Source organism: Puma concolor, chromosome D4, assembly GCF_028749965.1.
Source record: "Puma concolor isolate L17-30 chromosome D4, mPumCon1.1.hap2, whole genome shotgun sequence".
In the NCBI taxonomy this organism is placed as follows: Eukaryota; Metazoa; Chordata; class Mammalia; order Carnivora; family Felidae; genus Puma; species Puma concolor.
In genome coordinates this window covers 5,719,069-5,976,105 of record NC_141679.1, presented here as the reverse complement: position 1 = coordinate 5,976,105, position 257,037 = coordinate 5,719,069, and the positions used below count along the sequence as shown (strand labels likewise).

The following is a 257,037-nucleotide window of genomic DNA, read 5'->3' as shown; positions in this document are numbered from 1 at the left end:
ACCAGTTTTCCAATTAACATAATGTCATCTATTATAGACCAGTGAAATATTATAATATTACAGTAAATTGTATTACAATAAAGGAGAGATGATACAAGCTTCTCAAGACAGTGATCATGCTCAATTGTCCCTTACAGAAACAAAGCATCTTCTGGTTTTCCATACTGATGAAGACAGAGGCATTAACCCTTGGTTAAGGAGTAGCTTGGTGGGTAAAATGCTAAATTGACTAAAGGTACCCCGTCTGGAATCATATTCATGCATGGCACTATTACCGGATTAAGTTCATGGTTCTTGACTTACTTTCTAAAATCATCTGGCTTTCATCAGCCACAGAGTTGAAATAAATGGGGATATAGAGAAACTATCACCATAGCAAATTCTGAAGTTTTGTTGGTGGCACTAATCTCCACTGTTCCCTCCAAAATATGGTAGTGCTGCGGTGGATGTCCAAGAACTTCTTCCTAGACCTTCCTACCTCATTAACTCTACTTCATTGATGAGGAAACCTATGCAGAGATCAGCTCATTATAGGATTAAATTGTAGAGTGTATGTAGTCACTGAACATTCTGGGCCTGTGGAAATAACCACAAACTGTAGCCACTTCAAAGTGAAACAGTTTCCAGCAAGATTCTTCACTCTAACTGGAGGAATATGATCACATTTTAGCTCTCAAGGAAGTAGTATCACTCCATAGTCGGTATATAAGAACAACAAAAATCATATTTAGATACCGCCTCCCCTCTCCAGAAAAATGCAGACACTTTGGTGTATGACCATATGGAATGCTTATGGAAAGATTCCTTCTACATACGTGCATCTATGATATAGGAAACTTTAAGAAACCTAGGCTCTCCTTGAGTTGACGCCTCTAGTCTATAAACTGGATTGTATCAGAAAAATGGGAAAGAAGCTATAAATGTCTATTATGGTGACTTCTGTTATTTTATTCATCATTCGTCCTGAAAATATATGTATATAATATATACTTTGAAGTACCATGAGAAAGTCAGTTTCTAATTCATTTCGATGGATCTAATAATCAGGTAACCACCAAGACAAATCCCTACCCGTCTTTTGGTTCTCAAAATTTGCTACAAATTGATTATACCCAGTGAGTTAAAAAAAATCATGTTTTGGTTCTATTGGAGAGAGATTTATTTTATTGATATGAAATAAAGCCTTGGCAGTGGGATTTTCCTCGCTTGCCCGAAGGGGTACTAACGTAAAAGCCTATTTGAGAACCACTACTCTAGCTCACATCACACATAGACACTGCCTCTCCTGCTGACTGTGTTAATTGCACTCATCTTGCCGCTGAGAGTTCATTGCTGTCACCAGGGATCCGCCAATCCTAATGAGCTCAATTCCCAATGAAATCCAGGGACCTATTTCAATAGATGTCTCTGTTGCCATCATTTTCAACCTAAAAATATGGTCATCATAGAGCTGCTCAAGGTCTTAGGTGCCTCCGTCTTCAATGCATTTTATGTTGATTAAAGGAGTGTTCTTCAGGCCTCTTGGGGACCTGTTTAAGGAGTGCTGGGCATCATAAGTAATATATTCACTCTATCATTCCCATCACCATGAACCTTCATTTTACTCCTTTAAGTGTATCTTGGACATTCTGGAATCTCAGTCTTATATACTGTAGACCAACACTTAACCCTTGATTCAATAAACCAGTCTGGCAAACTGGTAGAGCGACTCCCACAGTCTCAAGGTAACGCGTTAATTCCTGAACCCACAGCTGGGGTGGTCATAGCCATAAATATGACTTGATCCGAGTATATTTTATCCTTCCAAGTCTCACATCCTAAGAATCTGTTAAAATATACCTGTTGTTGGCTTAGTCAGCTATAGTAAGGTGATAGACATGGAGAGAGCTGCCTTTGAAAGGGGTGTTTATTACCTACATTTCCAAGAGGTGGGGCGTACTGTGTCATGCAAGGTTACATTGGTAAGTACCAGGGTTACCCAGAAAGAGCAAAGGGAGAGCATTGCCCAGAGCCTCTATTACAGTTTCCATGGGAAGGAACTGTCAAAGCAGGGTAGGCAAGTCTGAGCAAGGTTAGAATTGGGTAGTTTGACAGTTTCATTGTGCTCTGGGCTATAGGGATGGTTTAGTTGCCTATACCTAACTTACTGTGATTTTCCGGCAGGGTGTGATTATTTTAGGGCATATATATGTATATATATATATATTTTTTTTTTTTCTGTTTTTGAGAAAGAGAGAGAAAGTGTGAGTGGGGGAGATGGGTAGAGGGAGAGAGAGAGAATCCCAAGCAGACTCCAAACTCAAAGCGGAGCCTGATGCGGGGCTCAATCCCACAATCCTGGGATTATAATATTTAGATACCTCCTCAAGACTCCTCAAGAGTGCTCAACCAAATGAGCCACCAGGTGCTCCAGGGCAGGGGAAATATTGTCTTCATGTGTGAAAATTATATAAAGGAAGTATTTGGGGACGGGGTCTTTGGATTTGTTGGTTTGCACATGAAAAGTATACCCTGAGAGGAGCTGTTTACTACTTCTAGGAAATAGCTGGCCTGGGGACAGGCAATCTTTCCAGGCTACCGGATGTCAAAGCATTTTAAGACACAGGAAATAAATAACATGATTAAAACAGAATCCACTCTCAGATGTGCCACACGACCCTTGTCTATATTATCTGGCAAGATTCTGAAGGATCAGGACACCTGCTGTAGTCTCTTTCTGGAGAAGATCAGTTCCTCTGTGAACCACTAAGATTTCACTCTCCTGATGGATGTAGGGCAATAGGGGGAGGTAAGGAGATAAACAGATAGGTGAGAAGTGATACCCTTTCTCTTAAAAAATTTTTTTTTAATGTTTATTAATTTTTGAGAGACAGAGAGAGAGAGCGCTAAAGCCCCTTGAGTGCACAACCTTAAATTCATGGATCCTTAGGATGAATATTGTTTCTTTGAAACTTGAAAGCTTTACTGTGAACTGACCTCTGTGTTATTTCCAATTTGGGGCTGTTATGAATAATGATGCTAAGAATATTCTTGACATATCTTGGGTAAACATATGTCTGCATTCATGTGTATATGCTTTCACATTTGTGCTCTGAGCCCTTTGCCTGGGAAATTGGACTTCCACAGCTTACTGGTTAGGATTACTTATAACAGACACACCTTCAGCAATTTCAAGATCTTTCCAGTTTTCCTAACGATTGATGCTTGTGGGGAGCTGAGCGAAAGAAGGGGGAGTAAGGGATCCCAGACAGTATCATCTTCCTCCCTGCTTTTCAAATTCCAGAGTCTCGTCTTAGTGTGACTCAGCTTAGAAAGGGAATCATTTGGAGCACCTGGGTGGCTCAGTTAGTTAAGCGACCAACTTTGGCTCAGGTCATGATCTCGAGGTTTGTGGGTTCAAGCCCTGCATCAGGCTCTGTGCTGACAGCTTGGAGCCTGGAGCCTGCTTCAGATTCTGTGTCCCCCTCTCTCTCTGCCCCTCCCCCTCACATTCTGTCTCTCTCAAAAATAAATAAACATTAGAAAAACAAATGTGCACTCAAAATATTTTAAATAGAAAAGTAATAAAAAATTCCCAAATCCCAAACATATTAATGGTGATATTAATAAACTTCTCTTTTTTAAAAGTTTCTATTTAAATTCTAGTTAGTCAGCATATAGTGTAATATTAGTTTCAGGTGTACAATATACTGATTCAACACCTCCATACAAGGTATGCCTCCTTAATTTCCAACATCTATTTCACCCATCACCTCCTTCCACCCACCCTCGCCCCAATACCATCAGTTTGTTCCCTATAGTTAAGAGTCTGTTTCGTGGCTTGCCTCTCTTTTTTTCCCTCTTTGCTCATTTGTTTCTTAAATTCCACATTGGAATGAAATCAGAGAGTATTTGTCTCTCTTACTGACTTATTTCACTTAGCATAATACTTTCTAGCTCCATCCATGTCATTGCAAACGATAAGATTTCATTCTTTTTTATGGCTGAGTAATATTCCATTGTATATATATATTATCCATTCATCAATCGATGGGCACGGGCTGTTTCCATAATTTGGCTATTGTAGATAATGCTGCTATAAACATCAGGGTGCATGTATCCCTTTGAATTGCATTTTTCATCCTTTGGGTAAATACCCAGTAGTGCAATTATTGGATAATAGGGCAGTTCTACCTTTCACTTTTTGATGAACTTCCATACTGTTTTCCAGAGTGGCTGCACCAGAAAACTTTCTTATGGATAAATAAAGCAAACTGGAAAAAAAAATAATAATAGGCAAAATATCAAAGAAAAATATGTGTATGATTGAAATAAAACACAGATACCTGCAATTAATAATTACATATTTACTTAATGTCTGTACAATAATACAAAAATAAAGTCTCAAAATCAAATAACCTATACTATAAGAATATGTTACCTGAATGTAATATGATAAAATTATAAATTATTTATACAAACTCAGTCAATAAACGCACTGCACTATATTTGGAAACTAGAAAGTGGCACTTTAAGTATGTGTGCCACTAATGTAGAACCTAAGAGAAAATTTATATTCATAATGTCTTATATTGAATAAATATATTTAAATAAATTCAAAGTTTATATTCATAATGTCTTATATTTAAAAACAAAATGTGTTAACTTTAATAAGATAAACATTTGAAGATAAAAACTTAAAAAAGAACAGAGCCAACCAAAGAAGATACATGGTAGATGATGAAATCTGAATAAACACTATAAAAGGATAAAACAAAACAAAAAATCAAATAGTGTTTGTCAATAAAATTTAATTGAATAACAAATTATAAGACTAAGAAAAATAGAAAAGGAACAAACAATATTAATAACATAAAGGCATAAAATTTTGTGATCACTGTAGATTCAAAACTAATAACAATAAAGTAGACAACTTTATGCCAAGAAATTAAAAAATGGTTACAAACAGACAAGTTTTGGATGAACATGTTTTAAAATATAAAACATTATTTTGGATTCTACTCCCCACATAAATTCTACTTGCATAAATTATGACAGAATTTGTGTATTTAGAGACATTCTCCAAATACAGAACACGTAAAAAGATCCAGAAAAAATAAAATTTACTCCTAAAGTTATTTGTAAGCTAGCAGCAAATTAATTGAAGTACTGATATTAAAAAGAATGAGTAAGGGACAGTTAATAAGCTTAGAAGCCACTTTCACTATTTAGAGAATTTACAAACGTCTGGGGTACTGGAGTTCAAAGTTTATGGGTCATATGTTTGAAGAAGACAAAAGATAAAGCTTGGTGGTGTTCCAAAATGATGAGCCAATCAATATGAGATTCTTTGTATATTCAAGATCTCTCTTAAAGAAAATAGCTTTGGGGCGCCTGGGTGGCGCAGTCGGTTGAGCGTCCGACTTCAGCCAGGTCACGATCTCGCGGTCCGTGAGTTCGAGCCCCGCGTCGGGCTCTGGGCTGATGGCTCGGAGCCTGGAGCCTGTTTCCGATTCTGTGTCTCCCTCTCTCTCTGCCCCTCCCCCGTTCATGCTTTGTCTCTCTCTGTCCCAAAAATAAAAATAAAAAACGTTGAAAAAAAAAAAAATAAAAAAAAAAAAAGAAAATAGCTTTAGCGTTCCGAAAATGGAAAATACTTTATCCTGTACAGTACAAACATAGATATTTCAGCCTAATTTGTCTCAAGAGCATTCCAAACCACAAACCCACTATTATACATATATATGAGTATAATTCACACAACGTACATGGTACCAACATACAACCTCCAAATCTGTTCACCAGGAGGTTGGTAAAAATGAATGAAATTCCTTTGCACAATAATTTAAAAGCAATAGTGAAAGAATTTTCAGGGATATAATTCCAAGGAATTTGTTTTGACAGTCAAATTCTACAAAACATACCATGAAACAAACCTTTATGATGAAAATTAAAAGATAAAAACAATAGCAGAATTCGAACAGATACTACACTATTGGAACTATAGATAATGGGAACATCGTATAGAAAAAATGAATGTTTAATATGCCTAAATAAACATATTAAAGTCAGACTCACAGTCTGAATAATCTTCTTAGTAAAATAAAATGTGGGAAATATGGGAACTGCAAAATATAAAATCTAGGGCATAGTAAATGTGGGGAGTCTAAAATGATACCCCCACATAAAAAAGGAAAATTTAGGGGTGCCTGGGTGGCGCAGTCGGTTAAGCCTCCGACTTCAGCCAGGTCACGATCTCGCAGTCCGTGAGTTCGAGCCCCGCGTCAGGCTCTGGGCTGATGGCTCGGAGCCTGGAGCCTGTTTCCGATTCTGTGTCTCCCTCTCTCTCTGCCCCTCCCCCGTTCATGCTCTGTCTCTCTCTGTCCCAAAAATAAATAAAAAACGTTGAAAAAAAAAAAAAAGGAAAATTTAATGTGCACAAGAATTAAATTTACTGCACAGAAGGAGACAGAACGGAACATGTATATCTTCAACTTGGTGTTAAATAGGAAGAAAACCAATTTCCATTAAGAATTCATAACCAGCAGAGTCATGTCACTAGGATGGTGACAAAGGTCATTCCTAACTTCACTCCCTCTCACAACAAGAATGACTAACAACTATTCATGAATAAGAGGCCAATGAGAGAATTCTAGAACACGGGAGTGAGGCTGAAGAACCCCCTGCACCACAGAGACTGAAACAGACTGTGTTAGAGGCATAAAGGAAATGGATGCATATTGATTGTGTTGCCCCTCCCCCATGCTGGCGCAGTACCAGGCACAGAAGTTTCTTCTAAGCCTATACCTCCAGTGGGAAAAGAGAGCCCAGGGTTGATATCCAGCCCCTTCGGTGTTGTGGATCACTTTGTGGGGATCCCTACTCTGGTCTGGCCCCACAGGTCTGTCCAAGAATATTACCAGCAGACACGTCCAGAAATCTAAACTGAGTTGACTGCTGACATACTATATCTGCAAAGGCAAACCTGTAAATTCTGGGAAAGAAGCCTACTTTCTCAAATGCACAGATACCAACATAAGGAATCAAGGATCAAAAAAAAAAAAAAAAAAATTAGGCAAACAGGACACTCTCAAATGAAACTAATAAAGCTGTAATAACTGACCTTATAGAAATGGAGATCTATGAACTGCTAGACAAAGAATTCAGAATAATCCTCTTAAATAAGTTTAGGAAACTACAAGAACACACAGAGAGCCAACTAAGTGAAATGAGGAAAATAATGCATGAACAAAACAAAAAGCTCAACAAAGAAATAGAAACCATTAAAAAAAACAAACAGAAATTCTACAGCTGAAAGATACAATGGTTGAACTGAAGAATTCAACAGCTTCAAAAACAGACTGAACCATACAGAAGAAATAATCCATGTCTTGGAAGATAGGATATTTGAAATTTCCAGTCAGAGGGAAAAAGAATGAAAAAGAGTGAAAAAAAAAAATCCAAAACCTGTGGGATTTATAGGGCACAATGAAGAAAAAAAGAAAGAAATGATATTTGCATTATGGAGATTCCAGAAAGAGGAGAGATAAAGGGATATAAATTATATTGAAAGCAATTATAGCTGAAAACTTCCCAAACCTGGGGAGAAAAATAGATATCCAGATCCATGAGGCCCAAATAAGTTGGACCTGAATAGTGCTACCCAGATACACATTATAACTAAATTGTCAAAATTCAAATACAAAGAAAGAGTTTTGAAGGCAACAAAAGAGAGATGTTACATACAAAGGAACCTCCATAACACTATAGGTGAATTTTTCAACAGAAACTTTTCAAGCCCAGAGAGAATGGGATGACATTTCCAAACGACTGAAATAAAAAACCTTTCAACCAAGAACTCTACACTCAGTGAAGCAGTCCCTCAGAAATGAAGAAGGGAGAGAAAGTTTCCCAAACAGACAAAAGCTGAGGGAGTTCAACACTGTTAGACCTGCCTTACAAGAAATGCTAAAGGGAGTTGTTTGGCATTAAAAAACATGCTAATTAACATCACAAAAACATTAGAAGCTAGTGTAAAACTCCTTGGTAATGGTAAATATGCAGTCAAAATTAGAATTTGCAACATGACAGTGGTGTGTAATTCACTCACAACTCTAGTTTAAAACAAAAAACAAACATAGCAAAAAAAAAAAAAAAGCCATTACTGCAATAATCTGTTATTAGTTACACAATATAAAAAATATGCAAATTGTAACATCAATAACCTGAAGTCTGAGGCCAAGGAGTAGAAGTGTAAAGCTTAGAAATTTTATTGAAGTTAAATTGTTATTAGTTTAAAACAGGGTGTTATATCGGGGCGCCTGGGTGGCGCAGTCGGTTAAGCGTCCGACTTCAGCCAGGTCACGATCTCGCGGTCCGTGAGTTCGAGCCCCGCGTCGGGCTCTGGGCTGATGGCTCAGAGCCTGGAGCCTGTTTCCGGTTCTGTGTCTCCCTCTCTCTCTGCCCCTCCCCCGTTCATGCTCTGTCTCTCTCTGTCCCCAAAATAAATAAACGTTGAAAAAAAAAATTAAAAAAAAAAAACAAAAAAAACAGGGTGTTATAATTTTAAGACATTTTATGTAAGACTCAGGGTAACTACAAGTGAAAAACCTACAGTAGTTACACCGAAAATCTATGATAAAGATGTCAAGGATTGCGATACCTAAAGCCATCAAAAAACACAAAACGCAACACAAAAAAGACAGCAGATGAAGAAACAAAGAACAATAGATCTACAAAATAACCAGAAAGCAATTAACAAAATGGCAATAGTAAGTCCTTATCAGTTAATAATTACTTTACACATAAATAGGTTATTCTCCATTCAAATATATAGAACAGACGATGTTTAAAAAATAAGATCTAATGATATGCTGCCTACAAAAGACTCACTTCAGCTTTAAAAACACACACAGACTGGAAGTAAAGGGATGAAAAAAGATATTTTAGGTAAATGGTAATAACCAAAAAAAAAGAAAATAGTTAACTATACTTATGTAAGACAAATAGACAAGCTGTCTATTGAATTCTTCAGTTCAATCATTGTGTTTTTCAGCTGTAGAATTTTTGTTTTTTTTCTAAAGGGTTTCTATTTCTTTGTTGAACTTTTTGTTTTGTTCATGAATTCTTTTTCTCATTTCACTTAGTTGTCTCTCTGTGTGTTCTTGTAGTTTACTAAACTTATTTAAGAAGATAATTTTGAATTCTTTATGTAGCAGTTCATAGATCTCCATTTCTACAAGGTCAGTTATTACAGCTTTATTAGTTTCATTTGGTAGTGTCCTGTTTGCCTTGTTCAATACATAAAGCAGATATAACAGTCACAAATATTTAGGTACCCCAAATTGGAGTATCTAGATCTATAAAGCAAACAGAACTAAACAGGAGAAATAAACAGCAAAACAATAGTTGAGAACTTTAATACTCCACTCTCAACAATGGATGTATCATCCAGACAGAGAATCAGTAAGGAAATAACAGATTTGAACAACGCTATAGAGCAAATGGACCCAATAGATAGATACAAAATATTCGGACAATAGTAGGATATACATTCTTATCAATTACATATGAAACATTTTCTAAGATAGACTATATGAAACAAGTCTTAACAAATTCAAGAAGACTGAAATCTAGCAATTATCCTTTGTGACCATAATGGCACTAAACTAGAAATCAATTACAAGAAGAAAACTGGAAAATTCACAAATACATTGAAATTTAACAACACTCTATTGAACAACCATTGGATCAAAAACTAAGAGTTAATTCTTTGAAAAGATGAACAAAATTGATAAACTTTTAACTAGGGGAATATAGGAAAAAAGAGAGGATTCAAATCAATAAAATTATAAATGAGAAATTAACATTACAGCAGATATCACAGAATTACAAAGGATCATAAGAGTTTACTATGAGCAACTATACATCAACAAAATAGAAAATCTAAAAGAAATGGAAAAATTCTTAGAAACATACAACCTATGTTTGTTGTATGAATCAGGAAGCAATAGAAAATCTGAATAGAACAAATGTTAGTAAGGAGATTGAAGCAGTAATCAATAATCTCCCCCAAAAAGAAAAACCTAGGACCAAATGGATTCATTAGTGAATTTTACCAAATATTTGAAGAAGAATTAATGTCAATTATTCTCATATGCTTCAAAAAAAATATTAAGAGTAGGAAAACCAGACTCATTTTCAAAAACCAGCATTACATTGATAACAAGGCCAGGAAAGGACACCACCAGAAAATAAACCATAGGCCAATGTCTCTTACAAATGTGAATGTAAAAATTCTCAGTGAAATACTAGCAAATCAAATTCAGCAACACATTAAAAGGATTGTTTACCATGATCAAGTGGGATTTATACCTGGAATGCAAGTATGATTCAACAAACATAAATCAATCAATGATATATCACATGAAATGAATGAAAAAAAATCATAGGATAATTCCAATACACAAACAAAGCATTTGACAGACTTCAACATTCGTTCATGATAAAAACTCAACAGAGTGGGTATAGAGGGCACATATCTCGACATAATGAAGGCCATATTTGACAAAGCCACAGTTAAATGCATACTTGATGCTGAAAAGTTTAAAGCTTTTCCTTTAAGATTAGGACCAAGACAAGGGTGCCCTCTCTCACCACTCCTATTAAACATAGTGCTAGAAGTTCTAGCCAGAGCAATCAGAAAAGAAAAAAGAAATAAATGACACCAATTATGAAAGGGAAGAAGTAAAATTGTCTCTATTTGTCGATGACATGATTTTATATATAGAAAATCCTGAAGACTCCACCAGAAAACTGTTAGATCTAACCAACAAATTTAGGAGAGTTGTAAGATACAAAACTAACATACAACAATCAGTAGTGTTTCTATACACCAACAACAAATTATCTGAAAAACAAATAAAGAAAATGATCTCATTTATAATAGCATCAAAACCAATGAAACACTCAGGAATAAATTTAATCAAGGAGGTAAAAGATATCTATTCTGCAAACTACAGGATATCGATGAAAGAAATAGAAGAAGATTCAAATGAAGGGAAAGATATTCTGTGTTCCTAGATTGGAAGAATTAATATGTTAAAATGTCAGTATCACCAAAAGCCATCTATAGACTCAATGCAATCACTACCAATGTGCCAATAACATTTCTTACAGAAGTATAAAAAAAATCCTAAAATGTATATGGAATTATGAATAGACCCCGCATAAACAGAGCCATCCTGACAAAGAACAGAGTGGAAGTCATCACATTTTCTGATTTCAAGCTATACTACACAGCTTTATTAATGAAAAGAGTATGGTAGTGGCATTGAAACAGAGCAAAGAAAAAACCCCCACAAAACAAAAAACCAAAACAAATAACCAAATTTAAAAATTGGCAAAGGACCTGAATAGGCATTTTCCCCCCAAAGAATATCTGTGAATCACCAATGAGTTCAGGAAAAGTTGCTCAGTATCACTAGTTATCAGGGAAACGCAAATCAAAACTCCAATAAAATATTACCTCACACCTGTTACCATGGCCATCATCCATCGACAAGAACAATGAGCCTGCTTCTAATTAAGCCGTTAATGAAAATGTGGCGTTGACTTTACCACATCCCTATGGGACTTCGGATGTCTGGGAACATCTGCCCAAATCAGAAAAGCCAAAGTGTAGTTCTGGCCTCCTTCTAACTGTGAATAAGACTTGCTTTCCCACCCAATACTTAAACCAAACTTTTAGACTCATCACTAAGAGTTTGGTGATGAGCACTTTTCATTATGCAGTGGGATGTCCCGTTTGCTTAGGTTGTTTTCAGCCTCTTCCTGCAGATGTACGCCATCACTAGGAGCCATCTGAAAACTGGACAGGCATTTGTTACATTGTAGCTTCTCAGAGGAACTCATTTTATCTCTGCCATCTGCTTGAGCAGCCTGTAGACAGCAGGAGCCAGCAGGAGCCAAAGGTGGCACTCATGACCCGGGTCTCTTGCGTTACACATGGAGAAGCATAGATCTGTCAAAGTCTAGTCTGAAAGAGAATCCAGCCCCCTGACCTGGGGACCAGAGCTCAACCGGCAATACCCCAGGACGCACCCCTGCCCCCAGCCATTTCTCCAAAGCCTCATTATCCTGGCATTTCAGACATGATGCCTCTTCCTTGCTTGGGCATACTGGGAAGCCCATGTGTAATGATTGTACAATTAACTGAGTGCATATATAAGGAGCCTAAACAGGCCCACGTGCGCTGATGAACTTGAATTTCACCACGGCCTGATTCAAATCAGCAGACCGCACGTCTCTGAGGAGCAGCTATGTTAACACGCTGGTTTTGCAGCCCTTTGGTGGTCTCTCTGTGTTACTTACAGCAGAGAGCCTCAAGCTGATGGTCCTCAAAGGTCTAGGCTGAAAGAGCACGCCGTAATTTCAGAGGCTCTTGTTTTTAAAGTACACGAGACCTTCTCTGATTCCTGTGGGAACTCAGCAAACAACTTACCTGAGGCTTTAGAAATAGGATTACCTCTAACTGTTAGAGATTAGGTTTTTGATTTCATTTTGCCTAGCATGTTCGGTCATCTATGTGCCCAGCTTTTACCGAAGCAAACTGGAGTAGTGAAATAGATTGTCCAGAAGAGGGGGCCAAAAACTCAAAAGATGCAAAAAAAAAAAAAAAAAAAAAAAAAAATCCATTAAACAATGAACCAATATTGAAGAGAACAGGAGGGTCCCTCGCAAAGCCCAGAGCTCTCCCACCCGCCCTTCTGTGCAGATACCTACCGGTCTAAGATAGTATCATCTCCTGAGGAGGCTGAATGGTGTGCTGGCCTCCAAAGAAAGGGCAGAGCTGACTTGGAAAGAGAGGTGCTGGGCCCTGAACAAGCACAAATACAGGTGAAACTTATATTAAAAGCAACACTAGGTGCAATTATATACAACCTCTGCTTAAGTGGGTTTTTTGTAGGTGGGTTATGTTCACTGGCAGGTTGTGGTTTTAGAGACATTTTACATTAAATTTGGTTAGAATTTGGGTTGACAGCATCTCATCTTAATTTGGCATGATTTTTGTTGTTGTTTTTCCTAGGACCCTCAAGCAAAGAGCTTGTATTTCTGCCCATGTAAAGATGCATCAATATAAATCACACTTGAAAGATAAATTCTGATAACTAAATTGTCAAAAATAAAAAACATCCATTTTTAGAGGAAGTAATCTCATAATTTAACTAATTTTCATTTTTGGCATATTCCCTTTTTTTATCGTCAAATTATAGTACATTTATTTCTTATAAAATAAATTTGTTTCCTACTTCTTGTAAGTAGAAAATACACTGGCACAAAATTTAAACAGAAATTAATAAATAATAATAAATGATAAATATATACATGTCATTTTCAATCCACCCATGGTAACATTTGTTACCTAGATTTCTTTTTTTTTAATGTTTATTTATTTTTTATCCATTCTGTTACCCTATGTCTTTTGACTGGAGCTTTAGTCCATTGACGTTTAGAGTAAGTACTGAAAGATATGAATTTATTGCTGTTATGTTGCTTGTAGAGTTGGAGTTTCTGGTGGTGTTCTCTGGTCCTTTCTAGTCTTTGTTGCTTTTGGTCTTTATTTATTTGTTGTTGTTGTTGTTTTTTCATCTTTTCTCCCCTCAGAGATTCCCCCTTAAAATTTCTTGCAGGGCTGGTTTAGTGGTCACAAACTCTTTTAATTTTTGTTTGTCTGGGAAGCTTTTGATCTCTCCTTATATTTTGAATGACAGCCTTGCTGGATAAAGAATTCTTGGCTGCATGGTTTTCTGCTTCAGCACATTGAATATATCCTGCCACTCCTTTCTGGCCTGCCAAATTTCTGTGGATAGGTCTGCTGCAAACCTGATCTGTCTTCCCTTGTAGGTTAGGGACGTTTTTTCCCTTGCTGCTTTCATGATTCTCTCCTTGCCTGAGTATTTTGTGAATTTGACTCTGATATGCCTTGTTCCTGGTCAGTTTTTGTTGAATCTAACGGGAGTCCTCTGTAATTCCCGAGTTTTGATGTCTGTGTCTTTCCCCAGGTTAGGAAAGTTTTCTGCTATGATTTGCTCACATAACCCTTCTACCCCTATTTCTCGCTCTTCCTCTTCTGGGACCCCTATGATTTTGATGTTGTTCCTTGATGAGTCACTGATTTCTCTAATTCTTAAATTGCGCTCTTTTGCCTTAATCTCCCTCCTTTTTTCTGCTTCATTATTCTCCATAAGTTTGTCCTCTATATCGTTGATTCTCTGTTTTGCCTCATCGATCCTTGCTGCCATGGACTCCATTCAAGATCGCAGCTCAGTTATAGCATTTTTTATTTCATCCTGACTAGCTTTTACTTCATTTATCTCCACAAAAAGGGATTCTAATCTATTTTCGACTCCAGCTAGTATTCTTATTATTGTGATTCTAAATTTTGGTTCAGACATCTTGCTTGTATCTGTGTGGTTAAGTCCCTGGCTGTTGTTTCTTCCTGCTCTTTCCCTTGGAATGAATTCCTACGTTTTGTCATTTTGAAGGGAGAAAAGGAATTAATGGGGTAAAAAAATTAAAATTAAAGTTAAAAAATATTAAAATTAAAAAATTAAAAACACACACACAAAAAAAATCGCCTAAATGATGCTAGATTCTAGGTGTGTTTTGGTCTGGGTGTTGAAAGGGGCTTGATGCATCAGAGAAAAAAGGGGAAAGAAAAAAAAGGAAATCGTTTGAAAATTTGGAAAAAATGAATACACTGAAGTAGACTACAATGAAATTATGGAAGTAAAATAGAATTTGAAAAAATCTACACAAAAATACAAAATACACGCAAAAAATTAAAGAAAAATATTTTTAATAAAAATTGAAAATAAAAATGAATGTTTTTTCTTTCCGTATTCAAGACAAGGAAAAGAAACAAAAAAGAGAAAAAAGAAAAAAGAAAAAAAAAGAAAGAAAATTGAATAGATGGACCAGCAAACAGACTGAAATACTACTGAAATTACTTGGTTTTCTCCCAGAGGTCAAACTACAAAGTGCTTTATAGTCCGTAAACTAAGCAGGCGGAGAGACTTGGGTTCCTGAAGAGCGAGGTTGGCCCAGTTGGGCGGGGCTTAGTGTAACGGCTCCGTTCTCCACTAGATGGCGCTGCTTAGCTTACCAGGGTGGATTGTTGTGGCGCTTGTAGGTGCGACTGTGCATGCGCGGGAGCGGCCAAAATGACGTCATCCAACTACCCAATCTCTAGTGTCAGAACTGTTCTCCCCGATCAGCAGTCGCGCACCCGTCCTTCCTCTTCGGCTTCCATCCACTTCCCGCTTTTACACAGTCCGTGGCCGAGCCCCAGGCAGCACCTCCCTCCTGAGTTTTGTCTCAGATGCGGCTGTTTTTCCTGACCCCTTACTTCTGAGGGATGGCGGCTGTGACCCGTCCTGCCCCCCCTGCAGGAGGGTCTCACGAGCGATGGCCGGGTGCCAGCCTCACCCGGGAACGTCTGCAGGACTGTGCTGCTGCCAACGCCCAGAGACGGCAGCCGGGTACCAGCCCGCCCCAGAAAATGTTCGCGAGATAGGGTATCAGCAGCGTTTCAGGGATTGTGGAAAATCACAGCACACGTCTGGCACCAGGCTTCACCCTTAACGACCTTGTTCCAGCACCAGCGAACGTGGGTGTTCTCCCAGGTCCCCTGGGGCCTGGCCTTTGGGGGACCCACACAGCCTCTACCGGTGTGGCCCGAAGACCCCCGGACTCCGCTCTGCTCCTGGAGATTCGCCCTTCCCACCTGAGCACCGCCAGGTATCGAGCTGAGGAGTTTCAGACCCTGCGCTTCCCCCGTTTACAGTCTTAATGGAATTTAAACCCTCTCCTTTCTCCCTTTTTAGTTCGGTCCCTTGGCTGTTTCCACTTTATCTCCAGCTGCTTTGGGGGGGGGTGCTTTTCCCATATCCCACCCCCCCACGCAAAAGCAGCTTCCTGCCCTCGCAGTTTCTCTCTCCCCCAGTTCGCCTCTCCGCGCCGCGTACCTGCTGAATTCTGTGGTTTCAGGTTGTGCAGATTGTTGTGTTAATCCTCGGATAAGTTTTCCAGGTGTGCAGGATGGTTTAGTGTCGGTCTGGCTGTATTTCACAGATGTGAGACACACAAAAAACTTCCAGGCTGTGTCACCATCTTGGCTCCTCCCCCCTTTAATGTTTATTTATTTTTGAGAGAGAGAGAGAGAGAGAGACATAGAATCTGAAGCAGGCTTCAGGCTCTGAGCTGTCAGCACAGAGCCAGACGCGGGGCTCAAACCCATGAACCGTGGGATCATGACCTGAGCCGAAGTCAGATGCTTAACTGACTGAGCCACCCAGGCACCCGAGTTACCTAACTTTCTAAACACTCATATGTATGCAACATAACTGGATCAGACCCCTTGTCACTTACTTTTGGCCCTTAACACTCCATGCCTGTTTTATAGATTAACGTAATTCATTTATTTTAATAACGGCTACAAGATGTTCTGTGGTCTGGGTATATCACATTTATGTAATTGATTCCCACTTGGAGATGAGATCAGGTGAGCTGGAAACAGGCACGTATATATTGTCTGGAGCCTTATCTACATTATCTGGAGGTTGAAGTTTGCAATGAACGAAGGAGTTTTGAGAGGATGCAGTGAATGAAGAGGTCAGTGATGGGGAGATCTAAGGAGATCGAGCAAGGATGATCCTGGAGACGGTTGTGGGAGGGGAAGAAGGGGACAGGAGGCTCTCCAAAAATCACAGCAAGTATCTTGCTCCCCAGCCAACGTGTGTCACGTCACTGACAAGGTAGAAATTAATACCTTGGGAAGCTTGGCCACTGTGAGATTGGGCTACTGCCTATGTCTGTAGAGCTGCACTTTGGAAAGTTTCAAACAATCTACAAATGGAAGACAGTTCTTGGGGTTCTCTTCACCTTGTAAAAGCAAACCTTGAGGATCTTATTTTTACAGATTTCTCAGATTTCAAAAAATATTAAAAAAAAATGTTTATTTTTGAGAGAGAGAAAGAGAGAAAAAGCACAAGTGGGGAAGGGGAAGACAGAGAGAGGGAGACACAGAATCTGAAGCAGGGTCCAGGCTCAGAGCTGTCAGCACAGAGCCCGACGTGGGGCTTGAACCCACGAACTGTGAGATCACGACCTGAGCCGAAGTCAGATGCTTAACTGACTGAGCCACCCAGGCACCCCTAAAATTTTTTTTATTTTAATCCACCCACTTTATTAAAAAAAAATTTTTTTTAACGTTTTATTTATTTTTGAGACAGGGAGAGACAGAGCATGAACAGGGGAGGGTCAGAGAGAGGGAGACACAGAATCTGAAACAGGCTCCAGGCTCTGAGCTGTCAGCCCAGAGCCCGACGCGGGGCTCGAACTCACGGACCGCGAGATCATGACCTGAGCCGAAGTCGGCCGCTTAACCGACTGGGCCACCCAGGTGCCCCTAATCCACCCATTTTAGAGCAGAGGTAGCTAGAATGCATTGCAATTAAGAAAATATTCTCCACAATAAGAATTATCAGTATTTACTATATTCCAGACACTAACCTGTGTTCTCTAATCTTTAGGTCAAGTCTGAGGCAGTCTCATTAACCTACTAACTTCATTTTACCCACAAACCCAGTTTGTACATATGTGGCCTGAACAGGAAGTAATGCCTGCCAGACCCCGAAGCCTGTGCCTTGTGACCATGCCTCGGGTATGCGCATGTTTAAACTATTTGAGAAAGCTGTGATGACAGATGCTTAGAAACATCTTCAGATATATTCACAGAACCAAATTATACTTAAAAATTTTGGGGGCGCCTGGGTGGCTCGGTCGGTTAAGCGTCTGACTTCTGCTCAGGTCATGATCTCACGGTCTGTGAGTTCCAGCCCCACGTCGGGCTCTGTGCTGACAGCTCAGAGCCTGGAGCCTGTTTCAGATTTTGTGTCTCCCTCTCTCTGACCCTCCCTCATTCATGCTCTGTCTCTCTCTGTCTCAAAAATAAATAAACGTTAAAAAAAATTTTTTTTTTCCTATTGATCTGTTTTTCCCTGGTTCTGATATTCCAGAGACCGGTGTCACTAGCATGTTCCCATTTCACAGTGGACGGCGGCTCTCGACACAGAACCCATGAGTCAGATAAGGTGACACTCTGCTCTTCCTCTCGACGTAGTACGTAAAGGTGTGATACTATTGCCGTGTTGAATAGTGCAGATTGCACATCACGCCCACGGTACAGGCATTGCTGTTGTCTAACAAGCAACCCCCAAATCTCTGCAGGGAAGGTCACTTAACACAAAGTGTATTTCTTGCTTACATTTCAGCCTGTAAGCACGCAAGTGACCGAGTGACCTGGCACTCCTCGAACCTTTTATCCAAGGGATCACTCATGGATCTGGGCTCTTTATGTGAGGAAAAAAATAATATAGGCACTTGTATGTAAAATGTCCCCACTTTCTGATTGCTGCCTCATGCTCTCAGCCAAGGAAAACTAGCATCACAGACTCGCCTTGGGTATGGATGCAGCTTGTTCCAACTGTTTGGTGTTCCTGAGCCCCCCATGGCTGCCTCCAATGTTGCAAGTGTTCCGTGATGTGTGATGTTTACTCCATGATGACCTCTCTTCTTGCAATTCATTTGTGTTCTGAAGAATGGCTTGCACCTGTAAGGCCGACAGAAGTGTGCGAGAAATAGTGCCAGACTTGCTACAAAAGAAGTATAGGGAATTGAAGAGGATGTAAAGCTCAATGGGCATGAAGGGACTGGGAGGACGGGCCAGCACGTTTTGGACTAGGAGCTCGAGGACACTAGGATTGGAGGCATGGAATGGTTCCAGAGGATCTGAGGTTTGGAATGGCCATCCTCAACATCCCTACGGGAGCCATGCTCTAACACCAGTGTGGAGCCGGAGTTAACATACATCGCCCGAGGAGACATCCCTGTGTGCCAGAAGCGGTTGGCTGTGTTTATTCTGTGCACCTGGCGTAGCCTCAGGCGCAGGAGACAGGAAGTTCTGGTAAAATGGTGGTTGTGAGTGATCCTTACCCACGTTGTCTGGTTCTAAAAAGTCATCTGCTCTGTCACTGTGGAGAATGGAATGCACAGGTTAAGAGCTGACAAAGACACTGTTGGGACAGCCTTTTCTTTGGTCTGGTGTTTCTTCCTCAAGCTGTAGGATGAGTGATCTTTGTTGCGTGCCAATGGCCCCTGGCCTTCAGTGTGAAGAGTGGTATTTCTTGTCATCAAAATAACGTGGGCTCATACCTTGTGCTCTGCACAAAAGATAGCATTGCATGGGTCATTCGATGATAGTGCTCAGAGATTTAAAAATAATTCTGAAATCACTATAACAGATGACAGCTGTTGTCGGACATACCGTCGCTGATTGGTCTGCTTGTCGGGTGCCTGTGGTTTTCAGATGATGATTTCCTGACTCTCCAGATTTAATTACTGGGTTGTTTTGGATTTGGCCGTGCTGTGGGGTGTGTGTTGGCTTGTGTGCTGCCTGATGAATCTGAGTGGTGCTCGCCCTGGTTACCGTGTGGTTGAGCCTGGCTGATTCAGGGCAGAGCCAGGGAGCTGGGGGGCCGTCAGGAGAAGGGCTCCAAGGTGGCCTGGGCATGGTTTTCTGGCCAATAATTGCAGACGATCACAGTTAGCGATTATTTCTTTGTGGTGTCTCTGCCTAAACCGAGTTTTGCAATTTTGCATTAATATTTTTCTGTTTTCATTTTTATTTGTGTTATTTATTTAATTCAAGTATAATTAACATATGGTGTTGGTTGCAGTTGTACAACACAGTGATTCAACAATTCTACACATTTCTAAGAGCTCATCAAGATAAGTGTACTCTTAATTCCCTTTATTTTTACCCATTCTCCCAGCAACCTCCTCTCTGGCAACCACCAGTTTGTTTTCTGCATTTACGAGTCTTACCGTCTGTTTGTTTCTTTTGTCTTTGATTGTTTATTTTGTTTCTTAAATTCCACACATGAATGAAATCCTATGTATTTGTCTTTCTCTGACTTATTTAACGTGGCATTATACCCTCTAGGGGTTATACCCTTGGCATTATACCCTCTAGGTGCATTCATGTTGTTGTAAATGGCACTATATATATATACGTATATATGTGTATATATATGCCACCACATCTTTATCCATTCATCTATGGATATACACTTGGTTGCTTCCATATCTAAGCATAAAGATACTGAGGTCTAACTGTTTCTTAGTCTTCATTTCCTTATGAAGGCTTTTGCATCATGTAAAACTTACATTAAATAAATTTGTATGCTTTACTCCTGTTAATTTATCTCTGTCAGTTTCAGTTTTAGACCTACCCAGGGACCCTAAGATGGTTGACAGAAACTTTCCTTTTTTTATGTCAGCTATTTTTCTGTTATTAATTTTTATTATCACCTTATTACCACCTAAGAATGTACTTTACATGATTGAATTTTGTTACTTCAGACTTATTATGATTTGTTTTGCAGTCCAGAATATGGTCTATCGTGTGCATTTCAGGGAAGCTTGTATTCTGCTGTTATTAGATGGAATACTCTTAAGCGTCAATTGGTTTAAGCTGGTTCATGGTGCTGTTCAGTTCACTTATACTGTATTTGATTTTCTGATTACTTTTTCTATCAGTTCCTCAGTGAGGAATGCTTAAGTCTCCACCTGAAATTGTGGATTTTTCCACTTTAAGATTTATCAGTTTTGGGGCACCTGGGTGGCTCAGTCGGTTAAGTGACTGACTTCAGCTTGGGCCATGATCTCACAGTCCGTGAGTTTGAGCCCCGCGTCAGGCTCTGTGCTGACAGCTCAGAGGCTGGAGCCTGCTTCAGATTCTGTGTCCCTCTCTCACTCTGCCCTTCCTCCGCTCATGTGCCGTCTCTGTCTCTCTCTCAAGAATAAATAAACATTAAAAAATTAAAAAAAATATTTATCAGTTTTTGCTCATATGTATTTTTTATATTATTTTTTAATGTTTATTTATTCTGTCAGCACAGAGCCTGAAGTGGGTCTTGATCTCACAAACCATGAGATGATGACCTAGGCCAAAATCAAAAGTTGGATGCTTAGCCAACTGAGCCACCCAGGAGCCCCGCTCATATATATTTTTTAATTGGGTTGAAATTCATACAACATAAAATTAACTATTTTATTTATTTATTTATTTATTTATTTATTTATTTATTTATTTTTTCTTTTTAAATTTTTTAACGTTTATTTATTATTGAGAGACAGAGAGAGACCGAGCATGAGCATGGGAGGGGCAGAGAGAGGGGGAGACACAGAATCTGAGGCAGGCTCTAGGCTCCAAGCTGTCAGCACAGAGCCCGATGCGGGGCTCAAACCCACAAACTGCGAGATCATGACCTGAGCCGAAGTCGGATGCTTGACCGACTGAGCCACCCAGGCGCCCCTAAAATGAACTATTTTAAAGTGAAAAATTCAGTGGACTATAGTTCGTTCACAGTGGTGTGCAATTAGTACCTCTGTCTTGTTCCAAAACATTTTTATCACCCCAAAAGGAAATCCCATAGGTATTAAGCATTCTTGTATCTCCTTGCTCCTCAGCCCCTAACAACTATCAGTATGTTTTCTGTGTCTGTGTCTCTACTTATGCTGGGTATTTCATATAAATGGAAGTTTTCACTATGTGACTCTTCTTTTATTTAGCATATTTTCAAGTTCATCAACCTGAATACTGATCCAATTTCCTTGCTGGTTCTATACCTATTCCGGTTTTCCATTTCTTCTTGAGTCAGTTTTGGTAGTGTGTGTTTCTAGGAATTTTTCTATTTCAGCTAAGTCATCCAAGGTGTTGGTGCAAATTAGTTCATAGTTTTCTCTTATAATCATATTTTATTTCCATAAGGTCAGATAGAATGGCCCCATTTTTTATTTCTCATTTATTTGAGTTTTATTTCTTTTTCTTAGTCTAGCTAAGGGTTATCAGTTTTGTTGATCTTTCAAAGAACCAAATTCTGGTTTTATTAATCCTCTGTGTTTTCTCTCCTGTACTTCATTAATCTCTGCTTGTGGTTATTATTTGCATGAAATATATTTTTCATTTTTCACTTTCAGTATATTTGTATCTTTGAATATAAAGTGGGTCTGTTGTAAGTGACGTATATTTAATAATTAAAAAAATACATTCAGCCAATGTCTAACTTTTGGTAAGAGAATTAAAAAAAGTTTTTTAATGCTTATTTATTTTTGAGAGACAGAGAGAGACAGAGAATGAGCTGGGGACGGACAGAGAGAGAGGGAGACACAGTATCCAAGGCAGGTTCCAGCTCTGAGCTGTCAGCACAGAGCCCTGTGCCAGGCTCAAACCCAGGACCACGAGATCATGACCTGAGCCAAAGTCGGAAGCCCAACCGACTGAGCCACTCAGATGCCACTGATTAGAGAATTTAATCCATTTATATTTATATTTAATACCAAACTTACTCCTACCATTTTGTTATTTGTTTTCTCCCTGCCTTTTACCTTGTTTGTACCTCATTTCCTATGACTGCTGTTTTTTGGTTTTTAGTTGATCTTTTTGTAATGTGCCATATTGATTTCTTTCTCATTTCATCTTTTATATATTTTTGGATAATTTCTTAGTGGTTGCCACTGGAATCACAATTAACACTATAGGTGTATAACAATCTAATTATCCCATTTGAAATAATTGACCCCAGTTTAGCTTCAACAGGGTACAAAATCTCTGATCCTGATAGCTCTGTCTCCTCCTTTATTATGTTATTGTCTAAAATTATATTTTTGTACATTGTGCACTGATTAAGATAGATTTGTAATCATTGTTGTATGCATTTGTCTTGTAAATCATAAAGGAATTAGACAACAACAACAACAAAGGCAAAAAAAATCATGTGGGGATTGAAATGAGGAGTTACGAACTAAAAACACAATCCTGCTGACATTTATATTGACCTATGTAGTTACCTTTACCAGAGTTATTTATTTGTATGGCTTGGAGTACTCATTTCAGCCTGAAGGATTCTCTTTAGCATTTCTTGTAGGTCATCCAGCAACAGCTCCCTCAGTATCTGCTTGTGTAGAAATGTTTTAATTCCTCCTTCGTTTTTAAGGACAGTTTTGCCAGATGTAGAATTTCATGTTTACATTTCCCCCCCCCCCCATTTTATCCTACTCTTTTTTAATCTATTCATTTAAATACGGGAAATGTCTATTAACCTCGATTCTTACCTTGGCCATGTTGAGTCTATTGATAAGCCTGTTGAACACATTCTTTAGTTTGGTAAGTGTTTTCAATTTCTGGCATTTCTATTGCATTCTTTCTTATATCTTACATCTCTCTGATAAAATCTCCAAGCTTGTTTTCCATATTATCTTTATTTGTCATTAGAGACTTTTCCATATTTTTAAAAATTTCTTTTAACATTTATTTATTTTTGAGAAACAGAAAGATAGAGCACAAGCAGGGGAGGAACAGAGAGACAGAGGGAGATACAGAATCCAAAGCAGGCTCCAGGCTCTGAGCTGTCAGCCCAGAGCCCGACGTGGGGCTCAAACTCACGGACCATGCGATCATGACCTGAGCTAAAGTCAGCCACTTAACCAACTGCGCCACCCAGGCACCCAGAGACTTTTCCGTATTAATCATAGTTATTTTAAATAGCCTGATAGTTCCAGCACTTGTCTCTTGTGTTAGTCTGGTGCTGATGTTTGCTTTATCTCGTCAGACCGTACCTTTCATTATCCCTCCTCTTTATTTTGTTGTTTTGAAATCTGTTCATGATATGTAGAACACTAGATATCGAGGTGTTTTATTTTTAACGTTTAGAGCAGAGTACCCATTTCCTTTTTAATCTCTTCTTAATCCTTTAGTGTGCGGAGTTTTGTTAAGGAGTCAGAAGTTGCGCTGGGTTTGATGTTTGTTGTTGCCATGGTTGCCAGAGTCGATGGTCGTTCTTATGAACACCCGAGACATATCCTGAATGACCTTGTTTTTGTCTCTATGCTTGACTTTGAGTCCTCCTGTGTCCTAAAGAGGCGGTCTTTTTGCCTCTGTCTCAGCTGTAGACCTCTATCCTTGGCAGCGGTCATGGTTTTTGCATGACCAGTTTTTGAGTTGGTTGCTTGCCGTGTAAATACACTTTTCTCATGCGGTCAAGAAAAGTCATCGGTTTACAGTTTGTTTAGGTTTTGTCTCATTAAGAATAGAACAATAGCTTTCTTTTTTTTTTTTTAATTTTTTTTTTTCAACGTTTATTTATTTTTGGGACAGAGAGAGACAGAGCATGAACGGGGGAGGGGCAGAGAGAGAGGGAGACACAGAATCGGAAACAGGCTCCAGGCTCTGAACCATCAGCCCAGAGCCCGACGCGGGGCTCGAACTCACCGACCGCGAGATCGTGACCTGGCTGAAGTCGGACGCTTAACCGACTGTGCCACCCAGGCGCCCCGAACAATAGCTTTCTAACACTGCATCACAGAGGTGAACGCTCTTTCTTTTCTCTTGATTTTCACTACATGCGGTAGCTAGTCCTCATGTTTTGTGCTTCCGTTTAAATGACTTTATTTTTTTTTTTAATTAAAGATAGGTTTGTATTTCCGCTTCTTATTCCCCTTTTTAAATTTGAGTAGTTGACATATGATGTTACCTTAGCGCCAAGTGCACAGCATAGTGATCAACAAGTCTGTATGTTTGCTATGCTCACCACGGTGTAGCTACCACCTGTCACCACACAGTGCTATTACAATATCATTGACTCTATTCCCTACACCATATCTTCCATTCTCATGACTTTCATTCATTCCATAATTGGAAACCTTCACCCATTTTACCCATGCCCCTACCCCCTTTCCTCTGGCAACCATCCGTTTGTTCTCCGTATTTGTAGAAGAGGTTCTGTTTTTTGTTTGTTTACTAATTTACTCTGTTTATTAGATCCCACACACAAGTGAAATCATAGGTATTTGTCTTTCTCTGTCTGACTTATTTCACTTAGCATAATACCCTCTAGATCCTATTCCCTTTTATATGGGCTATATTTGTGGGAGAAGAGGCAGAGTCATCGTACTCTACCTTTTTAAGACCAGAGCTTTTAGTGTTGTTTCGGTGCACATGTCCTTAATCCATTGTGTAGGAACATTACTATATCCCTATTATTAGGAAGGAGAGAGTCTGTTGGCAACCAGACTCACCAACTTACTGCCAGAATAATTTACTGCAAAACCTTTATTTTATGTTATTAAATAAATTACAAAAAAATAAGCGTTACCTCTGTAAAAGCTTTTACTTTTTACCTTTACTCAGAAAATTTGGAAGAGAGTTGGTCTGAGATAATATGGTGGTTCAAAAGGGAAGAAGAAAAGATGAAGAGTTTATTATCGAACATTAAAGTTTTGGGTAAATGGGAAGTTGCTAGTAAATTTTAAAAATAATTCATGGTGGAATGCCTTTTGGTAAGTGTCCAAGAACTTATCTGATTGTGTTATGACCCATTTGATATAGAAGCCTTCATACTTGGCATGTTTACACTTATGTATTCATTACTATATCTTGGAGAACACTTTTATTTTTTATGACTCAGAGGGTTTTTTTTTTAAGCAAATAGGTCTAATATAATTAAAATATTTCCAAGTTAGTTAGATGCAATTTGGTGCTAAAATATTGGTAGAGATTAGAGAAAGCAAAGTAAAATGGAATTATGGTAAACATCTGGTATATACCTCTGTGCTAGAAGGTAAACATAAACTAAAAATCCTATATTTAAAAACTTAAGAATTTAAATCCACAGGATACATATTCATTGCCAGCTTTTAAGTACTAGCACATCTGTTGGATGATACATATAGTAAACATAGTTTATCAAGAGAATTCTGAAATTACACAGAAGGTAGCTTCATGACCCCAAAAGAGTAAATCTTCATGAAGGAGAATCTTTATGGACTTTTCTTAAGCACCAAAAAGGAAAATCAGGTCATAAAACTTTTCTCTCCTAATAGAAAGAGAGTTGATAATGCTCTGAATCCCATTCAATGATGTGAAATTCACTGTTTTACTTGTTTATGATGCAAACATCTAGTGCTTCTATGAAGTGTAAATATGACATTAAATTTTAAACGTATAGCTTGCCTGCTGTGAGTGTATCGGAATGTCATTTACAAAATAGGTCTCCTCTTAGTTATGTTTATTACAGAAAAATCTGAAAAATGAAGGCCAGCCAATGAATGAATGGCTGCATAGAATCTCTTATACTTTTGTACTACATAGCATTCAATAGACATCATTATATTATATATTACCTTTCTGTTTTATTAAACACTTTGGAAAGATCATTCATATTGCTAAGAATGTCAATAAATATGTGCTTTAGTACTCCATGAGGGAAAATTCAATATCAATTAAACCTCCCAGTCGCATAGAACTTTCTCTTTTAGGCACATATCCTAAGGAAACAATCACAGATACATGCAAATATTAGGTACTATTTATAATAGTGAAATATGGTAATTGACCCCAAATATCCAACAGTTGCAGGCCGATTAATGGAGCGTTGGACAGGTAATCAAGGTGGATAGTCTGATCCCTCAGGGGCATAGCAAGGCACAGGGAAGGGAGAATGTGGACAAGCTGGTGAAATACAGAAATACAGCAAAACATTTCAGCATTTCGTCACAGAAAGTCAGCACAGATTAAATGGTGAAAGGAGAGTGTAAGTGAAGACCGTGGAGTTCAAAGGGGATGATTTTGAGAGTTAGGGACACAGCCAGGGTTATGAGAGGGAAAAGGGTCCTCACTGGAGAGAGGTGGATGGGTGAAGTTAAAAAACAAAATGCGCAAAATTGATACTGAAGAATGAGTTTGGCTCCACGTGGAAAACGATAGACGCAGTGTGGGAGGATCTAATACATTACTTTTCTCTATAAAGGGTGTTATGTGCGACCCAGGTAATGGGCACTGGTTCTGCTTGCTGAGGAAATTGGCTTGGAATGGCTTCCACAGTCCCCAGGGCGATGGTCCACGTTGCTGATGTTGTCACTGTCATCAATCAGCAGAGATGGAGAAGCTCCGCACTGTGGTGCCAGCTGGGCAAAAGAGATCACTTCGCTGAGTGCCAACAGGACTGAATCAATAGCCACGGGGGCTCTGAGCTCCTGCGGTCTCCTTAAGCATCTGGATGATGTAACTCAAAAAGCATGGCTGAGTCAACACCAATGGGAGAGAAGGAGAATAGTAAGGAGTCAGCACATAAATTCTTTCCTTTTCCTCCTGCATCCCCCATACTGTCCTGAGACGCAGTGGTGTAATTGGTATCTCTAAAATTACCCTGTGTGATTGAGCGATTGGCTACGCTTGCTGCTCCGTGTTGGTCTGATGAGCGATGCTCTCTCTTCTGCTTCCTTGAGATTTCAATCCCCAGCACCATGTTAGCATGTCAGCTGATCCCAGGGAACCAGAGACATTGTAGTTTATAAGTCTTCAGAACATAGAACAGCATAAAAATAAAAAGTAAAAGAACATCAATCACTCGATGGGCTTATGAGGCATTTAAATATTTGAACAGAAATGAAGGAGAAAGCAACAAAGGGGAATTGAGCTCCATGTACTAGATTGTTGAGAAGGAAAGTGCTCAAAGTAATTAGAGGAAAAAGAGTTGAAGTGGAAACAATCCTAGGTTAGATGTCAAGATAAATTTTCTGTTACTAAGGGTGCTCTCAAAAGATCCATAAGCTGGTCAACAAGCACTTATTCAACTCCTGCAGGCTTGGAAAGCATGTTAGGAAGGATAGACTCTTCTTTGGCTATTTCTAAATTGGAAAAAAAATCATAGAAACACCGGAGGAGATAATTCTTCCAAAAAGTAAAAAAGCACAGAGTTTCACAGACTTCCTTCTAGTCTCTCATTCCGTGACTGTGCATTTTGGCAAAAAAAACACAAAAAACAAACAAACAAAAAAAACCCAAAACAAAACCTAAGAGCCTTTGCCAGCCTTCAGACAGAACAAAAGAGAAGATGCCTAAAGTCTCTTGTGAGTAACAGATCTCACGATCAAGGCAGGAGAGACACTGATTGGGGAAATGAGACTTGGAAATGAGAAAAGGAAGAATCACAGGTGGCAGATGTACCAAGAGAAAAATAGAATGGCCTACATTTAGGACAAATGATCAGGGAAAATGGAGAGAAATAAGACATCTGCAAAGACCAAAAATAAAACCGAGTTCATAATGAGCAAATCAAGGGAGGAAATGTCATAAAACACAATGACAATCATTCACTGCCCTCCAAGTACCAGTTCTGAACCGTTTTAGAGACGATATTAAAGTATTCATGTGGCTACAGATCATGGAGTTGTGCTGATGATGGTTTGGTCTTAGTCACCACTAGAGAACTAAGAACACCCTTATGGCCCTCTACTGCTCTCAAGATAGACAATCTTTTATTACCTGAGTGCCCTCAGGTCCTTGATGTGTTGGAGGAAGAAGCTTTATGCTAAGCATTGGATCATCCAACAAAGAAAATTAGATTCCTCCCATAAAACTAAAAGGAGAATCAAATTGTTTTCTAAGACACTTCTAAACAAGAAATTCATCCACTGTGTATTTCTAAGTAACTTGATGTGTTTAAAAATAGAAGTCAATCAAGCTGAGGAGAAAGGTGAAGAATGTAGATGATAGTCATAGAGACCGAGATTGGTTCTAGGCATGCGGAGAAAGCAAGGGAACATTGACTACCTCCTTGTACGGGTTCCCTTTCTTCCTCTTAGGGAGTGCTGTAGATTGAACATTTGTGTCTCCCAGAATTCATATGTTGAAACCTAATCCCCAATGTGATGATATTTAGGGGTGGGCCCTTTTATAGGTGATTTGGTCATGAGGATGTACCCCTCATGAGGGGAATTGGTGTTGTTATAAGAGGCCCCAGAGAGCTCCTTCGCCCCTTTTGTGATGTGAGGACAGCCAGAAGATGGCACTCTGTGAACCAAGAAGTGAGATCTCACCAGACACCGAACCTGCTGGCACCTTGATCTTAGGCTTCATGGCATCCAGAGCTATGAAAGATAAATGCCTGTTGTTTATAAGCCAACTAGTCCATGCTATTCTGTTATAGAGGCCCACATGGACTAAGGGAGTGAAATCCTTCTTCCAGTCTTTTCTTGCCCCCTATACTGAACGCCTTTCCTTCTCTGCCATCTACCTTCTCAGCACCCGGCTGCCTTTAGGTGCTTATTTCATACGAGGTTTCTTTGAAACCTTGTTTCACCTGGCACTTTCTTCCCCGCAGTGTAGAGACTGGCCCTAACTGCAATGCCCATTAAAGTTCTCCCTAATCGAAAAGAAAATTTTGGAAAGAAACCTTGTTCCATTTTTATATTTATACATTTCTGATTCATCCTGTTGAAAGTGGTTTCTTGAATTCGTAATTCTTTGAATGTAGAATATACACTGGATCATTTTAGTGGATTTTTTTTATATTCAACTGACCTCTACTCTTGAATCTCTGACAATGCTCGACACTTTTCATACCACCATTTTGTGTCTTTTCAGGAATTATAAAAACAATTTGAGCCTAAGAGAAGAAATAACCCAGCTGAGGTCATTATAGAGCTGTAATTCTTGGCTTTTTCAGATCGTGAATATTTTTGAGAATCAGATGAAAATGATGGAATGTATTACATAAAAATGAACTTCATTCATCCACACACACACTCACCTACAGTTGCACACAAAACTCCCCAGGTTTTCCAGCCTCTTGAATCTGATCCACAAGCTTGTGTTGGAATCCCTAAGAAGGATCACATGTATTGGGAGGCAGACCCTAAAACAAAAGGAATTAGTGATGTCTGTGGGTCTACTTGATTTTTCTTTTATGCTCTTGAGATTATAGTCTCTGTTTCAATGGAAACACGGGAGCACAGACAATAATACTGGAGAATACTTATGTCACTACTTAGAAGAGTAATGTTATTCTATTCTAGAATAATATTCGAAACCATTTTATGAGGCAAGCTTCTGTGTAGTAAAAGCAATGGGAACAATACAAATTGATTACTCAAAGATTAGTGGAGGAGGACATTGGGGCACCTCAAACTGATGGAAACTCTCTTCCATGGAGAGACTGAGTAAAGCTATAGCACCGAACCAATAATGGTGGGATAAGCCCAAGAAGGACTATGGAAAGAAATCACAGATGGCTTGGTAGGAACCTACTTCCATGTGGACACCGGCATGAACAAGCAGAGAGCTTTGTAAAGACAATAGTCTTTAACTTCCTATACATTGTCTAGTTTATATTTCCTCCCAGCCATCATTGTCATCTTTGCAGATTTTGTTTTTACTGTTTTTTTTATCTTCAGCATGCTGTAATTCAAGTATATAATATTGTTCTTATCTTTCAACGTTTTTTATTTATTTTTGGGACAGAGAGAGACAGAGCATGAACGGGGGAGGGGCAGAGAGAGAGGGAGACACAGAATCGGAAACAGGCTCCAGGCTCCAGGCTCCGAGCCATCAGCCCAGAGCCCGACGCGGGGCTCGAACTCACGGACCGCGAGATCGTGACCTGGCTGAAGTCGGACGCTTAACCGACTGTGCCACCCAGGCGCCCCAATATTGTTCTTATCTTAAAGTCGAAGAAAGTTAGTAGTAATTAGATGGACATCAAGCCAGACCAAGAGAACACAGCACACTCCACGTGGCCTTAGTGTGGCTTTCCACACTAAAAAGGAAACACACCGCTTTCTTCACCAATTTCATTTCCTAGTTCACTCAACCACATTCTCTCCATCTCACATCCAGAATACAAAAAATAACCTATTTGTTTATGTTCATTCAATAATGTATTTTGACAGGATTTTTCTTAATTCAAAAGCAACCCATGTTAAATTTTAAAACGTAGAAAATAGAGGAAACCATAAAAAATAATCTAAATGACACCCCTCCCCCTTCCCATTACAGAAAACCCCATTCAATGTATATCCTATAGGGTCTTTGTCTTGCTGCCTTTCAAGATTTTCTTTCTATGTTCGACTTTCAACATTTTTACTATGGTTTATTCTATTCGGATTTTGATCATCTTGCATATGCAGATTAATGCTTTTCGGCAAATCTGGGACAATTTCAGCCATTAATTCCTTAGAATAATTTTTCTATTCCTTTGCCTCTCCTCTTTTCTAGCACTTCTACCCAGCGTGTGTTGCTGTATTTAATGGTGTCCCAAGTTTCTCTGAGGCTCTGTTCGTCTTTCTGCATTCAATGTTTGCTCAGCTTTTTTTGGATTACTGATTACTCCTTCCACCAGTTTGAATCTAGTGTTGAACGCATCCAGTGAATTTATAATTTATTTATGGTATTTTTCAGCTCCAGAATTTTCATTTGGTTCTTTGTTTATTATTATTTATTTTTATTAAACAAATTTTTTTTAATGTTCATTTTTGAGAGGGGGAGAGAGGCAGAGACAGAGTGTGAGTGGGGGAGGGGCAGAAAGAAAAGGAGACACAGGATCTGAAGCAGGCTCCAGGCTCTGAGCTGTCAGCACAGAGCCTGACGTGGGGCTCGAGCTCATGAGCTGTGAGATCATGACCTGAGCCGAAATCGGCTTGAGAGCAGAGGGAAGAGGGGTCCCCATCTTCTTGGCCATGTTTTCTTCTTGGCCCACCTGGAGTAGAGAGAGCTTCCTTCAAGCTGACCTGGGGATTCTGCTGGTGAAGGAGGGAATAGTTTGTGGCTCAAATGTCACACTATTCATACACAGCTTTAGAAGGTTTTCTTGAATAAACGTTTCTCCATTTGATACCTTCCCTGAGGACAATTTCTAGAAACCTTTACTTCTTAAATCTAGTTTCCACCAGCTTTGCTGGTTACACTGGGGAGCGGAGTGAGTCCACGGAGATCCTCACACTGTCATCCTGGAAGTGGAACTCCAGATGGTGTATTTATGACTCACTTTTTTCTTCTGTTTATTTTGGATAATTAAAAAAAATAAAATTGGAAACATTACAACGGAATGTAGAATTCTTTTTTTTTCTTTTAGGATCACATCCGTGTTCTTTTTCTAAGTAGCATTACTTTTTTCTTTAAGATCATGATTTTTTTTTTTTTAGATCATGATTTTTAATGACTGCCCAACATTTGACTCTATGGAGGGACCATAGATTCTCCGGGGGACCCCGGGACTATTATCGCCACTACAATTTTCTGTGCCTTCTGTGCCCTGCCATCCTACGCTTTATCCGGAGAGTTATCTTTCTTTTTTTTTTTTTTTTTTTTTTAATTTTTTTTTCAACGTTTATTTATTTTTGGGACAGAGAGAGACAGAGCATGAATGGGGGAGGGGCAGAGAGAGAGGGAGACACAGAATCGGAAACAGGCTCCAGGCTCTGAGCCATCAGCCCAGAGCCTGACGCGGGGCTCGAACTCATGGACCGCAAGATCGTGACCTGGCTGAAGTCGGACGCTTAACCGACTGCGCCACCCAGGCGCCCCTGGAGAGTTATCTTTCTAAAGCACATATCTGATCATATTTCTTTCTCCAGAGACCCTTTACTGGGGTCTTGTTGGTATAGGCAAGTCTACTCCATGTGACAGTGCACTGCTCAGGCTCCCCACCTCCGAGGCGATTGTCCAAAGTGCGGGATGCCTTCACTCTCCTGAGCATGGCACCCAAGACCCCTCGCATCCTACCCCAACCAACCTCTCCAGGCTTTTTCAACAGTTAATCCCTCATTTCCTACCAGTATAAGCACTTGCTCAACACGCTGCATATTCTTGCCTCTGTGCTGCGTTATGCTGCCTCTGATTCCTATCTCCCACCTGTTAGAGAGTTACCGCTATAGGCTATGTCTTGTAGCTTCAAGCCCAAACCCCTTTTCTCTCCCCCGTCCAAGAGTAGCTCTTTGTGGTGAGGATTTTCTAGGGAGATTTGTGCTGGTCATAATTATCGCTTTAGATGACCGTATTCCTTTAGATATTGTTTTAGGCATCTGGTCATTCTCTTCTATTCCTTCCTCCTTGTCTTTGTTAAGGAATTCCTAAGTGCCCAGCACCTCGCTACGGGAGCACTGGTATGCCCTGCACTGTGAAAATGAACAATGGAGAGAAATGTGGCTACATTTTCTTTCCTCAGCCATCATTGTGGCCTTTTAAATATAGCATCCGTTGTTTCTCAGGATTTAAAATATGCACGGACTGTTTTATTCTTCATAAAGGGCCTTAGCTGGTACAAATAATCACTTACATTTTCTCAAAAATAAAAATAACGTGGCGGTGGTGTAGGGTATTAGGCAGTGAATGTCCTCTCCAAAGAATAGCAAGAATTCTGACTGGTTTTGGTGTGGATGTGGCAGTTTCCTTTCATCAAGTTTGAAAACAGTTTTATTTGGTAGACAAAAGGAGAAAAAAAAAAACTTCAGAGACACGGAATTTAACAGATAACTTTGTATTCATTAAATACGTACGGATAGGATTGTAACCCATTAGTCTGCAGACCGAAATTGGAGTCAGGCTCTAAGCCAGTCTCAAATTTATCTGCCTTCTTCAGGATCACCTCAGAGAATATTTCGAGTGTGCTATTTGGTGTTAGTGGGGAGGGCGGGTGCATCAAGGTGCAGGAGCTAATTAAACACTTTGTGACTGCCCGTGTTTAGTGAAATTGAGTTAAAATCTCCCCAGGAACTTTTTCTTCATTAACTTGACCTTCAACGACTTTTTCTCTGGCTCTGTGCAGGACATCTTAAGAGCCTGTGTCATTTTCTCCCTGCAAAATCGGTCTCAGAGGATCCTGAAACAGTGCAGACTTTAAAGATAGAGGGGTCTTCTGTTTGTCTTTGGGTGAAAGGTTTTCAGGTACTAAGAGCTTTACTAACAACCTGATGCCTGACGACTTAGGTGTAGGTGCCTAAGCATGAAGAAAATTACATGCTTTGAAAATGTCTGGTAATGATGTATCAATCTGCTTGGGTTGCTTTAACAAAATACCATAGACTGGATGGCTGTAAGAACAAATATTTATTTCTAATAATTCTGGAGCCTGGGAAGTCCAAGATCAAGGTGCTGGCAGATTCATTTCCTGGTGAGGACTCTCTTCCTGGCTTTCAGCTGGCTACCTCCTTGCTTTGTCTTCACAGGGTGGAGAGAGAGAGAGAGAGAGAGAGAGAGATAGATAGTAGATAGATAGATGACAGATAGATAGAGCGAGCACTTTGATCTCTTGTTATAAGGGCACCAATTACATCATGGTGGCTCCAACCTTATGACCTCATCTAAACTTAATTACCTCCTGAAGACCATACCACGGAATAGCATCACACTGGTCTTTAGGACTCAACATACGAGTCTGGGGTAGTACACAAACATTCAGTGCATAACAGGTGACCTTCCACATTTCCCATTGGACTTTTAGGTAATCATAGGGCCCACTTCCCGAGGTATGTGTATTTCCGCACACTGGGGACAGGCTTAACTACCTCCTTCTGAGACTCTGCATTCAGTAGCCCCGAGAGAAAACAGCCAGCAGGAAGCCCATTTTCTCTCTTTCTCTCTCACCTTCTTTGACGTATAACTCATATGCCATACAATTAATCCGTTCCAAGTGTACAACTCAGAGGAAGAAACTCTTGGCAAGTTTTGTGGGAAGGCGATTCTAAAATAAACAAAAATGTGATCAAGGAGAATATGTGGTAATCTTTCACACATAATGGGAGTTGATTAGTGGCAGTGACATCACTAGCTCAAAAACGCTTACACTGTGAGCTAGACATCTAGGTTATTTTGTGAGAGATGCCTCATAGATCGTTCTGAGTGAGTGTTGGCTGTTCTTTATTGGTTTAAATACGGGTCTTAACCATTTGCATCTTTCCATCGTTTTGGGTGCTTTCTTGTGTTCAGTGCATTTCAAAGTGGGGTTATTTGCAATAGAACAAGGTGGGGGGTAATTTTACTGTGGTTCGAGCATTTGGCAGAACGGAAATGAGAGGAAGGTTATGAACAGAAGGGAGGAGCTTGGGGAGAGGAAGAGCGGTGGCTTGGCCGAGTCAACGCTAAGTTGTTAACAGGGAAGCTTCTGTGTTCAGTTTGGAGTTTTTGTAACACAGAATCTACTGGCACGGTCTGTCTTGTTGCAGGTTCTGCGTGGGGATGGGAGCCGTCTTCTCCCCTGCCCTCTGTGCACTCTTCCACTTGTCGCCTGGGTACACGGGCAGGTGCAATGATGGCGTGTAATAAATCAGGTGCTGAGCTCATGGCAGGAGCTGCAAATTATTCAAGACTTTCACACGAGAGTTTGGACTAAGACTATCCAGGCAACGCTGCAATCAATCACAGAGTAGAAAAACTGCCTCAGTCTGCCAAGGGAAATCAGGGAAGGCTGTCTCAGAACCTTGCCAAGCGACCTTGTGGTAGGTTAAACCGGCACAGGGGCCAGTTCATGGACATCATGGGGCGTTAGGATACCAGTCAGCTTGTCTCTCCTGATGGAAGTTTTCAGTGCGTCACCTAGATTTTTCTTCTTTTCTAGCAGAAACAATTGTGATCCAATGGCTTTGGAGGAGCACTCAAAGGTTGTTTGTTGGGTTGGTTTTTTGTGTGTTTAGGCTAACCATCTCTTGTTCAATAGGAAGTAAATGTCACTACTCTTGAAATATAGTCAGCTTGAGTTATAACGAAAGGCAAAATAGATTTTCTTTAATTAGGAGATTTAAAAAGCCCTCATTCTAAGGTTTTTTTCTTCCATCTCTCTTGTTGAGGAAACACAGACTGCATATTGTACTGGAAAAATCAGGATTACTGATTGTCCCCTTGGTCACTTATCTTCAGTTATCTGATGAGGGTCTCCAGGAGGAATCACATGTTTCAGGAAGTTGTTTCAACTTGATTATAATTTTAAAAACTTTATAATTAAAAATTAATTCAAAATTTTAAAATGTTATTAGAAAATTAAAATTAAAAAAGTTTTTAAATGTTTATTTTTGAAAGAGAGAGAGATAGAGAGAGAGACAGAGTACAAGCCAGGGAGGGGCAGAGAGAGAGGGAGACACAGAATCTGAAGCAGAGCTATCAGTACAGGGCCTGACACGGGGCTGGAACCCACGGAATTCGAGATCATGATCTGAGCTGAAGTCGGACACTCAACCGACTGAGCCACCCAGGTGCCCCAGGATTCATAATTTTAATTGATGCCTTTGAAATTGATGTCTAATATAAAAAGTGTTAGGTTCATCAGAAGTCTTCAAATGCCGGTCTAGTAGAGGGGAGTAATCTTGGAACAAGGAATATGCTTCTTACTGTCTCACCATTATTTTATTTATTTATTATTTTTTAATGTTTATTTATTTGAGAGAGAGAGAGAGAGAGAGAGAGAGAGTGAGCAAGTGGGGGACGGGCAGAGAAAGAGGGAGAGAGAATCTTAAGCAGGTTCCATATTTAGCAAGGAGCCCAACGAGGGGCTTGATCCCATGATCCTGGGACCATGACCTGAGTGGGCATCAAGAGTGGGAGGTTCAACCCACCAACCCACCCAGGCACCCCTTATTATATATTTTGATAATCCACATGTGGACAGTATTGTACTGAGCCTGTGAGGTGAAAAAAGCTATGTCATTAATCCAAGTGTTATTATAAACGTGTTTTAGTGATAAAACTAGCATGTCCAGAGTTTGGAGATTTTGACATCGAGTTAGGAATTTTTTTTTTACATGATTCTTTTTTTTATTATGTAATTTATTGTCAGATTGGTTTCCATACAACACCCAGTGCTCATCCCAACAGGTGCCCTCCTCAGTGCCCATTGCCCGCCCACCCCCCCCCCCCCACCCCCCATAAACCCTCAGGTTGTTCTCAGTTTTTAGGAGTCTCTTATGTTTTGGCTCCCTCCCTCTCTAACCATTTTTTTCCTTCCCCTCCCCCATGGTTGAAGTTAGGAATATTTAGACTGTGTCAAGCGAAAGCAGAAGGAAGGGATTTTTCAGACGTTACGAAAATTAGATATTTGGAGTCCTGTGGGCTAGACGTTGTTAGATTGGTAGATGCTACAGTAATTCCTCATTTCTTATACACACACCTATGTGCAATATATGGCTTTGCTGACCCTTATTAAGAGGTAGAATCTCCCCTCCCCCCATTTGTATACTTGGAATGGCCTCGTGACTGCCTTTGACCAGAAGAATGTGGAGTGAGTAATATTTGTGACAGCTGATCCCAGGCCTTAAGAGGCAGTCGCTGTAGCTTCCTCTTCCTGTTTGCAAGTCGCTGCCTTTGTGTGAGGAAGCTAGAATGGCCCCCTGAGACTCGGGGACCCACATGCCCCACCAGTTGGGGTCCCCTCCCCCAGATGAGCCAGACCCTGCTTGAACCGCCACATAAATAACCACGGATGAGACCAGCAGAAAGAACTCGGCCAGGCCTGGCCCAAGTAGAACTACGAGCAAATGCCAGTGTCGTTTTAGGCCGCTCGGTTTTGGGGTACTTTGTTAGGCAGTGGCAGATGACAACTAACACAATTATTTGAAATGCCAGTGTGCAGGGTAAAGCCTAGTAAAAGGACTGAGGATTTGTGATCTTGAATTTTTTTTTTTCTCTTAAAAGCTCTATTTAACTTGTGTTTGGCTTTTTTTTTTTTTTTTTTTTAATTTTTTTTTTCAACGTTTTTTATTTATTTTTGGGACAGAGAGAGACAGAGCATGAACGGGGGAGGGGCAGAGAGAGAGGGAGACACAGAATCGGAAGCAGGCTCCAGGCTCCGAGCCATCAGCCCAGAGCCCGACGCGGGGCTCCAACTCACGGACCGCGAGATCGTGACCTGGCTGAAGTCGGACGTTTAACCGACTGCGCCACCCAGGCGCCCCTGTGTTTGGCTTTTGATCAACCGTTGTATTTGAGAGAGAGAGAGAGAGCGCGGGAGAGGCATAGAGAGGGGGAATAAAGGATCTGAAGCAGGCTCTGCGTGCTGCCAGCAGAGAGCCTGACATGGGCTTGAACTCATGAACTGCGAGATCATGACCTGAGCCAAAGTCAGATGCTTAACCGAGCGACCCAGGCGCCCCTACAGTGGGCTGTGCTTAAGGCGTTTTTATACCAGGCACTTCCGCCCTAGGGCTGCCATTACCTCCCGTGTTTAACGGTACCTCTCATTCTAGCCTGGCTTCCTCTCTTTGCAGACTGAGAGTCTTGAGCGTCCGTCACTTGTTGGTCTTTGGCTCTCCAGTTCTGTGCACAGTGCTTCCCACGTGCAGCGTTCAGTGGGTGATTATTGATCGACCGGGTACATCTTTGTTGTGCCTGTGCCGGAGTCCACGGTCTTGGCTGGCAGGTAACTCATTCTCTGACTCCAGGATCCAGATAACTGCCTGGTCCGTGGCAGATAATCAATACATGCTCGGGGACTGACGGATGCTTTTTGCGTATGTCTCTAATCTCTGTCAGGGAAAAGTGGAGAAAAGTTATATATAAAAATAAATGATTTTGCTTTTGTGGGAGTCAAAAAAGTGCAGTGTGCATCTATCACCTTCGATGAATTCCTAGCTCAGACCTCTGCACGTGGGACGGTAAAGTGACTGCGAGTACCTGAAACCTTCGTTGTGAGAGGGGGGCGGGGAGGGCATCATTTCAGAGACAGATAAGTGTAAGTTACCTTTTAAAACCCTCAGTTTCTGCATACTATTTAAAAGTGATACATGCTTCGCCAGTGGGCTCTATCTTACAAAAGCAAGTGCTTCCTGCTCTTTGTTAAATAGCCGATGCCTGACAGTTCATGCTGAGCGTGGCACCCATCAGTATCCCTTCTGTTCTGTGTGAGAACGGGTGACTTTAAGAAGCTGACCTCCACTGTGACAGTGGCATGGACTGGAAGAGCTCTGGGGGAGATGTGGGAGCACGCTGCCTTGCTTTAGCTCTGAAAGTCAACAGTAGCGAAAAGGCAGCAGGGCTCTCAGATTCTACACATTATCGGGTTGTGCTCAACAAAATCCTGCCAGGCCTTCTTGAGTTCCCTGCTAGGTTTTTAATTAAAAAAAATTTTTTTTAAGTTTATTTATTTATCTTGAGAGAGAGAGCAGGGGAGGGGCAGAGAGAAAGGGAGGGAGAATCCCAAGCAGGCTCCGTGCCGCCAGCAGAGAGCCCCATGCGGGGCTCCATCCCACAAACCGAAAGATCATGAGCTGAGCTGAGATCAAGGGTCAGCCGCTTAACCGACTGAGCCACACTCAGGGGCCCCTTCCCTATTAAATTTTGAAAAGTGACAGAACAGCCCTTTGATTTCAAGAAGAGAGGACAGTGAGTGGCATATGACATATAGATTGAGCATAGGCCCATTAAGAGGTCATATAATTTATGCAGTTGAACCTTTGGGTTTGATGTAAAGGTGTCAGTGGGGGAGACTTAATAAGGATCTAGAAGCAGATGCTGTCTTCGAGGGTTTGCACATGTTCTGGTGGCCCCCTAAAAAGCTAAGCTCACGTACCTGATTCGTCAGCATCAGGCCAATGAAAGAGGGGTTTGGAGAGAGGCCACCTCTGAGATATGAAAACATCCCTTTTACAAGATCAGTGTAACCCGAAGCCTATACTCCATTCTCAGGCTCTCTCGGGTTGTGAGACCTAGATGTCCGAAATAGGACCATTACAAGTTTATGTCCTAATTTGGATATGTGCTGAGGGGATCAGCATCATAATCTAAGATTTTGAGGGAAGCACAGTTTGCTGATCCCCACATGCCGGGAGCAGACCAGAGTTCCAAATCTCACAGGTGCTTGCTTTGGGCTGATATGAAGAATAGTCCTTCCAAACTTTTTCTGGGGTTGTTCCCACCTTTTGGCTATTGTAACTAGTACTGCTATTAACATCCATATGAAAGTTTTTATTTACACACCTGTTTTTAGTCGTTTGGGATATATGCCTCAGGAAAAGAACCACGGTAATTTCACACTCCGATTTTTGAGGAACTGCCAAACTGTTTTCCACACCGTCTGAACCATTTTACGTTTCCGCCAGCAGTGGGTGATGGTCTTGATTTCTTGACATCCTTGCCAACAGCCGTCACTTTCCATTGTTTTGATTACAGCCATCCTGGTGGGTGTGAAGTGTTTTCTCCTTGTTGTTTGGTTTGTATTCCCTAATGAATAATGATGTGGAACAGCTTTTCCCGTGCCTGGTGGCCATTTGGATATCTTCTCCGGAACAGTCTCAGTCCAAGTACTTGGCTCATCTTCTGATTTCTTTCCTTTTGTCATTGGGCAGTACACAGCTTGGTATTTCCTGTTCCTGTCCTTTATGAGTGACATTGTATAGTGTGTACTCTCATGTCGCTTGTCCTTTTCACACGATATTGTTTGTGGATTCAGCTATGTCATTATATGTAGTAGTAGAACATTTATGCTGACTGCTCTATCGTTTTCCACTTTACATTCAGAATTGATTTGCCTTTCTGCTTTTGATGGGCATTTCATCGTTTCCAGTTTTTGCCTATTCCAAATCATACTGCGGTGAAAATTCTAATATGTCTCGTGGTGAGCATCTCTATTTGCGTCCGTCGGTGCTGGTGGCTGTCAAAGGTTTATACCACGAGCATTTAATCTGAGTGATCTGGAGCCTTGGACACAGTTGTGATCCACGAGTTACATTTCTAACATAGAATTTCTTTAAAGGAGAGACTCTTAACACCCCTTAGCAAGCAACCACCTGCCTTTCCGTCTGAAAGTATGTTGACATGCAGCTGCCTGCACCTCCAAGGTATCGGGATGTCTAAGACCAGAAACGGTGTCTTGTCTTCATTGGTTCCTCTGTCGCAACTAGGATTTTACCTTCTCTGGAGTGAATAGGTGCGGCAGAGATATATAGACTAGATAATTATGGGATACTGGCAAAATAAAAGACATCACTCAATAACTATCTTAAGACTTGCTAAGACATGGTATTTTCTTTCCTTTTTGCGTGTCCCTAGAGCTGTTGATTCTGTACTTGATTAGATTATTGCACTGAGTGCTCCCATCCTAGATAATCAGCATCTTCAACTCTAGCTTCACGTGGAGGTCCGGAGTATAGATGCCACGGGCATCTTTCTGCTGGTGCCAGACATTTATTTCTGGCCTTTGTTAGCACTCTAAACGTACTTTAGATGGGGGCATCTGGGTGGCTCGGTTGAGCGTCTGATTTCGGCTCAGGTCATGATCTCGCGGTTCGTGAGTTTGAGCCCTGAATCGGGCTCACTGCCTCAGCACAGAGCCTGCTTGGGATTCTCTTTCACTCTCTCTGCCCCTCCCCTGCTCGCTCGCTCTCTCTCAAAAATAAATAACATAAAAGAATGCTTGAGATGATTTTATTAATTATTTCATATTGGTTATTTTATCAACTTTAAAGTAGATAAAGGTCTTTAGCTAATTAATGTATTTGTCTTCACTTCCTTCAGTGTAACTAAGAACGTCAACATGATTCTCTTCTCTTATTCAGTGAAAGATAAAAAAACACTTCTGGATTTATAGTTTGAAGGGACAGGGTGTATGATGTATATGGCCTTATCATTATTTTTTTTTATCTTGTTTGCCACTCATAGAGAGACCAAATAAGATTTCTTCAGAGGAAAAATATCCAAATACTCAAATATCAGTGTACTTTTGCTAGGAAAACTTTTCTTTCTTTTTTTTAATTTTTTAATGTTTTTTTATTTTTGAAGGATAGAGAGAGCATGAGCAGGGAGGGGCAGAGAGAGAGGAAGACACAGAATCTGAAGCAGGCTCCAGGCTCTGAGCTGTCAGCACAGAGCCCAATGTGGGGCTTGAACCCATGAACCGTGAGATTATGACCTGAGCCAAAGTTGGACGCTTTACTGACTGAGCCACCCAGGTGCCCCCCTGCCCCCAGTTCTTTTTTTAAGTTTATTTATTTGAGAGCGAGCGAGAGAGACAGAGAGAGAGGGGAAGGAGCAAAGAGAGAGGGAGAATCCCAAGCAGGTTCTACACCAGCTGTGTGGAGCCTGATGGGAAAGTGGGGCTGGAACTCACAAATAGTGGTCATGACCTTGACCTGAGCCGAAACCAAGAACCAAGAGTCAGAGGCTGACTGACTGAGCCATCCAGGTGCCCCTAGGAAATCTTTTCTTAAAATTCTCACTTGGTCTTATGAATTTGTTATTTTTGGAAGTTCTTTTCCTGTGACTTTAAAAACATTTCTCTACCAATTTTGACCATATGATACAAATGAGATATTTGCTTAGTCCATTTATAAACTCTTTCCGGTTCTGGCTTAATTGTGTTGTGTAATAGATCATTTAGTAGATTTACTTGTTAAATGCATGTGCCACCTGCCCTAGAGACAGCTTGGCATAGTGAAAGATTAGGGGTTTTTAGACTTGAACAGACCTACTTCTTTTCTTTATCAGAGTGTCCACCGTCAACTTACTTAATGTCCCTGCATCTTAGCCTCTGCCTCTTTAAAATGGAAATAATAACATTCGTCTTGGAGGGCTGGTATGAGTTAAACACCGTTAACAAAAGCAGTGCAAAGAGCCTGCCACACAGTAATCAAGAAAGAATTGCCTTTCCTTGCAAAATGTGGGATGCACATAGGAAAGAAACAAGGCACCTTATACGAAGAAACACTAAGGGTGCCTGGCTGGCTCGGTCGGAAGAGCGTGCAACTCTTGATCTCAGGGTGGTGGGTTCGAGCCCCATGTTGGGTGTTAAGATTATTAAAAAAATAAACATAAAACAAAGAAACACTAAACACTTAGGGATTTGAAGGAAGGCTTCACAGAGGAAGAGAGGAAACATTTCTGGACGTCCAGTCTCGGCTTTAGTCAGGATTAATGTGAACGTGGGTGGGTGATTAGTGTCTCCATCCCCGGGGGCTTAATCTGGGCCAGACCTGCAGGGCCGTGCACGTGGTGGGGTGGCTTCCCCTTTGGGAACAGGTGCTCCAGGGGGTGGACATCCTGGGGGTGTAGATTAGCAGAAGGGAACGTAGAAGGGAAGACTTCTTTAGAATGTTTCCACAAAAACGGGCACTTTACTCTGCAATGTGCCCTTGGCGACTGGGTTCCCCCATCTTTGGAGGATGAGGGTAGGCACAAGGAATAGCAGTTTCTCAGGAGACAGAAGTCTCCCTTTTTTTTTTTTCTCTCTTTTTATCTCACTTGCACAGAGAATCTGTCTCCCTCAGGGGCATAGAGTGAAAAGACCTCCCCAAAATCAAGCAGGCCAGAGCTGCTCTAAGTTTTGGAGCAAGAGAAATTCTCGGCAATGTGGCGGCTATAGGCAGAGCCTCTCCTGGGAGCCCTGAGACCGGCCAGTGTCCTGCAACATTCAGTGCAGTTCCTGAGGCTCTTGTCCTGGGACCAAGGGCCAGGGTGGTCCTCTCCCTGGTGAGCCATAGACGGAGACTTTACCAGGTGGGGTTGCCTCACAAGGTTGCTTTTATTTGTACAAACAAGGAGATCTCTGGAATAATTTCCAAAGCCATGACTCCCCAGACAAAGGAAAGCAGGCTCCTTTTTTTTTTTTTAATTTTTTTTAAACGTTTCTTTATTTTTCAGACAGAGAGAGACAGAGCATGAACAGGGGAGGGTCAGAGACAGGGAGACACAGAATCGGAAACAGGCTCCAGGCTCTGAGCTGTCAGCACAGAGCCTGACACAGGGCTTGAATTCACGAACCGCGAGATGGTGACCTGAGCTGAAGTCTCGGAAGCTTAACCGACTGAGCCACCCAGGCGCCCCAGCAGGCTCCTTTTATTAGGGCTTGGGATGAATATTCGGAAGGAGATTTTAACATTATAATGAGGTTGAGGTGACTGTTGGCCATTTCTGGCACTTTCTGATTCATTTGGTTAGGGGGTCTTCCTCAAATGGTTCTTCTGTTCCAGCCCTTCACTTGCTTCTAAAAGGTATAATGGCAGCTAGGCAGAACTTTCTACTAGAAATTTCCTGAGTTCAGGGGGTCAGGCCAGTGACAGAACCAGGGTTCTTGCTCTGCCTGTTGACTCAGGGGCCCTGACTGTGTCATCATATATTTTCCCTGGTCCTTCTTCCATGGTTTTATAAATACAATGCACTCTAGACGACATATACACGGTACAATATGCACCATCAGAAGTTAATTCCAGGCTGTCACTATCATCCCTCTGTAGTTTAGGAAGGTATTTTAGGCTTTTCAAGATGCTGCTACCTGCTGCCTTGTTCTTCGATGGTGAGTTGGGGGCCATGGTTTCTGCTGCTTGCTGGGTCCATTGCATATTCCTAGCCACCACTCGCCGTGTGAGCTAGAGCACCGACAGGGAGTTTCAAGAAGGTGTGTGACTCCTGGCGTGCCTGAGTGGCTCAGTTGGTGGAGCGTGTGACTCTTGATCTTGGGGTTATGGATTTGAGCCCCATGTTGGGTGTAGAGATTACTTAAAAATAAAATCTTAGGGGCGCCTGGGTGGCTCAGTTGGTTAAGCGTCCGACTCTTGATCTCAGCTCAGGTCATGATCTCACGGCCTGTGGATCGAGCCCCACGTCTGGCTCTGTGCCGACAGGGGAGGGCCAGCTTGAGATTCTGTTTCTCTCTCCCTCTCTCTGCCACCCCCCACTCTCTTTCTGTCTCTCTCAAAATAAATGAATAAACTTAAAAAAAATAAAAAAGTCCTGGTTGTCTATTAAAATCACCCAGGGAGATTAAAAAAAAAAAGAAGAAGAAGAAGGCATGTGACTTTTGCAGTCGATGTTGGACAAAACTGATTGAAGGGGTGTGGTGGGGGGTGTGTTTACCTAGAAACTCCGTGAGCCCCACCTGGAGGGGAGTTCTTTTTCGTGTCTGAGGATGCCACCCACTGTACTCTCTTCTTTCTGTCCTTATTATAAGTAACTCTACCCAGAAATTGGGAAGGCATTTCCGCTATGATTCTGGCCACACGTTGGGTGATGTGGCCATTACCTGAGGGCCTGTGTACTGACCATGTTACCGGAGTGGACTTGGGCATCATCCCTTAAAGAGTGGCTCTTAGTTTTTTGACAACTGGAAAAGGTGATGTGTAAAACAAAATGGTGTGAGTTCTCTGCCCTCACGGAGCTCTATGATACGTGAGGCTCTTACTTTATAGAAGAGTAAACACAACTCAGAGAGTTATGTAACTTACACAGTCACTACCATTAGGTGGTCGGCGATGTTTGGATTTAAACCCAAAACTTACCTTAAAGCTAAGGTTGCATTGATTTGTCCTGACATGTGTAAGTGATCCAATTAATGGGCGTAAATAACCACCTTCCACGGGGGAAATGTGGTATAGATATTATTTGAATTAAAAAAAAAAAGGAAGGGGGCACCCGGGTGGATCAGTCGGTTTGGCATCCTACTTCAGTTCAGGTCATGATCTCGTGGTTTGTGGGTTCGAGCCCCACGTCAGGCTCTCTGCTGTCAACGCAGAGCCTACTTCAGATCCTCTGTCCCTTTCTCTCTCTGCACCTCCTCCCACTCGTGGTCTCTCACTCTCTCAAAGATAAATAAACATTAAGAGAAAGGAAGAAAAAATTCTTACTAACATGTTGGATTTATTCCTGACTTTGACCTTAGCCTAAGCCAATGAAAACACGGGCACTGATTATCTCATCTTTCACTATGGTAAGAATATACTGGAAAAATGAAAGCACCCTAATTTAGAGGATCTGCCAACTAATGGAAGTGGTGGGGACAGGCAAGCTATGTCAGCCAGGGGGTGTCATCCAGTCACAGAAGAAACTCGCTGGCCAGTCAGGAATGAATGGTGAACCTCACAGGGAGGAGGTGTTGTGGAAAGACCCGCAGAGGAATTCAAAATACAGTCGTATCTGCCTAATATGAAAGAATTTTCCAAAGACCAAAAATAAGATAAAATAAAATGAAACTAATGGAAGAAAAGTTATTTTTTTTCCTGGGCGTTTGGTAGAAATGAGAACATTTTTTCTTTGGACCTGGGATGTCAGTACAGCAGTTGAAATAGGTCACTAGTTGCTTAGCAGGGACGTGATGTTGTGAATACCCGTGCTCTCTGCCCTTCACAGACCTCTGCTTTTCTAGAATAGAGATGGACTTGTATTAATTGTTAATTAGGCCATGGCTTTTCCTGTCTCTGTAATTAATGTCCTGTCTCCTTGCGAGGCTGTTTGATACAGTACTCCGTTCCCACATCTGTGGGCCTGGAATAGCATGGGAAGGCTTTCTAAAGAGGAAAAAAACAAGTTGTAACAACCACAAGCTTAAAATATTAAAAGGGATGAGATTTTTTTTTTTTTTAATGATTCCTGCTTTGGTCAGTAAGAGGTTTTTGTCTTAGGGGGGAAGGGGCTCCAGTTTTCAAGGTGAAAACAGAAAATAGTTCACTAGTAAAACAAAGGGATAAAGAGAAGATTGCACACTTTCCTTTGGCAGCTGGCGAAAATCAGTCCTACTTCAATAATGCTTTCAAAACATTCCTGTTTTGAAAATAAAGTCTAAAGCCATGTCTAGGTTTCATAACTACAATCTGAAAAAACTACTAAAGAGGGAAAAATTGTAATTTTTTAAATATTTCATTTTCCATCATAAAATCTCATTTCTGCTTGAAAGTAAATAATTCTAGTCAATTCCAGATTTCTCAACTCATGGGCAAAATTTCCATCCATGCAAAGTTTTGGAAGTTCTTTGTACAAAGGCTGTCGTGTGAGGGGCTTATGGGCGTAATGGCCTAGGGAGCTGGTGAGGGTTAGAACAGAGTCCCCAACCACAACTTGCTGGCCTCTGCTCTCAATTCCATGTCTCGCCATTGGGATACCATTTTCACACATTGTCTCTTGGCACACAGATGACCAGGTTACCTTGCACAGATCAGTCTGGGCACTCACTCACATCCTTCAGAGTCTTCTGGAATTGGCATCCACTTCAGAATACTGTTTGTCTTACAATTCACCACTCCTTGTAATGCCAAGAGTGTTGCATTTCTAGCTCTGCCCACCCCTTCCCTTCCCAAATAGTTGTTCTACACCTCCTATTTCATTTGAGGGGTGAGCGTGAATGGAGAAGGAAACATGCATTGACATAGAGCTCGCAATGCTCCCCACATCCACAAGACGGAATGCCCTGGGCCATTTTCTTGAGATGTGGGAACCTCTATCAAGTGCCCCTAGCAGCTGGCCCACAGGGTAGAGGTTAACTGAGGTGACTCTGGAGGAAACATGTGGGTTCCTGGGGTGTTCAGCGCATGGGGGCTCCCTCTTTCCTTCTCTTACAGTTGTCTGTCAGGACAGCAGGAGCCAAAGCTTAGGTGGAATTTTGGGGTTAGGATGATCGTGATGTCGTCTTCCTTCATAAACTGTATCTCACGGTCTTTCTGCAGCAAAGATTCTGAAATGCTTCAAGTTATTAAAAAAAACACTGCTAGAAAAATTAAGAAACATTAATATGATGACAATGCTACCTCAGTTTCACTCTGCTGTACCTTATAAATGTTTCTCTTTTCTCTTCTCTCGTCCCCTCCCCTCCCTTCCCCTTTTCTCCTCCCCCTCTCCTCTCCTCTCCTCTCCCCTCCCCTCCCCTCCCCTTCCCTCCCCTCCCCTCCCCTCCCCTCTTCTCCCCTTCTCTCCCCTCCTCTCCCCTCCCCTCTCCAGGGCATAGCTTGCCCTGGGTCCTCAATGACAACTCCATGGCAGCCATAACTAAACACTAACCCAGTGAAGCCAGAGACGATTTCATTTGCACAGAGTACTTTCCAAGCATGAAATAGTTCATAAACATTCTTTGTGAAAATACTTTTGCTTAAATGAAAGTATTGGAGGCAAAACTTTGTAACCTTGAATACACTATAATTTTGGTTGCTGGTCCTTGTCTGAACCGCATGGCTCAGCCTTGAAAGGGCTCAACAAAGAAATGGCAGAATGAAGAGTGGAAGTGGGAAAATTGATCGAAATTCAGTCTGACTCTGGACGGGACCGCTTTGGCTCCGGGACTGCGGGTCAGGGCGGGGAGCTGCTAGGAAGGGTGGTGGTGCACATCGTAGATGAAAAATCCACCTGCCCTTTATCACGTTTTAAAGGATGGCTATAATCCTGTAACTACATGGAAACTGCTTCCAATCTGTGTTATTTATTTGATGGATTGATCCCATGTTGACATCTCATTCATAAGACAGTGAAAGTCATCTTAGAATAAACTCTTTCACTTAGGGAGTTTTTCAATGCAGAGAGGGCTTTGGCTTAATGGACAGCAGAGGAGTAAGACACGGGGTAGCTAATCTGTAGCTACCTCTGCACCTGCCAGGTTAGGAAGAGGAATACCGTAAGGATAGGACGCCCTTTGTGGGAAATTCCATGCAGCGCCAGGCAAAGCCTCCTCCTTTTTAGTCTGCACACAGGGTTTGCTTTAAGCATCCCACATCTGGATGGTGAGCAGTTTTACTGCCCTTTAAATGAAATAATGGCAGGTGAAACCCTCCTCACACTTTCCAGATGGAGACACCCATTGGAGGAGATGGTTGCTGTCTCCATTCCCTAACGCCCCTACACTAACTACATACACACAGTGCAGGGGTGATGTTTTTGGATTGCTTTAAAGTTCCAGAAGGTGAGGGTGTGGAGAAAAGAGAATCCTTGTGCGCCGTTGATTGGAGTGTAAACTCGTACAGCCACTATGGAAAGCAGTATAGAGGTTCCTTGAAAATTTGAAAAATAGAAATACCTTATGATCCAGCAAGAGAAGGAAACAAAAATCTAGGAAACCAAAGCAACAGAATTTGATAGCAATTGGAAAATGCTCGTATTTCCCAACACTTGCGCGGTTAATGTTTTAAGCTGTTTCCTTCGTGTCCCAAACGTTTATTGTTGTAAGACATTGAGTTCAGTCCTAAAAAATCCAGCCATGTTCATCAGCACCTCTTTCTATCTGAGCACTGACTACCAATCTTGAACTGTCAGAGGAAAGGCGTCTGGATGGCGCTACAGTCTCTCTGCCATTGGCGTGATCCTGGTTCTGTCTGGACGATGACGTGTGGAAACAGGAGCCCCGTGATCCCCACCAAGCAGATGACTATGCCTGTGGACAGTCCTCACTGGTGACTGCCAGAGAGCTAACAAAGGGCTATGGCATTGTTTCCATTTTTTTCCCTGGTGTATAGAAATTTCACAGAAATGATATATACAAACAACTAACTGAGAATATAAACTATCCCTAGAATTCGTGGGGCAGTTACCAAATTCCATGCTCACCCTAAATTGTTAATAAAACTGATTTGCGTGCAGGATCGCTGAGAATACAAAAAGATCACATGAAGCAGAGCTCACCCATGACTTTGATGCCCGCCAAAGCAGTGGAACAGAGCATCAACTAAGGAGGCTGTGGTGGGATTGGTGAGTCATCTGGGTGCAAAATGGTAGTCCTCGGCTGGTCCAGGGATGTTGGAGGAGACATGGAGGGGGCAGGGCAGGGCAGGGCAGGTATGACCCTTTTCTTCCTCTGCATTGCCAGTATTTGTTCCTAGCTTCCACCCTCCCCCCGCCACACGTCTGCCACCTCTCTGTCTGCTCTACTTTAATTCAATCTCCAAGACTAATCACCCCCAAGTTGAGCTTTTCACCTGTATTTAATTCTGGATTTAGAGCAGATTGTTACTTCAACTCAAGCTGATAACCAATGATTTGTCAATTTACATAGTAACGAATGGTTACAGGAGTGTATCATCTATTTCAGATTCCAAAGAGGGAGGGATTTTGCTTTTTAAACTTATTATAGAGCATTGTGGTATTTGGAAAAAAGAGAATATCTATGTTTGTTTTTCCAGGTTTTTAACCATGCTGCAGGGGTAGAATGTAAGAATCTTCACATGAGAAATAAAATTAGTTGTGTATTTTTAAAAAATATTCTTAAATGTTTTATTCATTTTTTGAGAGAGAGAGAGAGAGAGAGAGCATGTGTGCACACAAGTAGGGTAGGGGAGGGGCAGAGAGAGAAGGAGACACAGAATCCGAAGCGGGTTCCAGGCTCCAAGCTGTCAGCACAGAGCCTGACGTGGGGCTCTCACGAATCATGAGATCGTGGTCTGAGCTGAAGTCGGTTGCTTAACTGACTGAGCCACCCAGGCGCCTGTGTCTTTTTTTCAAATGTTTATTTATTAGAGGGAGAGAGAGAGACAGAGAGAGAGAGAGAGAGAGAGAACATGTGCAAGTGGGGCAGGGGAAGAGAGAAAGCGGGCTACAGAGGATCTCAAGTTGGCTCTGCGCTGACAGCAGAGAACCTGAAGTCAGGTTCGAACTCTTGAGCCGTGAGATCATGACCTGATGCTCAACGGACTGAGCCAACCAGGAGCCCCCAAATTAGCTGTGTCTTGTGACTGTTCAGCATTTTGCTCTAAGTTCTGTGGATAAATGCAAAATGCCACAAGACAGTGCACACTTGTCCAGGCCCAAGGACGTCTCTCTTAAGGAGTCTAAGAGTGTGCATTTCCTGGCCACGTTTCAGTTCTCATGGTGAAATATGTCTGGAACACAAATGACTAGGGATTGCTGATTAATAGAGGCCTTAGTCTTTTCTCCTGGTCACTGCTTGCCCAGTGGTGGCGTGGAGCCACCCGGCCTGGTGCCCTCTGCCTCTCCTCTCCATGCTATCTATGTTTCTTCTATGGAGTGGAGGAGAATCATGGCAAGCCAGTGATGGTCTTTTCCTAAGTCAAGATGGGACTCTGAGGAAGCCCGTTTCCTTATACAGAGCCCTCTCCCTTATAAAGAAACTTGAAGTAGTCGAGAACATTTTCCCAATGTTTTTGAGCTTGCTTCTAACCACGGTGTCTGCTCGTTTCCAAGCATGAATCAAAGCACAGTAGTTTGTGTCAATATCATTACAGTGAAGGTATCGAATATTCTTTATCTCTCCCTACACCTTGGATGACATTAACAAGACTAGAATACTAGAATTTATTGACCCAATTTTATTCCTACTAATAGCCCAGCAATTCCAATCAGCCTGTAAAATGCTGGTTACTTTCAGCATTAGACTTATGATACTTTCAAGTCAGGTCTGGAGCATCACACAATGGGAGGAGAAGACAAAATTAGGGCAGAGACGAAATCGGAAAAGAGGCCGGGATGAAATGGAACAGCTTTATAAATGAGAATGTTTGAGCTATCTATAATAGGGTACATTTGTACTCATGGTTGAGAATAATCACAATATTTTCAAGGGCATTTCTTTTGCTAAAGGTTCTGTTGCCCAAATAAGCATGGTACACATTTTACTTGGTTTTAATGAAGCATTTATTAGGATACTTTCATGTCTTCTAAGCCCCAATAATTTTTAAAATTATTTTTGGACATCTATACACACACGCTATAGTATGATCGGGTATGTGTGTGCAGCGTATGTATGTATGTATGAGTTAGGTGTGTGTGTTTGTGTATAAGTATGTGTGTGCATGCATGTGTGTAAGTTGGTGTGTATATGTGTAAATATGTGCACGTGTATAAATAGGGGTTTACGTGTGTAAGTGGGTATATCTGTGTGTATACATGTGTGTATGTGTTTATGCATGCACATGTGTATGTTTCTGTTTTGTGTTTGTATGTGTATTTGCATGTGCATTTATGCATATGTGAATGTGTATGTGGAAGTGTGTGTGTGTGTGTGTCTGGAACTCTTTTTATTTTTATTTTATTAATTTTTTAAATGTTTTTATTCATTTTTGAGAGAGAGAGAAAGCGTGAGGGGGATAAGAGCATGAGCAGGGGAGGGGCAGAGAGAGAGAGGGACAGAGGATCCGAAGTGGGCTTTGCGCTAACAGCAGCAAGCCTGATGCGGGGCTCGAACTCACAAACCGCTAGATCATGACCTGAGATGAAGTCAGACACTCAACCAGTTGAGCCATCCAAGCACCCCATATGTGTCTGTATACTGTTTTCGTTTTACAGCATATCCACCCAAAAGTGACAAAAGTGACCAATGTGACTATCACAATAGCAAAGTTTTCATGCTTATGTTTTCAGAACACTATAATCTCAACTTCCCGCACCATGTTCATCAGCAGAAATAAAGTTGCAAAGCAAACACTCTTGTTTGTACATTTGACTAACAACATTCTGTGTGTTGACAGCCCCTATTGAATTAAATGTCATTTTTTTTCTTGTTCTTACATTAGTTAAGTGGCTTCAGAAAAATACATTTTCATTTTAAAAACCATACTGATTTGAAACAGCATTATAAGTTCAGGTTGGGAAAATATAATATCTTCATACTTACCACTTTATTGATATGCTGAATTCATGTTTTCATTTACTTCTTTTGTTGTTGTGTTGGAGTCTTTAATTGTTTTAAGTGACACGATTATTAGAGCATTGGAGTCTTTTGAGATAGGTAAAGGGTTTTTATGCCTTGGCTGCTGAAACTAGAACCAGGGGAAAATGCCCCTGAACATAGGTTGTGAGCTAAGAGAATGAATGTCTTTAGTACCATGATGTCTGGTGACCAACGTTAGAGGAATGAATTCTATTTCTAGCTTTACGACTAGTTATTTTGAATGGGTTAGAGGAATGAATTCTATTTCTAGCTTTACGACTAGTTATTTTGAATGGATTAGAGGAATGAATTCTATTTCTAGCTTTACGACTAGTTATTTCGAATGGGTGAAACATTCTAACTCATATTTATAAACCCAGAATGAGTTAGTTGCATCTTAATTTTTCTATAATTAACAGATTCTAAAATATATGTTGTGCAATGGAAAGCGGTATGAAATAAGGGACAGTACATAGTTTCGTGAGCCCCATATATGATGGAGGAGGTCTTTTCTTTCAGATTCAGACTCAATGTGGCCCCTGGTAGAAGGTTTACAGATTATAAGAAAAATTTAGCAAATACCACTGGATTTCTTTATGTTCTAGTCTTTGTAAGAACTAGCTTTTTTTAACAGTGTCAAAACTGTATGTGTGTTTTCTCCTTCATTGATTTCTGTTCTTATTTTGATTAATTTGTCCTTTTTTCCTCTTTTGGTTTATCCATTCTCTTTCATGCTTACACAGATGGATCAATGTAATCTACTAAGTTAACAGTCTAAGAAAGAAAAACTAGATGATTATATCAACTGATGCAGAACAACCATTTGACAACAATCAACACCCAAATCTGTCAAAAAACTAGGAATACAAGGTAACATCTTCAACCTGATACAGAGCATCTACAGGGGCACCTGAGTGGCTCAATCAGTTAAGCATCTGACTCGTGGTTTCGGCTCAGGTCATGATCTTACGGGTTCGTGGGTCTGCGCCCTATATTGGACTCTGTGCTGGCAGTGTGGAGCCTGCTTGGGGTTCTCTCTCTCTCTCTCTCTCTCTCTCTCTCTCTCTCCCTCCCTCCCCCCTCCCCCCTCTCTCTGCCCCTCCCCTGCTCATGCTGTTTCTTGTCTTTCTCAAAATAAATAAAAGAAAACAGAGCATCTACAAAAAGACCCACAGATAACATCATTCTTGATGATGAAAGACTAAGTATTTTCACCATCAGATCAGGAGTAAGGCGATGTTTGTTCTTACTACTACGTGGGGGGAATCTAAGTGACACTATGAATCACACTATTGTGCAATTCAGTACAAAATTAGATCTCGTGTTTAATTTTCAGCGATGTCAGTCCTGTGGCTACAAGAAATACGAAATTTTCTTTTTCGGGTTGACATGTAGGCCCTCTGGTTCTCAGGCCCTCATCCGAGCTGAGAATTAAAAGACTTAAGCTTGTTCTTTTCTCTCTGCAAAAACTTAATTACACTAAAAATAAGTCATCCCACACCACAGTCATCCACACAGCTGTAATGGTCAAGGGCAGCAGCTACAGGGGCCCCCGAGTGTGTGTGTCCGTTGGTGTTTATCACAGCTTGGCACAGATGGCTAGTGTGGTGTGGTTAAATTTCATGTCACACACGCCATGGATTTCTAGCATCTCATCTTCCACGAGGCGGGAGATCAGCACCCCATGTTGAGCCCAAAGGCACGAGAAAACGAACTTCCAGATCCTGTCCTTATGGGCCCGTCTTCTGGAACCTCTTGCTATCACGTCGGGTTCCATTCAGGAGACCCAGCTGGGAAACTATGAAGAAGTATTAAGCTGTTAGAGGAAAGTAACTTGGGAAGTGGAAGGAGGACCCTAAAGGGTACCTTAGGGCTTAAGGGAGAGGACCCAAGGCAGGACAGGCTTGGAAGGGGAATCGGGGCTTTGCTGAATAAGGTGTGGTTACAGAGAAATGTGCTGGACCGCCACTGGGGCGATCCATAACTCCTGGGAAAGCGGCAGTGATTCTGGGGTTCAGAGCTGCGGTTTGTAGGCAGACACACGGAGGGTGTCGGGGGCACTTCTGCAGGCACTTTTGGAGCTAAGCTGGAGAAGGAGCATACAGCTACCAGGAAGGAAAACCCCTTCTTCTTGCAACGTCTCTCCAGGGCATTCTCGACTGCCCAAGCTTCACATCATTCCGGCAGCGAGGGAAATATTTAAAATGTCCAGCTCTATGGTCATGGATCAGGCAAAAAAAGGATACATTCGGTGTGGAGAATCATTAAATTGATACCTGGCCCACACTTCTGCTACCCTTAGCCATTTTACACACAAACCATGTATGTATAAGTATCTATCGTGTTTAAAGGGAAGATTGCAATATATAACCTTGTCCCACAAAATTCCCCGGTGGATTTTGCTGAGGTGTGTCCACCAATCATAGTAAGGACCACAAGGGCCAGTTCTGGTCAGGGAAATGTCTGTGGGGCTCACTACTAGTGATATAGGCCACGTGAGTGGTCCAGGCACTCCCATCTGAGCACATCACTCTGGACAGCCTGGGACCAACACGGCGCATGTGTAAACGGTGTTCTACCCACATGAATGTCCGTTCCGACAACTGGAACTTGACCGTGGTAACCTTGCGTGTGAGAGGGTGTGTAGCATCCCTGACCAGTATCCACTCGGTGCCTACCATTGGGCCAAACACAAATAATTTCATGACTTTTCCAAATGACCCTGGGGGTTCAGTCCTCCCCCACTGGGAACCACTGCCCTATGCCTGCCCCCCCCCCCAATGCCTCTTGGTATTCCACCCCCAATTTCTTTCAGGTTCCTTTTAGCACTGTGTGTTCTTGCCTGTGACGTTTGTATTCAGAAAAAAACTTGTGGAAGAGAGGATGCCTGCCCATTACAACAAGTCATGCTTCCCCCCTCAGGGAAAACACATGTGGATGGTTAAATGTAATCTCTCTCTCTCTCTCTCTCTCTCTCTCTCTCTCAAAAATACACATTAAACATAAAATAAAATAAAATAAAGATATTATTGCCAACATATTAGGATTACAGCATGAAGTACAGAGGAAATTACATGTAAAACACCTAGTGTCTCATGTCTGGCAAAATACGAACACTCAATAAATGACAGTTTATTTTTGTAGTTGATATTATTATTATCATTACTTCCTATTAATATTAGATCAGCGTGAAAGTGGAGTAAATACATACCTTTCCCCAAAACATAAATACAAGGAGGGATCCCAGAGGATGCTTACTCACATTTTATTGAGCTCTGTTGTGAACACGGGCATTCGTTTTTCATAAAGCACTTGAAATTCTTCACTTAAGAAGTCCAATGACTAAAAAGTAATTAATTATCAGAGTCTACTTTGGTGGTTGATAGGCTTTTCTTCTTGTAAGATACTGAGTAGAGGTAAGGATAGACACTCCAGGTAAAACAGACTTACTTCTCTTGATTATGTTTGTTTAGTCTGTAGAACTCAAAATGTCTTTACTTGTTCCAAGTCTGTTGAGATTTTCTATTTCTTCATGAGTTAGTTTAGGTCATTTGTGTGTTTCAAGGAGTTCATCCACTTCTCTAACGGTTACCTAATTTTTTACCACACAATTGTACACAGTATTCTCTTACAATTAATGTTCAACTCTATAAGGTTAGTAGCATTTCCTCCACTGTCGTTCGGATTGATTTTAGCAATTTATGTCTTCTCTTTATTACTTTGTCAGCCCAGCTAAATATTTGTCAAATTTGTTGGTCTTTTTCTAAGAACCAATTTTGGGTTTCATTGATTTTTTCTATTATTTGATTTCTCTATTTTGTTTATTTCTGCTCTAAACTTTATTATTTCCTTCCATCTGCTAGCTTTGAGTGGCTTTGCTTTTCCTTATACAATTCCTTATGTTGTGAAGTTACATTATTGATTTGAGACCTTACTTTTTTTTTAATGTTGGCATTTATGCCTATAGATTTCCTTCTGAGTACTTCTTTCACTGCACCCCTTCAGTTTTGATAACTTGTGTTTCCATTTTCACTTGTTTATAAGTGTTTTCTAATTTCCCTTGTGATTTTTAAGCGTGTATTGTTGGAGTTTCCATATATTTGTGAATTTTCCTGTCTTCCCTTCAGTTATATATTTTTACCTTCATTGTGTTGTGGTGGAGGAAGTACTTTGTACAATATCTGCCTTTTAAAACTTATTGAGACTTGTTTTGTGGTTTAACATGTGATCTGTCCTGTGGAACATCCCATGGGCACTGAAAGAGAATCTCTTCTGCTATTGTTGGGTCGACTGATTTATTGATTTATTGGGTTGCTCAAGTCCTTTATTTTCTTAATTCTTTAATGTCTAACTGATCAATCAGTTATTGAAAGTGGATCATTGAAGTTGCCAACTACTGTCATAAAACTCTGAATTCCTCCTTCCCATTCTATTAGTTTTTTGCTTCATATATTTTGAGGTTTTGTTATCAGTTGCATACATGTTTATAGCTTTTATTTTCCTTGAAATATTTTACCTTTTATTAGCATATAATTTTCTCCTTTGTCTCTTTTAAACTTAAAAAAATTTTTTTTAATGTTTATTTATTTTTGAGAGACAGAGCACGAGCAGGGGAGGGGCAGAGAGAGAGGGACACACAGAATCTGAAGCAGGTTCCAGCCTCTGAGCTGTCAGCACAGAGCCCGACATGGGGCTCGAACTCACAAACCATGAGATCATGACCTGAGCTGAATTTGTACGCTTAACTGACTGAACCACCCAGCACCCCTCTTTTAAACTTTATAGAGTGAAAGTCGACTTTGTTTGATATTAGTATAGCCACTCCACCCACTATTTGTATGGAATATATTTCCCCATCCTTTTACTTTCGACCTATTTTTGTCTTAGAAATGATGTGAGTCTGGTGGACAGCACATAGTTGGATCATGTAGTCTTAACCATTCTGCCAATCTCTATTTTTTGATTGGAGAGTTTAATCTATTACACTTAGTCACTGATCAGGAGGGCTTTGCTTCCACTATCTTCCAGAAAACAAATATGTTTTCTACACGTCTATAGTCTTTCTGTCCCTCAGTTTTCTCCATTACTGTCTTCCTTTTAGTTGTTTTTTTGTGTGTGTGTGATGAATTGTTTTGATTCTCTTCTTAATTCCTTATATGTATAGTGTACATACAGTTTCTTGGTAGTTACCATGAATGTTACATTTAATATCCTAAGATTTAAAAAATCTAATTTGAATGGATGTCAACCTAAAGTCAACAGCATTCAAAAGATTCTCTCCTATATAGCTCCGCCCTTGCTTACTGTTACTATTGCCATAGATTATACATGGTGTGCCAAATAATATGAATTAATAATTATTTTCTATGCATTTGTTTTTCAAACCCTGAAGAAAATATGAAGTTGGATTATAAACCAAAATTACAATAATAATTGCTTTGCATTGCCCGTAATTACCTTTACCCTCTTTCTTTGTATGGCTTCAAGTTACTATTTTTTTTTTTTTCTTTTCAACCTGAAGGACTCTTTTTAGCATTTCCTGCAGGAAAGGTGTAGTGGTAATGAACTCCCTCAGCTTTTAAAATCTGAGAGCGCCATTTCTTTATTATTTTTGAAGAACAATTTTGCTGGATATAAAATTGTCCATTGACAGCTTTCTTTATTTTTGTTTTTTCTTCCTTTAAGCATATTGGGTATATCAGCCCACTGACTTCTGACCTCCAAGGTTTCTGATGAGAAATTGACAGATAATCTTATTGGGGATCTTTTGTGTGTGTTGAGTCATTTCTCTCTTGCTACTTCTAAGATTATCTCTTTGGCTTTATCTTTCAACATTTTTATTACAATGCGTCTTACAGTGAATATCTTTGATTTATCCTATTTAGAGTTTGTTAAGTTTCTCGAACACGTAGATTAATTTATTGAAATTTAAATCCTTTAAATTTGGAAAGTTGTCAGGCATCATTTCTTCAAGTATTTTTTCTGCCCCTTTCTATCACTCTTCTCCTGCTGGCCTCCTCCTTCCCACAATGCCCATGTTGGTCCACTTGATAGTATTTTACAGGTCCTTTATAGGCTCTGTTCATTTTTCTTCATTCTTTGTTCTTTCTGTTCTTCAGAATTGACTTGATCATTTCAATTGTTCTTTCTTTCAGCCCACCACTTCTTTCTTCTGCTTGTACAAATCTGCTTTTGAATCCCTTTAACGTATTTTTCATTTAAGTTAGTGTACTTTTCAATCTTCAGAATTTCTTTTTTGGTTCTCTTTAAAAATAAATTTATCTTTTTTATTGATATTATTTTCCCACATATTCTTTTCCTGTCTTTGTTTATATCTTCCTTTATCTCTTTGAGCATCTTTAAGACAGTTGTTTTTAAAGCCTTTGTCTAGTAAGTCTGACACCTGGGCTTCCTCAGGTACATCTTCTGTTGATTCATTTTTCTTCTCTGAATCAGCTATACTTTCCTGCTTCTTTGTATGCCTTGCTATTTTTTTATTGGAAATTGGGAGTTTTGAATCTTATAATGTGGAAACTGGAAATTAGATTCTCCCCTTTAGCCAGAGTTTGGTGCCTTTTTATTGTTCTTGTAGGGTGCCTCTGTGCTGGGGTGTCTTTTCTGAGCTGCATCTTTCCTTGGGTAAGCATGATGGCTTTCCAAGTCCCCCTTCATACACAGTTGTTTTAATATAAAAAACAACAGGTGTGACTTGTAAATCTCCTGGTAGCCACTGAAGCTGGTGGGAGTTGTAGTATTGGTGGCCAGCCTCCATGTCCACACCTCATCAATCAGAGCAATGACTTACACTGAGAATCCAAGACCCTAATAGTTGGGTGACAAGGTCCTGATTGGCAACCCTGGTTCAGTAAGCTGCCTCGGAAAGACGGATTGTATTCCTCACAGCTGCCTGATATAGGGCTGGATATCTGCCACCACCTTCATGCCTTGAATAAACCAAGTTAACCGGAATTTCCCAGCCAAGCTGTCCCCTGGACATTACAAGTGCTCACATAAACTACACCATTCCAAAATAATCACTTGAGATTAAGATGTCTTTTCTTCCTCCACTCCCCTGAGGATCAATCTTAACAGCGAAGTAGAATTACTTGTTTAAACTTATCGGTTTCCATGAATGGGATATTCTAATTTTTCTAACATTGGCCATTTCTAACTTCTAAGTTTTGTATTAAACTTAAAGTGTCTACGACCTGTTCTATTGACTATCTGGAAAATAGGACCTTAAAATCCTAGACATTTTGATTAATCAGAAAATTACATGGCACTAATATCCTAGTCAATCAGGCATCCATATGTCACTCTAGTACCACTTTGAGGGGTAATTGAAATAACCTTTCTTTGCCATTGCTGACTATTGCAGAGTGTGAAATAATTATAAAAGTATAAAGGCCCTTAAGGAGAGCAATTTACCTATTCTTGGCATTAATATTTAGGACCAGTGCCACCTGGGAACAATCAGCACAAGTGACTTCAAATTTTTGGAGAGTATCACCATGGCAAAAAAAAAATGTAATTACAGATAGATTTCAGTGTGAAAAAATTATAAATTTACTTTTTATAGCTCTGACTTTGGTGATATAATTGCACCCAAGGGCATGACTTAACAAAGAGGGATTGATACAGGAAATGCCATTGACTTCTCAAGCTGTGCACTTCATAGAATATAGTTTTATAATGAAGACCCTAGACAATCATGAAGCTTCTGAAAGAAGCATCTATGTATATGCATGTGTATTTTTTTTTAATTTTTAAATGTTTGTTTATTTTTGAGAGAGAGACAGAGAGCAAGCAGGGGAAGGGCAGAGAGAGAAGGAGACACAGAATCTGAAACAGGCTCCAGGCTCTGAGCTGTCAGCACAGAGCCTGATGCGGGGCTTGAACTTGGGAATGGTGAGATCATCATCTGATCCGAAGTCGGACGCTTAACCGACCACCCAGGTGCCCCTATGCATGTGTGTTTTTAAAGTTTGTACTGGATTGGGATTATAAGGTTTGATGGGATCTAAAAACATTAAAGGGGGTTAGGAGGATGTAAGCCAAATAAACAAGGATTGTTAGAATGCCTTATTGTGTATTAGTCCATTTATTAGCAGTATATGTCTCCAAGAAACCAGCTGTCTAGAAACCTATCTCCTGAGAGAAAACAGCCTTGAGTTTGAAAGTCTCTCAGAATGGAACATGGTGACCCTGAAGAATTTTAGTATCTGGTCACTAAGTTTGCAAAGCTGGATTACACCACAGCCCAGCTACTTATCAACTGCCTTAGTACTCTCCTTTCTGGGCCTTGGTTAACTCATCTGTAGACTTGGGAGTTAGACTAGATATCCCTAAAGTCCGTCCTAAATGCACCTGTCATGCTCTCATACATTTCAATCATTGGATTCAACTTCCTGCTCTCACAGGTGTTCTTTGTATAGCATCCTTCCACAGCTGTTGCCAAGCTAGCTCCCTGGAGAGGGCTCCAGCCAGGTTAGAAAAATCTAGATTCATTGCCTATGTCCCTCTTTGAAAACAATGCCAGTGTTCTTGACCTATATTTTTTAGCAAGTTAGATCTCACTGCCATATGTCATTCTCTCTCCTCCAGGTCTTATACTTTCAACAACTCTTGGATTTTTCCATTGTGTTCCAAGAATGTGTTTTCAGAATCCTCATCTCCTGTTTGTTTTCCTCTTGAGCTACATCTGGTCATTAATGTTCCTATTATAGTGTGTCCACCTGGTTGAGGTTACTGAAGTAGTCGAATTATTGGTCAGTTGAGACTTACTGTGTTCCTTCAATGGCTAGACATGTTGTTCATGCTTAATATTTCTAGTTAGTATAATTTTTAAAATTAAAGTGCATATTTAATCTAGTTTTTTTTCCCTCCGTTAGTCCTCTTAAAATATTGATGGTGTCTCTTATAATTAATAATTCCTTGGGAGGGATGAAAAAATTTGATAAATTCCTCTGGTATTTTCAGTACATTTGTAATAATGTACTAAAAGGTAAATTATGTAAAGTACAATTGTCTTGCCCTAATGAGTCCTAAGGGAATGTTTTTTTTTTCTTCTGGAGTTATACTGGAATTTTAATTTCTTAATCAACCCAAGCCAATGCTTCTCTCCTGTGGTGCATATGTTCACAATTATGTACATATTATTTCAGTTATTATGGATCCAGGAGACTGCTGTTTGATGCTGACTCTCCACTTCTGTTCAACTGCTAATGGGTCAGGAGCTCTGTGGTCCCAGAAGTTCCATGAGCTCTTGATAAATAGACTCACATTTTATTAGTATTGAGATTGCTGCCATATCTGCAGTTTTCTCAGTCTCTTCTGCAGAGTGACATGTGTAAGAATTTTATGTAATTCTAATTTTGAATTTTGCTTAACATACCAGCATGCTTAGATTTTTTTTTAAAGGAGACTAATTAATTCCTATTCCCTGTCATCCTCTTTTCTCTCCACTTTGCTTTTCCCACTTCAACATGCGAACATTGCCATATTGCATTGGAGACACTGAACAGTTGCTTATTATTATGTGAACGCAAAATTGGATTGAAATAGTTTTCAGCTCTAGTTGAGAAACAAAAATCAGAACCAAAACTTCTACACTAGTGGGAAAACTTGCTAATGAGAGTGCTCATAGCACTAATAGAGTTGAACAAAAGGAATTGTTAAGTCTCAGTTTTATGTATGTGCTTTCATAATGAATCGTATTGGGAGTCTTGCCACAAGAACATACACAATTAGCTCAATCCAAAGGTACTATACCACTGTCTCTGGATTAGTCTTCCTTTCATTTTCACTATATTTTTTCCTGATGTTCCTTGTGAAAGATAAATCCTTATGTATGGCACACAGCTCTAGACCCTGGCTTAACTGCACTTGCCCTTTAGATGGTAATAGAGAAATGGCCCACACAACACACTAATGGTACATTATTTTATAATCTCTAGTTGAGTTTTTGAAATCACAATCCATTTACGTTTGACTTAAAGTCGTGATGATTCACATGGTTTTCTGCCTAGTTATTCTATCTTTAATTATTAAGTGAGGAGTATTTAAGTCTTCCTTGTATTTGTATATTTCTCCTTTCAGATTTTTCAGCTTTTGCCTTGTGTATTTTGAAGCTCTTTTGTTAGGTGCATACACCTTTAGGTTTGCTGTGTCTTCTTGGAGCATTGCCAAGTTTGTCACTAGAACAGCTTTCCGGGCATCTCATAGATTTTGATATGTCACGTTTCTATTTCCATTTGTCTCTAGCTATTTTTTGATTTCACTGATTTCTTCAATGACCTATTGGTTGTTCAGTAGCGTGTAGTTTAATCTCCACATATTAAGTGTTTTTTCCCGTTTTCTAATTGATTTCCAATTTCATACCATTGTGGTTGGAAAAGATGCTTGATACGAGTTCAATCTTCTTGAATTTGTTGAGCCTTGTTTTGTGGCCTACCATGTGACCTATCCTGAAGAATGTTCCATGTGCACCTGAGAAGAATGTGAATTCTGCTGCTTTGGGATGGAATGTTCTGTACCTATCTATTAAGTCCATCTGGTCTAATGTGTTGTATAAGGCTGATGTTTCCCAATGTAATCTCTAGTAGGATGATATATACCCCGACGTAAGTGGGACGTTCAAGTTGCCTACTTTTACTGCAGTATATTGTATTTACTGTGTCAATTTCTCTTTTTAGGTCTGTTAATATTTGCTTTATATATTGTAGTGCTCTGACTTTTTGTGTGTATATATTTATAAATGTTGTATCTTCTTGCTGGATTGACTTTAGCATTTTGCAATGCCTTTCTTTGTCTATTATTACAGTCTTTGCTTTAAAGCCTATTTTATCCCAGGGCACCTGAGTGGCTCAGTTGGTTAAACATCTAACTCTTGGTTTTGGCTCAGGCCATGATCTCTGCACTGTGGTGCAGAGACTGCTTGGGATTCTCTCTCTCCCTCTCTCTCTGCCCCTCCCCTGCTTGCTCTCTCTCTCTCTTTCTCAAGATAAAGAAACTTTAAAATAAAATAAAATCTATTTTATCTGGTATGAGTATAGCTACAACAGCTTTGTTTTGGTTTTCATTTGCATAGAATATGTTTTTACAGGGCTTCACTTTCAGTAGTACACGTGTCCTTACTTTAAAGTAAGTCTCTTATAGGCGGCTTATAAAGAGCCTTCTGACTATGGCGTGGTTGCAACACAGGGGTGCTTGCCGGCTGGCTGTGGTGTGGCTGTGGCAGATGGGTAGGTGAAGTATGTCCAGTGGCACTAAAAGGTTAGAGTGACATTGCCAAGATGGTACCTGCCAGCAGGCAGAATGGGATTACAAAAACGGTGCCCTCCATCACTTTGGTTCCTGGAATGAGTCCCAACATGGTTCTGACTCTCTGGAAGTCACGTTAGGATTAGTAGGTGAGGCTCTTCCACATATGGTCTAGGTCCTTTCCAAAATGCTGCTTTTGTGCTGGGTCCCAGCGTGAGTGAATCTGTGTGTGAGCCCTTTAAGAATGGATTGGCTATTCCCTATAGTTCTGTGGTTGTCCTGGACATAACTCCCTGCTGGCTTTCAAAGCAAGGAGGGCTTGTTCCTCTGGTTGGGATGTCTGATATAGAAGCCAAGCTCCTTGCCCCTCAGGGGAAAGTTGCACATCTGTGAGATCCCTCCTGACTGTGGGGCACTCTGCAGGGGGTGGGGTTTTGGTGACAGCATGTTCTCTGCTCCTCCTGCTCATCTCAATGTGGCTTTCACCATTTGTGGTGGAGGTCCTGTTCATCTAGTTTATAGGACTTTTTTTCAGAGGAGATTATTCGATATGCAGCTACAGAGTCGTTGTGCTTATGGAAGGAAGGAAGTTCAGGATCTTTCTACACCACCATGTTGAATCAGCTCTAAAATATACATATGTTTTTAAAAAAAAATAAAGCAGAAGGAGGATAAAGATTGCAAAGTGGGGAGGTGGGGACCAGGGCCTTTAAAAAAATAAGGTGATCAGAGAAGTTTTAACTATCACGGTGTCTTTTTAGCTGAGCAGCAGGAAGTGAGGGCTGGGCCGTGTAAATGTGGGGGGAAATGCCTGAGGACAGAGCAAACAGCAAATAAAATGGAACTGAGGCCAGGCCATGACCTGTTTAGAGAAGAGCACAGAAGCAAACTAGACAATGCAGAAAAGACTAGGGGTGAGGGAAAGAGGGAGTGTAGGGAGGGGGCAGAGCCTGGTTAGGACTGTGGTAAACACTCTAGAATTTACTGTGTGAATTGGGAAGTTCTTCTGATGTTTTGAGAAGAGGGGTGGAACTGTCCACCTTGCATTTTAGAAGTCTCACTCTTTCTGTTTGTTTTGTTTGTTTCTTTTTTTTTTTAAATTAAAAAAATTTTCTTTAGAATAAACCGTAGAAGCACAAGGTCTGAAGCAGCAGAAAGCATCTGCATTAGGAAACTAGCAAAAACCTCAGCAAAAGAGGAGAGTGGTTTGGGCAAGAGCAGGAGGAGGGCTAGTAGTGAGACATCACTAGACACCCATTAAAATTCTGAAGTAGGGCCAATGGGATTGGTTGATATGGGACATATAGGGTTACGTGAGTTAGAAACTAAGGATGACACCGAGACATTTTTGCCTGAGCTACTAGGAGAATGGAATTGATCATTAGTTGGGAAAAGAAAGACTGGAGGTGGGAACAGATGCAAGAGAACAAGGACAGGAGACGAGGTAAGGTCAAATGACTTGTAGACACTTGGGCTGAGTCAACCCATACGCAGTTAGACACACAAGAAGGAGTTCAGAGGAATGGGTCCAGGCTGGAAATGTAATCTTGTGAGTCATCAGTGTGCCAATGGTATTTAAAGTCATGAGATTATTATGAACTCCCATAAGGAGTGAGTTAGAGAAAAGCAGAATGAGAAGATAGGGATAAATTAAACAAAGGAGACATAGAAGCAGTGGCTCCTGAGGTAGAAGGATAATAAGAGAATGTGGTGCCAGGAGGTCAAATGAAGACACCTTCCCCATGAGGAGGTATTGGTGGCCATCAACTGTGGCTCCCGTGTCCATTAAGGGAAAGATTAACAACAAAACTTTGGATGTAGAATGTGATCAGTGGTAACCAAGGGGGCAATTTTGGTAGGGGATGAGTGAGTTCTAGATCGAATTGGAAGAGAAGAATGGCCAACAGATACATGCAGAAACAGATTTGGAATAGACCTCCAGATATAACAGATACATAGAGATGGCCAAGAGGTACAAAAAAAGATGCTCAACATCAGTAACCATTGGGCAAATGCAAATCAAAACCATGATGAGATATCATCTCATACCTGTTAGAATGGCAAATGTCAAAAAGACAAGAAACAACAGTTGTTGGTGAGGATGTGGAGAAAAGGGAACACATGTGCACTATCAGTAGGAATGGAAATTAGTGAAGCCAGTATGGAAAACAGTATGGAAGATCCTGAAAAAATTAAAAAGAGAATTACCATATGATCCAACAATTCCACTTCTGGTTATTTAGCCAAAGAAAATGACAACAGTAACTCAAAAAGATCTATACACCTCCATGTTCCTTGCAGCATTATTTACGATAGTCAAGATATGGAAATACCCTAAGTATTCACTGGCAAATGAATGGATAAAGAAAATGTGATATATAATACAATACAATATTATTCGGCCATTAAAAAAAAAAACTTGAAGAAATCCTGCCATTTCCAGTAACATGAATGGACCTCGAGGGGCTTATGCTAAGTGAAAGGAGTCAGACAGAGAAAGACATATATTGTCGAATCTCACTTATATGCAGAATCTAACACAAAAATAAAATAAAAAATCCCACGCATAAAGACATAGAGAACAGATTGGTGGTTGCCAGAGGTGGGGACGGGGAAGTGGTCCAGATGGGTGCAGGGATTCAAAAGGCACAAACTTCCAGTTATGAAACAGATAAGTCATTTTGTCATTTACAATGACATGGATGGAGCTAGAGGGTATAATGCTAAGTGAAATCAATCTGTCAGAGAAAGATGACTACCATGTGACCTCACTTATTTGTGGAATTTAAGAAACAAAACAAATGAACAAAGGGAAAAAGAGAGAGAGAGAGAGAGAGAGAAGCAAACCAAGAAACAGACTCTTAACTATAGAGAACAAACTGATGGTCACCAGAGGGGAGGTGGGTGGGGGATGGGAGAAATAAATGATGGGAATTAAGGAGGACACTCATAATGAAAAAAATAGAAATAAGAAGAGAATTTAATGATCAATAAAAACTGAAACAGAAAAATAGGATGTCATGAGAATGTAACGTACAGCATAGTGACTGTAGTTAATAATACTGTATTGCATATTTGAAAGTTGCCAAATAGTAGACCTTAAAAATTCTCATCACAGGAAAAAAAATCTGTAGCTATGTATGGTGATGGATGTTAACCAGACTTACTGTGGTGATGAGCATTTTGCAATATTTACAAATAGCGAATCATTAGGTTGTACACCTGAAACTAATACAATGTTGTATGTCAACTTAAAAATTCAAATACAGCCATAAGTTGGAAATGTGGATGAGTAGTTAAAGGTATGTATGAGGTCAAAAAAGAGGTATTATGTATTTATTTCCTAATACGCAAAAATTATGGTGGGATTGCATGCTGATTATAATGATTAAATAAAATTTTCATTGTTGATTCATGAGAGGAAGTTAGTCAATGTCTGCGGCAATCCACTGTCTTGTGTCCTTGAATCTGGGTGGGGGGTAGCTAGATTCTGGTGCCAAGTGGAGGGTTTGGTCTCTGAAAGGGGCAAGATAGTGAGCCCACTGTCTCCGGAAGGAAGGCAAAATGCAGGTGTGGGGGATATAGGGAAAGCGTCTTTTGATTGCTTCTATTTTTTCAATCCCATGGGAAGCAAGTCCTCAGCTAAGAGTGGGCACCGGGAAAGAGATTTTGGAGGTTTTCAGAAAGAGAAAGTACGAAATATAAAATAATTTAGGAACAAGGAAGAGTAAACAGAAGAAATATATTAGGATTGTTGAGCAACAATGAGGACACTCGTGAAGTTACTGATCGTGAGTTAAAGTGAGACCAAGCTGTGACATCCTAGGGGAGGTCTGGTCCCAATCCAGTCCTCTGTAGTTTCTGCTAACTAGATCCACTACCTGGACCAATTTCATTAACTGATGCTTGAGCCCATGGAGGAAGGGACAGAGTGTTACAAGTAAAATAAAAAATTTCAAAAGCCCTGAAATTTTGACACTTCTTTAAATTTGTTTATTTATTTTGAGATGAGAGAGAAAGCAGGGGAGGGGCAGAAAGAGAACGAGAGAGAGAATCCCAAGCAGGTTCTGCATGGTCAGCATGGAGCCCGACACGGGGCCCTTGAACTCACAAACTGATGAACTGTGAGATCATGACCTGAGCCAAAACCAAGAGTCAGATGGTTAACTGAAGCTTGTGTGCAGAAGAGGGAAAGAAGACCGTGTCCTCTACCCCACCTGTCATTGAGGGACCCCTCAGAGAGTCTCCTGCTTTGCCACTGATGTAATTTTCAGGCATACCAGGTAAGGGTGGTAGTACCCCCCCATCCCCCCCCAAACCCCCCGCCATGGAAGTTTATGGAACTTGTTGACTGTGGATGACCTGGGGGTCGCTGCAGACCCCAGGAAAATCTAAAAGATTGACATCTTAATATGCATAACTGACTAAAATATTTTATCACCAAGTACGAGACCTTCCTGGGAATTCCCAGAAGTGCCCACATGTGTACCTACATCCCAGACTGATGGATGTAGGTTGTGGGTGAAGTGACTCTAAACTCAATCCTCTAAGATTCCTGTCCTCCGATTATTCAATGAAACACTAATCTAGCTACTACTGTGAAGAGACTTTTGCAGATGTAACTAGAACTCTGAGTCAGTTGACCCTAAAACATAGAAATAATCCAGGTGGGCCTGACCAAATCAAGTGAGCTCTTTACACACAGGGTTTGTCTGGCTGGTAATAGATGAAAAGGTCAGATAGATTTAAAGCACCGAGGATTTCACACATCATTGTTGATTTGAAGATAGAGGAAGACACGTGAGAAGGAGTGTGGGTGACCTTCAGATGCTGAGTGAGGACCCAGAATGACAGACGGCGAAGAAGGGACCTCAGTCCTACAACTGTAAGGAACGCAACTCGGATAACCTGAACGAGCCTAGACACAGATTTCTCCTTAGGGCCTCCAGGCAAGGAATCTGCTGGCTAACACCTTCCTTTCAGCCTTGTGATACTCAGAACAGAGAATCCAGCCATATTGGAAACTGTATTAATAAGTGGGTATTGTTTGAGGCCAGCAAGTTCATGGTGATGTGTTATGTACCAGAAAATGAATACATAGGCCTTTATATTTCCTTTGCTGGAGATCTAGATGAGTTTCAGAACTAGGTCATTTGAGGCTATGCAGGTGGCGTTCAGCCAGGTAAGGTGGGGCCGTGTGAGATCAAGTTGTCTCTCAGGTTGACCAATAAACCCGGGAAGTTGTGATGGTCTCATAGCAACGGATATGATTAGTGAAGTCTTTTCTCTCAAACTTGCTGGGTTAATTGTGAACATGATTCAATTTCACATTCGTTTATTGCTTCATGTAACTCTCTTCATAAATTGTAAGTGGGAATATCTTAAAAATTTTTTTAATGCTTATTAAAAAATTTTTTTTAATGTTTATTTTTGAGAGAGAGAGAGAGAGAGACTGTGAGTGAGGAGGGATAGAGAGAGAGGGAGACACAGAATCCAAAGCAGGCTCCAGGCTCTGTGCCGTCAGCACAGAGCCCGACGTGGGGCTCAAACCCACGAACCACGAGGTCATGACCCGAGCTGAAGTTGGATGCTTAACCAAACTGAGCCACCCAGGCACCCATTTAATGCTTATTTCTGAGAGGAGAGAGAGAACAAGCGAGCTGAGCTATCAGCACAGAGCCTGTCTCGGGGCTCGAACTCACGAACTGTGACATCATGACCTGAGCCAAAGTCGGATGCTTAACCGGCTGAGCCACGCAGGTGCCCCTATACATGGGGATATCTCAAAGCATGTTTTTACACAAAGACAATAAAAATCTTCACTTTTAGTTTTACATTTTTTTCCCCACTCACTAAATATAGTCTCTGATAATTTTTTTCTGAAAGAAGAAAGCTCGTCTTTTAAACAAATGATACTGGAGAAAATGGACATCCAGAGGCCAAAAAAAATCTCAACCCAGACTTCACCCCGTTCACACTAATTAACTCAAAATAGATCACAAGCTTAGGGGTGCCTGGGTGCGCAGTCGGTTAAGCGTCCGACTTCAGCCAGGTCACGATCTCGCGGTCCGTGAGTTCGAGCCCCGCGTCGGGCTCTGGGCCGATGGCTCGGAGCCTGGAGCCTGTTTCCGATTCTGTGTCTCCCTCTCTCTCTGCCCCTCCCCCGTTCATGCTCTGTCTCTCTCTGTCCCAAATATAAATAAACGTTGAAAAAAAAAAATTAAAAAAAAAATGGATCACAAGCTTAGATATAAAATGTAATATTATAAAACTATTCAAACTTATCTTAGGAGAAAGCCTTTTGGATGCAAGGACAGGCAAAGAGCTCTCATTTCTTTTTTTATGAATACCTTTTAATGAAATTTTCTTTTTTTTTTTTAAGTGTATTTATTTTGAGACAGAGAGAGAGAGAGAAAGCGTGAGTGGGAGAGGGGCAGAGAGAGAGGGAGAGAGAGAATCCCAAGCAGGCGCTGCACTGTCAGTGTGGAGCCTGACGTGGGACTCAAATTCACAAACCGTGAGATCATGACCTGAGCTGAGACCAAGAGTCGGAGGCTTAACCGACTGAGCCCCCAGGCGCCCCTGAAGTTTTACTTTCAATAATAGCTTTGTGTGTACCTTTAGTTATTCTGAGAAAAAGGGAAAAGTACTTGTTTTGTCCTTCTAGGTTTATAGACGAATCACAGATTGATCATTCATTATAAACCCATATTTGGTCAATAGTAGAGCCATCCAGTATCTCCCCAAGGAAAAACCTCTTAATACTCATGAAACTTTTTGAGCATTCGAGGTAGAACCAGAGGGTCAGGAGTGAGCTGGGGACGGTGTTAGTGTTGGTGTGGGAGCTGGGAGGGAATTCTCCAAACCCAAGGACAGACAGGTTGACCTAGCAGAAACTTCTAGAGAAAGAGAGAATAGTTACTTGGGCTTTGAATCTTGTGATCAACCCTAGTGCCATTTTATCTAGAATAATGAAAACAGCGTTTGGCAGCAAAAACTGGAATAGGTAATACAAATTTAAGGGTGCTAAAACACGCACGTATATATATAGGTATATATATATATATATATATATATATATATATATATATATATGTATATGTGTGTGTGTGTATGTGTGTGTATATATATATATATGTATTTTTTTCTTACAGCTTTATTGAGGTATGATAGACAAATAAAAATTGTATATATTAGGTTGTACAATGCGATGTTTTCATTTACCCACGTAACGTAAATGATTTTGCAATCATTTTGTGAAGTGAAACCAGAAAATCATACCACAGTTTAAGCTAATTAATATATCCATCACCTGACATCATTAGCTTTTCTTTGCGGTGAGACACTTGAGATCTACTTTCCTAGCAAATTTCAATATACAATACATTCTTATTTTTTTTAATGTTTATTTATTTTTGAGAGAGAGAGAGAGAGAGAGAGAGAGAGAGAGCCTGCACATGAGTGGGAGAGGGGCAGAAAGAGAGGGAGACACAGAATCTGAAGCAGGCTCCAGGCTCTGAGCTGTCAGCACAGAGCCCGATGTGGGGCTTGAACGCATGAACTGCGAGATCATGACCTGAGCCAAAGTCGGACGCTTAAAGCCACTCAGGCACCCCTGCGATACATTCTTATTAACTATAATCACCATATTGCACATTAAATCTCTAGAACTTTTCATCTAATAACTGAAAGTCTGTACCCTCTGTATATTTGTAATTTAAAGTGAAATTGTTAGGGAATAAGAAGACATATTTTTCCTACTTTTTCTCTTATACATCTTTCAAATACTGTCTTGAAACATTTTCAATAATTCAAAACTAATTTCAACAAAGGAAAAGAATGCGTGTGGTGTTATTTTTCACTACCACTTTTTACATGTGTTTGTTAAGAAACCAATGGTTCTCCTCTCCAGACTTTTCGTCACGTTAAATGTTAAAGTAAACAAGAGATAATTGTTTCTTATTTTTAGAATAGTAGGTTTACAGTATATGTAGCTGTTGCAAGTGGCATATTTAAGTGATTTTAAATATATTCTTTGGTAATAGCTTTTTAAATGAATTTTTTTGTCATAATAGAAACAATACCTCGAGGTAAAATTGCTTTTTAAATTATATTCTGCAAACACTTCAATTTGTGATTAATTTCAAAAGCTACAAGGATATCCATATTTGACATTTAAAATAAAGGACTTAGGGGCACCTGGGTGGCTCAGTGAGTGAGCATCCAACTCTGGAGTTTGGCTCAGGTCATGATCTCACTGTTTGTGGGATCGAGCCCCGTGACGGGCTCTGTACTGACAGGACAAAGCCTTCTTGGAACTTTCTCTCTCCCTCTCTCTCTGCCCTTCCCTCGCTCATGCACTCTCTCTCAAAATAAACAGATACATATTAAAAAATGAAATGAAAGACTTAGATTCATTAATTTTGAATTTTCTTTGCATCATTATATTTCAATCGTTGATGCTATTTTATCTTACAGATTCTTCTCGAAACATTTTGGCTACTTGAGTTGGAAACCTTTTTAAAGATGTGATTACACTGTTGTGATTTGTACATAAGGTAGATGAGAAAGCTTTAATTCACGTTCTTATTAATTAGCAAACTTTAATTAATTAGGCACTAGATTAAGTACTGGGAATGCGGTCAGACTCATCACTCCCCACTCGGCCTTCAAGGAGTTTCGGGTACTTGTCAGAAACCTGCGAAGATACGCAGGTGGCTGTCACAGAAGGCAGTGCGAGGGGGTCTGGAGAACACTACATGTGGCGATTGACTTAGCTGAGGAAGCAGAGGAACGTTCTGGAGTGACTGTGTTTGGAGAGAGGACTGAAGAATGGGGGTGTTCTAGGGAGGCCGAGTCAGTTGGTTAAGATGAGATCATTCCAACATCCGTGTCCAGGAACACCCCTGTGAGCAGGTCTTATCCAGGTCAAGTTGGGTTTATTACTCATTGCGGCGAGAGAGGACACACACCACGGAAACCACCAAATGTCTCGGTAGGAGGTGTGAGGAAAAAAATCTACTGTCAAGAGGTGCCTGGGTGGCTCAGTCGGTTAAGCGTCCGACCCTTGATAGCAAGTGGGGCCCGTTCGGGATTGTCTCTCTCCCTCTCTCTCCGCCCCTCCCTCGCTCATGCATGTTCTCTCTCTCAAAAAAATAAATAAACTTAAAAAACAAACCAACCCAAAACAACTGACCGCTGGCAAGAGAGGTTTCTTCTCTCTGAGATATTTTGTGATCTAAATGGCAAAGTGAATCTTCTTTTTCTTTCTGAAAGAGTGATACGTACCCTAACCTGGTGGGGGTGGAAATGATTTCGTGTAGGGATATCATCTGGCCGACTTAGGAGAGGGATCCTTCCACACCGATGCTGTCCCATAGTAGAAGCAGCATTTGATTAGAGTCACATGTGGAAACCGAATGTGCATGTGGTTTGGGGAGTCTCTCCGTGCCTTGGGGTCCCCGTTTGTTAATTATGTGACTGGGCTAGGGAGGAGGACATTATTACTATGATTATTATATTATTAGGTAATGGTTCTTCATCTCCCCCCTTCTCCTGTTCCTTTTGTTCCATTTACTTCTCTCCTTACCCACTTCTGCATCTGACGTCTCCAGTAAGCCTCAGCCAATGAGGGGGTGACGGGGCGAGGTGGTGGTGGGGAGCGGTGTCACTTCGGAGTAAGGAGGGAGGGTGCTGTTCCCAGTCCTGCTTTGGCCAAATTCTGTTTCCTACTTAAATTACGGGCGAATTCTGTAACTGGTGTCCTGGCCATGACCAACTGACCCTGAACTCGCCTGTCCTTCTCGATCTGCTCTCTGCACGTTCTTCCAGCAAACAGCCTAGTGGTGACCCTTCCAGCTTTGATAGCCTATAAGTACGTACTTATTTGTGAGGGAAGGTATCTCAGCTTCCTACCTCAGACCTCCATCTTTTCTTCCACTGAGAAAGGTTGGAGGTAATGGAATCATTTTCCAGAAAATATTTATATCCGTAGTTCTGCTTGTCCTTCCTTATGCTCCATTCTGCTCCTAGGGGGCGAGGAATGGCCATAGGAGGTAATGTACAGGACACATATACTATTTGTCACTCCTGCAAAAATATTCTGTCCCACGAATCTTAAAAAAAAGCAATGCATCCAACCCACAGGCCAGCTAAAGCACACGCATAAAAATGCTCAGAGCAAAAAGCCATGTCACCCACATTTCTTGTTATCGGGATGGGGTGGGGCAATTGTGTTTTCCTATGAAAGATGGTACCATTTCCTAAATCCTCATCTGTTTTGTGGGAAGTTATTTTATGCCTCTTACCACAATTTTGTTTTATTCTAATTAAAAATGTGGGTTAGAAATAGCTTAAACTTCCAAAGAGAAAGTATCATTTTTATGATTGCGGAATATGGTGGGTGTGGGCATCTATAGGGAAATGATGGGATATTCTAGTTATTAAATACTATTGATTGGACATTAGAGGGCATCCCTGGCCACCTTCCAGAGTTCTGTGATTCAATAAATGAGAAAGTATCACCAAGGGAGCCAATTTCAAAGCATTAATAGCTGTGATTTCATAAAATATTTTATTGCCTGAGGATTTTTTTTCTTAATTAAAAAATACAGGCAGCCACACTGCTCACACCAGCTCATCCCTCTCTTCTGAGAAAGGATTGTGACATTGTCACCCCAATGGGTGACCTGAGACACAACCATATACTTGACATCTGTTTATCTAGATCTTACAGTGTCAAGGGCAACAGGATTCTTATGACCAGTTAGAAATATGGAGTCTTGGGGCGCCTGGGTGGCGCAGTCGGTTAAGCGTCCGACTTCAGCCAGGTCACGATCTCGCGGTCCGGGAGTTCGAGCCCCGCGTTGGGCTCTGGGCTGATGGCTCAGAGCCTGGAGCCTGTTTCCGATTCTGTGTCTCCCTCTCTCTCTGCCCCGCCCCCATTCATGCTCTGTCTCTCTCTGTCCCAAAAATAAATAAACGTTGAAAAAAAAAATTAAAAAAAAAAAAAAGAAATATGGAGTCTTTCGATTTATAAAATACTAGGTAGATGGTGAGACCTTTATTATTATAATAGAAATGCTGATTAAACGAATACTTTTTTGAACAGATTTTAAAATGCCAATTCATCAGTAATTTAATTGACATAATGTATATTTAAAGCACCAGTTAAGTGAAATATTTTCTAAGATTTCAAAATTATTTTAAGCAACGTGTCTTTGTTGGAACCCGATAATGTAAAACAGAACCTGACCTCCCGAGTCTTGGAAAATGTGCATTCCTTAGAATATATACAATGAGTCCTTCTAAAATAGTCCAGAAGTTTAAGGTATCTTAGCTGAGCATTAGGACTTTTTTTTCTTTTTTCATATTCTGGAGATACACATGATATCATCTAAGGATATTAGTGTGCCTTATTTTATTTTATTTTATTTTATTTTATTTTTTTTAATTTTTTTAAATGTTTATTTATTTTTGAGAGAGACAGAGACAAGATGCGAGTGGGTTAGGGGCAGAGACAGAGGGAGACACAGAATCCAAAGCAGGCTCCAGGCTCTGAGCTGTCAGCACAGAGCCCGACATGGGGCTTAAACTCACAAGCTGTGAGATCATGACCTGAACCGAAGTCGGATGCTCAACTGACTGAGCCACCCAGGCGCCCCAAGCCTTATTTTATTTTAAATGTTTATTTTTGAAAGGGAAAGACAGAGCATGAGCAGGGGAGGGGCAGAGAGGGAGGGAGACACAGAATTCCAAGCAGGCTCGGGGCTCTGAGCTGTCAGCACAGAGCCCGACGCGGGGCTCGAACCCACACACCATGAGATCATGGCCTGAGCTGAAGTCAGACGCTTAACTGGCTGAGCCACCCAGGCGCCCCATAAAAAGAACACAAAGAAAAAAGTAGAAGTATCTCGTATCATTAACAATAAATATAAACAAGCCAGAGGATAGGATAGAAATATTGCCAAAACTCTGTCTCATTTGTCAAACAGCTTTATGTGTTTGATATTGTGGATTGTTTAGTTTTAAAATAAAGCCAACCTCGGGGCACCTGGGTGGCTCAGTCGGTTGAGCGGCCGACTTCGGCTCAGGTCACGATCTCGCGGTCCGTGAGTTCGAGCCCCGCGTCCGGCTCTGTGCTGACAGCTCGGAGCCTGGAGCCTGTTTCCCATTCTGTGTCTCCCTCTCTCTGCCCCTCCCCCGTTCATGCTCTGTCTCTCTCTGTCTCAAAAATAAATAAACGTTAAAAAATAAAATAAAATAAAATAAAATAAAATAAAATAAAATAAAATAAAGCCAACCTCACAAACCTAACACAAACAGTGCACTCACTATCTGTACAGCAGGAGTCAGACGCCTCTTTGCTCTCTTACACCAGCCTGTATCCCAGTTGCCCTAGGCCTCCCTAGGGGGTCTCCAGGGTGAAGAAGTCATTTGCAGTGCGGGCACTTGTCCCTAACAAAACAAAAAATGTGACCCCTGATGCCGTTTGACTAAACAGTGACTAAAAACGGACAAATAACATACCTTCCCTCGTGAGGCGCTGGCAGACGTTTGCTCCTCTTCAGTTTGTGATTCTTTAAACTGTGGGTCAGAGCTCAGGCTAATGAAAGTCGGTGAAGGAAAGGAGTTGGTGGGTCTACGTGGGGAATCCAAGGCTCTTTCTTAGGATAAAAAAATACGCCAGCATTTTCTCTGGGGAGGCTGCTGATAATCCTCCCTACGCCCAACTTGCTAAGTGGCTTCGGATCCACTCAGAGGGCCTGTCACTGAGTGGCCCCTCGGCCTTGTAAGGGTGGGGGTGAGGCCTCTGTTCAAGGTCTGTCTGTGGGGCACTGGGGGGGCCTTTGTGTGGACTGTGTGGTCTCTGTGGTAAGATCTGTGATCTCTGGGGTGTTTCTGTAGGAGGTCTCTTTGAGAGGTCTCTGTGTAAGATCCGGGCGGGAGGTCTTTGTGGGTAGTCCCTGGATACTGGCCTCGGTCAGAGCTCTCTGAGAGATCTGCGCGGGTCTCCGTCAGAGGTCTCTGTGTAAGCTCTTGGTGTAGGTCTCTGTGGGAGGTCTCTGTGGAGGTCTGTGTGTGGGGTCTCTGTCAGAGATCTCTGTGGGGGTCTCACAGTGCGGGGCGTCCTTTTCCCGCCTAACTGCACCACCGGCAGGAGGAGGGCACAGGGGACTTGCTCCTTCCTGTCTCCTGCTGCTCCCTCGCATCCTGCCTGTGGCCCTTCTCTGGAGGGGCCTGTGGGGACCGCGTCCACCTCTGGGTGCCGCCGAGAGGACCCGGGAGCAGCCAGACTCAGGGACCCTGCTCCAGGTCACCCTGTCCTGAGCTCCAGAGGACCCGGGCGCTCTCTATCCTGGTCTCCTCTCCCCCCAACCCCCCAGGTCCTGGCCGCACTGTCGCTGCTGGCCCCCCGCTGCTTCCCCGGAGAGAAGCTGTGCCTGAGCAGGCCTGTGCCCGCTGCCCACCTGCGGGGTCCTGACCTGCGTGGGGGCAGGGCCACCCCTGCTGCGGTCTTCAGGGTCCCTCCTGGGGTGGGACTCCGCACCACGCCAGTGAGTACCCCCACCCTGACCCCCACCCGCCTCGGGGCCCGTCCTTGGGCCATTCCTTAAGTCCCAGTCCGCCAGAGGCCCCCAGACTGCGCAGAAGGGCACCTGCCCGGCCGGGCCTCCTGTGCCAGCCTGGCCGTCTGCGGAGGGGCCCCGGCGGCCTCCCTTCCCCCCTACCCCCCAACCCCGGGCTCCGCGGCCGCAGCGGGGGGCGGGGGGGGGACCTTGGGGGTGAACCGCAGGAAAGGCTCCTCTCCTCGGGGCCTGCAGGTGGCAGTGGGCACCGCGGGCTCCTGGGTCACCGCACCCTGGTCCCTCGCGGCCTCTGCGCCCCCCACCCGCTCGCTCCCCGGGCCGGGAGCACGTCCTCGTCCCGCGCTGGTCCAGAGTGTGAGAAAGCAGGGGGGTGACGCTGAGCCAAGGGCGGCTCCCGGCCGATCTGCACCCCAGCCCCATCAGGGGTCCCGGGGCAGGCGACGGGTCGGGGGTGGGGCAGGATTCCTCCCACCGCTGCCGTCAGGGCCAACCTGGCCTCCAAACTCGGCTCCCGGCTCTGACGCCTGACGCTGTCTTCCAGGCGCCCCGGAGCCGAGGGGTTTCTGCCCCTGCAGACCCTCCCCTACAGCCGCCCAAGGTCAAGGTAGAGAGACAGCAGGACGGGAAGGCCGGAGCCAGATCCCAGGGTGGGGTCTTCTGGGTTGTGTTCCTCTTTCGTTTGTTTTGGAAACCGAAGGTGTGTGAGGGAGGGGGTCTGGAGTATACCACGTGGCCACCCTCCTTCCAGGGCTCCATTCCTGGGAGCCAAAGCAGGCACTGGGGGAGAGCATGCCCGGATCTTCCCCTTCCCCCCCCCCCCCCCACCCCGCGGGGCACAGACAGAGGCCAGCTCCTCTCATGAGAAAAATTAAAAAACAACATATATTTTGGGAAAATAAAAATTGTGGTGGGAAGAAGCCATTAGCACATAGAGGAGATGTGCTACCCTGAGAAAAAACAGGCTTTCTCTGCATATACTCAATTTTTTCTTGAAGAAAAGCTTTCCTACCAGGAAAGGCGTGAGAAGCACCTGCTGCTTGATGGGATGAGCCACATTTTTGAAGACTGCATACTGGGTGACGGTGGACGTGATCTGAGGCTCCTGCCACCATCGGCTTATGGTGGCAGGGCCCGCTTGGGGACCCTGGCTCCCTGGGTGGGAAGGTTGGCCTGCCATCCCTGTCTCTGGTTCGTTGGCTCTTGTTAGGACAGCTGTGGGACTTGGGGGTGGCCTGGTGATTGGAGGCCGTCTCTTTCATCTCCCTCCTCTGGTCTGGGTAGGGGAACCCACTGGGCCCTGGAATTCTTTGTGCTGATTTACCTCTGAGGCATGAAGTCCTTGGTGGAGTCCCAGTTTCTGCACCAGGATCTGTCCCACAGTTGTCACAATCGTCTGAGTTTCAACAGCTTTGCCGCCCCCAACCGATCTGCTTCTTACTGGTCCTTGGCCCTGGACAGTGGCTGATGCGGGATTGCCTCTTTGAAGGGGATCTTCCAGTCCTTTGCCTTTTTTATTGAGATGAAGATAATGCAGAAAGTACCTCATCTTTTTTCTGAAGTGGCTTTCTGGAAAAATCTGTCCCTTTTCTGGCACGGGCTGGAGGCATTTGCTCCCAAGGCTGTCCCCTGTTCCTGTAACCTGGGGAGGGTGGCTCAGCCTACTGGCTTGGGAAGCCCTCAGTTCTACAAACCCTTTTTTATTCCCTTCTAGTTTGGGACTCTTCTGGTCTTTTCTCTCACCAGTGGAGGCAGTCATCTTGCTCTGGCTCTTACGTGGCTCATCAGCTTTTGGTACACTGGGCTCCTGCTGCCCCTGGCTGCTTGGTCGGCTGGATATCAGGTCAGTTTCTGGCACCAGGGAAGCTGGTGTTTCCCTGCTGGAATATTGACCCTGGGAACCGGAGGGTGACTTCAAGATGTCTTCAGCAAGGAAAACATCAGTGTGAGAGTCTTGCAGGAGCACACCAGTGTCACAGTCTTGGACAAGAATGCCAGTGGCAAAGTCTTGAAGGGTGATGTTACGGGGAGAACCTTGAAGAAGTACACCAGTGGCACAGCCTTGAGGCTGGCCCTCTGGCTCTTCCTTCTCTTGGAGCCCAAACTTAATATCCACCTTTGTTTTAAGGATTGGTTCCTTTGGCTCTTGGGCAACCAACTCTGTAGGTGGTGAGGGGCTTTTACTAGTCCCTGGAGACCCCAATCTCCTCTGATCCACATAACTGGTTTGACTGTTGGCCAGCACCCTGGGTCCTAAGATGACTTTCCAAGCAGGAGCCTTCTCAGCCTCCATCGTCTCCCTGGCCTCTTCAGCTCCTGAAGATTGGGACCTGGACTTCATCTCCAGTATTGCTACATTCTCTCGTGAAGCCTGAGCCCCCCTTTTCACCCTTAGCTCATTTCTGGCTATTTCTGAACTTAGACTTGGCTCCAGATTGCCTTTCTTGGCCCCCATAACTGTCTCACTCTGAGGGGTTCTGTTTATGAGGCTGAGTGTGAAGGTTGGAGAAGGTGAGCTGCCCTCCTGTCCAGGTAAAGGGGCCTCCAAGGGCTCATGGCTGTCACCTGGTGAGGTCCCTTCCAGGGATTTCTGGATTTCCTCAGATGGGGGTGAGGGGGCAGGCAAGGAACTCCCTGAGGTGGGAAGAGACTCTTCTCCTATCCCCTTTTCTCCCGGATAGGGCTGAGGAGGTTTTCCCAGGAACTTGTAGAACTTGGCTTTTGAGTGGGCCCCAGATACACAGGTGGCCAAGCAGGGAGATGGGGACCGGGGAAAGGGCAAGGGTTGAGCTTCATATGGCTTGAGATTTATGGACTCAAAGGCTTGGAGGGGTGGGCCCCACTTATGCTTCACCCGAAACCTTATGATGTGTGCTTCCAGCGTCTGTTGAGTGAGTGAATTAAGGAAAGACAGCTCATGGGAGGTGTTTACGCAGGGTTTCCGACCCTTCAAGGGTGCTGAATTTCTGATTTCCGTGTGAGTGTGGAACTTGGGCAAAATATGGTTGGCCACAAGCCAGGATCGACGTACACTCACGGGGATCAAACCCTCGCTGATCTGTCCCAATTTCTTGCGCAAATGAACTTTCAAGGTTTTTTCTACACGTTTCTTATCTGGGCTCCTAGTCAAGTATTTTCCTGAGTCCCTCTTCAAGGTCCTCATCAAGTATCTTTCTAACTCCTTCTCAGAGCTAGTTCCTGGAACCTTCACTGGGAAGCTGGCTGAGACCCTGGAGAGATCTGTTGGGATCCTTCTCAGACATCGCTGTAGACCCATACCAAAGTTGTCCTTTAGTTGAAACCTTGCTCGGCCCTTCCTACGGGAACTTCTAGGGTGTCTGGACCTGGTCCTCTGTGTGGCCTGGCTGCTTTTGGATTTAGATGCAAAGGACCTTGAGAGCCCCTGCTTGTCCTGTGCCTGACTCACCCTTGGGAATTCACCCTGAGGCCACATCGGGTCCAGAGACACTTGGACCCTGTGGGCCAGACTGCCCTGGTGTTTATCCTTGCTAAGCCTCCTTTGAAGGTTTTGCTTCTGGATATCACAGATGACAAAATCCCTGTGAAAGATGGAAACTGACTCGTGGGCCTCAGAGGCCTGGCTGTCCTGGAGAAGCTTAGGAGGGATACTGCTTAAGAATTTGGGAGATATTTTCAGCACTAAGGGTAACGTCCTTTCCCCTTCTGGTTGCTTTTGCAACAAGGGCTGTTCCCGAGGTTGAATTTCAGTTGGAATGAAAGGTGGTGTCTTCTTCTGGGATGGAGGGCCAGATACCCCATAGGTCCTCATCTGGGGTGGAGGAGAAGGAGGTCTGATTGGGACAGAGGGTGCAAGGTGGGCCTGGGGCTGGGACACGGTTGGCGTGGAGGGTTGGGGCTGGATCCCACGGCAGGGCAAGGGTGGGGCAGGGGGAAACTGTGAAGATATTTGCTGCTGAATTAGAATTGGCAAGCAATTAGAGATAACATTGAACAAAACAGAGGGAACGTGTAGCTGAGAACTAGAGGCCAAGGCAGGGGCCTTGAGGGACTCACTGTGCAGAGAGGGGAGACCCCAGAAGAGCTGGCTGCATTTCTGCTGTGAGTTGCCCTCCAAGACCTTGGGGAGTGACAGCCGCCGAGGACTGGGCAGCTTCTCGAGTTTGTTTTTCCGGTGCCAGAAGGATCGTGGGGTTGTGGTGTCCTGCTCAGCACCCAGCAACTTCCACAAAGTCCCCCCAAAGTTCAAGGGGTTGTCTGAGTCCAACTGCTTCACAACTGACCCATCCCTTTCTTTCTCCTTCCAAATCTTCTGTTCCGCCCTTTTGGTGATGAGTACCTCCAGCAGCTTCTGGACGTCCGGGTTGACAAATGAGGGGTTACGAGTCTCTATCTGCCTTCTGGAAGGGCCACCCCAGGGCAAGGCCTCTTTTGGGTGGCAGGTCAGGTGTTGTTGGTGGCAGGTGGCAGGAACCAGGACAAGGACAAGGTGGGGTAGCTTGCATGGCCAAGGCCTGAGACGGCTGGAACGACAGGTGCCAAAGGGGAATTGCCTGGAGGTGAGCTCTCTGTGACTGTGTCCTCTGGGGTTCTCTTTAAGTTAGATTGGTCTTCTTGAGGTCCTACTGGTAGGATGGAGGCCAGGCGTGGAGGGTGTTGGCTGAGAGTGGGGGACGCCCGCGGGGCCCTGGCGGGCGCGGCATCTCTCACGGGCGCCCCGCGGGGCTGATGGGCTCCGGCAGGTGCTGCTTTGCCCTTGGCCCCAGGGGCTTCTTGCCCCAAGAGCTGCTGAAGGCCTCCCTGGTCAGAGAGCCTCCCCAAGTGGCTGCGGGAGACACGAGGAGGCACGCGCTGCAGCCGGGAGCAGACAGGGCCAGGGGTGGCCATCACCGCCCTCCGGGCCCCCGCACGCGCTTCACAGCGCTCCCGCCGTCCCTCCCCCCGGGGCCGTATCCGATCTCCGTCCCCAGGGCTCCCCCCGCCCCCTGCAGCCCTGGGGTCCCACCGGAGGCTCTGAGAGGCCCACCCGGGAGAGAAGGGGCAAGATTCTTTACCTTCGCAGAAGGGAAACCAGGTCCCGAACCCCTTCCAGCTCCTGCAGGCAGGTTCTGTAAGCTGGAGACGGGAGACCCGGTCACAGAGCCGAAGGCGGGGTCCCGGGGGTCTTACGGGAGGCGGGTGCAGTGTCCCTTTAGGGGACACCTTTGGGGGATTAGACTCGGGAGCCCCGAACATCGGTGTCCGAGGCCACGTGGTCTCACGGTGGCAGCAAGACCCACGGTGGGGGTCGCTTGGTCCTTTACCGAGAGCTTCCCCACTCGTGACCTTGTGGGGGGAGAAAGGGCCGGGTCGCCTCCCCGAGGAACCTGAGCAAAGTTCCACAACTTGGCCACAGCTGGAGCTGGAGGTCCCAGGCCCCTGCCGGGCGACACCCGTGTCCGGCCCCTCGGGCTGTTCTGGCCCAGAATCTGGGAGGCCTCGGGGTTCCGCCCTCCGTCCCGGGAGCCTCCCGGGGCTCTGTTTCCTGAGGGACGGACGCGGGTGTCCCGGAGACGGCGGGGCTGGGCGCTCGGAGCAGGAGGGACACTCGCCAGGGGCGCAGGGCTCCGCGGCGGCCCCTTACCTTTCAGGATCTCGCTGTTCTTGCCTCTGGTGCTCCTTCGCCGTGGCGCCACCTGCTGCAGAGACGAGAGAACACGGGGTTGGGGGGACGGGACCCCCGTCTCTCTCCCCTCTCTGGCTGCAGGTGCTCTGTGTTCAAGAACAGCGCGACTTCCTACATTCAACTCATGGGGCGGGGGGGGGGGGGGGGGGGGTGGCTTTCTTTCCTGTTCGTCATTTGCAAAGTGGACAAAACTGTTCTCGGTTTTTCTACTTTGAAGAATGGACGCGCGGATTTTCGATGCGAGAAATCTCTCCGTCCCTGTTCCTCTGCTCGAGAAACGTTCCCAGACCTGCGGGCGCATCTCAGCGCCTGGAGGAAGCACCTCGCTTCCCGAGACCCGAGCCCCGCTGCCCCCCCTGCTCGGGGCCTCCCGGGCTCGGCGCCGCCCTCGATCGGCCCCAACCGAGGCCAGCTCTCCTGAGACACCTGCCCCGGGAAGGTGGCTGCCGGCCCGGTGCCCAGCAGCCTGTCCTCCCCCGGAGATGGAGCTCTGGGCCTCCTGTCCTCCCCCGGGGATGGAGCTCTGGGCCTCCAGTCCTCCGGTCACTGTGTTGGGGCCGCGGCCCTGGAGCCCTCTGCCACACCCGGCCTCCTGGCCCGAGATCTCCCGGGAGAAGCCCTCCTGCCCCTCTAACCCCTGCCTGGTCTGGCCTGGCCTGGCCTGGGAGGATGGTGCTCTCTTCTTCCCCCGGGAACACCCGTTCTGCTCTTTCCCAGCTCGGGAGTCTCCCCAGTGACTCAGAAAAGTGGAAACGATAATAGAAAAGAAGACGGAATCCTCCTCTCTGCTGGGTCCAGGCCAAGGTTCCTTACCTTTCTGCTGCTTCTGCATTTCCTTCGTGGTGCTGAGGATGTTGGATCCATCTGGAAGCAGGAGATCAGCAGGAGGAAGAACGACAGTCCACACAGGAAGCAGAAGATGGTCTGGGTTGTCCAGGAGGGGAGGCTGGAGCTCAGCCAATCAGCGCTAATGCTTCTCAGAGCGAAGAGAATATTCTCCATCTCCTTACTCGAAGCGTTAGTTCCTGATCCCACTACTGTCCTCGCGCAGCTGAGCGCTGAGCTTGTACTTGGGGACAAGAGCCCCAGGCTCACATCACAGAGCCGTGACCTGGTCACAAAGGGCCCCTGAGGGAGGGGGAGGGGACAGAAGAAGAGCCGGCTGGACCACAGCCCCTCCCCCCCCAGCCCTGTAGCTCCTCGTCTCCCCCCAGCTTCCACACTCCTCCCCTTGATAGGCACCAATCTCTTCTTTGCATCTATGAGTCTGAGTTTTGTTTTGTTTTGTTTGTTTGTTTTGGTTTTTGATTCCACATATAAGTGAAATCGTGGTACTTGTCTGGCTTATTTCATTGAGCAGAATACTCCCTAGGTCTATCCATGTTGTCGCAAATGGCAAGATTTCATTATTTTTTATGGCTGAGTAGTATTCTAGTGTGTGTGTGTATGCACGTGTGCATGTGTGTGTGTGCATGACATCTTTTCTGTTCATCCCAATACATATGGGTCATTTAAGGTCGATGTTTTCTTACTGATTTTCTGTGTGGATGACCTATCCATTGATGTAAATGACGTATTAAAGTCCTGTATTGTATCAGTCCTGTATTGTATAGTGTAATTATTGTATCACTGTCCCTTTCCCTCTTTAGGTCTGTAAATATGTGTTGTATACATTTTGGTGCTCCTGAGGTATGTCGATACGTATTTGTGTTTTTAAAAAATGTTTTTTCTCAATTTTATTTATTTATTTTGAGAGAGCAGCGAGGGGCAAAGAGAGGGAGAGAAAGAATCCCAAGCAGGCTCCACACTGTCATCACAGAGCCCGATGTGGGGCTCGATCTCACAACCTGTGAGATCAGGACCTGAGCTGAAACCGAGTCTGATGTTTGACTGATCCACCCGGGTGCCCTCATATTTGTGTTATGTCTTCTGGTTGGATTGTGCCTTTTATCATTACATAATGCCTTTCCTTGTTTTCTTTTAAAATATGGTCTTTCTTTTAAAGTCTATTTTGTCTGATAAGAGAACAGACACACTGGTTTTCTTTTCACTTCCATTTGTGTGGAACATCTTTTTCTATTCTTTCCATTTCACATTTAGTCTCTGTGTGTCCTTGTTTCTGAAGTGACTCTTTTTTTTCCCCAATATATGAAATTTATTGTCAAATTGGTTTCCATACAACACCCAGTGCTCATCCCAAAGGGTGCCCTCCTCAGTACCCATCACCCACCCTCCCCTCCCTCCCACCCCCCATCAACCCTCAGTTTGTTCTCAGTTTTTAAGAGTCTCTTATGCTTTGGCTCTCTCCCACTCTCACCTCTTTTGAAGTGACTCTTTTATAGGCAGTGTGTAGATGAGTTCTGTTTGTTGTTGTTGTTGTTGTTTTTTAATTTATTCTGCCACTCTATGTCTTTTGATTGGAGAATTTGGTGCGTTTACATCAAAGTAATTGTTGACAGGTATGTACTATTGCCATTTTGGCTTTTTCCTGACTCTTTCTGTACTTCCGCTCTGTTCTTTCTCTCTTTTTCTTTTTCTCTCTTCCCTTGTGATATGATGTGTCTCTTTAGTGCTACACTTAGATTCCCTTCTCATTTTCTTTTATATATTTACTACAGTTACTTTCCTGTGGTTACTATGAGTGTCACATATAACACCTTATGTATATAATCATCTGTTTTATGTTGTCACTAACTTAAATGTGAACATATTTTAAAGATCTGCATTTTTACTTCTTTCCCCACACGTTTAATGCTTTTGATGTCACATTTACCTCTTTTTATTTTATGGATCTCTTAAATAAGTATTGTAGTTCTTGTTAATTTTACTATTTTTGTCTTTTAACATTCATACTAGCTTTATAAGTAATTTATTCACTATCTTTGCTGTGTATATACTATATATTATCTTTTCTGTTAAGAATTTAACATATTTTCTTGTTATTAACTATGCCATTACTTTTCAGTTTAAATAAAAGTCCCTTAAACCTCTCTTGTAAGGCCAGTTCAGTGGTAATGAACTCCTTTATTGTTGCTTATTTGGAAAACTCTAAATCTCCCTATTAATTCTGAATAATAACCTTGTTGGGTAGAGTATTCTTGGTTGGAAGATTTTTTTCTTTCTGCACTTTGAATATGTCATGCTACTCTCTTCTGGCCTACAGAATTTGTGCTGTGTAATGGGGTTTCCCCGGTGCACAAACAATTTTTTTTTGCTGCTTTTTATATTCTTTCTAACTTTTGACATTCTAATTATAATGTGTCTTGCTGTTGGTCTCTTTTTTTATATTTGAAACTCCCTGTGGTTCCTGGACCTGGATGTGTGTTTTCTTCTCCAGGTTAGGAAAGTTTTCAGCCGTGATTTCTTCAAATGAGTTTTTTGCACCTTTCTCTCTCTCTTCTCCTTTTGGGACCCCTTTAATTTGAACATTATTTTGCTTAATGTTGTCCCATAGGTTTCTTAAGTTATCTTTAATGTATATATTTTTAATGTTTGTTTATTTTTGAGAGAGAGAGAGAGAGAGAAACAGAACATGAGCAGGAGAGAGGCAGAGAGAGAGGGAGACACAGAATCCAAAGCAGGCTCCAGACTCCGAGATGTCAGCACAGAGCCCCATGCAGGGCTCAAACTCATGAACTGCAAGATCATGACCTGAGCCAAAGTCAGATGCTTAACCAACTGAGCCACCAAGGTGCCCAGTTATCTTTAATATTTTAAATTCATTTCTCTTTCTGCCACGCTAGCTGGGTGAATTTTAATGCTTTGTCTTCCAGCTCTCAGACCCTATTTTCTGTTTCATCCAGTCTACTGTTGAACCTCTGTAGTGTACTTTTCAGTTTAATTATTGTATTCTTCAACTCTGTGACTTCTAGTTGGTACCTTCTCACACTTCCTATTTCTGTTGAAGTACCCACTGTGTTCATGCATTCTTCTCCTAGGTTCGATGAGCATCTTTATGAAATTGGAGTCATTACATGTAGATTACTTATCTCCGTATCGTTAAGGTTTTTCTGAAGTTTTATCTTCTTCTGTTATTTGGAACATATTCCTCCGTTTCCTCGTTTTGCTGGACTTTCTGTGTTTCCCTATATTTGGCAAAACAACAACTTTTCAGTCTTGAAGGAGTTGCCACATGTAAAGATGAATTTTCTCGCTCACCCTTGTCCTAGTTCTTGGTTGTTTCCTACCTTTTGTCATTGTCTAAACAGGCAGATTTATTTTGATATGCTGCCACTGTTGAGGAGGTGCCAAGATCTGGCAATGTTCCAAGGAGAGAAATCTAATTTAACCCTTAGTTTCAGGCTGATTGGAAGCCAGACCCTCAGGCAGAAGCTTTTAAAGTGTGAATATATTTATAGTCCTGTAGGGCCACAATCATAAACCCAGCTGGACTCCAGATTGGGGAACCTGGAGGTGTCCCTGGGTGACAGTTTAAAACATCAGGGCCCTAGATAAATGTTTAAGGTCCTTTCTGGGATGTTTGGCAGAGCTATAGTGAGGCCAGTGGGGTGCCCAGGGATGGTGTCTCCCCACTTCTATTCCCTGGGAGTCTGAGAAACCTGAAGCTTGTCCCTCAGGTTGAAGGGTAAGTAAATTGGTCTTTTTCACAGGAAGACTGGGGGTGTGTTTCTGTCGTCTGTGCAGTGCCCTGGGGCAGTTGACCTGCCAAGTGTCTTTCCAATTGTTATGGTCCCCTGGAGCCTAGCAGTGCTGACTCCCTTGGCCACCAGGGCCATGCAAACAAGGGGCATCTCTTGTGTGGTTTGCACATGCCTACTGGCTTTAGCAAGGCAGCTGGTATGTGTAGGGGGCAAAGCACGCTCTCTGGCTTCAGAAAGAGAACAGGAAAATGCCTTGAATGCATGCACTCATGGCTTCCAGCAATGCTGCAAGAGATCGCCCTGTCCCAGATCCCAGGCTGGGGGCAGGAAGATGCCATGACTCGTCCTGCTAGCCTGCCCTAGTCAGGGAGTGAACTAGCCCTAGTCAGGCACAGGTGTGCCCACCTGTGCCAGCAGAGTAGGTGGAAAGCCCACAGTGTCTGCCAGAGCCTCCAGAGAGGCCCCTGACTCTCCCCTGCCCCTCCGGCAGATACCCTCAGGTGAGCGAGGGTCTCAGAGACTTTGACGTCAGTCTAGGCGCTTTTAAAATTGGTGCTTTTGAGCAGGCCCCCCTGGTGAGTGAGACCGAACAAGAGCCATTTAAAAGGAGAATCTCTGTTTCCTGTAGCACTTGGGTTCCTGGGATGGCAGTCTCCATGGTTTTCTAAGCCAGGCATCTTTGGGAGTTCATCTCTCTGCTGCAGATCACAAGGGTTGGGGTGCCTGATGTCAGGCACCAACCCCTCACTCTTCCAGAAGAAGCACTAGACTGGTGAGATCCCTCCCTACCGTGTGTTGGGACACTGGGGGTTGAGTTTTTTTTGTGAAGACCTATGTCTCTGCCTCTCCTACATGTCTCAATATTCTTTTATCCTTTGTCGCGGGGAAGCAGTTCATCTAGATTTCACATCTTTTTCACAGAGAAATTACCCATACATAGCTGTAGATTTGGTGTGTCTGTAGGAGGAGATCAGTTTAGGGTCTTTCCTTGCTGCCATATTGGATCCCTTCCCAGAATACATTTTTATAGTGTCTTTAAAAAAAAAAATGTTTGTTGACTTCACTCATATGAGGACTTTAAGATACAAAGCAGCTGAACATAAGGGAAGGGAAGCAAAAATAATATAAAAACAGGGAGGGATACAAAACGTAAGAGACTCTTAAATGTGGAGAACAGAGCGTTACTGGAGGGCTTTGTGGGAGGGGGGATGGGCTAAATGGTTAAGGGGCATGAAAGAATCTACTCCTGAAATCATTGTTGCACTATATGCTAAGTTGGATGTAAATTAAAAAAATAAATAAAATATAATAAGATAAAATAAAATGAAAAGTTTATTTTTGAAAGAGAGAGAGAGAGAGAGGGAGGGAGACTGAGAATTCCAAGCAGACTCCATGCTGTCAGTGTAGAGTCTGACATGGGACTCAAACCCACGACCTCTGAGATCACGACCTAAGGTGAAATCAAGAGTTGGATGCTTAGCCACCTGAGCCACCCAGGCGCCCCAACATTTTTATAGTATTTTTCTATCGTACAAGACAATACATTTCCATGCTAATTCATCAGCATCAGGTGTATTATGTAATGGATTTTTCCTAAGGTTGTTGTTCATATCTATGAGACAGTGTTAGTTTTACTCTTCCTGACCTGTTTCAACCTTTCCACCTCTCTTGAGTCCTAAATGCATGTTGCCTTTATTCCTAAGATCCTGGGAGTGTGCCCAGTTTAAAAGCCTTTATTTTTTTGCCATTGATATTTACTGTTATGCCTTGGCATGGGGCTGATTGATGAGGGTGTTGCATGAACATTCCCCCTGCTTGTTAACTACACTTTATGGGAGTAATGTGAGCTTTCTGTTTTTGGTAATTTACTATATTCTCCACTGAGGACAAAGTAGGGAGTGAGCATATTGCTGTAAGGCCAAAGAGCATGATTGATAGTGCGGATGTAAAACAAGCCAAGAGTCATGGTCCGTGTGTGTAATAGGTTTTGTGAGTGAGGCAGAAATGGGATGGAGGCAGAGGGAGAGAACTGAAGTGACGCTAAGAAGTAATCTCTCTATTTTTATCTTCTTTAATGGCACCAGCCTGGATCAAAACATTTCAAAGCACACAGAACCAATGAGTCAGAAATTATATTGTAATTATACACCCATTATTCTCATATGAGCTCTTGGATCATGATTTATCAGAGATTTTTCTGGACATTTTCATGGATAAATGGAAAGGTGCTTTTGACAGATATCAGTCTAGCAAATGACTTCAGAGACATAGAGAGCTGGCAAGAGCATTGCTGGAAATTAATTACTTTTTGCAAGCTCATCAGAGAACTGAGATTACAGAAAAACAAGCAACATGAAATCTAAAAAGTGACGGGCATCCATGGGAAGAAATAAGAGCTCAGCATTACTTAGGACAGACGCAGACTGAATAAGCTATAAGCTCAAACAAAGGTTAAACTAGAAAATTCTTAACAAATTTTTATTTGTTAAAATAAAACACAAATCCTGGGTCATATCTCAAAGAATAAAATAAATGTCCATGCATCCATATAAATATAAATTATTGACCATAAAAATAAATAACAGAAAAATTATTAATAATACAGATGCAAATATTCCTGACTCAAAGAAGTAGAGCTTAACTCCCTTCCTCTTGAGTGTGCACTGGATTTAGTGATTGGCTTCTAACTGATAGATACTTTTGAGAAAAGAAAATGTAGCTTTATAGAGGAGAAGTCTGGCGGGCACCACCAAAACCCACGATCAAGCTAACACCCCCGGTGGTTAGTCATGTTGACGTCATGTACCCCTTGGGGGTTCTCACCTTCGTGCTATACTTTGTCCAAACCATAACCTCAGTCTTATCAATAGAAAGTATCAGAAAAATCTAAGGGAGAGAACTTCAAACGGAAAAAGTCATGAAAAACAAGGAAAGGCTGTGAGAGTATCACCGATTAAGGATGACTAAGCTGATACATAACGAAATTCTATGCGTTATCCTTATTTGGATTCTGGGAGAGAAAAAGGACATTTGTGGAAAAACTGGTGAAATCTGAATAAAATCTGTAATTTAGTTAACAGTATAGTACCAATGTTGATTTCTTAGTATTACAGATGTACCATGGTTATATGAGATGTTAATATTAAGGGAAGCAACTTCTAGAAGTCATCGCTTTTATCCTTACAATAAGAAAATTCTGGACAGGTTGGAAATCAATAGCTTTTCTCGGACTCATCAGAGAACCAAGGCTTCAAGGCTAATTGCTACCCGCAAGGCTGGAGAGACAGGCACAGGCAGAAAGCTAGGAACTGAGACCTGCTTGCTGCTTCCTGAGATCTGTGGCAGGCACTACTGTAGCCCTGTACTGGTAGGAAGACTTAAATGATAATTCTGACAAATCGCTGGAGGCTGTGTGACTCATTGAGAATGAGAAAATCCTGGAGGCCACAGTCTTGGGGCTTCTCCATCAGGACTCTTATAGTCTCTCATGGTGAAGAGTGAGATGCCCTGGTGGCTCTGGAGGGGGCTGAATGCAAGGAGGAGGTGGTGGGAGACAGGAATTGTTTGGAAACATGAGCAGAGCTTTCTATAGAGCAGAAGGATACTCTCCAGGAGAAAGAACTTGGCCAGAGTGCAATTCTGAAATCTTATCCCAGTTAGGGACTAAATAATCCCCCACTTCAGCCCCCTGCATCCTTCCTTTCTCATGTAGGGGGGTGGGTGGGTAAAAGACATCGACAGGTGATGGAGCTTCAAGAAATAGATAGGGAATGCTGCAGTTATGGAAAGGAGCAGGGGCACAGGCAGAGAGATATGTCCCTGCAGCAGAGTCACAAAAATCTGTGAAGGTCACAGCCCCAGACAGAGGCCCACTATAGACTGGGACTCCCTGGCAAGTTCTAGAATGCTTTTTCTCCCTGAAAGTCTACCATGGCACCAAAAACCTGCCATGACACCAACAACCTACCATGGCACCAACAACCTGCCATGACACCAACAACCTGCCATGACACCAACAACCTGCCATGACACCAACAGTCTACCATGACACCAACAACCTGCCATGACACCAACAGTCTACCATGACACCAACAACCTGCCATGACACCAACAACCTGCCATGACACTAACAACCTGCCATGATACCAACAGTCCACCATTACACCAACAGTCTACCATGACACCAACAACCTACCATGACACCAAAGCCTACTATGACACCAACAGTCTACCATGACACCAATCTAGTAAGAATGAATTATAGCCAAAAGAACAGGAAGACAAAGATTCTCTCTGAAGAAGAGTACTTAGGGAAGCCCAAAGTCAAGAGGGGAGACAAAAACAAGAACACTAGAGGCATTTGAAACCTCTGGCACCAACATTAGTGCAAACATTAAACATGACCAAACTGATAAAGATTAGAAAATTGGATCTACATAAAGGAGGAGCTTCCAGGAAGGAAGGAGTGAAGGTAAAATGGAATCCTTGAGTTTTCTGATTCTTAATTGATTTCTAAAAGATAACTGTTTAAAGTGACAATACTAACAATGTGTTATGTAGTTACAGAATCTGGATCAGTGAAACGAATGACAAGGATGTCCCAGGGAGGAGGGGAAAGAACTGGCAACACTCTGTTATAAGGTCCCTGCACCACACGTGAAGTGGTGTAATGTTATTTCAAGGTGGCTTTAGATTACTTAAAAATATGTGTTGTAAACTCAAAGCCAACCTGAAAAACTATAAGGAAGGAATAATAAATTATACCATAAGTTAGGAACTAAAATAGAAATATTAGGAGAAATTGGGAACTTTGTACAGGGAATTGTGTGCATTTTTCTGCATCTTTGCTAGTGTTCTAAAGTTATCCCCCCAGATAGTAGGAGTTCAAAATGTTCTTGAAGTATAACTGCTTAATTATGAAATTGTTTCTTAAATAAATTGATGGTGCATCTCTCTCTCTCTCTCTTTAAAAAATTTTTTAAAATGTTTTATTTATTCTTGAGAGAGAGAGAGACAGAGCATGAGTGAGGGAGGGGCAGAGCAAGAGAGGGACACAGAATCCGAAGCAGACTCCTGGCTCTGAGCTGTCAGCACAGAGCCCGACATGGGGCTCGAACTCATGGACCACGAGATCATGACCTGAGCCGAAGTCAGACGCTCAACTGACTGAGCCCCCCCCAGGCGCCCTGATGGTGCATCTCTTGACCTCAGTTCTCAGATCGGTTGTTTTAGAGACCTGGAGATCAGACATCTGAAAAGAGGGGTGCCAAAGATGAAAAAGAGAAAATACTAATATAAAATGTTACAGTAAGTCAAGAGACTGTAGCCTCTCTGTACCATGTAAAAATTAAGAGACAAAAATTAGTAATTAATTTTCAGTATTTTATCTTGTTTATAAGTGACTTGGGTACCCAAAGAATACTATTTTTTAAAAAGTTTTATTTATTTCTTTCAAGAGAAAGAGGGGAACAGGGGAGGGGCTGAGAGAGAGGGAGAGAGAGAATCCCAGGCTCCACACTGTCAGTGCAGATGTGGGGATAGAACCCGATGTGGGGTTCTATCTCATGAATCGCGAGATCATGACCTGAGCCTAAATCAAGAGTCAGACTCTTAACCACATGAGCCACCCAGGCACCCTTCCACAGGATACTATCAGCTCAGTTTAGCATAAGTTTAAGGTTTTAAGTTATCTAAAGAGATTGGAAACTATTTTCATACTACGAATCATAGTTTCGTAGTACGAATCGTAAGTACTGTTGAAATAAGTTTGGTCGGAAGAATGGTTCAATTTGGTTAAACACAAACGCACATTTTTAATAATCTGAAGCATCTGGTAGCTACAATGCTGGTTTATTTAACCCAGAAAACTTTATTTTTTTTTGTTTTAAAAGTATTTATTATTATTATTGTTATTGTTATTTTATTTTAGACAGTGTGAGCAGAAGAGAGGAATGGGGGGGTGGGGAGGGAGGGGGAGAGAGAGAGAGAGAGAGAGAGAGAGAGAGAGAGAGAGAATTTCAGGAGGCTCCATGCTCTCTGCAAAGCCTGATGACCTGAGCTGAAATCAAGAGTTGGAAACTCAACTGACTGAGCCACCCAGGTGCCCCTAATCAGGAAACCTTTGTAAGTTTAGGAGAGATACGTACAAATAGAATAAAAACGTATGACACTGAAAACGTAGCCATTTTTATTCAACCAACAATATCAAACTAGTCCTGTTTGCCAAAGATTTACATAAATTAGGTGAACTTGAATTTTAAAAAATCTTTGAGTTAGTCTTATTAGAGTACTTCTTTTTAAAGCATATGAAAATATCAGAAGCGCAGTTCCCTGAATTTCTCAGAACTCTAGCGTGAAGTGTTCACCTTTAGAGCAATCAGAAAAGAAGTCCCTTTAAGAAATTTATGTTCTAATTTTGTAATACCATCCAAAGGTAGGAAACTATCATGTATTCACAGACATGAACACATACAGGCAGACGCAAACGGAGAGCTTGAATTCTAAAACTTCAGCCATGCATCACACAAAAGCACAGATATAAGAGCACAAGATCCCCATTTCTGGTTGTGCAAAAGATCTGGTTGTCATCATTGCTGTAAATATTTGTGGAGGAGATCTTTGAGATTTCCTTTGCCCTGATGCATAGTCTTATGAAGGCTGTGGACTAGATTTTGGGCGAAGGGCCCCGAAGAGACCCAGTGGACAATCTGGATGTCTCCAAAACCCATCTGAGTGGCAAAACGTCCCGCCTCATCCTTCCAATGGGCTTTTCAGCCCCAGATGTTGGCAGCTGTTGTGTTTTAGATTAGTTAAGCTTCCGTTTCTACAGAAGGTTGAGCAGGGGACAGAGTGTTGTAGTAGAGGAAGAATTTCCTTGGAAAGGGGCTATGTTAGTATATTTGTCAGTCAAGGAGTTTCTTTGGCTTTGGGAGGTCTGGCTTCTAATGTGAGCTTTGATTTTGCAAATTTGGTTTTGATGTTTTATAGTGAGTCTTCTAACAGTGACTTGGGTTTTATTTTTGATGGGTCTTCTTGCACTGTCATTGAACAGTGTTTTCTGTTAAAGGGGGCAGAGGGGTGGTGACAGGAGTAAAGGGAGGTCAAATTGTCAGTGAGAGCCATTCAAGGGCCAAAGTGCATAGGCATTGAGTCAGGGGACTGGAGGGTGAGGCCGTCAGGAGAGGAAGGAATACTGATGTTCCGACTGGAAAGCTGTTCTCCTTCCAGAAGGTTTACTGTGGCCATGAGACTAAACAGAAAACCATGCTGGGTAGTAAGAGATTTCTAGTGAGATAGGAAGAGGTTTGGATAAAGGCATGTAACATGGTACACATCACAGATGCATGTCATTTCTAGAATTCTCTGCACCTCCTTGGACTGAGTGGCCTCTGTTAGAGAAACCTATAGGGATTCGTATTTGTATTTTCCTACACAGAAGGCCAACCTAATATAGATGTTGTACCCTTCTAGTAAACAACGAGTGAGACATTCCACTTCTTTCCTATTATAAATTATGCAAACTGAACATTGCAAAGGGAGGGATAAAGGATCAGTCTCTTGCTTAAGCTTGGCCTCTTATCAGAAGCCAGTTGTGTCTTTCTGCTTTAATGGGATATGCTGTTCATAGGAATAAAGTAACAAGGCAAATGAGTCTGAGAGGTCTGAGCATCACATAGTAAACACTGAAGGAGGGCTGATTTCCACAATCTTATGTCAGCATCACTAGGCACAGAATGTTCTAGACACACATGAGTGATTAGGGACCGCTGGGTCAGGGTAGCGATCATTTTATGTGAAGTCCAAATAAATAATGAGTATGTGTTCATGCAGAAGAAATCCTGTTTATAGTAAGCTAATTAAGGATGCCCTAGGATGGGAACACAAAAGAGAATCACTGTACTTATAGATAATGGAGACTACAGAATAGTGACATATGTCTCTATATCAGTTTAATTTGTAAATTTAAAAAACGTGAAGTTTAAAGTGTTCTTTACATTTTTATTTTGAGAGAGAGAGAGAGAGAGTGCAAGCGGGAGAGAGGGGCAGAGGGAGAGAGAGAATCTCAAGCAGGCTCCATGCTCGGTGCAGGGCTCGACTCGGGGTTTGATCCCACGACTGTGAGATCGTGACCTGAGCCAAAATCAAGATTTGGACGCTCAATCAGCTGAGCCATCCAGGCTTCCCAATGTGAAATTTTTACTTGTTTGTAAACAAAGCAAAGTTTAGGGAAAAAAATCCCTTAAGCCAGACACATAATTCTTACTTGATTTCAATATCATTAGGAACAGCAGTGCGATACTCTTAAACATCCTAATTGACAGGCAAGCACATAGAAGTCCAGATGTGTTCATGATATTTCATTGTCACGCAGACACTGAAGACTGTAGGCATCTTGGTATGGTGAGTTTACTAGATTTATATTTCTTAGTGAGGCACCTGTGGAGGTACGCTTTTCAGCTCTCCCTTTCAAAAGAACGTATTGTGACATATTGTAAGGGGCAGTAGGGGCAGTAGGGACAGCAGGGACAGCCCCCAGCTGCTGCATCTCTGGGACTGTTGGGATCCCCCCCCCCCAGGCCTTTGAACTGGGGCCATGCTCTCCCCCAGGCTTCTCCCAGCCAGTGACTGGATGGTAGAGTGGGGCCCTCCCTGCCTGGTGTGGGATTTCCCCAGTGGGCAACCTTTGCTCTGGAGCTCCCCATCTGCCTGGCCAAGGCTTTCTCAGAGCTGCATCGAAGTCCGTGGCTCTTCTTGCTTGATCCTGCCTCTTCCCCTGTCTGGTCTCTCAAGTGTCCTGCATCGCAGTTGGAATGCTCTCCCCCTCTACTCCTGCTTCTTTATTCACCACGAGCATTTCCCGGGCAAATCACTTGTGTGTCTGATTCCATCTTGGTATCTGTTTCCAACAGAGTCCAAAGTGACCCACAAAGTTTTCCCTTGGGCTCTTCTAGACTCCATCGTGGGTCCTTTTAGTGAATGGTGATATTCAACTCAGCATAACGTTCAGGCCGGGATTGGTTTCCACCCCAGATAGTGAGTGATTCATTGTAGCGGCATATAATAAAACTTGGGGAATGATAGGAGGCATCTCCAAAGGGCTGGAAATGCTTCATCGAGATTTGATGCAGACAAGGCATTGCCTCCCAAAACCGTGCAGATCTTAAATTCAACAGACCTATATATGTGTGTGTGTGTGTGTGTGTGTGTGTGTGTGTGTGTGTGTGTGTATTTTTTTAATTTTCCAAATCTAGAAAGACCTTAATGATTCTCTTAAGCTTAAAATATTTGCATGACTCACGCCAGGTTAATTCTTCTCAAGGATTTTTAAACTTTGCTTTTACGTGTGATTTTCCTTTTCTTAAGATGCAAAGTAATTCAGATCCTAATCGAGAGAATAGACACCATGTACGTCTTCCGACCCACCCCCTTTTATACCCTAAGCGTTGTTTCCTCTCCAACACCATCTGTTTGGTCTCCCCATCTAGCTGAGCACCTTCTGGCCAGGTCTCTAACTCATTAGCTAAGAATCCTTAGGTACGGCACTTAAAAGGGGAGGTTTTGCCTCTTAGAACAGCTAGAAACCACTGCTGCTGTCTGCAGCCCCCTGTACCTGGCACAGCCTGTGTTGTCACTCATGTCGACACAGATGACCCGCCACAGGAGACACCCCCATTTCCTTCTGATCCTTCCACGTGAGGTAGCCCTTCCCACCTTTTCCCCCTTGGTTTGTCTAACTAAAATTATTTTTCTTTCTTTGCTGCCTTAGGAATTAAGGAAATGCAGATTAGAACACAGATACCATTTCTCAACCGCAAATTGGACACAATTAAAAAAACTGACACCATCAACTGTACGTGGTGGCATAGAGCCCCTGAGTCATATGTTTTCCTCATTTATTTTTGAGAGAGAGAGAGAGGGGGACAGAGGATGTGAAGCCAGGTCCATGCTGACAGCAGCCAGCCAGATGCAGGGCTCGAACCCACGAACTGTGAGATCCTGACCTGAGCGGAAGTCAGACACTTAACTGACTGAGCCACCCAGGTGCCTCTGGTCTTGTAACTGATGATAGGGATGTAACCACTTTGGAAAACAGTTTGTTGTGATTTAGTATATGTGAACACGTGGAAACCTTTGGACACCGCAGTTGTACTGAATACAATCTAGAGAAATTCCAGCCCCAGGATCCCGAAGCCTAAGAATATTCATAGTGGTTTTCACTGTGATATCAAAAATGGGAGGAAAAAAACCCAATCCAATCAACTAGAATGGATACATTTGCTTGACATAGTTTTATGATGGGATACGATAAAGCAATGACCGTAGGCCACGATGAAACTTTGTAGGAGTTAGTATAATAAACATGATATTGAGAGGTGCCTGGGGGGCTCAGGTGGTTAAGCGTCCCACTCTTGATTCCTGCTCAGCTCATGATCTCAGGGTTCATGGGATTGAGCCCCGCATCAGGCTTTGTGCTGACACCCCAGATCCTGCTTGCGATTCTCTCTCTCTCCCTCTCTTTCTCTCTGCCCCTCACCCCCTTAAAGAAAGAAATAAACTTAAAAAAAAATAAACGTAATATCGAGCCAAAAATCAAGTTGAAGAATATACACAGTACGATTCCACTTATTTGAAGTTCAAAAATATGCAAATCAAAGCACTGTCTTATTTAGCTGTATATTCATATCAAATAAACTATAAAGAAGAACAATGGAGTTAACAGCAGAATGGGGACCGATCCAGGCCCACAAAGACACAAGTGGGTTTTCTTTCCTAGGTGGAGTGGTTACACTGGGCGTTCATTTATTTTTATTCCTTATGTCTTCCGCATAACTTACACACACATCATTTTGCAAGTTTTAAGAGATAAAGCAAAATAACGATGTCAACAAAAAACCTGGGGAAAAGAAACATAACAATAACAACGCCAAAAGGGGAGCCCTATCTGCCAGAGACTATTACCCAGGGGACAGAAAGCACCGTCCAATTTCTGCACCAGAGCCAAAGCTTGGTTTCATAACATCTTAAGGACTTAGTGACATGTCCAGCTTTTGAAACAGTGGTTCTCTGCTGCCTCGCTGCAACAAACCAGGTTCAAATAAAAGGACTTCTGATAAAGTACATTGCTAAAAGGCAATGTAAAATTCTATTTCTTCTTTGATACATGCCCCTTGCATCTTTTTCTGGGGTCGGACTGTGGTTATTTTTATATATGTGGGTCTCACGCCATGATGTGTCCACACCTGGTCCCTGGGATGCCATGGCAAAGCCTCTTAGATGGGAAAAGTAAACCCACACTAGCTGGAAGGCAGTGGTACCTCAGATCAAATGTGTATGGCTTCCGGCCAGTGGCCCTCTACATTAACAGCCTTGGGGCATATGTACAGTAGCCAGAAAGGGTACTTTTAAGGAGAGAAAATACATATTACTGAAAAGAAAATTAAAATACATAATTATCTTCATCAAAATTTAAATGCAATTTTTATACATACAACAGAAATATAAAACACCTCTGTATATGTGTATGTACAACATGCTCGCTTTTGTAAGAGCTGTGAGGATTGTAGGTATTCATATGAAATAGTCAGAGTGAGCATTTTACGATTGGCTGGCTTTGACATCCCAAACCTCACATTCTGGATGAAGAAACTGATGATAAGAGAAATTAGGTAATTTTTTGTTTGTTTGTTTGTTTTTCCCACCAGCCGTCAGACTGAGCTGATCAGAGCCCAGATCTTCCTGGCTTGGTGCTTGGTCCCTCCTCTTCACAGGACGACCCTCTCTGAAAAGGTTTGGGACCATGACAATAGCATCTTATCATGTGTCATATCATCTTGTCCTCTGTGATCAAGGCACTTACTTATGAAGCTTACTCAGTGGTCCAGGACACAACTTCCCACCACCTTTGAGTGTCTCTACATCATTTACCCGATCCACAAGATGGTAAACCAAGGACCTTTCCCAGACCCTGGGCCTCAGTAGAACACATCTCAGGCAGGGTGGCATGTCCTGGAATAAATTCTTACGATCTATGTCAGAATATAGTAACCCTGTTGGATTCTCTACAACCTTAAATTGCATATCCTTTTTTAAATTTAAATTTAAATTTTTTGAGAGAGAGAGAGAGAGTACACACGAGGGTGCACGCATGTGTGAGAGTAGGGGAGGGGCAGAGGGAGAGAGAGAGAGAATCTGAGCCACCCACGTGCCCCAAACTTCATATTCTTAATGCAAGACTCTGCAAAACAGTTTAGAAAAATACAGAGAACAAACTGAGGGTTGATGGGGGGCGGGGGAGAGGGGAAAGTGGGTGATGGGCATTGAGGAGGGCACTTGTTGGGATGAGCACCGGGTGTTGTATGGAAGCCAATTTGACAACAAATTATATTAAGAAAAAAAGAAAACTTCTAACCAAATGAACCAAAATCCAGAATGTGCTGTATAAATCTCATGGAAACATGGCTTGTTATAAAATATTTTAGACATGAATTATAAAAATAATGTAGCATATTTCTATGTACTCATATTAAATAATAGAAGATTATTTTAAAAAGAAAGCAAAGGTTTTAGTAAATTAAGACAGGTTAGCAAGATCCCCAGTGCTTTTGTTCATTTCCATTTCCTACTTTGTGAGTGTTCCTGCTGCAAGTAAATGGTATCCCTTTATTTATTTGAAATGTGCCACATTCCACGTCGGAGAATACCATGGCAGTGGCATGGAGGAGGCGAGCTAGCACGGGTGAGCGCGGGGCCTCCCTGTCCCCGGCGGAAGCACGACACCTGTGAGCGGTAGACAGACATCTGCACAAACAGAGCTAGGCAAGAACATGGCAGGCTTCAGGAGCCGGATATCAACCAGTACTTCAAAGGGATTCCAAAGGTAAAGAAAACTGTTCTAACTATTGGAAATGAGAAAAAGTCAAGACAGTGGTTATTGACAATAAAAGTGAGTCTAGAGATTATAAAGTCGGTAGGTGCTGGGGTGCCTGGGTGGCTCAGCCGGTTAAGCATTGGACTCTTGGTTTCGGCTCAGGTCACGATCTCATGGTTTGAGGGTTCGAGCCCACATCGGGTTCTGCGCTGACAGTGCGGAGCCTGCTTGGGATTCTCTCTCTCCCTCTCTCTCTCTGCTCTTCCCCTGCTCTCTCTGCCTCTCCCCTGCTCTCTGTCCCTCCCCTGCTCTCTCGCTCAAAATAAATACATAAACTTAAAAAAATTTAAATTGCTAGATGCTGAGATTAAGGTCAGGAGCAGGGTTGGTCTGAGTCGAAGGGTCTGAAGGAGGAGACGGGAAGCCGACCCTTGAATGGCCCTTTCCAGGGGTCCTTCTCTCAAGTGCTACCCACAGCCTCCTCCTTCAATCCGGTGGTGTTTCCCAGGGCTGGTCCTCACCGAGTTCCTCCTGACATCTTCCTCCACAGACTCTGCTTCTCTGCTGGACAGGGCATAGGAGTGAAGGATAAACTTAGGGCCGTCAAATAGAAGGGATGAGTAACAGGAAACAGCTAGATGTCCCTGTCCTAGAAACCCAGGGGAAAGGGGCTCTGACCCGGAACACATTCCCTTTTCCTCAAATCCTTTTAATTCTTTAAAAGCTGGACGCTGGCAAAACTCCCAACAGAACCCGTCTTTGGGCAGGAGCAAGGGAAGGTTATTTTTGGACACACCGATCCTAGAGAACAATGTGTGTTGTAAGAGGTATTGAACCCACTATAAGGAAAGAAAACAAAGAAAAGTACATGAGTTGTAAACATCCCATCCAGACTCCTTCAACCTCTTCTTTCAGAAAATCTTTCACAATGATGTAAAAGGAAACTATTTTACAAACCCTATTTACTGTTTTTTGGTTTTTGGTTTGTTTGTTTTTGCTAGATGCAGGAGCCCATTGTTTAACTACCTAGGGAGGCAGAATTCTTCCTTTTGAATCTGGCCTCCCAGTCAACACCAGGATGCATCCTGCTGATGCACTGATAACCAAGTGTCATTCTTGAAAAAAAAAAAAAACGTGGAGTTTCTTCCTATTTTCCAGTGCAGGAGTTTTACAACCAAATTTCTTTTCTTAAGGTTTTATATTTAAGTAATCTCTATAACCAGTGTGGGACTTAAATCTACCATATTTCTTTCTTCTTTTTATTACTTTTAACTTTTTTTTCAATGTTTGTTTTTGAGAGACAGAGAGTGAGAGGGAGAGGGGCAGACAGAGAGGGAGACACAGAATCCGAAGCAGGCTCCAGGCTCTGAGCTGTCAGCACAGAGCCCAACATGGGGCTTGAACTCACGAACCGTGAGATCATGACCTGAGCCGAAGTTGGATGCTTAACCAACTGAGCCACCCAGGCACCCCAAACCCACCATATTTCTAAAACACATGGTAATGCTGGTTTTATCGATACACTCCACTAATTGACCTTATGTTATGAATATAGATTATGATTCACCACTGATCAGTTCAGTTTACTCGTATTTAATCCCCAGCAGTATATAAAAACTAAGAGTGTAGAATTATATATTACATTTTGTTGTCAATTTTTAGCCAGTCTTGGGGACGCTCTTTGTTCTAGGACAAAGCCACACTTTCAAAGCAAGTGCTTTGGGACGGTATTTCTCAAACTTTAGAGGACCTAAGAATCCCAGGCTCCAGAGTTTCTGATCTAATAGTTTGGGAGTCAGGGGACAGGGAATTTGCTTTTTTTTTTTTTTTAAAGTTTATTTATTCATTTTGAGAGAGAGTGTGAGAAATGCACAAGTCGAGGAGGGGCACAGAGAGAGGGAGACAGAGGATCCGAAGCGGGCTCTGCGCTGACAGCAGTGAGCCCAATGCAGGGCTTGAAATCCAGAACAACGAAATCACGACCTGAGCCCAAGTCAGAAGCTCAACAGATTGAGCCTCCCAGGCAGGCACCCCAGAGAATTTACTTGTCTTATAAAAGATGGCAGCACGCTTTGAGACATGCTGCTTTACAAGATTCCTTGTTTATTTCCCCCTCATTATTGTGATGCTCGGCACACTCAGTCATTAGAATCCCTCATGATAACGTAACTGAAGAGAGATAAGTTATAAGAAACTTCACTCTGTTTAATTGCTTGGTTTTAAGTCATGCCCTTTGCTAAACTAAGACTGGTCATAAGAATGTAAATGAACCCTTTAAACTCTAATAGGTAGCACATCAAGAATTGAGAATGTGCAGTTTGAATGAACAAGACACCCTTGGTATCTCAGTACAGCCCTCAAACAAAGAAGATTCCAGGTGCTGTCTTGAGCATGATGTCATCACGGCAGACTCAGAGCTCACTCACCCCCACCGAGGTTATTAGCACAGTGACAGTTGCTGCTGATGGCATTTTCTCATTAGACCTTACGTGTAAGGTGCTTGGATAATGGAGGGATACTTAAAATCGTCTCACCTTCTCCTGGTTTGGCCCATCTCCACTCAATTTGAATATTTGGTTTATCCAAAAGTTATATTGATTTAAAAAATATTATTATGTTTTTTTCGTAGGTTCATAGGCGAGGATCCCTTGAGAGACCTGATCACTCCCCAGGGCTGGTGACTGGCACTCCCTAACCCCGGGTCCTTTCTGGCTGTTGACAAGAGATACTGGTGCCTTACCTTGTGGGCTTGTTCATACAGCAGCATACAACATGGCAGCCAGCTTCTTCCAGAGCAGGTGATCAAGAGAGGAAGGGTAAGGTGGATGCCACAGTCATTTTGTCACCTAACTTTGAAAGTTATAGTTCTGTATTCGCTTCTGCTGTGTAGTATTTGTTAGAGGCAGGCCAATAATTCTAGTCCATATTTAAGAGGTAGGAGGATTACGCAGGGTGGGAATCCAAGCAGATAGGGGGTCACTGGGGTCACCTTAGAGCCTGCTTCCCACAAGCGCATTTTTGAAATGTTCTCTAAATTCATAACGTGAACTAGTCTCCTCAACTTAATCTTCATAAAATTTCACTACTCAGTTTTTAACATTAAACCAACATACACTGTGACTAGCCTTAATTATTGGCACATTATAATAGTTATTGTTTCTAATTTGGGTAATGCCACTGCAATATTTTATCACTTTAAATTTGATAATTTGTTCCCTGGTTTTCCTATACAACTTGTTTTATTAAAAAAAAAAAGATGAAAGGCCAGTTGTGTACTTAGATGTATACTTTTTAGATCTTAAAATCAGAGAAGAGCATTGTCCATTTTACTTTGGGGTGATTAAATGATCATTAGAAACTTCCTTAGAGTATGTATTTGCTTATAGAAACTTTCTTTCCCGTTATACAGAAGAAGCTAGGGGAGGGTTGTCTGGAAAGACACGTCTGTTCCTTCTTTGAACTCAATAGCTACACTGCCTGGGAAATCGCAGGTCTGGGGTCAGACGTCACTCACCTGAGCTCACTTGAATTCCACCCTGATGGCAGTGAGTGCAGAGCAAAGGCAGTGCAGGGCCAATATCCTGCACTTGAACACACTCTTGCATTCGACTGTGTCCTTGGCCTTATGAGGCCTCAGTTTCCTCTTTTGGTAAAGTAGGGACCTTACGTTAGACAGTCTTAATACAATACCAAAAACACCTGTGATTAAAGATAAATTTGTGTTCGTAAAAATGCAAACATCCTGAACTTCAAGAACACCATTAACAAATGGAAAAACAAGCCCCAGATCAGGACCCAAATTTTTCAAAACATATGTATGATAAATTACTTGTATCCAAAGTCTGTTTTAAATGCTTACAGCTCAATTATGGGAACACAAAAATGCAATAAAATTTAAGCTAAAATTTTGAATAGACATTTCATCAATAAGCACATGGCATGTTTCTCAGTATTATTAGCCATCAGAGAAATACAGACTAAAGCCACAGTAAGATGCCATTCACGAACGCTAGGATGTCTATAGTAAAAACGGTGGCCAACTACAAGAGTCAGGGAGGCCATGGAGAAATTGGAACGCTTATCCATTGCTCATGGGAAGATACAAAGATGCAGCCACTGCGGAAAGCAACCTGTCACTTATTTAAAAACAAAGACATAAATTTACCATATAACCCAGCAATTACTTCCCTGAATATCCATCCAAGACAAATGCAAATGCGTGTCTGTGAAGAGACTCATGCATGACTGTTCATGGCAGCATGATTTGTAACAGCCAAAATGTAGAAATAATGCAAATGCCCTTCCATGCTACAACAAAAACAAACCTCCAATATATTATGCTAAGTACATTTTTAAAAAGCACAGATTTTGAAATCCCATTTATATGAAATGTCCATTAAAGACAAACCTACAGAGGCAGAAAGTACATTAGTGATCACTTTGGCTTGGAGTGGGAATACAGAGCTCTGGTACGTGAGTATGAGGCATCTTTATGTGGTGATGGAAATGTTCTAAAATTGGATTGTGGGAACAGCTGCACAACACTACAAATTTACTAGAAATTACTGAATTGTGCACTAAAATTGGGTGACTTTATGATATATATATATATATACTTTGCATACTATATTCGTTAAGTATATATATTACAGTATATATATTATACTATATATTATATATACATATAGTATCTATATAATACTATATTAGCTATGTATATACTTTGTATCATATATTAGCTATGTATATATATTATAGTATATATAATACTATATGTTATATGTAATATATAGTATATAGTATATATAATACTATATTAGCTATGTATATACTTTGTATCATATATTAGCTATGTATATGTGTATGTGGTAAAAAATAAAATAGTGACCTTCAGGATTGCTGTTATAAGTAGAGTTTAAGTGCTCCCTATTGACTAGGGACTAGTCAATAAATTGCTGTTGTCTTAATGTCTGACTCTGCCATTATTTCAACTTCACAACTATTATGCAAGATTATTATCCTAAAAGACCAATCCTGCATATGTATTAAAAAATGGAGTGCTAATCCATGCTTTTTGCCATTGTCTTGTGTTATTTAGATAAAAAAAAAAAGAATATGAAAATTGTATGATATCACCAATAGATGCAATTATGCCCATGATTTAGCCAAACCTTATCAATATTTGAGATTATTTCCCCTAAATTCTAATCCATAAAGTAAAAGCTCAATCATTTCTGTTAGAAATTTTCACTTTGCAGGAAACCAAATTATTTAATAGTATTTGTATCAACCGAATCTTAGGAAGCCATTTATATTTTTAAAACTTTGGTAGTTTTCTTTTATAATACTCTTGTGAAATATAAAAAAATATCCTTTTAGCTTATAGTCTATAATTAGAGATACAACCAGGAAAAGAAATAAAAACTGAAATCCCAATAGCAGAATGGATTTTACAGGCTAATTAGAAACTTTGAGAGCCTCAAATTTTAATTAACACTTTCCATTTGCAAATTAGCTGTAGAAATGGTTGCATTTTGCTGTCCTTTTCTCCGTAAGGAGCATATTTTAAATAGTGAATGGAAAAAACAAAATGGGAAAACAAACCAAGAATGCAAATATTTTGCTTGCTTTATGTATTCTTAAGCTTCTCCTCCAAGCCTCACGCCTCCTTCTTTTCATCATTAACGAATAATCCTCTACTAGAATGGGGGTAAAGCAGTCAGAAAATACCAGTAAAACCAAAGTTCTGAAAACAATTTTAACAAGAACAGTAATGCTAAATACCTGGAATTTTGTTTCATTGCAGAGTTCTTAGCTCCCTGTTAGACAGAGGCTACATGTGGTCACGTTCTTCAGATTTCAGAATAAGCCACGAGGGTGCTAGATGCCAACAGAATTCCCGAGTTGATGAAAATCTTCTTTCTGATTTATTTAGATAAATCCTGGGATCATCTGTGATTTTAAGAGGTAAGAAAATACATTCTGAATATAAAAAATCAAGAAAGTTAAAGCAACAGGAAGTTACACTACACAGTGGGAAGCAACGGGCAAAATTCAGGTCAACGTAGCCCTTTTGGAGCAGGAGGGAGAGAAGAGTAAATGCGGGGAAGCGGCGTCCATGTCCTGCGGATACAAGAAGCGCTCATGAAATTAGGTCTCCAGCGCCCCTAGGAGAGAAAGAGGAGCCCCTGGGTCTAACAGTGATCTGTGATCCCTGCTCTGCACCCCTAAGTCTATTGCAAGGAACCTTCCAAGGACCTAATTGCTGTAACATGTAACTCACCCTCTCTTCTGGGTGGTGGTGCTGTCTCCCCACCCCCGGATAGTTATTGTTCTGTCACGTGTTCTCTTTCTGAGAGAAACGGTCCACCCCGTTCCTCTGTGAATTTTCTGTTAACTCTCTGCAACCCCTTCCAACCCCATGATCTTCATGGGAGACGCCAGGGTCTTTGTTGACCCGTGACTCAAGGTGGGACGACCAGGTTTCTTCCTAAGGAATCTGAAGTGGGGCTAAAATGTTTCACTTCCCCACTCCCATCTGATTCATCTCCTGAACAAAAACCATAAACTTAGCTGGCCACATTCATTGAAGGAACGAAAACACCCTTTCACCCAGAGGCATAATAATTACGCACACTTGCCGAAGAAAGCCGAGAAAAGAGAAAAACTATTGATTTCTTTGATTTAGGACATTAAAGTTGGATTTCTAGAACTTTTTAAAAAAATTATTACCTGACGTATTTCTAATACCAAGACTATAGTTGTAATAAATGTCCGTTGGGTCCCCCACCCCTCTTTTTGTAGATAGGATGTGTTCACTTCAAGTTTAAAAACAAACTGTGGAATCTTCAAAAAACTAAAAATAGGATTACCCTTTGATCTAGCAATTGCACTATTAGATATTTACCCAAAGGATACAAAAATACAGATTCAAAGGGGCACATGCACCCTGATGTTTATAACAGCGCTACTAACAATAGCCAAACTATGGAGAGAGCCCAAGTGTCCATCGACTGCTGAATGGATAAAGATGTATACTCAACCATCAAAAAGAATGAAATCTTGCCATTTGCAATGACATGGTTGGACCTAGAATCTATTACCCTAAGTGAAATAAGTCAATCAGAGAAAGACAATTACCATATGATTTCACTTATATGTGGAATTTAAGGAACAAAACAAATGAACATATGGGAAGGGGAGGGAAGAGAGAGAAACAAACCACAAGAGGCTCTGAATGATAGAGAACAAACTGAGGGTTGATGGAGGGAGGTGTGTGGGGGATGGGCTAGATGGGGGATGGGGACTAAGGAGGGCACTTGTTGGGAGGAGCACTGGGTGTTGGATGCATGTGATGAATCGATGAATTCTACTCCTGAAACCAGTATTGCATTGTGTGTTAACTGACTTGAATTTAAACTAAAAAAAAAAAATTATTACAGGCAAAAACAAACAAACAAACAACCAAAACAACACAAAAAAACTCTGGGTCGTTATCTAAATATTCAAACCAATTTCATGTTGAAGCACACACTCGACTGCTATTGAGATATTACACGCCTTCATACATTGAAGGACAAAGCTCTCAGAGAATGATGGACCAATGCCACCCTTCTCAATGACAGACAACATAGAAAAAAATCACTGCACATTAAATATTTTCTTATCAGTTGAATGAAGTCTTGCCCCCTTCCTCTGCCAAACTGCATTTCACATATGAATAAGAAATAACCTCTGTTCTTTATCCGCTAAGATTTTTGGAGTTTTGGTGCCATAGCATAAACTTACCTCTCCTCACTGGCATGATTACATATATATATGCAGATCATGAGACACTTTATCGTCCCGCAGTGTTTGCATGTCTGACTTGCATCTCATACGGGGGGTGGTATAATTAACTGGTGTATACCCCTAAATTAAGTCAGCCACATGAGCAGAACCTTAATAAACGTTGAATGAAATGAATTTGTTTGGGAATATTTTCCCCCTGACATGTTCAAAATTTCATGAGACTCTGATGTCAACTCCATTTTCACAAATCTCGAACATCAATTTCATCTTCATGAAACAGATGGTCCTTGTTGTCTCTTCACCTGGTTGACTACCACATTTTTCACGCATTTTATTTTTCCCAGCTCTGTATTTTATTTTTCTCTACACAGCTGGAAACTTTTGTGCAAGTCCTGGTTCTCAGTATGGACTTCTCGTCCTTATTTTGTTCACCGTAAGGGTCATCAGCCACTTCCCTTGACCCTGCCTGTTCCATCTTTGTCCTACATGATCCTCGCCAATGGATTCCAACTCTTTTCGTTTTGAATCATTCAGAGAGTATGGGTTGCTGGGTTTCCTCCTGCAAGTGCATTCTCTTGGGAAGTATGGTCTCTCTCCTGCCCTGGATTTTTATCTTAACCTTTGTTAAGGACATTTAGGTTAAGACACACTGTTTTCTCTGTCCTCATCATAGAGCCCACCCTCCTCTTTTTTTTTTTTTAATTTATTTTTGAGGAAGAGAAAGAGACAGAGTATGAGTGGGGGAAGGGCAGGGAGAGAGGGAGACAACAAAATCCGAAGCAGGCTCCAGGCTCCGAGCTGTCAGCACAGAGCCCGACACGGGGCTCGAACCCAAAACCGTGAGATCATGACCTGAGCCGAAGTTGGACGCTTAACCGACTGAGCCACCCAGGCGCCCCCTCTTTTTTTAAATTCCATTTATTTAAACTGAAAAATGAGAACAGTTTACCAATTTCTTCCACCTCTCGCCCCCTGATGAATAGTTATGTAGCTTTTAACATATATTTTTGACTTTTAATTACATGGAACTCATTTCATTGATGTTTTATATGAGATTATAGGATATAGGACTTCACACGACCATTTTAAATTAAATTGTGTGCAATTATACAATTTAATGTTTATTGGCTTTTTTCTATATACATCTCAGGAAGAGTTATAGCAAAATTATATTGACATTTTCAGTAACTACTATACAAGCTTAAGAATTATTCTTGAAAGGGAAGAAAGTATGGCAGCGAATTAATTAGAATCTGTGTTTGACTGCAAGAAATACTATCCCCAAACAATTAAGGTGGTTTTTTTTTTTTTATTATTACTATTAGATGCTTATTTTTTCTTTCACATAAAAGGACACATTGGGGCGGCACATATCACCTCCGTGATATGATTACAGGGCTTTCTAACAATGGCTCTACCAGCTGAAAATGAAAACATAACAAAACCCACTCATATTTGCTGTAATTCTCATATATATCGTTGACCTACAACTACTGTACAGCAGGATCCTACTAACAGTTACATTAAACTGCCGTATCTTATTTTGTTTAGTGCTCTTCCAAATGCACGCCATTTCACATCTTCTCCCAACTTCCATCAGAATTGAACGCACACACATTTGATTCATGCATGAAACACCCTGGATACTGCTCTCATGGAAATAAGGTTTGCAACAATCTTCGACTTCAGGGATTTCCATCAGTAGTAATGCATATTATCAAGGCTCACTTGGTGCCGACAAGATGGTCCCAGCCCTGTTTGGGATAAAAGAACAGAACTCCGAGTCTGGAAGCAGGTCAGAGCAGTATATGACGTTTCCGGCTGCATTTTGATATGTGTATGCACACGGCCAGGGAATCAAGGAAAGACAGAATATAGAGAATGTGGTCCCCAAAGTTGCTTCTATACCCTTGACCATAAAAAGTTTCTTAGAACTGACTTCGGGGGCGCCGGGGTGGCTCAGTCGGTTAAGCGTCTGACTTCGGCTCAGGTCACGATCTCGTGGTTCGTGAGTTTCAGCCCCATATCTGGCTCTGTGCTGACAGGACAGGGCCTGCTTGGGATTCTGTCTCTCCCTTTCTCTCTGCCCCTTCCCCACTCTCACGCTCACTCTCTCTCTCAAAATAAATAAATACACTTAAAAAAACAAACAAACCCGACTTTGTATTAGAAAACAACCAGCACCACCACATTAACATTAGCAACAGGTAGCACAATAAAATACGATGTAACCAACGATATTGGAAACATTAAAAAAATTAGCTGCTTATGTCATGAAGTGCTGAGAAATTCGTTATTTAAAAAAATTGCTTTAATGTTTATTTATTTTTGAGAGAGAGAGAGAGAGCATGAGCAGGGGAGGGGCAGAGAGAGAGGGAGACACAGAATCTGAAACACACTCCAGGCTCTGAGCTGTCAGCACAGAGCCCGATGTGGGGCTTGAACTCACGAACTGCGAGATCATGACCTGAGCTGAAGTCGGACGCTTAACTAACTGAGCCACCCAGGTGCCCTAAGAAGGGTCAGTTTAAATCATTGTGTGGATAACACGACTTTAAGTTGAGCCCAATCAGGCTAAATGAACTTGCTCAGAAATTCCAGCAGGAGGAAAAAACCCTAATACCATCTTATATGGGCAAGCTCTGGACAAGGTTTCTGTTTGTTTGTTTGTTTGTTTGTTTGTTTTTTACTAACAGTTTGCTTGAAGTACAATGAAATGTGTAGTGGGTCGAATAGTGTGCCCCAAATTCCTGTCCTCCCAGAGCCTCAGAATGTGACCTTATTGGCAATAAGGTCTTCGCAGATAGATTGAAGGTACAGATCAAGACGAGATCCCATGAGATTAGCACAGGTGCTAGATCGGGTGAGATTGTCCTAATAAGAAGCAGAAAAAGACACAGAGGCCCAAAGGAGAATGACATGTGAGGACAGAGGCAGAGACTGGAGTGGGACATCTATAGTTGGAGAAGTGCCAATGACAGCTGGCTGCCTCCGGAAGCCAGGAGGGAGGGGTGGAGCAGGTGGCCTTCTCAGAGCCCCCAGAAGGTACGCCCTGCCCTTGCCCCACCAAAGCCTGGATTCTGGACCTCAGGCCGGGTGTTGTTTTAAGCCACCAAGTTTGCAACAATTCGTTATGGCAACACATGAGGAGAGTGGCTTCAAAACTGGGTAAAGACGAAGAGTTTAGAGGCCCATGACAGGAAAGGCCTGATTTTTTAAAAAATATTTATTTATTTATTTATTTATTTATTTATTTATTTATTTAGAGAGCACAAACAGGGGAGGGGCAGAGAGAGAGGGAGAGAATCCCAAGCAGAGGACTCGGGGCTCGACCCCCACGAACTGTGAGATGATGACCTGAGCTGAAATCAAGAGTTAGTTGGACGCTCCACCCACGGAGCCACCCAGGCGCCCCAAGGCCTGATGGTCTTCATGAGAAGGGAAAAGCCTGCATGGTAAGGGCGATTCTGGTGACAACTCGGAAAGAAGCCAGAGGCCCCTGCCGAGAAAGTTTCTCATTGCGAACATTCAGTTGTTCCTGAACAGAATCTTGGCAGAAATACAACTGTTAAAGGTGCTTCAGGTGAGATCTTGGAAAGAAATGAGGAGCATGTTATCGGGAATTGGAGAAAAGGTCATCTTTGTTATAAAGTGGTAGAAAACTTGCCTGAACTGTGTTCTTTTGTTCGGCGCAGAACAGAATTTACAAGTGATAGACTTGGATGTGTAGCTGAGGAGATTTCCGAGCTAAACTCCTTCTGCCTTTAGCACAATGTGTGAGGGAAGAGATAATGTGAGGAGGGGAGTGCTCGATAAAAGGAACTAGCGCTCGATTGTTTGGAAGGTTCCAGGCCAATCCCGATGACAACGGATGGGAAGATGAGGCCACTTGCTATGGGGAATTGTGCTCCAGAGAGGAGGCCCAGGGGGAGGCTGGACAAGTTTTTGCTGAAGAGATTAGGTGGGGGTCTCCTGGACCCAGTCAACCATCTCAGCGGAGGCAGGAAGAGAGATGGGGTTTTGAAGGAGAGATCTAGTGTCATGGGTCCCCATGACATATACCACGGACCAGCAAGGTTCTTGAGAATGTTGCATCAGAAGAAACACTCTCGGCTTCACCTGAAGGAACAGAGACAGGAAGGCACGAAGGGGAGGCTGTCAGATTCTATAAGAAGGAAATGGCTTTGCAGAGCTACTTGGTGACAAACACGGGCTGTCCTTCAGGAACAAGGAAGAACGACTCCAAAAACACAGATGTGAACGTGAAGGCAGAGGCCAGAGAAGCAGGGTCAGGGCCAGGGACCAATAGGACAGCCCCTTAGAGCCCCAGGGACGGGGCATCAAGTCTAACAGGATGTTCCCAGCCTGGAAACCTAATGGGATTTGCTCTGCTGGGTTTGGACTTGCCTGGTGACCCCTCTCTTCCTTCCTGCTCCCTCTGTGGAAATGGGAATATCTATCCTATACCTGTCCCACCATTCTGTTCTGGAAGGAGATAGCTGTTTTCTAGCTTCACGTGTCCATGGATGGAAAGAAAGTCTTCCTGAGCATGGCCCCTACGCATTGTCACACCCATGCCTGATGTCGATCATTCAGACGTTGAGATTTGGGACTTACAGGTGGATGCTGGGACGAGTTAAGACCTTGTGGGATGTTGGGACGGGATGAAATTATTCGGCACATGGGAGGGAGGTCAATGTTGACTACCTGGCAGGTGATGTCACTTGCTGCTACTCCGTTATTCAGAGTTTTACTAAAGTTTTAAATTTTCCCATGTGAACTTCAGAATTGGCTTGACTAAAGGACCGTACCACTCACTAAAACAAAAAAGGAAAACCAAAAACTGTTGGTGTTTTAATCGGGGTCTCACTAAATGTATAAATGAACTTAGGAATAGCTAATATTTTAATTACACTAAGTCCATCTACTCAAAACTAATGTTCAAGACAGATTTACCTGGCCAAATTACTATCGATTCCTGTTCCCTCTGCCCATATTCCTTGAAATGCCTCTCTGTGTATATATCGAGTCTATTTCTTTGTCATCTCAGTTCTACGTATTTTATTTTTTTTTTTAATTTTTTTTCAACGTTTTTTATTTATTTTTGGGACAGAGAGAGACAGAGCATGAACAGGGGAGGGGCAGAGAGAGAGGGAGACACAGAATCGGAAGCAGGCTCCAGGCTCTGAGCCATCAGCCCAGAGCCTGATGCGGGGCTCGAACTCACGGACCGCGAGATCGTGACCTGGCTGAAGTCGGACGCTTAACCGACTGCGCCACCCAGGCGCCCCAGTTCTACGTATTTTAAAAGATACAGTGTAGAATTAGTGATTCTGCTCACAAGCTGTCTATGGTTTCCTAATGAAGATAAGAAGAATGCATTTATAATTCAAATCTGAGAGATAAAGGAGTAAGAATCCAACAAAACCAGAAAACCTTCTTCAGGATCTCAAGAGCCTAGAAGCAAAGGCTAAAGGTCTCCATTCCCCTTTGTTATTTACTGGACTATTTATTAGATTAATGTATCAGTGGGCAGTGGAAAGTGGGAAGGATTTGGACTTTGCAACAGGCAGACCTGGGTTCATTGCCCGGGAGCAGGGCTCTGGTAAGGGAACTTGCCTCAAATTTTGGAACCAGGCTTTCTTGCTTTCCTAGTGGAAATATTCATATCTCCTTTTTAGAGTTCTTATGGAGATGAAAAGAAATATTCTTCATAAAACATCTATTAAATAAGGCATGCCCTTTAAGTTGTACTGCCTCTTCAGATACACTTTGGGTCTAAAGTTCAGTGAGTCTCTCACAATGGACACAGCCCACGAAGGGAATATATTTATTAAAATGTACTTTGAGAACCGTATGTCTTTTTTAAAAAAAATGTTTATTGGGGCGCCTGGGTGGCGCAGTCGGTTAAGCATCCGACTTCAGCCAGGTCACGATCTCGCGGTCTGTGAGTTCAAGCCCCGCGTCGGGCTCTGGGCTGATGGCTTGGAGCCTGGAGCCTGTTTCCGATTCTGTGTCTCCCTCTCTCTCTGCCCCTCCCCCGTTCATGCTCTGTCTCTCTCTGTCCCAAAAATAAATAAAAAAACGTTGAAAAAAAAATTAAAAAAAATGTTTATTTAGAGATAGAGAGGAAGAGAGAAAGAGGGCGTGCGAACAGGGGAAGGGCAGAGAGAGAGGGAGACAGAGAATCCCAAGCAGGCTCTGTACTGTCAGCACAGAGTTGGTTCTGGGGTTTCATCTCATGAACCCGTGAACTGTGAGATCGTGGCCTGAGCTGAAATCAAGAGTGGGATGCTTAACGGACTGAGCCATCCAGGCGCCCTGAGAGCTGTAGGTCTTAACTTCTGTCATGTTTGTTACAGATGGAAATTGCATATCCTTCTTTAAAGTTAGTAAATATCACTTGAAATTTCAAAGCGATAGGTATCATTACTAAAAATAAATCAAATAAATAGAACAAAAAAGACTTACCTTGTATCAAACAAGTTTTCCTCATGGAGGTTTTGTACATTACTTTAAAACATTCTTGGGATATCTTCTGATTTTTTGTTATTGATCTTGTTATGTAGATGAGGTGGTTTCTTTCTGTTTCCTCTCAATGGTCGTTGATTACAGATGTATCTTTTTATAGTGCAATTCAGTCTAGAATAGAATTCTGCAAAACATGCAAAAGTGACACAGTTATAAATGCAGATTTTCTTCTGCAACCCAGCCTAAGTTAATGTGTACTATTAATCCATACCTTCTTATCAGAAGTTCATTAAGGGTGTGGATGTCTAGAATATAATTATACTGCATCTCTGTTGATAATTGTAAAACTATTGATCTTGCTTCATTCATCTTGTTTTATCTCCTTAAATTTTTATGGATTTAACCATAAATCCATGGTTCTCCAAAAGATAAGTTATTGCTGATAGTGTCGGGGTGGTGTAGTAACCCTATAATAAATTGTTCCTAAGAATCACAAAATTCTTGAGACTTGATTTGCTAAAGTGACAGATGGAAAGAGCATCTCCTTTAAATATTAGTTGCTCATGGGAAAAGCAAGATTAAAAATGTAATATCCATTGTGTGTGAAGGGTAGGGGCTTTTTAACAGCTTTATTGAGATGAGAGTCACATACCATAAAATTCACCCATTTAAAGTGTGCAGTGTTCTTCAAGCAGAGTAACAGGGCACAAAACCATCATGACAATGAATTTTAGGACATTTTCATTACTGTCCTAAGGAAACTGACACTCACTAGCAGATACTCTGTATCTTCTATGCTCCACCCCACCCAGTGCTTACTGTAACTAATTAGCAATGTTACTAAAACACTTTCTGTCTCTAGACATTTGCCTCTTCTGGAATCGCAATATGACAGGATCATAGAGCCTCTGTGGTCTCTTGTGACTGGATTCTTCTACTTAGTGTAGTATTTTCAAGCGTTCATCCATGTTGAGCATATATCAGTACTCCTTACACTGAGTATTTCATTGCTTGGTATACCGTATTTTCTGTATCCCTTCAACAGTTGATGGACATTTGATTGTTTCCACTTTTTGGCTCTTACGAACAATGCTGAATATTCACCGGGAAGTTTTTCGTGGGACCTCTGTTCTCACTTCTCTTGGGGTTATATTTACGAGTGGAGTTGCTGACCTGAGCCCAAGTTGGGGTGCTTAACTGACTGAGTCACCCAGGTGCCCCTGCCAAACAGTTTTCTAAAGCAGATGCATCATTTTGTATTCCCATCTGCTATGTATGAGAGTCTCCATTTCTTCACATCCTCACCAACACCTGCTGTTGGCTGCTTTTTTATTTTGGCTCTCCTAGTGTGCCTAAAGTGTATCTTATTATGATTTTGGTTTGCATTTCCCTAACGACTAATGATTTTAAGCACTGTGTGTGTGTGTGTGTGGGGGGGGGGGCTAGTTACCACTTGTATATTTTCTTCGGAGAAATTTCTATATAAATCCTTTACCCATTTTCCCCATTGGGTTAGTTATCTTATTATTGAGTTGTATGAGACCTTTACGTATTCCGGATATAAGTCTCTTATGAGATATATATGCTTTGAAAATATTTTCTCCCATTCTGAGCTTTGTCTTTATTTTTCATAGTACTAATTATTTGGTAGAGCACAAAGGTTTTTAATTTTGATGAAGTCCAAATGATCCATTTTTTTTTCAATTTTTTGTGTGCCTTCTCTAAGAAGTCATTGCCTTCCCCAATCATGACGATATATTTTTATGTTTTCCTCTAAGATAAAGATGATGCACTGAATGTGTGCTACTGCATCTAAGACCCACCGCACTATCCTTGGATGTAAGTTGACGGTGGAGACGGGAGATGCTCGAGAGGAAAGCCCCTCAGGGGCAGGAGCAGTGGTGAGCGTGAGAACCAGGAGCGCAGGGGTGCCGTGGCTCCTCCCACGTCGGTGTTCACTGTGGACTCTGCCCACCGGCAGGCATCCTCGCTGTGCTCCGGGAGCCTGACCTTGACCAGGGCGCTCAGCAAGGCAGGGTGGGGGCAGGTGGTCCCCGTAGCCCCCTTAGTTCCTCCAGCTAACAGAGAGGCCCCCCTGAACAAAATCAAATCACCGTTCCCACTTTCCAAATGCTGTCACATTCAGACTTAGGGGGTATTGATTACAAATGTATCCAAGGTAGAAAGCTGTGCTAAAATGGTGAAGAAATGAACTTGAAGCCCTTTGGAAGTAAGCATACTAAAACATTAACTCCTCACTTACGGGAGTTGGGGTTTTGAAGGATGTGTATATCTGCCTAAATCATTTTCTATTTCCCAAATATTTTCGAATAACCATGAATTCCTTTTACAATTAGAAAAAAAAATTTTTAAATAAGTAGACAAGGACATTCTATATTATTTCAGATTTCTTGATTTTTTTTTTTTTTTTTTTTTTTTTTTAGCAAAAAGAGACACTGTCAAGGAGTGCCTGGGTAGCTCTGTCAGTTGAGCCTCTGACTCTTGATTTCAGCTCAGGTCATGATCCCAGGGTTGTGGGATTGAGCCCCGCCTGCTTAAGGTTCTCTCATCTCCTGTTGTCCTCTCTCTAAAAAAGAGAGAGAGAGAGAGAATGCCAAATTATACTGCTGAGATCAAGTTTCCACCCAGGTGCTTAACTAGGTGCCTGTTCCAACGTTTGCAACGTTCCAGTTAGTGGTGCCAGACTCTACAGTGTCCAAGATGCTAACGTTAGTCTCTGCAGAACTGAAACTTGAACCCCATCTTTCAACTTTGGCTCAGGTCATGATGTACAGTTGGTAAGTTCAAGCCCCACATCGGGCTGTCTGCTGTCAACACAGAGCCCGCTTCAGACACTCTGTACCCCCTTCTGTCTGCTTCCTCCCTGCTCATACTCTCTCTCTCTCTCTCTCTCTCTCTCTCTCTCTCAAAAATAAACATTAAAAAAAAAAAGTGCAGGTGGGGCTTTCCCGTCACCCACCACACGCAGATACTTGCGACCACAGGCATTTCTGGGCCAGGAGCAGGTGAGAGTCAGGTGGTGCCGGTGTTACACGAAGACTGTAAGGGTGGAAGGGAATTACTCCGCACTGATTGCCCTGCGGGGACACACAGCCCCCCTCGCAGTTTGAAATCTGCTTCACGTTTGCTGTGGCTGAAACACGACTCCTTCATTAGCGCCCTGCCGCTGCCTCGATTTCTTCCGACCGGGGGAACGTGCGAGCACCTCACCCGCAGGGCTCCCACCTGCTGCAGTGTTAAATAATGAACACACAAAAGATTTCATTTTCCCACTTGCTAAAGATTTTTTGGTGTTTCTTACAGTAAATATAAAGACATATTTTTTCTATACTTCATCGCATAAAAAATAGGCTAGTGTCGAGTAGACAACTAGATATTGGTATTATTGATCCCGTTTTCTGTTATTTATGATATTTGCTTTTAACTAAGCAGTTGTCCATGAATCGATGTATAGGATACACAAAATAGATAAACTGTTTTTGGCTTAATATTCTCTAGTGCTTTAATAGAGATCATTGGAGCTCTGAACAACTCATATCCTACTTCGAACATCCTATTTTTTTCTGACTCGGATAATCCAATTTATGATTCTTTAACTAATTTAGAGAATTTTTTAATGTTATTTTCAAAATGCATTAATAAAGGACTGCTAATCACTTTTTCCATCAACTGTAAACTCCATTAATTGGGGCTTCTGAATCGTATAGTGTCAGCTGAGATTCTGAAAAAAAAGCATTCAATAAATATTTGTTGTATGAATAAATAAGCTGGTTAATGATCCTGAGGCACTATAGTGCTGAATAGTCAACTTTTCAAAAATTTTCTCACTGTTAATTTTTTAAAAAAATTTTCTTTACATTTCAGTGTGCATGTTGCGCAATCTGTTTTCCATGTATAGCTGTATATATGCCTATAACTTGCTAAAGTGAACATTTAATTTTTTCCACACTGTTATCCACTATGCATTGAATCTACTCACTCGAGTAAAAGAATACAAACAGAAAAGTCAATACATTTGGGAGCAATTTTCACATTTTAAAATTTCTATGTATTTCTTTTTTTTTTTTTAAGTTTATTTATTTATTTTGAGAGAGGGAGAGAGAGAGAGACAGTGCAAGGGAGAGAGAGGGAGACAGAGAATCTCAAGCAGGCTCCATGCTGTCAGTATAGAGCCCGATGGGGGGCTCAAAGCCACTAAGTGTGAGACCATGACCTGAGCCAAAATCAAGAGTTGGACGTTCAACCGACTGAGCCACCCAGGCGCCCCAGTTTCTACGTATTTCTCGTAAAATGAAAGCAACTATGCTTTTGTTGTTCACAAGTCCTAAGAAAGGTAGCAATAATATACTTACAAAACCGGAATCTGAGGATAAAAAGATGGCGAGGAGTGTGGTTTGACGGTGGCTTTGAAACCATGTCCGGAAGGAGCTGCTTACGACACTCTCAAACCCCTCTCCTTGCCTGTGGCCAGGACAGAAGTTCTGCAATGGGAGAGAAACACGGGAGGCCGAGGACGTAAAGCGTTAGGGACCCATTGCAATGAAGACAGATCAAAGTTAAGAATAACCTCAAAAATATTTGAGAATGAGGGAGAGCTTCCTTAGTGTGTTTCAAGGAGATTAGTCGCTACAGATCACTGGAAAAACGTGGAATCTTAATATTGGAATCAAAAGACAGATTCCGTGTTTTGATATAAAATTTAGCCCTTCTTGACAATAATTAGGGTAGAAATGTATGTCCCTGGGTGAGAGACTTATTCATGGCAGACTAGTGCCCTCACTAACAACAATGAAGAAAACTGGAATAAATTATACAACATTACGTGTTTGAAGGCCTCTGGTATATGGGGAAACAGCAGGATTGAATGAATGAAAATTTCCAAGAGGGCAAACCTTTCACAGTGAACTGATGATAAGCAGTTGTTATTCTTCCTATTGGCAGAGTTTGACCAAGCAGAGCACCAAGCTGCAAATGGGAAAAAAGAAAACTAACAAAAATGTTAGTAGTCACATGGAGCTAGAATCACAAAATTGGAGACTCTGATGAGACCCCAGAAAGCACTTTCCGATTTCTACGTGAGAGAGTAAAAGGCATATTCCAGAATCTTCTGAAAGGCAGTAAAATCTCCACTAACCTCACAATCTTTAGGAAGCAAGCATCCCCCCACCCCAACCCCCCCTAGTCTGGTGAAGGTGAAGAGGGCCAGACAATAAAACAGACATGAGAAGAAAGTTCTAGAGAGAGCGGTGAGTCGGCACTGAGGAACACAGCTACGTTTTACTTGGATATAATTCGTGCGATTATCAGAGAGCATCTGCTGGGGGACAGAGAAATTGGGAGAGATTTTAACACTTAGAAAAATGCATTTAAGATTCAGCCATGCTATTTTGTGAATCAACAACCCACTGTCTCTTATTTCTGCGTAGAATTCCATTGTACAGGTGTACAGGGTGTTTATCTTTCCATCTGCTCAAGGACATCTTGGCTATTTACAGTCTTTGCCAACTGTGAATGGCAATTATATTCATGTAAAACATTTATTGTTCTCATTTTAGCAATTCTAATTGTGGTATCTCATTGTGTTTTTAACTTGAATTTCCCTAAAGACCAATACTGTGGAGTTCTCTGCCATACTCCATTGATATATGTTTTTTTTCCCATTGATATTTTTATTCCAAGCTAGTTAGCGTGGTGCTATGGATGAAGTTTGGGTGATGGCAGAATTTTCTGATTTTCCAATTGAACCTCAGTTTTGGGCAATCACTCTAAACATTGGTCTTAAGACCGAGGTAGTGTTCCTACCCCTCCTCCAGAAATAGAACTTCATTTTCCCCTCCTTCATGTTGAGTAGGTTTCCATTACTGCCCCAGCCTGCAGTTTCGTCACTGTTCCCACTGCAGACTGAGGCTTTATTCACTTGAAAGATAGGGGAGAAGGATCTGGGTAGATTTCAGTGGTGGTCTCCATTCCCTTTCCCCAGGGCCCCAGACTATGGTTTAACTGATCTTCCCTCTGTAGATTAAGACTTTTGGTTTTTAGGGAATATAAGGAATGGGTCTGGGTGGAGTTTTGGCAATGGCTGCTGTTCCCTCTGCCAGCCATTACCTTTCTTGGGATTCTCCCCATCTTCCTTGTGGTTGTCTGGTGGGGTTCCTACAGGAAAGACCTGCAAGAGGGTGAAATCCCTCCTTTATGTCAGTGGTTTCCAAGGGTTTCACGCTCTCAATAAAGTCCATGCTTAAAAATCCTGTTAAAAATTTATTGTTTGACTTTTCTACCTGTTCATATGATATTGACCACTTCTTTTTTTTTTTTTTTAATTTTTTAGTGTTCATTCATTTTTGAGAGAGAGAGAGAGACAGAACATGAGCAGGAGAGGGGCAAGGAGAGAGGGAGACACAGAATCTGAAGCAGTCCCCAGGCTCTGAGCTGTCAGCACAGAGCCCGACACGGGGCTTGAACTCACGAACAGCGAGATCGTGACCTGAGCTGAAGTCCCTCCACTGACTAAGCCACCCAGGTGCTCCCAACTTTTAGCCATTTCTGTCTCAGGTAAGCAAATGTTCTGTTGCTGTTCTACACACAGGTACCTGTCTCTGTAGCTATGACTTCAGTTCTTTTGTGGTCTCATAAAAATGAGTCAACTTCCAGCTTCATAGCTTTTTTCTCACTTTAAGGATGGGAGTCATGCTCTTTCTAACTCTCTATATAACCAATCTAAAAATCAGAATTCTAGTTGTCAAATTCTGAAGCTGTTTGGCTGGAAGACTAAAGAACTAAGCTTTAAAATCCTCAGAGGACAAAAGTGGATCTCTTAAACCCATCTTCTGTGTTTTAATTTTAGATACCGTACTTTTTAATTCCAGAATATCCACTTAGGTCTATGGTATTTGAAAGACCTACCAATTTTTCAGTTAACAGCTTTTGAGGGCCCCACCCTAGAGGAAGGATGAGGGAGAGCTAAACTAAATCTTAAGCAACCTGAAATTGTAATTAGATGACAGTTACCAACCACTTATTGTTTCTGCCTGAGAGAAGAGAGAGATAAGTGATGGGAGATACTACCTGGACCCTCAGAGTTTCTTTCGTCCAAAATATGCTACATGCAATTAAAAATTACAAGACATTCAAAGAGGTAATATGGTACGGCTAAAACCAACAAGAAAAAAAGCGCAAAATAATAAAGCTCTAAAGAAAGTCTGACAGATGATCCAGAAAATAACCTCTGCAAACCACACATTATAATCATTATGATTAATATGCTGAAGAAAATAGAGAAAGACCTAAAAATGAACATATGGATAACTTTTTCCAAAGAATTAGACATCACACTAAAATAGCTTATCTGAAAAATATGTATGTGGAATTAAGAACAGAATGGATAGGCTTCAGAGCAGATTGGACGGAATAAGATTACTGAACTGGCCAATAGAAAATGTCCAACGTATGACACAAAGAAAGTAAAGAATAGCAAAATGTAGAAGAGACTTGTTGGACTTGTCCCAAGTTCCCAGTATGCATGCAGTTGGAGTCCAAATAGGAGGGAATTCAAATGGAAAAGAAAAAATGTTCCGAGAGATATTTTACCTATAAACATATCATGGCAATGATATCAGCAGAATGACAAGCTAGAAAGTTCCAAGGACTGATTTCTCCACATAACACACACACACACACACACACACACACACACACACGCTAGAAGCTGTATATGAGTCAATTTCTAAGAGTTCTGAAAACAGTAAAAGGCTTATAGAAACCAAGCAAGAGTCATCCTAACCCCATCTCCTGCCAGACTTTACCTGGTGAGAGTCTTGGTCTTAAGCAAGTAGTGACCTGGTTGCCAGCTCTCCCCTCAAATTAGAGAAAGTGCAACACATTAAAAAAAATTTTTTTTAAGTTATTGTGTACACCTGCTGTGATCTGAGGATACCTGAAAGTCTGATGGAAGGCATTCATTTCTGTCTTGCATAACTTGGAACATAGCAGGAGAAGTAGTGGAAAGTCTGTACACACAGATGCTTGATGCAAGAGATTACAGGTGGAAATATAGAATGGGCCATCTAAGGCCCAGAGAAGCTGGGGTTAGACTCTTGGAAATTAGGATATTCAGAAGCAGCTGCATATATGGGGAGAATTTAGAAAGCCATGTGCGTGCCCAGACAAGATGTACGCTTGGAAAATATCTGAGAGTACATTAAGCTTTCTCCCTGGCTGATGGCTGAACCAAGAGGGTTCACAGCAAACCTAGATAAGTGTTGAAGGAATGCCCCAGCACAGAGCCAACCCGGAATAGCAGGGGAAGGAGGTTGTTCACTTTTGGGGTTTATTTATCTATTTTGTATTTTCTTTGTTTCAAGCTTAAGGCATTCAAGAAAGTCTGTGATTGTATAGCTAAACGTGAGATAAGGGAACAGACTTCAGCAATCACAATGGCAAGGAAAAGTTTTTGAAAATTAGTTGAGACAAATCTGAAACAAATGGAGTTCTATAACCTTTAATAATTAAAATAAAGCAACCCCCAAATCATTCCTGAATCCAGATAGCAGACTTATTAGAGAAAGACTTAAAAAAACTGTCCTAAATATACTCGAACTAAGAGTAAACATGGACAGGTAACTAAGGAAACCAAGAAAAGGAATATAAGGGCAAAATGAGAATTTCAGCAGAGAGATAGAAACTGTAGAAAGGAACCAAACAAAAATTCTGAAGCTAAAAATGCACAATAACTCAAGTGAAAAACTCAGAGAGATTCAGCATCAGGTATGAGCATGCAGAAGAAAGAATCTGTGAACTTGAAGATAAGACAACTAAAATCATGGAGTCTGAGGAGAGAAAAAATTTTAGAAAAAAAAAAAAAGAATTAATGATGTATAACACTCTCAAGCAGACCAGCATAAGAATTATGGGAGTCCCAGAAAGAGACAAGAGAGAGAAAGGGATGGAAAAGATATTTGAGGAGATGACATAAAAAAATTTCCAAATAGGATTAAAGACATAAATAATGTAAATCCAAGTTCAACAAATTCCAAGTAGAATTTGAAACACACTGTAATGAAATTATCAAAAAACAAAGACAAAGAGAGAATCTGGAAAGCAGGAAGAAAAAATGAATTATCACATACAGGGGACATTCCATAAGATTATCAGTCAATTTCATACCAGAAACCTTGGAGATTTGAAGGCAGGGGGTTGATATGTTCAGATGGCTGAAAGAAAAATGTTACCAACTGAGAATTTTATAATAAGCAAAACTGTCCTTCCTTTTTGAGGGAAAAATGAAAGAATTTAGACATTTCCAGATAAACAAAATCGGATAGAATTCCTTACCATAGACCACTTCCATAAGAAATGCTCAAAGAAATCCTTCAGATTGAAATGAAATGACTTCAGGGGCACCTGGGTGGCTCAGTTGGTTAAGTGTCTGACTCTTGATTTTGGCTCAGGTCATGATCTCATGGTTCATGGGTTCAGGCCCTGGGTCAGGCTCTGTGCTGACAGTGTGGAGCCTGCTTGGGATTTGCTCTCTTTCCCTCTTTCTCTGCCCCTATTCTGTGCATTCTCTCTCTCTCTCTCTCTCTCTCTCTCTCTCTCTCTCTCTGTCAAAGTAAATAAACAAACTTAAAAAAATTAAAAAAAAAGAAATGACTTGATAGTAAATAGAACCCATATGAAGATATAAAGATCTCTGGTAACGGTAAATACATGAGCAAATATAAAAGCCAATATGTGGAATATCAAGGAAACCTGAAAAGCAAAAGCATCCTGAAAAGAACAAAACTGGAGGGCTCAAACTTCCTGATTTTAAAATTACTATAAATCCAATAATCAAAACAATATGGTATTGGAATAAAGATGGCAAAATAAATTAATGGGATAGGATAGACAGCCCAGAAATAAACTCTTACACATATGGTCAAATCATTTTCAACAAGGTGCCAAAACATTTTAATGGGGAAAAATAAACAGCTTTTTAAAAAAATGATCCTGGGAAAATTGGATATCCACAGAAGAAAGAATGAGTTTGGGCTCTTACCTTATATTGTATATAGAAATTAATTTAAAAAGTATCAAAGAGGGGTGCCTGGGTGGCTCAGTGGGTTAAGCGTCCGACTTCAGCTCAGGTCACGATCTTGGGATTCGTGGGTTCGAGCCCCAAGTCTGGCTCTGTGCTGACAGCTCAGAGAGTGGAGCCTGCTTCAGATTCTGTGTTTCCTTCTCTCTTTGCCCCTCCCCCACTCACTCTCCCTCTCTCTCTCTCTCTCAAAATAAATAAGCATTAAAAAAATGTATCAAAGAGGGAGAGAGGGAAGATGGCGGCGTAGGAGGACGCTGGGCTCACCGCGCGTCCTGCTGATCACTTAGATTCCAATTACACCTGCCTAAATAACCCAGAAAACCACCAGAGGATTAGCAGAACGGAGTCGCCGGAGCCAAGCGCAGACGAGAGGCCCACGGAAGAGGGTAGGAAGGGCGGCGAGGCGGTGCGCGCTCCACGGACTGGCGGGAGGGAGCCGGGGCGGAGGGGCGGCTCGCCGGCCAAGCAGAGCCCCCGAGTCTGGCTTGCAAAAAGCGGAGGGGCCTGACGGACTGTGTTCCGACAGCAAGCGCGACTTAGCGCCTGGGAGGTGATAAGTTAACAGCTCTGCTCAGAAAGCGGGAAGGCTGGAGGACAAAGGGAAGAAGAGCTGCTGAGCCCCCGGACGACAGAGCTCAGTTTGGTGGGGAACAAAGGCGCTCGCCAGCGCCATCTCCCCCGCCCATCCCCCAGCCAAAATCCCAAAGAGAACCAGTTCCTGCCAGGGAACTTGCTCGCGCAAACACCCAACTCTGCACTTCTGCGGAGCCAAACCTCCGGCAGCGGATCTGACTCCCTCCTGCTGCCACAGGGCCCCTCCTGAAGTGGATCACTTAAGGAGAAGCAAGCTAAGCCTGCCCCTCCTGCCCCTGTGCACCTTGCCTACCCACCCCAGCTAAGACGCCAGATCCCCAGCATCACAAGCCTGGCAGTGTGCAAGTAGCCCAGACAGGCCACCCCACCCCACAGTGAATCCCGCCCCTAGGAGAGGGGAAGAGAAGGCACGCACCAGTCTGACTGTGGCCCCAGCGGTGGGCTGGGGGCAGACATCAGGTCTGACTGCGGCTCCGCCCACCAACTCCAGTTATACACCACAGCACAGGGGAAGTGCCCTGCAGGTCCTCACCACGCCAGGGACTATCCAAAATGACCAAGCGGAAGAATTCCCCTCAGAAGAATCTCCAGGAAATAACAACAGCTAATGAGCTGATCAAAAAGGATTTAAATAATATAACAGAAAGTGAATTTAGAATAATAGTCATCAAATTAATCGCTGGGCTTGAAAACAGTATAGCTGACAGCAGAGAATCTCTTGCTACAGAGATCAAGGGACTAAGGAACAGTCACGAGGAGCTGAAAAACGCTTTAAACGAAATGCATAACAAAATGGAAACCACCACGGCTCGGATTGAAGAGGCAGAGGAGAGAATAGGTGAACTAGAAGATAAAGTTATGGAAAAAGAGGAAGCTGAGAAAAAGAGAGATAAAAAAATCCAGGAGTATGAGGGGAAAATTAGAGAACTAAGTGATACACTAAAAAGAAATAATATACGCATCATTGGTATCCCAGAGGAGGAAGAGAGAGGGAAAGGTGCTGAAGGGGTACTTGAAGAAATAATAGCTGAGAACTTCCCTGAACTGGGGAAGGAAAAAGGCATTGAAATCCAAGAGGCACAGAGAACTCCCTTCAGACGTAACTTGAATCGATCTTCTGCACGACATATCATAGTGAAACTGGCAAAATACAAGGATAAAGAGAAAATTCTGAAAGCAGCAAGGGGTAAACGTGCCCTCACATATAAAGGGAGACCTATAAGACTCGTGACTGATCTCTCTTTTGAAACTTGGCAGGCCAGAAAGAATTGGCACGAGATTTTCAGTGTGCTAGACAGAAAAAATATGCAGCCGAGAATCCTTTATCCAGCAAGTCTGTCATTTAGAATAGAAGGAGAGATAAAGGTCTTCCCAAACAAACAAAAACTGAAGGAATTTGTCACCACTAAACCAGCCCTACAAGAGATCCTAAGGGGGACCCTGTGAGACAAAGTACCAGAGACATCACTACAAGCATAAAACATACAGACATCACAATGACTCTAAACCCATATCTTTCTATAATAACACTGAATGTAAATGGATTAAATGCGCCAACCAAAAGACATAGGGTATCAGAATGGATAAAAAAACAAGACCCATCTATTTGCTGTCTACAAGAGACTCATTTTAGACCTGAGGACACCTTTAGATTGAGAGTGAGGGGATGGAGATCTATTTATCATGCTACTGGAAGCCAAAAGAAAGCTGGAGTAGCCATCCTTATATCAGACAAACTAGACTTTACATTAAAGGCTGTAACAAGAGATGAAGAAGGACATTATATAATAGTGACAGGGTCTATCCATCAGGAAGAGCTAACAATTATAAATGTCTATGCGCCGAATACCGGAGCGCCCAAATATATAAAACAATTACTCATAAACATAAGCAACCTTATTGAGAAGAATGTGGTAATTGCAGGGGACTTTAACACCCCACTTACAGAAATGGATAGATCATCTAGACACACGGTCAATAAAGAAACAAGGGCCCTGAATGAGACATTGGATCAGATGGACTTGACAGATATATTTAGAACTCTGCATCCCAAAGCAACAGAATATACTTTCTTCTCGAGTGCACATGGAACATTCTCCAAGATAGATCATATACTGGGTCACAAAACAGCCCTTCATAAGTTTACAAGAATTGAAATCATACCATGCATACTTTCAGACCACAATGCTATGAAGCTTGAAATCAACCACAGAAAAAAGTCTGGAAAACCTCCAAAAGCATGGAGGTTAAAGAACACCCTACTAACGAATGAGTGGGTCAACCAGGCAATTAGAGAAGAAATTAAAAGATATATGGAAACAAACGAAAATGAAAATACAACAATCCAAACGCTTTGGGACGCAGCAAAGGCAGTCCTGAGAGGAAACTACATTGCAATCCAGGCCTATCTCAAGAAACAAGAAAAATCCCAAATACAAAATCTAACAGCACACCTAAAGGAAATAGAAGCAGAACAGCAAAGGCAGCCTAAACCCAGCAGAAGAAGAGAAATAATAAAGATCAGAGCAGAAATAAACAATATAGAATCTAAAAAAACTGTAGAGCAGATCAAGGAAACCAAGAGTTGGTTTTTTGAAAAAATAAACAAAATTGACAAACCTCTAGCCAGGCTTCTCAAAAAGAAAAGGGAGATGACCCAAATAGATAAAATCATGAATGAAAATGGAATTATTACAACCAATCCCTCAGAGATACAAACAATTATCAGGGAATACTATGAAAAATTATATGCCAACAAATTGGACAACCTGGAAGAAATGGACAAATTCCTGAACACCCACACTCTTCCAAAACTCAATCAGGAGGAAATAGAAAGCTTGAACAGACCCATCACCAGCGAAGAAATTGAATCGGTTATCAAAAATCTCCCAACAAATAAGAGTCCAGGACCAGATGGCTTCCCAGGGGAGTTCTACCAGACGTTTAAAGCAGAGATAATACCTATCCTTCTCAAGCTATTCCAAGAAATAGAAAGAGAAGGAAAACTTCCAGACTCATTCTATGAAGCCAGTATTACGTTGATTCCTAAACCAGACAGAGACCCAGTAAAAAAAGAGAACTACAGGCCAATATCCCTGATGAATATGGATGCCAAAATTCTCAATAAGATACTAGCAAATCTAATTCAACGGCATATAAAAAGAATTATTCACCATGATCAAGTGGGATTCATTCCTGGGATGCAGGGCTGGTTCAACATTCGCAAATCAATCAACGTGATACATCACATTAACAAAAAAAAGAGAAAAACCATATGATCCTGTCAATCGATGCAGAAAAGGCCTTTGACAAAATCCAGCACCCTTTCTTAATAAAAACTCTTGAGAAAGTCGGGATAGAAGGAACATACTTAAAGATCATAAAAGCCATTTATGAAAAGCCCACAGCTAACATCATCCTCAACGGGGAAAAGCTGAGAGCTTTTTCCCTGAGATCAGGAACACGACAGGGATGCCCACTCTCACCGCTGTTGTTTAACATAGTGCTGGAAGTTCTAGCATCAGCAATCAGACAACAAAAGGAAATCAAAGGCGTCAAAATTGGCAAAGATGAAGTCAAGCTTTCGCTCTTTGCAGATGACATGATATTATACATGGAAAATCCGATAGACTCCACCAAAAGTCTGCTAGAACTGATACATGAATTCAGCAAAGTTGCAGGATACAAAATCAAAGTACAGAAATCAGTTGCATTCTTATACACTAACAATGAAGCAACAGAAAGACAAATAAAGAAACTGATCCCATTCACAATTGCACCAAGAAGCATAAAATACCTAGGAATAAATCTAACCAAAGATGTAAAAGATCTGTATGCTGAAAACTATAGAAAGCTTATGAAGGTAATTGAGGAAGATTTAAAGAAATGGAAAGACATTCCCTGCTCATGGATTGGAAGAATAAATATTATCAAAATGTCAATACTACCCAAAGCTATCTACACATTCAATGCAATCCCAATCAAAATTGCACCAGCATTCTTCTCGAAACTAGAACAAGCAATCCTAAAATTCATATGGAACCACAAAAGGCCCCGAATAGCCAAAGTAATTTTGAAGAAGAAGACCAAAGCAGGAGGCATCACAATCCCAGACTTTAGCCTCTACTACAAAGCTGTCATCATCAAGACAGCATGGTATTGGCACAAAAACAGACACATAGACCAATGGAATAGAATAGAAACCCCAGAACTAGACCCACAAACGTATGGCCAACTCATCTTTGACAAAGCAGGAAAGAACATCCAATGGAAAAAAGACAGTCTCTTTAACAAATGGTGCTGGGAGAACTGGACAGCAACATGCAGAAGGTTGAAACTAGACCACTTTCTCACACCATTCACAAAAATAAACTCAAAATGGATAAAGGACCTGAATGTGAGACAGGAAACCATCAAAACCTTAGAGGAGAAAGCAGGAAAAGACCTCTCTGACCTCAGCCGTAGCAATCTCTTACTCGACACATCCCCAAAGGCAAGGGAATTAAAAGCAAAAGTGAATTCCTGGGACCTTATGAAGATCAAAAGCTTCTGCACAGCAAAGGAAACAACCAACAAAACTAAAAGGCAACCAACGGAATGGGAAAAGATATTTGCAAATGACATATCGGACAAAGGGCTAGTATCCAAAATCTATAAAGAGCTCACCAAACTCCACACCCGAAAAGCAAATAACCCAGTGAAGAAATGGGCAGAAAACATGAATAGACACTTCTCTAAAGAAGACATCCGGATGGCCAACAGGCACATGAAAAGATGTTCAGCGTCGCTCCTTATCAGGGAAATACAAATCAAAACCACACTCAGATATCACCTCACACCAGTCAGAGTGGCCAAAATGAACAAATCAGGAGACTATAGATGCTGGAGAGGATGTGGAGAAACGGGAACCCTCTTGCACTGTTGGTGGGAATGCAAATTGGTGCAGCCGCTCTGGAAAGCAGCGTGGAGGTTCCTCAGAAAATTAAAAATAGACCTACCCTATGACCCAGCAATAGCACTGCTAGGAATTTATCCAAGGGACACAGGAGTACTGATGCATAGGGGCACTTGTACCCCAATGTTCATAGCAGCACTCTCAACAATAGCCAAATTATGGAAAGAGCCTAAATGTCCATCAACTGATGAATGGATAAAGAAATTGTGGTTTATATACACAATGGAGTACTACGTGGCAATGAGAAAAAATGAAATATGGCCTTTTGTAGCAACGTGGATGGAACTGGAGAGTGTGATGCTAAGTGAAATAAGCCATACAGAGAAAGACAGATACCATATGGTTTCACTCTTATGTGGATCCTGAGAAACTTAAGAAAAACCCATGGGGGAGGGGAACAAAAAAAAAAAAAAGAGGTTAGAGTGGGAGAGAGCCAAAGCATAAGAGACTGTTGAGAACTGAGAACAAACTAAGGGTTGATGGGGGGTGGGAGGGAGGAGAGGGTGGGTGATGGGCACTGAGGAGGGCACCTTTTGGGATGAGCACTGGGTGTTGCATGGAAACCAATTTGATAATAAATTTCATATATAAATAAAAAATTTAAAAAAAAATGTATCAAAGACCTAAATGTAAAGGCTAAGACTATAAATCTTCATGACATTGGCTTTAGTAGTTACCTTGTAAGTAATGACACCAAAAAGATGGGCAACAAGAGAAAAATTGGACTATCAAAATTAAAAACTTCATGTATTAAAAATCATTAGCAAGAGAGCAAAAAAAAAAAAAACTCCTAAATTGGGAGATAATTTTTGCAAATTATGTATTTGATATGTGGTTAATATCCAGAATATACAAATACTACATTTCAAGAACAAAAAAAAACAAAGAGCTCAAATAAAAAAATGGGCAAAGGACTTGAACAGACACTTCACCAATGAAGATCCACAAATAGCCAAAAGCACACGATAAAGGCTCAATATTACTCACCATTGGAGAAATGTAAGGCAAACTCCAGTGAGATAGCACTTCACACCCTGTAGGATGGCTATTAACAAAGCTGAAAACAGCAAACAAATGTTGGTAAGGGCATGGAGGAATGGAGATTCATGGACATTTGTAAACGGTGCGGCTGTTGTGGAAAATAGTTGGGTGGTTCCTCAAAAAGCTAGATGATATGATCTAGCAATTCCATGTCGAGGTATTTTCTACCCACCACCTCTGCATTTGAAAGCAGTGACTTAAACAGATGCTTGCACACCAACATCCACAGCAGCATTATTCACAACAGCCAAAAGGTGAAAACAACACAAATGTCCATCAACAGATGAATAGGTCAACAAATGTGGTATATACATTCAGTGGAATATTATTCAGCCTTAAAAAAAGAATAGGGTTTGGCACATGCTCCATAGATATGAACCCTAAAAATATTATTACGCTAAGTGTAATGAGCCAAACACAAAAGAACAAATATTATATGAATCTGCTTCCGTGATGTACACAGAACAGTCCGATGCATAGAAACAGAAAGTAGACTAGAGGTTGCCTGAGGCTGAGGGAAGGGGGAAATGATGAGTTATTGTTTAGTGGGTATAGAGTGTCTTCAGTGATGAGAAAGTCCTGGAAGTGGGTTGTGGTGATTAGCACTGTAAATTTGAATGCTTCTAAAGTGTACAATTAAAAATGGTTAAAATGATAACCGTTATGGTAAATGGCGTTTTTAATAAATAAATACATACATACATAATTTAGAAAAAAATATATGGGATTTATATTTCTACGAAGTCAAGCAAAATTGATATCTGTTATTTTATCTTTTAAGTTTATTCATTTATTTTGCGAGAAAGAGAGAGAACCAGCAGGGAGGGGCAGAGAGAAAAGGGGGCAGAGGGTCCCAAGCAGGCTCTGTGCTGACAGCAGAGAACCCCATCTGGGGTTACTTACGAACTTATGAACCGTGAACTTACGAACCGTGAGATCATGACCTGAGCCAAAGTCAGGCGCTTAACCGACTGAGCCACCCGGGCGCCCTAGGTATCTACTATTTTATTTTATTTAACTGAATGATTAATCTTGCACAATAGACCAACTAATGCTGGTGTTTGTAATGTTTCTTGAAATTAGCATTCCTATTTTGTGATTATTAAAGCTGTAACAACTTTTTTTCCTTGAAATGAATCCAGGAGTATTTTTTCTTTTATTAAACCAAATGATAATCATTTTTAAACAGTTTGAGATGTCTATCATGAATACACGATGATAATTATATCTAAAATTTTATCCATTTCTTAGTAAATATTGTGATTGAAGTAATCAACAAAACCCCGAATTGGTAGTTATAAGTAAAAATATTATTGAAGAATCATATGCTTGGAAATGTTGAAAACAGCAATAATAAAATACAAAAAAATACAGTTGGTAGAAATACTCGGCACAAAAATATTGACAACAGGCAAAACTTTACTTGGTAAGATGTTTTATTTGGTAAAATATGGACAGATAATTAAAATATTTTTTACAAAGTTGAAATGTTCAAGATCTTGAATAATTGCATTTAGTTAACAACTGTGTACCAAACAAAATACACATTGACGTAAGATAGACTTAGTAAACTTTGATCAGTAAATCAACATTTTTTCCCTACAGTATTAGTTAATGAATTGGAACCACTAAAAATACATTTAGTGGAAAAAAAAAACTGTAGATATTGATATAGAATATACTATGTTGAACATAGGTTTTATCTATAGTGTCAAGGAAGTGAATTAAGTGAATTAATTGAATATTTTAATGAGACTTTCTTAATTTTGAGATGCATTTGATTAAAATTTTGTATTCTTTTGATAAATGTGGAAGCAGCCAGGTCAACACACGAACTGCATCAAAATGTCAGTAACAAAACTATGGAATCAAGAAATCTTGTAACATCAGTTTTTCTGGTCCTTTGCCTTAAATTGTGAAAGGCTTTCATTCTTCTCTGAGAAGCAAAGAGGCGGATAATACACTTACTCGCTTTTGAGCCCTATACCTGGCGCTGAGGACAGGAGAAACATTTTCTTTCAGAAAAAAGATACACTTTACCAATTTTCTTTCCCTTACCAATCTTTTCTGATTCTAAAAAGACCTATATTATCTTCTATCTTCAATACATTACTGTGGAATGGTCTCAACTTCTAAAGTTCTGTGTATTCCTCTAAGTTTGAAGAACTCTAGGAGTATAATTTTGTATTATAGAAATGACAAGATCAGATTTATTTTAAAAAGTAATTCTAGGGGCTCCTGAGTGACTTAGTTGGTTAAGTGCCTGACTTCAGGGGTCATGATCTTGTGGTTTATGAGTTCAAGCCCCACATCGGGCTCTGTACTGATAGCTCAGAGACTGGAACCTGCTTAGGATTCTGTGTCTCCCTCTCTCTCTGCCCCTCACGCACTTGTTCTCTCTCTCTCTCTCTGTCGCTCTCTCTCTTTCAAAAGTAAATAACATTAAAAAAAGTAATTCTATATCTCACAAATGACATGATCTCAATAAATTATTACAACTTTTCTACCTTCTTTTTCGGAACAACTCTTACCTCATACATTTAACGTGAAGATTAAATAGAACACTATTTGTAAGTCACTTGGCATATCAAATATTATTTGATAACTCATCACTTGTCTTCCTTCCAGTAAGAACTGTGAACCAAAGCCAGTTCATTAATTCCTTATTTAGGTCAACCTCAATTCAGTTTTGCATCCAAGCATTTTCATATTCATACTCCAAATTCAATATTTAACTGATAGATCTCACTGCTAAGTCACATAGTATCTTATACAACTGATCTCATTGCTAAGTTACGTAGTACCCTATATATCTAACTCTGATTCAGGCGGGCTGTTTGAAATGGAAGGACTCAAGTTGGCCTTACTACGTCAGTGGGCGTTTGTGGTTGGGACCCTGTGCCAAGGAGGGAGGCAAGGTTCATGCCCCGGGATAGGTTGTCCTGCAGAGAGGATCTTTGTTAAACTGGGGAACTACGGGGATCCAACACAACTTGAAAGGCTAAGGTAGGGGCGCCTGGGTGGCGTAGTCGGTTAAGCGTCCGACTTCAACCAGGTCACGATCTCACGGTCCGTGAGTTCGAGCCCCGCGTCGGGCTCTGGGCTGATGGCTCAGAGCCTGGAGCCTGTTTCCGATTCTGTGTCTCCCTCTCTCTCTGCCCCTCGCCCGTTCATGCTCTGTCTCTCTCTGTCCCAAAAATAAATAAATGTTGAAAAAAAAAATTAAAAAAAAAAAAAAAAGGCTAAGGTATCTCACCGGCTCCTTTAACTGACACATAGGCATAATAACAAACTTTTAGCATGATTGTTCAATCCAAGGCTATTTATTCAGCATACAACCCATGGTAGACAGTGTGATAGGCTGAAGCAGATTTTTATCTCAGGGTGGGTTTTTTTTTTTTTTTTGGTATATATGTGTTTTTTAAATTCCTAAGCATAAGATACAATGCATATAAGGCTATAGGTGGTGGGAAATAAAATTACCACACCTCTTAGAAAAAGCATTTTCCGGTGAAAGAGGAATCGTGTGGGTTGGGGGCTCTCTTTCTTGAACGGCAAGGTTCTGGATGTTGTCTAAGAATAGCTTCAACAACATCAGGCCTCAACGAAAATGTGACATTAATGAGAGAACTGCCATGATAAATAATTCTTTTTCCGCTGTCCCAAAAAGTTTTCTGGGGCAGCACAGCACATTCCAAAGGAAGGTATTGTTAACAACACATTATAAATCTGAAATGACAAATTATGGTGATAAAATTTAGGGGAAAGAGTAAGGAAAATTAAATCTGTAGACTGGAGTTTTGTTTTCAGCTATATTATCTTAGGAAAGTCTCTTTAAACATACTGGCTGATTTTTCTCATTTGACTAATAAGGGAATTAGAGTACATTCAGTTTGCAAGCTCAAATAATTTTAAGTTTCAGGCAGGTTAAAATAAATAATTGATAGTTCTTTGACAGCCAAGGTAAATTTTCACAATAATAGAGAAAGCTTATTTCCACATCTAAGCCAGGAGTTGGAAATAGTTGACTGGGTCTTGCCTGGTGCTTGTAAAACCAAAATGAATTTAGAAGTGTGTGTGTGTGTGTGTGTGTGTGTGTGTGTGTGTGTGTGTGTGTGTAGCTGATAGGACATAGTATTTTATGATGAAATATTCTTTAGGGTAAATTCAAGGTTTAAAATTCCATGATTTTGTAACTTTTCTTTAACTAAAGCTTCTTTACCAGAGAAGGTTTTAAGCTGACTTCTCCTGTTTCTGGCTTCATAAAGCTTATCGTTTTTACAGTTTTACTTCTTTATTTTTTAAGTTTACTTATTTAGTTTGAGAAAGTGTAGAGCATACGAGCAGGGGAGGGGTAGAGAGAGGAAGGGAGAGAGAGAATCTCAAGCAGGCTTCGCACTGGGAGTCGGGGCTGGATCCCACGAACCTGACCCAAAATCAAGAGTTGGACACTTAACTGACTGAGCCACCCAGGTGCCCCTAGACCATTTCATCTCTTAAATGAAAAAGATAACAAACAGAAATTAGAGAAATTTTGAAACAGCTGTACCAACCCCCCTCCTCCAATCAGGATCAATGTGAATATGGTTACACCTGGTTTTATTTCATTCTCTAAGAATTATTTTTTAGAAAAAAAATTTTAATGTTTATTTATTTTTGAGAGAGAGAGAGAGAGAGAGAGAGAGAGAGAGAGAGAATGAGTGGGGGAGGGGCAGAGAGCGGGAGACACAGAATCCCAAGCAGGCTTCAGGCTCTGAGCTGTCAGCACAGACCCTGATGTGGGGCTCAAACTCGTGAACTGTGAGATCATGACCTGAGCTGAAGGTGGACGCTTAATGGCCTGAGCCACCCAGGTGCCCCTCTCTAAGAATTATTTTTTAACAATTTTGTTGGGATATAATTCACATATTATAAAATTCTCCCATATAAAGTGCACATTTAATTTTTTTAGTGTATGAGCAGAGTTGTGCATTGATAACAATTATATAATTTTGGAATATTTTCATCACACCAAAAAGAAGCTCCATATAAAAGAGCTATCATTCCATATCTCCCACCACTACCATCACCCAGTGTTCAGCAAACACTAGTCTACTTTCTGTTTCTGGAAATTTGCTTGTTCTGGAAATTTCAGTAAATGGAATCATACAATACATGGTGTTTTGTTTTCCTTTGGTCTAGCATCTTTCATTGAGCACAATGTTTGCAAGGTTCATCCATATTGTAACCTGTAGAATTTTTATTGTAGAATAATATTCCTCTGTATGGGCATACCACATTTTACTTATTCATTCATCAGTTTATGGCCATTTGGGTCATTTCCATTTCTTAGCTATGTGGATAATCCTGTTTTGAATTTGGGGAGATCAATGTATAGGGATTTCTTGAGTTTCTACTGTGTATTAAGCATGACAAATAAAACAGTGAGCAACCTCATGTGTCTATAAGCTAGATCTAACAAGTAAGTGAAGAAGGAATATACATATACACAAACAAAAAATTATGACCCTCAGAGTGCTTCAAAAGGAACAAACAAGGTTTGGAAGAGAACAATTAAAGGATCCCACTTTATTTATTTATTTTTATTTGAGAGAGAGAGAGAGAGAGAGAGAGAGAGTGCATGAGTGGGGGAGAGGGGCAGAGGGAGAGAGAGAGAATCTCAAGCAGGATCCACACTCAGCGCAGAGCCCAACATGGGGCTCAATCCCATCACCCTGGTATCATGACTTAACCCAAAATCAAGGGTTGAATACTCAACCAACTGAGCCACCCAGGTGCCATGAAGGATCCCACTTTAATGAGATCCAAGAGGGAGCCAAGTCAGGCAAAGGCTGAGGGAAGAACATTCTGGATAGTGTGCGTGAATGGTAATGGAAAGATGGATCATCGGGAAGAGTCTGATTTCTCTGCGAGATTGAAAAATGGCATCTGTGACGACAACAGAGGGAGAGGAAGATGTAAATAACACAGTAAATGGAAACCAAACGACAAGGGTGTTTTAGCCCAAGGAAGGCTCTGTATCACATTCTCCATTAAATGATAAATCTTTGAAGGGTTCTTGGCAAGGAATGAAACCACCTTGTTTACATTTTAAATAATCTATCTGTAGTCCTTGGAAAACCTATGAGGAGCCTATGAAAGAAAAACTAGACAGACAAGTTAGGAGTCTACTGCGATTTCTTAGTGAGAGACAAGAGTGACTTGGGTCCTGGGGGAGCCAATGGGTGTGGAAAGTGCAGAAGGATTTGGATCTGCGTTGGATTTGGAGAAAGAGTGTCACCCCAATGGTCCCCAAGGATGCCTCACCTCTCATCTACACTCTTACGTGATCCCTCTCAATGACTCGACTTGGCTGGCTGACATGTTTTGACCAACAAGACACTAGCAAGTGTGGTACAAACAAGAATTTGAAATGTGCCTTCACCATGGCGTTTGTCCCTTCTTGCTGCCCTTAGACCACCACGTGAAGAAGCCTTGGCCGGCTTCACAGCCGATTAGACCCTCTGTAGCAGATACAGGTGGTCACAGCTGAGGCCTCCAAGCCACCAGGCTCCAGCCAACCCACCAGCTAATGCTGCCACTTGAGTGCATTCAGTAAGACCAAGGGAAGAGCCGTACATTTGTTTCTAGCCCAAATCGCTGACCAGCAGAACTGTGAGATAATAAAGTGTTTGTTTTTTTAAGCTACTAAGTTTTGGGTCATTTTTTACACAGCTAGGTAACTGATACTGAGAGAGAATTAGCTGAAAGGGTGGAGACATCTGGGAAAATAATGAGCCAAATGTGTTACAGAAGTTTTTGCTTGAGTGGCTGAGTTGATGGTTTTAACATCTGGAAATGTGAGTCGGCACAGGACCAGAGGGATCAAAGGTGTGGATTTAGACGTGTTAATTCTTACAGAGTTCCAACTTACAGCTATAAATTAGGGAAAGTTGCAGGATAAAGTTGGCAGAGTAAAGTCTGAAAAATAAGCTTATTTTGCAGACTTTATGTTTTCGTAAGCCAATATATTTAAAAATGCACTTTAGAAGAAAAATTTTACTGTTCTTGTCTTTTTTATTTATGGGATACCTATTAGTTTCTTGGGAACAGCAATGTTTGGTTTGAAAAATGCTGAACAGTCCAATCCCTTTATTCTACCAAGGATTACCCATGCTGGAGGAGGGAAGTAACTCATCTGAGGTCACAGAGCGCATTACCGTAGGTCCTGATGCACAAGCCTGAGTCTCCTGACTTAATCATTGTCCATGGCCCCTTCTTCATGGTACACCCTTTTGTTTAAGATAGGCTCTGCAGCAGACACTCATATTACTCCCAGGTGGGAGACAGGTAACATCAGTGAGAGAATGTAGAAGGTAAATATAACAACCACAAGATGCCCGACCTCCGCATTGGCTACACAGTGAGGGGGAGGGTAGGGATGTGGCAGGGTGGAGAATCTCATACTTCAGCCTACAGATGCAGCCGTTTTCCACTCTTAACCAGCTGCTTGCTGCTAAGCTTGGCAGGTCTTAATTTTTTAATTTTGTATTGAAAAAATTTTTTTAAACATCCATTTATTTTGGAGAGAGAGAGAGAGAGAGAGAGAGAGAGAGAGAGAGCAAGTGGGGGGAGGGGCAGAGAGAGAGAGGGAGACACAGAATCCCAAGCAGGCTCCAGGCTCTGAGCTGTCAGCACAGAGCCTGACGTGGGGCTCGAACTCACAAAGTGAAAGATCATGAACTGAGCCAAAGTCAGACGCTTAACAGACTGAGCCACCCAAGCACCCCCGTTTTTAACTTTTTTAAATAAGAAGTTGCCAGTCTACATTTAAAAAAAGCTTTGATTTAAATTCCAATCAGTTAACATGCAGTGTGATATTAGTTTCAGGGGTGCAATATAGTGATTCAACACTTCTGTACAACACCCGGTGCTCATCACAACAAATGCACTCCTTAATCCCCATCACCTACTTCACCCATCCCCCCACCCACCTCCCCTCCGGTGTTGGGAGAACTGGACAGTTACATGCAAAAGAATGAAACTGGACCACTTTCTTACACAAAACACAAAAATAAATTCAAAATGGATTAGAGACCTCAAACCATAAAAATACTAGAGGAGAACATAGGCAGTAACTGCTTTAGCACTGATTGTAGCAACGTCTTTCTAGATATGTCTCCCGAAGCAAGGGAAAAAAAAACAAAAACAAAAATGAACTATTGGGACCTCATCAAAATAAAAAGCTTCTGCACCGCGAAGGAAACAATCAACAAAACTAAAAGTCACCTTGTGGAATAGGGGAAGATATTTGCAAATGACGTATCTCATAAGGGGTTAGTATCTAAAAAATATAAAGAACTTATAAAACTCAATACCCCCGAATTGAATAATCCAATTAAAAATGGGCAAAAGACATGAATAGACATTTTTCCAAAGAAGACATCCAGATGGCAAACAGACACATGAAAAGACGCTCAACATCACTCATCATCAGGGAAATGCAAATCAAAACCACAATGAGCTACCACCTCAGACCTGTCAGAATGGCTAAAATCAACAACACAAGAAAGAAGAGGTGTTGGCGAGGATGTGGAGAAAGGGGAACCCTCTTGCACCGTTGGTGGGAATGCAAACTGGTGCAGCCACTCTAGAGAACAGCATGGAGGTTCCTCAAGATGTTAAAAAGAGAACTACCCCACGGTTCAGCAATTGCACTCCTAGGGATTTACCCAAAGGATAAAAAAAATACTAATTCAAAGGGATACAACACACTCCAATGTTTGTAACAGCATTATTTACAATAGCCAAATTATGGAAGTTAGCCATCTACATTTTTATTAAAAATTTAAGTTTTATTATTTATTTATTTTTTAAGGTTTATTTATTTTTGAGAGAGAGGGTGGGGGTGGGGCAGAGAGAGAAGGAGACACAGAATCTGAAGCAGGCTCCAGGCTCCGGGCCATCAGCACAAAGCCTGACGTGGGGCTTGAAGTCACAGACTGCGAGATCCTGACCTGAGCTGAAGTCGGACGCTCAACTGACTGAGCTACCCAGGCGCCCCCAAAATTTTAGTTTTAAATGCAGACAGCAAGTTCATTGCGAAGAACAAGAACAAAACAAAACATGGAATGGATTCGGTCTCTGGGCCACCAAACGTCAAGGGTGGGAGTGACGCAGGCCTAAGAGCGTTTGGTTCCGGCAGAGAATGGAGAGCACTGAACCATGGGGGTCTGTCCATGTGAGGACCCCCCAGGGACCTGTGTCAGTCCCTGCAGGTGATGCTGGAGGATCTTAGCTACTTCTGCGTCCTGAGGATACTCCACTTTCTAAAACGCAGAGGTCCTGATACTCACCCCTTTTAGGAGTCTGTATTCTTAGAATCCCTAAACTGGAGACTCCCAAGTTCTTGGACGTTAATGATTCCTCGAGAAGTAAATACCTTTCTTTTTCCAAAACCACGTATGTTATCTAACTGAAGTGTGTCCGTTAAGCGTCCTCTAAGGTTCAAAACAAATCCACTTAGGCTCCGAACTTCTAAAGCCAAGTCACCTTATGCTCTTTTGTGCTGTGAGGTCTGCAAGATGTTGACATTTGGGGTTCGCGAGAGCATTTTTGATCACTTTGTGATGTCTCGTGGATAAAGGGTGCCCAATCAGATGAGTTTTGAGGCTGTGATTTAGGGTATTATGTATGTAAACCGAAGCACTTTCCAACTCACCGAGTGCTAACTGTGCATGAGACATTGCAATATGTTGTCAGAACAGCTCAGTCCCACTTGTCACATCCAACGTAGTAGATTGAAAATGAATAGATTCCTTGCACTATACTGTATCGCCAACTTGGTTAAAAGTCTGTCTCCATCATGTTAAGAAGTTCTTCATCACCACAGTGGTTCTTAGTGACAGCAAAGGGCCGAAGCATCCATTATTAGAAAACTTGAAATTTCAAAGGATCCATGAATGCTCTAGAATGTCAGAAAGCTGTTAGAAGTAATGCAGTACCAGAAATAAGGTTAAAACCCACCACGCTGATGAAAAAGGATGAAAGAGAATGCAATCAGTGGCAAAACACAATGCTATTTTGCACACGAAGCACACGCACGATGTTAGGAATCATGGAAGGAAAGATATAAGTGTGCGGAAGGAGAAGTGTCTATGCTTTGCAGGGTAATTAGGATTGGAGTGATTACAATGGGGGGCTGGGAACACTGAGGAAATACAATGAAAACAGAACAAGGGACACTCCTGCACAGGCCACGGGGGTTCTTCAGGCCACGAAGTGGGGGTGCACTTGTCCCCCCTCGGGCACCATCACTACTAACTTCCCGTGGTTGCATCTTATGTGGATGGTATTTGGCGGGGGGGGGGGGGGATTGTGTCAGACCCTAACACAGTTCTATCCCTCCCTGAAAGTCCTGGGCCTCAGAGACTCCCAACGTCCCACTTCTGCCAGTCGGGGAGCTTAGTTTCAGGGCTTTACCTCCTGGCCTCACCTCAGAACCTCCTTGCTGGCTTCTGATTTGCCTGGTTTGTCTTCCGTTGCCCCTTCTCTCATGCCAGCCTCCCGTGGGATGTCTCAGGAGGGCAGTCTGGCTGGACTTTCGTCTGCAGGACCCGGTTCCCGCCACTGACTCTGTTGTCTCCCATCTTCCGGAGCACAGACATCAATACGTGGGCCAACCCCACTTGCCTGGGACTGGAAACAACTCGGCCTGCCGCGTCCCAAGGCCCCAGGGTCAGACCTGTCAATAAGCGGGCCCCAGGCAGGCACCTGCACTTCAAATCTGATGAGCAAGGCCCTTGATGAGGGAACAGGCTTAAAACCATATAAGGCATCGCATCACTGGCAGTGAAACGTGTTGCTGGAGACCGTTGTACCCACGTCAACTAATGGCACAAGAGAGCAGACAGGTGTGCATTCTAATGTAGTTAGTGCCAGCTCTGCTGAGAAGCGGAACCAGAGTGCAAGACTGCTCATCAATGGGGCAGACCCGTCAAATATGTCCATTGCCAAAGTGGGTTGGGTCTAGGAGCTCTGAGAGACCCAAGTAAGCGACAGCAGCAGTCTCAGCCATCGGGAACTTCTTACAGAGGGAGGAAAAACCACCATTTAGAAGACGGGACTACTGTCAGGTTCTGGGACGTCCTCAGAACCCAAGGGGGTGGACAAGAGGCCAGGTCTGAAGAGGTGAACTGCAGGGTGTGATGAGCATTGCCGTATGACAAAAGACCTGATAAAGTAAGGCAAAGAGGCTTGCGGACTCGGAAGAAAAGCAGAGGGCAGGGTGGTCCAAGCAGGAAGTGAGGGTTGGTATCTGGGAGATGAAGTTACAAGGATCGAGGATCTAGAAAGAACATAGGAAATTGAAGGTCAAGGTCAGAATCAGGGACAGACCTGGCGTGACTACCCAGAGGGCAGGCAGGGGGATAGGGAGTCTCCTCCAGCCTAGGGCTACTGCACAAGTTCACAGGCTGGTCATGGGGTGAACCACACTGGAGGGAAGAGGACAGGGTATTCCGAGGGACCAACTGGGGGCACGGGCATCCTTAGATTATTGAATTATGGCCACAGTCATGGCTACAAATATATAACCAGGCATAGAGTCTAATTCTTTTAGCCAGGAACTGGATTTGGGTTTGGGGAAAATCAGAGAAAACCTCTGCTTTCTCCCTGAACAGCTATATCAGTTGATTGGCAAGTCTCGGTGCTATTAACCCTCAGTGTCTTTGACCTTCTAGATCAAACCCCTGCTTCCAGCCCACATTGCCTCTTTTCCTTGGATTATTTTCCTTCGATGTTCATCACTTTTACAAAATTTTTTAAAGAATTACTAAATCCATAGTTTAAAAATAACTATGAAGTGTTTGTTCCGGGGGGTGGGGGGAAAATACTGCAAATGTCTCACATTTTTCTGTTGGACCCACTCAGAATCGTACTGGATAAAATAGAGAGCCTTTGAAAGCCATAAAACTTAGAGCAATTGTACTTTTCATTTACTTGTTTCTAAAGGTTGTTCACTGAACTGAGTCTGCAAGTGACATTTCAGTTCATCGGCCATCCACACGTATATTTTAGGATGTGCTCTTTCCCAGAATTTGAGAAGGTTAAAGCTAACGCAGGCCATCAATCTGTTATGTGTTTGCCAGAAAGCCAAGTGCAGTTGAAGTTCATGTGATCAAAGAAAAACAGCGGAGCAATAACTCGGGGACTTGCAGGCACTTAAACATTGAACGAGAGTTTTTCAAATGGAAAAAAAAGTGTGCACTTTTTCAAATCTCGTCCTGTTAAGATAAAAATAAACAGGATTTTGTGTATGAAGGGGATTTTTTTTTGACTCTACATCACAGGTAAGTATATTTTAATTTATTGTTCCATAGGGTATAGAGTCTTGATTCGTCTCCCAGGTCCTTCCTTCAGAACCAATTCTGAGAGCTTAATAAATGCTTCCTCGTACCACGGGACTTTACATGTGCTGTTCCCTTTCCCTGAAATGCCCTTCCCTCCTCTCCTTCATTAACAAGAGCAGTTCTCAAGCTGCTGTCATCCCCTTGTAAGTGCCTCTGGTGGGCATTTTCTGAGCTCTAAGCCTTCATTTCAATTGTCACAGAGTATAAAGAGACATTTTATTTCGTAGTGACTTGTCATCGCCCTCTCTTGACCATAAGCTCCATCAGGGCAATGACCCCTTTTTGCTCATTATGGTATTCTTCACATCTGGTTCAGCAACTGCTTGCTGAAAGAACTAGCATGTGTAATGTGCATGCCTCTGTATGTGTGTGCATTCTGCACACAGCTCTGTGGGCATGTGTGAGCAGTGCGCATGTCTGTGTGTGTGGGGGGGGGTGTCGGTATTCTTTCCAGAATGATCCACAGAAAGCCAGAACACTGAGGGAAGAATGGAAGGGCACGATCTCTGTAGGAAAGAACTCAAAGGGGACCCAAAGAAGAGTGCCAGGGCCTTCCTTGGACTTACCTGCTAGGCCTGGGCAGTTCGGCCCTCAGTTGCCCTGCAAAAGCACAGCTCTGGGACAACGTCATTGATTTATTTAATTTAGTTTTTAAATGTTTATTTATTTTGAGAGAGCATGTGTGAGTTGGGGAGGGGCAGTGAGAGAGGGAGAAAGAGAATCCCAAGCAGGCTCTGCACTGTCAGCATAGAACCCCATGTGGGGCTCGATCTCACCAGTGGTGAGATCATGACCTGAGCAGAAATCAAGACTCGGATTCTTAACCAACTGAGCCTCGCTGGTGGCCCTGGGACAGTTTTAGAGTGAAAGTCTCAGACTGCAGGATGGCAAGGATGGAGAATTAATGTGTCAAGTGGATGGTCATTGTTGAAGCAAGATGTATATTCTTGGCTTAGAGCAATGCCCATGGGAAGAGGTTTGGGTTTTCATAAAGGTAAGTTTGACTCTCAGAGGCAGGAAATTGGTGAATCTCCAGGAAGAAGAGCCAGATTGGCTTTTGGAGACCATGGGAAGGTCATGTTTCTTCACATGAGATCTCGACACAGGCAAGTTTATATCCGGTTTCAAGCTTTGTTGGGCCACATCACAAGTCCCCTTGGATATCTAGCCCCACACCATCAAGGATGTGAGTTTACAATCACTCTTCCTTATGTCAGTAGTTCTTTGAGAAACTGAGGGCCTGTAAAGGCACTGGTCTGAGGAAGCAATGGTCCTGAATTTCGTGACTGCAGAATAAGGTGAAAAGACACCAAAGGGCAAGCTGAAAGTGAAGGAAAAAACCAGCATCTACAAAGCAGGTGAAAAGAGAAGCTGATGGGAAAGAAGTCTCTATTTTTGCAAAGCTATAGGAAGACTGATCTCAGAAGAGCAAGGGTAGAGGGTAGACCCTTGGTAAGGGATGGAAAATTGGGGAACAGAGGGAAAGACAACAAGATTCGGGGATCTGCAGGAAGACACGGGACCCCATTGATAAGCAGGCCTGGCCTTGGCAGGAAGAAGTGGGGCTTGGGGAGTCTCCAGAGGTTTCTGAGCGCAGTGCAACCAGATCTGCGGTCCAGAATGACAATTCAGCTGTCCCTGTGCAACATGAAGGCGAGGAGGAAATTGTATGAGGATGAGACCAGCTGGAATGATCAGAACATCAGCCAATTAAAAAGAAAAAAAAACTTTTCTGTGACCTATTAAAAACTGACTGTACATCTTATTGAAAAAAGGGGGGAAGGCTCCACTTAGGTATGCCAGGAAGGGGAGGAGGTGACTCGACATCAATTACCACAGGACACTGACAGCAGTCATCTCAGGCTCGTGTGACTGCAGCACGTGGATACCCTCCCATGACCGCATCACACGGGACGGGGGTCAATCGGGAAATGTGAAAATGATTTTGGCAGTGCGTTCAGTGAACGTGTCTTTGAACTGTTAGAGAAGGAACAAATAAATTAAGGAAAATATATATATACGCATCGATTGTAATCTATTTTCTGTACCGGACTCATCCTCATACTTGGCAGGTATGGAATCTGTAAACTGCAAAGCCAATTTTATGACTGGAGAGATCATCCTGATAATAGCTCTGGCAGAATTCAATGCTAGATCAGCAAGCTTCTAGGGCACTGAATGGAGTTGGGTCATATGACAGATTATATGTACTTTGCATTATATAAGATCCATAAATTTAGGAAACAGGATAATTTTGTCCTGCAAGTGGATTAATTGCTTTAATATTTTCCAACTTTGCTGTGATCTTTAGTATGTGGCATAACTGATTTCATCTCATCTTTCCACTTGATGTTAAATATAAAGAAAACGGAGTAACCACGGACTGCCAATTTCTCTGATAGATTTTTAGACATATGGTGATGGAACTCCTGATACTTAGAGATTTTTAGTATTTTGATTTGGTCTTTATTTTTAGATATACTTTTACGTGCAGATGTGATCTCTAATAGGTGAAGTTGAGTAAATACTATGCCATGTTGCTCTTAAGCCCCCAAAGCCTTCGTCTAGAGAAAATATAGAAAATCAATGCAAAGTGTCGAGGGTTTCGGGAGGTAAGGCTTGAAACTATGCTCCTTACAGAGATTAGGTACATTTAACGTCCTAATGACCCCGCTAGGAACTGGCAGAACCAGACTTGAATTCAGGTCCATCTGACCTTCAACCCCCATATTTTTAACCACCTGCCACACTGCCTCTTTCCAAAAACACAGCAATGCAATATTTAGGCACTTTTTCCTTCATTTGTTCAGAGGGGATTTAGTTAAGCATCTCTAGTATGACCTGTGTCGAACACACAAGAAATACAAAGATAAGAAAAAAGCGGAAGCGTTTGTCGAAATGGATTTTGTGTCTCTATACTGTGACATTAAATTAAAGATTAAACTGTACACAAATATGTCTTTAGGATGTCTTTTTTTTCCCACCATTTATTCGCCAGCCAATGGCATTAGTGCAAAAGACATAGGACGCCATTAAATAAGATTTTTTTTAAAAGGGGATTGAAGAATATTAGAAAGCAGTTACTTCTTTACCCACACATCACTTACTATTTCCAAGTCTACATAAGACGCTTAGGAAAGCTGGTTACTCAAAATGGCTCCAAGTCAGTGGCTCTAAATGAACAATCCCTTTGTCCGATTAAGAGCAATAGTCCGGGGTCGCCTGGGTGGCTCAGTCAGTTGAGCGTCCGGCTTTGGCTCAGGTCATGATCTCACAGTTTGTGAGTTCGAGCCCCACGTCAGGCTCTATGCTGACAGCTCAGAGCCTGGAGCCTGCTTCGGACTCTGTGTCTCCCTCTCTCTCTGCTCCTCCCCCACTCGTGCTCTATCTCTGTCTCTCTCTCAAAAATAAACATTTTTTAAAAATTAAAAAAAAAGCAATATTCTGAACATGGGGTGATATTTGGATTTAGCCATCAAAAGCCTATTCAATTCATAATGTGCAGAATGGCTAAAAAGTAATTACAAAGTCGTGCAAGTCTGCAGTGGTGGACTTTGCCAATTTTGGACACTGAGTCACGGCTCTGTCCCCAGCGCTCCCTCTGCTTGTTCCGACTTTGTCCTCATGGTCCCGCTTGGTCCCTCGTGGTCCCTTGTGGTCCCTCATGGTCAAGAGCAGTGGAACAGCCCTAAGCTGCACAGCCATACACTAGACCAGACACGGAGAAAAGGAGCAGCGTTTTACTCACACAGTAAATAAACTCCTAGTTGTTACTCTGACTGAACCTTTTAGCCTGCACACCTGTTCACGATCAATTCACTGGGACAATGGTGATGACAGTCAAGCCTATCTGAAAGGGACTCCGAAGCTACCAATAGTGCCAATTCCACAAAATCCTCATAGGTTGTGACGTGGGAGTGATGCCTATTACAATACGCTATGACAATACAAAATACATTTATGGCTTTAGATAATTTCGAAACAACACCCAACAAATTATTGATTTCTCATAGTGTCTCCTATTTAATCCAGTGCTATTGATTTGGAAGACCTTTGAGTGTAATTTATTTATTTATTTTATTAAAAAAATTTTTTAATGTTTATTTTTAAGAGAGAGAGAGAGAGAGCTCAAGCAGGGGAGGGGCAGATGGAGAGGGAGATTCAGATTCCAAAGCAGGCTCACAGGCTCTGAACTGTCAGCACACAGCCCGACGCGGGGCTCGAACTCGTGAATCAGGTGATCATGACCTGAGCCGAAGTCCGATGCTCAACCGACTGAGCCACTCAGGTGCCTCTTTGAGTAAAATTCAAACGACCCCACCTGCTCGCAGTGAAATTACATCTACTTATTAAACAATTTTTAAATGTTTAGTTATTATAAAGCACTTCTGTGTTCTGCTATTGAATTCTCCTAAGTTATCTCTTTGAAAGAAGCTTCCATTTCATAAAGTAAAACAAAGATAATTTGTGATTTATTTCAGTTAAACTTGTCTTTTTTTTTTTGGATGGAAAGGATCCTTAAGATTAAAAGAAAAGTGTGATCGCTGTAGTCCGAAGGTGTGTATCTTCTTAGTTGATTATTTTCTGGGGAAGCTGAAAGTGGCTCTTACTTGTTTGGTGAATTCGGGCGTGACTCTACATGTCCCGTCTTCAACTTGGTGCCGAGTCTTCCCAACAAAATGCACAATAAAAATAAAGCCACGAGGTCCATTCTTCCACCAAAATATTCATTGATTTCTTATTAAAACTAATTGCACATGAACAACAGTGGAAGAGAAGATATCCAATTTGTTGAGTTACTTTATCAATCATCCTTTTAAAATATGAGATTTTAGACAAATATCACTAACATTATTATCGGAGACTGAGGTATTCAAAAGACAACTTAAGACAGGGAATCGGCCTTTTACCTCATTTGCAAAATAGGGTCATAAATGAAGATTTTTCCTGAAAGACTGACATCTTAACAAAACAGATTTAATGGGAGTTTAGAAATACTGAATTGAAACCACTCAACACTTTTATATAGCATATCTGAGGTTTTGAAAGTGTGTCTTTGGTAAATCAAACGAGTTTAATCGTAGATTGACTAATAAATCTAGCAACAGAACCAAGGACTGCTAAGATACTTGCTGTTATCTTTTCTTAAAACTTTTACCAATTGAAATACTTTAGTAGAGCTCTGATGACAGAGAAAGACCCATGTCCAAGAACCCGAATGATTCAATGAAGATTAGGAGAGTTTTGCTGAACAAAGGAAGGCAGTGATTCAATGATGCATCAGATTCATAGAACAAATAAGAGTTTAGAGATGTCAAAGCCATGCATAATGCTGAGTAAGGACCCTGAAAAACACAGGGACTCACTCACTTGTCCAAGGTCATACAGGTTGAAATGGACCAATGGTCCTCAATCCCACCTCTCTGCCATGACATCAAATGAAGGCTGAATTTCAAGCCCCTATCCATGTCCTCTCTCTTCCCAGAGTCCCTTCTTAGAAAATATTGTAAGCATTTTATCCACATTCTGATCTTGGTGCCCGCGTTAAACACAAAGCATTTCTCGTGGTGACGTACATGATGACGTAGGCTGGGTACAGTCGTTATTCCTTAATAATAGGTACTCCATAAATGCTTACTAGTTTTAATAGATTTCAACACATTTTAAAATACTTTAAGCTGTATTCTAAAATTATATAATTGGAGCCATCCCAGATATATATTTTCCGAGCACAAAACATGTCTGCAAGAGAAAGACGCTAAAGTCAGAGAGCATTGCTGTCTTCCAATAGAACAGATTTAGTGAGCCATGTTACTCTAAGAAATATTTTCATAAAGAGATGAGAGTGTTCTCTCTTTTTCTTTTTATTACTTTCATATTGTTGAATATATGGCATCAGAAATATGCATAATTGTATTTAGAGAAGTTCCCTTTAGGAATGCCATCTCTAGTCACATTCTAAATCTTGGAGTCATAACAACATCTCTTGCAATGTGGTATATGTACTCAGTAAATGCAAAGATTTCTCAACTTGGTATATTTGAGAGGACACACAGGCTTCATTGAGCATATTCATGGAATGTTTTTACTTAAAGGAAAAGGATAGAAGGTAGCAAGATAAAGATGGGGAAGCAGGAGGGGGTCCAAGCTCCGAAGCTCCCCAGGGCTCTTATTCACACATACAGACTGCCTTCTGGATTGAACCACCACATCTGCATGAGGAATCTTGACTTTGAAAGCCCAAAGCAGACATTCTCAGTGGGCTTTTATGCCCCTTTGGTCCTGAAGTTAAGCTGGGCGTCTATCTAGCTATGCCAGACGACAACCATATTTATTCAGTATGCTGTAATTTAAAACACTAGAAACACTTAAACTTAAAGTGTCTCATTTCCTTGTAAAATACTTAGCAAGAGTATTTTGGACTGTGCCTACCTTCTTTTCAGCACACGACTGACAAGATGGAGTGGCCATCTTCTCTGTGCCATGGAGGAATTATCCCACAACTTTCTTGGGATCAGTTTCCAACATCTTATCTTTTATGCTTTTCAGTGTTGGGAAACATTTTTGAGAATTGCTGTCATGTGAATTTATTTTCTTATGCACAGCAAAAGAGAAAGGGTTTTGACAGCAGACCTCTTAGCAAGTCGTATGCCCAGGAAACAGCGGGTCCATCACTTCTGAGAGAAGACACAAGTGTGGGGTGTCTGGGGGGCCTCTTCTTTGTTTAAATTTTTTTTTAATGTTTATTTATTTTTGACACAGAGAGAGACAGAGCATGAGCAGGGGAGGCGCAGAGAGAGAGGGAGACACAGAATCCGAAGCAGGCTCCAGGCTTCGAGCTGTCAGCACAGGGCCCAACGCGGGGGCCCTACTTGGGACTCAACGCAGGGTTTGAGCTCACCAACCGTGAGATCATGACCTGAGCCGAAGTCGGATGCTCAACCGACTGAGCCACCCAGGCGCCCCTGGGACCCTCTTCTTATAGTAATCACCTCATGTATTCAGGGAATGTCTGCCCTCTAGAGTGTCAAGCAGTTAATCTAAGTCCTATTCCTTTACATTCAATTCATGTTTTTATGATTTCTTTCTGTAGTTATGAGAAGTCGTGTCTTATGGATTGGAGAACTGTTACTTTCTTAAATTAGATGCATGTACACAGTCCCACAGGTGTTTTTATTCTATTAGCAAAAATCTTAACCATTTCTTCCCGCTGTTTCTATTTTTCTCCTTTTATTGTTTCTATAAAAAGATGCTGGTGGCTGGCCCCCACTTATGTCAAATAAATACCAGTGGCTGCAGATTGATTTTAGAGCGAGAATAGAGGTCACAGCTGTGGCCATCCAGGGAGGGCACTGGAGCTCTCATTGGGTGACCAGCTATGTCCTGATGTTCAGTGACAGCAGGAGGAATTGGAAGCATTATCGGTGAGATGGAAGCATCTGGTATGTTTCTTTATTTAAAGGCCCACGTGTTATTTTAACCTACACTGAGTAGAGAAACCAAATCTACCAACTTATTTTGAAAATATTTCCTGAGAGACAGTAAGGTCCATATTGCACTTTACATGCATTGCACTTGATGAATTCCTAGTAACTGATGAACGGATAAAGAAGATGTGATTTATACATACAATGGAATACTACTTGGCAATGAGAAAGAATGAAATCCTGCCATTTGCAACAATGTGCATGGAACTGGAGGGTATTCTGCTAAGTGAAATAAGTCAGTCAGAGAAAGACAGATAGCGTATGTTTTCACTCATATGTGGAACTTGAGAAACTTAACAGAAGACCATGGGGGAGGGGAAGAGGAAGGGGAAAAATAGTTTCAAATAGAGAGTGAGGTAAATCATAAGAGACTCTTAAATACAGAGAACAAACTGATGGTTAGGGGGGGGTGGGAGAGAGGGGACAATGGGTGATGGGCATTGAGGAGGGCACTTGTTGGGATGGGTGTTGTATATAAGCGATGAATCACAGGAATCTACCCCCAAAACTAAGAGCATACTGTATGCACTGTATGTTAGCTAACTTGACGATAAATTAAATTAAAAAAATAAATGCATTGCACTTGTGTAAGTTGGGTGGGGGGAAAGGTAAGGCATTTTCTGAATGGGAATGTGGTGTGGGTATCTAAGAAACCAACAGTTTTTATAATCTATTTTTGTGTTGTTTAATTATGTAGCCTTTGGCCTGGCCTCTGCATTTTTTCACATTAGTAAAAGTTACTTCTTTTTTTCACTTTCTGATTTAATCTGGAAATTCTAAAAGACAGTGGACATTTGAATGTAGAATAAATGAATAGGTGCGTTGAGGGACACACCACTTCCCTGGCAGGAATTCATGGCACCGGTGGCCCCCTGTTATTGGGTCGTGGAACCCACAGGCTGTAGGAGACTCTTGATATTATCCTATATTTGTAAATGGCTTTAGTATTTGTCCATCTGGGTCTATCCACTAGCCACATTAATGTTGACTATTGATAAAGGTCCACATCCCTTATCAGCAATTCTGAATTACAAAACAATCCAAAAGAAACAAGGACTGTCATGAAGTCAAAACGTGGCTGAACGTGAACTCATAAGCAGTAAAGCCTAACCTGACTGATGACATTTATAAAGTCTTTATCTTATTTAATATACATATAAGGGGGTTTTTCGGGTTGCAGAAATCATAATGCATACAATCTTGCAGAATGAATAATGCATTTTTTTTTTTTGCAAAATCATGATGCATATGATTATCAGTATATGGCATAGACACAAGGTGACCTTTCCAACACGTGAAAAAGCCTGAATTCTGAATCATCTTTGGATGAGTTCTCACCATCCACCATCTCACCAAGGACTTGAGATCAGGGACTGGGTAATAACCTACCAGTCCCCAAATGTCGGTTGTTCAAATGGTTTATATTTTAGCCTTCATCACTTATTAAAAATGCTTTATATTAACTGCTATTAAAAGGGTTAATGAAGTCTCTAGTTATGAATGCTATTTTCAAAAGAGATACCCTTGTATTAAGCAAGTGTGTGTGCATGTGTGTGTGTTTTCGTAATTACTTAAGAAGTTTCACTATCTGTTACACTTTAGGCAACAGCATTACCTTCAGGTAATACCTTATTTTTACGACACATGCATAGTAAATAACCTGAGTTAAGCATCAGTCATGCCATTATTCGAACAGGATGGAATGACTGTGAATGCTAAGGAAAATGGCAGATGTGTGGGAGATGTGGGCAATTGTGTTTCTGCTTCCTGCTTGCTTGTCTAAGGAACCACTTGCCTGATAAGACCGAATGCTCAGAAGCCGTGTCAGGATAAAAGATTAGTCAGAAATCCAGCCTAACAGTGCCTTGTGAACATTCTGGAGGCAGGCTAAGGGATTATTATGTGATGACATTCTACTGACCAAAGCAGTAGACTGATGATCGCGGACAAGTCCGTCACTTTCCCTCATGTCTCGTTCCTGCTTATTTCTGTGAGAATTAAGAACCAGAATCTCAAAAGAAATATATGACTTGCGATTCATTGTGAAAATTTCTCGAGGCTGCCCTGTAAACCAGCAGATCTGAAGCTAAGCTCATTACTTTCCATTTTGAAAGGGACTATTGTGAGCTCTGGTCTGAGCTCCCCCTGCAGAGCCTTAGAACTGTCATCAGATAGCATATCTGCCCTGCTAAGAAGTCTGGCAGCTGCCAAAACAGGTTGGCAGAAGGCTTTGGCTTTCAGCGGCTGTAGAGGCACCTGTCGGGCCACGTATTGACAGCGTCCTGAGGAGGGCAGACTCCTCCAGTCCCTGCGTGTCCTCCTTAGCACCTGTTTTTCTCATGGTGCTGGGAGCTGTTGCAGTGTTTACTGGTTAGGGTCCGCACCCTCTGAACTGCTTTCCCTTCCTCCCCAGAATCAGCGAGCTGACAACCAAAGACCCATCTGCAGGGAGGCCGTGTTGGTGACTTCCGTTGTACTGAGGCTCCATCTACCCTGGGGACTGTCTTCTAATGACCCTTGGTCATCTTCTCTTGTCATTTTTTTATTTGTTTGTTTATTCATTTATTTAGTGAGAGAATGAGTGAGGGAGGGGCAGAGAGAGAGAAAAAGAGGGAATCCCAAGCAGTTTCCACGGGTCAGCACAGAGCTTGATGCAGTGCTCGAATTCACAAACTGTGAGATCATGACCTGAGCTGAAATCAAGTCAGATGCTTAACTGACTGAGCCACCAAGATGCCCCTCTTCTCTTTTAACTTGCATTCACTCTCTTCTTTATTTTTTTTTTTTATTTTTTTTTTTTAATTTTTTTTTTTCAACGTTTTTATTTATTTTTGGGACAGAGAGAGACAGAGCATGAACGGGGGAGGGGCAGAGAGAGAGGGAGACACAGAATCGGAAACAGGCTCCAGGCTCTGAGCCATCAGCCCAGAGCCCGACGCGGGGCTCGAACTCACGGACCGTGAGATCGTGACCTGGTTGAAGTCGGACGCTTAACCGACTGCGCCACCCAGGCGCCCACATTCACTCTCTTCTTTATATGGCTCTCTCCATCACTTGCTGTGCTAGATACATATTGCTGCATAACAATGTTGCCACAAACTTAGCAGCTTGGACCAAAACACATTTATTATCTCACTGTTCCTGTGAGTCGGGAGGACAGGCGTGGTTAGTTGGGTTCTGTTCAAGGGCACACTCAAGGTATCTAGCAGGGCTGGATTCTCACGTGGATGCTGGAATGGGGAAGAGTCCACTTCCAGGCTCACTCATTTGGTTGGCAGAATTCTTTCCTCACCGTTGGAGAACCGAGGGCTTTGGCTTTGGGTTGTTCATCAGCCAGAGGCTATCTTTGGGTCCTAGAGGCTGCTTACAGTTCCTCACCAGGTAGCCACCCCCCCCCCCCCCCCCCCGCCAATAGCTGCATGCTTTATCACTGCCTGCAAGAGAGAGTCTCCAGCAAGACAGGTAGCCATGTTATGCAACTTAATTCTGCATACACAGTTACCTATGTCTATCACCTTTGGTGGATTATATAGATTAGAAGCAAGTCACAGGTCCTGTCCATACTCAAAAGGAAGGAGCTATGTAAGGGCACACCAGGGGACAGAAATCATGGGGACGTCCTTACCAGATGACCAGAGTCATGGCGGCTCCCAATGATTCATGCCCTTCCTAAATGTAAAATACATTCATCCATCCCAAGGTCTCCAAGAGCCTCACCCCATGATAGCATCTGCTCAAAGTCCAGAATTGCCTCATTTAAGTCAGTTCCTGGTGTGAATGAGACTCTTGTGTGAAGCTCGTCTTGACTGGTTGATCTGCATGTAAATCTCTAGGACCAGCATCCAGCTTTAATTCAAGTTACCTGTATCCTCCTCCTGCCTCCCACGTGCAGTGGTGGGATAGACAGTGATAACAGGTGTGGATATCCCCAGTCTAAAAAGGAGAAACAGAAAAGAACAAAAGTGTTGCTGGTCCATAATAGTTCTGAAACCCAGCCAGCCAGCTGTTGGGAGTTTCTTGATTAGGTTTCCAAGAATGAGAATAACCTTCCATAACTCTTGTTTCCAGCCTATGGATTCTTGTTTTAGCCATATGAGTTGTCTTTCCTTCTTCATAGGGGTAGTATGTATTTGCAGTTGAGGGGTTTCATTACTCTGCTTTTCGACAACACAATTTTAGGATTTTGGTAACCCCCTTTCCTTCTGTACTCTATCTCCTCCAGTCCAAGCTGGTGAGGTTTTTACTGACATAATTTTATCAAGAACCTGTGGGTGTCCCATGCATTTCCTGGAGGGGGGCTCACGTTTCTAGACAAAAGCCCCCAATGTCTTTTCTGGATAAGGCCTTTCTACCTGGGGTTCCTGCTGTGAAGGCTGAGGGACAACACTGTTCAGCTTCTTCTTCTTTTCTTCTTCTTCTTTAAAAATTTTTATTTACTAGAGTGAGAGAGAGAGAGAAAGAGAGAGCTGGGGATGGGCAGAGAGAGGGAAAGAGAGAATCCCAAGCAAGCTCTGCACGGCCAGTGTGGAGCCTGGTGAGGAGCCTTCACGAACTGTGAGATCATGACCTGAGCTGGAACCCAGAGTCAGACGCTTAACTGGTTGAGCCACCCAGGTGCCCCTCTTAAGAAGCCCCAGCTTCTCAAAGGCCCTCAAAGGTTCTGTGAGAACATCCTTGATCATTTGAAAGGCCTTTTGAATACTCTGGTCATTTGATGTTTCTGAAGCTTAACAAAATTCGCACGGTCACACTCTTGGCTTTTTCTGTCTGCCATGTGGATAGGCTGTTGGAAAATTTCAAAACAATCAAAACCTGGATTCTGTTTTTCAAACAGTGCCCCCCACGCCCCAGTTTCTCTCTCTCCTCTTGCATTTTCTCTAAGTAGCAAGTTTACTATGTGCAGTACTTGACGATAAATACCATGAGCCAGAAGGCACCTGTATCTTTCCTTGGAAATCTTTTTAGTTACAAGACCAAGGTCGTCACTTACAAGTCCTGCTGCTTCTCAAGCAACCGTAGGAGGTGATTTCTGCAAACTCTTCTTATTACATCACAAAGATCTCCCTTCTTTCAGCTTCCAATAACGTGCTTCTCATTTCCTTTAGAGCTCTCACCGTCAGCAGCCTCAATACCCACATTTCTACCAACAATCTGCAGTTCTAGCCACAAAGGCAGCACGATGACATCAAGTGCTCTTTTCTCTCTCTTTCTCTTTTCCTGTCCCTGCCTCTCTTCTCTTCTCCTGTGTTTTCCTCCCTCAAATCCATTATCTTTCTTTTCCTCCCTCTTCTCTTTCTTCTACAACAGAACACATACAGACTACCAAAAACATTTAAATCTCATTCTGCACCGATAAGTCTCCCTGTTTCTGCCTGGAATCCTAAGAATGATGCTGTCTGCTTTCAGAAGTCCATCTGTCAGCCCAAGCACAGGACTCTCACTGCAGTTGACCTGAAGAACCTTCCTACAGCAGTGCTCTTATGAGGGGTGGCAGCCGGGGGCACGTGTCTGCCTGGTAGGCATTGGTCTGGAACACAGGGCTGGGAGAAATCAATAAATAACAACCAGATGTTGGAGAGTTTAGAGGGCCATCATTTAATCCTTAATCTGTACGCTCTGCAATAATTAGGGCTTTGTCGTTTTCATTAAAAACTCATCAGAGCTCTAATTTAAAAGGTTATTATAGCTCTTATGAATTCAAGATGAGACTTATTATTCTGAATACATTGACAGCTTAAAATTTAAGTGGGTTTTCTTATCATGTAGTCTCTATATGTAAGAAAAAGTTTCCTTTTCTAGGAACAGGTTGGAAAAATATTCTTGAAAATAAAGAAATTATTTTAAATACGTTTAAGTTTTAATACAAAAAGTGTTTCATTTAAAGATTTTCCTTAATTTAAAGGAGTTCATTACCACTAAACCTGCCTCACAAGAAATGTTAAAGGGAATTCTTTGAGTGGAAAGAAAAGGCCACGACTAGGAGAAAGAAATTATGAAAGGAAAAAAATTAACAAGTAAAAGCAACCATGTAATAAAAATAGTAGACTAATAAAGCCAGTTTACTGGCTACTAATAAGTAGACTATAAAATGAGTGTGGAGGTAAAAACACAAACATACTAAAATTAATTATATCTACCAAAATCAGCCGAGGAATATACAAAATAAAAAGGTATAAAATATGACATCATATACATAAAACTTGGAAAGGGGAGTAAAAATGTAGTTTATTTAGAATGCATTCCAACTTAAGTGGCTATCAACTTACTACGGAATGCTATATGCATAAGATGTTATATATGTGCCTAATGGTAACTACAAATCAAAAATGTACATAGATATACAAAAAGTAAAGAGAAAAGGATCCAAGCATAATGCTAAAGAAAGTCATTAAACCATAAGGGAAAAGAGCAAGAAGAGAAGAAAGGAATAGAGAGAAACTACAAAAACAACCAAAAAACAATTAACAAAATAGCAATAAGTACATACCGATGAACAATTACTTCAAATATAAATGGACTCAATGCTCCAATCAACAGACAGAGGGCGACAGAAGGAATAAGAAAACAAGATCCATCTACATGTGGCCTAAAAGAGATGCATTTCAAGTCTAAAGACACATACAGATGGAAAGTGAAAAGACAGAAAAATGTGTATCATGCAAATGGAAGCGGAAAAAGAAAAAAGCCAGGGTAACAACACCCATATCAGATGAAATTGACTTTAAAACAAAGACTGTAGCAAGACACAAAGAAAGGCATTAATTACAATAAAGGGAGCAATTTGACAAGAGGATATAGCAATTATAAATATATAATGTACCCAACATAGAAGCAACTAAATATATGAAGCAATTGTTAACAGGCATAATGGGAAAAATCGACACCAATACAAACATAATACGGGACTTTAACAACCCACTTACGTAATGGATAGATCACCCAGACAGAAACTCCACAATGCAACAGTGGCTTTGAATGACACATTAGACCATATAGACTCAATATATATATATATATATATATATATATATATATATATATATATAACATTCTATTCAAAAACAACAGAACGCACATTGTTTTCAGGTGCACGTGGAACATTCTCCAGGACAGATCACATGTTAGGTCACAAAATGAGTCTCAATAAATTTAAGAAGACTAAACTCATATCAAGCATCTTTCCTGAGTACAACGGTATGAAACTAGAAACCAATTACAAGAAAAAATCTGGAAAGAACACAAAACAAGGAGGCTAAACAACATGCTCTGAAACAATGAATGGGTCAACCAAGAAATCAGAGGAAATAAATACATGGAAACAAATGAAGGTGAAAACACAAGAGTCCAAAATCTTTGGGATGCAGCAAAGGCTGTATAGCAATACAGGCCTACATCAAGAAACAAGCAAAATCTCAAATAAACAACCTAACCTTACATCTAAAAGAGCTAGGGAAAAAAAAAGCCCAAAACTAGTACAAGGGAAGAAATAATAAAGATTAGAGCAGAAATAAATGACATCGATGCTAAAAAAAATAGAAAAGAGTGATGAAGGGGCACCTGGGTGTGTCTCAGCCGGTTGAGCATCCGACTTTGGCTCAGGTGATGATCTCGTGGTCCGTGAGTTCGAGCCCCATGTCGGGCTCTGTGCTGACGGCTCAGAGCCTGGAGCCTGCTTCAGATTCTGTGTTTCCGTCTCTCTCTCTGCCCCTCCCCCACTCATGCGCTCCTCACACCACCCCCCCCCCCGCCGCAAATAAACATTAAAAAAAAAATAAAAAAAAAATTTTTTTTTTAATTTTTTTTTTTCAATGTTTATTTATTTTTGGGACAGAGAGAGACAGAGCATGAACGGGGGAGGGGCAGAGAGAGAGGGAGACACAGAATCGGAAACAGGCTCCAGGCTCTGAGCCATCAGCCCAGAGCCCGACGCGGGGCTCGAACTCACGGACCGCGAGATCGTGACCTGGCTGAAGTCGGACGCTTAACTGACTGCGTCACCCAGGCGCCCCAAAAAAAGAAATTTTTAAAAAAAGATCGATGAAACCAGGAGTTGGATTTTTGTAAAGATAAACAAAATTGATAAACCTTTAGTCAGAGTCATTAAGAAGAAAAGGGAGAGGACTCAAGTAAATAAAAATAGAAATGAAGGGGAAGAAATAACAACCAACACCATGGAAATACAAGGGATTATAAGAAAATATTATGAAAAACTATATGACAGCAAGTTAAGAAACCTAAAAGAAATGAATAAATTCCTATAAACATAAATTCCTATAAACAAATCTTCCACAACTGGATTAGGAAGAATTAAGAAATCTGAACAGACTGATTACTAGTAATGAAATTTAATTGATAATCAAAAAAACCTTTCAACAAACAAAAGTCCACAACCAGATGAATTCACTGGTGAATTCTACCAAACACTTAAAGAAGAGTTAATACCTATGCTTCTCAAACTATTCCAAAACACAAAACAGAAAGGAAAACTTCCAAATTCATTCTATGAGACCAGCATTACCCTGATACCAAAACCAGACAAAGACACTACAAAAAGAAAACCACAGACCAATGTCTCTGATGAACATAGTTGCAAAAATTCTCAACAGAATATTAACAAAACAAATGCAATAATACATTAAAAAATCCTTCACTATGATCAAGTACAATTTATTCCAGGAAGGTAAGTGTGGTTCAATATTCACAAGTCAATCAGTGTGATATACCACATTAACACAAGAAAGGATAAAAACCATATGATCATCTCAATAGACACAGAAAAATCACTTGACATAATACAACACCCATTCATGATAAAAACTCTCAACAAAGTAGGTGTAGAAGGAACTTACTTCAACATAAAAAAGGCCCTATAGATATATTTAAAAAAAAACTACCCACAGTTAACATTTTCAATGATGAAAAACTGAGAGCTTCTCCCCTAAGATCAGGAACAAAACAAGGATGTCCCCTCTCACCACTGTTATTCAACATAGTACTGAAAGTCCTAGGTACAGCAATCAGACAAGGAAAAGAAATGACAGATGTCCAAATTGGTAAGGAAGAAGTAAACTTGCCACTGTTTGCAGATGGCATGATACTATAAATAAAAAACCCTAAAGCCTCTGCTAAAAAAAAAAACCAAAAAACTTATTAGAACTGATTAATGAATTCAGTAAAGTTGCAGGACACAAAATTAATATACAGAAATCTGTTGTATTTCTATACACTAATGATAAGGTAGCAGAAAGAGAATTAAGAAAAGAATCCCATTTACCATCACATCAAAAATAATAAAATACCTAGGAAGAAACTTAACCAAGGAGGTGACAGACCTGTACTCTGAAAACTGTAAAACATTGATGAAAGATGACACAAACAAATGGAAAAATATTCCATGCTCATGAACTGGAAGAACGCATGTTGTTAAAATGTCCAAAGCAACCCACAGATTCAGTACAATCCCCATCAAAATATCAACAGCATTTTTCACAGAGCTAGAACAAAATAATCATACAGCTGGTCTGGAACCACAAAAGACCCTGAAGAGCCAAAGCGATCTTGAGAAAGACAAACAAAGCTGAGGTATCATAATCCCAGATTTCAAGACCTTATTACAAAGCTGTAGTAATCAAAGCAGTATGGTACTGACACAAAAACAGACACATAGATCAAGAGAAGAGAATAGAGGCCTCAGAAATAAACCCACGTGTATATGGTCAACACACAAGAGAATAAAACTGGGCCACTTTCTTACACCATACACAAAAATAGACTCGAGATGGATTAAAGACCTAAATGTGGGACCTAAAACCGTAAAATTCCTAGGAGAAAACATAAGTAGTAATTTCGTGATATCAGCCTTCAGAGCGGTTTTCTAGGTATGTCTCCTGAGACAAGGGAAATGAAAACAAAAATAAACTATCGGGACGACACCAACTGAAAAGCTTTGGCACAGTGAAGGAATCCATCACCAAAATGAAAATGGAACCCGCTGCATGGGAGAAGACATTTGCAAATGCTATGTCTGATAGGAGTTAATATCCAGAATATAGAAATAACTTATAGAACTCAACACCAAAGAACCAATCTGATTGAAAAATTGGCAGAATACTCAGAATACCCAGAATAGACAGTTTTCTAAAGAAGACCTACAGATGGCAAACAGACACATGAAAAGATGCCCAACATCACTCATCACCAGGGAAAAGCAAATCAAAACCACAGTGAACCATCCAGAATGGCTAGAATAAAAAAGACAAGAAATAACAAGTGTTGGTGAGGATGTGGAGAAGAAGGAACCCTTGTGCACTGTCGGTGGGAATGTAAATTGGTGCAGCCACTGTGGAAAACAGTATGGAGGTTCCTCAAAAAAATTAAAAAGAGAATTACCATATGATCCAGCAATTCCGCTCCAGGGTATTTATCCAAAGAATACAAGAACACTACTTTGAAAAGATACATGGGCTCCTATGTTTATTGCAGCATTATGTACAATAGTTAAGATATAAAAGCAAGTGTCCATTGGTAGATGGATAAAGAAGATGTGATACACACACATGCGCGCGCACACACACACACACACACACATACACACTGGAATATCAGCCATAAAAAGGAGTGAAAATTCCATTTGTGACAACATGGGTGGACCTAGACGGCATTATGCGAACTGAAAAAAGTCAGAGAAAGACAAATGCCATATGATTTTACTTATATGTGGAATCTAAACAAAACAAAACAAAACAAACAGACTCTTCAATACAGAGAATAAACTGGTCATTACCAGAGGGAAGGGAGCTGGGGGATGGGCTAGACGGGTAAAGAGGATTAAGTTACTTTCCATTATAAACTTCCAGTTATAAAATAAATAAGTCGCACAGATTCAAAACACGGCAGAGGGAACATCGTCAGTAACATAATAAGTTTGTGTGGTGACCGATGGTGACTACATTTGTCGTGGGGAGCATTTCATAATGTATATAAATCTCAAATCACTATGTTGTACACCTGACATTAATATAACATTTTATGTTAACTACGCTTCAATTAAAAAAAAAAGGATATTGGTTATGTGAAAGCATGTGACTCACTATTACTGGTCTAAGCAGCCACAGGAACCCCGTGGATTTGCATGTGACTTCTAGTTAAGTCCCACTGTGAGTTGCAGTAATAAAGGGACTCTCGTCTGGACTATCGTCTGACAACTTCTCTCCCACCTCTCTCCCTGTCACCGGCTGAAAAAAAGCACCCCCAGTGGAAAGAGATCTTTTCTCCAGTGGAAAGAGATACTTGTGAACACGTCTCCTCCGGGTACCTGGGCCTCTCAGTTTGTTCTTTCAGACTCACGCCTGACTGGTGTTCCCTAGGCCCCAGAAGTGGCAAAGTCACTGTCATGCATCACGACAATCCCATCCTGATGCATCAGGGCTCCGTCCACGGCAGGCTTTTCAGGAAGAACGCGGCCTTAGGAAGAAGCAGAGCCCGGAAGCTGGCCGTGTGCACCTGCCTTCGGGCAACGAGCTCTCGGATTCTGATGTCAGCTTTCATCTAAAACATTTCTGAGTGAACATCCTACATGAAAGGTACGAGATGCTGGAGTTTCTTAGAGAAGGCTCCCTGAAGGATCGTTTTCTCTTTCAGATAGAAATGCTCTGTGTACATCCACGGAGAATGCCCCCGTGGGCACGCCATACATTTCCTTTGATTAGATTATGCCACTTTTTAATCTTTACTGAGTGTTTTATTTAAGTTAATCTTTTAACAGCTTGCATTTATTGATGGGTTTTTTTTTTAAAAAATAATTTGATTTGGGACCAATATTTGTGATTTCCTAAGTATCATTGAGAAGTAAATGAACAGTGTTTTTGGACTAAATTAGTGCCTGGGCTGGGATTTTAGAGTCGTACAGAACTGGCTTTGAAAATAACAAGTCATAAAGTGTGGATTTGGGCAATTAAGCTTTTGCAAACTTAATTTTTGTGGGGATTAGATGAGAAAATCCATTTAGATCACCGTGCTCAGTGCTCGGCACACAGGAAGTTTTCAGTGCTTTTGTTGTGCCTCTTTTAATCATATTATTATGATTGATTAATTTATGAATTTTATTAATATTTAATCAGATTAATAAAAAATATCTCCTTCAATGTTGACACTGGTATGCTACTGAAACACGGGCACGTTTTCTTATCAAGCAGTTGGTCTATATTATCTCTATCCAGTTTTGTTTGTATGTATACAATTCCATAACGTAAACAGACACATCATGCAATGAAACTAACGTAAGTAGTTGACTTGCCTCGTTTTCGCCAAATCTATAAGTCTTGAAAAAGCAAATTAAAAAGGAGCGGACAGAGGGAAAAGTCAAAGTAAACATGAAATTATGTTTGATACCTTCCAATGAATATATACACAGCAAGCGATCCGATGCTGTTCATCATTCAGAGATGATAAAATGTCTTAAAACTTCTGTCACATAATAATAGCAATGTAATGCTTCATAGGCTTTATGCTTCATTCCTTCATGCGTCTCTAAGGTCCTAGGCATCTTTTTCTGACTTTTCTCACAACTATGCTCCCAGAGAGCATAAATTTGGGAGTTTCGTTTATTTTGGTGGCAATAACTTCCTTTTTAAACCCTTATTTCAATATTTCAAACCTTCCTCCTAGGTCTCTAGTCTTACCTTCCTCAGTTGTCAGGCACATTCAGCAAAAAAGAGAGCAAAACAAGAAGCATAAGCTTTAGAGATAAAATAAAATTGTCGTTATTTGCTTCTTGGAAACAAGACAGCATCCTGAAAAACAATAATAACCTGTAAGAAAATTCATAAGCTCTCTCTGTATGAAAGTAATTTCAAAAATCAAGGACTTTTCTCACACATATAAAATAAGGAAAAATCGACCCCAATTTTAATGGAATCCGAAATAAAAAATTAACAAGAAATGTTCCAACATCTCTATGAATAAGTATTCAGAACACCACTGAAGGGCATAATAGAAGATGGAAATAAATCCCTGTGCTTGGATACCAGGACTTGATGCTATGAAGACATTAGTCCTTGCTAAATTAATTGCTAAGGAAAATAGATCGTTCCATTTTTTTTACTTTGAAATATCACATGCAAGAACAGTGAAGGCAATTAGTAAAAAGAGTAGGAATAGGAATTAGTTCTCCAAGTATAGGGTAACAACATTACAAAGCTTGACTCTAGCTCTTAGATACTAGCATATTAATACACGTATTAATGAAGAAACGTAATAGGGTCTGATAATAAATATACAGATTTAATCATTAACACAGCAAATTTAGCGAATTTGAATTTAGCAAAGGAGTGTGGCAATTCAATTCGGTGAGGAAAACTCAATTATTCAATAAATGGTACTGGTGCAAACAGCCATGTAGAAATACATAAATCAAGTCAGGTGCATCCTTCACACCTTACATTTAAAAAAAAAAATTTTTTTTAACGTTTATTCATCTTTCAGAGACAGAGAGAGACAGAGCATGAGCGGGGAAGGAGCAGAGAGAGGGAGACACAGAATCTGAAGCAGGCTCCAGGGTCCGAGCTGTCAGCACAGAGCCCGATGAGGGGCTCGAACCCACAAACTGCAAGATCATGACCTGAGCCGAAGTCGGACACTCGACCGACTGAGCCACCCAGGCGCCCCTTCACACCTTACATTTAAATAGATCTGTGATGGAATGAAGGTTCAGAGTAAAACAGACCCAGAGAAAGGATGAGACAAAGTCAGGGTAGAATGTGCATGTAGTGTGGGAGGGGGCATATAGTTCTAAGCAAGCCCCAAATTCAGGTGCCACAGAAGAAAAAAACGGGTAAATTAGATCAACTGAAGGAAGCTGGATGAAAAAAAAAAAAAACAAAACACTCTCAGAATACTTTTCAAACAGGAACAGGAAGAAATTGGTAGTATATGTGACAAAGAACTAATCTCTTACATTCATAAAACCCTCTTACAAACTGATGGATAAAGACCAAAACTTCATATAGAATCAGGCAAAAAAAAATAAATAGCCAGTTTACAAAAAGAAAATAAAATGATAGATGACCATAGGAGAAACGCTCAACATCACTTATATTTGAAGAAATGAATATCATAACATCTACGTGATACTACTTTAACCTATTTGATTTGAACCGCTCGAGGCATTTCTAATAATGCTCTTTCTCAGGACAGTAACTTTCCCAATTGTGGCAGAATATTACCCTTATTTCTTCGATTTTATAGTTACGTATATACTATCTTGTAGCCTAAAATGTAGATAGCGCACCAGATCTATATCATTGCACATCACTTAGCATAAAACTAAGTTTAAAAATAGAACAGATTTAGGGATGCCTGGGTGGCTCAGTCGGTCAAGCGTCCAACTTCAGTCAGGTCATGATCTCGCGGTTTGTGGGTTCGAGCCCCACGTCGGGCTCTGTGCTGACAGCTCGGAGCCTGGAGCCTGCTTCGGATTCCGTGTCTCTCTCTCTGCCCTCCCCCTGCTCACATGCTCTCTCTCTCTCTCTCTCTCAAAACTAAATAAACATTAAAAAAAATAGATTTAAAGACAAATATTAAAGCAATAAAAAGAGCTCATCTGAGCTGAGTGCTCAGTTAAGTGCAAACATGACCTCACTTCTTCATACATGTTTATTCAACACATCCTCACATCCACAGATAAGGAAACTGAGGCATGAGGAGTTTAAGTTCGCCACCCCCACATGACAGGGCTAGTTATGATGTTGCAGGACTGGAACCCAGGTGGTCCGGCTGCAGGACCCACACAAACCGGCTCGCCACAGTCTAGGGGACTTAGGTCTGAGAGGACGTGTTACAGATAAAACGCAAAAGAAGGAGAAGACTGCTTCCCGCGGGGGTGGGAAGCAGGAACACAAACCCTTAGAGGGCGATTTCCATAAAATTAAATAAAATTGTCTAAAAGACCTGCTATTCAGAGCTCTGAAGATGACAACCTAAAAAAATGCAGCCCCTGAAGTCCCCTCAATGTACCGTCTACACCAAGTAGAAACTCCACTTCTGGGAATGAATCCCACAGGGACACTCGGAAGTGCGCAGTTCTCTGCCAGTAGGTGAGCACGTGGATGAATTATGATGCCTCCGTGTTATGGAATAATCTCGTACTGCCTAGAACGCATTTAAGAGGCCGTCTTTTGCAAAGGCAAGGTAATAACAATATGCACATCCCGCTCCCCTTTGAGATCCCTGAAATGAATACACACGTCTGTGAATGGAATATTTCTGGAAGGATATACAAGAAACCATTAATAGCATTTTTGCCCTCTGGGTAAGGGGCGAGGGCCTAAAATTATCAAATGAAAGCAATTTTTAAACCACATGCATGAATTACTTTTCAATTAAGTTCTAGGTTTTGCAAGAATTGAACAAAAAACCAACAACAACTAACTACTGCTTTATTTGGTTCCCCACTCTCTGAAATACCCTCCAGATTTGTAAGGAGAACCAATCTGCCATGGACCCTGTGCGAGCCTGCATCTTCTTGCGAGGTGGGCCAAGAGTGCAAGGCTTGGCTGGACTTTATCTAGGCCAGATATGTTTGCAGCAGCCATTCTGAGAGATGAGGTACTTCCTCCCCCCCCGAAAAAGAGCAGACTTGTTTCCGCTCACTGTGCAAGCCATGAATCCCCATATCCCGCCCTTGTTCTTCTCCAGGAATGTAGCCCACCGCACGCACCAGGATGCATTCTGGACCCTTAGCCTGGCCCCATGGGAATGATGGGACTCGTGGTGAGCCTGCACAAACCAGCATGAAGCTCTGCAACTCTTCGCTGTGAGTAAGAAAGTTACTGGTCTCTGATCCAGGAGTCTCGTGTCTTCTAGCAGCATCCAGAAACAGTCGCAAGGTAGCTTGCTAATTTGTAAGTAGGACAAAATCTTGGGTCCTTCACACATTCTGCATCATTCCTGACAGGATGGTGGCCAGTTGGCAAACTTGGCGCTAAAGAACATGGGCCACTGTCCTAGACAGGGAGTGACTGGTCTCCAAGAGGGAGGGAGAGAGTAGGGGCTAGTGGGCGAGACATCACTGAATTTCAGTTGAAGGAGGTTTTCAGTGGAAAACCTTATGGCTTCCATAAGGTTTCAAGGTGGAGCAAAAGAGGGATGGGAGGAGGGGGTAAGAGGATAGGGTGAGGCTGGCAGAGCAGATGGATGGGGCACGCTCCAGTCCTTCAGTTTTTACAAAAATAGATCGACAGGCATCTTCCGGAGGTCACGTGTCATTCTCACTTTTGTAGTACTTCGAGCTACGAGCCCAGGGTGATATGTATCAGTAGGAGACATCAAATCGTATTTTCAATATTCAGTGTCTTGGAAATTTAAGAATGAAAAACCATCTTCTTCTATTTGTTTAATCATTTCTCACACTCGTCCTTGTCCTGGGTCTACGGTCATCTTATGGTGTGGTGGGAAGAGTCACTGGCTAAGGCACAAGTGGACCTTGTTCTCAAGTTGCCTCCCGATAAGTCATGTGACCATGCGTAAGGTGGTTCATACCTGTGAGCTTCCTCTTTCCCCCTTGATTTTAAAAGGAAAGGGTGGAAGTGGGATCCAAGGTTGTCTGTAGGTTGAACCCTATGACATCACCACCATCCAACCAACTTGACTTATACAATGGTCATTTGCTAAGGTTCCCTGTAATAGGTGATCCCTAATTCTTTAATGTATAGTAAGATTCATTATCGGTCACTTTGTTATTTTTAAAAAAAAAAGGTTTTTTTAATGTTTATTCATTTTTGAGACACAGAGAGAGAGAGACGGAGTATGAGTGGGGGAGAGGGAGAGAGAGGGGGAGACACAGAATCCGAGGCAGGCTCCAGGCTCTGAGCTGTCAGCACAGAGCCCGATGTGGGGCTCGAACCCACCAACGGAGAGATCATGACCTGAGTCGAGGTCAGATGCTTAACCGACTGAGCCACCCAGGCGCCCCACTTTGTTATTTTTTTTTTAATTCACGTATTAAGATCTTTGCCTTATACCGATATTGCATGAGAATAAGAATAACATAGTGAAGGCCAAAGACTATTGCTAAATATCTTGAAGGAAGAAAATAAAAAGAAGCTTGCACAGAGGGTGAAGGCTTCCGTAGGGGGCCTTTTTTAGTTGATAACACACAGATAGGATGCTTGTGCAGGGATCCCTTGGCGAGTATGGAAGAGCTAAATTTTGGAAAAAAGGTTCAAGGGTCAGGAAAGTTGCCCGGAAAAAGCCGAGAGCATAAAAGAAGAACAAGAGGGTGAAAATTCCAGGACAAAACCTCAGTGTCTATAAAACAGAAAGAGAAGTTCAGAAGCGCCTGAATTGATCTGCATCGTGCCAAGGAAAGTTTCATTTGGGTTTGAACTCCTGTCTTCCCTCTTCTGGTCTTTAATATCCTTATTAATCATTCAAACTGCCCAGCTTATCTTCCGCCTGGCACTTCAAACTCAATATCATTTTTTTCAAAGAGGGGGAAAAAAAATTCCTGAGCAGGGGGAAGAGATCCTCAGAGAGCTTTCATGCTACTCTGCAGCAATATTTTTCTTACTGAAGTTCCTACGGAAGGAAAATTTAGATACAGGAAAAGACTCATACATGCAAGTCCGAGGAGAGCTGCAAAAAAAAAAAAAAAAATCCTCTGATAATAATGAGCAAAATGATAAGCCCCACTTCCAAAGGAAGGAGGGGCAGCTCACCTCTCCGATCTCAGGCTGGGGAGGGTGAGGACTCAGGATAACGGACTCTCTCAGGGCACTAGCCCTCCTCCTGGGGAGCCCTGGACGAGCAGTGTGTGCACAACGAGGTGGGGGCCCTGCTTCCTGCGCCCCCCACCGGCCAGCGTGACCATTCCTGGCACTCTGCCCCGACCCTGATTTCCCTGCAGCGGGGTTAGAAAAGAAGGGCAAACCCACCAAATCAAAAGCAAGCCTGACTGTGCACCAGCAGATAGACAGGCTTGGCTCGAGCCCTGGTCTGATTCCCAAAGAGATGGTCTCCGTTTTAACTCACTCCCGATGATGACCGAATATCTCCACTGCAGATACAGTCTGTTAAAAATAGAGTCCTCCTGGGGCGCCTGGGTGGCGCAGTCGGTTAAGCGTCCGACTTCAGCCAGGTCACGATCTCGCGGTCCGGGAGTTCGAGCCCCGCGTCGGGCTCTGGGCTGATGGCTCAGAGCCTGGAGCCTGTTTCCGATTCTGTGTCTCCCTCTCTCTCTGCCCCTCCCCCGTTCATGCTCTGTCTCTCTCTGTCCCAAAAATAAATAAACGTTGAAAAAAAAAAATAGAGTCCTCGTCTAGGTTCTGACACAGCCACCCCCTCCCCGGCTCCGGGCCCTGCGGGGTGGTCATCACCCGAGCAGGCGGTCGTCTGTGCCCCAAAGCCTCCCTGGGTGCCCCTCGCCCGGGGCCCGCAGTCGCCCTTCCTGGCCTGGACACTCAGGGCGCCTCGCAGGTGAGGCACATACTATTTATGTATTATTTATGTACTATTCTATTTTTATGTTTCTATTTTTCCAAGATTGAGTTATCTTATAGAAAGTGCCACCAGGCTGTATAGAACAATGTCCTCTCCCATAATTCTCTGCCTCTGGGACTATAGAAATGTTTCTGTCCCTACACCACATCTCCAAAGTAACATTCTCAGGTTGCTACTATAAATAAATAAATAAATAAATAAATACACACAACTATAAATACACACGCATATATGTACACACATATATCTTATATATTATAAATATATACATATTTATTTTGCTTAAATGTGTTGTTCAGGTCTTCTTTCTTTTTAAAAATTTATTTTCTAAAAATGTTTATTTATTTTTGAGAGGCAGAGAGAGAGTGCAAACAGGGAAGGGACAGAGAGAGAAGAAGAAGAAAGAATCCCAAGCAGGCTCTGCACTGTCAGCCCAGAGTCCGACCTGGGGCTCACACCCATGAACTGTGAGATCATGACCTGAGCAGAAATCAAGAGTGGGATGCTTAACCGACGGGCCCCCCCCCCCCCGGACACCCCCCCAAGGTCTCCCTTCTCATGCATCTTCCACAATATAATTTTAGTAATAATAGGCTATGGCTGATGGAAAATAACACACCTGAGATCCAAATATCATTTGGGGTTAATATACGGGATAACATTAAAGACGAGCATGGAGAGAAACTGTGAGCTGGTGGGGACAAATAACCAGGAAAAGGGTTCTCTGGTGACTTTCGATGATCCAGAGAAACCTTCCAGAAAGAGATACTAAAGAGACATTGTGCTTCCCTGAACTCTTTACATTTGGAACCAAAAATAAATCCATTGTCTGCCAGCATCGCCTCATTCTCATTCTTGTTTTCCTTCCTCAGAGTGAGAAACACAAGTTTTCATTTTGATGGTGCCCAATATAATTTTGAAGTACATAGTCTTTTAGTTCACGGAAAGTTAAAGGGAAAAAAAATGGCGTGTTCTGTCCCTGGTATTGGTGAACGGTGACTGAGCATTTTCAGAGTGTGGCATTTTGCTGAGATTTCCACGGTGTGTATAGACATATGGGAGGTTTGTCCACAATACACCCAGTACTTTTCACCTTTAAAACTCCTGGACACATCTATTAGAATGCAAAAAATAATAATGCAAGATTTTTTTCCTTCCTCATTTTTCTTCTTTCTTTCTACCTTGCCTCCTTGTGAATCAATTGGAGGAGAAAATCATTTGTGGTCTCAGGGAGCACTGTGTTACAGAAATATGTGTATTCTCTTAGAAAAAGGACTTGGAACCATCCTCGCTATCTCCATTATCAATGAAATAGAAGTCCAAAGAGATTAAGTGGATTTTTCCTGGAGTTGGAAGTGACAGGGCAGAAATTCTGAGCTAGAAGTTTCAACTAAAAAACAATTAATTCCACCCCCACCCCCCGCCACCCCAGGATCTCCTGCTGCTTCCTGAGCGAATGAGTAAATCAAAATTGGGCAGAAGTGTCCTAAAACCTCACCATCTGAGAGTCACTTGGGCCAAACCACTCTGCGGTTCCCAGGGCACTGTGATGGGAAAGAAGCATGGGGCAGTGAACCGTATAGCGGATAAAAGAGTCTGGGAATTCTCTTTACCTCGGCTGCCTCTACGATTGAGCATGCAGGGGTCATAAGACTCCTGGGAACAGCTCAGGGGCTATCAGCGCTCCTGGAATAGGTCCAGCTCAGAAACCAGGAATCACAAAGGTTCACCCATGGTCTGTAAACTTCCTGTGAATGTCCAAGCCCTGCAACAGAGGACCTGAATGGAATTTCTGTTCTTAATGGAATTTTGAGGTACAGTGTGGAGCTGAAAATGTCCTCCCAGTTTCAGAACTTTCTAGATCAGTTCGGGTTGCGAAGAAGAAACATTTTCTTAAACGTAATTAAGACGTTTCAGATAAATCCGGAACTCAAAATTTGCAAGAGAAAAAGCTCTTTAGGTAGCAGGGGAACAGCACAGGAATTCTCTTTCGATACTTCAGCTCTGCGTGGAGTGTTTAATGTTGAAAAACAGCGAAAGCTATTTCAGTGTTTTCATTTAGAGTTACTGCTTACACAGCTGTACAATTTTTAAGAAAAATAGTCTTATGCAGAAACAACTGGAAGAGAGATGATACACCCCCTTGAATCAATCTGACGCCTAACAGGCTCACCATGAACAGTGTGAAATGGCTAAAACCTCAGGAGTGTAATTGTAGATCTTACAGATCTATAGAATGATAAGATCTTATAGATCAAAATGCCCTTCTGATCACACTGCCTGCTCAAGATTTGTCTCTGAAATGTACTGGAAGCAGACAGTTATACAATAAAGTTGACAGAGTGAGCCATAACACTATCTTAGAAATGCTCACTATATGAGCCATTTACTTTGGCACGGTCTTTACACATATTTTATGTTCTACAGGACCAATTTGAGACAAAAATAGTGAAGTGGGCAAAATTAGTCTTTTGCAATTTCTCTCTTCCTTTTTCCTTTTTCCCCTCCTCCCTGCATTTTTTTAAAACTCGGTGTGGTATGTATTGCTCTCAATTAGGAGCCAGTGAGGCTAAAATTGTAGGCTCCCCAAGGACAGAAACTGTGTCTCATCTTTTGCGTAATCTGCTTTCCAGAGCTGAACATGGTGCTTGAGAAGAATCACTGTGAAAGACATCTGTGATTTTATTTTATTTTATTTTATTTATTAATTTTTTTGAAAGAGAGAGAGTGTAAGTGAGCAAGGGGTAGAGACAGAGGGAGCGAGAGGGAATCAGGGCTCACCTGAAGAGGGGCTCGTGCTCACGGATGCGGGACTCGAACTCACCCAAAGTGAGACTCGAGCTCTCCCGATGTGGGGCTCGAGCTCGAGAACCGTGAGATCATGACCTGAGCTGAAGTTATGCTTAACCGACCGAGCCACCCAGGCGCCCCAAGGCGTCTGCATTTTTAGTAAGAAACTCTATGAACCTGGAAAACGTTTGAGCCCCCAAATCATAAGTGCTTAGATGTGGCACTTGGTCATCCACAGTGGGCAGGCTGGAGGTGATGATGGCCTCTTTTTTTTTCCCTCCGTGACGGGGTCTGTGTGCCGTGATACCGGCACCCCGTACACGTGTATCACCCAGAATTCCAGCCAGAGGTTTGTTTCACATGATAAGTAGAACATATTGGAGAAACTAATTTGGAAAATCGTAGTTACATGAATAAGCCTAATTGTCAGTTACAACCGAATGCAGCTTAACTTAATTAAGTACTTCCTGAGTGCTCACCGCATAACGGTTACTGTTCTAGGTTAGGCATTCTTTGGGCAGCAGGCAGGCCACACCGGCAGGAGGTGGTCAGTAAACAGGAGGACAAATACAGCGTATGGTCACATTGCACAGGGAACGGCCCAATCCCAGCGACCAGGAGTGATGGCGTGGCCGTTGGGGTGGTGACAGAGTGTTAGACGGGGGATCAGGGAGGACCACACAGGCGGAGGTGCCATGTGATATAGACCCGAGCAGTGAAAGAAGCCAGTCAGGGAACATCTGGGGACGAACTTTATGAGCAAGAACGAAGGCTTAAGTCTAAATGCCAGGACACAGGGACAAGCACAACGTCGTTAAGGCAGAAAAAGGAAGGTCATCCCCGGCAGGGATAAGCAACTGAGCCAGAAGGTCACGGGAGTGGAATGGCTGGGGAGAGAGAGGGCCAGCAGAGTCTCGGGGGTCACATTGACGGAGGGGATGCCCGAGGGCTGGGGAGTCACAAAGGTGCAAGCGGAGGAGAATTGCCAAGAGCCCGTAACTCTTTGTGAGAAACCTGCTTGGTGCTCACGCGTCTCAGAAAACCCAAACGTAATGGATCGGATGTTGACAGCCTCTGCATATGCGGAGGATGCCTATTTTTGTTTGTTTGTTTGTTTTAAATCGGTGCTTTATCCTACATGGCGATGGAACGCAAAGCGGATCACAAGTTCTGAGGCTCACTAGGAATGGACTGGAGAAGGTTCTGGTATCGGTGAAAGCAGTACCAATTGTAAGTAACACATTCCGGAAAGAATCGGAAATGCTGGCATTCGCTGGAGAACTTTGTAAGACTGCCACTGAGTTCACAGCTAGGAGAAAGTGCATTGAAGCCGAACTTAGCCTCCATGAAAGCCATGCTTGTAGTAAAAATGAGGACACATGAACTAAAAGAAACGCTCCTGGTTTTCTGATGTTTAACAGGTGTCTGGTAGTTGCAAAGCAGTTAATATTATCTTTGGATTTAAATAATTCAAATGTTGTAATATGTGTTACCTAAGGGCTTCTTGATGATAGGTGAACGACACGTTCTTTTAAAATTGTCTTCACTATGGGGCGCCTGGGTGGCGCAGTCGGTTGAGCGTCCGACTTCAGCCAGGTCACGATCTCGCGGTCCGTGAGTTCAAGCCCCGCGTCGGGCTCTGGGCTGATGGCTCGGAGCCTGGAGCCTGTTTCCGATTCTGTGTCTCCCTCTCTCTCTGCCCCTCCCCCGTTCATGCTCTGTCTCTCTCTGTCCCAAAAATAAAAATAAAAACGTGGGAAAAAAAAAATTAAAAAATAAATAAATAAAAAAAAATAAAATTGTCTTCACTAAATCAAACTGGAAAACTGCAGTTTTGGGGAAAAAAAAATCAACAGTACAAAGGGGTGTTTTTTAATGGGACAATTGGTTCTTCTGTATCTCCAAATGTTGCCGTCTATAACTGTCTTTTTTAAAAAACAACAGTGACAACAAAACCAAAATATTTTTTACTTAGCAAAACGCCCACATTTCGGGTGTCCCCTGGCCACGTATGGCTGGTGGCTGCCGTGTTGGATGTCGGGAGAGAGCACTTCTCAATCTCCAAGTGCTGTTCTGCAGGGCAGCAATTTTCTGGCACTTGCCAGGCATGTGTGTATTTATGAGAGCCTTTTTTCTTTTGTCTCGTGTTGATTATTAATCACCATGAACACATAACTTCAAAATAAATGATCACAGACGATGTAGTTCTTTGTGGAACCGCTCCCGATATGGGCCAGAAAATTCTTTCCTTAGACCAAAGTTGCGTTGTCTCTTCCGGAAGTCATTCACAATGATGCTTGATATGGCTTAGTACTTATATCCTACTGTGAGACCCTTTATTTTTAAACAGTGATACTTCTTGTGGATCAACCCCTATCACAGGCTGTTATAATTCTCTCCCTGAAGACGGACCCGAATGAGATCATTTATCTTTCAAAGTGCCAGGTATGAGGATGGGTTTCGGGGTAATACCGGTACAAGCAAAGCTCTGGACCATGAACTAACAGCTTATATTTTGGGCAAATGATTCAACACAATGGATTTTTTAAAGGTTACAGAGTTGAATGGCAGAAAGGTAGCTGTGGCTGAGAATCTCCGTTATCTGTGATCAGATAAAAGAAGTCCTTGAGCGCCTGGGTGGCTCAGTCGGTTGAGCGGCCGACTTCGGCTCAGGTCATGATCTCGCGGTCCGTGAGATCGAGCCCCGCGTCGGGCTCTGTGCTGACCGCTCGGAGCCTGGAGACTGTTTCGGATTCTGTGTCTCCCTCTCTCTGACCCTCCCCCGTTCATGCTCTGTCTCTCTCTGTCTCAAAAATAAATAAACGTTAAAAAAAAATTTAAAAAAAAAAAAAAAGAAGTCCTGCCCCAGGGGACACACAAAAGGGGCTGGGGGTCCAGTATCCTGTGGCTGCCTCGCCCTGGGATGTGGTTCAGAGTCACGATCAGCTTTGATTCTACTGCTTTACATGAAACATTAGAGGGAAAGGTCTCTACTAATGAGGGTTGAGAACATACTTAGAATTGCAGGCTCCGGTTTTGCATTCTGGAAGTGAATTGTCATACACCTGACCAGGAGGAGACAATGTAAGAACGGAAGGGAGCTACAGGCATCCCCGGGAGGCTTGCTCACCGGGCCCTGCTAGGGGGCTGACCACTTATCACAACGGAGGGACTGGCCATTAAGTATCCCAGCCCACACGGAGAAACAGGGACTCGGCCAAGTCCTCTCCCGATGGCTCGTGGAACGGACAAGGTGGCAGTTACACCACAGCTGTCAGCCCGACTGTCTGCCCCCCACCCTGGTTTCCTGGAGCGCCCCCTGTGTTCACCCCTCAGCACCACGCTGCCCCGCCGTCCCCACACTCTGGCTCAGACGGAAGGTGGGAGGATGGCCACGGCTGGCCCTGCGCAGAGCCACGTGAGCACTTGGGTGAGAAGGGCTGAGATGACCCCGCCGAGGCTGAGGGGCTCCATGGGGCCTGATGCGTGTATTCCGCACACGGCCGACACGCTGTCCTGTACCCACTAAGCTCCGTCCACACGCGTTCTGGGGAATCCTGGGCGAGAGGGGACATACGTGGAGGGCACCAGATCTTGAAAATCTCACTGTTCTCCACCACAACGGGGAGACATAAAAGGAGGAAGGATGGAACCATCCAGGGAAGACATCTATACCATTTATACATTTATACATTGACAGCAGAGGCACTTCCTGCAGGAACTCAGTGGCAGAAAAAGGCTGCCGAGTTTGGATAGCTCGGCACCTGCACTGAAACTTAAGAAAGGAAAGAAGACGCAGACAAGTCCTACGTTTCTCTGGCCAACAGGAGCGATTCAGCCAAATGTAAGACAAAAGGTGAAAAAAGGTCTTCTCAAGGGAGCCAGAGTCCTTGAAGGTCTTCTCAAGGGAGCCAGAGTCCTTGAAGGTCTTCTCAAGGGAGCCAGAGTCCTTCAAGGTCTTCTCAAGGGAGCCAGAGTCCTTGAAAAGGCACCCAGGACCCCAGGGGTGAGGTCGGCCGCCACACACAGCCCCACAGGGGCTGTGTCCTCAACCTGGGGGAAAACATGGCTGCAGGGAGAAGGGATAAGTGGGCACGATGAGAACATTCGAGAAGAACGTGCAACTGAAGAAGAAAAGAATTGCTTGCCAATGTTTTAGGTCATCGTAAACTTAGGGAAAATATAGATTTAATGAGTAACGGGCACAAAGGTGAGCTGATAAAATCAATGAGACGAAGACAGACAGTTGCAGAATTTTCAGGTAAGACCAGACAGCTGAAAACCACCACCAAACCAATAAATTATATAACAAAGAACGAACACACAGATGCAGTGGAAAAAAAATATTACCGGCAAAGACAGAAGTGTTGAGATGGAGCCGGCAAATGCAGAGGAAAAAGACAATCACATTAAACATTTAGGAACAGTGAAAATGGGAGTGGGGAAAGGGACAGGTTCCACGTCTTGAGGACTATTCCGTGCTATTTACATTTTTCTCCCCCAGCATGCCAACGTACTAATGTATCGTTTGTACGTTTTTATGTATCAAGTTTTCTAACTAGGGAGACACCGGCCGACGCTTTGCTGTTTTCCTTTTTTCTTTTCTATTCGGGAACAGATGAACAACGTAACATAACGTTTTAATTTTGTAAAGGTTTTTTTTTTTTAATTTATTTTTGAGAGAGAGAACACACATGCTAGCAGGGGAGGGGCAGAGACAGAGACAGAATCCCAAGCAGGCTCCGCGATGTCAGCACAGAGCCTGACGCAGGGCTCGAACTCATCAACAGTGAGATCACGGCCTGAGCCGAAGTCAAGAGTCAGACACTTGACCGACTGAGCCACCCAGGCGCCCCTACGTAACACTTTTGTAAAGGAAGCAGAGTGAGTCTTGAAAAACCTCACTAATAATCATGCACTAATGAAAGCAAACAAAACAGCAGATCGCATACCTATGTTGTCAGGTCACGGGGCAGCTGCTAGGGGCTTGCCATCAGCTTTATACTTTTGTGGAAGATGTTTCCTCCCGCTCCGTGCAGTTCTGATTTCCAGATTTGATAGAACCAGACAGGTGTGGGCCTTTGTGTTATCGTTTCATTGTTGCGGTAGACAAGGTCTACACGCTCACGTCTGCTCCAGAAACACTCAGAGCAGCATGGAATAAACTGAATAATAGATCACACCATTACTTTTAAAGGGAAACATCATTCTGGTGAAAACCACGAGGCCATTGGAGCAGCAACTCCTAAATACCACATCAGTGAAATCCTCCTTGCCAGAACCGATTCCATTTAACTTCTGTACCTTTGAGGAACAAAGGCACAGTTTGTTTAGACAGAGGTACGCTGATATTCAAATATTTAAATGTATTTGAGAACACATGGAATGAATGTTTTATTTTATTTTTTTGTTGTTATTTTATTTTATTTTATTTATTTTTTTTTTAATTTTTTTTTTCAACATTTATTTATTTTTGGGACAGAGAGAGACACAGCATGAACGGGGGAGGGGCAGAGAGAGAGGGAGACACAGAATCAGAAACAGGCTCCAGGCTCTGAGCCATCAGCCCAGAGCCCGACGCGGGGCTCGAACCCACGGACCGCGAGATCGTGACCTGGCTGAAGTCGGACGCTTAACCGACTGCGCCACCCAGGCGCCCCTTTTGTTGTTATTTTAGAGAGAGAGAGAGCATGAGTGGGGGAGAGGGGTAGAGTGGGGGGGGGAGAGAGAGAGAGAGAGAGAGAGAGAAAATCTTAAGCAGGCTCCATGGCCAGTGCAGAGCCAGACGCAAGTGCGGTCTCACAACCCTGGGATCATGACCTGAGCAGAAATCAGGAGTCGGATGTTCAGCTTTCTGAGCCACCCAGATGCCCTTGAATGTTTTATTTTCTACACAGATCGCAGAAGTTTTCTACATGTTGAGTAACTATTTTTTCGTATTTATCGAAAAATGACCACATTCAGCTACACTAGTTATAGCTTAAAAATCATATACAGATATATACGTATAAATGTTGGGGCGCCTGGGTGGCTCAGTCGGTTGAGCGTCCGACTTCGGCTCAGGTCATGACCTCCGAGACTTCGGCTCAGGTCATGACCTCCGAGTCCGTGGGTTCGAACCCCGTGTCAGGCTCTGTGCTGACAGCTCAGGGCCTGGAGCCTGCTTGGGATTCTGTGTCTCCCTCTCTCTCTGTTCCTCCCCTGTCTACACTCTGTCTTTCTCTCAAAAATAAACATTAAAAATTTTTTTTAAAAATGTGATTTTCTCCAAGAAAATCCTTTGCTTATGTGAACTGTATTTCTTTAGCATAATTTTCTCATATGAGTGTATCCTGTGGATTCGTATTACGAGATATCGATGGAAAGATGAGGGGTGTGTAAAGTCACAATTCACCTCCTAACCTTCAAACTTGGCTTCTGGGCACACACCTTTGCTGCATTCATTTGTCACCCCCACACCGAATCCAGAAGCCCAGGACTTTCCTTCGAGATGGGAAAGGCATCAGGAAGGCTGTCTGCAGGCTCACAGGGCAGGGCCGCAGAACTCAGCTGTCCTTGGACTAAGGGGAGATTTGGTCCATTTGCACCAGGAGTGACTCGAGCTGTCGTCTCAGCTGCTGATTTTACCTGCTTGGACATCACTTTGATTTTGGACTTCATTTCTTGTCAGTTCACTCACAAAATATGATTTCTTCACAATATTTTTGCCATCAGGTTATAGCATAAAGCTGTATGTAAAAAAAAATTTTTTTTGACGTTTATTCATTTTTGAGAGTGAGAGGGACAGAGCTTGAGCGGGGGAGGGGAAGAGAGAGAGAGGGAGACACAGAATCCGAAGCAGGCTCCAGGCTCTGAAGTGTCAGCACAGGGCCTGACGTGGGGCTCGAACTCACAGACTGCGAGATCATGACCTGAGCGGAAGGCGGAGGCTGAACCGACTGATCCACCCAGGTGCCCCAAAGCTGTATTTTTAATATAACGAATCTGTATTGACTACTTTGTTCATGGAGCTCTTATTAAAGTGACAAAAAAAGGATTACCATTAAAAAAAATAGAAATATATATTTAAGTACCAAGCCTAAAATGGATTTTCAGAGATATTTACCAGTTGAGGGACAGACCTGGATATTAAGTGATTTATTTATTTACTTTCTGAACAAAAGTGTCAGCTAATGAAAAATAGCCACAGGCCTTTGGATGGCAGACAGACTTGAAAAAAAGTGGCTCGCTTATTTATTTATTTATTTATTTAAGCTTATTTATTTATTTGGAGAGAGACAGAGACAACACGAGTGGGGGAGGGGCAGAGAGAGAGCGGGAGACACAGAATCCAAAGCAGGCTCCGGGCCCTGAGCGGCCAGCACAGAGCCCGACCCGGGGCTCGAACCCACAAACCATGAGATCCTGAATGGAGCTGGAATCAAGAGTCAGAGGCTTAACAGACTGAGCCACCCAGGTGCCCCCAGGCTCTAGGGTTTTATTTGCTTTTTGTTTTTTGTTTTTGTTTTTGTTTCTTTTTCTGGATCGTAAGGTAGTTCTACTTTTAATTTTTTTTAATATGAAATTTATTGTCAAGTTGGTTTCCATACAACACCCAGTGCTCATCCCAAAAGGTGACCTCCTCAATGCCCGTCGCCCACCCTCCCCTCCCTCCCACCCCCCATCAACCCAGGCTCTAGGTTTTAAACCTCACATGACCAAGCTCTCCAGGGGCTCTCAGGGTTCACAGGGAGGCAGTGCGCATCTGCCCTGGCAGGAAGGCGCTTGCCCCACGTGTGGGTCGGGTGGGGACGCTGATGCCCAATGTCCACCACCTCACTCCCTCACCTGCACTGACTCCCGTGTCCCCAACAACATCTGGTACTATATTTAAAGGTCTTAAAAAAATAAGTTCACAGTATACCTAAGTGACGATAATCATAAACGCTCCATAAATTCTTAAAAACACCTTCCTAAGATATTTTAGGTAAAAATAAACAATCCCCTTGTTATCATGTAAGGATTGGTCAACATATTTGAAAAAATACACGGACTCGAGTATGATCTGAAAGATTTTAACGATGTAACAAGAAGAACAGTCTCTTTTGTGAAAAAAAATGATAAGGGGCTGGGCCCTCCTGCAGACCAGGTGGCCCCCCTTCCCGGTCTTCCCCCCCTTCCCTCTCGCTGATGGTCCCTGCCCCCGTGAGCCTGCAGCCCACACACCTTACCACATCTTGGTCCTTCGGATATTTGAACAGTTGTGATCTTGGATACCTGCTACCTTCCTACTTCTTGACTTCAATACCTGTCACAACCCCTGTGCTGTGCCCTCACTCAATGCCTTTAATCGAAGCCTTCCTCGAATGCGCAAGTGTCTCTCTCAAGGTGTGCGTGGGGCCACAGCTCCTTGATGAGGACACTGTGCTTTTCTGAATGTGGACCCAGCCCACATCACCTTGTGTGTGGATCCAAGACTTCTGGTTGAGGTTCCTTTAGGGCCTGATGATGGTGGGGTGTTAGGGTCTGGGCAGGCCAGGCAATGTTCTGGATCCTTGCCTCTTCCCCAAGGAAGTCCCAGATGGGTGAAGGTAGGCCCTTGGAGCCTCCTGTCGGCCCTCACTTTGCCAGCTCCCTTCCTGGGCCTTGGCCTCCACTCATGCTCAGTATGATCAGATTAAGGAAATAATTCTAACTGTATGGTTCCAGATTTTCTGGAGTGGAGAGAGAGGAGACTACGGATAAAGTTATTGGTTTAAGGGGTCTCATCTCACACTTCCCCTCGCTGTCCCCTTCAGTCGGCGGAGGTGAGGGTGATGCCCAGGTATATATACCCTTGTATGGTGTTTATCTGTGCAGACCCTGGTCACAAGGAGGGTCCTGCTGTAAGTATAACACATCCAAGTTCTTCCTACTCTGATTGCCTCTTTGTTCTGGTTTTATTGCCTGTGCGTGGATATGAGTCTGTGTATTTGCAATCGCGTGGATGAGCAAAAGTATAGTTGCTTCTTGCTATCCAAGTACAGTTGATATCTCATTATATCCACTGTGTAACATCACTTCAAGGAGCAAATTAGTGTGTACAGAACCACAGCTCCTCAGGAATGTAGGTACATATGTCACATAGACTATCCTCTAGAACTTTAAAAAAATCGTTCATCTTGGTTCGTTTTTTGTTTTTTTTTTAATTTTACAACAGAGAAAACTGTTCAGGAAACTCATCTGAGGCCTCTGCACAAAGCAGGTGCCAGGGTGGGATTCGAACTCCCTCCACCTGGCCCCAACTGGAGCTTCCTGCTCTCACCGTAGTGTCCCCTCTGCCTCCATCCCGTCACCTCTACGTGAGAGGCCGCACAAGACAGAACACTGTGTCATTCGGCTGCTGCTGAGAACATGTGTCCTGAGGCACTTGAATTTTTTGCTGCTCTGTGCACATCCACAAGTGACCACTAGAATGTTGCGAGCGTTGATTTGCATGTTACAAATAGACTTTAGAATAAGTGGATTCAGGCATATGAAATCCCCCAGCATGAGGATCAGCTATATTTTAGCAGCCAAGTAATTTTCAGTGTATTTGTCATCCCCTTGTTTCTTAGGAGTGTTCCAACAGCTTCCAAGGTTGAATACATAGTGTCGAATAGAATTCAACGAGAAGATAGGAGGCAAAGCTTCCCCAGAGATGCCAATGCAGCCCTAAGCACAGCCTGGTCCTGTCCTTGCAGCATCACCTAGAGCATAGCTGTGCTGAGGAGTATTCTGGTCTTCGAAGGCCTTTGACACTTTACCGACCTGTAATCTACTATTAGAGGCACATGGCAGGTGCACCTGCCTGGCTCGGTTGGTACATTACACGACTCTTGATCTCAGGGTTGTAAGTTCAGGACCCATGTCGGGTGTAAAGAGAAGTTAAAACCAAAAAAAAAAAAAAAAAAAAGCACATGGCAGAAGGCCTGCAATCCCTATGGTTTTCTATTTGTCTTTGTTTGTTTGTTTACATTTTGTCTTTTTTTTTCCCCCCATATTGGCGCTTCTGAGCAGGCACAACCCTGCCCCCCAGCTCTCTCCCAGGACCCCGGGTCTTTAGGGAAAGGAGTTCTTTCAAAGTCGTCACCACCTCACACCTGTATGCCATGGGGAGAAGGCAGGGTGCAGATTGCTGCACCCCACTTTGTGCTCGCGTCGGCTGGGCCTGGGGGCCTGCGGGGGGGGGGGGGTGGGTGGCAGAGGAGGCCGTGAAGCCCAAGGACCAGGCAGAGGAGAGAGTCAGGGGCCCCACCCAAGCCACCAGGGAGACGACGCTCACCTGCACCTCTCCTGTCCACACTCGGCAGGATTTTGCGTGCCACAGGGGCTGCCTTTGCGGAAACTCCTTCTAGGAGCCTGGTAGCCTCGAAGGCCGGAGCCTGACGACGAGCCCGGGTCTTGGAGCAGGTGCAGGGACGGAAGCTCTCCCGCCTCTCCCTCCACCACCGCCCCTCAGAGTGTCAGACATCCTCACTGGTGGGTTATTCACGCTGCAGCGTGATCAGAAGCTGCTATTAAAATGACAAGTCTGAAAGCATTTAGAAAAGTAAAAAGACTATTTCCACTATGCCTCGCAATTTGATCCAAAAGAGGTAAAGTAAATAGGTGTGAAATTTTGCCAAACGACAGTAACCGACGGGGAGGCAGGGGAGGCTGGCAGATCTAGGGACAGTAGGACCCATACAGCTTTAGACATTTGTGCAAATGATGTATTGTCCATTGTTATGTAAAAACGCGAACAATCCGTGAAAGCAAAGCCCCATCCTCAGTCCTTGTTCCAGTCGAATCCCAGACCCATCCGCTGTGATCCTTATCCAGACATTTTCATTATTTCTTCTTTTTTTTAACTTATTACTTTTGAGAGAGAGAGAGAGAGATTGAGCAGGAATGGGAGAGGGGCAGAGAGAGAGGGAGAGAGAGAATCCCAGGCAGGCTCTGCAATGAAAGTACCCCAACGTGGGGCTCGATCCCACCAATTGTGAGATCAGGACTTGAGCTGAAATTGAGAGTTGGATGCTTAGCCGACTGAGAAACCCAGGAACCCCAATAGCCAGACATTTTCTTTCTTTTTTTTTTTGGATAATTTTTTTAATGTTTATTTATTTTTGAGAGAGAGAGAGAGAGAGAGTGTGAGTGAGTGGGGGAGGGGCAGGGAGAGAGGGAGACAGAATCTGAAGCAGGCTCCAGGCTCTGAGCCGTCAGCCCTGAGCCCAACACGGGGCTTGAACCTATGGACCGCGAGATCATGACCTGAGCCAAAGTCAGACACTCAACCAACCGAGCCACCCAGGCGCCCCTAAACTACTATAATAAAGTGAGCGTAAACTCATCCTTAGGTAATATTAGACATAACATCTCTCCCTCCCTCCCAACATGTGGCCCCTGATTCTGAACGAGCTCATCCTTCCCGCTAGCTGTTTCTCTAGTTGTGATTCACTTCAGCCCTGTTGGTGTGGACGAGAGGAAAGAGCGGCCAGGAAATGTCTGGTCATTTGGGCTGTTCCATATAGACACGTGCTCCCCCTGTTTTTGTATTTCAATTACATTGAATTGAATTCTCATTTGTAGAACATCCATGGAAGACAGTTTTTAAACCAACTTTAAATTTTTTCACAAGGAAGAGACACTGGTTTGCAAAATAATGTTCATCGTTTAAAAAAATTATTTGCGACGTCACTTTAAGCAACCTAGGAGGATAATTAGTGCATCGTTTAAAAATCGATCACATGGGGCGCCTGGGTGGCGCAGTCGGTTAAGCGTCCGACTTCAGCCAGGTCACGATCTCGCGGTCCGTGAGTTCGAGCCCCGCGTCGGGCTCTGGGCTGATGGCTCAGAGCCTGGAGCCTGTTTCCGATTCTGTGTCTCCCTCTCTCTCTGCCCCTCGCCCGTTCATGCTCTGTCTCTCTCTGTCCCAAAAATAAATAAACGTTGGAAAAAAAAAATTAAAAAAAAAAAAATCGATCACAGCACAACTGTTTAGGTAGTAACAGACCGTTTAGGGCGATTGAACTAATGCCCTTCAGAGAGTCTGTCACCATGATGCAATAGAGTCAGAATTTCTCATTTAATTATGGGGTTTGGATGCGAATTCCAGACGCCATGGCTTTGAAAAGCATCTCACAATTGTATTGCAGGTAAGATTCAGATCTATAGGTTTTTCAGTGGTATCTCTTGAGATTTACTCCACCCTTTAGAGTTCTCCTCTCCCGCCCTAATTTGGAAGAAACAATGAGTAGTTATGGAGAAAGTGTAAGGACTTTGCAAAATGACACCCACTGGCAAAATGATTTATAGTATGCTTGTCGCACACCTTCATTCATATTTAAACACTGAATATTGTTTCCTCCTTCCTCATACTGTAAACATACAGCAAATTTTAATTTTGAATGGGCAATGTCATACCACTGTGGTAATAAAATAAATTTTCTTCGTAAAAAAACAAAACACACACACACACACACAAAAACCCTCTTTTTCCCCCTCTCATCCAGATCAAATCTAATTTCAGGCATGTGAATGAAAAAAATTATGATTGATACGTGTCACAGAGTAGTAATTCAACGGAACCTTTTCAGGTCCTAATTAATAAAAATATTAAAGGGCTCGTTCTATTCCATTCTGTTTACGATGAGCTGGGTTCATTGGCAGCTCTGGGTGAGCATCAGAGAGGCCCAAAGTACAGCTGAAACCCTTTGAGCTTTCCTCTAAGTGGCCCCCTGGGTCGCTTCCTGGGTATTGCACCATTACAGGGATTGTAACGGCGTTCATATTTCTATATATCCTTTTTATGCACGACATCATAATAAACCGGGCAGAAGAGTCACCCATCTGCACCCTTGTTAGATGTGCCTTTTGATAGTTGTAGAATTCTTGAGTAGAGGTGTCACACATGATCTTCAAAACATAGTCCAATGGTAATAATCCAAAATTAAGTTATTATTTGCTATGCCTATGTTAGCTTTGGGAAGCATCTCATACAATCCTTTCCTTAATAATCTGAAAGAAAACGTTTCACTGCGTTTCCTTGATCAGATCAGATCCATAACTGTGGAAGTCTTAGGATAATGATATTATCACCTAAAACAAAGAAATGATGCTTCTTTAGTGGAACTGTTTCTGTGTTTTACTGGCAGTTTAAAAATAGCAGTTTTCTCCTGCAGTGGCAGTGGTCAGATAGCATATTAATTTTTAAAAAGTTGGCACACCCGAGGGGCTCATTTAAGCATCTGACTCCTGATGTCAGTGCGTGTCATGATCTCACGGTTCGTGGGTTCAAGCCCCACACTGGGCTCCACACTGACAGTGCAGAGCCTGCTTGGGATTCTGTCGGTCTCTCTCTCTCTCCCTCTCTCTCTCTGTTTTTCTCCCACTGGTGTGCTCTCTCTCTCTCTCTCAAAATAAATAAGTAAACTTAAGAATGAAAAATAAATAAAAATTTCAAAAAATGTTTTACTTCGCCAACCTCTGAGGACAAGTTCAGAAGAAATTGTAGGCATCCTGCCAGATCTCTTTGGGGGCCCAAATAGGAATGCGGTTTCCCCCTCAAAAGAAACTTCCATGGTGAGTTACGATTGGAGTTAGTGAGTAATTTAGAAATTGTCAGGGAGATTATTTCCTTATAATCTCTTCCTTACACCGTGTACGGCTAAGCACATCTGAGGGAGTCCATGAGAGTCTGTCGGAAGTGATCCAGTGAAAGTGATAAGTGACGCCCTAGATCTCAGGGTGTCGCCATCGTCAGTAGGGATCCCTGGCTGGGACTTTGACAAGCATTTTGTCATTAACACTGAGAAAAACTTTACAGTGTGATGACATCAACTCTCTTTTAGATTGAGGATCAGAAAGCTGAGGATTGAAACCATAGGTTTCCTATAGAAAATCTTGAGTTTCGATGGAAGATCTTTCATCTTTAATCTATTCACAAAGCTCCACGGTGCTCACCCGTTCTGCTGTCTTGCACCTGTAGCTGGGTTGGAGACAACGGCCTGATCAAGGACTCAGAAAATGGCCCTAGGCATTTCGGTGACGTGTTTTTCTTTTTATGACTTGGATTCCTAATTATCCCCGCAGTTTAGGGCATTCTGTGGTGTTTTAGAGTGTCCACTTGGGTTAGTCTCGGGTTGGAGGGATTCCTTTCAGTCTGACACCACACAGGCTGCAGTCACGATACAGGATGTCACGTATTAAAAAAATCCTTAGTCAACAGAAAATTGGACACTGACATCGATTGTTCATTGGGCAAGCGTTTGGAGTCTTCAGCTCTTTCATGTACGATTTCTGATCAGGTATTGATACTGACAACGGAGAACTTTACAGAGCCTGAGATCTTGGGAAACAGCAGGCGTGAAGTTCCTGTGCTCTGTGTTGTGAAAAGAGCTCATGGCAAAGACCCCTCCTTCCCCTTAGGGCTTAGACGGAACTCACTTGCAGATGTCCCCTTGTTTACCTGTGACAGGGTCACACAGGGACCCTCCAAGTTCCCATTCTTTGTTTCATAAATAATTGGCCGAACTGCTTGTCTCCACTGACCAGTCAGAACAAAAGGCTAACTCATCAAACTTGGTGACACTTTTCTTCCCCCAGGCTCTGAACGACCTCTCCTGCGTGTTCGCTGGCCTCGGCATGAAATGCATACCATCTGGGCTGCTGTCTGATCACAGCACCCTTGACCCCACTCCCCATACCTGTCTCTCCCTGGCCTGTTCTTTCCCCGCTATGTAAGAAAACTCTTTTTTGCGGGGGGAGGGTCCTACCCCTAGAGGAGATGTTTTCAGATCTTCTGGCCGGAGGTTCCACCTGCTTGGATAGTCTACTGCCATTATCGCAGTAGCTTCTTTCCTCGAAAGCAATGATCCTTTTGAATGAAAATTCTCTGTGTTAAGTTCTGATTTTTTTTTTTATTTGATAATAGCAAGGTCAAGTTTACAAAGACATTTCCTCCAAAAACAAAGAGTAGCCGCAAGCTGACTGTTTGCAGGAATGGCCCCAATTTTTTTTAAGTGTTTGGTGAAGCGTCGTATGTGAACATGTGGTCTAGGCTTGACCGTGGCCGTCGGGCCGTGCTTATTCGATAGAGAACCCTTGGAACGTACAGCTACGTCAGAGACCCTTTATTTTGCACTTCCTTATGTAGAAATATAATACTTTGTTAGCTTAACCAGTGTGTGCTTTATCCCCTGTTCTCTGGTTGCCTACTAAATTCTCTCCCATTCAGGTTATACCTTGGCATGTAGTCACTCCTTCAAAGTGGGAGTTGTTAGGGGCGCCTGGGGGACTCGGTCGGTTGAGCGTCTGGCTTCGGCCCAGGTCATGATCTCACAGTTGATGAATTTGAGCCCCGCATCAGGCTCTGAGCTGACAGCGTGGAGCCTGCTTGGGATGCTCTCTCTCCCTCTCTTTCTGTCCCTCTCCCGTGCTCTCTCTGTCTCTGTCTGTCTCTTTCCCTCTCTAAATAAACTTTAAAAGAGTGGGGGTTGTCTTAGCAGAAATGCAAACAGAAAGAGGAGTAGATGGTCGTGTTCTGAGCTTTAAAAAAGTCGGGAAAATGCCCGATGACATAAGAACGAGTTTTTCCCATCGCAGAGCATAGGAGGAGTTTCAGAGTGGCATTGTTCACGTCATGTACACGTGCGTTCTGTGGCCTTGAATGGGGCGGCTGAGGGTGCTGCGGGCACCTTCCCGGACGGACAAGAAGAAACTTCCACGTTCCAGTCACAGACGACCTTCCCACAGCAACTGACGTCATTCAACAAAAACTTACACAACGCTTACAGGATAGGCAGGCCCTTTTCTAGGCCCCAGGCGTGGGGCCATCAACAAAGGCATAAAAAAGAAAATCCTGTCCTCATGAAGCTTGCTGTTCGGTGTGGAAACCACAAAGGTCACCAATAAGTAAAACTGGAGAATAGCAGAAGTCATCAAAGGTTATGAAGCAAAATAAAGACAAGGGGCCAGGGAGTGTGGAGATGGGCTGCTGGGCTCCGATCTTAAGTAGGAGGTGAAAAGGGAGTCATGTATTGAGACCGTTGCATTCGATCAGACACGGAGGAGTGTAGACCTCACGAGGATCATTTGCTCAGTGTAGACACATAGGCAACCCAGTGCCTCTGAGACCTTGGGCAGAGACCGGAAAGGCTTTGGTAAGATGCTGAGACTATGATCACTAAAGACAAAAAAACCTGCCCAGGGAAATGCTCAGGTGGCATTTACACCAGCTCTTGTGTATGTATTTTAGCTCGGTTCCCATCGGAATTTTTAATTTGAAATAGGGGAGAGATGGGGCGCCTGGGTGGCGCAGTGGGTTAAGCGGCCGACTTCAGCCAGGTCACGATCTCGCGGTCCGTGAGTTCGAGCCCCGCGTCGGGCTCTGGGCTGATGGCTCGGAGCCTGGAGCCTGTTTCCGATTCTGTGTCTCCCTCTCTCTCTGCCCCTCCCCCGTTCATGCTCTGTCTCTCTCTGTCCCAAAAATAAATAAACGTTGAAAAAAAAAAAATAGGGGAGAGGAATTGGACATCTTGCCTAACTTAGTTGATACGCTTCAAACAATCGTATAACAAGATCGTTCAATAATCTTTGGGGATCTTCACCCACCCACGTGACAAAGTTAGCGAGTTCTGTAAATTCGGCTGAGCTCCTTTTCCCAGGACTCAGTTTACTCATCTGTATGCAAGAGGGTTTGTTTAGATAAAACATAGGCTCTAATCAATGCGCATGTCTCTTTCAGGATTGTAAACATGGGGAGACAATCTGATATGAGGCTAAATTCTCAGAGGCCTGGCTTCATGCATCCAAGAATGGATGTCTGTGTTTTCATGAGTCTGTCTTATTCCTCATCAGGCATACACTAGATATCAAGACATAAAATGCGACAGTATAAATCATCTCTGTGTATTTCCTCCTCCATTCCCTCATGAGTTATATTTCCTTTTCCCATCAGAATCAATTTTCTACATTTCTTAAAGGAGAGTCTTTTGACAAAAATGTGAATTATTTATAGGCAGCTGAGAGAAAGGGGATTCTGCCCTCACTTTGCTGGAGACACATTTACAAATCATGAACGACAGACCCCATAGTGGCAACAGTTTTCTTGACATGGTCTTTATTTTTGTTTTTCCTCTTGGGCACATGAGAACCAGCACAGCAGATGTGTTTCTGATTTTTTTTTTTTTTTTTTTTTTTACCTTATGTGAAAAATCAAGGTCTGTTTTCTTTCCCATTAAAACTTTTTTTTTTCCCTCTCACATGAGAGATGGGTTGTCAAAGAGTCGCTGTGGACTCAAGAAATACTTTTGTAAAGTATAAATAAATGTTGCAGAATTGAAAAATGGATATAATTTCGCAAAAAAAAAAAAAAACTAGAGGGATTTTTAGACTATTGTGAGTCAGTTTCATTATTTGCATCCTGCTAACCCAATCAGATCGGGAAGTTAAATTAGTTTAATTTCCCGAACTGTGCGTTTTTCGGACTGAGCTTTCGAAGGCACGCGAGGGTCAACTAAGAATTACCCTCCTTGTGGGCTAATGACACAGGCTCCAGCGACTCAGAGTAAACAAATTCTGAGAGTCTAACTCAGTTGCACCATAGAAACCTTGCCCACACTTAGCCATTGTTATCATTAATCTCCCCACACATGGTCCATGACTCAAAGGACGGTGAACACCAAACACGCTCTTTTCCATTGTGCAGGTCGCTTAAAGTTCTTTAAGGACCTGTGTTTTCACCAACAAAATAATAAAGGATGGGGGTGACATTAGTGGTCCACTCCAGCTTGTCACTTTCCTCACCGACTGTGGAAAGCACCTGTTGTGTGCCTAGGAGGACATAACGTGGTTCCACCCCAGCTTGGCTCTTTCAGATAATATGATAAAAGGGATGATTTCAATGGAAAGAAAAAGAATCTCATACTGTACTTTCTAGTCTAACTCTTCAGAAAAGCAGCCGTATGGACACGATGTCACTCAGCCCTTCCCTTCTCTTCCCTTGAGGAAGATTTCCGGGATGCCTTTTCCACTATGAGTGACCCTGAATCTAATGCAGGGATGACCCACCCCCCCCCCTCACCGATGATAAGACATGTACGGAGGCACCAGCTTTCTGTCACTGTGCTGCAACCCAGGGACAGAACGACACCAAACGGCACCTGCCTGATGAACTTCAAGGCCTAATTTAGTGTTCTAGAAAGTCTCTTTACACTTGATTCATATGATAGGTGACACCCTTAGCAAGAAAGTAAGAGTAATGTGCAAAAAAATGACCGGTCCGTTGTTAGCAATTTCCCACGAAAATTTTAAAGTGTAAAATGCCCGAAGAGAACATGATTAAAAGGGGAGGAAATACGGATAGGAATTCAAAGTACTGGAGGAAAACTCACAGACCCTTTTTGTGAGCACAGGGAGCTAATGCCCTAACAAGACTACTTTGTTCTTCCCGAATTTCAAATTGCAGTCAGTACTTTGATCTTATTATATTATAATCTTCACAAGCAGCAGGAGTCAGAATTATTTCAATAGCTTCAATCGCATTGGTTCCTTTCTTACCTTCTCCCCACCCCCCCCCACCCCTGTCCCCCATCTCTGCTTTTGTGGTTGTTGTTATTTGTTTTTGCTTTTTTTGGTTTTGTCAGGTTAGGAGTATTTGGAAGTTAGTAAGGTTGTCAAATTTGTCTTATGAACATTTAGCAGAGAAGCCATTAAAAAACTCCCAGGCTATGGGGCACCTGGCTGGCTGGGCACTAGAAGCTGATATAGCATTAGATAATTTTAATTAAAAACAGTTCATTCCTATTTTATTACATCATGAGTCTATGGGCAAATAATCTCAAAAGGTATCTTTTAGAATTGTATAATTATACAATTATAATATTAATATAATATTTATAATATTAAATTATTATATTTATAATATAATATTTATAATATAATAATTTATTATTAATATAATATTTATAATATAATACTATATTATTATATTTTATTATAATAAAATATAATAATTATAATTATTGTATAATTATAATTGTATAATTGTGAGGGAAATCAACACACGCACAGACGAAAAGTACAGCTGAAACGAAAACATATAGGTGATAAATGTTTGATATCATTCATATGGTAACATGAAAAGAATTTAACAGGAAGCCATTGCTTACATTATATAATTTTTTTCAATTTTTAAAATTGTGGTAAAATGCACATAACACTAAATTATCATCTTAACCATTTTTCGTGGCAGAGTGCATTGGCATTAAGTTCCTTCATATTGTCGTGCAATCATCCCCACCATTCATCTCCAGGACTCTTTTCATCTTGCAAAACAGAAAATTTACATTCATTAAACACTAGCTTTCTGCTCCTCTCTCCCCCCAACCCCTGACAACCGCCATTACACTTTCTGTCTCTGGGAATTTGGCTGCCCCAATATTCTCTTTCCTTCCTTCCTTCCCTTCTTTTCCTTCCTTCCTTCCTTCCTTCCTTCCTCCCTTCCCTCCTTCTTTCCTTTCTTCCTCCCTTCCTTCCTTCCCTCCTCCCTTCTCTCTCTCTCTCTCTCTCCTTTTCCTTCCCACCAGGAATATGTTGGTCCCCTTAATGTTGTCTCCCAGGTCCCACAGTTTGCTGGCTTTGTTTTGTGGCTTGTTTTTAGAGCACCGCAGGCTGCCTCTGTGTTGAGGATGGGGCTGAGTTGTAAACTTAAGGTCTCCGCGAATCTCTTCTGAGCCTGCACTTCCTTGGCCACGTGCAGGGACTTCCTGACTCTCCCTGTGTATGCACTTGCCTTTGAATGCCCCACTCTTCAATGTCTGCCTCTCAAAGGAGGAAAAAGAGGAAAGACAAAGAAGGGGCGTGGAGGCCACCATCCCTTTAATCCCACGGAAGTCACCTCACCCAGGGGGGAGAGGGCTCGCGGTACTTGGGGGAGGCGCTGCAATAGTGACCGCCTGCCTCTTTGTCTGCCCTTTGTGATCGGAAGCCGCGATCGGCCGTAAGAGCACAGATCCTCAGTATTTGGAAAACAAGGTCCTTTATGTCTCCCGTGGCTCCTGCGAGCTGTGTGCAAATGGCTCTAGGAACGCGCCCACAGCTCCCTGCCGCGGTGCTGAGGGGTAGAATATCGGTACCTCCTGAACTAAATGTCATAGTAATTCACAGCATGTTCTCCCAGCAGATTTTCTCCTAGACCGCGGCCCAAGGACCCTGCGATACCACTTTAAAGCAGAACATGATTGCATAGACATTAATGCAAACCTCCATTGGAAAAAAAAGTCAGTTTATTATGACTAAAGCATTCTGAGGATTTGGTATTGATCTCACACCTCAAAGGGGTTAGATGGGTGGAAAAAAGCAAAGATGCTCCCGCTTTGTGCCGTTGTGCCGACCTCTGCAGCCTTGCAGGTGTGTCTGTTCACAAGATGCTGTGTGGCCCAGGGTCTGGCACGGCAGACCTCACATGGTCACAGAGTCTCCTCGCGGGGGTCACCCTCACTCAGCATCCATCGCCAACGGGGCCAGCCTGGGGACAGTTGGCACGGACGTCTCAGAGCTGTGAGCAGCGGCTGGCCAGAGGGCCAAGCTTTCCGACCTTCGAGGGAAGGGTCACGGGCCTCCCCCCGCACAGTCCCTGCCATTTCTTCTGTCCCGCAACCTGGCATTCAAGGTCAAGAGATGCATTTCCGGGGAGAAAAGGCCAAGTTCATGTACGCCAAGTTTAGTTCAAAGCTCTGACCACCTTCTCCGTTTCTTCCCAGACTTCATTGGAGAACAGAGCGATAAAGACCTCTTTCCTGATTGTTCGTAAATGATTTCGCTAGTAACATTCTGCTTTTGTTTTCTAAAAGCGACCCTGGGTGGGGTTCTTTTCGCGGACTGTTCACAATCAGAAGGGAGCAAGTACTCAGCGTGGGTTGGGTCTAACCCAATTCTTCCTGGAGGTGAGAGTGGGAGCCAGGAATGCCTACTTATTCTTTTCAAAATCAACAAAGTAGGGGCCCCTGGGTGGCCCAGCCGGTTAAGCGTCCGACTTCAGCTCAGCTCAGGATCTCATGGCTCGTGAGTTCGAGCCCCACATTGGGCTGTGAGCTGACAGCTCAGAAGTTCTTAAATCAGAAATGAGATGACAACAGAATTAAAGCTGTAGTATCAGGAGTGAAAAAGAAAAATCAAAAGAATAAAAATGCAACCAAGTACAGTATAAATACCCTCTGTCTCAAAATTTTCTAACTTGTGTTTGACAATCGAAGCCAAAAATGACTGCCTCGTGTAATGCAGTCTTCAGTGTATGTAGATGAAACATTTAAAACAAATTATCAAGTGGAGAGAGTAATTTTCTTCCACTTTACAAAGCAAAATGTGGACACTGAAAGTCTGTAATGAGTTGTATATGTAAAATGTAATACCCAAAGTAACAACTAAAAGATCTATACAAAGTGACACATTAAAAAACAGGATGTGAGCCAAAATAGATTTTAAAAAAATGTTACCTTCTCTTACCTAAGGTGGAGTCTGTGTTCTTGAAAACAGAATCAGCCAGACCAAAAACTATGGCATTCATTGGCTCAGGTGGCCATGCCCAGAAATCCCAGTGATCGACTACACCCAAACAAGCTTGTGTCTGTGGGGATCCACTGGGGTTGTATACGCCCCCACTTGGAGTGAGAGACCCTACTCTTACAACACAAGCTTTAGTCCACATGAATATTTTACTAGTGTGTGTATTTTCTAAATCAGTAAGAGTAGATATAAATTAATGTCTATGTTAATCGTCTTCAACTGATAATGGAAGGTTCTTTGTTTCGGGTTATTTTGGGTTATTTTGATGTATATATTTGCCTTATCATAGGTTTGGCATTTGAGTTTTTCAATACGATCCTTTGAATAAATACTTTTCTGTGGAGTAGCTGATAGCTCTCAACCCACTGAAACACGGAATCACCTAATTCCGTGAAGTGTAACTATTGGGGAAACAGGGTCAAGGTTGCAGGGGCTTCTCTGTACTATCTTTGCAACTTTCGGTACAGCTACATTTTTTTTTTAAGATGCTTAAAACAAGGAACTAAGAAATAATTATGCAAGATGTTACCATTGGGGGCAACTGGGCAGATGCACAGATGGGACATCTGTGGTGTTTTTCAAGCAAGCTGCATATGAATCTATAATTATTTCAAAAGAAAATGTTTAAATAAAAAATTAGTTGCGCACCTAGGTGGCTCAGTCGGTTAAGCGTCCGACTTGGTTTCAGCTCAGGTCATGATCTCACAGTTCGAGCCCCACATCCCAGCTCTGTGCCAACAGCACAGACCTTGTGTGAGATTCTCTCTCTCCCTCTCGCTCTGCCCCTCCCCCCTTTCTCTCTCAATAAATATAAATAAATTAAATTAAAAAAAATAAGGGGCGCCTGGATGGCTCAGTCGGGTAAGCGGCCGACTTCAGCTCAGGTCACTATCTCACGGTTCGTGAGTTCGAGCCCCGCACCGGGCTCTGTGCTGACGGCTCAGAGCCTGGAGCCTGCTTCCAGTTCTGTGTCTCCCTCTCTCTCTGTCCCTCTCCCCCTCATGCTCTGCCTCTTTCTCTCAAAAATAAATAAACGTTAAAATTTTTTTTAAAAATTAGAATTTCCCGAAAAGAGTTCTAAAATGCTGATGCGTAGACCCCTGCCTATAGATTCTGTTTTACTGGACAATGTGCAGCCAGCGTTGAGAACCTGCAGAGTTAATGGCATCAGCGTGTTAGAACATCTACAACTGCAGATTTCAAGCATTCTCTGCTCCTTATACAGTACCATGGTAAATATTCCTTCAATATTTTGGCAATAGGTATTGATAATCTTCATGTTACATAATTATATTTTAAAAGGCTGTCATAGTCGGGATAGAAGGAACATACTTAAAGATCATAAAAGCCATTTATGAAAAGCCCACAGCTAACATCATCCTCAATGGGGAAAAACTGAGACCTTTTCCCTGAGATCAGGAACACGACAGGGATGCCCCCTCTCACCGCTGTTGTTTAACATAGTGCTGGAAGTTCTAGCATCAGCAATCAGACAACAAAAGGAAATCAAAGGCATCAAAATTGGCAAAGATGAAGTCAAGCTTTCGCTTTTTGCAGAGGACATGATATTATACATGGAAAATCCGATAGACTCCACCAAAAGTCTGCTAGAACTGATACATGAATTCAGCAAAGTTGCAGGATACGAAATCAAAGTACAGAAATCAGTTGCATTCTTATACACTAACAATGAAGCAACAGAAAGACAAATAAAGAAACTGATCCCATTCACAATTGCACCAAGAAGCATAAAATACCTAGGAATCAATCTAACCAAAGATGTAAAGGATCTGTATGCTGAAAACTATAGAAAACTTATGAAGGTAATTGAAGAAGATTTAAAGAAATGGAAAGACATTCCCTGCTCATGGATTGGAAGAATAAATATTGTCAAAATGTCAATACTACCCAAAGCTATCTACACATTCAATGCAATCCCAATCAAAATTGCACCAGCATTCTTCTCGAAACTAGAACAAGCAATCCTAAAATTCATATGGAACCACAAAAGGCCCCGAATAGCCAAAGTAATTTTGAAGAAGAAGACCAAAGCAGGAGGCATCACAATCCCAGACTTTAGCCTCTACTACAAAGCTGTCATCATCAAGACAGCATGGTATTGGCACAAAAACAGACACATAGACCAATGGAATAGAATAGAAACCCCAGAACTAGACCCACAAACGTATGGCCAACTCATCTTTGACAAAGCAGGAAAGAACATCCAATGGAAAAAAGACAGTCTCTTTAACAAATGGTGCTGGGAGAACTGGACAGCAACATGCAGAAGAATGAAACTAGACCACTCTCTCACACCATTCACAAAAATAAACTCAAAATGGATAAAGGACCTGAATGTGAGACAGGAAACCATCAAAACCCTAGAGGAGAAAGCAGGAAAAGACCTCTCTGACCTCAGCCGCAGCAATCTCTTACTCGACACATCCCCAAAGGCAAGGGAATTAAAAGCAAAAGTGAATTACTGGGACCTTATGAAGATAAAAAGCTTCTGCACAGCAAAGGAAACAACCAACAAAACTAAAAGGCAACCAACGGAATGGGAAAAGATATTTGCAAATGACATATCGGACAAAGGGCTAGTATCCAAAATCTATAAAGAGCTCACCAAACTCCACACCCGAAAAACAAATAACCCAGTGAAGAAATGGGCAGAAAACATGAATAGACACTTCTCTAAAGAAGACATCCGGATGGCCAACAGGCACATGAAAAGATGCTCAACGTCGGCTCCTCATCAGAGAAATACAAATCAGAACGACACTCAGATATCACCTCACGCCAGTCAGAGTGGCCAAAATGAACAAATCAGGAGACTATAGATGCTGGAGAGGATGTGGAGAAACGGGAACCCTCTTGCACTGTTGGTGGGAATGCAAATTGGTGCAGCCGCTCTGGAGAGCAGTGTGGAGGCTCCTCAGAAAATTAAAAATAGACCTACCCTATGACCCAGCAATTGCACTGCTAGGAATTTATCCAAGGGATACAGGAGTACTGATGCATAGGGGCACTTGTACCCCAATGTTTAGAGCAGCACTCTCAACAATAGCCAAATTATGGAAAGAGCCTAAATGTCCATCAACTGATGAATGGATAAAGAAATTGTGGTTTATATACACAATGGAGTACTACGTGGCAATGAGAAAAAAATGAAATATGGCCTTTTGTAGCAACATGGATGGAACTGGAGAGTGTGATGCTAAGTGAAATAAGCCATACAGAGAAAGACAGATACCATATGGTTTCACTCTTATGTGGATCCTGAGAAACTTAACAGGAACCCATGGGGGAGGGGAAGGGAAAAAAAAAAAAAGAGGTTAGAGTGGGAGAGAGCCAAAGCATAAGAGACTCTTAAAAACTGAGAACAAACTGAGGGTTGATGGGGGTGGGAGGGAGGGGAGGGTGGGTGACGGGTACTGAGGAGGGCACCTTTTGGGATGAGCACTGGGTGTTGTATGGAAACCAATTTGACAATAAATTTCATATATTAAAAAAAAAATAAAAAAATAAAAAGCTGTCATAGAGGTTTTTTTTAAAGAAATGTATTAAAATGGATACACTTTTATTTCCATATTAATAGCGTTTAAACACTCTATGATGGTGCTAAATAATGCTTTTCAAATAATTTAAGCCTGCCTTCTTATTAACTTGAAATATGTGCACAGTCTTAGAGATAAGTGTATGTTGCATTTCATTCTGAAGATACGAGTAGAATTCCGACCATAATGTTCTTTTATCGTCTTCAATTTATGATATAAGCAATTAAAATTGTTTTGCTTCTTTTTGCACATGTATTTGTATCGGCATAGATTTGGAATTCATCTTTTCTTTTACTTTTAACATAACCCCTTGAACAGAAGGATCCTCTAGGGAAAATTACATGAAACTGCTGTAATTGGAGATTGAAGGAACCCAGAAGTGAATGGTTTCATAACACCACTTGCCTTCCAAATTCCTGACATTTTCTTGGTTCCGATTTATGATACAGTAGATGCTTGGTTTATATAGAAAATAATTTTTACCTGGCTTATTAAGCAATGATGTCTGCACAGTTTCTATTTGGGTCAAGATGTACCATTTATATTCTTTGGATTTTTCCTTTCTCTTTGTTTACTGGTGTGGTGGCAGTTACAATATTTATCTTGTTCTATGTAACTGTCAGAGCGATAAGCATTTACCAATACATCAATTTATACAAAGAATTGTTAAAAAATGCAGATAGTGCCAAGACCCGTATGAAAAGTAAGCTTGGAGCGCCTGGGTGGCTCAGTCGGGTAAGCGTCCGACTTCGGCTCAGGTCGTGATCTCACGGTTTGTGAGTTCGAGCCCCGCGTCAGGCTCTGTGCGGAGACCTCCGAGCCCGGGACCTGCTTCAGATTCTGTGTCTCCCTCTCTCGCTGCCCCTCCGCAGCTTGTGCTCTGTCTCTCTCTGTCTCCCAAAAATAAATAAATGTAAAAAAAAAAAATTAGAGAAGTAAGCTCAATATGTAAAACACAGTCAATAAACATCAAGAAGGGTATTTCTTCCGATCGTCAGCTTTGGTTTGCTTATTACTGTGACAATGTGAATTTCTTGCTAAGCCAGGGGTTCTAGCAGATGAGATCCCTGCTCTTGTCCTCCTCATGAGGCCATGGGGTCTGCAGGGCTGCAGCTTGCCCACGCCCGGCCTCAGGGAGGGAGCTGCTGGAAACTCCACTCAGTGTCTCATGTTTTCTCCATGTGACTTAGGGTGTGCTCATTAATCAGTTTGTCAGTTACTGTATTCCAACCTGATCTCCTAAAACTGAATATAATTTTCATAATGACTGTAGGCTTTAAATAAGACCAAGGCTTCGACGAGAGATCCTTGTCTCTTAAAAATGCGGCACAGGTTTTGTTTCAGAGGACTTGAGGGCTTTGCTTTATGAGGAAGCCCATGTCGTGGTCTCTACACTGATGCTTCGGTGGCATTTGCAAAAATAAGTCCAGGATATATCTGTAAAAGGGACAGCTATGGGGAAAGGAGACGTGTAGGAATAAAAAGGGAATATAGGTAGTAACTTGTAGGAGGGACATAAAGCAAAATTGTTGTTGAAAGATTTTTTTGTTTGTTCTTAAAAAGCCAGAAACCACATAAGCTTGTTCTTGACCTAGCTGTGGTTTGGTGTCGAATTGACAGGAAAGCACGTGATGTCAATATGCGTTGAGGACGATGGTATGGACGTGAAATGTATCCGAGAGCAGAAGTCGAACAACGGACATCTCAATGAACTTACCCAAGTTGACCGGGTTGGGTTTTTGTTAGTGACTTGAACAGGTTCTAAAGACCTGTGATTGAGAGATGTTTGTGGGATTTTATCCGCCGTGTTCTCACTCGTCAGTCACATTCTCTTCCCGTGTTTCCAGTTACCATCGTTCAAAGTAAACTCAGGGATCGTGCAGCAGTCGGCTTTCACCTCCACTTTAAACAAAACTCACCTGACATTTGTGCACGTGCTTTTTGTTCACTGTGAAATGAAACATTCAGTACAAGTTGAATGTATTAGAAGAGAGCATACGTGTCGGGTTCCTCTAATTTCCAGGGAACTAAACACAGGAAATACGAATATAAATCTAAAAAAACCTATGCTACAGTAGAACATCATTTTCCTTTAAGCAAAAGGCTAGAGGCCAAGTTCCAAGGTATTTTCCAATTCTCAATATTTCGAATTAGAATCGATATTGCTTCTAATTCCCCCCTCAGTAGATTATCCAGAGCCAATCTACACTATGATCTCTAAGTGGTGGATGCTATTAAATTTTAGAATTGAAGGGAAACAAAACATGAGTACACATGCATAGAATTAAAAATACACTTACAAAATGTAAATGATGCTTATTATGAGGTGAAATGATTCATTTTTTGACAGGGTGCCAAAACAATTCAGTGGAAAAGGGTAGTTTTGTCAATAAATCATGCTGGGAAAATTGTAAATGATGATGCAAAAAAAAAAAAAAAAATGGACTTTAACCCTTACTGTATAACACACTTAAAAATTAACCACAAATGGATGGTAGACTTAAATTTGTTTAAAAAACTTTTTAATGTTTGATTTATCTTTGACAGAGAGAGAGAGAGAGAGAGAGAGAGACAGAGCATGAGTGGGGGAGGGGCAGAGAGAGAGGGAGTCGCAGAATCTGAAGCAGGCTCCAGGCTCCGAGCTGTCAGCACAGAGCCCGACGCGGGGCTCGAACTCAGGGATTGCGCTTGGGTGGGGCAGCGAGCAAAGAGACACACAGGCAAAAGCATAATTCATAAAAGCAAAAAAATTGACAAGTAGGAATTCATCACATTTAAAGTGTCTGTGTGTCCAACATAAATGAAGTTGTATACGTGTGCAAAGGCTTGCTCCCAAATGTGCACAGCAGCATTCCTGGTAATAGCCAAGCACTAGAAACGATGCAGTGGCCATCAGCAGGTGGACAGAGAAACAAACTATGGTGTAAATAAAATATGGAATCCTGCTCAGGCATGCCAAAACCCGAAATACTTATACCGGCGTTTCTCGACCTCCGCACCATCGACGTGTTGAGTTAGCCAGTTCTTTGCTGTGGGGGCCGTCCCGTGCACTGGAAGCTGTTTATTAGCATTCCTGGCTTTTACCCGCCAGGTTCCAGTACCACCTTCCTGTCCCTGACCGACAATTGTGGCAATTAAAAAATGTCCCTAAGGGGCCCATGGGTGGCTCAGTCGGTGAAGCGTCCAACTCTTGATGTCAGCTCAGGTCATGATCTCGTGGTTCATGAGTTTGAGCTCCACGTCGGGCTCTCTCCTGACGGTGCTGACCCTGCTTAGAACTCTCTGTCTCCCCCTCTGTCTCTGTCCTCCTCTCTCTCTCTCTCTCTCTCAAAATAAATAAATAAACACATAAACTTAAAAACTTAAAAAAAGTGTCTCTTAGACATTGCCAAATGTCCCCTGTGGGGCAAAATCGCGCCTGTTTGATAATTACACGTGTATGCCTTGTCCCAGTAGACTTTCCTGACTATGTGGTTTGTCCCTCAGAAAATAAATAAATAACTAAATACATACATGCAAGGCTTTATGATCAAGTGGAATAAAAATGCAAGTATACATATTGAGAATCGAAGAACAACCCTTGCAAGTTAATCTTTAAAAAGACTTTTTTTTTTAATATGCCTTCTTTAATAAAGTTTTGGAATATCCTTGATAGGCCCCCAAAAGATTCGATTTTATCGCTTTGCTTAAGGGAAGGCATTGGTCCCGTTTTTTCAGAACCTATATACTTATTTGCGGTAGGTCTGTAAGTATTTGTTGTACAGTTGGAAGCAATTTAATCTTTTTAGATTTTGGCATATCTCTAAACATGTCCATACAGTGTTTTATTTTTGTGCATTCGTTAGTTACGCGATGTTGCTTAGGTTTGCAAGTCCTTGTGATGTTATGTACCTGAAGTTATTACCAGCTGCCCATAGAAATCAATATTGTTGTTTCCTATGAATGTGATTAAATTAGAACAAGACCTGGGGGCAGAATGTGATATAGGATTTTTCTACACACTTGATTTCAAAACTCCATTGAGGAGACACGGCTGTTTTAATCGATCCTGTTGTCCTCTGTGAAGGGCACTATGTAAACGTTTTCTAGGGGGCATTCAGAATAGGGCTCACAACCTGAGAACACCAGCGTGAGGGTCTTCTGGGCTTTGTGGTCCCTGAATAGGGAGAAAGATATCTTTTTAAAATAAGGAAACAAGTCATGAAACATGGCAAGAGATAGGTAACTGCTCCAGAATTAGCCACTGTCCCTTATAAAAGATAAACTAGACTTACTATTGAAATAATTATCATGTGGCCTTTTAATTTCTCATCTAAAGACTTCTTGATTTAAGTACTGATATATATATATACACACACACAAACACACATATATCTTTATCTATATCTTGCATAGCTTAAATTGTGGCCTTCTGTCGTAGTAGTCAAACCAACACACAAACAAACAGAAAAAAAAAAAAAAAACCCAAATAGCAATATAATGCCTTCTGGGAGCCGGGCAGGAAGAGGTGTTGATTATGTTCAGAGCACAAAGAAAATTAACACGGAAGGAAAGGTGGTTCTTCCTTCTGAAATATCAGAGAAGAACATGTGATCAGTCCTTCAGAGTGAGGACTGGTCATCGTCTCTTAGGAAATTAAACAATATCACCAGAGAACAACAAAATCACAGCTGGTATTTGAATGAGTATTTTAAAAATTCTTAAATTACTCTTCAACCCCATTCATCCTTAAATCTGAACTAACGCCTGTGTAAATTCCGCCTCAGCAGGCCTGCCTTTTAGGTTCTTGGAGCTACACAAAATAACACGGTGGTGATCAAAATTCTCCCAGAATTTCACAGACGATGGAGAGAAGGATTTCAGGAACCAATTTCTACCTCTGTTATAAAACCTGCCAAAATGTTTTCTATCTGTGCCACATATAACACCAACTTCTCGTTAAAAGTGGTTTTCCTCGATTACAATGCCACTGTTATTCTTTGGTGAAGAAAGAAGGTTTGAAACATACGAGGGGCGCCTGGGTGGCTCAGACGGTTGAGCGTCTACTTCAGCTCAGGTCATGATCTCGCGGTCTGTGAGTTCGAGCCCCACGTCGGGCTCTGTGCTGACAGCTCAGAGCCCGGAGCCTGCTTCGGATCCTGTGTCTTCTTCTCTCTCTGTCCCTCCCCCACTCACATTCTGTCTCTCTCTCTCTCTCTCTCTCTCTCAAAAGTACAATAAACATAAAAAATTTAAAAAAAAAAGACATATATGAGAAGGCTCTCCCTATTCAAGAAAAATATGTCTTCAAGATCCACCTGCATAGAAAAATATGTGAGCGGGATACAGGATACAGTGACTCTGGGAGGACCCAGAGTCAAATTCCCGACTGCCATTATTAATCTGTTCAGGGTTTTATGCCACGCGATTCTCTATACCGACTTCTTCTGGCCTCACCTTCCTGTGAGATTGGCAGGAGACGAGCCCGTGGAAGTGATGCTGATATGAGTGGAGGTGTGAGGTAGGGGTCTGTTCTCCTTTGATGGCTTCCATTTTCTCCGTGAAGTAGGGGGCAGGATCATCGATGTGGGAGGAGGTGCTGGGTGGAGGAAGGAGGAGACGGTGTGGGGTATTCATGTAGGAAAAAGTGGGGGGCTCAGAGGACCCGAGGAGCACGGGGTGACTGCAACTCCAAGTGGTCCTGAGTGGCAGGGGACCCATCACAGGGATTGTGTGGGTGTCCTCCAGCCATGTTTGGTTTCCCGCATGCAATAAAGGCCCAATAAAGGGAGAGCGTTAGGCCTAACGAAGTCTGCGGTCAGCTCTTTGGTGACGCTGACGTTGGTGATCTGGGAACCCCACTTTCAGTGGGGATGAGGTCTGGCTGTGGGAACAGGAGGCTGGGCTGTGGAGACAGGGCCACTGGAGAACCCAAGAGAATCCGACAGGGCTTGGAAGACCGCACGTATGTGTATCGAAACTCCCCAGATTAAGCTGTGAGCAGCCGCAGGACACAGCGTGTCAGTGGACTCCGAGCCGAAGTTCAGAAACGTGGGGCAGTGGCCCGCGTGGAGGCCACGGCAGCGAGGGACAGCAGGTGACTTAGTCTGGTGATACGACATTCGAGGCTGGAGTTTTAGGCGAGTGGGTGGGGACATGGTCGAAAAGCAGCCACAGAGGGGTGCCTGGGTGGCTCAGTCTGTTAAGCTTCTGACTCTGGGTTTGGGCTCAGGTCATGATCTTGTGGTCATGAGATTGGGTTTGGGATCAGGTCATGATCTCGTGGTCATAGATGGAGCCCCACATTGGGATCTGCGCTAATAACTCCAAGCCTGCTGGGGATTCTTTCTCTCCCTCTCTCTGTTCTTCCCTCTACACACACTCTCTCAAAATAAATAAATAAACTTAAAAAAAAAATAAAATTAAAATAAAAACAGTCACAGAGGCCCAGCAGACATAACCACGCCCCCAAGCTCAGGGTGCCAGGGCTCTGGCAGAAAGAATCATTCTTGAGGGTCCCGGGAGAGTAACTACGACAAGGGGGTGAAGGGGGGAAGAATGAGGTTTTTGCCGATCGATTCCAGGGCATTTAGGGTTTCATGAGGGAAAAGACAAGGGGACAGAGTCACTGAGAAAAGTACAGAATGTTGAGGTGGTGGTCAGGGGTCTGGAGCTCCTTGGGGTGGGTGACTGACAAGGGGAAGTCTGGGCTGAGTCCTGGGTTCAAGGGGACAGAGGTGGTGGTCTGTGAGTGTGGGAGATCAGGACGAGGGGCAGAGGAGGTAAGGTGGAACCTGTCAGTGGGGCTGGGAAGGTCCGGGAGACGGGACCCCCGAGCCGTCAGCACAGAGCCCGACGCGGGGCCCGAACGCACGAACCGTGAGATCGTGACCTGAGCCGAAGTCGGACACGTAACTGACTGAGCCACCCAGGAGCCCCGAGACATTTTTAAAATGCTTTGGTGAAATGCACGTATGGTGCGAAATTTGAGACTATAATTGTCCCATGGTCACTACATCACTTAAAATGAGGCCGTGCCCATTTGGCAGGATGCTGCAGATAGCGGTCTTTAGTCTTTACCGCCGCCTGACTGAAGGGCTGGGTCTCAGGAAGGCAACACCGTCTGACAGGGCAAGACTCCAGAGGCGGCTGGGGCAGGTCGGCCCCTTCCAGAACCCTCAGGCTCCTCGCTGGGCTTGAGCCGAGCTCAGCTGAGCGCGGAAGCCGTCAGTCGTCGGGGCCCGCACGGAGGATTCTGAGGTGGACTGCGGAAAAACAGCGCACGGCTCACAGGCCCGGCCCTGGCACGCTTTCACGGAATGGCGCATTTCAGCCTTTCTCCACTCTGGCGGTGAGTGCGTCCTGGGCTCCGGGGACCACCAGGGACAAACACTCCTATAGGTGAGCAAGTGGGGATGACCACTCACCGGGGGATCGGGAGCTGCGGGGCCTCTCGGCAGGAGGGAGGCTGCTATAGGACTTGGGCAGGGATTCGCTCCGGAGCGAGTGCTGTCAGAAAGGGGCAAATGGTTGGGTTTCTCAGCAGATCCCACCTGCAGAGACAGCAGACTGGAGTCGGGGGTCGGGAAGTCATCGCAGAGAAGCCAGCAGACGGGTCGCTTTTGCTCTTGTGTGGCTTGTCTGGGGGCTTCGTTTCGCCCTGTGTTTGTGTCCTTGTTTTGCGTCACTTGGTGACAGTCTCGGGGTGACCTCTGATGTCCGCGTTTGTGAGATGGTGTCCAGCAGGGGACCCCAAGGTGCCTGGAATAGACAGACCCCCTGCTAAGTTCCCAGATGTCAGAGGCTGTCATTGTCAGACGGCGGTGGTGGCCCCGAAGGACAGATGCTCTGTGCAGGCTGGGCTGCCTCCACACTGCCCGTTGGGAGAGAAGCCTGGATTCTGAGAATTCTCAGTCTGCACCCGGCCGTCCAGGTGCTGGGGCGGTGTGTTTGTCTAAGGGGGAGATTCGATTACACTGGTTCCGATTGTGACGTTCCAGTGTTTTCGGACCTTTAGCACGTGAGTCTCCATCCGTCCTCTTGTGTCTGGCCACACGGGTTTTGGGGACGAGGCACAGGGTGGCACATCCTACCTGAAGATACTGAGCTTCACAGAGGCCAGGGTCCTGGTGAGCCTGGGCACACAGCCCGCTTGAACCACCAGCTTCAACACCGCCTCCGAGGCAGCTCTGGGGGAGGAGTTGAGGCCGTGGGAATCGATTTAGCAGTGGAAACACCCAGGGAGGCTCCTCAGGTTGGCAGGGGGTATTCCCTGGGGCAAGTCACCCAGGAAGCCAGCTAGGAGGACGGACTAGGGGTCAAATCCCCCCGGGGTGGGGGTGTGCCTGCTGGCAAACTGAGGCTGGGAGATGCAGAGCCAGGAGGGGACACAGAAGCCAAGGCCTTGTCTCTGGATTCTGGAAAATGAGCTCAACATTAGAGGGTCTTCTAGTATTTCAAGCGTTGCTGAAAATATATTCTGCTTATTTCTAAATGCTGGTAGTTAAGTGACTTTTCAAATATTAATGTATGTGTGGTTCTAACTAAGTAAGATGTGTCCGTGGCCTGGGTCTGGTCAACGGCCCCAGTTGGCAACTTGGAGAAGGAAGACCCAGTTTAGCGGGTTCAAGGAGCAGAGCGAGGTCACAGCCACACCCTCTTGGAGGGGCCAGAAGACAGCCAGCATCTGAGCGGGGCTGTGGACACACGGACAGCCGCGTCGCCACCCTTGACCCCCAGCTGAAGCTCTTTCCCAGCCCGGGGGGGTTGGACTGGAGGGGGGCTGAGCCCAGAGATGGGGCAAGAGACTGGGAACGCTAGGGGCTGGGTGGGGCTGGGTGGGGGGTGGGCAGCGCTCTGGTGTTTGCAGGCTCCATGGGAAGCCAAGGTCACCTAAAGACCTGGCCGTCCCAGCAACTCCCAGGACTGGCCTCTTCGGTTTGAGTTCATCCAGCCTCGCGTGCCCGTGTCTGACCACATCAGCATCGCTGTTTAAATCGTATCAGAGTAGGGGGCGCCTGGTGGCTCCGGAGGTTAAGCGTCTGACTTCTGCTCAGGTCACGATGTCACAGTTTGTGAGTTTGATCCCTTAGTCAGATTCTGTGCTGACATTGCAGAGCCTGCTTGGGATTCTGTGTGTGTGTGTGTGTGTGTGTGTGTGTGTGTGTTCCTCCTCCAGTCATGCTCTTTCTTTCAAAACTCAACACACATTTAAATCATATCAGAGGAAAGTGACTGAAATTATTTTAATGACCCTCTTAGGGAAAATGTCTGATTTACTTGTAGGCAGGAGGACGAGCTGTAAGTGTTTCTCAGGGGTCTTTGCAACAAGGTTTGGAAACGCCTTCCTTTGTAAGTTTGGGCGGAAGACCGAGCCCACCTCGGGCTCTGACCCCACAAGGCCCGACTCTCCCTGGGCAGCCCTTTCCTGCCTGCCCAGGGGCATGGGCCCCATGTTCCTTCATTCCCGGAGCAGGTGACACGCATGGCAGGACACAGGTTGTGGGCAGCTGTGTGGGTGGTGGCACTGCCCTCGTGGGCAAGCTGTTTGCCCACCACCTGGGGACGCTGGTCCCCATGGCCTCCGGGAACAGTTCATCTTGTTAATTCAACTTCTGTTTCTTAATCACCCTTGACAAAAACAATTCTCTTAAATCCAACTCCATTGTTTATTAAGTTTATTTTTATCTTGAAGCTCGCTCAGACTCCAAATTTACCTGAAATGGTGAGGTTAATTAACTTGGACTCTGTAGTTGGATTCGTAACGTATTTGTTCTTATCTCTGCGTTGTCATTGGATTCCTTCGGCCCCTCCAGGGTTCTGGTTTAGCATCTCCCACGGGGAGGTCTACGCAGTCAACAAGATAGGTGTTCAAAGTTTGGTACTATCTTCCTTATCTATTGCACTTGGCTCCTCTCCCGAGAAAAAAACTTAAAACAAAATGTTTATTTGTTTATTTTGAGAGAGAGAGAGAGAGCGAGCTGGGGAGGGGCAGAGAGAGAAAGAGAGAGAATTTCAAGCAGGCTCTGCACCGTCATTATAGATCCCGATGCGGGGCTCAAACCCACGAACTGTGAGATCATGACCTGAGCGGAAACCAAGAGTCAGAGGCTTCGCCGGCTGAGCCCCCCGGGCGCCCCCTGAGAAAAAGACTTCCTGCTCCACCACTCTCTTGCCTTCTTCCTCGGGCTGCACCCCTGCGTCCCCTGGGAGCCCCAGCCCTCTCTCCTTCCAGCTGTCAATACCTGTCCAGGCTTGGCGCTCAGCCCCATTTCCTCAATAAATTCCTCGTGCTTTAGTGCCGGCACCATTGATCACAGCCTTCTCTGTAACGTTTATTGTATTTGTAGCTCACACACTGTCAAAGGAATACCAAACCTCTGGATTACCATTTCTGGGGGGGATGTTTGATAGCATTGTCTGTAGAACTGTAGGTTCCATTTCAGCACTAGGAATTGCTTCCTAGAAACAGAGGCATCCAAGAAAGCGCTTCTCCCTCTGCAGAGCGTAGAGGGTTTGAGTGGCGGTCAAGAGGAAGCAGCACCGTAAAGACGAGGCGGCAGGAACCGCCTCCCGGCCATGAACAGGGCTGGTCGGTGGGTCAAGAGCACACAGAGAAACTGACAGATGATTATCACAACTGAGACGGACCTAATACCGTATTTTGAACAAAAGCGTAGCAACACAAGTGCTCTCTGTGGTTATAATATTGGCCATAAAGTAGAGACACCTGCCTGGCAGAGGGTGGCAGGTCAGGTCTTTGACGAACGTGGTGGGAAGGAAGCCCCACAACATGCCTTCCTGGGTTAACAGCTAAGGCTTCCAGAGAGAAGCAGGGAATGGACAAAGAGCACCTGATCCATTCAGATGATGGCATCGTACACAGTTCTCGAATGAATATCACAGATCTGTATTTATCAGCATTGGTAGATCTTGAATAGATAATGTTGGGGGGAGGGATAAAGTATGTTGCATAATATTGCACCCAGTATGATTTCATTTAAAACCAAAAACAGGGCGCCTGGGTGGCTCAGTCGGTTAACCGTCTGACTTTGGCTCAGGTCACGAACTCAACGTTCGTGAGTTCGAGCCCCACGTCGGGCTCTGTGCTGACAGCTCAGAGCCTGGAGCCGGCCTCAGAATCTGTGCCTCCCTCTCTTTCTGCCCCTTCCCCACTCATACACTCTCTCTCAGAAATAAATAAACATTAAAAAAAATTAAAACCAAAACCAGAATTACAAACCAGTACTGTAGATGGATATGTGTACATACGGAACTGTTGAGGACCATGAACTAGGGGATTACCTACTATACTCACATCTCCAAAATAAGGGGCGCCTGGGTGGCTCAGTCAGTTAAGCATCTGACTCTTGGTTTTGGCTCAGGTCACGATCTCATGGTTTGTGAGTTCCAGCACCGTGTCAGGCTCTGTGCTGGCAGTGTGGAGCCTGCTTGGGATCCTCTCTTTCCCTCTCTCTCTCTGTCCCTCCCCTGCTAGCGCTCTCTCTCTCTCTCTCTCTCCCTCTCTCTCAAAATACATAAATAAAATAAAAAACTAAAGGCATATAAAGAGGATTTCAACTTCATCAGTGATACTTTATGTCTATAATTTAAAAAATGGAAGCAAATATTACAAAATAACATTCTTTTCCTTCTGGGTAAAAAGCACATTTTATTAATCTCTGCACTTTTATGAATACTAATTTTTTTTCATGGAATGATTCTTAGAATCCCATTTCATTTCTCAGAGTGATTTTTTTTTTAAGTAATTAGACCAGAGCCTCTTGAGCATTCGGCACTGAGCTCTAGCCCACAGAGCTGTGATCTTGAGACAAATGGAAATCAAGACTTCATAGTGAAGTGGGGTAGAAAGGCAGACCCCATCTGGATGAGGACCCCCGAGGACAGGGATTAATGAGCACATTTACCTTGTGTCACTGCAAGTTTCTGAGGACATTAGCAGTCCACCTATAACCACTGCTAGGAGTTACTTAAAGGAAATTTCTTGGAGGTCGGAGATCTCATTCTCTGGTGAGGGGATAGATTTGAATATGTGAAAAAACACTAAATATGCTTTACGTAAATAATTGAAAAGTTTAAAGATTAGGGTGTTTTAAAAAATAGTAAATGATGAGATTTCCCTTGTAAATGAAGTACCACATTCCTCCCTTCTCCCATAGGCAGTGTTGCAGAACATGAAAAATAGAGTGGAATAGGGGTGGCTGGGTGGCTCCGTGGGTTTAGTGTCTGACTTCGGCTCAGGGCATGATCTCGTGGTTCATGAGTTCGAGCCCTGTGCGGGGCTCTGTGCTGACAGCTCGGAGCCTGGAGACTGTTCCGGATTCTGTGTCTCCCTCTTTCTCTGCCCCTCCCCCATCTGCACTCTCTCTCTCAAAAATAAATAAAAACATTTTTAAAAATAGAATAAAATAAGCCTTTCACATCTAACTATTGATTAGATGGGTTCCCTGTGCTCCTACTAACAGTTTGGGATGGGCTTTGCCTCTCCCAGGGTGCTGGGACCTGAAATAGAAGACATAAGGTGAAGGTCGTTCCCAGGGGTCGGGACGAGGAAAGGGAAGCAGGAGGGAGAAGTCAACAAAGAGTGCCCCACGCTGCCTTCTGGTGTCAGATTTCCTGGTGGCCTCGGTGGGAAAGGCCAGACACCACGCTAAAGATGGCTTACTTCATGCCACGGGAGATCCAACTGGGTGTTGGATCTATCTATCTCCAGTTCTTCCCTCCCATCCGCACCTTGGATGACTTCCATCTGTTTTCTGTTCCCTTTTCACAGAAACTACTCTGCCCAAGAGGACTGATGGCCTCCCTGAAGCTTAATCCAATAGGTAGTTTTGTTTTATGACCTCCAGGTTGCATTTAATAGCACTGACCGTTACCTTCTAGAATCCTCTCTGCTTTAAACTTCCATGGACTACACATCCCGTTGCTGTTACTGTGACCTCTACGGTCCCATATACTCTGTTCTTTCCTAAGTGTCTGTCCTCAGCCTGGATCCTCCCCCTGAGCTGTAAAACCCTGCAGACCATGTGCTGGGCAGGTCCACAGGGTTCACCAGGGGAGAGAGCTGTGTCCCCACCTCCTCCTGAGGCACAGGATGATGTTTGGACTGGGAGCCAAGGAGGAAGCTGGTGGCCACCGATCTCAGATACTCTGAATGCATGGAAGTGAGCAGACGGGAGAAGCCCCCTGCCGTCTCTCTGCACGAGGTGGCTGGGAGGGCCACCAGATCCTGACCTTCCTTATTGAAAGGGAAATAGTCCAATAAGGTTTAGAAACAAAAGGCACAACGTGGTAAGATGCTCTTTATAGGAATCACACGTAGAATAGACAAAGTAACACTAGAATTAAATGGAAAGATAAAGACTTACTATTTAACAGGAAATGAAAAAGTACACCATACAGTGTTAACATTTGCTGAAGGAAGATTGGTCTGATGAACTGAGACGTATAATAGGAAGAGTCACAATCAACAAAGAAGATGTATCAGAATATGATGAACTAAACAATGGAGAAGATAGAGTGCAAGTATTTCCCGAGCGCAAGATTGAGAAAAATAAGAATCACTAAAACACGCAAAGTTAACACGGTTTTTCAGAAATGCACTAATAGGAGGAAAAATAAGCGTCCATGTTGAGGATTCAACTCATTTAATCAACAAGTCATATTTAATGAAGATATTATAGGTATACCACCCTTTAAGAGAGAATACACATTCTTTGAATGTCCACAGAGAACTTATAAAAATTCATCATTTATCTTGATACAAAGGAAAATCTTCTTTTGAGAGAGAGAGAGAGAGCGAGCAAGAGCGAGAGAGTAAGCAGGAAAGAGGGGCAGAGGAAGAGAGAGAGAGAGAGAGAGAGAGAGTCTTAAGCAGGCTCTGCCTCCAGCTCAGAGCCGGACACACGCTTGATCTCCCAACTGTGGGATCATGACCTGAGCTGAAATTAAGAGTCAGGTGCTCAACTGACTGAGCCACCCAGGCGCCCCACAGAAAAATCTTATTAAAAGGAGATAAGAGGAGGATATAAATACATGCAAAAGCTGAAACTGGAATAAAAATGGAATAATTATAACCAAAATATGGATTTCTGAAAATATCTAGCAAGTAAATAAAACTGATTTTGTTAGTGAATAAAACATGATGAGAGGAAAATATTTTTAAAAATTAATAAGAATAAGAAATGGGACAGAAATGAAACAACTAAGACTATTTTGTGGCAATAAAATATAATTTTTAGAGACATGTAATGACCTCGTAATATATGAACACACGTAATAAACATTACCCAGAGGAGGAAATTTGAATAGGTCAATACTGTTAGAATACATTATAAAGATAAGTAGATACCTGCAAGGCTTAATTGCCTGTTTAACAGAGTAAGAAAACTGTGGTGACTCACAGAATTCCACACTCACAATTCTGTCCGACTTCGCCAGGTTCTTGGGATGACCCCTCCCAAGTTGGATCTTCCTTCGCTAGAGTAGCTAACAGTTGTTTGGTGTTTTTCCTTTCTCTGCTTTATGATTTTTCATTAAAGCAAACAAAATGGTCCCGAAGGGCGGAATCAGACAGGGATTCAGAATCTATTTGTATGAAATGAGACAGGATATGATTCCTTTGCGTTCCTGATCTAAAGTTTTAGGAAACCCTCAAAATACCAAAAAAAATCACCAATGCAGTCTGGAAGGCACGCTCCAGATCACGCTGATATTACTCTTTCGGGCTTCCTAATCTCCTCAGGAAACCACAAAGGCACCGGGAATCCTGGTAAATTATACCAAAGGCAAGTATGATGATTTCCTACGTAGCATAGAACGCTGTTTGGCAGAGAAGGGCTAACTATACCATCTGAAGTGTCGAGTGAAGGCACGAGTGAAATCTTCCCTACACTTATCTCTATCAGCAATGCCAGTTTCGGTAATCCTTTCTGATTACATATAAATTTGAGATGGATTTTTCCATTTACTTTGGCACATCTATCCATCTAGCTAAAGGCCCCGCAGGACAGAGTTTTTGTGCTACTCTTCGTAATTTAGGTCCCTAGGCATACATTTTTCTGCCAAGGAAAGAGGAAAGTTAACTGTGACCTTGAGAACATGCTCCCTCAATCTCATTTATGAAACAGGGATAACAATACGCAGTTTTCAGAATTGGAGATAAAGAAAGTAAAGCATCCAACACATAGACGCAATTCAAGAAATGACCGATTCATTTCTCATTCACTGTGATCCTAACTTAGTAAATCTTTGTAACTGGAATCTCTTAGATAACAGCTTGTCTATCAATCATTCTGAAGTGTACCTTCTACATGTTATTTTAAATGGTAGAGCATTTCCTCATTACTTTTAGCCAAAAATACATCTGTGTTTTCGCCGATATTTAAAAATCATTCCTTCTCGTAAAATGTTGAATATATTTAAAACACTGGGATTAAACGTGTTCCCTTTATTGATTTATTTTTTTAAAGTTTATTTATTTATTTTTGAGAGAGAGCGGGCAGGGGAGGGGCAGAGAGGGAGCGGGAGAGAGAATCCCAAGCAGGCTCTGCACTGTCAGCATGGAGCCCGATGCAGGGCTCAAACTCATGAACCGTGAGATCGCGACTTGAGCGGAAAACAAGAGTTGGACTCTTAACCGACTGAGCCACCCACGTGCCCCAAATGTGTTCCCTTTAAGTAGGGAGCAGAATGTGTTATCCAAAAGTTTGAGTCACTTTTTTGTTTATTTTATACCACCCAAATATGAAATATATTTTACTTCATTTTTTTTAATTTTTTTTTTAACGTTTATTTATTTTTGAGACAGAGAGAGACAGAGCATGAATGGGGGAGGGTCAGAGAGAGGGAGACACAGAATTGAAACAGGCTCCAGGCTCTGAGCTGTCAGCACAGAGCCCGACGCAGGGCTCGAACTCACAGACCGTGAGATCATGACCTGAGCCGAAGTCGGCTGCTTAACCGACTGAGCCACCCAGGTGCCCCGACTTCATTTTTATCAACATATGTGCATTTGGTGCTGCTGGTGTTTTGAGTTCCTATTTTAGCTTTCGTGGGGTGTAACTGGCAAATAAAGTTATAATATATTTAAGGTATAAAATGTGATGATTTGGTATACATATACATTGTGAAAAGATTGCCATCATCAAATGAATTAACACATTCATCATCTATCTATCTATCATCTAGCTTGCATTTATTTATTTATTATTTATTTATTTAGGTGAGAACACTTAAGCTCTACTCTCTTTTCAAGTTTCAATTGTGTAATAAAGAATTATCAATGACAGTCACCACGTTATAATAGATCTTCAGACCCTGTTCATTTTCTATAGATCTCCCTCAACTTAGCATGGGCTTACGTCCCAATGAACTCATCAGAAGTTGAAAACACTGGGGCGCCTGGGTGGCTCAGTTGGTTCAGCGTCTGGCTCTTGCTTTCGGCTCAGGTCGCGATCTCACAGCTCATGAGATTGAGCCCCTCATCGGGCTTTGTGCGGACAGCGCAGAACCTGCTTCCGATTCTCCCTCTCCCTCTGCCCCTCCTCCCTGCTTGTGCTCTGTCTCCCCTCTGTCTCTCAAAAATAAATCAATAAACATTAAAAAAAAGAAGTTGAAAATATCATAGGTCAAACATCCATTTTATACCCCTAATCTGCCAAACATCACAGCTTAGTCCAGCCTACCTCAAAGGTGCCCAGAACCCTTACAGTAGCGATACAGTTGGGCAAAGTCATCTCACATAGAGCCTGTCTTAGAAAGGAGTGCTGACTGGTTCATGTAATGTATTGCGTACTATACTGAAAGCGAAAAGCAGAATGGCTGTGTGGGTACAGACGGGTGTCAGGGTATCAGCTGTTCACCCTTGACCTGTGGCTGACTGGCGGCTGCTGCCCTCTGACATTGTCCAGCGATCAGTCTTCACCAGGGAGGATCATCAGGCACGTCACGAGCCCGGGAAAAGAATCCAATTCAGAATCTGAAGTATAGTTTCCACTGAACGCGTATCACTGTCACACCATCATAAAGTCAACAAGACCAGAAGTCACAAATTGGGGACCATCTGTAACGGAAGGTTTGGACCCTTTTACCCACCTGTCTCTGTTTCCCCCACCCCCTGGCAATCACCGTTTTACTCCCTGTTTCTATGAGTTTGACCTTCTTTTGTTTTTTTTTTTAATTCCACAGATAAGTGATACCATGCAGACAATGGATGTTTTCACTTAGCATGTTATGATTTATTTAGGTTTTATTGAGGTTGTTGCAAATGACAGCATTTCCTTCCTTTTTTAAGGCTGAATATATTCCATTGTATGTGTGCCTACATATTTTATATATTCCATTGTGTGTGTATGTATATTTATATATATATATATTTACACACGCACACACACACACACACACACATACACACACATTTTATCTATCTGTTCATCCATCAGTGGTCACTTAGGTTGTTTCCATGTCTTGGCTACTGTGAATAATGCTGCAGTGAACACAACTGTACAGATATCTCTTCAAAATAGTAAGGTTTTTTGTTTTGTTTTGTTTTGTTTTGTTTTGGATACATAGAGAGAAGTTAGATTGCTGGATCATATGGCAGTTCTATTTTTAACTTCTTGAGGAACCACCATATTATTTTCCAAAGTGACTATAAAATTTACAATTTACAGTTCCACCAAATGTGCCAAAGGTTTCCTTTTCTCCACATCCCTACTAACACTGGCCATCTCTTGTCTTTCTAACAGGTATGAAGTGGTAGGTTATTGTGCTTTGATTTACATTTCTCTGATTCATATTGAGCTTATTTTCATGTACCTGTTGGTCATTTGTATGTATTCTTTGAAAAAAAAGTCTATTCAGATCCTTTGCCCATTTTTTTTAAAGTAGGCTACATGCCCAGCATGCAGCCCCAACACGGGGCTCGAACTCATGACCCTAAGGTTGAGTTGGACACTCAACCAACTGAGCCACCCAGGAGACACCTGTTTCCTTTGTTCATTTTAATTCTGTTGTGTTTTGATATTGAGTTGTATGAGTTCTGTATATATATTTTTACATTAACCCCTTATCGTATATGTGATTTGCAAATATTTTCTTCCACTTCATAGGATGCCTTTTCATTTCGTTGATGATGTGTAGATGCTTTTTGTTTGATGTAGTCCCAGTTTATAATTTTTTTTTTTTTTGCTCTTGTTGTCTTTGCTTTAGATTTTTTTAATGTTTATTTACTTTTGAGGGAGAGAGAGAAAGAGAGAGAATGAGGGGGGTGGGGCAGAGAGAGAAGGAGACACAGAACTGGAAGCGGGCTCCAGGCTCCGAGCTGTCAGCACAGAGCCCCATGCGGAGCTCGAACTCTCGAACCGTGAGATCATGACCTGAGCCAAAGTTGGATGCTTAACTGGCTGAGCCACCCAGGTGTCCTGCCTTTTGCCTTTTTAAATCCAAAACATAATTGCCAAGACGGATGTCAAGGAGCTTACCTCTTATGTTTTCTTCTAGGAGTTTTAAGATTTTCATTAAGTTCCAGTCTTTAATCAATTCTGAGTTGCTTTTTGTGAGTTGGTGGGAGATAGGACTCCAGTTCCATCCTTTTGCATGTGGCTGTCCACTTTTCCCAACACCATTTATGGAAGAGACTGTCCTTCTAAGTTTTCATTTCTTATACTTCAGTGGATGTGATTTCGATCACACGAACACATTTGATGTCAAAACTTCGTGTGGATTTCACCTCAACAACAACGTAAAAAGGTGTGGGTCAAGAGAAGGACCCGGCATCACCCTTCCACTTTCCCTCTTTCATGGATGGCAGCTAACACTACTTTGCACCCAGTAGCTGTGGGTCAGCTGTGGGCTTTGCATGACAGCTCACCTCAGGAGTAGGGCCCCTGGAGGGACAGCCTGGGCTCTGGCTGCCAGCGAGTTTTCCATTCTCGTGCACTTGCTGTTGAAAATGCACCGTGGCTATGGTCTTGTGTTACCCCAACCTAATGCATTTTAATCAGACATTCCTTCCGTCTCCAGAAATCCTTTCTGTTGCCTTATTACGTGGCACAATCTTTTCTTCTAACACCTTCAGAGAAAATGTTATCTTCTATGGAATTAAAACAAAACAAAACAAAACAAGAATCTCAGCCATCTTAACTCTTCCAAAATATTTGTCTTTTATTTCGCAATCATAACCTAAGTGGATTTGAATTAAGAAGACTTTTAAGGACTTCAAAAGCCTGAAGCAGTTTGCGAGGAAAGTGCCAGTTAAACAACTTGAAATCTGAGATCCTATTTCCGATAAAGCTTACGAATCATGATCTAAATGTGCCTTTAGTAGTTCCTAAAAAGAACCACCATAATTTTTGAGGTTCTCACTGTAGGTATATGGCTTCGTCGCATGTGTCTGATAAAACAACAATAACAATAATTGGGAAAGAAAAGGAAAAGAAACATGCTAAGACCAATATAATAATAAAATTTTTATCAGTTGGCTTGGTCCTGCCCACCTTTCTAATTTTCACTTTTCAACTATGGAGCCTTGTCACAGTGGCTTATTGAAACTGAATCACAACAGGAACAGATTTCTACACTGTTCTATTGTGTGCCAATTATATCCCCTTTAAACCGCTTTTTCTTGGAGTACCTGGTTAAGAAAGCCTCCGCGAGCAAAACAGATAAACTGACGAATGTCATATAATTTATTTCTAACCCCTAATATAAATATATATATATATATCCTTCTCTATTTGTTACATCAAGAAACATGGGTGTGTTTTTTTCTCGGTGACTGCATTGACATTTTGTAATTGAAATCATTCAGTGAAGGATTTCACAGCAACCCGTTGTATTTCCAGCGTCCTTTGCTGTTCAGTAAAAAGGAAAGAAACAAAATGAATGTGCTAGTGAAACTTTAATTCCTAACCACTAGAAAGAAATCTTAAGACTTTTTTTTTCCTTTGAAAAGTAAGTAGAACTGGTGAAGACACAAAATTTGGTAGTTGTTTAAAAGAGCATACTGATTAGTTTTTGCTTCTGTTTTGTCTTACAATGAAACGGGCACAGACTGAAATGTAATATGCCAAGACTGTTTTATTCACTTTTTCAAGATTGTCTCATTAAGTCAACCCAACTATTTTATTTTAGGAAAGTCTGCTTGCTCTGGAAATGCCATTTTCTTACCCACTTCATATTTCCCTTTGTCAGCATATCTGGGAAAACTTTTTAGGAACTCGGGCTAATTTCGTTCTACGGTTCAATTAAACTGGTATGGTCACAGAGCTAACAAGGGCCACCTGCAGCGTCAATAAAAAACAGTTTTAAAAGTAGCTGGTGTTGCTGTCACTAATAGTGGGATGTGACCTGAGAGCAGATGTGGATAGTGTTTTATGGAGATTAGTTAAGCCTTACGGTTGCCGTCAATATGCCTCACGAGGCAAGAATTATTGTGCCTTAATTGCAGACTGGAAAAATAAGATGATCGAGCACTCCGTCTCATGGCATCGTCTCATAATCAGCTGATAAGATCATGTAATGTGCATGGATTGATTGTGACCTGACGATAATTAAATTGCATTTGATTGGATCATTATTTTAGCTAGAAAATGAACTACTGGATCCGGAGGCCATCGTTTGCCTAGTGAGTGAAAATTCCTGAAATCTCAGGTCTATACGCATCCATTTTTTGGAGAATGAAGTTTCACTCCTACCTAGATAGATCTGGGCTGCCTGAATATTTAAGAGTACCACATTGTCCGCCTTACCAATGTCCAAGGTAAGCCACTGATTAAATTATACAAGGGTTGTTACTGTTTACACAAGGAAAATCACATGATTGTTAAGATACAATTATTGAAATTAGAGTTTTGACTTCTAGTGTTTGACTTTACAGTTTGTTCTAGATCAACTGTGGCATCAGCCTCATATGGGAAATATATTTCCGTGACTATTTATTATGAATGCTTTATCAAGGAGCCCGCACTTTACGCAACAGACTTTTAAAACTTGTGTCTTTTCTGAGAATGATTGCTACCTTTTGAAATATATACATGTGGCTCTTTTGAAAACCTTTATAGAGTTTAACATTAAAAGTTTCATTATTGTTTGGGGCGCCTGGGTGGCTCAGTTGGTTAGGCGACTGACTTCGGCTTAGGTCATGATCTCACAGTCCGTGAGTTCGAGCCCTGCGTGGGGCTCTGTGCTGACAGGTCAGAGCCTAGAGCCTGCTTCAGATCCTGTGTCTCCCCCTCTCTCTACCCCTCCTCTGCTCACACTCTGCGTCTCTCTGTCTCTCAATAATAAGTGTTAAAAAAATTATTTTTAAGTTTCATTATTGCTGAAAATACTTTAAATATCTTGGAAAGGTAAATGGAGCATTAATGCATAAATAATTCAAAATCTGTTTTAATTAGAGACAGTTTTAAAAGCTGAAAAAAACCCACATCATATTAGTACTTTACTGATTGGGGAAAAGAAAAAAGAATCTCTTGCTCAATGTCAAATTGTAGGCAATTACATACCAATAGCAATTACACTGAACTGCTTCCAGTACAATGTAGATCTCTAAAGGTGGAGAGAGGCAGTATTCAGGACATGTACTTCGAAATATAATTCCACATGATCTACCCATTGAAAATATAAGCCACGATATAAGTTAGTTATAGGTTTAGATGCTTTGTGTTGCAGAGAAGTCATGACCTAGGGGATATACCATGGAGCAGAGGACATTGGCTCTTACATGTATGTTTGCAAGAAGGCAACTTAACGAGGGGCGCCTGGGTGGCTCAGTCAGTTGAGCGTCCGACTTCAGCTCAGGTCATGATCTCACGGTCTGTGAGTTCAGGCCCCGCATCGGGCTCTGTGCTGACAGCTCAGAGCCTGGAGCCTTGCTCAGATTCTGTATCTCCCTCTCTCTCTGCCCCTCCCTTGCTCAAAAATAAATAAAAATATTAAAAAAAAAAAAGAAGGCAACTTAACGAGAGATAGAGATTCAAAAAAATAATGCAGCTTTGTTTATATCTATCACTTTATGATCTACTAAAACATAGAGATATACACAGAGACACGTGCATAAACGTTTATCTCCTGACTCATAAATTTAAATATAATATATACAATAAGAAATTATGGTTACACCAAAATATTATTAGCAATTGGAAAAACAGCACAGATGCAGTAAAACCTTGGATTGCGAGTAACTTGTTCTGAGAGTGTTCCGCAAATTGAGCAAACATTTCTAACAAATTCTAACTTGATAAACGAGCGATGTCTTGCAATACGAGTTGTACGTGACACCGAAGGTCACATGATCACAAGTGAGCCAATGGTTCCTGAGATTCGCTTGATATACAAGTGCTTTGGATCGCAGGCATGTTTCTGGAATGAATCATGCTCACAAACCAAGGGTTTACTGTATTTAATTTACACTCCTACTCCCCAGCCAGTGTTTTGATGGAAGACGTGAATAATCTGAGCCTGACGTATTGTTTTCTCATGTCGAATTGTAATTTTATCTATTATGTTTAATCAACTAGAATAGGATTCATTTGAAGAAATAGGATTCATCTGAAGACTCTTATGTTATTTACCATAAACAAGAAAACATGCTGCCAATTAACTTCTAGCATGCCATCGATTTAAGGGCAATCTGATTTCACTGACGATAAAACGTGATAAAAAATGCGCTTCTGTGACGTGAAGAAATACAATGCCTGTTACACATTTGGTTCCATGAGAAGCAGACCCCGGATTGCTAATCCCTCCCTCGGGGTCCGCTTCTCATGGAACCAAATCCGTGTGCGCTCATGGTCTCTACACCCGTGTGGGACTGAGGGAGGCAGGACGGATTGGGAGGAGGGAGACCCTGAATGGTGCAGGGAGCTCTGGGGTTGGGGAGGAAGGGGGCCCTCAGAGTTTTCCTCAGTGGGAAGAGAGCATGGCCTCCAGCATGGCTGCTCTCTTCAGCCTCAGACTACGGGTAATGGAGCAGACATTTGGTAAAGTCTAGAGACATTTTTGGTTCTCCCAGTTGGGGTGGGCACGCTGCTGGCCTCTAAGGGGCAAAGGCCAAGGATGCTCCTAGACACCCTGCCCTTCACAGGACAGCCCCCCGCACAACCGTTCAGCCCAAGATGGCAGTAGTGCTAAGGGTAGAGGTCATGCTTGGGCAGTGGAGGGTCTGGGAAGGGGGGCGGGCAGATCTCTGCACCACAACACAGCATGCATTACGCTGTCCGCCCTTCCAAATCAGATATAGGCTGCAAATCAGGAAACTAAAAGTCGGGGTGTTTCTAAAGTTCGAAAGCAGTACTAATATAGAAATACTGTCATTTTAATTGCAGGGGAAGGCTGCTAGGGATAATGTAAAAAGAACGTCTTTCTGTATGGATTACTCATTGTTTCAGTGTCAGTTGGAGGCAGGTTTTCCACCTTGAGCCGAAACTAACAGCGATGCTGCGGCACTTGGTCGACAAGTAGCGTGCAACATATCTTGCCAGGAGCCCTTTGATGATAGTTTTTGATTAATCAAGATCTTAGGAAGGGGGTCCCGTTGCCTTGTTAGAGATTCGATCTTGCATGACAACTACCAGCCTTTTCCTTCCATCTGTGACCTTCATCAGACCGCATTTCCAAATGTTATATACTCGTATTCCACACGGCCTTGTGTGTGCCGAATTTCAGATTGTCACCAATCGGCTGTCATGAGTGTCTTGTTGGGCTTCCCGGGCAAGGAGTTCATTTGGCAGAATCAACATCACTGAATTGTCGTTTCCAATAATTGCACAGATAATCCTATAGAGTGAAAGATCATGGTTTATTGGTTTATTAAAAATACGTGGGATCGGGGCGCATGGGTGGCTCAGTTGGTTGGGCGGCTGACTTCGGTTCAGGTCATGATCTCGCTGTCCCTGGGTCCGAGCCCCGCGTCAGGCTCTGTGCTGACAGCTCGGAGCCTGGAGCCTGCTTCGGAATCTGTGATTACACCCCTCTCTCTGTCCACTTCCCAGCTCATGCTCTGTCTCTGTCTCTCAAAAAATAAGTAAATGTTAAAAAAAAATTTTTTTTGAAATATCCATTCAGCTCCTCTGCCCATTTTTAATCGGATTATTTACTTTTTTGGTGTGGAGTTGTGTAAGTTCTTTATATATTTTAGATATTAATCCCTTATTAAATATCATTTGTGAATACCTTTTCACATTTAGTAGGTTGTCTTTTCTTTTGCCGATGGTTTCCTTCAGTGTGCAAAAGCCTTTTATTTTAATGTAGTCCCATTAGTTTATGTTTTCTTTTGGTTCCTTTGCCTGAGCGTACAGGTCCGGAAAACTGTTACTAAGGTAGACGTCGAAGAGATCGCTGTTTATGTTCCCCTTCCCCCCTCCCCGAGAGGCTTATGGTTTCAGGTCTCACATTTAGCTCTTTCGTCCATTTCGAGGAAAATACTTTGGTGCGAATTCCTAAACGTTTCAGGTTTATTTTCAAACTCCATAATGTATTTATTTGCTAGGACTAAATAAAGTCCCCCGAAAACATAAGCAGCGAGCACGGCTGGCCGCCTGGATAAGCAGCCTGGCTTGGAGCAGGGATTACCAGCGAGAGGGACTCTTGCACAGGCCGCAGCAGCGGTCGGCGCAGGGGAGGCCTGCCAGCATCTAGCGGCATCCTTTGTAGGACTGGGGAAAGGAACTACGACCCTGAGGGCGGAGCACTTCTCAGCAGAGCACCAGCCCCTGCCGGGGTCATGGCAGGTGTACCAGCCCTGGAGTCCAGCGGGATGAACTATAGCAGGTCCTGACCAGGACGCACCTGCCTATTCAGCTCTCCATGAGGACTGGTTGCCTTTAAGCCCTGGCCCGTTTTCAAGAAACAGATCAGTGTCCAAAAGGCTGTGTCCTGAAGGAGGACAGCTTCTCTCCAGGCCGTACTGCCATGGGTCAACCTCCCCTCACCTCACGCGAGGCTCTCTTTTTCCACGCTTGACTTTGTTTATCAAAGTACAGTCTGCCCTTGCAGATTCTGTTAGTGACCCTGAAAACGTCTCGTCTTCAAAACACTTTAACCCTTTTATTTACCCAAGGACACTTAGAACGTGGGGAATCACACATATGTTGGTTACAAAAGGCATTTTATAGTGTCTTCCAAGGTTTTTGATTTATGAAGTGTTTTCGTGTGTTGGTGGTGGTGTGGTTTCCACTTGATCAGTATTAGCTTGATTTTTCAGCTCTTTTTTAAAAAATTGCAATATTTGTGGGTGTACACTGAGCCCAGCGAATGAATTTAAATGTTCTGGACTTTTATACCATATCTGGAGTGTTGGTAACCGTGGTCTCATGCATTCTCCTCGGTGGGATTATAAAACACATGAGACATTTCGGAATCGCAAGCCGGCTTCCATTGTGCTTTAATGTATTCTACGTCTTTCTTTACTCACGTGACTTCTTCTGGGCATATGCATATTCAGGGCACGATAAAGCCATGTCCATACTATTTTCCAAACGACTTAATGTCTATTTGTTATTTATTATAATTCCATCTTACTTATTTCTATTCCTTTCTGGAAATTAAAACCAATCATTTAGGGGAACCTGGTGGCTCATTCGGTTAAGTGACTGACTCTGGATTTCAGCTCAGATCATGATCCCATGGCTCATGAGTTCCAGTCCTGAGTCAGGCTCTGCGCTGACTCAGAATTCAATTCAATTTTTTATTTTATTTAATTAAAAATGTTTTTTAACCTTTATTTATTTTTGAGAGACGAGTGGAGGAGACGCAGAGAGAGAGTGAGGGAGACACAGAATCTGAAGCAGGCTCCAGGCTCAGAGATGTCAGCACAGAGCCCGATGTGGCCGTGAGATCATGACCTGACCGAAGCTGGACGCTCAACCCACTGAGCCACCCGGGTGCCCCTCAACTGGTCCTTTTTAAAAGACGCATACTATAAAAGTATTTCTAGGGGCGCCTGGGTGGCGCAGTCGGTTAAGCGTCCGACTTCAGCCAGGTCACGATCTCGCGGTCCGTGAGTTCGAGCCCCGCGTCAGGCTCTGGGCTGATGGCTCAGAGCCTGGAGCCTGTTTCCGATGCTGTGTCTCCCTCTCTCTCTGCCCCTCCCACGTTCATGCTCTGTCTCTCTCTGTCCCAAAAATAAAAAATAAAAAACGTTGAAAAAAAAAAAAACTTTAAAAAAAAAAAAGTATTTCTACATCAGCAAAACTATTTCTACATTCTTATACAATGGCATAACTCATGAAATGTTGGCCAATCTCTTCTGTGAACATTTTCTGAAAAACCTTCTTTCTTGTGCGTGCAATTATAATGAGATACTTGTTTTGTTTAAACAAAGAAACATCGCCGTTTGGTGCGAAGAGATTATTCCTCGTTGGCAGGATTGTTTCCAAGTCTCCGTGGGACCAGCATGTCTCTGAGATGCTGTGAAGACTGCAGCCACTTCTAGAAGGAGCAGGATTTTCTGTGATGAGACAGAGGAGGAGGCCCGCCATCCTGGGGGGGCAGCTCGGGCTGCAAAGGTGAACTGTCAATGTGGTCAGAGGAGGCTTCAAGATCCAGCATCACACGCACACGTACTGACCTTCCAGCCCTCTGGACAGATGCTTTCGCCCTAAGAAACCTGCGTTCAGTTCCCCAGAGCAGGTGTAGCTGTCCACCCCCCTGGGCCCCAGAGTCATGATGTGAACTGGGATGCCACCTGGATTCCAATGTGCCGATTCCCATTGATGGGAAAAAATGGGCATATAATCCCTTTTGATAAATTTCTAATGCTTTAGGAACTAAGCAAAACTAAGTCTTCCCCCAAAGGGTTGATGCGATTCCCTCCGAAAGTCAAAAGTCAATTAGAGCCAGGCTTTAAACTCTCAAGTCGTCCCAAGAGTTTAACATATTGCTTTACTTTGTTTAAACCTTGTTTTTACTTCTTCATAATTGATTTTTATTTATTTACTTTTAAACGTTTGTTTTCAGAGAGAGAGCACGTGCGTGCACACAAGGTGGGGAGGGGCCGAGAGAGGGGGGAGAGAGAGAGAGAGAGAGAGAGAGTCCTAAGGAGGCTCCGCACTCAGTGCAGAGCACAATGCAGGGCTCGATCTCACGACCGCAAGATCATGACCTGAGCCGATGGCAAGAGTTGGATGCTTAACCAACCAAGCCACCCAGGCACTGCCTAATTAGTTTTCAGATAGCCACATTATTTTAAATAGTTTCTATGTATTTTTCTTTTGTGTCTAGTGTCTTAGGCTCTTTTTTTTTTTTTTTTGCAAGAGATGAAGGGTAAGTAAAGCATTGAAGCAGTGTTCTCTGTTCCCCGGTGGCTACCGTGCACTGGCCGTGGGGAGCGGCTCTCCTGTGGCCGTGCCAGCCTCTGTGCCACAAGACAGCACATAGACATGAGATCCCAGGAGCAACCAGATGGCACAACCCAGGAACACACACACTTGCATTTCCCAGAGACACATCTGTTCACAGCTGCCTCAACCCTGACCCCGGGGACCGCAGCTACCTGTCCTTTCCCAGGATCTTGGGAAGACAGTTCGTGTCCGGGACGGAAGGGCTGTTATTGTCCTAACCGCACATTTTTTTTGTTTTGTTTTTCTTTTTTTACAATTTTTACAGCTTTAGAGTATAGGACTTCCCCCGGTTTATATGGCCCTCGTGTCTTTTCTTCGGCTGATGTGGAGATGTGAAGCAGGGTAGGGAAAAATTCAAGACAGTGGTTCTGATTCCCTCTGGTCTCCATTCTTGTCCGCGGTCATGGGGGTGGGTGGGTCAGGGAGTTGAGCGGGGTTCACGGACCTGGCCAGGGTTCATTTTTCCAGACCTGAGGACCTGGCTGGTGTCTCCTCAGTCTCTGTCCTCTTTTCCAGAGAATGGACCCTTGGAAAATACAGAACACCTGAGACCAACCTCAGGGCTTGATCCAAGGCAGAATGTTGAACCCTGTTGCAAAAACTCTATGATGACAAGTAAATTTTTAATAAGATGGAAACTGTGGTTTTTTTTGTAAGCAACACTTGACAGTAAACAAAAGCAACGATTTTTAATAAACATTGCTCTAGTTTGGCTGCATAATTCCTAACTATGTGAAACTTCAAAGGGAATGAATGGTTTCAAAATGTGTGTCCATATCACGTATATTTTTTTTCCATACCATCATCCCATAATATATGTTTACATTCTAATCAAATAGAGCAGATTATAGTAAAACCGTAATGTGGAAGAATAGAGCAACTTATAATATCACCCTATTGCGTTTTTTAGGTTAAAAAAATGTATGCCAATGGTAAAAAGTTGTAGAGTATGAATGGATAAGCTGTATTTTGCTTAAAGCAGTCACTTTCTGTGGGACATTGTTTTCTGGGTTATACGCTTTTTTATTTTTATTTATATTTTTATTATTTGTTTATTTTTTTTAATGTTTATTTATTTATGAGAGAGAGACAGAGCAAGCGCAGGGGAAGGGCCAAGAGAAGGAGACACAGAATCTGAAGCAGGCTCTGGGCTCTGAGCTGTCAGCACAGAGTCCGACTTGGGGCTCGAACTCTTGAACCGTGAGATCAGGACCTGAGCCAAAGTCAGGTGCTCAACCGACTGAGCCACCCAGGTACCCCTTTTCTAGAGTTACATTCTTTTTAAACATGTTCATTTATTTATTTTGTGTGTGAGAGAGAGAGAGAGAGAGAGAGAGAGACTGCGTGAGTAGAGGAGGGACAGAGAGAGAAAGAGAGAGAGAGAGAGTGAGTGAGTGAGAGAGAGAGAGAGAGAGAGAATCCCGAACAGGCTCCATGCTGTCAGTGCAGAGCCTGATGTGGGGCTTGATCTCCCAAACCATGAACTAATGAGACAAAATCCAGAGTCCCCCGTGTAAATTAAATTACACTGTAATTAATGCCACTGTAGTGGGCATTCTTATGCATGCATATTAACGTTCTTTTGCAGGATAAAATCGTAGCCATGAAATGCCTGCCTCATCGGGTACATTCATTTTGGCAACGTCCTTCCAAATTCCCTTCTCCAGAGATCACGTCAGTGGACACACTCACTATACGTGTGATAGAATCGGCTGTATACCCACCTTTAAATTTTCACTCAGACTGTCTCAAGGGGCCCTTTTTGCCCACACTTCAAGGTCAAAGCAGCATTTTTTTCCCCTTCGTTGTCTGTGTTCATCGAGAGTCTTCATCGCCTATCTCGACTCTTTGCTTAAAATACAACATTAATGCGGACAATGTATCCTCTAGGAAATTATATAGCACAAACCGTATCAAAGCAATTCAAGCCATATTTCTCAGTGTCATGATTTCGTTAAATTACTTTGTTAATTTAAGTAGAGCCCTGAGTGGGGTGTTGGACCATAGTTCAACAAAACCACAGGGGAGATGTTGACTGGTCACAGGTCCCGGAGGAGTTCTGTGGCACATTTGGAAGGGCCGCCTGGGGAAGTCACGGCAGGGCTGCAGGCAGACAGCCCAGCAGATGTGGGGCACAAGTCTGAGGGTGCAGCGTTTTGGGGCTTCCAGGGCTAAGGCCAGACTGGCCAATTCAAATCCAAAAGAGTAGGGTTTGGGTAAGTTCTGCAAGAGTGGGCATTTTGTCAAGGGGGCTCACTGGGAAGGAGCTGGAAGTCTGTGCCAGTCAGTTATCACCCAGGGTGTTGGGGAAGTCCTATCAGGAAATCAGGAACTTCACACTTATTTGTGACTCTGTGAGCTGTTACCTAACCCGTGTGTGAGGCTCCGGAGAGGGCTAGTGTCGGCTCAGGGCCCCTGCCTGCCGCTTAGCCACACAAAATAGACGCCGATGCAGGAATATGGTGCAAGAATTTACCTAAAATCTCGGCACCCAACTTATACCTTTGCAATGAGTCACAAGGCAAGAGCCCCAAACTTTCTTGGATGGACGGGCTTATCGTTTCCTCATGATCCTCACAGGAGGAATGTGTTAAACGCCACTAATGCTTTTCTTTTGGGGAAGAGTGAGGACCACAAAAATATTTTCACCAAGAAACAGAGCCAGCGGCAGCTGCTAAGTGAGATGAATCTGCATGGCTTTACCCACTGAATTCTTTAGGTAAATGATGAGAATATTTTTGGAATCTTGCCTGGCACCACTTAAAACTCTAACTCTAGAAAAATGATGCAAAGCTGAGATATTATAGTGTTGGCAAGCAATCCCTACAATCCACATAACATACAGAGTTCTCTGCAGGATGTCTGGGGAGCTTTACAGTAAATAGAATATCAGCATAAAACATTTAAAAAGACAGAGGTGAGGTGAAAGGGATTCAGAGGCACCATCTTCCAGTTATAAAATAAAATGAAAATCCAGTTTCATCACAGGGATGAAACATTCAGCACAGGGGATGCCATCAATAATATTGTGACAACATGGGGTGTGCTTACACATCCAACCACTAAGTTGTGCATCTGACACTAATACGATATTGCACACAAATAAAAATTTAAAGATAAAAAAATGAAAAGACGGAAGGGGAGCAAAGAACAGGATTATGTGAAGGTCGGTAATCAGTACAGAATTGATAAGCAACTTTGTCATACTCAAAGGTCATGAGAGTTGATGCAGGAATAGAAGTCAGGACATTTGGTTCAGGCAAGCTACGCACAGTGACCCATTTGGAAGCATTATTTTAAAATGAAGGCCAATAGGAGTTGATGGTGTTCTGGAAAAGTGTTCTAGGAATGGGGGGTGGGTGCAGATGAAGGTGCACCATGGGGGGTGGGGGGCAGACTGGGTCCTGCCCGTTGTGAGGGTAGGTGGTGCCGAGGGTCTACGGATAGCTGGGCTTGCAGCCTAGATGAACAGAACAGAAGAATTATTTTCTAAGTGGAGGAAGAATCAGAGAATGATTGTGGCACGTTATACCCCGAGTTTTAAGAATCTGTATACAATATGGTACGGGAGCAGGGTACAAGCATCCTGAGAAACGCAAACTTCAGAATTTGCTTCCTACCAAAGCAGAAATTGAAATAATACTTCCGTGTTCCCTAGGAAATGTCTCCGGGATCACTCAAGCATTAGGGAGGCTACAGCCACCGGTTCTTTCGGTGAAACTTTCTCTTTTGGGATGCTCTAAATCTCTCCTTCCTCTTTCCAATTCTCCTATAATTGCTTGACTGCCCTTAAGCCCAGGATTAGATGTTCTGCTTTGATTTGAGAGGCCTTTGGGACACATAATGGAACTGAGAATCACAGTTTATGACATTGACATCACACCTGTGGGATAATATTCTAAGAACTTTTTTTTAATAAATCGGAGAAGATAGGAAAGTGGATGGGACTTTGGGGCATTTACCAGCATCGTTCATGTTACTGCTCAATGGTGCATGGACACGTGGGTGGGGACGAAGCGAAGGGTACAGCTGAGAACAGACCTTGCTGGGAGAAATAGCAGAATTTGAGCCCTCTTGGATGCCAAGAGAGCTGAGATGGTGTCATGCATTTCAAAGGCACAAGAGAACTATCTTCCCTGGGGTGGAAAATGAATGAGTAAGAATCCCTTGGCAGTGGACTTGGTGATGACCTTGATTGGAAAACCGTCCTTAGTTAGCCCATCATTTCCACTGGATGGAAAATAACTGCGCCTGCTGTTGCAAGGTCCCAAAGGAACAAAAGTGCTCCCTGGGAGTCATTCTGTAAGCTTGTTGTCTGTCCCCAGGGAAATTGTATACATCTTGCTGTTTACAGCCCAGAGGGCTGGAAGAAGCAGAATCTGTGGTCTTAAGGTATATCCCCTCTTGCTGTGGGTAGAAATAGTCTAACCTAAGTTCCGTTGCTCATGAAATGTCCTCATGGCTTACTAACACACCATAGGAATTCACAAGCGTTCCTAAGATTGGTACAGAAAACAGCTGCATTTGCAACATCTGTGAGGAGACTTGTATTTTCTTCTCCGGATTCACTATTCTCAGATAATATATATATATATATATATATATATATATATATATATATATACATATATATATATATATTTACAGTTATGAGATAAAATATACATATATATTTTACAGTTATGAGAAGAAAATACACTTCGGCAGCGATAAATAAAAGAGAACAAATCAGACCATAACTATGGGTCTTAATCAGACCATCAGCACTGTGCTGGGATCCTGTAGGTTCTCGTGGGCGTTCTCATGGTGTCTGATTGGCTAAAAGGAAAAAGAAATCCTCCCTGAGAAGTGTCCGCTTTGTGCTAACAAGAGGTGGGTGAGAAATGTGTATGACAATTTCTCTGTTTAATTAGATGCTTGGCCCATCTAATTAAAGAGAGACAGAGCACAAGATGAGGAGGGGCAGAGAGAGAGAGGGAGACACAGAATCCAAACCAGGCTCCAGGCTCCGAGCTGTCAGCACAGAGCCTGACCCGGGGCTCAAACCCACAGAGCGCGAGATCAAAACCTGAGCCGAAGTCGGACGCTCAACGAACTGAGCCACCCAGGTGCCCCTATCTTCTTCTTTGTTGGAGTTCCAGAAGAACTATTTTAGTGACATTATATCTTTTAAGGCATTTCTGGTATTTGGGGGCCAGACTCGGATACCATGACAGACAGACTGAGTTAGAGAAGAAAGAAAAGGGGAAAATCAACAGGTCCAAGTCAGGGACACCCAGAGCCCTCTCCTCCCTGGGACATCACACCTTGTTCACTTCCTGCCCTCGCTCTGTACGGCCGCAGCCCTGGAGCTTGGCTGGAAGGCTGTGTCCTTCTCTGCTTCTCCAGATGTGAGCTCCCGGAGGGTAGAGAGGATGCCTTTCTGCAACCCTGTTCTGCAACCCTGACCCAGACGTGGGGCCTAGACCCAACACTTAATGTGCGCTCAGCGAAGGAGTGTGGGAACATTCGAATGTGTAAGTGGAAAGGTAGCCTGGATTTCTAGCACAGAGCAGGCGGATGTCAATGGGAGTGAGATTAAGACCTGCGGCTACTGCCAGAAGGAAACATGCGAAGAAACTCTGTGTGTGAGTTTTAGTCCGGGTTCCCCGGAGAAATGGAGCCGGCGGGCCCATATAGTTATGGAGAGCCCTGCCATCTGTGGTCAGCAAGCTGGAGACCCAGGAGAATGAGGTCAGGTGAGGACCAGTGTCCCAGATCAGAGACAGGCAGAGAGAGAGAGATCTTTCTTACTCAGCTTTTTTTTTTTTTTTTAAAGTTAATTAATTTATTTTGAGAGACAGAGAGAGAGCATAAACAAGCAGGTGAGGCGCAGGGAGAGAGCGAGAGCGAGAGCGAGAATCCCAAGCAGGTTCTGTGCGGTCAGCACAGAGCCCGATATGAGGCTTGAACTCACGAACCGTGAGGTCATGACTTGAGCTGAAACCGAGAGTCAGATGCTTAACCGACAGAGCCACCCAGGCACCCCCTTACACAACCTTTTGCTTAATCAGGCCTTCAAGGGATTGGATGAGCCCACTCACGCTGGGGAGGGCAATCTGCTTTACTCAGTTTACTGAGGCAATTGTTACCCTCACCCGGAAACACCTTCACAGGCCTACTGAGAATAACGGTCAACCAAATATCTGGGTGCCTGTGGCTTAGTCAAACCGATATGTAAAATCAATCATCACAGTGTGCTTTACTATTAGAATCCAGAACAGGACAAGATCATGAGCGCATAGCTTTATTTCCCTCAAGTGAATGTATAAGAAAAACAACATTTTGGCTTAAGCTTAGTAATTATGTTCTCTGATTAAAAAAAAAAAAAGACAGGGAACTTGACTGGGGAGATTAGTTTATTTACTGAAATTCAGTAAATAGCTTTCTACAGACAGCTGATTGACATGTTTGTGTTATGTGTGTGTGTGTGTGTGTGTGTGTGTGTGTGCGTGTACAACTTATAAGTGATTTTTTTTTTTTTATAGAGCTAAACCAGCTGGGTCTTTAGAGGATTTCTTTAGGTGAAATTTAAGGGAGTGCCATGATTTAAAAAGAAATTTTTTTTTTCTTCTTGTTGGAAAAGTAGCTTGAAACAAGTTCCATTCATTTCCAAAGGTCAGTATTGACCCTCAAGCTTTTTCAGCTGGGTGTGGGGGTGAAATGAGTCACAGTTGCCTGCCTTTTTTCGTAATATTACAAATAATGCCTTTTCCCACTTTGGTATTTCGAAAGCGATTGTGCTCATGTTGTTGGCAGACGCATTCAGTGCTGCATCTTGTACGACTTTTGAGAATATTTTTGACTGGGCTAACGAAGTTCTCCATCGTTAGAGTTTGGCTTGGAAAACAGCACTTTTGAAAGTTATATATGATATTGTCAGTGAAAGTTTCATCTTAGAGAAGATGCATGGATTCAGCAAGCATTTAATCATTGTTTCCACTTGGTCCTGTAGGTATGTATATCCCAATCTGTACAACATATTTTCTTATTCGCTGCCTTTCTTTAAAAACAGTTATTTTTTCCTTTATGAGGAAGCAAATAGCATAATGTCTCATCATGGGATTGCATTCTTCTGCGGACTCACATCTCAGATCAGGAGAAGGAACATGGCCAGCGTCCCAGAAGCTCTCCACATGCCTTCTACAGATAACCACGCTCCTGATCTCCCCCAAGATAACCAGCATTCTAAATCCTGACATAGTGTAGTAAGTTTGTCACCTTTTGTACTCGATACAAATAAAATCATACAGAACGTACTGGGATTCTGCCTTCTTTTGCTTCTACTGTATTTGAAAGAGTCTTCAGTGTTGTTGCAGACAATTATAATTTGTTCCAATTTATTGCTACATAACATATGTTCTATGAACATATAACACATGTATCCATTCTTCTGTTCGTGTCCGTTTGCATTGTTCTCAGGTTTCGGCTATTACGAATAATTCCATTTTGGACATGCTCCTTGGTGCACATTTGGACCCATTTTGTTGGGTCTATGCACAGGAGAGAAATTTTTGGCTCCTGGGATGTAGTTATTTCCAAGTTTAGACATAATAGCAATAGCTTTTCAAAGTCTCTGTAATCATTTACATATTCTCCAACGGTACGTGAACATTCATAGGACTCCACCGTCTTACCAATTGGTATTTCCCTGCCTTTGTCATTTGTTTGTCTGTTTGTTATTATTTGTTTTGGGGGAACCGTAACCCTTTCTGTGATTGAGTAATGATATCTCCTTGAGGCTTTATTTGCATTTCCCTGCTGGTTAAGGAGTTTAAATACCATTTCATTAGTTTAAAGGCCGTTTGAGAGGGAATGCATGTAGGACATGGGGCAGGAAAGTGGGGAGGAGGGAGAGTGCGGAGAGGTCCACGGGTCAATGTGTTCAGTCTGTTTGCAGCAATCTTATCAAGAGGGATCTGGGCCATAGATCACCCAGCCTTTGTCACCTCCCTCCTGACTTTTGCAGTGTTCACAATAGGTTCCACTCACTCCTACACTCAAAGCACCCTGATCCACTTAATGAGTGCCAAGAATTCCGTCGTCAGAAATGGCGAACAATAACTATTTGGAAGTATAAAACAAGACTTTCAGTTACTAATTTATGTGGGGAAACCTGTACTTTATAGAGCAGATCTGGACAGTCCACGGTTAAGAATACCCTTGTGACGCTTCCAAATGAACCGCTGGACACGTTCTTATTTGAACAGGCATTTGTGGGATGGTTCATCAGGCTGATGTTGAAATGCTGCAGACGTTCGTGACATACGTCAGAATGTGTCTTCTCAAGAAATGCTTGCACCTCATCCTTGCTGTCTCTCTTCTAATAGTCCTGGACAAACAAAGCTATAGTTTGACTCTAGAGACTGGCCACCACCCTGCCTCTACTATATGATGACTCCACATATGTCACCAGGTAATTAATTTCAGGTTTCAGCTTTTTCGTGCAAAATTTCATTTTTCTGGAACCATGTCTGAGTGAAGTTGATTGGATTTAGGCCTCAACACGTACCATTGCAATGGTGCATTCGGAGATCGTGAAAGCCCATGAGTATTTCTCCAAAGTTCTCATTTTAAAAGTGGGGATAGGGGCGCCTGGGTGGCGCAGTCGGTTGAGCATCCGACTTCAGCCAGGTCACGATCTCGCGGTCCGGGAGTTCGAGCCCCGCGTCGGGCTCTGGGCTGATGGCCCAGAGCCTGGAGCCTGTTTCCGATTCTGTGTCTCCCTCTCTCTCTGCCCCTCCCCCGTTCATGCTCTGTCTCTCTCTGTCCCAAAAATAAATAAACGTTGAAAAAATAAAATAAAATAAAAGTGGGGATAATAATATTAACTATGCCAGATTCTCATGAGTTTCAACGAACTAACATGTGGCACTTTCGGGGAACACTATCTGGGATGTCGCTGACACTTAGTAATAATCAATTAATAAGTAATTAATAATTAACAATCAATCAATTAATAAGTAATTAATAATTAACAATCGATCAATAAGTAATTAATAATGGATAATAATGTCAGTTATTATTGCTCATCTCATTCCTTCCCAGGGTACTTTCCTTTGCCTCAGTTGGCTGTCTGCATAACTTGCCTTTGAATTTCTAGGAGAGTCAAACTCACTTTGTCCTCTGTCCGTAGGGGGTCATTAGAGGAAGCAGCAGGTGATATGAGTGAAGAAGGAGGGAGGTAAGAAAGGAGTCAACTGGCAGGAACAAGTTAGACCACAGGGCACAGTGAGAGATGGGATTTGGGGTCAGGGAGAGGAACGGTTGATGAGAGCTGATTCGAGAAACCGAAGAGCGACAGAGAAAGGAGTTAGACTCCGTTAAGACTCATTTATTTAGGCAACTTTGGCCTGAACAGAGATGTCTGGGAGTATTTCTGTATGTCTGTATGTCTGCGGAAGTTGATGTGGACTGAATCCATCTGCTTGACGACCTGCCGGACGGAGTTCATGCTCATGCCTGTGTGATTTTGCTCTGTCACCGTTTACGGAATTTATTTAATCTTCACAACAACGGAATTGAAGTAGGAATGAACATTTTCTGTGAGATGGAAGGAAAAATATCATCTCAACTAACACCTCATTTCTTTGGGTGCCGGTTGCTGTGGTAGAATTTCATAATGCTCATTTGATCAGTCCTCTTAACAGCCTTGCCAGGGGAGACATTGATCTCGGGAATGGTCCCACTCTGCCCCAGACACATAGCTGTGAGGAGTGCCCCCAGCGCTCACGAGCTCCCTTGGGAAAGGCCATTGGGCATCTCTCCAAGGGTCGCAGGAACCAACGTCAGACAAGCATGACTGATCCATGGGCACATCTTTCAAACGCTGTGGGCTTTCCCTTCTTCATATATGAAATGTGAGATTTAGGTCTAAGGGACTTTCAAATTCTGAGGTTTCCTGACCCTGTGAGGACATTGGCACCAGTGTGCATTTTCTAGAAAAGTGACTGCAGAAGGGAAAGACACAGAAACATGAGCGGCTCCTGGGTGGCCCAGTTGGTTAAACATCCGACTCTTGGTCTCCGCTCAGGTCATGATCTCGTGGTTTGTGAGTTTGAGCCCCGATTGGGCTCTGTACTGACAGCTCAGAGCCTGCTTGGGATTCTCTCTCCCTCTCTCTCTCTGCCCCTCCTCTGCTTGTGCATGCCAACACACACACTTTCTCTCTCAAAATAAATAAACTTAAAAAAAAGAGAGAAACATGAGGAAGACTCAATATTTGTCATGACTTTTAAGTTCATTTGTTCAGAAAGAAAGAAACCTGCCCAATCTCCATTTCTAGGAACATTAATATGTTACCAGTAATGATACATTAGGAAATTCTTTACAAACGTGTATGGGGGGGTGGTATTCGAATGTGTCAGTGACAAATTCTGATTTTTTGCCCATGAGAAAAAAAAAAACGATTAAAGAAAAACTGATTGTGTGAGAGATGCTTTCCTTAAGTCAAAGCTTGATCTAATTTTGTTAGAATAAGGAAAACAGGAAAAATAGATTTTATTACAATTAATGGTAATTTGTTGTTAACATAAATTATTAAATGTGTTACAGTTAACAATAGAATATAAACTTTCTTATTGATTTAGCAGAACTGAGTTTTCCAAGATAGGAAAAACTTGCATCTTTCAAATAATTCTCTTGATTAGAATATTAATTTTCATTACACACACCAACTGATAGCCTTCAACATTTTAAATTGCCTATTAAATATGTTCCCCAAATCAAATGAACATAAATAACTCTGCAATTTAAATTAATTGATAATCCACAATTTCTATTTTTATTTCATGTAAGACTTTGGGTTTGATTGAGAAGACTTTAAAAGCAGCATTTCTTTTAGATATTAATGTTATCATTTTAATCTTGTAGATTCAGAACCAATTTACTTTCATGTAAAGCTAATTTAAACTTAATTAAAACAGACTGTGCTTTATTCTGTAGTTATTACAGACCCCATTCACTGGTACATATCCTTAAGCATGAATTTTTTTCTTTTCTATTTTTATGCTTTAAATTTATAATTGGTTTCTAAACTTTACAATTGTCCTGTTTGCAAATAACCTGTAGAAGCCTAAAATAGGGGTCTTTTGCCTGTTCTTTGCACCCCAAATATTTTAGTATGATAACGGGAATTCTTATTACTTGAGGGTCTCATTAATTACATGGTTTTTGTTGGTTTGTTTTTGTCCTGTTTTGTTTTGTTTTCTCCTCTAATGTGAGTTTCATGGACAGAAGTGTTAGTTCCAGCCCTGAGGATAATATTTGTCAAATGGTAAATTTATATTAATAGATTTCAAATAAGTTGGCCTTTTTTTCCTTAAGAGTCTATAAAGACATTTCTTTCCTTTCTTTTTTCTTTTTTTCTTTATTTTTTGATTAAAAAAATTTTTAATGTTTATTTGTGTGTGTGTGTGTGTGTGTGTGTGTGAGAGAGAGAGAGAGAGAGAGAGAGGGACAGAGAGAGAGAAAGACAGAGTATGAGTGGTGGAGGGGCAGAGAGAGACAGAGACAGAATCCGAAGCAGGTTCCAGGCTCTGAGCTGTCAGCACAGAGCCGGATGTGGGGCTCCAACTCACGAGCTGTGAGATCAGCACCTGAGTCGAAGTCAGAGGCTTAACCGGCTGAGCCCCCCAGGCGCCCCTAAATCTTTGTTTTAAGGTCTAATTGTCTGATGTAAGTATAGCTACTTCAATTTTCTTTTGGTTTCCATTTGCCTGGAATAGAATTTTATATCCCGTTTTCAGTTTATGTGCGTCTTATATCTCAAGTGAGTCTCTTGTAGGCAGCACATAGATGGGTCTTATTTTTTTTTTTCCTTAAAAACATTGTGTTGAGTGAAATAATCCAGACACAAAAGAATATGCACTGTATAATTTCATTTATTTGGAGTTTTGGAATAGTCAGGACCCAACTCTCTCTCTCTCTCTCTCTACATATATATATATCACAATGATATCCTCTACTCTGAGGGTACTTTTCTACTCCTCTGTGTCAAAGTGGATGACCATTCTGTCTCCACTCTGCCCCCCTGCCACTGCCCTACTGCAATTCAAAGACCGCAGGGCTGGGTAGGGGTGTTTCTAGATCATGAATATGGTACACTGAGCTCTGTTAACGTGGCCCAAAGCGCCCTCATTTATAACTGTCTCTCCCTCTCCCTGTCTTTCCCTCTCAGACCTTTCATTTGCTACGGACCCAGATGATCAGGAACAGGTCACAAACCTGAGCACAGCCTCGGGAATTTTAACAGATGGGGCGGGGCTTATCCTGGCGATTTCTCGAATGGGGAAAATCACTTATATCTCATGGCCTTGAACTTCACTTTCCCTTCAGTAGATATATTTGTTGTATTATTTTTTTTTCAAAGTGGTGACAATGTGAAGGATGCACATTGGTCTTTTCTTTTTTGTTTAAATAAAAGTAATCTCCTTTATTAAAGATGCATTTGCCAAAAAATCTTGGATCTATATAGAGTTAAAGTCTGTTGATTCTATTCTATGTGAATTATATGCCGATGAAGTTAATAAAAATATATGTCATGTAGAAAATAAAAAAGAGAAAGAACACCCTACCATTGTGAGGTTATTTTAAATAACCAATGTTGATGTGTTTTTCTGCATAAATCTAAGTGATGGATATTTATTACTTTCTCACTGTAAAAAATTGTTAAAAATGGCGGATGGTTTTCAGATAAATTTCTGGGTGTTCTAGCTGATGGAATTAAGTTTTCAGCGCCTTACTTCCTCTTTCCCCGCACAGACATGTAGACCTTCTTGGGGAAAAGTAGAATAAGTGGCCAGAAGAAGGGGAAAGTATTTTCTTTTTTATCCCTTTGCACTCCTTTCTAAAGCCAAAGAACAACAACAAAAGGAGAAACCCACTCAACCCCGAACATATTTATATCAACTTTCTGATATACATATAAGAAATATACATGCCTATTGTTGCCATAACTTAATCTTTCTTTTTTCAAAAAATTTTTATTTATTTTATTTAAAAAAAAATGTTCATTTATTTACTTTTCAGAGAGAAAGAGAGAGAGAGAGAGAGAGAGCATAAGCAGGGGAGGGACAGAGAGGGAAAGGGAGACACAGAATCCAAAGCAGACTCCAGGCTCCGAGCTGTCAGCGTAGAGCCCGACACAGGGCTTGAACTCACAAACGTGACCTCAAGACCTGAGCCCAAGTGGGATGCTTAACCCAGGTGCCCCCTGAAAATTTTTATTTATTTGAGAGAGAGAGAGAGAGAGAGAGAGAGTGAGCGAGCATGTGAGTGGGGGAGGAGGCAAATGGCGAGAGAGAGAGAATCCCAAGCCGGTTCCCCCCTCATGTGGAACCTGATGCTGGGCTCAATCCCATGACCAGGGGATCAGGAGTCAGACACTCAACTGACTGAGCCACCCAGGTGCCCCATAGCTGCAATCTTTCTATTACAAGTATTTCCAAAGATACTTGCACTGTTTTTTATACATCAGCATTTTAATGTTCACAAAAACAAAAACAAAAAGTCTTGCTGTTCTTTCCAGGTGTCTAGCTTCACTCATCTTAGGAGAAGGAACGCCCCCCGGGTGTGGGGGGGAGATGACTATTTTTACAAATATTAAAGATGTTCTCTTTACACTTAGGAGGAAAAACATTTCAGATATGTTCCTGCTTTGCTGACTGGAGACCCACAGGGATTGCTCCTTTATCAACTCTACTGAGATGACAACATCATCAGCAAAAAACTTAGGGCTCTGATCTTTTATATATAAAAGATTATATAGAGCAATGAAAATTAACACATGAAATAATGGAGGCACCAAATGACAGCCCATCAAAACGGAAGGAAGTGAGAGCTGTGAATAAAGTCAACTCCGTGTTGACATCTATGATGAATATAATGTCAGGTCTTACATGGCTTACAGAAGTGTTGGAAACCTCAGGCTAAGCCACCGAATTTAATTTTTATTCAAGAATTGTCCATAGAAAGCCTCTGTGTTTTGAAGGTTTCAGACTACACAAATAGACTTCTTTTGTGCTTAACTCTAGATAAGTATCTTTAGTGTTCAGGAATACGCGTTTGTTACAAGACTGTTTATTTCTGCTCTGTGTTGGGTATTTCTGACCTGATGGTTTTGCCTAGGGGAATTGCATTAGCATGAACTTGGCTGGGGATGTAAAAAGAAAGGATTTAGACTTGCTTGAAAGATGGGCTCTGCATGATGGATTTTCTAGCTTGATAAGCAAAGCAGCAGGCGTATATCACTATAATACAAACTTAGTGCTTTGAAATAAGACAAACGCAATGCCTAATTTACCAGTGCTGTGATAAAAAATGCATTTTACTTAATCAGATTTTGCAACGTTATGTGCTCAATGGATACACACGTTCAGTATCAGGAACATACAGTACCTACAGTTTCTTTCTGCTTCTCTTTTTTTCTTTTCTTTGTTTCATTGAGCAAAGCATTCTCTTTTGGAAGATACATTTCCTTCTTCATAATTTCTGATAAATAGACATACTGCTAGATTCGTTTATGCATATCCATACATTCTCTAACTCAGCGAATTAGCCCTTCCTTCCCAGTAAAGCTGTAGGAAATTACACTGTGAGTGCATTTTCCAAGTGTGTTCCATTGTTTGTGTCTCCTTTGACCCGCTGGTTGGTGTTCCAGTCTTGTAGATCTTTCTCTTGGTTTTTTGGTCAAATCTTTTACACACTTTCAACTTTTCTGTCTTAGCGCATGGAGCAGTGCAATAACAGAAGAGGAACTATTTCAAAGTCCTCAAACCTTGAGAAGCAATTATATCAACCAGAATTTTAAACTCCATGTCACTTCAATTATAATATTCATGAAAATTGTAATGCCTGCTTAAATGCCTTTGTGTTGCTTACTTATTTTTTTTCTGAACCTAAGTCATACTATTATTCAGCATAATTAAATTATGAAATGAGATATAGCTCATAAACAATGAGTTTCATAATAGTCACCAAAAATTAGGACCCGTAAATTAATAAAGGGTATGTCACAGTTTTTCAGAAATGCCACAAAATATGTCATAATCTAATAAAAGCATATAAAGCAATTGTTCACAGGGCCATGGGGGGAGGGGACAGAAAAAAAGGGGTGCAAATTTCGGGTATTACAAGAAAATTTTAAGGTTATCAGTATGGTAAGTCAAATAATGGTTCCTGAAGATATCCACATCTTCTGTGGTTATCCCAAAATCTGTGACTAGGTTAGTTTACATAGCAAAAGGGAATTAAGGTAGCTAATGGAATTAAGGTTGCTAATCGACTGACCTTACGATGGAGAGATGATCCTGGGTTTTCTGGGTGCACCCAGTATCATCATGAAGGTCTTTAATGTGAATGAAAGAGACAGAAAAAGGTTGGAGAAACGGAATTTGAAGGCTTGTCTTTCTGCTGCTGGCTTTGAGGACAGAAGAAGGGCACCAGGGGGCGCCTGGGGGGCTCAGTCGGTTGAGCATCCGACTTCAGCTCGGGTCACGATCTCACACTCCGTGAGTTCAAGCCCCATGTCGGGCTCTGTGCTGACAGCTCGGAGCCTGGAGCCTGCTTCAGATTCTGTGTCTCCCTCTCTCTCTGCTCCACCCCTGCTCATGCTCTGTCTCTGTCTCAAAAATAAATAAAAACATTAAAAAAAAGAATTAAAAAAAAAAAAAAGAAGAAGGGGACCAGGAGACAAGGGATGATGGAGACCTCTACCAGCTGAGAAAGGTAAAGAAATGGATCATCCTCTTCAATCTCCAAAGCAACAACAACAACAACAACAACAACAAACCAAACACACACACACACACACACACACACACACACAAAACCAAAAAACACAAACAAACAAACAAACAAACAACAACAACAACAAAAAACCCTGCTGACACGTTGATTTTAGCCCAGAGAGACCCATGGCAGATTTCTGATTTCAAGAACTGTAAGATAATAACCTTGTGTTGATTTAAGACACAAAATTTGGGGTGATTTCTTACAGTAGCAATAGGAAACCAGTGCAATCGGAATGAAGAAAAAAAAAAACAACTTTAAGTGGGCTAGTATGAAATAAAATTTATGCCATAGCCAAGTTTGCTGTTATGAAAATTTTCATAAAATTTGTTTTTTTTTTTTTTTTAACGTTTATTTATTTTTGGGACAGAGAGAGACAGAGCATGAACGGGGGAGGGGCAGAGAGAGAGGGAGACACAGAATCGGAAACAGGCTCCAGGCTCTGAGCAGTCAGCCCAGAGCCAGACGCGGGGCTCGAACTCACAGACCGTGAGATCGTGACCTGGCTGAAGTCGGACGCTTAACCGACTGCGCCACCCAGGTGCCCCAATAAAATTTGTGAGTGGTCTACAATACTTATTCTGAACACAAGAGAGAATTTAAGACCTAAATTTGATTTTACTCTTCATAAGGAAATAGGCTTAAGGTTTAAAGACAGTCAATAGACAAAAGCTAGCTTGTTTTAAAATAATGTATTTAAACATTTATTTAATGTTTATTTATTTTGGGGGGGGAGGGGCAGAGAGAGAGGGAGACACAGAATCGGAAGCAGGCTCCAGGCTCCGAGCTGTCAGCACAGAGCCCAATACGGGGCTCGAACTCATGAACCGCAATATCATGACCTGAGCTGAAGTCGGACACTTAACCAACTGAGCCACCCAGACGCCCCTAAAATAATTTATTTTCAAGATAGCTTTCTCTTTCAGCATCCAGTTGCCAAAACATTTCAATTGCATTCTTTCTGAGGTATTGCAAATCCGAGCCTAAAATTCTAAAGACGACCGCATTACAAAAAAGTGTGACAAACGCTGGGCAAGAGCGACCTAGTCAAGCTGTAGCCATGTGAAAAATTAATGGAATTATTCATACTAAATTCCACTTAGGTAATCATGTGATGAGGAAAAGCAAGGAAGATTAAATTTTAGATGTGGTTTTAACATTCCAGTCCAGATGGTTTCAGGGGATCTACCTAATCAGGTAATTTTGTTTCATCACATTCTAGCTGCTCCCTGAAAATCATCTTTGTGCAGGAAAAAAAAAGTTTCAGATCATATCATTGAACTATCATTTTATTCTAATGGGCTCTTAGTAGGGGACGGTGTTGACGTTCTGCACAGCATCAAGGACCTGTGCGGTGACTGCCCTACAGCCCAGCAGCAGCTCTCTGCCACCCTCACTGTTGGGGACAGGACCCCTCTCGAATCTCAATCAGCAAAATGACCTTTGGTTGCTTTTCAAAGCAATTTAATGGACCCATCCAGGCTTGCCTGTAGCAAGCTTTTATCTACGCCTATCCCTTCTCCTAACCCTGCACATCAAAGCCGACCCTATAGACTCTGCACTTGGAGGTGGGAGAGCAGCTCAGGGAGACACTGGGGATGAGCTTTTGAAGTTGGAAAGCTTCTCCTTTTTTCTCAGCTGTCTCCATATGCCCATGTGTACTGAGCCTGCCTTAGGTCATAAAACGGAAAAGCGAAAACAAAAATACTTTAAAGACTTAATGCTGCAATTTCTTTGGCCAGGGGGAGAAGGTCCCGTCTAGGAATACAAACTGAAAAGCAAAAAGCAGAGTGGAGTCAGTCTTTTGTCTGTTGGTTCTGGAGGAAAAGAAACGTGATCTGGTTTTGTTGTTTGCTTGTTGTTGGGGGAGAGAGGTGTCCTTGGCTTGTTTGTTGGTTTGTGACAAAGGCCAGTTTGAAAACATCAGAACTTGGCCAGTCTTGGGTTTGTCCAAAAGGAAAAGCCTTCTTATCTTGTGACCACCAGGAGAAGTTCTATGATTGGGGCATCTTTGGTAAAGCTGCCTGCTCGGGAAATGGCATCTCGGGCTTATGGATCGTGGTGGAAGAATGGACCCACCTCTGTCCGTTACGTTGCATGTTTCAGAGTTGCACGTGTTTCCTGTAACATTCCCCACCCCCCCACCCCCACCCGACTCCCCCGCCCCGGAACATTGCCAAGAAAGTTTCCGAAGAATTGCCAGCCAAGCCAGCTCTGTGGAGTCATGCCTATGACCATGGTTGGAGTCGTGTTCACTAAACGAGATTTTCTCACTTTGGGGTCAGTTTTGGTAATTGTAGAGGTTTGATAGCCTTCAAAATGGGCAAAAGTTGGTTAACCAAGAATAAATGGTGCTCTGATTACGTGTGAGTAAACTGAGACACTTAATAAGTAAATAAATAAAAACATTGGCAATGTTTTTCCTGCTCTGGTGAATGGGATTATGTCTCCTATCATGGGTGACCATTATCCGTCATCTCTGTGTCAGTGTCACTCTGAGGTGACAGCGGACTGAAAAGTGATGTGTTCCACCACAGTGAGCGGGGTCCATTCCCTGGAATCGCTGCTCTACCTGGGTTTTTTTTTTTTTTTTTTAAAGACACGGGGGTCAGTTTTGAATTCTTTCCTGCTTCACAGGAAGCCAGTTCAAATGCCAGGTATAAAAAATCGAGAGGCTTGACTGAATTCTGTCTAAAAACCAAACAGATAAAACACTTTCAAGAGGTGAGGGTTGCCTTCAGGACATTTTAGGGGAGTAACTGTCACACTAAACTTACTGGTGGGCGACGTTAGGCCTGTGAATTAGAGAAGCATTTTAATCACCCGCGGACACTATTGAGGACGACTTAGGTGGTCAGAGTGTCCTTGAGAAGGGGACAGAGGCGCCCGGTGGCACATTGGGGTGTTTTACGTGGGCCGCTTCAGACGTAAAAAGTTATGATTCATTTAAAAATATTTCTTACATACCTACATCATCCATTCATTCTTCCTGGTAAAGGAGATACAGCGATGAAGAAAACATGCAAAATCTCTGTCCTCATGGTCTTACCTTCTAAAGGCTGGAAAACAAAATGAACAAAACTTATTCATAGGATCCGATAGTGTTGGGCAATACAGGAGAAAATATAGTCAGTTATCACAGAGCAAGGAATGGTATGGGTGCCATTTTTGGATAGGGAGGTAAAAAAAAAAAAAAAACCCACTGAGGGGAGTCCTCACCTGAGGGTCCAAAAACAGAGGAAGAGTGGAGAGCTTTATGTAGAGGACCATTCTGCAATCCCATACTCCATGCCCGCCAAATAGCAACTAACTTCAGAGTGAAATTTGCCTGTGTGCTATCACCTGAATTGTGTAATGCTTCTTTTCTTCAAATAACCATTTTGTAATGATTCTTATTTTAAATATAAAACTAAGTAAGAAAATGACACATCATTCATCTTCAGGCCACAGGGACTGAACCACTGTTAACAGTTTAACATGTTTTTGGGTGTTTTCTAAGCAGACATATACTTTCAAAGTCATATAAGTAGCATATTAAAGATTCACATTGTAAAAAGTAAATATATTAGAAATAAACCCAGGGGCGCCTGGGTGGCGCAGTCGGTTAAGCGTCCGACTTCAGCCAGGTCACGATCTCGCGGTCCGGGAGTTCGAGCCCCGCGTCAGGCTCTGGGCTGATGGCTCAGAGCCTGGAGCCTGTTTCCGATTCTGTGTCTCCCTCTCTCTCTGCCCCTCCCCCGTTCATGCTCTGTCTCTCTCTGTCCCAAAAATAAATAAACGTTGAAAAAAAAAAAAAAGAGAAATAAACCCATAGCCCATTTGATCATCCTAAATCTAACTCTCTTCCCTCCCGGATACAAATCCTCATTATGAATTTGGTATCTGTGCCTTCAGTCCTTTTCCACATTTACATGCACATACACATGTACTTGGGCCCTTCTTTGAGCCTGAAGACTTTCCCAACATAACACACACACACACACACACACACACACACACACATATGCACACACACAGAGTAGTATCGTTTTATTCATATTTAAACTTTGTGTAGGTGGGAGGGGACTGTTTACCTCATTCTACAGTTTTCTTCTTACTCTAAATAATTTATCCACAAGGACATATCTATTCTTTTTAACTGCTGTGTAGTATTCCATTTCCCCATGGTTATGTGAGTGTGCACATGTGAGTGTTGGTACCTGTGTTTGTGTATGAGCATACTGCTTTATGCAGTGGTCCTGACTCAATCAATGGGGTACATCATGAAATGCTTCTATTTTTCCTACACTGTCTTCACATAGGTTAGTTGAATTTCTTTTTCTCATCATGTAATATTTCCTGCACATCCCATCATTTCTGATCAGTTTTGCGTGTTGAGATTCAGTTTGAAGCCTCAATATAATATTAAATTGAATTCTCGCTCCTTTCTCATGACCAAGTAGAATTTTTTCCCGAAGTGCAAGGCTCATTCAACATTAAAAATATATATAAATGCACTTCACCATTTTAATAGACGAAATAAGAAGTCATACAATCATATCAATATATGCAAAAAAGCTACTGGACAAAATCTCATTTCCCTTCACGATAAAAAAAAACTCTCTGTAAATTAAGTATAGACACAACCTAATAAAGGTAATAATAAGACATCTACAAAAACTACAAAAACTACAAATAAGACATCTACAAAAACTACAAAATAAGACAACTACAAAACTAAAATCCTGTGATGATGAGGGACCCAATTCTTTCTCCCAATGATGGAAGATAAGCAATACTGTTGTTTTTCACTGCTTGCATGAAACATAATGCTAAAATTTCTAGCTAGTGCAATAAAGAAAAAGAAATAAGAGACACACAAGTTGGAAAGAATGAGCTAAAACATAGTGTTCTCATCTAAAATCTAAAACAATCTACATATTTCTAGCACTAACAAGTAATTTTAACAAGATTTCAGGATACAAGAGCAACATTTTAATTTTTTTTTTTAATTTATTTTGAACGAGAAAGTGTGTGTGTGTGTGTGTGTGTGTGTGTGTGTGTGTACGGCGGGAGCAGAGAGAAGGGGGCAGAGAGGATCCCAAGCAGGCTCTGTGCTGTCAGGGCAGAGCCCAATGCAGGGCTCCAACTCGTGAACCGTGAGATCGTGACCTGAGCCAAAATCCAGAGTAGGACACTTAACCGACTGAGCCACTCAGGTATCTCAAGATCAACATTTTAAAAATCCGGTTATGTTTCTGAGAACTTGACATTTACCATCGGAATTTTAAATTAAAAAGAATACTGCTTAAAAGAGAATAACAAAAACGAAATATCTCACTTTTGAATCTAACAAAATATGTACAGAAAATCAGAAATCAAATAAGACTGAAAATCTGTCAAGATAGTTTGGGGTCACGTTTGGGAGACTAAATGCTATTAGGATATCGATCTTCTCTACCCCGATTTATTGATTCAGTGAAATTCCATTCAAAATCCTGGCAAGACTCTTTGTAGATACTCAGAAGCTGACTCTAAAATAATGGAAAGACACAAGGTGGTAGTATTATCAAAACAGTGATGAAAAAAAGAAAAAGAAGGTGGAGAACTTGTCCACTAGATTTCCAGACTTACTTTAAAGCTATGACGATTAAGACATTAATGGGGCTGGCAAAAAGATCCGCACATAGATCAAGGGGCAGAATAGAATGTCTGCAAATAAACCCACACGTATCTGCTCAACTCATTTTGACAAAGGTTCAAAGATTCTTCGTTGGAGGAAGATATTCCTTTCAACAGATGTTCTTGGAACAATGAGATGTGCATAGATGTGCATATGCAATAAAACAAACACTGACACATACCTGACATTCTACATCAAATTTAGCTGTAAGTGGATTATATGCTTTAATGTACAATGTGAATCTATAAAACCTTTAGAAGAAAATATAGGAGAAAATCTGCTCACTTTGGCTTTTGTACGAGTTTTCAGGTACTACGAAGAAACAATGTATAAAAGAAAATGTTGATAAATTGAAATTTGTACAAATTTGGAAATTATTACTTGCAACCGATAATGGTAAGAAAATTAAAAGAAAAGCCACAGAGGGGGAGAAAATATTTTCAAATCACACAGCATCTGAAGGGCTTTTATTCACTATATATGTATAATGGCAGTAATTCTGTATGTATAATGTATGTATATACATTATATGTATGTGTGTATAATGTAAAAATATCTTCCTGTAATCCTATGTTTACAACGAACTATCTGGCAGGGGCAAACTAGAGGTGGGAGAAATGAAAAAGAATTATGAGAAGGGAGCTCCTTTTCTGAAAACCCCATAGATAGAGAAAATTTGAACTGGTTTAATTATGCACAAGTTCTGTTATACTGGAAATTCCTGTGATTCTCAGACTCTTCATATATGGTTTCACCTGCCTGTGGTTTGCCATATGCTTACCAACGTGTTGGTTGGTTGCTTCGTTATTCAACTCCAAAAGGGATTAGGAACCGAGAACGCATGGCTTTGACTGTTAGGCGAAGATACTTAATTTGAATCCTTGAGCACAATGGGGTGTCTTTGAGAGTTCTGAGCGGCGCAGAAAAGTGACAGATGACAGAGGAAGCCTCACCTAGCTAGGAAGTAGGACAGATAGAAGAAGGTCAAGATTGAGGGGTGGGCATCAGGGCTTTCAGACAGACTTAGGACTGCTTGACTACTTTCAGACCTAGGACTACTGGATCTTTTTAGATCCAGATTCGTACCCTGACTTTGTGTATTTGATATTAATGCAGTTTATCCCTTTTAGATTTTGTAGTTCCTCATTAGCCAAAGCAAACTTCCTGGTTCATAAGACGAAGCTCAGTATTGCGGAGACAGCTCACTGGCTAGGGATTTTGATAGATTTTTTTGCAAGTTTCTGTCAAACTCAGAAAAGTAGAAATTAGCAACAAGCCAGAGGAGAAGTGTGATAAGTAGAGTTTTCTAGACTGTTTCGTGAAGGGTTTATAAGCTTTTGAGGATGTGTCTCTGCAAAGGTAACAGTTATAAACGTGGTCATGTACGTTTACTTTCTGTTTGAAATATTAATTTCTTTTTTTTTAACATTTATTTATTTACTTATTTTTTGGAGAGAGAGACAAAGCATGAACGGGCAGAGGGGCAGAGGGAGAGGGAGACCCAGAATCCAAAGCAGGCTCCAGGCTCTGAGGTGTCAGCACAGTGCCCCACATAGGGCTCGAACCCAAGAACCACAAGATCATGACCTGAGCTGAAGTCAGATGCTTAACCGACTGGGCCACCCAGGCGCCCCTGAAATATTAATTTCTTAACAATGTAAAACTCAAAGACCTCAACAGTAACGGAGATGCTTTGTTTTCTAATAATTTTGGAGAACAAACAATGTATTTTTTTTCTTTTGGTCATGGCAGCATGTTTTGAAAGATGTAACTAGGAGGAGAAAACACAAAAGCCAGGAAAAAAAAATAGAGATAAGAAATGGATCTAATTTAGGAGGCTGGGGATTGGGCTCACACAAGTTCACACACATATGAAAAGCCTGTTTTCCAGCTGATAATGGGGTGGTCCTTCTGGAGCTGGAAGAGAAGCAAACAGCATCGAGGGGAAAAATAGAATTGCCGTTGACATTGGCATGATGTATAGTAAATGCCTGAGGCAGGGCAGTTTCACCTTCCTAAGAGAGAGTTTGTGTGGGTAAGAGACTATCCTATATAATAATGAACGGAAGTTAGCCTTAGATATGACAACTTGAAATACAGTACTCAGCACTTTACCAGAGGGGGGGATGGGAATATAATGGAAAGAGGCACTCATGCAATAAATGAATGCTAAGAAAACCTTGCAGTGTGTGAAGTTTTTATTCACCTGACTGGTTTCTTCCTCCCAGATCAATGGGTTGACCTTTGGACCCCTGAAGAGCTATTTTAAATGTTATAGACAAAATCCTCAAAAATTCTGAAATTCTGCTTGGTTTCAAATTCACCGGTCAGGCTTACAGTTTTGTTACCATGTATCATAGTTTTATATCAGTAAATATTGTCATACTAGTGTCGATACATTGATACTATTACTTTGCGAGGATGTCTACATATTAATTTGCAGAGCAGACCAACGTGTTTCTCAATTTTCACTGATATACTACTTCCCACTATTTCAAAAGGAAACATATTTCTGAAGAATAAAATTGGCAAACTCTGAACCATCTATCTTTGTAAGTAAAGTTTTCCAGGGGGAAGCAGGTGAGGCAGGGTGGTGACTCACTTGCAGGGGGGAATCCTGACTTGACTTGAAATTGTGGTGTTTTGTTGACTGTGGATTTTCCCACTAATTTTAGTTTTAAAGATATTGTATTAAATATTCTTGATCTTGATTGCTTGGCTGTTGGACCCCCTCCTCTGCTTCAAGCTGGCATCTGAGATACCTTAGTACGTGGCATGTGGGTGCACGTGTACGTACACGTGAGTGTCCACGTGTGTCTATGCGGTGGATGGAGACCGAAAATGGGGGATGCATAGGGAATTATACCGCTTGGCGCTATGCTCTTCTGTTGCGTGGCTGGGAGACTGTATTATGGAACAATTAGAATTACATGTTTAACAGTGTTTAGGACTATGGTCGTATACACTATACTATTGTATACGTAAATGATGCATATACAAGCTGGATGATCTCTCTTGGCTTGGGCCACCGGTTTTTGTAAGTATATGGAGTGGCTCTGGATCACCTGAGCAATCTTTCAAACTCACAGCTGTGTGAGCTTATGCTCAGCTTACACCAGGGCAGAGAGCTGCAGACTGTCCTTCTCTTCGTTGAGAACCTTCTAGTTTCTACCTCACAGAACCCACAAGAAGGAATACTCAGGGCTTCAAGAATGGTGATTAACTACCTCATGCAAAAATAATGCTTCGTCTTGAAGATTATTGTGACTGGATCCTACTTCCATAGGTTTTATTCACCAAACTCACAACACGGTTGCAGAGGCGGCTGGCTAATTTACCCAACAGACACGAGATGTTTGTTTCGCGGACTGTTATTTCATCAGTAATGTGTGTCCTCGTACAGAAATTTTGAATGGAGTCAGGACTAATGAATAACAGAGGACCGACACTTTCCTTTTTTTGTCGTCCACAAGGTGTTCCATCATGTGGAAACAAAGGCACCTAACCAAATGGAAACAGGGAAACGTTATCTATTTAGAGCTTGCCGTCACAAGGGAATCAGCTACCATAACTTGTGTGTTGGCAGAGAAGTATAGGCAGGCAAAGGGGTGGGAGAGGTTCAGAGTGGAAAAAAGGGAAGACTTCAGTTCTGCTCTGCTTGGAGGCCGTGGGCGTGGGGAAAGCTATGGGCAGGCTAACTAGAAGGGGCCATCCCATGTGACTGGGATAAGCAGACAAGCACGCATATTTGTCTTTCTCTGGTTGGTCCTAAATTCGCAGTGGGGGCAAAAATGAGGGAAGCTGTCAGTCAGTAATCAGACAAGCAGGAAGACATGATACGGGGCGAATGAATGAACTTGGGGAGAAATGGTAGGCTGAGAAAGGGGAGGCAGCACTCCAACGTAGTCAGCACTAGCTCAGCGTGCAGGAATAAACCAGAGCCTCCAAAACAGGTCTCCTTACCCTGTCTTGTACCCTTCCTGGTTCCACCCGGGAACCAGGAGCTGGTTCCACCCAGCTCCGCTATCTTGTCATGTTGGAGCAGACACTGCCACACTTGTGTGTGTGTGGGGGGGGGGGGGTGAGGGGTGGGAGGTGGTTGGTGGCTGCAAACAGTGGTCTGCAATTTACTAGAGGACTTGAGGATCTACCACAGACGATCACGGCAAGGGTAGGCGTGGTCCCAGAGGGAAGAAAACCACACAGGAGATTTTCTCCGTTTCTCCCACAGGCTGGTTTGAACTAGTGTGAAGGGTTTTTACTTGCATTCAGAACAACCCAGGGCTCTGGGCATCGCTTTTCCTTTGGGCTGGTTCCGCGTTTAAAGAAACGTACTGAATTTTTATGTTTTTCTTAATTGACTTAGAACAAAAGAAATTAGAGTTGCAGATTCATAACAGGGATGAAAAACTGGGTCAGGCAAGTCCAGTTGTCAGGACAACCCTTTCCGTGGCCTGGTCTGTGGTTCACATGAGCTGATCTGACCCAGCCACCATGGCAGTCTCAGGTCAGAAAATTTAAAGTAAGGATTTTCTCCTGCCTTCCCGGAGCTCACAAATCCATGCACAAAGGCAGGCAAGATGGTTATGTTAGGAAGCTTTCAGCAATATTTCTTCTGCCTTGCAGGTACTTAAAGAAAAGAAACTTGACATTGGAAAGCACTACGCACTAACTTGTTGAAAAAAGACTGTGTTTTCTTGATGATATACTGGATGTATTTTATGATTTAATGTTTGAACAGGTAGGAATAATCTTTGAATCAATGTCTTCATCTTAATGTTTTATTTATTTATTTTAAGAGAGAGAGAGAGAGAGCACATAGGTAGAGCACATAGGTGGGGGAGGGGCAGAGAGAGAGAGAGAGGGAGACAGAGAACTCCAAGCAGGTTCTGCTTCGCCAGCGTAGAGCCCAACACGGGGCTCGAACCCACAAACCGTGAGATCATGACCCGAGCTGAAATCAAGCGCCACCCACTCAACTGACTGAGTCACCCAGGCATTCCTACGTGTCTTCATTTTAATGTGATGTTGTCTCCTGTTATCTTTTTAACTTCGAAGCTTTTCTGTGTGTTACATTTAATGCTATCTTCACAGCTAGTCAGTACAGAAATCTAAGGTCTTTTTCCTGACCTCAAAAAGCTAAACGTTCATTGCTGGGAACAGGAGCAGAAAATATCTACGAAATATCTATAAGTTCAAGATTTAGTCCCAGAAAGCGTTAAGTGTTGAGCAGGGCTTCTGGAATGAAAGCGTGAGGGGCTTAAGCAAGCCTCTCCTCCGGACAGACACTCATGACACTGATGAAAATTAGCAAAGACAATCATTCAGAGTCTCTCTACACGGATCAGAGGGGCTACATCAAATGGAGAAACACTCAGTCTACATCGTCGACGGACGCTCAGGCCCCGGGCAGGCGGTGGCGCTTACACCCACAGTTCTGCCTTGCAGAAGACCCTTCCGGCAGGCTGAGTGGTTTCCATCTCGCCTACTCCCCAGCGGGGGCGCGGCCGTCAAGAACTATTTCTCTTGGGTTCAGTGCCCAGGAAAGTTGGCAAACGCACACTTCGCACAGCCCCGCATGGTGCACAGCTGATGCAAAGCAGGTGGTGGCCGCTGGGGGGGGGGGGGGGGCAGTGCCCATTCTCTCATCCCGTCTCCTTCCCTGATCTTCCTTTGGAAGATCTATACTCAGCAACGGTGGCAACCGGGTCATGGCACCGCTCACTACCACCCACCCAACTCTTCCGCACACAGCTCTGCCCCCGCAGGAAGGATCCAGGTGTGTCTGCTGGTGAGGAGGGGGTTTCCCATCCCTGCTCCCAGCTTCTCCTCCAGAGTGCAGAGGTTCTGGCCAGGGGTCTCAAAGCCCGGCGACACTCTGGGCCTACCAGCACCCTGATCTGTTGGGCTTCCATTGTTGAGGAACGTATGCCCCAAGAGATCATTTAAGATAGAATGGCCAGCTGGCCACTACTGGGGATGCACAGCGGAGTGTGATATCAGCAGACACGGAAGAGTTGGAGGCTTTTTAAAAGGAAGATCAGGGAAGGAGACATTTCAGATAGAGCCCCGCCCCGGGGCGCCTGGCCAGCTCAGTCAGTAGAGCATGTGACTGTTGATCTCAGGGCTGTGAGTTGGAGCCCCACTGGGGTAGAGAGAGTACTTAAAAATAGAAAGAAAATAAAAATAAAAAAACAAATCTTCAAATAGAGCCCACGTAAAACCACAGTCATTCCTGTTGATCAGGGATATTATCCCAACACCCCAGGCCACGTTGTCCGAGGAGTGGCTACAGAGGGAACTCCAGAGGTACAGATATAGGGTTGATTTCAGGACATACTCCTATGCTCCCGGAACAGGGACAGCAGTCTCCAAGCTGTGCACAGATCCAACAGTAAAAGATGAAGGCTTCACTGGTCTGGGGGCTTAAACCACAACTCTGACCCATCAATGGCTGACAGTAAATGGTGCTGACTCTGGAGTGACACAGAGAAGCTGAGGCTCAGAGATTACAAAAAAAAAAAAAAATGATCAGAAACATCAGAGGTTGTATGCTGGGGGCCGGGGAAATAGACTTCGAAGTATGAGTCCAGTCAGGACACTAAAAAACCAAACCAGCAGCAACAAGTTCTTGGGGATGGTGGGGGATTGTGGGCACAGAACTCACATCAGAAGTTAGAAAATACTTTGACATAAATGAAAACAAAAAAATAACCTATCAAGACTTAAGGGATGTAGAAGAGGTAAGTGTTAGAGGGAAATTAAGCATCTGAGCATCTTGAGCATCTGACTTTGGCTCAAGTCACAAACTTCAGCTTCATGGGTTCGAGCCCTGTGTTGGGCTTTGTGCTGACAGCTCAGAGGCTGATGCCTGCTTCGGTTTCTGTGTCTCCCTCTCTCTCTGCCCCTCCCCTGCTCACGCTCCGTCTCCTCTGTCTCTCAAAAAAATGAATAAATGTTAAAAAAATTTTTTTTAAAAAGTAACAGAAAATGTGAACATAAGCAACTTGAAAACCTGAATCGAGTGGCTGTACTGGTGATTTCCAGCAAATAATTAAAGATTTCACGTCAATCCTGCCCAAATTCTTCCAAGAAACAGAAGCCAGAGGCACTCTTGTCATTTGTTCTATCAGGCTGATTATTTCCCTGGTACCAAGAGAGAGAACAGAAGAAAACCACAGATGTATAAACCTTATAAACATAGAGGCAAAAATTCTCAACAAAATACTAGCAAAATGAATCCAAAAACATACATAAGAAAAGATTTTACACTGTGACCCGGTGGGATTTATACAACAGTGGTTAAATACCTGAAAGTCAATTGATGTAATACGCTTCATCATTAGAATGAAGGTTGGATACCACGTGAATCTCTCAGCAGACACACACACAAATGAAATTTGATAAGATCCAACACTCTTTCATGATACAAACACTTCACCAATTGGAACTGGAAGGGAATTTCCTCAGCCTAATAAAGGACAGTTACAAAAAAAAAAAAAAGTCCAAAGGAAATATCATAGTTTAGTGGTGAAAAACTAAGTGCTTTCCTCCTAAGATGGGGAACAGGGACACTATCGATCTTACCACAATTCAATATTGTGTTTAGAGGTCTATCCTGGACAATTAGGCAAGTGAAAAGACATAAAGTATCCTGACTGCAAAGGGGAAACAAACAAACAAACAAATAAACATCTTTCTTTGCAGAACATGACCTTTCATACATAAAAATCCCCACAGTCCGATATAAATCTGTTAGAATTAATGAATGAACTCACCAAGGTTGCAGCAAACAAGGTCAATAAGCCAAAATCAATTGTATTTCCACACATTAGCAATGAGATTAAGAAGATAATTCCGTTTACAATAGCATCAGACAGAGTAAAAGACTCTTAACGAATAAAGAGAAACGTTAAGACTTGTACACTGAAAACTTTAAAACGTCATTGAAATAAATTAAATATCTAAATAAATATAAGGAAATTCCATAGTTCTCAATCAAAGGATTACTATTTCTAAGATAACAATATTCCCCCTAGGGCACCTGAGTGGCTCACTTGGTTAAGTGTCTGACTCTTGATTTCATTTCAACTCATGGTTTACAGTTATCTCATGGTTTATGAATTTGAACCCTATGTGGGGCTCTGTGCTGGCAGTGCGGAGCCTGCTTGGGATTCTCTCTCTGCCCTCTACCCCTCTCAAAATAAATAAATAAACATTAAAAAATATTCCCCCAGCTGATCTACAGATTCAATACAATTTCTATTCATCACAGTTGTCTTTTGTGCAGGAATTGACAAGGTAATCCTAAAATCGTATAGAAATGCAGTGGACCCAGAATAGTCAAAATAGTCATGAAAAAGAAGAAAAAGCTGAAGAAGTCACACTTTCTGCTTTCAAAACTTCTTACAGAAATACATGCTCAAGACAGTGTGATACTAGCTTTTGGATCAATAGAATAGAATTGAGTATAAAGAAATAAACACATTACTGGTAAATTGATTTTCAACTAAGGGTCAAGACAATTCAATGGGAAAAAGAATAGTCTTTCTAACATGAGTTTTAGGACAAACTGGATATCCACATGTAAGAGATTGAAGTTGGGCTAGCATCTCACACCATGTATCGAAATAAACTTAAATATATCAAAGAACTAAATGTAAAAGCTAAAACTGTAAAGCACTTAGAAGGACACATGAGAGTAAACCTTGTGACCTGTGTTAGGAACCAATTTCTTACAAATGACACCAATGCATAAATGAAAAAGAAAACAGCGGATAAAGGGAAATGCTTTAAAGCTAAAACCTTTTGTGCAACAGATAATATCACCAAGAAGGTGAGAAAACACCCCAAAGAAGGGGAGATAATATTTACAAATCGTGTCTTAGAAGGTACTTATACATAAAGAAGTTTCAAAATATATAAAGAGCTTTCCACTCTCACCTCTGTTGGTTAACATAGTGTTGGAAGTTCTAGCATCAGCAATCAGACAACAAAGGGAAATCAAAGGCATCAAAATTGGCAAAGATGAAGTCAAGCTTTCACTTTTTGCAGAGGACATGATATTATACATGGAAAATCCGATAGACTCCACCAAAAGTCTGCTAGAACTGATACATGAATTCAGCAAAGTTGCAGGATGCAAAATTAATGTACAGAAATCAGTTGCATTCTTATACACTAACAATGAAGCAACAGAAAGACAAATAAAGAAACTGATCCCATTCACAATTGCACCAAGAGGCATAAAATACCTAGGGATAAATCTAGCCAAAGATGTAAAAGATCTGTATGCTGAAAACTATAGAAAGCTTATGAAGGAAATTGAAGAAGATACAAAGAAATGCAAAAACATTCCATACTCATGGATTAGAAGAATAAATGTTGTTAAAATGTCAATACTACCCAAAGCTATCTACACATTCAGTGCAATCCCTATCAAAATAACACCAGCATTCTTCACAGAGCTAGAACAAATAATCCTAAAATTTATATGGAGCCAGAAAAGCCCCCGAATAGCTAACACGATCTTGAAAAAGAAAACCAAAGTGAGAGGCAACACAATCCCAGACTTAGCCCCTACTACAAAGCTGTAATCATCAAGACAGCAGGGTATTGGCACAAAAACAGACACATAGACCAATGGAATAGAATAGAGGCTCCAGAATTGGACCCACAAAAGTATGGCAAACTAATCTTTGACAAAGCAGGAAAGAATATCCAGTGGGAAAAAAAACAGTCTCTTTAACAAATGGTGCTGGGAGAACAGGACAGCAACATGCAGAAGAATGAAACTAGGCCACATTCTTACACCATTCACAAAAATAAACTCAAAATGGATAAAAGGACCTGAATGTGAGACAGGAAAGCATCAAAACCCTAGAGGAGAAAGTAGGAGAAAACCTCTCTGACCTCAGCCGCAGCAATTTCTTACTTGACACATCCCCAAAGGCAAGGGAATTAAAAGCAAAAATGAACTATTGGGACCTCATGAAGATAAAAAGCTTCTGCACGGCAAAGGAAACAATCAACAAAACTAAAGGGCAACCTACGGAATGGGAAAAGATATTTGCAAATGACATATCGGACAAAGGGCTAGTATCCAAAATCTACAAAGAGCTCACCAAACTCCACACTCGAAAAACAAATAATCCAGTGAAGAAATGGGCAGAAAACATGAATAGACACTTCTCTAAAGAAGACATCCAGATGGCCAATAGGTACATGAAAAGATGCTCAACGTCACTCCTCATCAGGGAAATACAAATCAAAACCACACTGAGATACCACCTCACGCCAGTCAGAGTGGCTAAAACGAACAAATCAGGAGACTATAGATGCTGGAGAGGATGTGGAGAAACGGGAACTCTCTTGCACTGTTGGTGGGAATGCAAAGTGGTGCAGCCGCTCTGGAAAACAGTGTGGAGGTTCCTCAAAAATTAAAAATAGACCTACTCTATGACCCAGCAATAGCACTGCTAGGAATTTACCCAAGGGATACAGGAGTACTGATGCACAGGGGCACTTGTACCCCAATGTTTATAACAGTGCTTTCAACAATAGCCAAATTACGGAAAGAGCCTAAATGTCCATCAACTGATGAATGGATAAAGAAATTGTGGTTTATATACACAATGGAATACTACATGGCAATGAAAAAGGATGAAATCTGGCCTTTTGTAGCAACGTGGATGAAACTGGAGAGTGTTGTGCTAAGTGAAATAAGTCATACAGAGAAATACAGATACCACATGTTTTCACTCTTACGTGGATCCTGAGAAACTTAGCAGAAGACCATGGGGGAGGGGAAGGAAAAAAAAAGGTTA

General features: G+C 42.4%; 1 protein-coding gene across 1 annotated transcript; it reads right to left on the bottom strand.

Moving 5' to 3' along the window:
• Nucleotides 1–78,192: 78,192 nt before the first annotated feature.
• On the bottom strand, nt 78,193–202,996 carry LOC147574682 (uncharacterized). Its single transcript, XM_086684733.1, has 13 exons — nt 202,817–202,996; nt 200,358–200,494; nt 154,855–154,925; nt 152,914–153,056; nt 147,031–147,213; nt 118,802–118,930; nt 117,572–117,677; nt 116,257–116,506; nt 100,642–100,730; nt 100,000–100,110; nt 82,336–83,561; nt 81,659–82,234; nt 78,193–81,530 (listed from the first exon to the last, which is right to left on the bottom strand). Exons 1-13 carry the CDS (start codon nt 202,994–202,996, stop codon nt 78,312–78,314), a joined length of 6,420 nt encoding a protein of 2,139 aa, XP_086540859.1. The 3' UTR covers nt 78,193–78,311.
• Nucleotides 202,997–257,037: the final 54,041 nt, after the last annotated feature.

Bases quoted from the DNA above. Each gene is read 5' to 3' on its own strand.
- LOC147574682 (XM_086684733.1), bottom strand. From the start codon at position 202,996: ATGAATACCCCACACCGTCTCCTCCTTCCTCCACCCAGCACCTCCTCC. The intron at 116,507-117,571 runs GTGAAGCAGATT...CCTCTCTGTTAG, and splicing joins GTGTTTCAGCCACAGCAAAC to CTGGAGGAACTAAGGGGGCT. The intron at 82,235-82,335 runs GTAAAGGACCAA...AATCCCCCAAAG, and splicing joins CACGAGTGGGGAAGCTCTCG to GTGTCCCCTAAAGGGACACT.